This window comes from Saccoglossus kowalevskii, chromosome 3 (genome assembly GCF_978046115.1).
Source record: "Saccoglossus kowalevskii chromosome 3, keSacKowa6.1, whole genome shotgun sequence".
Lineage (NCBI taxonomy): Eukaryota > Metazoa > Hemichordata > Enteropneusta > Harrimaniidae > Saccoglossus > Saccoglossus kowalevskii.
In genome coordinates, this window is record NC_140643.1 from 14,700,281 (window position 1) to 14,980,617 (window position 280,337).

The 280,337-nt window shown below is 35.4% G+C and overlaps 10 protein-coding genes and 2 pseudogenes across 13 annotated transcripts; 7 read left to right on the forward strand and 5 right to left on the reverse strand.

Moving 5' to 3' along the window:
• Positions 1 to 16,567: 16,567 nt before the first annotated feature.
• LOC100369850 (uncharacterized) lies at positions 16,568 to 64,444 on the reverse strand. Its single transcript, XM_006811238.3, has 6 exons — positions 64,416 to 64,444; positions 62,229 to 62,497; positions 60,848 to 61,043; positions 58,553 to 58,765; positions 57,917 to 58,137; positions 16,568 to 17,408 (listed from the first exon to the last, which is right to left on the reverse strand). The coding sequence occupies exons 2-6, from the start codon at positions 62,397 to 62,399 to the stop codon at positions 16,677 to 16,679; spliced, it is 1,533 nt and encodes a 510-aa protein (XP_006811301.2). The 5' UTR covers positions 62,400 to 62,497; positions 64,416 to 64,444; the 3' UTR covers positions 16,568 to 16,676.
• Positions 64,445 to 64,648: 204 nt separating this feature from the next.
• Positions 64,649 to 73,722, forward strand: LOC100369698 (pre-mRNA-splicing factor 18-like). The gene is made up of 9 exons (XM_085496799.1): positions 64,649 to 64,812; positions 66,817 to 66,894; positions 67,714 to 67,815; positions 68,356 to 68,469; positions 69,324 to 69,542; positions 70,542 to 70,682; positions 71,439 to 71,510; positions 72,169 to 72,324; positions 73,213 to 73,722. Exons 1-9 carry the CDS (start codon positions 64,750 to 64,752, stop codon positions 73,288 to 73,290), a joined length of 1,023 nt encoding a protein of 340 aa, XP_085352925.1. The 5' UTR covers positions 64,649 to 64,749; the 3' UTR covers positions 73,291 to 73,722.
• Positions 73,562 to 112,512, reverse strand: LOC100369548 (E3 ubiquitin-protein ligase RAD18-like). Its single transcript, XM_002730496.4, has 14 exons — positions 112,357 to 112,512; positions 100,645 to 100,726; positions 86,007 to 86,139; positions 84,899 to 85,203; positions 84,360 to 84,459; positions 80,989 to 81,100; positions 80,732 to 80,804; positions 80,431 to 80,510; positions 79,712 to 79,772; positions 78,145 to 78,633; positions 77,426 to 77,509; positions 75,776 to 75,909; positions 75,333 to 75,406; positions 73,562 to 75,080 (listed from the first exon to the last, which is right to left on the reverse strand). The coding sequence occupies exons 1-14, from the start codon at positions 112,411 to 112,413 to the stop codon at positions 74,942 to 74,944; spliced, it is 1,923 nt and encodes a 640-aa protein (XP_002730542.2). The 5' UTR covers positions 112,414 to 112,512; the 3' UTR covers positions 73,562 to 74,941.
• On the reverse strand, positions 103,947 to 107,268 carry LOC146747506 (uncharacterized; annotated as a pseudogene).
• LOC100369399 (mitochondrial import inner membrane translocase subunit Tim17-B-like) lies at positions 112,480 to 128,607 on the forward strand. Its single transcript, XM_085496800.1, has 7 exons — positions 112,480 to 112,577; positions 123,472 to 123,571; positions 124,133 to 124,196; positions 124,691 to 124,819; positions 125,603 to 125,638; positions 126,067 to 126,141; positions 127,250 to 128,607. Exons 1-7 carry the CDS (start codon positions 112,552 to 112,554, stop codon positions 127,348 to 127,350), a joined length of 531 nt encoding a protein of 176 aa, XP_085352926.1. The 5' UTR covers positions 112,480 to 112,551; the 3' UTR covers positions 127,351 to 128,607.
• Positions 128,608 to 136,529: 7,922 nt separating this feature from the next.
• Positions 136,530 to 148,503, forward strand: LOC146747507 (uncharacterized; annotated as a pseudogene). Its single transcript, XR_014929009.1, has 16 exons — positions 136,530 to 136,563; positions 136,886 to 137,044; positions 137,212 to 137,286; positions 137,764 to 137,826; positions 138,016 to 138,028; positions 138,402 to 138,684; positions 139,138 to 139,410; positions 139,725 to 139,961; positions 140,303 to 140,379; positions 140,663 to 140,767; positions 141,133 to 141,362; positions 141,904 to 142,065; positions 146,495 to 146,628; positions 147,102 to 147,466; positions 147,837 to 147,859; positions 148,390 to 148,503. The product of XR_014929009.1 is annotated as an uncharacterized LOC146747507 (transcript).
• LOC144344952 (P2X purinoceptor 7-like) lies at positions 144,538 to 145,351 on the reverse strand. The gene is made up of 2 exons (XM_078006701.2): positions 145,115 to 145,351; positions 144,538 to 144,786 (listed from the first exon to the last, which is right to left on the reverse strand). The coding sequence occupies exons 1-2, from the start codon at positions 145,340 to 145,342 to the stop codon at positions 144,538 to 144,540; spliced, it is 477 nt and encodes a 158-aa protein (XP_077862827.2). The 5' UTR covers positions 145,343 to 145,351.
• Positions 148,504 to 151,999: 3,496 nt separating the features above from the next.
• On the forward strand, positions 152,000 to 153,239 carry LOC146747508 (uncharacterized). Its single transcript, XM_085497312.1, has 2 exons — positions 152,000 to 152,344; positions 153,168 to 153,239. The coding sequence occupies exons 1-2, from the start codon at positions 152,000 to 152,002 to the stop codon at positions 153,237 to 153,239; spliced, it is 417 nt and encodes a 138-aa protein (XP_085353438.1).
• Positions 153,240 to 156,638: 3,399 nt separating this feature from the next.
• LOC100367907 (protein Cryzl2-like) lies at positions 156,639 to 178,516 on the forward strand. The gene is made up of 9 exons (XM_085496804.1): positions 156,639 to 156,859; positions 166,120 to 166,367; positions 167,595 to 167,653; positions 168,240 to 168,305; positions 170,053 to 170,162; positions 175,162 to 175,243; positions 175,675 to 175,856; positions 176,431 to 176,659; positions 177,677 to 178,516. The coding sequence occupies exons 1-9, from the start codon at positions 156,840 to 156,842 to the stop codon at positions 177,749 to 177,751; spliced, it is 1,071 nt and encodes a 356-aa protein (XP_085352930.1). The 5' UTR covers positions 156,639 to 156,839; the 3' UTR covers positions 177,752 to 178,516.
• A 923-nt stretch (positions 178,517 to 179,439) lies between these two features.
• LOC100369256 (protein Cryzl2-like) lies at positions 179,440 to 193,604 on the reverse strand. The gene is made up of 10 exons (XM_002730494.4): positions 193,365 to 193,604; positions 191,159 to 191,194; positions 189,632 to 189,873; positions 187,287 to 187,345; positions 184,770 to 184,835; positions 183,653 to 183,762; positions 181,544 to 181,625; positions 181,156 to 181,337; positions 180,258 to 180,486; positions 179,440 to 179,850 (listed from the first exon to the last, which is right to left on the reverse strand). Exons 1-10 carry the CDS (start codon positions 193,430 to 193,432, stop codon positions 179,779 to 179,781), a joined length of 1,146 nt encoding a protein of 381 aa, XP_002730540.3. The 5' UTR covers positions 193,433 to 193,604; the 3' UTR covers positions 179,440 to 179,778.
• On the forward strand, positions 193,505 to 229,971 carry LOC102806647 (FYVE, RhoGEF and PH domain-containing protein 2-like). Of its 3 annotated transcripts, none has more exons than XM_085496801.1 (19): positions 193,505 to 193,823; positions 199,136 to 199,318; positions 201,447 to 201,638; positions 205,248 to 205,353; positions 205,915 to 206,359; positions 212,244 to 212,360; positions 213,156 to 213,304; positions 214,610 to 214,766; positions 215,276 to 215,363; positions 220,450 to 220,500; positions 220,946 to 221,004; positions 221,655 to 221,801; positions 222,775 to 222,975; positions 223,382 to 223,447; positions 224,337 to 224,465; positions 225,019 to 225,180; positions 225,539 to 225,685; positions 226,672 to 226,823; positions 227,185 to 229,971. In XM_085496801.1, the coding sequence occupies exons 1-19, from the start codon at positions 193,505 to 193,507 to the stop codon at positions 227,228 to 227,230; spliced, it is 2,916 nt and encodes a 971-aa protein (XP_085352927.1). In that variant the 3' UTR covers positions 227,231 to 229,971. The 3 variants fall into 3 exon arrangements, with proteins under 3 accessions (XP_085352927.1, XP_085352928.1, XP_085352929.1); XM_085496803.1 differs by lacking the exon at positions 193,505 to 193,823 and adding an exon at positions 194,234 to 194,256; XM_085496802.1 differs by lacking the exon at positions 201,447 to 201,638.
• A 5,158-nt stretch (positions 229,972 to 235,129) lies between these two features.
• On the forward strand, positions 235,130 to 238,315 carry LOC146747509 (uncharacterized). The gene is made up of 5 exons (XM_085497572.1): positions 235,130 to 235,212; positions 235,970 to 236,034; positions 237,204 to 237,290; positions 237,433 to 237,565; positions 237,787 to 238,315. Exons 1-5 carry the CDS (start codon positions 235,156 to 235,158, stop codon positions 237,814 to 237,816), a joined length of 372 nt encoding a protein of 123 aa, XP_085353698.1. The 5' UTR covers positions 235,130 to 235,155; the 3' UTR covers positions 237,817 to 238,315.
• The last annotated feature ends 42,022 nt before the right edge of the window (positions 238,316 to 280,337 follow it).

Here is a 280,337-nt window from a genome sequence, read left to right on the forward strand (position 1 = left end):
TGAGATACAGCGGCGCGTCTTAAAAGATAACTGGGTTGGGTCACAACTGACTGTCGCTGAAATGAAATCATCTAAAGCTTGAGAATAGAGGGTGTGAGTCATAGACTGTCTGTAATGAGGTAATTCCATACGCCGTGTATGATTCAAAGAGACGTACTGAGATATCTGTATCGTCGTTACTTGTTTAAATCACGTGACATTTTATTATGAAGATGGTTTAATACAACAGAGGATTCAGGGAACCACAACCACATTTGATTTCGACAATGAAAGATACGTGTGGTCTTGCGGTATTTGATCGAAACACATAAATAATTTAGTTTATGCACAGTGCGCCACATTCCAGTCATTTACCCTAAACAGTTTAGAAATAACACAAGAATAAAAACAAACAGAATACAAATTATACAACAATAAATTAACCTTATTCGTATATCGACAGTATGATCTCATTTCTGAATTTGAAGGCATACATATTAGAAATAGCGTAATACATCAGTCTGTAATTATTTGGTAAGTTTTTATCACCTTTTTGTAAAATGAAAAAAAAAAGTAATACCGTCTGTCAAACACGTGAGTAACATACTGGATTTTAATGAATAAATGAGAACATCTTTTTAAAATAGCAGGTTTATGTTTGCCCAATATTTTGAAGTAATCAAATCAGGCTCGATTTGTGATTAGAAGTGATACATTTATTCAGCTTAAAAATAAAATTACTGCTAGTTGTTCTTTCTTATCGCGTAGTGGATTTCGGGATACAGATTATAATTCCTCAGGTTTCTTAGCATACAAAAAAAAATTCATTACAATAACACGCTCACTGTTGTTTCCTAATTATGCTTAGGAGAAGCCTGGAATGTTCAGAATGATTTTAGTCGTGCAGCTTTATCAATTGAACAAATTAAACGCCAGTATTATACAACATGGTGTGTGTAGTATTTTACATCATGTCCTAAAACATAGGTTTATTAAACAAGCGAATAAATGATAACGATAATGTTTATGTAAATCGACCGTCTGCTACATTTCCCTGTATACCCACTGAATCTATATCTAAGGGAGACACTGGCAAGAAGTGATTGATTTCTATCCTATTGTCGATTTCGACTGATAAGACATCATCAATCAATTCATTCAAATTGACGCTAAGCTGAGAGTAAAATTACGCTGTTGTTCCTTATGGTTACAAACGGACAATAGAAAGGCTCTGATTTTTGACGCTTTATAAACGATTATATTAGCAGCGTGTATGTCTGCCAAAACTCTTCAATCCAAAAGCATTTCGTAAAAATGACTTTCGATCGAATCCAATTCGCAGTGCGATTTAGTGTGAACTATGGTTACACCCAGAACAGCGTATTCCAATAGTTTAATCGAAATTTATTATTTATTTGATTGTGGAGGCATATAAATAAAACAAATGCATAACTCCAGATATGGGTGGAATGCCTGAAGTTGAAAGGCATTCATCCCGTGAACATGGTACCTGGATATCCAGGTACTAAAAAATAAGAGGCAGAAGCAGTAAATGTAGAGTCGGGAATTTTAACTAGGTGAGTATATGTTTACTGCATTAATAATTCGATATGGTTTACAGAGGGCTACTCGGGGTTATCACACTCTGCTTTTGTCTGTTTCTATGACGACAATGAATTAAAGTTCCGCACACTTTTGTCAATGTTTAGCATACCTACGGGCGCATTATCGTTTTTTATTATGAATTATGAATCGTTTATGAGGTGGCCATTGAAGAATAAAAAAAAACATGATTCTCGATTTATCACTAATCCTAAAACAAACACAAATAAACCGATTCTCCTTATTCTTCCCTAGATAATATATTGTCCATATTCGATGAAACAATGCGTTGCTATGACAATCTAGTTCTACGTTCATATCGTGGTGTAATGAGGTAATTTTTAATTGAAGAATAACTGTAGCATACTGGTTGGTTAACAAGTAACAGCTGCATAAATCATAGATGGTATTAAGCCTTTAGGCGATTAGAATACAGGGTAATGTCCAGTTGATCACCGGTTGTCGTCATAACAATCACATGCCTAAACATTACTTACGATCAACCTTAACACCGGTCTAGACGCGGTGAATATCAATGCAAATGGTTGACTTCAAATAATCAAATTAGAGAGAATAAAAGATCGCGTGTGATTTGTTTCATCGATGCAACCGAACAAAGTTATATATTAAAGGGCGGTAGTCGTCGTGCCACGCATGCGCGATATATATGGGTCTTATATAAACAAAAATGGCGACATTGACTGTTGTGCAGATCAACGAGTATAAACGGGGACCTTACCAAGCTTTAAACTAGCTATTTTCAGGCAATTGGAAGGTATAGAAGGACTCATCGGCGGTAATTAGTCGACATAGTTTTAATCGTTTCACCGTTAATGCAAAGTGATCTATATCCAATCAGAATACTCCATTGTGGGGCTTGTATCTGAGCATAATAACAAATTGCTTGGTAACAATTCAAACATTTTACTTTAATAAATGGAACTACCCAGGGGTATCATAGGAAATATAATTGAAACAACTATGTGAGAATATTGCCAACGGTTTTTTAATCAATATTCTAAAACACATGGCTAGTAATGGCAATCCAAATTTTACTAGACGACTTTTAAACGATACACGCATCCATGCACGCCCGCTACAGGACTACCGATGAGACTGACGAAGCACAATGCATAATCGTTATGGAAGGTCCCATTTGACAATGGAGGATATAGGATCTGGTCTCCAGAACAAAAGTCGTGTATACACTGAATCAATACGAGTTGTTTTAAAACATGTGTCTATCTATAGCACGTCAGACAAAATCCTGAGCATCGGGGCCCTTCTGGTGTATATAAAATCTGGTATATATAAAATCTAGTATATATAAAATCTGATATATATAAAATCTGGTATATATAAAATCTGGTATATGTATATATAAAATCTGGTATATATAAAATCTGGTAGAAATAAAATCTGATATATATAAAATCTGGTATATATAAAATCTGGTATATATAAAATCTGATATATATCTAAAATCTGGTATATATAAAATCTGGTATATATAAAATCTGGTATATATAAAATCGCTTAAGCTCGTTTTCATGTCAATTTTAATTAATACACATGGCCTGCATCGCTATGCGGACTACTTTTTATTTAAAAATAAATAAAATAACGCTAAATAATTCATAGCATTGAAAATTTATTCAATGATCAAGGGGAAATTAAACAAAAGCCTGGCATACTAAGCTTTTGTGCAAATAAGAAAGACATAAACATTTACACGAAAACAATTGGAATGTAAGTAAAAATCACAACCAGTAGAAATCTAAGTTCATTTGTACATCGGAAAACACAACAAAACACAACACTGCTAGTCGCCATGGTTATTGGATATATCTATGAATAACAGATTATAACACTTGTTATTATATTGTCTTTATTTCCTGTGAACTGTTCCTTAGTTGTCATTCTTTAGCTGTCCTTCACGCATTACGGGCTATATTTCAAATAATCGATTTAAAATAAATGAACTTCCTTGGCGGGCGCCACAACTGTACGTATGCCGTGATTCAATTAAATGTACATGTTGTGTGATTCACTATGCCGTCTTTCTATAAGAATTCAGTTAGTTCACAGAATCCAAACTATCAAAGATGCAAAAGTAATAAGTATTTGTACTATCGGAAGTGGTCCTTGGGCGATAAAAAAAACTGGTATATATTAATACGTTTTCATGTGTCGGCATTGTGCAACTGACAGTTTTCCGTAGTTTTCCGAAATGAGGTTATCGCGTATACATACATGGTCATCATTTGAATATATGCCTGTCACAATCATCTGTCATTTGTTAATTGACTTTTATCCCTGAAGATTTGATAGATGATGTTACCGGTCAAAATATGTTTATGTATAGCATCCTATATCCTGCGATGTTCGATTACATTAGTATGGGCAAAAGAAAAACAAAAATATTAAAAATAATGTGCGCATATTAGCTGCTATGGTCCCAACAAAAGTAACGCAAAGATACCCACCATGTAGCAAATTGAGTCAATTGTACTACATGAAACGCATCTGTTATGACGTACGTCGGCTTGTTGACCTACATTCGACTGCAAAGGCTAAGTCCAGTAGTAACAATTACAGAACTCATTTCTAACATAATAATACCAGGCAAAATATACCGAAAACTATAGATTAACAAGAAAAAGTCATATTTTACAATGACGGTATTATAAAGGATTGTGGACTGTCGCACAGTGTGTTCCAATTCTGAGCAATCAAGGTGTTTTACATTCACCGCGTGACGTCCATTGCTTTTTAGATTTAACTGTTATTATACTACTATCATAATATCTTGGATTTAAAACTATTCAGAGCAGAAATATATCAATATCAGATTTACTGGAAATAATATTGACTGACATACATCTAGGAATAGCTGATTATTTCCTAACATTGACTGTCTCAGAATCTAATTTAAAATGTTCTTTGTCTAAGACTCCTTGCAGGGACATATAAACATGTTTTTTTTTAAATAATAGGACAGCCATAAAGACCATTATTATTTTTGTACAAAAAACATGTCCAGCACGATTCTTCTGTCGAATAGAAGGGAAATTCTAAAAATGTTAAAACAAATATTATGATTGGATTTGCCGATGTATAGATGCAGTTTATGACACAAATATTAAATTAATTTGATTTGTAGCCCCGTAATTTATAATTGGGTTAGGCTATGTTTGAAAACTACCACCACCTCACAGTGTTGGCACAGTCAGTCCAATAATAACATTTCATAGTCCCAATTTGGCATAGGATAAAAATACAAGACAACTGCTATTTTCGTTTACTGAAAACAGTGTCAATAGAACACAAGAAGTAAGTCACGTGCATTTTAAGTGTGCATTGGCACCAGTTAGCAGTGTACTTGTAAAATGTTATATTGTAATTATTAATATTGAAAATGTGTGCACATATACAACAGGATTAATTATCATTCAAAATACTTGCAAATCATATGCAAATTAATTCATCACAATAATTACTAATTTATTTGTGAAAAGTTATATTGTAATTATTGATATTGAAAAATTATGCAGAAATACAACAGGGTTAATTATCATTCAAAACAGACACAAGCAAATCATATGCAAATGAAGTTATCACAATAATTACTAATTTATGTTTATTTACACAAACACACACACACACGAGACAAGGACCTGGACAGAAACGGACAGCCACATTGACAAGGTCAAAAGGTCAAAAGGTGTTATTTTGATAAAATGCATTAACAATTTATAGGGTTTTAAAATATTTTATAAATTTCACCCATTTTTTAAAAAAGAAGTCGCATTTATTGTTTTGTTCAGCAATATATGTTTCCAGATGAATAGTTTGTTTCACTTTTTTTAATGAATGAATAAATTAAAGTTTGGTTTAGAATTACTGAATCTTACGGTATATAATTCATATTTTCCAAGTAACATTAAGTGCTTCCACAAGGCTTGACAATTTACTCTACATTATTTTATATTGAAATCCCCGTAATTTTTCTTAGAATGTTATTCGCTTAATTTGATGCCAAGCTTCCTTCCAGTCGAAAATATCTACATATGCATTATCGGCAAACATACTGGCAGAAGTGTTTTAAACAATATAGTAGTCACGACATTTGAAGTTTGCATATGTTTTTGTAATTGTCACAGAAGGTCTTGTATGCATGGGTAAATTACTTCGGCTTAGTTCCAATTTTCATTTTTAAGGGATGGCAGTTATTAAATATATTTTGAACCTGAATATGTGACAACATTTCCCCCATATCATTGGTTAGATCACGTACGTATTTTAGCCCGTGGTTTAACCAATTTCCATAAAACACAGATTCTCCACCAATCAGCACATCTTTATTGTTCCATATAATGTGCGTATTTGATTAGGTTCTATGCGCATTTGAGATTTTAAGAAAGCAATTCAGAAACTAAAAATATCTTTATAAAAAGTAAGACTATTATCTGGCAGCGTGTCAGCGAGACAATCGAATATTTACAGTTGATGAGCAAATTTTATTGAAATAGTAGTTTGGAAAATGAGACCATGATGTTTGTGATTTTTATTCTGTTTATCCACGATACACATGTTGTTGTTACGTTGCCATGGCGACTGTAGGGCTTTAAACAAGTAAACAAGCAAAGACAGAATTAATGCACTTGGCATACCTCCCCCAGGGTGCACCCTTGTAATGCCGTGTAGTTTTGTATTCATTACGATTTAAATTACATACTCAACATGTAATTATCTCGCGACAATCAACAAGTATTGTTAATGGCTGCACATCCGATATATGTATCTCTCTTATGGGAGTGGTTACACATGGTGGCTGGGGCACACTTAAATGCTGATTTTTCTGGGATGGTTGGTTAACGAAGCGTTATGAATGGTTCAAGCCTAAATTAAATTCAACAAAGCGTTATTAACCTTTTTCAGGAGTCGTCAGTATTTCCAATCAAGGTACGGCTTGTCAAGTCTTGGTTAGGATAATAGAATCCCACACTCAAAAGAGACTAGTATGAGATAGTTCACGCGAGTTGGAGATTTTGTGACGAGTGTGAGAAATCTCATCCCAGGCCCATTCGTGTACAGGGTTCTTTTTCTATCATTAACTCAAGATACGTTATTAAATAGAGAAAACAAGCTTGATGTGTTTAGAGTAGAGTAGATGCAATTCGGCTCAACTTAGGGGGTGTATTATTCTGCTTCGCAAAACGTACTCCCTATCATCCGCTGAATGTATGAGCTCCATGCAGATATAATGCAGCATGATATGTTGAACTCCACTGCATACACAGCAGTGTGAACAAATATACACTTACTCGAGCGAATGACAGAAGCAAAGCTTCGACATAACCGATTCATGTCTTCTGCAGGCGAGACAATCATTTAAAAAATAATACTCGTAATGTCATAAGCTGTATTATCACTATAAAAGTAGACCACTCACATGAACCAGCTATAGCCTCATAATATCAAAAAGAATATAACCCATGACCAACTTCAAGTGTCACTACGACTGACAAATAATAAATTAACGAGAGTTTTGCGCATACGATGGCTAATTTATGCTATTTGGCGTGACGCACGTGCGTGACGGAGAAGTGCATTTGCAATTACGCCGTCGACGGTTTTCGAAATATTATCCTTCATATATTTTTGTTCAAAGTAAACTTTGAATAATTGTTGTCACCCAGTAACAGTGAACACTGAAGTTATATCGCGATAAAAAACGGTAGCGTCGGGTGAATTATTTTTCTCCGCATACTGTTTGCACGCGCGCAGACTGACGACGTTAGCGTGCATACGGCCGTTCAGTGTGAACTATCAATTAGTGATATTTCAAAATAAACTCCCGTTAAAGAAACGCACCATGGTCATGTGATAATGGTATATACTATAGTAGTAAGCTATGTAAATCATTGTAGTAGGCCATCTGTACAAAGCTTCATCCGGGATACTTTATATTCTAATATATAAATAAGAATATTGATCTATATATGTTAATTATCTAATTAGTAAGCAATTCTTCCATCTGGACGAAACGTCAACTGCACGAATGTATATTGCAATATATCAGTACAATATATTGGTCCCTACATAATATGGTGATTAGGTTTTATCAAATATCTGGGCGAATAAAATAAGAAACCAAATTAGCACACGTCAATGGAGCAGATGATTGACATAACATGACACCAGTCAGGTGTATTGTTAATTTCTTCACATAGAACAGATGAGAAACATTAACACTGCATGAATTCCTCTGTGCACGATCGCTATGAATAATGAACCTAGAGTGAAATATTGAGCAGTCATTTGAAAGACTGGGTCACCTTGACATACACACCAAGAGACAGTATCACAGCTCCAGATATATGCATTGTTAGAACATAATGCAAAACGATTATTACTATTTTCCGGTTTTGTTATAATTTCATACAATATTATACAAAGATATATGCCATTGAGGTTAGGAATATTCTTTGACTCATTCCCTGCCATTTTAATGCGTATTTTTTAAACGTTTGCCCTTCTTGTCTTTTCTTGACACATTTCTTGTTATTTAAATATTCTGTATCAAATAAGATGTGAGGAAGGTTGTTCATTAGACAGTAATTCAGACTTGTCTTGTAACATGAAGCTAGTCTCTGAAGGAGTGTCAGGTGTTGGTGAATCTCACAGCCGACCAGACTCTCATCTTGCCTTGGGCATGAAGAAACGTGCGAGACGGCATTGTGAACACGTGATTTCACTGGGGATGGTGGACATCGAATGTGCGTAAATGTCTAGACTACTCTGCCAAGGATTGATGCCGAGAGGCATCTGCCCACATCAACTTATCATGCGTTAATTGAATAAAAGGTACATCTCGCACTACTGTATGGACGACATTTTGTCTGATATGAGCGGAAGCGTAAAGGCATCCCACACAAACCTTCATTTGTATAGCCATTGCGGTGATTTGTATAAGAGGATTGTTCATAAGTTCAATGACTTCTGTGATACCTAAGATAGGTAGGTTGAATGGCCGACTGTAAATTGAATATTGTGTGAATGACGAAACAAATCAATACATGAATTCTGATGAAAATTCAATAAAAATGAATTAAAATAAACTATCACTATTATGTATCCAGTTTTGTATTTTATATATTTGTATAAATATATATATACAATGAAATCAGAGTTAGTTTAGTGTTCAATAATACCTTTCCGAAATTATTTACAACTGACACATGGATGAACATTTTGTTAGTTTAGTGTTCAATATGCTGTTGTCAAAATGATTTAAAACATAGATGATTTACACTGTCATTATTCTACTCCAAATGTTATTTGATAGACATACGGAGAGAGCACATATCATTAATTATGCATTACATCATGTCATACACATCATATCATAATCAAGGTCATCAGTTCTTTACCTCACATATTGTCAGTTATCATTCACAGAACTCAGACACTAAAGACGTATCAAGCGGAAAAGAAGCAGGTGAAAAATTACTTCAGATTGCTAATCAGAGAAAGCTCAGAAAGAACTCATGTTTGCTCAGGGTATTGAAGACAAAGATTGAAGGCATGGAACAGACATAGCAAAATATCCGCCAATTAAATAAGTAACTGATATTTGCGATTCACACTTTCAAAACTGATCCACAATATCGAAGTTGACAATAATGGCAAACAAATCTACAGGGTCTCGTTCCCCAAAAGGTGGATAGGTCGCTAGTTTATTAATCAGTCCCAGTCACCCAATTTATCAGTAATTAATTCATTGATCAATAATGGGCTTATATATTCCGCTAACCTTTGCCTCGATTATTTGACGTAGGGGTACCCAGTGTGACCTTGATCAGATGTGAGCTAAACCAAACAGGGCAATCAGTGAGAAATGCGCTGCCTGAAAAGATTTGTAAGGCAGTGTAAGTGACTGGAATAAATAAAAAAAACTTCAGTTTATGGCTTCACTTTCCAGTAACTACCACTATTTCCAGTTATTAATTAATTGATTGATTAACAATCGAATAATGGCTTGGGTTCGACCCACTAAGCTCATCTTTAACGGATGACCTAGGGATTGACCATGGGCGAGTGTTCCACAGACTCAACGGGTAGACTAAATCTACTGGTCGAGGTTCATTCACTAACGAATACAACTTTGAGGGAACCTTGGTTCAGGTCTGCAAATGCTTGTGTTCGATGCCAGAATAATGCACTAACTTGTCATAATGCCATTATGATTGAAACACACAACCCTGTCACATAGTCCCGAATTGAAATATGTTCTCTATGACAAAATACACTAGTCAATTTGGCAGCATTTGAACTTGCAAATTGTACACAACGAAAAGTCAGGAGATACACCAGTGACATTCAATGCTCGGAACTGTCGCCTGACACAAAAATATTGAAAGAAATATCAGTCTTGATATCATTGATAAATATAAATCTCACAATGAAAAATATTTATCATATGAACATAAAGTAAACATTATAGTCAACAGACTCCAACATCTTTATCAAGTGAGATTCTGAAAGTTGGTGCATCTCAGAGTCCTTCTGGAATCTTCGTTTGGGCAACTTCCTTAGTCGCAGTATGAGTGTGGCTCCAGGGAGGAGATCCACTCTTGACTGCGATGACTATTACTCTTACTGCATATGCCTGAACTCTGGAAGCATGCTCTGTGACATAGAACAGGCTTTGGCAATGGCAGTCTTCTAACTATAAATAATACCACAGAAGGATAGACAGACTAGGTGACACACAGAGCAAAAGGTACAAATGCGACATCCCAAATAGGTCGGCAAAAACTAGAAGCATGAAACTGACTCCCTTGCAAAAAATTGTCCCAATGATGATAGCAAACCATAACTGATATGAAAGGTCTCTAGTTCCTGACATAAATAAACAAGGTATTCTATACATTAATTTGGCAGACTGTCGGGGGATCCAACCACTGTATAGACCAAGTTTAAATTATATCACTTAATGAGTATTTGAAATTTCATTTCCGGAATATGTGATGTGTGATAAATGTGTTAAATATAAACTTGATTGGTTCGAGAATGTATGAGATAAGGCTCTGTAAAACAGCATTTTTCAAATAAGATGACCACCAGTCAGCCAGTTAATGGTGACACAAATGCTTGTGCGTTTGTGTGATATTTGTGTTTGAAACTTGTTCAAACTTGATCGGTCTAGACATGTCATATTTAGATCCAAGAACTGCATGTTTTAAACAAAGTTACTACCAGACGGAAAATGTTAATGAAGTGCATAAAGTTACCAATATGTCCAATGTATGTACCAAGTTTGTACACAATTCGTCCATGAACTGGTTCTTGATTTGAGAATATGTGCGATTTTGATTCATTTAGGCCTTAAACTGTCTGCCATTCGGCCATCTTGAATCAGATAATGAAACAATTTGCATGTCCAATACGATGCATGTGTGAAGTTTAAACTTGCTCGGCCCAGGCATATTAGATATATAACTATATGTTACATATCTGAAACTATATTCTTTAAAACAAAATGGCATACACAGTCAGTCAGCTATTTCAAACCCGATACGAAAAATGACGTGCACTCCGGTCACATTATGTTCAAGGTATGTACCAAGTTTGAACAAGTATGTACCAATCTGTTAAGGTAGCGAGAAAAGAAGTTTTCACTTTTTTCTTGATTTTTCAAAAATTGATAAAACGGTTACTTTAGACCTTGATACATCACCCCAGGTTTACAAAAGCTCGAAATTGCGAAATAACGTTGCTCAAATTAGTGTTTTAAAACACTAGCAGAAAAGACTACAACTAGCGTTTCGTGGATATTTGCATAATGTTTATCTTTGAACGGGTTTAAATGATAACATCTTATCTGTATACTCTGTTGTTGACGATTCTGATATAACGGGTGATAAGCTTCCAGTTGCAAACAATGCGTGTTTATCTAACGTCCATTGTCAGCATTATTGTCAGTCGAGACTTCGTCCGAGAAACATGGTTATACAGTACTCATTTCGCCCAACCTTCCGCTTTTACATCGACCGCTTATCGCTTAATTTCCGACCACGCGGTCTTGTCCGACCGGAAACCGACCGTATTTTAATCGCGTTTTTTTTTTCGCTCGCTCGCTCATTGAAAACATTGACCGCTTACGCGCTTGCCCAAACACTGATCACTGGCACATGGGTGGTCGAAATGGTGGTTTTGATAGTAAAGTGTGAACATACAACTAGTATTAACTATTATTACATTCTGAATGACACTTCAAATCTAATAGTTGTATTACACTTGTATCGTGAAAGCAACTGAACTGGGACCTCTTGTTACGTGTTTTGGGTGCTTGTTCTAGATGTAATATTTTTTTTTATTTTAATGAGACAGTTACGTGAAAAAAGCCTAGGTAACTCCTTTTGAGAGAGCAGAGAAACAAGGAAATGTTAGTGATTAATTCCAAAAATAACGATACCGAATCCACATCGGTCCACGTCTGGTAAAATTTGACATTCAATTTTTAAAATTAAGTCACGACGATCATTGAATGAGCTCGGTCTATACCGTATACGTACAGTAAAAGTGTTCCCACAACAAATATTTTCGACTAAAAACGGCCGCATGCCCTGAAAAAATCGAACAGAGCTTGACATGTATGTATAATTTATTGGGCTTAAAAGAAAAACGTGTCAAATTTAGTTATAGCCATAACTATTTGTTGGCCAGTCGATGAACGATTCGAAACTCAGGATTCACACGGAAGTCATTCAGGGCTGAAAATCATCGACCCTACTCTGGTTTACTTTATTTCACAACTTGCTGATTCGCGTGAACTCTAGTATTTTCTTTTTGAACTAAGGTCCAATTCCATCAGTTTGTCAAAAAATATGTTTTTCAGCGAATAATTTTGAAGCCTGTCACAGCACAAAAAAATATGTGAATCGACGCCGGAGATTGGATTGTACGACGACCCTTCAATTAGCGTCAAATATGCTTTGCTACAACATCATTGATTGGCTGAGTGTCACCTGATCGGAGCACGACCTGGGTCACAGAACCATATTTGTCCGTATTATCAACAGGACTTTGCAAGATAACCACACCCACATTTTCAATCTTTTTTAGCGCGGAAGTTGCCAACAAATGTAAAAAAAAATCCTGAATTTCATGGATTCGAATAAAATAAAGCAAGCGATTGATAACTTTAAAGGATGATTATTAATATTTTCCCCGATGCTCTTCGAATTTTTATTTTTTTTATTTCAAGGTAAGAAATGGCTAGTTGAAGTTGCATCGTCTTCAATGCGGTTGTTTCACCGCGAACAACTCTAGCTCTGTTTTGGGCATGGTTTAGTTTTGCGATGTAAAATAATATATATATATTAAAATAATAATACTTGTTTAATTATTTGGGGTTTCAGCCCACAAATTACGGACATGATCCCCATGAATTACGGTCAATGTTTGTCTTCTCTCGGCTGATTGTCACGGTGTTGATCGACGCCCTTCCTAAACTCAGTATGGAGAAACCAACGGGGATCGACATTGCAAACAAACAATCGAAATTATCAACGAAAGACGAGATTTTTCTAGATATTTACAAACATACTGTCATGACAAACATATGTAAAATTAACAAATACACAAAGAGGTGTAATATTAGGTTTTATTTTAGGCTTAGAAATATTTTCTTTCACTCAGCCCATGCATGAAACTGCCATTTAGCTTTACGGTCCTTCAGCATCGGGGGAAAACAACAATAATTATACAAAACACATTGCGAAGACTCAACAATCAGGAAAGAAACCCCAGACAACCATGTCGTACATTTTGTATTTCACGTCAGAATATTGTTTAAAATAAAATATTCATTCCAAGCCAAATCGAGGTCAAGGAGTCAGGTTGCGTGCATATAATTATAGATAGTTAAAACAAAAAGTATTTGAACTTTTGTCAGCTGTTCAACATCTATAAAAACCAGAAAGACAATTATAAGACAATGTGAACCTCGGAAATTATTCTGTTAGTCCGAATTTTAAATGCGCGCGAGCGAGCAGGTGGGCGGTGATGTTGTCCGGAAATTGTCCGGTCGAATTCAACAAGCGGTCGGAAAAGCGAGAGAAAAAGTTGATTGGAAAGCGGAAGCGGGTGGGAGGTTGTGCGAAAGGAGTACTGTAACTTTGCACAACTTTCTTTTAAATCGTTTTATTTTCCAAGTCAACATTCTATTTTACTAATACATTTTTTTTCTAACGCAATGGCGAAGAAAAGAAAGAAAGCGTTGACAGACGAGGCAAAGAAAAATCTGCCACTCAGTGTCGCACTCTGACACAGCAATTTTTTATCAAACATCGGCCATTTTGTTTCACCATGAAAACCGTTTTATTAGATGTCTTATCAGAGACACTTGAAGGATTAGCTTGTTTGTAAACTGTCGGCATGTACAGTGGGACAGTAATGTTTGTCAGAGGATTATCCTTTGTTGTTCGTTTGCATAACAATGGAAAACCCGAACGTTCCTGGAGTACGGACTCAAATGCCAGCAGTTTTCTTCATTTTTCACGCTCGAGCTTGAAATTATTCATTATCTGACACTCTTTATGAGTTCTATGATATCAGTGGTTAATATGTTTGGCCATTTTTAGTGTATATTTATAATAATGCAGCAAATCTACAGTGTTTTATTAACCAAAACTGTTTTTCGCGTTTTTCCCGAGTTGAAGTTTTGATCGAGTACGACTCATTGGGACCGCCGCCAAATCAAGTGCGTTCGGACTAGGACATTCAAACTCGCAGTTATCGTTCAAAAGATAATGATGGTGCGAATTATGTCTGGGTTTTTAAAGAAAATGCTTTGTCGCAGAATAATAGTCTGTTAAAGGTGCCAAGTATGAAATAATTTAAGGACAAAAAAAACAAACCTGCATAGAAATCGGAATAATAGCTCTTTTGATTATCGGAGACGCATTTCAATGGACTTGATTACGGACAATGCATGACGTAAATTTCACCAGGAAATTCCGCAGTGTGCTCTCGCAATCGCGGACTTTTTTTTTATTTTTACAAGGTTCGCCATTTTTGATGTCACGTGATAATTATGTAAACAATGACTGTTCAGTTTGTGCGAACTTGTACCTCTATACTTAGTCTTTTGATATATATAACCTAAATTACTGTTCTGAACGAGACAACAGACAGAGAATGTTTTATTTAAAAACGTCACAAAACCCTTCGTGCTACCTTAATGCATGAGAAATGGAATGGAAAAATGTGCGACATCTTTGGATTTTAAAAAGCTGCTATTCGACCATATTGAATCAGATCATGAAACAAATGCATGTTATATGTACGATGTATGTGTGAAGTCAGATATATGGGTCTGGGGCTGAAACAAATGTATTTGCATACTTAGTCCATTTAAGGACTGATAAAGTCAGAATATACTAAGGTTGGGAAAAATATGACAAAGCCAGTGACATAAGGTCAATATGGTTTTTACACACATACATAGATCAATGTATACAGTACATAAATTAATGTGCTATACAAGAGACAATTGGTCTTTGAGCATTCACAACAATTAATTGTACAAACGAATTGTATATGAACCATGAAGTTAAGACCAAGAAGAGAACATATCCTGCCCTACCGCAACCATCTGCCATATATTAATCTGAGTAGTTGATTTATGACAGGTAATTCTACATGGGGCAAATTAAGTTGAAACAATCAGAGATCATCTACCTAAGTGATTTGTCATAATTTGACACCAGTTCATCAGCCGTGAAACGCTTGAATGTTGAGATAAGACGTTCTTGTAAATAAAAACAGCTGGACATTCTTAACAACGTTCTAAAGAATGCGTGGGAGTTTGATAACATTTGCCCACGTGTCAGATGCGAGAACTAGATCATCTGCATAATCTGCATTTGTAATCTTCTCAGTTGGGCAGCGGTTTAATCTTTCTTCTGAGAGAGTAAATCCCATGTCATTAAGCTTATCTAGAGATGTGCAATGTACATAGTCTAGGGTGATGACAAAAGAAAAAACGAGATATTGTGTGGTCCAGTTTTGTTTTTTCTCACAACTTCAGCTAGTTCTTTTAGTGTATAATTTATCAGTTTTATATAAAACACCGTAACATTTGAGTATAGGCTGTATCACTTGTCTACACTTTGTGTGTGTACAGTTATCGGTTGACAAGAAACAATAACGGCGTTCTTTGCTATTGTTGCTCATGTTTCTTGTAAGCAATGTTATCACAGCAATCCGACAGTTAATCTTGTTCAGTGAGCAGTATTTGTTATTTAGCATTTGCATTATATAAATGACGTCAGTGTGAGACGGCCTATAATGCAGTGTTTTTCGACTTTTTGTTTATGAGCATTATTTACCTTTTTTGCATTTTAGCATAGGATACGAGAGAAGCCAGTAATTTTGACTGCTTTTTTTGTTTCAACACATCGTCACGTAATACATATCACCTCCAACAAGTGGAATGTTACGTTTAATCAAAGAGCTCTTGACAGAATAAAGAGACATCTTCTTTTGTTTGTTACTACTAAAGGTTACAATAACCACTCTGTTCGTAAGTGGGACATGTACTGATATATGCCGTGAGAACATATTAATGCATTTAAATTATATTACAATATCTTAAATTTAATTAAAGTTGAATTAAACTTGACAGGATGCCTTTTGATTGAGTAATGACTATATACAAAACACAAACTTAACTTATAACAGTTTGTGTAGGTTAGGGTTAAAGAAAGGGAATAAGATTTGTATATTTTGTACCAACCTACTCGTTATCTATAAGCGTTATTACGCAAACTTGTGATAAATACTAATTTCATTTCTTTTCAGAGATTGCCAAATGTTCCTCAGACATCTCCAGAAGTTTCTCCTTTTGAGGTGTTTAAACATAGAGTAGACATTGACACATATAGGGTAACCACAAAAGACATGTCAAAAGATGCATAATTGTCAGCTTCAGTGAAATGAAGCAAATTTTATGAACAAGCAGATACACATAGCTTTGCGGTATTTTACCAGTATCGAAAATAACATATTAAAGTATTTGAAAATCATGATATGGCTTGAATAAGAGGGCCATCAGGCTGTAAAACTATTTTGGCAGTTAGCATTAGATGATCTGATGGATAAAGCTCCTCTGGTAGGATGGAATTAATCGAGTCAATCATGTCGGAGAAGCTGCGAGAAGCGTAAATTACTAAACATATCATAACGACAGTAGAAAGGATGATCTGAAACAGTGCCGGGAATCTACAGAGGGGCCACAGCTTAGCTAAAAGTCGACACAACCGCCAACGAGAACGATGCATGCCACCAGACTTGGTGTACAAGCCAGGGTAACATAGACAACAGTTGCACCCCATTGACTGCATCATCTGCTGGTTCTTTTTGTTCAGAATAAACAACACTTGTAAGACTGCATACAAAAACTGAATAAAAAATATTGCAAACACCACTATGATAAGAAGCATGTGACGATAAACATCATTATTGCACTCAAAACATTGCGGTAAGTGACAAGATTGTTTGTTACCACCAGAAACGCACACTCCACACCGACAGGATCCATGTGGCCCACAGTCATGGCTACACGACCGACCAGCAATACCAATGGAAGACAAATATGCCGAATTGATCACTGTGTGTAGACGATTCCACCAAATACGGTCAATGAATTGCTCTCGGTATGACTGGCCATCTCCTAGTATATTCACATCTTTCACCATCAAGTCATTTGCAGAAACCAGGATACGATCTGGACGACTCTCCATTCCAGGAACAGGCTGAAAAGGGGTACAAGCCATTAGAAACATTTCAATGATCAACATTTTAAACATACAAATATCCTTGTGAAACTAAATTGATATAGTAGTTTATGAACCACATTTAACATGTCATTATAAAAAGTATTTAATTATAGTGAGCGAAAACAATACATTTTATTTTCAAATATCAAAAAATATAGTTCTTGCAAAAAGTAGACAATGAGATACAAGAGATATAACACATCATACAATGTGCACAATACATCAACTCATTGACTCGTGATGATACTTGGCTAAGTGAAATGTGTATAACGCAAACCCCGTTTAAAATGGAAATCAATGAATGTCTAATGATGGTGGTAATCATCACACGTTTGAACAATGTAATTTACATGCATTGTTGTACAAAATCCATATATTAGACTTTTGAATGATACAACTTTATAATGTATGTCACTGGTAGCATCTCAGAAATCCGGAGTGGAGACCCTAAGGCAATTGGATCGACTACTAGTCGCCCTTCTGCCAACTCCTGCAGCCAAGCCGGCTCCAAACGTAGTGCTCTGCATTCCCTTGGACTTCGTCGTTGCGGAAGAGAGGGGAACCTTGTTGACTGGGCAGCACTAGGTTTCCATACACACATGCCCAGGCCTGTGCCCTGGAGAGACCATGAAGACTGAGCGCACTGACTCACTGGGCGCAAACCCATCGTCTCCCGAGACAGAAGGATGCCTACAATATGATTGTTTTCTGTACATGATCATCCCAGTATGCCAAAATACAGACTTCTAGGTTGGAAATGTACTTATTGTCTGCTCGTGTTGTCCACATTGCACCTGTTTCCGGCACATGCTGTGCAACATTATATGATTATGTCAGTTCTATTTTTTGTAAGACTTTAATAAAATTTTATAAGCAAGGAGAATAACTGCCATTTTGTAGCAGTTCTCATTTTACAGAAGTCTTTAGTACAGTGACTCAAAGTGATTTCCTTTATCTGTAGTGTATGCACTTACGTAAATGACATATTTAAGTAAATAAGTTGTATTTTAATGATTCATTACACAATAAATGCAATTCTCATTATGTAATTCTATTGGAGATGTACGTACATCGACATGATGATGTTATAGCCATATACATGTACTGAAGTTGTTTTATAATCACATAACATATTAAATTGCACGCTATGTAATTGCTGCTAATCGTTACCATTACATGACAATGTGTCTGTTCAACATTTCCAATGCAAGTGCAATTATCAATGACAAAGTACACATGAATGGCTATTAACAAATAACAGAGAAATCCTTCTACATTATTATGACATACATAACAACACTATTCCTTATACTGAGATGGGTTGCTATGAATGGAATTACAGACTGAACAGTTTTTTTGCAGACATTTCACAGTCATGGGTCTGAATTCTTGAATATGCTAGCCTTGAGCATGACAGTTGTTTTGAAATATCACGGCGAATAATACAGGATGTACATCAGGTTTAAAACATCATACCTAAGTAATACCGAAATTAATATTGATGATGATGATGATGATGTTGCAGTGTTGAAAACACTGATGTGGTAAATTATGCTAGCAAAAATTGTAAAAACAGTTATATTTTAAAATAAATCTGTATAAATCATTATCTTATCTAAAGTGAATAGTTTTCCAGTCTTGTCTCTATAGATTTGCTTACATAAGAAGTCATGGATAATTGAAATTTTAGCTAAGTGGAGTGAAGAGGTTAAAGTGGAGAGGTTAAAGTGGAGAGGTTGTCATCTGATAACATTGCAAGCTAAAAATGCAAAACAATGACATGTTATGGCTGTATTCCGCATGTGCAAGTGATGACTTCCTCGCTTTAAGGTTTAACCGTGTATTTATCAATAGGGCGTTTGTTTTTCAATCTGCAACTTCTAAATTCCTTTGAGCTGCATTTTGTGGATGAAATTTTAATAAAGAAAGTATTTATCCTGATTGAGCAACGAATGTGATCACATGTGCATATCCTAGAAACGGTTAATGGTGAATGCATTGTCACGGTTGAGGTAATCCAATATTGATTGTATAAATGCAAATACAGCGCTTTTAATGTTGACTCAATACCTTTGCATTGAAGGTTCATCTTCAGTCTTAAATTTGAACTTTTTGTTGCGAATAGAAATATACTGTTCTATGTGCTGAAGTACTTTTGGGTTCCACTTGATTTGACAGGCAAATAAATGTACTAGACTGTAAAGGTAATAGGGCAGTCCAGTAGAAATTCCTCGCACAGACAGACATACAGTCTAGTATAGAACATTTATATCTCATTTTTGAAGAAATGTGTGATGTTCTTATTGGAAGGAGGCAATGCATGACACACTTATCTGTGTCTTGAGCTTTGTAAGTCATTTTCACATGTTGTGCATTTTCCATCATCAATCATGTATAATTTCATCGTAATATCTAAGCTCAGCAGAAACCTCAGAGAATGTTTCTGAATCACGTATGTGTCATGTTTTTCGAAAATGTTGTCAATATAGACATAATGACTGAGTCAAGAAATAAAACAAGTTTTAAATAAAGCAACCAAAGATAATGAAACGAAAGTGGTACAAGTAAATAATATATGGGAAAATTCCAAGCCAGCTGTTTCAGGCAGTATTTAGTACCCCTGTATCTAGTTAAACCAAACACAATATGTGGGTGGAGAGTGATGATATACATGGACTTGGTGGACCATACATCATCAAGTGTCAACAGCAGGTGGTGGCAAGCGATTTGTTTGAATCAAATCTCAAACATGTATAACCTTTTACAGAGAATTATGTGCAGATCATCAAAAATCACCATACTCATTGGTATTAGAATCATATTTGAATTAAAGGCATGAATTTGGGAAAGATTTCTGTTCTCACAGGATAACACATTTAGACATGATTGTGAATAGTTTAAAATCATGGATTGGGAAAGATCATGTTTGGACAGGATTACATGTTTAAACCAAAACATGCATTTGGACAAAATGACCCATTGCTACATGTTGTGTATGAATCGTGTGTGTGCTAAAATCATACATTTAGACAGGCAATATTACTAATTAAAAGCATATTACTATTATATATATATATAACATGTGATTCAAATTCATAGCCATGGTAAAGCCACTGTAAGCAGATTAAAATCCTTTAATCAATCCATCCATCCATTTATGATCATCTGTTCGGACCAAAGCTAAACTAAAATAATTTGTTTGGATAGGATCATCCATATGAACTGGAGCATCCATTCGGACAGGATAATTCATTTGCACTACATTGTTCACAATTACCATTCAGAAAGCTTATCTGTTTGAACAGATTCTGAATCAAGTTATTTGAGCAGAATTATCTGTTTGAACAGGATCATATTTGCACTAAAATCATCTGTTTGGGCAATAGCATTCATTGAAACAAGATCATTCATTTGAACAGGGTCATCCATTTTAGACAAGATCATTGGTTTAGACGCAATCTTCTGATTAGTCATATTAGAAACATATTTGCACTAAAGATCATCTGTTTGAACAGGATGATTCGTTTAGACAGGATTATGTTAGCAATAATTTAAAATTCATTTGGAGAACATATCATCTGCTTGGACAAGATCATCTGTTTGGACAGGATTGTCCATTTGGATCCAGGATCACCCATTCCAAAAAGATCACTATGAGAACCATGTTTGCATTTAAAATCATTGTCATCATCATCATCATCATCATCATCATTGACAGAATCACATGTTTTGGTGGGATTATCGTTTTGAACATTTGAAGATGGGAAGTGTAGTGGTTGATATTATTGATTTATTTCTTCTGGCAAATACATGTAGGTCACTTGAAAATGTGTCTTGAGTATCCAAGTCATGTAAATGTAAAACGAGACATCAACAAAATATGCATACGATATTTTAATGAGGAACAAAGGGTATGTTTGCCTATAAAATAGAAGGTAAGAAGGAATGATTATAAAAAAAATCAATATCTGAGACATTCCAATGTATATAGAAAACCACATGTATTCAATAGCAGGAACTGTACGTGAATGTGTTGCACAACTACAATATACATAATAACATTACATGACCCTATCAGCTCATCTCGTCCATCAAAAAGAGATCTGAGAGATCAATGATTCATGTTTAAAATATCAATTGCCAGAATTCACTTTTTTGTTATCACGATCAATCCTCATCAAGAATTCCGAATTAACTGTGAGGCCTACTTTTTAGATCATTCCTTTTCCATCATGCTTATAATTAGAATTTGGAGAACAAGCTACAAAGCCACAGTCTGTAAAATATAGCAAATTGCATATTTTAAGTGTATTTTGACTATGCTGTAGCATTGTATATATCATGACAGGAAACAGTCCCCGTTGCTTTTAATGAACGTATGTACTTGATAGCATGTGTACATATATGTACGATGTAAGCTTGTGATGAGCGTATTCAGCCAATCGCGGTGTATTATATTTTGATAGCTTAGCAAAATCATGCAACAGCTTTGACAACCAAATCCATCAATGAATACCTGAAATATTATTCCAACATCAGCTTGATATTGTTGCATCATTTATTTGATTGACACTTACATGTATATGACAGATTTGAGACAAAGTAAAAATTAGTTGTGTGATTCCTTCCTTTAATAATATGTACATGATATTTATGTCTTTATTATTTATTCTAACTGACACACTCATATTACAATTTGAATAAAAACTGGAGTCAGTTGTGGCTAATTAGAAACAGGTAATAAAATCATGACACAAATACTCATGTTAATGTGTTGTCTGATGGAAAATGGCTGCCATTTGGCCATCTTAAATTGGACCATGACACAATAGCATACTGATGTATGTGTGATCAGTCAAGTCATGTATTAAAGATATAAATGTATATCGATCCGAAACTTCATTCTTTAATACAAAATGGCCAATTTGAACTTGACCAGAAAAAAAATGATGTGCACAATAAAGGTTCAATGCTTGTACTAAGTTTAAACCAAATCTGTCTACAAACACACAGCTGAGATCTACCTTCTGGAATGGTGAAACAGTGTTATTTTCATGCATTGGTGTGGACAAAATGTATGTTGGAAACAATGTCTCGATGTATGTTAAGTTTGAACTTGATCAATATGTGTGAGCTATTAGTGGATACTGATGGAGGCACAGGTGGACATAAGGAGGTTAATCCATAATTAGTATACATTAAACATTCCTCCAATAGTATTCTCTTTTTCATATTAAAATGCTTCAAAGAGACAAATTTTGCGACAGTTTCATGTACATTGACCTCCTGTCTTTAATGTTTAAGCTACCTCTCCACCTGCACCCAAGTGAATTAAGTCATAAAAACAGCCAAATAATTGCTGCACTAAGCTGTTTGAAGGCAATGATGTCTATAAAAGTTTAGACACAAGGAGGCAAATATAAAATGGTTGTGAACGCTGTTTTTGTGACTAAAAAGTGAGCATAGATCTTGAGGTTGTAATAGCTGATTATAAAAGTTTTTTTGTTTCTCTTGTACAGATGCATGGTAAAAGCTTTTTGCTTTTTCTCAAATGCACTCGTATAAATTAAGATCATTTTGATCACCATTAAATTTAGTGATTGAATAAAATACACAGGTTGCCATTTGGTGATCTAAACAAATCTTGCTTGGGACAAAACTTTTTGTTACATAAATAATAATATGACTTCTATGACCTCAGGAGAAAATCTTACTATTCATGAATTCATTTGCAGCCAGAATCACTAGTATTATATATACTTATTTATATAATTACTTTTTTAATTTTTGATTTTTTGATTATAAACATTCAATACAACCTTTGACAAATATTTCTGAAAATAAACATGTATGTGATAAAAATAGGATAAATAATACATTTTGAAAAATCAAGATGGCGCCGGACAGCCATTTTGATCTGATCACGCAATGAACAATGTATTTCAACATGTATAATGTATGTACCAAACGTGAACAAAAACAAAACATTTCCAAGATTTCCAATTTCCAACAAAATACAACAAGCAGCCTGTCGGCTGAGATAGCTCCGCTGTTAGCAATGCACATGGCAATTAAAGAACAGAAGATATCATTAGAAAATGAACAAATCTGAGAGAGGTCCACATGTAGTACCTATATGTATAAAATTGGTTTGAAATAAAATTAGATTTATTTGCTTTTTTGATAATGGTTTGCACAACAATCCTATAGTTATCTAACAATGACAAGGGTCTACTTGTCAGGAATATAACTGAGTAAAAATTTCACATGAATACATATGTAATATCAAAGCAATTGGACTTGAAGTTTTTAACAAGAAGTCAAAAATATTACTTTTTACCAAAAATGACAAAAATATTCACCAAAATTAAAAAATTAAAGATATCACTACAAAATGAACAAATCTGAGAGAGGTCCACATGTAGTACCTATTTATGTAATATCAAAGCAATTGGACTTGCGGTTTTCAACAAGAAGTCGAAAATATCACTTTATACAAAAAATTACAAAAATATTCACCAAAATTAGAGAATTAAAGATATCATTACAAAATGAACAAATCTGAGAGAGGTCCACACATACCGGTAGTACCTATATATGTAATATCAAAGCAATTGGACTTGCGGTTTTTAACAAGAAGTTGAAAATATAACTTTTTATCAAAAATTACAAAAATATTTACCAAAATTAGAGAATTGAAGATATCATTATGAAATGAACAAATCTGAGAGAGGTCCACATGTAGTACCTATATATGTAATATCAAAGCAATTGGACTTGCGGTTTTTAACAAGAAGTGGAAAATACCACTTTTTACCAAAAATGACAAAAATATTCACCAAAATTAGAGAATTAAAGATATCATTACAAAATGAACAAATCTGAGACAGGTCCACATGTAGTACCTATATATGTAAAAATCAAAGCAATTGGACTTGCGGTTTTCAACAAGAAGTCGAAAATATCACTTTTTACCAAAAATGACAAAAATATTCACCAAAATTAGAAAATTAAAGATATCATTACAAAATGAACAAATCTGAGAGAGGTCCACATGTAGTACCTATATATGTAATATCAAAGCAATTGCACTTGCGGTTTTCAACAAGAAGTCGAAAATATCACTTTTTACTAAAAATGACAAAAATATTCACCAAAATTAGAGAATTAAAGATATCATTACAAAATGAACAAATCTGAGAGAGGTCCACATGTAGTACCTATATATGTAATATCAAAGCAATTGGACTTGCGGTTTTTAACAAGAAGTCGAAAATATTACTTTTTACCAAAAATTAAAAAAATATTCATTAAAATTAGAGAATTAAAGATATCATTACAAAATGAACAAATCTGAGAGAGGTCCACACATACCGGTAGTACCTATATATGTAATATCAAAGCAATTGGACTTGCGGTTTTTAACAAGAAGTTGAAAATATCACTTTTTATCAAAAATTACAAAAATATTTACCAAAATTAGAGAATTGAAGATATCATTATGAAATGAACAAATCTGAGAGAGGTCCACATGTAGTAACTATATATGTAATATCAAAGCAATTGGACTTGCGGTTTTCAACAAGAAGTCGAAAATATCACTTTTTACCAAAAATGACAAAAATATTCACCAAAATTAGAGAATTAAAGATATCATTATGAAATGAACAAATCTGAGAGAGGTCCACATGTAGTACCTATATATGTAATATCAAAGCAATTGGACTTGCGGTTTTCAACAAGAAGTCGAAAATATCACTTTTTACCAAAAATGACAAAAATATTCACCAAAATTAGAGAATTAAAGATATCATTACAAAATGAACAAATCTGAGAGAGGTCCACATGTAGTACCTATATATGTAATATCAAAGCATTTGCCCTTGCGGTTTTTAACAAGAAGTCGAAAATATCACTTTTTACCAAAAATGACAAAAATATTCACCAAAATTAGAGAATTGAAGATATCAACATGAAATGAACAAACCTAAGAGAGGTCTACCCAAGGTACATATACACCAAGTATCAAAGCATTCAGGCTTGTAGTTTTCAAGAAGAAGTCGAAAAAGTAAAACATTGACACGGACGACGGACGACGGACGACGACGACGGACAATCACTCATATGATAAGCTCCGCTCGACAAAGTCGACAGCGGAGCTAAAAATGGCTTCCAGTTGGCCAATATACCGGTTCCAAGTATCAAAGCAACTGAGCTGGTTGAAGAAGTTGAAAATAGCGAAAATGACAAAAATATTCGCCAAAAATAGATGATATATCATCATGAAATGAACGAATCCGACAGATGTCCACCCAAGGTACATTGTACATATGAAGTATCAAAACAATTTAGCTGTTAGTTCTCAAGAAGAAGTCAAAGTCACCCTCATTCAGTCAGGTTAATGGCGTGCAGTGATTGTTGTGGGTCCAGTTAGATTAATTTCTACTGATAATAATTATTTGTATTCATAGTATTGTTTAATCGCTGGTAGACTAAAATGGTCTAAATGTATTTCAGAGAATATTGATAGTTTTTGTATATAATAATAATAATATGTATACCATACGTGACAAACATTATTTTGTGCCATCATAAATAAATTAAGTTTCACTGTCATTCTTTATGCTATTAACTTGTGTACATTTTTTTTCTATTTAGTTTGCCCTCAGTCTTTGCTAACCTCTCGCCATTTGCTGATGGTGAATCATGTTTACGTTGGTCTACAACAAATTGTATCATTTTCACCATCAATGGTAAAAATGAAAATATCCTCGAGAAATGATAGTCAAATTAAAACATGTCATAATCCACAGAAAGGAAAAGTTTATTGTAAAAAAAAGCAGTCTGTGTTGCAGCAGTATACATGTATATCAATTTGTAATCTGAAAAAAAAAAAAAAAACAATCTTTCATAATGTTCTGTTCTACCAGTTTGCCACAATGGCTTAGCAGTTTAATAAATGGATAGGTGAATTTGCATTAACTACCAGTACCATGACCAGAACTATTTCCCCAAACAATGAGTCTGGCTCGTCATCCATTAAGACTGCCAACGAAGGGTATGACACTACTTGATGTTTATAATATCTTTGTTCACTTTTGTACAGTGAAAGAAATTGATGCTGCAGGTCAGCGTCCTTTCTACACTGATTTGACGCATATAGAACATTTTGAGACAGCGCTTCCTGTGACGACACAACACAATGAAAAGCATAGAGCTATAAATGTTATAAATGTTTCATAAAATATAATTTTTGTTATAAATCAAAATGAATTCAATCAAACAATCCAAAAACGATGTGGTGATCGACCTCATCACAAGTTCTAATTCATATTAACGAGTTAGTTCTACATCATCAAACTATCATGCATGCGGTCTTAGTTGTTAACCTTTGAAGACTTGCACTCACATCATGGCCATATAATAGATAATGCAGAACTGATGATTTACAAATTGTTATAAATGAGTTTATAAACTAACATTCTTCTGGATTTTACTGTATACAGAGATACATTATGAATAATTTTTTACTCATTATTATTAAAACTTATCATGACATGATTCAGTTATTGTTATTGTGGCATAAGCATCCTGTGCCTGTGGTTAAAGCAGGGGAGTCAACTTCTGCGCATATGTCAGATGGCCATAACGTGTCATTGTTTACAAACAAGCATCTACCCATGAGTCTTTGCATTTTTAGCATGTGTTGTTATCATCGATTGGGACCCCCGCGAGTGCGCAGGTGTGTACCCTCCTGCTTTAATGTAATGCATACCTGTATTCTGCACCACTAGAGGGCGTTGTATAAAACCCATGCAATACATTATGTATTAAATAAAATCAAGGGACCAATTAACAAGTTACTGGAAGTCTAACCTGTTCATTTCATATACATATTCTCTGGGGCAGACATCCAGGCATTTTAACTGCCTGGCAAGCATCATGGTGAAAAATAAGGCAGAAAACTCTCTGAAAACGGTACTTTGAGAGGGTTGTTCAGACACCCCTGAACAGTTTAGCAAGATCACCCTATGTATACATTTGGTGGTTCTTCAAAGTTGAGTTTGGGTTGTTTTTTCAAATTTAGCTATTTTCACCGACCATTTGACCCGTGTTTCACAGCAGTTCGCACAGAGCCCATAGAAATACATGATACAGTCATGAGCGTCTTAGCAACGTAGAACGTCTTCTGACGTAGCTCCGCCCCCGAGGATACATGTACATGAACACGTATATGCAATTTTAATTGATATATTTTGTTCAGCAATACATGTTTTGGAATTGCAAAATAGATAATTCATTTTCACAATTAGTAATTTTAGCTGCATTATTTCTATTCTTAAATCGGGGATACATGTATATGTTATCCAGTTCACAACAGATGACAAAATGGTTCTATCACCAAGTGTCTTGGAGACTATTTTATACAGATACTGAAAATAAATCATAATACAAATGTACCCTTATAGAAAACAAGCAGCCTGTCGGCTGAGATAGCTCCGCTGTTAGCAATGCACATGGCAATTAAAGAACAGAAGATATCATTAGAAAATGAACAAATCTGTGAGAGGTCCACATGTAGTACCTATATGTATAATGTATCAAAGCAATTGGACTTGCGGTTTTCAACAAGAAGTCGAAAATATCACTTTTTACCAAAAACTACAAAAATATTCACCAAAATTAGAGAATTGAAGATATCATTACAAAATGAACAAATCTGAGAGAGGTCCACATGTAGTACCTATATATGTAATATCAAAGCAATTGGACTTGCGGTTTTCAACAAGAAGTTGAAAATATCACTTTTTACCAAAAATTACAAAAATATTCACCAAAATTAGAGAATTGAAGATATCATTACAAAATGAACAAATCTGAGAGAGGTCGACATGTAGTACCTATATATGTAATATCAAAGCAATTGGACTTGCGGTTTTCAACAAGAAGTCGAAAATATCACTTTTTACCAAAAATGACAAAAATATTCACCAAAATCAGAGAATTAAAGATATCATTACAAAATGAACAAATCTGAGAGAGGTCCACATGTAGTACCTATATATGTAATATCAAAGCAATTGCACTTGCGGTTTTCAACAAGAAGTCGAAAATATCACTTTTTACTAAAAATGACAAAAATATTCACCAAAATTAGAGAATTGAAGATATCATCATGAAATGAACAAATCTGAGAGAGACCTACCCAAGGTACATATACACCAAGTATCAAAGCATTCAGGCTTGTAGTTTTCAAAAAGAAGTCGAAAAAGTAAAACATTGACACGGACGACGAACGACGACGGACAATCACTCATATGATAAGCTCCGCTCGACAAAGTCGACAGCGGAGCTAAAAATTAATTAATTCACAACCCTTTAGTTCACGTGAACTTGAGTGAACCTATAGTGACTGCTCCCTGACTCACTAGTGGATTTTGCTTGAGGGTAGTTAGAAATGAAATAAAAATATTTTTTTGTCCACGTTAGACCATATTATAAGATAATTGCTACTTGAATTGAAATAGAAGCTTCTAAAAAAAAAGGCTATGTACGTGAAACAAATCTGCCAAATTGAGTTCAACTAAACCGATCAACTACGATAGTGAATGATGATATGAAAATTAAGTGGCTGGTACATGAACATGTACCAGGGGGATTGACATATACTTATAAAATGAAATTTAGTGCCACAATCGTGATGAGTGTAATGGATTATATATGCTTGGTGTTTGAATGGTGTGTTAACGCACTAGTCAAATTGTTAGTAAATGATTCCTATTGCTATATGTGGTAAAATTTAATAGACAACGTATAATCCAGCGGAAATTAGGTGATCATGACTTTACTACATGTGCACACATGTACAATTTTCGCTGGATCTATTCAGCAATCGCTAACACGCTATAAACGCAATCTTCTGATTCAGTCGAGAACAGGTTAAAAATCAAGCCAGATAAGAGATGCGACATTCGATGGATGCCATCAAGCAAAAGTTCAAGACTTTTAATTAGTCTGTCACACGCTCTCCTGCTAAATGGCTAATATACCAAGACAGGAAAAGGGTACAAGCCCTGAACTATTTATCGATCTGCAGGAAGCTATAAGTAATGTCTAGACAGGCATAATGTTTTGTTAGAGGCAACAAAATCGGAATATACTGTTACATAATAAGACATACGATTATGTATATTGGGCAGCCTAAGAGAAAAGCTTGCCATATGCTTTACGATCTGTGATATGATCTTGCATAATGTAGAAGAAATTCGGATAAAACGAGTCAATATAAATATACTATTGTAAAGAATGAGAGGACATTTGTTAATCATCTTAGGCCAGGGTCATTTATTAATTTGTTGGTCGGCAGTGGGGGGGGGGGGGTTGCATAGAAGTGTTAGACATCTGGTAATGTACATCAGGTAATAATAAAATAATCCACATTAACGATATTCGTTTCCAGGCACAAAACATAATATGCATCATTTACATAATACTCCAATGCAAGATATTGCTTATAAATCCAAAACTACACAGTTGAATTGAAAATTGTGTTCACTTGAGTGCTATATTTCCTTGAATATTTTTCTTGTCAGATTTTGAATGATCTGAAAAATCATACTGTAGCATTTTAACAGAATATTAAAGTTCGCCCCCTATGATGCAAAGTTAAATGACAGCTGGGATCAAAAGGTCATTTATGGTTGTTACATATCAAATAAATGAAATTTCCAGAAAACAAAATGTCACATTGGCGAGAATGTAAGTCTCTGGTTCATTTGTTTTCTTAAGTCAATATACACATACTTTTTTTTTGTTATTTCTATAATAAGATTGTTTTTAATATCGTGATTTGATTTCAATTTTCCATGAAAATTGATTCTTTCTTTTATTTTAATAAACAGAAACCAAAAAAGAAAAGTTGTGATGTAAACACATTATTTTTTATATTTCATAAATTTATTTAATGTTTCAAAAAATATGCTGCTCATATCTTCTGATCTAAGATTATTTAGTGTATCAAATTTAATGTATCAAATAACAATAATAATGAGTAAAAATATGAAATAATTTTTCAGAGCCTGAGTAAGACATATGTAGGTTATCCTTGAAATACTGTGTACATTACCAACAGTGAGTTGTGACCCAACTATTGGTACATATGTATCTAATTAATGATAATGAAGACAAGTGCCACATGTTTTTTTTTTTCTAAGACCCTAAATTTTAGAAACCCTTATTGGTAGTATTGTATCATACATGATATTAATTGATAACAGTCTTAGATAACCGTCTCTGTGTAATTATGATAAAGCCTTCAAATTTACTAGACACACAGACATACCTAGCCTAATAATAATGATTATGAAAAGCAAAAATAAAAAAAAACATTTGATATACAAATGTATAGCATAGTTTTCAAAATGAACAAAATATAATATAATTTTTTTTACTTTTTTACCAAAATTAGCAATTTCCATTAAAGTTTGACTTCTGTGAAGTGTATATTGATAATGTGATGAAAGCTCAATAATGAATGTTATAAACACATTTTGCTTATATTTTGGTATTTTTCTACAATTCGATTTAATTTTTGTACCAAATGCAGATAATTTTGTGGGCTTTATTTTGTGAACAGCGATAAAAGACGAGGTATAGTGAATCCAGTATCAGTAATAAATGAACATCTGTTTTCTGTTAAAGACTGTTCATAAATGTATTTTATTGATAATTTGCAAACGTGTATCAATCAGAAATGACTCCCTAGAATATATTGATTTATTATCAGTGATATTGGTTACAAGATAGGTATTCACATTGTATTAAAGAGCCTAATCCATTAGCGACTCGTAAATGGATTGACTGCATATCAACTCTGTGACACAGAAAATTTACAATTTTCTCAAAATTTTTTGATATTTTCGCTTGAATATTGGTCATTTGAACTTGGACAAGATTTTATATTCATGAAAGATATTACCAAATTTTACTTTGCTTGGATATTTACTCATTCACAGTTAGCCTTCAAACTTTATTAACAATAACGATGCCAACTGACATATTTCCCACAATACCTTTTGCCGTTCATAATAATATTACAAACAATGAGGAAAAATTTGTCAAATGCATTGTGGGAAAAGAATTATGATGATCAAAGATTTATGAAGGACATACAGACTAATTAATGAGACCTGAATTCTTGTTCACCTTTTACAACGGCTAATTGCTGAGAATTTTAACAAACACCTCTTGAAATGGTAGCTAATGAGGGGTCATTAACGACTTTGCACATTTATCACCCCTCGTTAAAACCACAAGAAACAAAGCTCTGACTATAAAACTCGACGAGTTGTATATTAAAAATGTCAAAACTATCAATGCGTAATTTTAATAAATGCGAGTACCAAGCACCCACAGGTGGGAAATGGATCACATCAAAAGCATAATAAAATAGAGGATGTAGAAATCAGCAAATGTGGTTTACAGCGCTCCAATTTTTTTATAATGCCTGTAACAACATTAATACTTAGAAACATAAACATTTTTAATTCATTACATCATATTGATGTATTTTACATGTAGCGATGGTTCCAAAGCAGTGGAGGGAAATGCACAATTGATAAAAAAAACAGTTAAAATATTAATTATTCATTCCCTTTATAATATAAGGATTTATAGTCACATTCTTACATTGCAAATTTGTGAGGTGTCATTCACTAAACCAATTTATAAACAATCAACTGTTGAGAATGTGAATGTGTAATGAGAAACAGCAGGGCCGAGCCACGAGAGATTAAAGATTATTATTTTTATTATCAACTGATTGTGTACCAAGTAATCAGTGAAAAAGTTTTTGTTTTGTGCTGATAAATCGAAAGGTCAACTAGTGACTGATGGGCTTGGACGAGTTCTATTTTCAGAATGGCGACAAGTTTACAGGTACGTATAACCTTTTAACATCACATGTACTGCTATACTCTGTAGTTTATTAAGTGTCAAAGAATTTTATCATGACTCCAGGATCTTTTAAACTATGAAAAAAACCATACCCAAGCTTGCAAGCATCAGCATATATAAGTTTCCGTACACAGTACCTATCTATGGTATTCTCTCTATTCATTGCACCTCCATGATTGCAATCTAATTTTTGCTCATCAATGATTTTTGCTTTTGCTTCCTCCAGCAATTGATCCACCTAAAAAAGATGGCCACCATAGTTTCCTTGGAGCAGTAAACAAAATTAGTTACACCTGCTAGTATGGGATGTTCTGTGTATTTTTGTATGTATAAAAGTTCTGCAGTACGTATGGAATAATGAGTCCTGCTCATTAGTATGCATATACCAATATCAATAAATTATTCACAAATTACAGTAGACTTTTAACAGAGGCCACAAATTTATCATTATTTCCATGTGCTTAATTGTTCAGTAAATGTCTCATCCAATCACAATTACCGTAAAATAAAATGAACGAGGCCAATATTTAATGGTACACCAACAGTCAATATAAAATTCAGGCCATGTTCCCCATTCGCAAAGTAGTACTAATAGTGGAAGGTTGGATAAACATAAATGATTCCCAGTCAACTGTAATAAATCTGTACATTCAGACTAGTTGTCTATATGATTCTAGAAAAAACATGACATATTACACTACACTAGTCTTTCTCCTGTTCAAGGTCACAGTGCCCTTCAAAGATTATTGCACCCTCCCCCTCCCTCTCCCCACCTCCACCCCCACCCCCACCACACCAATGGTCAAACAAATGTTTTGTTTCTGAATTTTTAATTGGAAATGTCAGCCTCAAAGAATATGAGGTTACTACAAATAATGACGAATTTATAAACGCCACCTCAGTGTCAGTTTCCTAATATTGAAGAACATCATAATTTTTATCAATAATTTCTTTGGATATTTCTAGACACAAATAGACATAGTTTCCTATTGACTACAGGGTTAAATTAAAATTTTGGAAAAAATAAGAAAAAAATAAATTTTATTTTGTGCATGAGGACAAAAGTTTATAAAAAATCATAAAATGAGCATTCAAAGGTTAAATAAGTTCTGTAGCCAAGACATAACAAACTACTGACTTAACATCTGTCAATCATTTGTGCAAAAATCCCCCAAAAATGTTTGCACAACTTTTATGGATGTTATGGATGAGTAAAAAGAAGCCTCGGTTAAACGTTGTACAGTGTTTATCTTGATTTCTAGAAAAATAACATTTCAATTTGACTCAAATTTGAAATTTATTTCGGATTTTGTTAACGCATATACTAAAGTACGATGACAACGTACACTAGACCAGCATTCATCAATCACAAACCATTGGCACGTCATTTTGTAGTGAATTACTCTGAAATGACATTAAGTATACACTTTTAGAAATGTACTAATAATTATTCAATACATTTCTAATATGTCAGCGCAATTTAATACCATTATATAATTGTTTGCTCAATCACTTAGTTAGTTGGGATGTTATATAATAATATTTATCGTGAATATTATAAAAAAAAACATGGTTAGTAAATAAATGTAATAAATGAATCAAACTGCCTTAGTCTGCTAAATGCTTTGTGTAATGTAGCGTGAAATGTATGTGAAGATATATCAAGAGTCTACTGACGAATAGTTTTTTATTGAATGCTGTCGCCTGACTGTCGAGCTGAGCGACTACGTACCTTGCCCTTAGTTCTTATTAAATTTGTTCAACCGTATACAGAGTAGTACAGAAGGTGCCAAGGTCAAGAAGAAGAGTGCTGTAAGATGGTGACGTGTAATTCACACACATCACTATGACAATGTGGTCCATTTTATTATTATTGACGTTGACAGCAACACCAAGTATGTATGTATGTGTCTAGCCAATCAAACATCCGGATCCATATATTCAAGAGTAAGTTTTCAAGTCAAAGAAATAAAGTGGATTATCGTACATGATCGTTCAAAATTAATTTGAGTTCACATATGATTACACAAACATGTATGTATAAACCCCCCCCCCCCCCCTATTCAATGACTTAACACATCCTTGCTGATTCCCTTTTTATTTTGGCTATCTGCGGAGGGTTTTAGTGGGTGATATGTTAAATGACTATTATTGTATGACCGCAATTATTTACTTGTTATTGCTATGCGTTTTAAAAATCAACCGTAATGTGTTTAAATGTTTATATTTACTGATTGTCTATATATATATATATATATATATACATGTATATAAGTAACAGTTCAATTTCTACCTGACATTCCATGATTGAATGAGAACAATCAACCAAGCAGAAAACATTCTACTTCATTTTCCAATTTTGTTCTATTAATCTACTGAAAATTGTTAATCTGCGGTGAACAATATCTCATGACAACAATAATAATAATATAGCTTATTGAGTCTTCAGAAATACAAGTTTTTATCAGTATGTAGCGATAACTTATTGAATCATCCATTCAGTAAAAATGAGTTTGAAAGCAGAAATAAGTATTCTATAGTTAGTAATAGAATATTATATGGTATGCAGTGTTTCTGTCATTATGACTTGTTTTGTACCAACTTTGAAATAAATCAGTCCATTAATGTTCAAGAAATGACACATGTACACAAGCATAGTAGAATGGGCAGACACACACACGGATGGAACTCATAACACAAGTCCCTATTTCAGACTTCATCCAATGAGAACTAATCAGCTGCTTTGATTTATGAATGATCTCTTCACAGACTGGATGTGTTACCATCCAATCTAAGTCAATCCAACTGTCTCACATGAATTTGAATGAGACGGATTTCAAATGAAACAAGCCATGCATGGCACAGTCCCCGTTAGTTATCAAATTTAAGATATAAAGTTTTTTTTATAGTAATATAGCTGGAATATAAACATGTCAGGAATATGCTGATTGTTTAACATTTAAATGACTGACATTTGTATCTGATCGTCAAATGAGTATTGAGAGATATTGCTCTGGAACAGCATTAATCAAAACAAAATCAGCCATTATGAATATATGTATAATGAATATATAAAATTTGAACATAGTCAGTCAAAGCATGTCAGAGATATGGCTCTAGAAGCCCATTCATTAAAACAAAATGGCCACTAGTCAGCCATTCAGAATCCGATCTAAAAAATAAAACAAGTTTTTTAGCACAAAAATAGCGACCATTAGGCCACTTTAAAAAGGATCGTCAAACCAATATATCCGTATATCTGTGACATGATGTATAATGAATATAATTAAAAATTTGAACATAATCAGTCAAAACAAGTCAGACATATGGGTCTGGAAACCCATTCATTAAAACAAAATGGCCACCAGACAGCCATTTTGAGTCTGATCTGAAAAATAAAATGACGTGCATCAGGAACCCGTAATGTCTAATGTATGTACCAAGTTTGAACGAAATCCATCCATAAATGCCAGAAATGCTTGATATATGATGATTTTTTAGCACAAAAATGACCACCATTCGGCCATTTTGAATAGGATCATCAAACCAATATATCTGTCTATCTATGACAACATGTATAATGAATATTTAAAATTTGAACATAATCAGTCAAAACAAGTTGGAAATATGGGTCTAGAAGCCCATTCATTTTGAATGTTATCTGAAAAACAAAATTATTTGCACCAAGGTTCCATAATGTCTAATGTATATATCAACTTTGAACAAAATCCATCTGTAAACAGCCGAGAAATGCTTGATTTTTATGATTTTTTAGCACAAAAATGGCCGCCATTAGGCCATTTTGAATCAGATCGTAAAACAAAATGATGTTCATCAAGGTCCTATAGTGTCCAACGTATATACAAGGTTTGAACAAAATCCATCTGTAAATAGCCGGGAAATGCTTGATTTTGATGATTTTTAGCACTAAAATGGCCGCCATTCGGCCATCTTGAACAGATCGTGAAACAAATTGACGTGCATATGTATGATATCATGTATGATGTATGTGTGAAGTTTGATTGTGATTGGTCCAGGCATTTCTAAGATACAGGTCCGAACGCACGCACAGACGCACAGACGCACGCACGGAGGTCAAAACACAAGTCCTCGTTTTCGGACTGTGTCCGAACGGGGACTAAAAAATGTAGTAGAGTTAATAATAAAAGCAAAAATCTTTGCCTTATCAAGTTCATTTCATGATATCTTTTTAACATAGCATAACTATCACAACCTTGCCCCTTGAAAATCTAGACAATAATTAGCAAATAATATTTCAATTCTAGAACATATACTAACAGAATGTACTTGCTGTCTGGAACGATCTTTTCCTGGCAATACCAAGTTCTTAAACAATAGAAAAATATATCTGAACGAAATTTTATGCCGAGAATACTAGCTAAAATTTAGGTGAGAACAAAGTGAATTATTAGGTCATCATAATAACATAATTTAATATTCACGTTCCCCATTAATATTACTGTAACAGTAAGGACTCTTCTGCCTCCAACAATACAACCTAGTAATTATTTGTCAGTTTGGGAGTAAGACTTCTCTACACACCCCCCCCCCCAATATTATCAAGACTTTAGCCCTACTTCTAGTCTCTCTATGCATGAAGGAGTGGAAAATACAATTATTTAAATCTCATCTATCTAAAGTATAAAGCTAACACCTGTTTTGCAGACAAGAAGATTTGCAGTAAAATAAAATATAAACTGATGAATTTAATTGGAAAGTAAAAGCCATGTAATGGTACTCAATCATTTCTGCTCTAATAAGCCTGTCAAACATCCCAGTTATAACTCTACATGATGAGTGTTATAGCTCTGTAATTTATGGAAGAATAAATGAGAAACTCTCACACAAATGCAGTAAAGATGGTTAGATCTATAGCGATAAATATATTAAAGATTAAAGTATTACCAGTAGTTATTTTTACAAAGAGTTCAAAGTCGATATATATATATACTGCAGATAGCAGTAAATATATAATTATAGTGTAAAAAGATTTTATAAGTTTCAGCAACAAAGCCCTTGATTATAGGGATAGATACACCAGAGACTTTAAAACGTGCCTACACATGCAGAAAAGGAAAGACGATGATAATAATTCAGTAAGCAAATCACACTCAACGGTGATGCAACTCGTTGGAGTACTTTGCTAAATAGTTCTTTTTTTGATAATCACAATGAATGGAGTACTTTATTTTTTTATCGTTAACAATAATGAACATCTACAGAGGATGATTTGACAAAGTGTTCATCCTAACAGTTAGTGACAATATGTTCTTTCGAGGCAGACAATGGTGTATGTAATATGTTAGTGAACAGGATTAACACCTCTGGTAACATGCGTCTTCATTGCAAATGAAAATTGGCTTTTCAAATTGCATTTCCCATGATGCATTGGTGCAAATTCAGGGAATTGTGGGGCTGCACTTTAATGGCCAGTTATGTTTAACCATACTTAAACTGTCTATCGATACTGCAGAGTAAATAACTGATAATATTAAAAGGTGCATCATGGTCATCGCAATCATATGTGTTTACTTTTTGTGACAATAAAAAAATACATTTGACATGTGTATGCGTTGCATGGGACCCATATCAAATGTAAGTGGTCTCACTGTCGATTTTGTTGAAGGTGTCTTAACAGTAATCATTTTATATTTCGAACTTATTTTTCTGAGAAAATTAATAGTAATAATACTTCTAGAAGCTGTGAAGTCAAAATTGCATAAAAATTCACTGTGAGGGCCCTAGTAAAATATACACTGCCATAATATTTTGTGATTGGTTATGACTCGTGAAAATTTGTGTCTCGCAAAATAATTGATTGTTAAGCGAACACTTGGAAAACAGAGTGGATGAAGATGTATCCCAACTGACATATGCTGATGTTATTTCCAGATTTAAATGTGTTTATGTATAAAACACAAGAGGGTTAATTAACACAATGTGTCTGAAATAATTGCCTTTGAAATATTCACTTATATTTCCCTGTTATATATGTTGTTCCAGGTCTGACAAAACTGTGCATAGACTAATTTTTTTCTCTTCATTTCATTGAGTTATATTTGTTTAAAAAGTGGCCCATTTTGTGGTAACTTATGTTTGATTTTCTCTTCACATTGCTTCTGATTTCTCAAGTATCAAATAAATAGAAGGTCGATGTCAGCGTGATAGTACATTAAAGTTTGTTTATCACGTTGTTCAAAGTTGATGCATGTTTAGGTGGTATTGATTGTAAAATCTATTTTAGGTTTTTATGACAACAGTTTAGTAAATTTAGAATCAGAGAGTACAGTAAAAGAAATTAATATTCATAGTTATTTATTTTTACAATTTTGATATCATATTTGTAATTGAAACTTTATTTACAATGATAAGGCCTATTATAAAAGAAATGATGTTGTTCCTGTAACACACTTTTCAAAATTAGAGTAACCTGGTACTAGAAGTTGATATTTTTTTTTTATATATATTTTTTTTTTACTATAACTGTGTTTCATCTTTTTTTCTTCCATATAAGGACTGTGTTGCAGATATCATAAATCATGTGCAAAGTTGTTTACGGTACCCAGTTTTGCAAAGTTTTGAATTTCCTTAAAATGTTGTGACTTTTTTTCAAAAAAGTTTAAGGACAGTAGTAAAAATAGAGAAGGTCAGGTTAATACATGCAGGAAGCAAACATTTTTTTAATTAATTAAAACAGAGTGAATAATTAATGCCCACTTTCAGTGATAACATTCTTGTTGTGATTTGACCCCTTGAGTGCCAATATTTTTCCAGTCAAAATGGGGTAAATTTATTCACATTTTCTAGAATTTTCATTGAATTCAATCTTAATTTTGAACCAAGGAGACAAAATGTGAAATTGCTTCTAGTTTTTAATCAAATAAGCTGAATTTTTTTTTAATTATTTCTGTGGAAAAATAGCAGATTATAAATGCAACTATTTTGTGGGTGGTGTCTGAGGCTGACTGCTCAGATGGTTAAAGGGTGGTAATCAGCATGCCACGTCCTGTTCAATATACTAGTAAGTGTAAAATACATTGTTTGTTTACATGGAATTCGATCACGCGCTGCGCGGCGACCACGGTCATTTAACAGCAATTCAACATCTATTAGTCTTCTATGAATTGGATAGATTTGTTTTAATGGCAAAATATAAATATTCCATTTTTCCTACCCCTAAAAGTACATTTAGTTTTACAGAATTCAGTTCCATTTAACTTTGATTCTTAAGATGACGTGTGCCAGTAATTTTTTATCGGCTAGCTGATTAATTTAATTAACATACTATGTACTATAAGGTAATTCTTGGCTTAATTCCACATCTCTTATCACATAATTGTACTCTCAAAATATGTGCATGTGGATTTAATTTGCATTCAGACAAAATTACACTGATGTGGCTACACTCCTGCTTAAAGTTTTCATCTCAGGCCCACTAAAAATTATAAAAGGGATCCCCCTCTCTCGAGATGTGTTTTTTTGCTATTTTCAATACAAGAGCTTTGAGTGGCACTGACGAGAATTACTGGAAACTTCACTTCTCGCAACTGATAAGTAATATAGTGAAAATTCACATTCTTGAATACATAACAGCTGTTTATCAATGAATTAAATGCATTTATAAAAACTTGCATTATTCTGTTCCCATACTGCACAAAAGTTAAACAAGAAAACAGTTGCATTAGGTTGCGAGCAAGATCATCGACCGATAATAGTGGGAAAAAGAAAAGCTGTCATTTCTGTCTATTGACCCCAAGGTTGATTGCTTATTATACAATTTGTTACACACCTTTGAATGATGTGTAGCGTTGGAATCGACGACAATTACCGATAATAATAGTTGGCGCTTCATCATTTCAGAACTCATCTGAATTAAAGGTTATAGCAACAGCACTACGTGTCTACGCAATAACTGGAGTCTTGGCATTAGTCACAGCTGATGTTGGCAAATCATGAACGAAACATTTACTACTGAAATAAGATTTTATCATGAAACCTCAGTCGGCTTCTCCTCTAATGAATGAAATACGAGTTTAAAATCTCAAAAGGTCAGGTGGATTTAAAATTGTCTATTGATCTCTCAAGATAAAAATCTCTCCTATCGTGGTGGCTTTTACTGAACCCAAGGTGAAAACGAGAAACACTAGTTCACTATAGTTCTCTTCCATGTAGCTACACATTCTGGTACATGCACATCGTTGTTTAGTGACATGGGACCCACATCCAACACGAAACGGTACGACGACAGTGACACATCAACAAACTTTGAAGATAATGAGAGATTACAGCTTGCATATGTATACAGCTATGCTTTAAATATGCCACATTAAACTTCATTTCAATCCCAGTGAACCACAACGAAACAATCGAAACAATCGACCCATAAGGCAATTAACTTTCTTTGCGTCTAGCTCTGAATGCGACATGCTATTCATGCAGTAATTTTCACGACCTTTGACCCACTAGAAGAAGGATGTCATTATGTGCAATTCTAACGTAAGATATCAAATTTGACAGCGGTTATAATACAGTTACGTAATTAACAATATTGCGTCATTCATGTTACAGTAAATACAATGTTTGAGACGAATATCAATGATTTGAAAGACATTTAAAGACCCTGTCAGTCTCCACTGGGATCATGATTATGAGCTTTATAAGCTGTCTGTCAGTATTCTTGTGCAAAGTTGTCTTCAGCTTCAATCAACATTAAGCAATTAGGCAGACTTTTACGAGAGGGGAATGTTGACAGTTTTTGTAAATTTACAACTCTTCATCATATTATAATTTAGTTGGCTGAACACAATTGTAAATCACCTGCTGAAAGCGCCCACGGATTTCCCATATTATTAGTATATAACAACATCAGCAGGCAATGTGCTAATATTGATTAAAATAGTACTCAAAAACAATTTTAAATCAATACATAAAACTTAAAACCTGTTTCAAGATATTTATTGTAGTTTAAAAATAGATCAAAAAAAAAAATAAAAAAAAATATTGGAACAATTAATTTTAAAATCAGCCACTGTCAACAAAATACGTTCATTTCACAAAGAAAATTCACACACTTAATATACTTTCAACACAACCAACTCATTCCCATTATTTATCTTAAAAAATCACACACACATTTGGGAATTATATGCACTGTGGTAAAGACAAGGAAAACAATTTCGGTGTTTCCAGTAATAGGTTAACAAAATTTTATTTTATATTATTTTTAGTTATTTCTTTTTATCTTGCCCCTAATGTTAATGCAGAGAAACGTGTATGGGAAAAAAAAAAGTCTGTAGTGTTGTCGTTGTCAGCGTCGTCGTTCCTGTCATTAACTCAAACAATTCTTATCCATTCATCTTCAAACTTAGATATCATATTAATCAGTATAAAATCTTGCCCTAGTTCAGCTATGGTATGATTTGCTCTTTTATTTTTAAAAATATTCATGAAAATATAACTTAAAATTGTCAAACCTTTTTTCTCCGATCATTTTCAATCATGGAAATTTTACCAATCACAAGAAAAAAATATCAACCAAGTTCTGTGGTTGGACTAGCATGTCTGATTTTCAAAAGTTTAGTGAAAATTCAGCTACAATAAAGCATTTGTTTCAATAGACATTAGAAATAAATTCAGAAATGAATTCAGAGTACCAGTATATTCTCTATGATCCGTTACTTAGATATGGATATGTTTTTATGTAGTACCGTATAAATCATCTTTTTGGCCAGTATTTTTTCATATAACATTATTACTGTATTACCTGGTATGTGACATTTATGCAATTTATGTTGTATTATTTTACAACTGGTATAAAGCACCTTGAAATTAATATAGTACATGAAGTATTGAAGGTATTAAGGTATTAATACATACCTTATAATTTGTTTAATTTATATCAGTATCAGATGATCACTAGTGTTATGTCTCGCATGTACAGTTATGAAGATATTGACCAACAATGTATATAAAAGCTAAAAAAGTATCTTTTTGTTAAAATAAGGTGAAAAAAATCTAATTTTTAAGATACACAGTATATGGAGTATTGGCTAAAATAAAAGATAATAAATATCATAACTAGAGAAAATGAAGACTTCTCTGTCAGATAATCACCTGTCTGATAACACAATTTTTGTGCATTGCTTTGTTTATTATTTATTTTTCCTACAAAAAATCTCTGCGCTTTTCGAATAAACATAATTGCTATGTTCACACGGCAGCGTTCTATCGGATCCAAACTACTTCTCCTCCCACAGATTAACAGGAGATTATCTCCAATGCGTTTACACGGTCGGGGTAGAACGAGAGCCGAGATCTGTCTGAGTTTCAGAGTCGAACGGAACAGTGCCCTTGAATAATTAGTGACTGAAAACAATTTTAGTGTCGTGCTTGTGTTTTTTCTTTACATGACATGATGCTGTTGAGCTAGGACAAAAAAAAAGAGCCTGAGCATGGAGGTAGAAAAGACAATGACTGGTATGATTTAGGTACTAGTATCTCGAATAAACAGGAAACACGACAGCTAAAATGCATTTAATACAGCCTATTCGCTCAAGTTAATGTCATGCAAAATTACTATTTTGTAACTATTCAACTGTAGTGATATCTAAACTACTAGGAAGAATCACAGATTCTCTCTATCTATCATAAAGAAACTATGGAAGAATCTAAACCTACTAGGAAGACGTCACTGTACCGCGATCGCTTCTACGATTTTTAACTTTAGTGTCTTTAGAAAGTTTCCGGTCAGTCGTTCTTTCAAATTTTTGTCGCATAATTTCATACGCTATTTTTTGTTTCCCGTTGAGCAATCTATCGTAATAATTCGTTACTATATATTAGGACGCGTACCTCTTATTCAAGCCTGAAATTGCGTGAAATTAGGAAAGATGTTGTCTCCGCCATAATTGAAATGAGAGGTTACTCGAAGAAGACGATTGAGGACGTGATTTCGGCTCCGATAGTTGAGCCCTGATGCGTTTACACGATCGGACCATGTTGGGACTCAACTCTATCGGAGTTCAACCCAGAGGGTTTAGTGGAGCTGAACTTGGCTTGAGCCGGCTCGAGCCGAACCCGTTTACACAGCCATTTTTGCTGGCTTGAGCCGCTGGGCTCTGATAAAATGCTGTCGTGTGAAACGTAGCAAATGTTCAATGTTTGACATTCGCTTGGTCGCAGTTGTAAAACAGTTATCCTCTAAATTACAAGGGACATAATGGCTATAAAACGGAAAGAGTCATTAATTGCAGACCAATCTTAATGGAAAAAGATTCATATCGAATATTGATTGTAATATAGCCATCTTCGATCGTCGAATAGAGAGTCTAGTATGTGATTCAGTGACTTGATAACACCCTAAGATGCTGAAGACTCAATCATAACCCAGGCTTTGAAGAACTGTTTGGTGATGTTGGTTGAGATGAAATAAATATATTGTAAATAATGTATCTGTTGTATTTATTATAGTACACATATAACTTAACATGTTAAAGGCTTCAAACAAAATTTTACCAAGAATACAACTTTATTTAACAGGTTATTTGTATCGCAATCATGCATATAATAAATAATTTAAATTAAGAAATAGTGGATTTCCTTATATAAGCCATATTGTAGTCGTCCACTAAATACCACATAGTAAGTAAGACTTGCATACAGTCTCTTGTTTTAATAAAAACAAATATGCCAGGTCACTACAAAATAAAAAAGAGACTTGTGACCCTTGCAAGCATTTGCTATTAATATTAATGAGCATTTCAACAAATTTAAAGCATATTCCTATGATTACTTGTTAAACTTTTCAATACAATAATTAATACTGGTATATTCCCTCCACAATGGGTGCATGGTTTAATTATTCCTGTCTATAAGAAGGGTGAAAGAGATTCAGTTAGAGGTATTACATTATTGCCTTCGATTACAAAAGTTTTCAGTGATATTATTTATCATCGTCTGCTTAATTGGTTGAAATGCACTTTCCTATTGTGGAAACTATTTAAAGTATTGAAGTCCATGTACCAAGATATCAGGGCATGTGTTCGCTCCCCAGTAGGTATTTCTGAATTGTTCAAATGTGAAGTAGGAGTCCAACAAGGCAGTGTTTTATCGCCACTCCTTTTCTCTCTCTTTGTAAATGATCTTGGCGAATCAATACAACACAGCCACGCCGGAGTTTATATAACGCCTATAAAATTATTTTATTTGTTATTTGCAGACGATTTGGCAGTTTTTAGCTCTTCCATTATGGGTTTACAACGTCTTCTGAATAATTTGGATCTATATGCAAATAAATGGAGACTAAAAGTTAATATTGATAAATCTAAAGTAATGGTATTTAGGCGTGGAGGCAGATTGAAATCAACTGAGCAATGGTGGCTTGCAGGACATAAACTAGAAGTTGTTTCTTATTATAATTATTTGGGTATAGTATTGTCGAGTTCTGGGCTTTGGAACTATGCCCAGTCTAGTTTGGTCAAAAAAGCGTCAGGATCGTTGTTTGCGATTAAGAAAAGTATTTCGCAATTTGACGGTATTGATGTAAATATTGCATTTAAAATCTTTGATGGTAAAATCCTACCAATTTTAATGTACGCTAGCGAAGTCTGGGGCTTTCACAATGGCAATCAAGTTGAAATTATACAAAACAAATTCTGTCGATTTATATTGAAAGTCTATCATAATGCACCAAATTTGGCTATAAGGGGGGAGTTAGGTAGGTTTACTATTAAAACGTTTAGACTTATTAGGATTATTAAGTACTGGCTTCGCATTTTATCATTACCCCGACACAGACTGGTATATTTATGTTACATGTTTCAGTACCATGAAGCAGAAAGGGGTAAAAAGTGTTAGGCCCTGAATTTAAAAATGTTACTTCTTTCTTATATTCTTTCAAGATGGTGGTGAATAGCGGGCAAACGATCGCTAGCACACCAACAAAAAACTCAGGAGTGCATTTGCATTGTATAAGGGTCAAAAATACAAAAATCTGCTAACCGTGGAAGACTGTTCAAAGCTGGGCAGAGGATGCATGCCTAGCAGGAAATTGAGTTCAGGTGGTCGGTGGTTTGATAGACCAACACTCACACAAACATCGCGATCAGAAGTATATGCATCAATAACCTCCCGTTAATATCCATTGAAGCGATGTATAACCTAGTATCTTTAGTGCATCATCATCACTGTCTTGCAATGCACTTTAATATGCGAAATTTATGACAAATCTAATTCCAATTTTGATTGGTGGAATATTATTGAACTAGTCAATCATTGCATCATGCACTAAACCACGACCAGTGACAATCATAACTGATGTTACAAGAGGGTGACTACAAGGGTTACAAATTCCTTGTTTATTTCACGGTAACCCAGTTTTCATAGTAGCGGGGTAACACAGCTTTCTCCATTTACACACTCCCTTGATATTATGTTTTATTGAAAAAAGAATCAAAAAAATAAACAAGTGACTGTGTGCAACTCTAGGAATTTATGAGTGGGTAGGGCTACTGAAAAGACAATAATAGTATAGTATTTTTTCACCAGGCCTAAGAAACCAGATGACAACTTGGTTGTGCTGTGACGCTATACAATTCAAATGAACTAGTGCCACACTGCCCTGGTTTACTCATTAAGTGGTTAATTTGGAGAATACATCACATCATGATGGCTGCTTATGGAATAACAGAAACTCTTAAAAAAGATCAGTTTCATCATTTCTGGAACCCAACATGTGGTATATTTGCCTAGTAATTGACATGAAATGGCAGTGATAGTGATAATATTAATTCAAGCATACCTAAGACACTAGATAGACAACTGCAGAAAACATTATACAAGAGAGATGAGTGTTCCCTTAGAAGACTATGAACTGATCATGCAACAATTACACTGTTATTTTGTCAATGTGTGTGAAATCGAGCATAAAAACAATACAGGATGGATGACGAAGTAATGGTATGTCTATGTCATATCTCACTGAAACATTAGCATTTCAATATTGAACGATAAAATCAAGTTCGTTCAAAATCAAACTGTTTGTGGCAAACATTCAGTTCGCATATTCGCAACATCACACAGTGAATGGAGAATCATCAATTCCTATAATACATTACATCATTAGCAATAACTTTTGTTGGAACTTATGTTTATATTGTTTATTGTCTAAATTTGTATTGTAGTGATTTGGCCGAGTAAAAATAGAATTAGCAATATCTTGTGGTACCAGGATATGTACAATTTACGTGTCAAACTTGAACGTAACTATCAATTGTCAACTATTTTGCAATATTTTTTAATTATTTGTTTCTACCTCATAAATCAATATTTACATCAGTCATTAAAATATATAGATGTACTAAATAACTTTCAGATTTAGGAGAGATGTCAGGACAAGTTAACGTTCATGATATATAAGTATTTTTGATCGTCAAGCATGAATTGAAATAATTTATGGCAATAGTAAAATATGATATGTTTTTGTAATAGTCTTTCATGTCAGTGTATGTTCAAAACAGAACGAGAGTCAGTATTCTACTGTTATTATTTCTGTTCAGTAATTATCTACATGTGTGCACTATGCACTATACAAAGTTCAAAATATAAATATCACCCATGGTCGTAACTATTCTCAGGAATGAACATCCGGGCATTTTCACTGCCTGGCAACCACAACCTGTTGTGAAAACGTTCTAAAACTCTCAAACAAGCAGTCTCTCGGCAATGCACATTTTAATATTTATACTGAAATTCTGCATTGTCACAGATATGGTTTATTTTATTAAATTCTCTTGATGTATGAAATAAAATGTGATATCAAATGAAAATTGAGAGCAAAAGATGAAACTACTCAGCATTTCTGTAGATTCTGATCTCCGGGTAAATCTAATCCTTTTATGACAACATATACTTATACATAGGATTTTCTGATTGAAGATTTGAAGTTGACCTTTTCACAAAATCAAAATATGATGGGTAGCATTTCCTATTATTAATTTATTAAGATTAGTCTCCAATGCACATGTCCTGCTGATCTGCACTGGCTCGGAAGATGAATTCTGATTGGCTAAAAAAAACAAAAAACTTGTGGCGTTGAATGCACGTTCATTCTCAGTAATGTTATGCAAATTAGAAATTCAAACTAGCTAATCATTTACAACCTTCCGAGCCAGTGCAGATTAGCCCCACATGTCTGTAGAATTACTGGGACAACTATGTTAGCATTGTTGTCACTGTTTTACATCAAACATTAGCGTCAAATCATTCAACATCAAACATGCACAACCAGTGCTTTAATAGACTACCTGGTAAGCTCAAACAAATTGCAAAAGAAATCACACATGGCTCATTTTGTAGAGTTTTGTATTCACTATATAATTAAAATCACAAAAAATGTGAGTAGTTGAATACCGAGTTTCAAAATTCCTAAAAAAAAAAAAATTTTGGTTTAAAAAAATATTCTTTTGGTGATTTTTCCTTCAAACTATAATTTTATAAATTTACAATTTTTTTAAATCCTGTATCTTTAGATGATATCGTAAATAAAAACATTGACTTCATCTATTTTTTTTTGTTAAGTACCTGAAAATGCCTTTGATACCGGGGTAAATCATGAAAATCAAAAATAATATAAAATACTGAACTTAGTTTCATGAATGCTTTCAACAAAATATAAGGCAATATTACAACCAGCATTCTGGGGTGATTTACCATTTCGGACAATGACCCTTTATCTCTGAATAGCTGAATAGATTCTGAAAGAACATGTTCAACTTCCAGTAATCTCTAAAATCTTTGAAAAACATGTACACGATCACTTAGTATACGATTATTTAAATGATCATGATTTAATTTCTAAATCACAGTCAGGTTTTCGGAAATCCCATTCTTGCCATACACCTATGATTAAGCTATGTGATGAATTACTCAGCAATATATGGATGATGGCTTATTGAGTGGTTTGCTCTTTCTTGCCGTTTGATACGGTAGATAAACAAGTGTTATTAAATAAGCTCTCAATTGTTATGGAATTTCTCCCCTAAAATAGTTTAATAGTTCTTATTTATCTGCCAGAAAGCAAGTTGAGTATATGATGGGTAAACTGTTGGATATTATTTGACATGGTGTACCACAGGGTTCCATTTTAAGACTATTATTGTTTCTTTTATTTATAAATGACCTTCCATTATTTCTTGGGAACAGTTCTCTTGGTATGTATGCTGACTGTCAAACTCTGTTATCATCTGGACCAAGTATCAATGTAGTGTATATTAATGACGATGTTTGGTAAATTATTGCACTGGGTTAATTGCAATTACATGTCAATCAACACATCTAAATCCAATCTGTACTTGTTGGATCTCTTCAAAGGCTAAATAATGTTGATGAGGATTTTCTAGGTAACATTAATGGTGAAATAATTAAAACGGTTAGTTATGAAAAGTCACTAAAAGTAATCATAGATTGTCATGGGCAATCATGTACATGTAGATATCATTTGTAAAAAGCTTAGCCAAAGAATTAGTTTATATGAGACCTTTTTACCTATTTCCATCAGGAGAACATTGTATTTTTCAATTATCCAGTCATTATTGGACTATTGCTGTATAGTATGGGGCAATACAAGGCAATCAAATTGATACCTGGTTTATGACCTTTAAAAGAGGGCAGTTCGCATGATTTCAGGGAACATGGAATTTTACCTATTGACTATAGAATTTCATACTTTCTACATATCTAATTGCCAACCAAATGCTTGGTGTCTTTATTTTTAAGTGAGATGTACAGACCTAGTACACATTAATTCCTCTTTTAACAATAATTATGCATTTCTAAATGGAAAACATCTATAGTATAGGTCGGAGGCTATTTCAGTACAGAGGGGGTAACACTAACATCTTTAAGTAAACAAACAAAACATATCTTGGTGAGAAATTTGTTGTCAATGGTTCAAGTTTATTGAGCACATATTGCTGAATTTTTAAGGTATTTTGCTACTACAGAGGGTCCAGTGTAAATTACATTATCATATTTTGGCCAACCCTCTCTGAATTAAGTGTTAAATAAATAAATAAAATACAATAAAATAATAACAAATTGCACATGCATCACATAGTTATATGGCGTATATAACAAACTATTTATTTATTTATTCAATCAGGCTGAATTGCTGCATTGTATGCGCTATATATTTCTAAGGTTGTCAAGGGCAACGAAAATCTACTTAGACACACATAGGAGGAAGTCGTATAAAGACTTAAAACTGAATGATAGAATGGAAACAAGAGCACCAAATTAAAATATTAAACAGTCATTCGTCACGTAATGCATGTGTGATTTTCTATTATTTCACATGTTACACATGGTCTGCTATGTTTTATATATTTTAGAATCGATCGATTATCTATTAGCAAGCCACTGATACTGGATACATCGTCTGAGACGTCTGGTCATATTAAGAAATTACCAATTTTCTATACATCCAAGTGATCTATATATCTATCTAGCTTGCGCCAGTGTTCTTTATTATATTCTATATTTGAGATGTGGGGTAGGGGGAATACTGCAACTGATATGCACTGCTAGTCTTGACTAATAAATTAATATCATAGTAGTATTACCATTTTGTGAATAAAACAAGCGGCCTGTCAGCTGATATACATATAGTTCTGCTGTTTAATAGTGATGCACATTTCGTAAACAATCTTTAATACAATCTTTACCATAATAAAAGAAAGAAGTTCTGTGTGCAGGATGGATAATAACACAATTAACAAGCCATGCATGGCACAGTCTCTGTTAGTTATCAAATTTAAGATGTATAGTTTTGTTTATAGTAATATAGCTGGAATATAAACATGTCAGGAATATGATTATGATGACTGTTTAACATTAAAATGATTGACAAACGAGTATTGAGAGATATTGCTCTGAAACAGCATTAATTAAAACACCAAAGTGGTTGGACTTGTGGTTTTCAAAAATATACAAATATTCATCAAAATTAGAGAATTGATGAAATCATCATCAAATGAACAAATCTTAAAGAAGTCCTCCAGAAGTATTTTCAAATTTAATATCAAAGCTATCAAACTTGCAGTACAATTTAAGAATTTAACGTATTGTACGAAAATGAGCAAATCTAATCACCCAAGGTACATTTGAACTGAGTAGGAAACTGAGACTGCTGATGGTTTTCAAGAAGTAGTGGGAAACGTTAAATTGATGTAGACGAAAGATGACAGACAATCAGTATTATGAACAGCTCCTCCCTGTAGTCAACAAGGAAGCTAATAAATTGAATAAAACTTTACACACATTTTACAGAAAAAATGTATTTTATAATGTCAAGGTTTTTAAAACTCATTAGGTCTCAGACCTTTGTATCTTGAAGGCAACCACCTTCAAGACCATCTAAAAAGATTCAGACTAATTGAATTATCAAGAAAATATCATTATATCAAGTATATTTTATATATTGGCTCTATTAGTGACACAATGCGCTTACATAAATAACAGAGGTGTATCTATGGTCAAACAAGGGCATATTTAAATAGCCCAGTGTACAATACTGTATTCACTCTATTAGTCGCTTAACATGCTTACGTAAATGACAGAGGTGTGTCTATGGTCAAACAAGGGCATATTTAAATAGCCCAGTGTACAATTCTGTATTTACTCTATTAGTAGTGCATGCACTTACATAAATGACAGAGGTGTGTCTATGGTCAAACAAGAGCATATTTTAATAGCCCAGTGTACAATACTGTATTTACTCTATTAGTAGTGCAGTCACTTACATAAATCACAGAGGTGTGTCTATGGTCAAACAAGGGCACATTTTAATGATCCAGTATAAAATACTGTATTTACTCTATTAGTAGTGCATGCACTTACATAAATGACAGAGGTGTATCTATAGTCAAACAAGAGCATATTTTAATAGCCCAGTGTACAATACTGTATTTACTCTATTAGTAGTGCAGTCACTTACATAAATCACAGAGGTGTGTCTATGGTCAAACAAGGGCACATTTTAATGATCCAGTATAAAATACTGTATTTACTCTATTAGTAGTGCATGCACTTACATAAATGACAGAGGTGTATCTATGATCAAAAAAGGGCATATTTTAATGACCAAGGATACAATACTGTATTTGCTCTGTTAGTCGCTTAATGCACTTACATAAATGACAAACGTGTATCTATGGTCAAACAAGGGCATATTTTAATGACCAAGGATACAATACTGTATTTACTCTATTCGTCGCTTAATGCGCATACGTAAATAACAGAGGTGTGTCTATGGTCAAACAAGGGCATATTTTAATGATCCAGTATACAATACTGTATTCACTCTATTAGTCGCTTAATGGGCTTACGTAAATGACAGACGTGTGTCGATGATCAAACAAGGGCATATTTTATTGATCCAGTATACAATACTGTATTTACTCTATTAGTCGCTTAATGCGCTTACGTAAATGACAATCGTGTATCTATGGTCAAACAAGGGCATATTTTAATAGCCCAGTGTACAATACTGTAATCACTCTATTAGTCGCTTAATGTGCTTACTTAAATGACAGACGTGTGTCTATGGTCAAACAAGGGCATATGTTAATGATCCAGTATACAATACTGTATTTACTCTATTAGTCACTTAATGTTTTTACGTAAATGACAGACGTGTGTCTATGGTCAAACAAGAGCATATTTTAATGATCCAGTATACAATACTATATTCACTCTATGAGTCGCTTAATGGGCTTATGTAAATGACAGACGTGTGTCGATGATCAGACAAGGGCATAATTTGATAGCCCAGTGTACAATACTATATTCACTCTATTAGTCGCTTAATGCGCTTATGTAAATGACAGACGTGTGTCGATGATCAGACAAGGGCATAATTTGATAGCCCAGTGTACAATACTGTATTCACTCTATTAGTCGCTTAATGTGCTTACGTAAATGACAGACGTGTGTCTATGATCAAACAAAGGCATATTTTAATGACCAAGGATACAATACTGTATTTGCTCTATTAGTAGCACATGTAATTATGTAAATGACAGAGGTGTGTCTATGGTCAAACAAGGGCATATTTTAATGAACGAAGATACAATACTGTATTTGCTCTATTACAATGTAGTAGCACATGTACTTATGTAAATGACAGAGGTGTGTCTATGGTCAAACAAGGGCATATTTTAATGAACGAAGATACAATACTGTATTTGCTCTATTAGTAGCACATGTACTTTAATATGTAAATAACACAGGTGAATCTATGGTCAAACAAAGACATATTTTAATAGCCCAGTGTACAATTAATGAAGTCTGTGGTTAATTTTCACTTCTAATCTAGAGCAAATACGGTATTCGTCTATGGTTATTTGATATATGTAGTTCATAATTCATAATTATTAAGTGCATTCCAGTGACATAATATTGCCTAATAGCCAATTACAACTGTATTGATAGAGAGACCAACTGAAACATCACATATGGTGCATTAAAGGGAACCTCAATCCAAACAACATAATGACCCCTAAAGAAAAAGCTCCACAAATGTAGGAGAATGCAATTTACAGTTTTGTTGTATCACTTTTCATTCTCTAGATATTCCACTTTTCATCAGTATTACGTAGTCAGCCATCTTGATTTTCAAGCAAAGGATTATGGGTAAAGTATGACATCATAGAATCTGTTGTCAGAAATTGAGAAAATGATTTCATCTATAACTTCAAAAGTTGAACTTCAAATTGGCTGAAAGTTTAGAAATTGGTAGCATACATGTACTGGTGCCATCCATGCTTATAAAATAGTTGTCATGGAAACAGAACTGAAAATATTTATTTTTATGTTTTCCTACCAAATGCTAAAATTTCCTTATATTGTATACAATTTACCAACATGAGTAGGTTATATAGGTGATATATCACATGTTGAGTGCAAAAAGGGGACAAAAAAGTGACATTCTATATTTCACAACTAAAATATTGATTTTTATTTTTTTAACGTTTTCAACAATATCTTCACTTTATGTGTATTTGTAAAATTTCCATTTCCATTACTATAATTATATACATGAGTAATATGTACAACGAAAATTTGAACTAATTCGCATCAGTATTTCTCATGTTATAGATGAAATAATTTTCTCAATTTCTGACAACAGATTCTATGATGTCATACTTTACCCATAATCCTTTGCTTGAAAATCAAGATGGCTGACTACTTATTAACGATGAAAAGTTGAATATCTAGAGAATGAAAACTGTTATAAAAAAGTGTAAATTGCATTCTCCTACATTTGTGGAGCTTTTTCTTTAGGGGTCATTATGTTGTTTAGATTGAGGTTCCCTTTAAGATTCAATATCTGAACAGCGCTCTCTTATGTTTAAACTAAAAGTTGTCACTAGGTGCCACTAGGTGGCAGTATTACCCACATATGAAATATCAGAATGGAAAGTTTTGTTTACTTTTGAAAAAAATACAAATAAAGATCAATGAAGAATAAATGCAAGGAATAAATGCACATGTATGATTTTAATTTTATTGTTGTAATGCAAACAGTGTGCTCTCTAGAACAATATAACTGAGATCGTTGTAAAGATATGAAACATTCATATTTCTCTTAAACAAGTGCAAATATTAAGTATATAGATTATTTAGCTGATTTCATCCATATAAGGGGAGGGCAAGGGAGGATAGCTGGTACAGATTACAGGAAATAAAAAAGGCATTTTACGTTTTTACAGGAAATAAAATGAAAGTTTAATTTACAGTAAAAAACATGTTTTTACACTTTACAGATAAAGAAAATTCCTAATTTACATTTACATTCTTATAATATATTTGATAATTTGTGTTTAAGAAAGGAATATCAGGGCTGCTTAGTGCAGCTGGAAGGATGCGGATGCCCTTTCCCCCTTAACTGTAGCCTATGAGGAGTGGGGTTGGCACCCTCTCTCCCCATTATTGACATCGCTAGGACCCATAAGAGAAATAATAATTTGTTGTGAGGAAGTACTCCTGGTGCTGCTACCCTGCGCAGAGCTCTACGTAGGGCAGTACATCACATGAAGACTGAGACAAATCCCTCGGGAACCCCACAGTAAGATTAGGAGAAAACCTCACAGCCTAAAACAGCACCGACGTCGGTGTCAGCGACATCATGGGGGTTCCTGTGCTGGTGGTGCCAAGGTGTCGAACACCTCTCTGCGGCCGCCTCGGCTGAATCTGAGGCAGGATGTCTGGCTTGGAGCATGGAATGTGCTCTCTGAGAGGATGCACGCTTGCCTGCGATGTCATTGGAGCTTGGTCGACTCGGTATAAGCATGGCAGCATCGTCCAAGGCACGCATATCGGGTACTGGCAAGATCAGAGTAGGTGGTTACACCTATTTCTGGTCTGGCCGTACTGATCGGTTGAAACAATCGAACAGAGTCGCCAGGCTAGACTTGATGGAGACGTCAGACTGCACAGGGTGTTGAGGGAACAGACTGTTAGAGCGGTGCGCCAAGATCAAGAGGCGCAGGTCCTGGAGCTCTGTGAGTCGGTGGAGAGGCACTTGTCAACAGGTACTTCAAGTCTGGCTTATAGAGCAATCAGGAAGTTGTGCAACTCGGCATCTGTGGTGCGCTACTCTGCAGTGAAGGCGGCTGATGGGTGGTTGCTGACAGATGAGTCTGTGGTGAGGTCTCGCTGGACCGAATACTATCAGAAGCTATTCCACGCCGACCCTCCAAACGATGAGCTCAGGGTTGATTGTCCCCCTGCCCTGGAGGTGGCCCTCTCTCGTTAGTTGTGACCAGCCTTCCTTAGAGGAAACTCGGAAGGCATTGGGCCAACTGCGGGATGAGAGTGCCCCAGGGGTGTGTGGGATCCGTCCTGAGATGCTCCGGGCTAGAGGTGAGGTTACCCTGATGTGGTTGCAAAGACTGATGTGCTCAGTGTGGAGCACTGGCGTCATCCCAAATGACTGCAAAAAGGGACTAATTGTATCTGGAAGGGAATGGTGATGCCCAGGACTGTAGCAATTACAGAGGGGTTACACTCCTGTCGGTACCCGTCAAAATTATTGCGCGAATTCTTCTGAACAAGCGGTCCACCGTTGAACATATCTTGGCACTACGTGTGCTGTCTGAGTGGATGCGGGAATATAACAGAGGGTTCTTAGTAGCCTATAATGATTTCCGCAAGGCCTTCGACTCAGTATATAGAGAGGCCCCATAGAGAATTCTGAAGGTTTGTGGTATCCCCACACCTCTGGTGTCTATTTTCCTGTTGAGGCAGTTAGACAGGGATGCACACTGGCTCCTATGCTTTTCAACACTTGTATGGACTGGATTATGGGAGGTGTGATGGAAAGCACAGGTTGTGGGATCTCTTATGAAAGTGTCAAGATAACTGATCTTGACTTTGCAGATGATGCCACATATTGTTGGCAGAGTTGGTTGATTCTCTAGTGGGAGCACTTGACGCACTAAGTGCAAAGGCTGAACCGTTTGGACTTGTGGGTTAAGACCAAGATTCAGGCTTTCGGGGACAGCTTGGATAACTCTGTCACGTCCATCTTGGCAAAGGGTGGGAACGTGGATGTCACTGATTCGTTTGTTGACCTGTTTGCCTTGCACAGGGTGCTATGAAATCACTGGACAAAGGTGTGTGGCGTTTGCGATATCTGACTAGAGGTATAAAAGTCTGAGTTTTCAAGTCTCTTGTGCTCTCGGTCTTACTATATTCTTGTGAGGCCTGGACACTTACTAAGGGGCTGGGGCAAAGACTAAACACCTTTGTGACAACCTCCATGTGGCGAATCTTTGGGTACCGCTGGCAGGACCATGTGTCCAACAGCAGAGTACTCAGGGAGGTTGGCATGGTGAGGGTCACTTGCTTGATTCGTGATCACCAGCTGCACTTCTTTGGGCACATTGCTCGCTTCCCGGGGAATAACCCTGCCAGCCAAATTCTGTCTGCACAGAATCCTGGCTGGTGGAGACGGCATGGGGGGAGACCGAGAGCTAGGGGTTATAGGGGAAAGACTGTGCCCAGGCTTGGATACTTGCTCGGAGGAGGCCGAAGGAGTGGGCGCGGAGGGTGGGCGCAGCAAGGTGATACCCCGGCATGTGCCCCATGAATGAATGAATGAATGAATAAATGAATGAATGTTTAAGAAACAAAATTGGAATGTTGAAAATGCTTTATATGCTTACAAAAAATAAGATCTGTATACGAATTATGGACAAATAAAATAACTGATTACATTTTACACATTGCCCAGGTCTACTACTTTACATTTTTTAATTATTCAAATGACATTATTATGAAAATATAAACAATTGATTGCAGTCTAATGAAATACCTCTCGCTGACCCTCCATATAGATTTAATATCATATTGATAATAAGTAAACAACACAGATGCAATAAGTTGGGTAAAGCATGGAGGTAAGTATTTATCTCCATGGGTAAAGTGTGGGAAGAGATGAATACCGCAACAAACTTTGTAGTGCCATCTGATGCCATTCAAGCCTGATTCAGGTCACAATGATGGAAGGCATCTCTAAGATATTGGTCCACAAGTCCCTGTTTTCGGACTGCGTCCAGACAGGGACTAAAAAAAGACTGGTGACAATATATTTCAATAGCTAGGGGGTCTATCATTTCTCATTCAGTTCCACATTCTCCACTTACTAAAAAAGCAGCACCGATGTTTTATAAATTTTTATTTAGTATAAGCTTAATATTTATTTTTCATTCATATTTATATACCCTGACGAAAGCCTCCTACCCTGGCATGTGTGGTTGAAACATTGGTTAATAAAGATAACCGTAGACAAACTTTAACCTGCTATCATTCACAAAACCAATTACCAGTATACATATTTCAAGTCAACATCTCCTATGGTGCATAGTGTAATTTGGACTGACAGTAGTAACCATAACGATAATGAATTATGTAATATGGTGAAATGAACATGAGAGAATACATTAGAGTGTACTCAGAAATCATTCATAAAACTGTAACGGAATCTCGATCAATTTGGACTATTGTAGTAAGTGAAATATTTGATGATCAAAATTTGCCCAAATAGCAAAAGATACGCAATAAAACATTCAAATTTCAGAAAGTTCAAACAATAGCGATTATTTTGGCTTAATTCCCACTCAATTTATGTGATAAAATTTCATTTGTTCATGCTTTTTAATAGTGGAGTCACATAGATTATTCTTTTCTGTTTTGAAATACATTTCATGCAATTACCAGATATTCAGGCAAGCAAATATTTCACATAATATATTGTCCCAAGAAATAAAGCTGTATGAGTAATATCAGAGTACTACTCTAAAACATTGCCAGCTGATGCAGATATATTCTATTCCTATTGGTTATCCGTGCAAGCTGCAATTCAGCATGTGATTTGTTATATCACTATTAAACAGCTAACTTATTATGTAATTAATTAAAATCATAACTTTAAAAAATAACCAACTCACCATGTTACTGAACGTGAAGCCGTCCTCATGGGCATGCGTCTCTTTCCATGCATCTTTATATAATGTTGTTTTACTGGGATCCTGAATGTGTTCCAGGAAGGTGTTTTTAGGGCAGCCACTACTAGATGTGAAGTAACCTTTCATGAGTCTCTCCAGTGGTTGTTCAAACCCTTGGTAGATGTTGAAATCTCCCATTATAACAGAGAGTGGAAAATGAGAATCTGAGAAAGTGGAAAGGTATACAGTGAGCATGTTTTCTGTTGTTACTTTTCTATCCAGACACGTTCACAGACTGCAAATTTCATTAATTTAGGGTCAAATAAATCCGGTATCACAACCCTACCTTAAATTTATTGTTCAAACACGTAACAATTTTGCAAAATCTCATAAAATATCAATGAGACTTGCATAAACCTGATTATTTTCCAAAATTTCGGTCAAATTACGAGGACCTTTACTATAAACATTATTAAACTTGGATCAAAGGAAATAATGTCATGATGAATAAAAAAAAAATTAAAAAAAAAATTTAGTCCGACCTACCCTACATTTTTTGTAATGCATGTAATCATAATCACATAACTTTTTCATGGCCTAATAGTCACAATTTTAACATCACTTCAACCTAAAACTTACCTTGTAGATATTGTGCTATTTCTAATACATTATTACATTGTTGGTTTCTGTCGTAGGATAGATGAACAACTGCTACGTGCACAGCACCAATGTTAGGTACGAGGACATTAACATGAAGAACATGACGATTGTTTTTATCCGGTGATGATGCAGTCACTGTCAGATGCTGTGTGGTGGTATTCAGTATGGGATGTCGACTGAGTAGACCAAGGCCTGTGTAATGTATAAAGACAGAAAACAGAATCCACTAATAGTTCTGCCAAGTATTTTTAAGATTGGACAGGCAGAATGGTTAACGTCATATTTAAAAAGGGCTAAAAACATGCAAACAAGGAAATTTATTATAAGCAAAACAAAGTTTTTTCACAGTTTCGCATTTTAGTATTTACCAGAAATGTTGTTTTGCAATTTAGTGATTATCTCGCCATTCAACTAAATGATTTTTCACTCTCTACGAGATCTCGCATAATGTGTGGACCAAACGTCAGCTGCATATATGAATAATTTGATACTGATTTAAAAACAATTTCCCTTTTTATAGCTCAATGTCAAACTTTCAGAAGGGAATATGGTGTTGTGGTTCCTTACTTTCAGAAGGGAATATGGTGTTGTGGTTCCTTACTTTCAAAAGGGAATATGGTGTTGTGGTTCCTTACTTTCAGAAGGGAGTATGGTGTTGTGGTTCCTTACTTTCAGAAGGGAATATGGTGTTGTGGTTCCTTACTTTCAGAAGGGAATATGGTGTTGTGGTTCCTTACTTTCAGAAGGGAATATGGTGTTGTGGTTCCTTACTTTCAGAAGGGAATATGGTGTTGTGGTTCCTTACTTTCAGAAGGGAATATGGTGTTGTGGTTCCTTACTTTCAGAAGGGAATATGGTGTTGTGGTTCCTTACTTTCAGAAGGGAATATGGTGTTGTGGTTCCTTACTTTCAGAAGGGAATATGGTGTTGTGGTTCCTTACTTTCAGAAGGGAATATGGTGTTGTGGTTCCTTACTTTCAGAAGGGAATATGGTGTTGTGGTTCCTTACTTTCAGAAGGGAATATGGTGTTGTGGTTCCTTACTTTCAGAAGGGAATATGGTGTTGTGGTTCCTTACTTTCAGAAGGGAATATGGTGTTGTGGTTCCTTACTTTCAGAAGGGAATACGGTGTTGTGGTTCCTTACTTTCAGAAGGGAATACGGTGTTGTGGTTCCTTACTTTCAGAAGGGAATACGGTGTTGTGGTTCCTTACTTTCAGAAGGGAATACGGTGTTGTGGTTCCTTACTTTCAGAAGGGAATATGGTGTTGTGGTTCCTTACTTTCAGAAGGGAATATGGTGTTGTGGTTCCTTACTTTCAGAAGGGAATATGGTGTTGTGGTTCCTTACTTTCAGAAGGGAATATGGTGTTGTGGTTCCTTACTTTCAGAAGGGAATATGGTGTTGTGGTTCCTTACTTTCAGAAGGGAATATGGTGTTGTGGTTCCTTACTTTCAGAAGGGAATATGGTGTTGTGGTTCCTTACTTTCAGAAGGGAATATGGTGTTGTGGTTCCTTACTTTCAGAAGGGAATATGGTGTTGTGGTTCCTTACTTTCAGAAGGGAATATGGTGTTGTGGTTCCTTACCATCATCAAATGTCCAGCATAGTATTAGGAAATATATACCAAATAATGTTAAATTTCATGCGATGTTTTGATGCCACTACAACGCCATGACCTTTGATTGTCCTGTTTTCACACTTGATATCATGCATAACGCGGGATTTCGCAGTGAGCGGTTTATTCATTGCATATCACACCATTCGCTCAGAAAGACAACAGGATGACTGACTACAATGCAGTTACCACGGTTATTTTGTTTTTCCCAACAGAATTGCTTAAAACAAGATTCAGCCATTTTAGAAGAGTGTCATCATAATTTAACATTAATTCAAGAACTATATTCTCTGAGTGGTTAAATCATTCCATAATCTTTATATTGGTTGGACCACCTAATTTCTGTTAAACAATAATTTTCTTCTATCAGTTCAACCACCTAGAATAAAACGCCCACATTCAGATGCTACCAATCTACCTTTGATGCTTTTTTCTTAATAGTAAAAATCTTTCTTAGTTTTCTTTCCATGTATAACAATAACCAATAACAAAATCGGAATAATAAATACAGTAACTAAAAAAAATATAATATGAAATTTTTTCTTTAACAATTTAGCCACTTCCAAAAATGATTATTTTTTCATTGGTCAACTAATACAAAAACTCTGGTACACATTGCTAAACCGATCGCTGTTGTTCACTTCATTGTCTAATTACCTTCAACACTAAAACCCAAGCCATGTACAGTTCCAGGATATTCCTTGACATGTTGCACTGCAACAAATGCCTTCCATTTATGATAGGGTAACAGTTCCTGTAGTTCTGTCAGTTGATTTCTACCTTGCCAACTGCCGGACCAGCTATCAGATCTCACTTCCTGAAATCCTATTATATCAGGATTAACATCACGGATCTAAACATCAAGTAAATCAACAACATTTTCATCTATTAACATAATTGTGAATTTAGTTCATTATTAAATTATATTTTTATTGTTATCAATTTTAATAACTGAAGAATGTTCACAAAGACAAATTTTCACAAAAACCCTAAGATTCATGTCGTAATAACCCATACAGTTGATGCGTTAATTTTTACAACATTTTTAGATTTTCCTTGACTTATAATAAAAATTTGCAAATGAGTTCGAGTACTTTTATTTCATTCTACAATCATGTGTCTATATATTCATTGATTGATAAAACAGTAAATCCTATGATTGGTCAATAGTTGCTTATATCCGCTAACCACTCAGTAGAATTGCATTGTGCATTTCAAAACATCATCAAGTCGCTAATCACAAGAAGAATTCTCTGTTTGACAACTGAAGATGAATTATATCACAATCAACATTCAATTCAAATCATTTCTCATTATACTTAATCAGCGATGCACACCAGACTCTTAAAGTTTTCTCCACTAGACCCTTATAAATTTAAAGGATGATAAAGGATCTAAAGAATACATATAATGCTCCTGCATCCAGGCAAGCTTTCAATATGTGCATCAGATGTAAGTAGCTTAGCATTGCACCTTCATATAATAATAATATTTATTGCATCTTTAGAAATACAGTATTTCTATCAGTACAGTAGCAATAAAAGTATAACAAAGTATAATAATAATATTCAAATAATAAAGAAAAAGAAAATATTATAATGTTAAGTATTAAAGTAAAATGTAATGTGTTAAAATTTTTTACTAATACAAATAAGTTTAATAATAATGAATTTGAACTGCAATACATGACAGGATTTATGTAGTAAAGAAATATTAATTCAATTGTAGATAAACAGAGAAAAATGTCAGGGTTGAATTCGTATAATTCACGAACGCAGTGACTTTCAAATTTTGCAATGCTACTCAAAATTTTCAACTAAATTGATCGATCATGGAGTTTTTTGTAGTAAAGAAAATATTAACTCAATTACAGATAAACAATAAAACATGTCAGGGTCCAATTTGTATAATTCACGAATGCAGTGACTTTCAAATTTGACGAAGTTACTCAAACTTTCAACTAAATTGATTGATCATGCAATTTTAAAAATTTTAAATTTGTCATGTACATATATCACAATATCTGAACAATACGTACCATTTCAGCAATTCTGTACTTTCTGATATCCCAATTGAACATAATGTTCCATATATTGTACGTGGCCAGCGTAATTTCCCCATATTGCGTCAGTGGTTTTAGCGGCTTGTTGACTACTACCGTAACACATATAGTCAGTGCAAGGTAGCGCAAAGTTATACACCATGACATCCCCCAATCATATACGTTCTGTTATCTACTGACCATGTTATGTGGACGGTCTCACAGCCATGTTGCTTCACAACAAAATGGTGATTTTCAGAAACTATCTGTGAATCGGAAAATATAAATAAAGTAACATATATGAGATAATTAATAGCATTTATTTTGTCAGGTAGTTTAAATTGTTCAGTTTATTATTGCCATTTGTTTTTCACATTCACATAATGCATCTATGGCAAATGGGTTAGTTTTTCTGTCTTGATTTCGTTCATGTCAGATGACACAAAATGAAAATAACAGTGAATGACAGTAAACCTCAATCCCAGGCACTTTAAAGAAATGATCTTATAGAACAAAAAAAAATCAAAGCTATACTCGACTATTCAATCACAGTGTGGGAGGCGAGGCGAATGATAAAATACCGTAGAGTGCCTAATTTTTGTGATTCAATGGGCATTTGTAAAAACAAAATTTTCTGGAAGTTGCTGAAATTTTCACTGACTTGTGAAATTCATGAAAATTTGTCTCTAACAAAGTTAATGTATATGGAATGCAAGCACAATATGTTTGCAATGGAAGATGATAACTGGGTACTGTGAATGAGAAAAATGCACAAATATATCAGGTCAGGCAAGAGCCATACATTAATTTGAACCATATAAAACAAGTTCTGCATGACACAGTCCCTGTTAGTTATCAAACTTAAGATATATAGTTTTGTTTATAATAATACAGATTGAACATAAACATGTCAGAAGTATGGATCCAGTAGCTGATGCTTGATTATGATGGTTTTTACATTAAAATGATTGACATTCAGTTTTCTTGTATTTGATCGTCAAACAAGGACTTGTCCATATTGATATATATTGCTCTGGAACAGCATTAATTAAAACAAAATGGTCATTTTGAATACGTCTGCATATCTATTTTAAATCCAATCTAAAAATCATAATTTCCATACTCCCATAATGTCCAATGTATGTACAAAATCCATCCATAAACGACTGAGATCCGATTTCGGAATGCCAGAAATGCTTGATTTTGATGATTTGTCAGCACAAAAAATTACTGCCATTCGGCCATCTTGAATCAGATCATGAAACAAATTGATGTGTATATAATATGTATAATATTGTGTATGATGTATGTGTGACGTTTGAATGTAATCGGTCCAGGAATGTCTAAGATATAGGTCCGGATGCACACACACACACATCTACAGAGCTCAATCCATAAAAACTCAGTCATAGAAACATTACTCCACTTTGTGGCATGAATTATCAGATCTAGATACATGTGATATATGGTACAATCACAATTTAAACTAATGATGGCAAAACATGAAAACAAGTAAATGTATATTTGGGGAATACTGCATACATTTTAATTGGCAATTTCAGATTCCATAATGTCTGTGGGGGGGGGGGGCAATAATCTATGATCTAGGCCAAATAAACACGGTGCACTCAAGAATGGAATAGTGAATTGCTACGTAAATCCGTAGACAGCACAGAATTTGTGTAATCACTAATTGCTTTATCTTTTTTACAACTAACTTTCTTTTTGTAGTAGTAGTTATCACAACTAATCTTTATTGCTATTAACTGATATAAACATTAGATTTCTAAGGATGCAATAAAGTTATTATTATTATTATTATTATGGTTGTCTCCATGATTTCAGTACATTACTATGGGAACTCACAAACGCAGATTGACTCATACGTAAGGCCAACCCATAACCCTCCAGACTAATTCACTAGGCTATTATTCATAGCCACAAATGCATGATGGATGGCATCTAGTCTAATAATAAAATTTTATATACCCTTGACTTATAAATGCTTGATTACACCCCCTCCCTTTTTAGGGATTCAGGATTGAAACTAAGAAATTATTACAAAATTCTGAAAAAAAAGACAGACATAATAATTAGAATGCATCCGGTCATCTTGGTGTGATACTAGTAACTGTCTAGAAGCTCAAGACAATTAGTAAACAATAAACAAATCTTAATGCTTACCGGCTGGACAATGAGCTCATTGCTGAAACACCAAACTGTGGATTCATGAAACACATTGTTTTTCGTAGTTCATTCTGTAGAACATTAAAACAATGACATATGACAGATAGAATTCAAATGTTCAAAGCTTATTTCAAATATATGGATTATCTTTTATTATTGAAATACAGAATAAGTCATAATCGAATCCACAGTCTGAAAATAACACGAGGAAATACTTTCAAAACAAACAAACACGTTTCGAGATTTCGTATGTCGATTATCGACGATCGGCGTATTTCTTCGTTTTTAGATGACTCTTGGTATGAAAATTGTCTTCTGACTGAACTTTAGAATGGATTTCTTAAAAGCCGAGTTAGAAAGAAAGAAGAAGCAATTATCGAAGAATGAAGTAACGGTAAGATTGTGCGTAGTTACAGTGTGTAGTATGGTCTCACTACATTTTTTTTTTTCAAAGACCGATGTGTTCACTTGTTGTTTTGAAAAGTTTGCCCCAGTACTCAGTATTAGTATAAAAGAAAGCTTTCGACGACGTTCATTTAACTTTCGGAATACATTGAAATATAAAGAATCAGTTGTTTAAGTATTTTTTTATGAGTTCTCATAAGTTCAGGAGGGGGGAACTGTTTCTGCTGTTCTGCTTATGTTATTGTTGATAAATTTATGGAGCTCCATGAGAAATTTATGCAGAACATATCATACAGGCCCTTCCACAAACACCCAACCAAATCACACAGGCTGTTTCCCACCATATTATGTGCTGTGATAAAAAATGGTAAGAACAGATTCATACAACTGTAGTAAATTTTAAAGCGACCACACATTGAATGGGCCACAGTATCCCCAGTCAGAAAATGAAACACAATCTATTGTATCAGCACTTGTAGCGGGTAAATAAACTGTTGACACCTTCCAATAAATATTTTGAGCGATATACCATCAATGATGTGACCTAAAATAGGCATGTATATAATCAACTCCGGTACCATTGCGCATGCGTATGTGTTATCAGCCATATCGAAATCAAGAAACAGAAGTTATTTGTGGATTTTGTGGATTTAGTAATCTATCTGATATTAAAATACAGTTAGACTACCTATTATTAATATGTTTAGTGGTTAGATCAATCTGTTTAGAAATTGGTAATTAATAAGTATGTATGAACGAGTTATGCTGTTCACTCAAAATTGGGACAGAAACACTACACTTATGTGTGTAATGAAAAACACAAAATCGTTCTTGTTACAACATTCAATTTTATTCTTAGAATATAATTATATACCCGATCTATAAAGTATGTTTTTGAAACGCAGTTCCTCATCCCATTGGCTATTATCACTGATTTTTCGTTACTGTTGCCAAATTTTGGTTTACTGAGTGTTTCAAATAAATAACCTATCTACCGGTAATCATTTGACTCAATTTATGATATTATCAAAAAGATTGCCAAAAAACCAGTAGTTTTTGGCCTCAAAGTTTTTAGCTCGGAAACACAGGGAGATAAGACTTGATTTTCAAGAACACAGGTCATTTGGATCAGTCGGTTTCTTTTCTTTTGAGTATATTATGTGTTTAGAAACATAGCAACGTTGTTTTTTGGTGAATATAGAACATGTTCAGTTCCAATAAAGGATTTTGATATGCCAATCAAAAATTTCAACAATTCTTTATTGGAACACACTTTGAACTTTCCAAAACTAAATATTCGTCGTTGTTTTAATAGTTTCACACAAAAACAGAAACATTAAGTATGTTCACATGTACCAGTAGTTTATTTTAATCTGGCTTCCACCATTTTTACACTCACTTAATATTTTATTTTACGGAGTGTCTGGTGCCACGCCTGTGGGCATGCAAAGGTTCCGCCAATGGTTGAACTTTGCATCTTCGTATAAAATGCGCGGATAGAAATTATTCAGCCAACGACACCACTGTGAAAGTGTTTTATTCAAACACCGATGGTAAAACAAGTGAAAAATCTGTATATGACTGCCGAAACTACACATAGAACGTCGGTACGTTTACTTCCGGGACGTGGCAATAACCACATTGTCTCGTGCCACGCCCGTGCCAATAACCATATTGTCTCCTGCCACAGGCGTGGCAAGAGACTCGCCCTTTCTTTTATCAAATAAACAAGAAAAAAACTAACATGAGACTGTAGCGCATGCAAGTCTATGTCAAAATGTCAAGTAATTGAAACATATCCATAAAATGGGTCTAATTCTTGCTAAAACCATTAAAATCTTGACCAAACCACTATGTATACAACCAACGTAGTAACCTCACTTTGCAGAGCCTTGTCCCACTTATACAGCTGATTGACACCTTGGTTGGACGTAAGATTTAGCCGAAACAGCAAGCAATGTATTCATCATTCAATGTTTGTTCTCTACTCTAGGGAAGTGGCAAGAAATATTTTAAGAGAGGAGATTTGATGGCAAAGCAGGAGGAAGATTACTGGAATAGACATAGTAAAGTGAGTTTGGATTTACACATACTGTTCTTGAGCCAACATAATGTGATTCATGATTATTTCGTATTTGGTCATTATTAATTAATTGGTTCTCTAGTCTATGGTTCATGATTGTGTTAATACTTCATCATGTTTGGTAGAGTACATATCATTGTGGGATAACGATAATTGTCCCTGTACAATTGCTACTTATCACTACATGACTGATATTTCTGTCACTATTTCTGTCACTTGAGGGCATTTTAGGCCTGTAAATTGTGTAGCTTCCAGTTTGTTACATGTACGGTGATGTCTGAGGTTTGATGAATGTTTTTGCTAATACTTTGTGAATATATTGCTTATTTCTGTGCATGTACATTTGTAAAAAAGTGATATGTAAAGAAAATTGGGTAAGGGACAATATTTTTGAGATAAATGTGTTATTAGTAAATTAAGATTTATTTTCAAAATTTACTTCAAATTTCAAGATGAATAAGTAATTTACATTATGGGAAAATTTAGTTTTTTCTGTTCTAAATTATTGCATTTATAAACACCCAAAAAAAAACACCCAGAAAGCTCTGAGATAACAGAGATGTAAAACATGGCCTGTCCGATTTTTTGAAACTCAAGATAATGGAACAATATGTTGAGAAGTGCATTACAGAAAAAATAAAAATGAAACTGTATTGATCAACTTAATTGAAATATTAATTTCTGTTATGAGTTGCTGTCTACAATTCTTCAAATTCAGTCATTATTATTGTTTAGCTTTCTGGCAGAGCTACATGACAAATATAATATATATATATTAATCTTAATCTTTCTAATATTTTTTTTCAGAGCAAAAATATTTCACCTGAAAAAGCACCAGAGGAGGAAAATACAGATGTCCAGACAGCAGGAACCTCACAAGGAAAAGAGCTTACTCTGTCTAGAGATGAGGTACATATCTATAATCATATAAAAAAATTACTGGTAAAATGATTTGTATGTACCGGTAGTTTTGTTTTGTACAACATGCTGGGCAAGAAAATTATTTTATCTGGTTTCATGACATTGTAACTCTATTTAACTCTCATTTAACACCTAAATGTATTAAGGAAATCTTTTCTTAAAATTAACTTAGATGTCATTTATCATATCTTTAGTTAAAGCTTGATTGATTATGTTCTCCAAAAATCTAAAATAAAAAAAATAAAATAGAATAAAATAAAAATTCCTGCCTACCTACCCAGTATTTCCTGGATCATTACCAGAAACACTAAATTTGTTTTATATGGCATAAAAGAAGTGCCCGAAAATCAATAATTGTATGCTGGACAATTACATTACGACTTATTTTAATCACAAATACATCTCTGTCATTTACATGTATGTACGGTAAGTGTGTTTGTGACTAATACAAGCAAACACAGCATCTGTCATCGAATACATGTATTGTCTGATTACGTGAGCTTATTTTTCATAGCTAATTTGTTGTAGGTGATTAAAAGGCTACGAGAAAGAGGAGAACCAGTACTACTTTTTGGTGAATCTGAATTAGAAGCTTTTCAAAGACTGCGGATTTTAGAAATACAAGCCCCTGAAGTCAACCAGGTATGTTCAGTTATTCAATAATTGTACTTGTCACTTTTAACAGCAATAATACAGTGTGTATGTACTTTTACAATTACATGCAAATAGCAGTCTAGTGAGTATTATGTTATGATTAATGCTTGGAAAATATTATCTACACATGGCCTCATTATTCCACACATCAATCCTGTGATGATTTTATTGTGTATTTATTTGAAATAATTGGACATGATTTCCAACTGACTTTAATACTGATCTTGATCCAAATTTTTCAAAAAATTGTGGGTTTTAATTTGTTAAAGTTGACAATAGTTAACTGTATGGACTTTTCTTCCCAAAGGGTTAATATTAATTATGTTCCGTGTATGTCTTCCTAATTTGTATGGTGAAAGGTGCTAATACATGATTCATGCTAGTGTAGTTTGGTTCATTAGATTTATTTTATACCATGGTGTCCAAGTGAATTAGGTGGTTCATATACACTAGATTAGGTGGACAATAACCTCCAGGCCTAAAAAGTTTGAGGTGAAATGTAAAGAAAAAATAACATAAGGTTATTGCGAGCATACCACGGGGTATGTGCAATGCAGTACATGCGTGTGCAGTATCTCTTGATTATTACACAATTGTCATTTTTGAAATATGCTTCAAATATTAAAATTATCAACCATTTGCATTCATAGATGTGGTTCTATTTTGGCCATGCACTACATTGTTACTACATCTGATATAAACAAAAAATATGTTGGAATATAATGCATATTTTCCTAATAAGGAAGACTGTGACAACACATTGGATGGATTATTTCAGTGACACAACATTTTACAAATTCGCACTGCCAGATGTGTTCATAAATAATCTTCCTTATTTTCAGGGTTTTCGAAATGATTTCAAAGATGCAATGGACAAAGTAGATAAAGACTACCTAAGTGAGTTATTAAAATCACACAATGAAGGAGACGACGAGACAAAGAAAGGTGATATTAAAGTGTTTGGCGATGATATCAAGTTTGAAGATATAATGGAGAAAGCAGAAGATTTTGGAAATAAAGATGATAATACAGATTGCGATGTTATTCTGATGTATTTAAAAGTAAGTTTACCCAGTAGATGGAACAGGTATTGACATATTTTTATATTCCCTTGAATAATGAGATTTGTATCTGAGATGTCTTAAGTGTTAACATGCATGTGATGCCATGTTCAGGCATTTCAGTAATCAGCATAAAAATTATTTGAAAAAAAAAAAACTTTTGCTATTAGTTATTGTAATTGATTCGTTAGAAGCACATTCCCAATAGAAGTGCACAATATTCCCAAATTGCATTTATTTTATACTGGTTCATTAAAATATAACGAATTATGACCATTGACACACCTCTGTCATTTACGCTAGTCTATATTGTGCAACTACATGTACTACCGGTACAGCAAATACAGTAGATGCTGTCATGTGGATGTTTTGAAGTTTATTTATGTAAACATATATGCAGCTTACATGATAAATAGATGAGCAAATAATAATACTGGTAATAGTCTGTGGCATGAAAACTATTGGGAGGCTGAGCAAAACATCCCTTTGATAAATGTCTTCAATTTAATTCTCCACTAATATCCTGATTGGTAAGAGTAATCCTGTTGATAAAAGTTGATTAACCATTTGACTGCTGAAAACACAATTTTTGTTGACTGTGGCCGGTTTTTGTGCTCAAATAGAATTGTCCTAATTTCAAAATGTCTATTAACACTTTGAGCGTCAAATGGTTGTCCGCTCACAATGGTGTGAATTTCACATTTTCTGTAATTTTTGCTGAATTCAATTTTATTTTTAGACCAAACAGACAAAATCTGAAATTACTTCAGTCTAGTTTTTCATAAAAAAAATTGAAATTTTCAGTGGGAAAAAGCTATTTTGTGGATGTGATTTTTTTTTCTGTACTAAAATAATGTGTAACCAAGTGTTAAAATACTCATTGTACTTATTTAATTAGTCAAAAATGATGCAATAAAAAAATGTATTTCAAAATACAGAATCCATTTTTTCTCACTTTCAACTTATTATTACTCACTTTAATATCATATTTCTGATCAGTTTTTATTCCAAGTATGGGCCAGAGAATTAAACAGCCGGCCGGATGAAGTGAAGCGGACCATACAGGGTAAATTGGAAGCAGCCACACACAGTCAAACACTTGGATATATGGCACCGCTATTTAGGAAGCTTAAAAAGCGGGTATGTATGCTGTAAGCTCACCAGTAGTGGCAAAGACATTGTGGGAGACGTGTTTTGTCTGAAGCAAGTAAAACACACTCATTACATTCTACGTCAATTACATAAATCATGATTAATAGCTCTTATTAAAAAGGAACTGACATAACCATAGTTTGAGAATTTGGTAACGTTGACTGGGTCTATAAGATAATGTTGATTGGGCCTGACCACCTTCTAGTTATTCAGGTTGGGAAATATAGTTAAGGCAACGTCAAACTTCACACATCTTTTAATTTTTAATGACAGGGCAATCAACGATACCGGGTAATAATAATTTACCTGTTGTTGTGATTAATTATCCAATGTATTTTGTTGATAGTATACATGTAGACTTGTGTCGTCTCAGTTAACTGAGCTGCCCTGTCAAACCAAATCATTAAGTGCAGTGATGTTGATGTTCTACAATGCAAAGAGTTTAAATATTTTAGGTGCAGTCATCGAAATAACTCTTCTTGTCACAATTCACATTATTTATACTGCTTACAGTAAATTTAATGAATGTTTTTCATTATAATGTTTATGCAATATTTACCCTGGAAAACCCACATGTTTTATTCAAATCTAAAGGACACACTTTCATTGGCTGTAGAAGCCATTTGGTATTACCAACATTCATGCCTTGATGAAGTTCACTGTACTGTAGGTGAATGAAATTAAATGTTTCCAATCACACCTCAACTAGCATTCAGTTTGATGTTTGTTTCATTGTTTTTGCAGACTGTCTCTCCAGATATCCTTGCACATTTAGTGAGAATTATGAAAAATTGTTTAGACAGAGATTATGTGACGGTATGTATAGAAAATAGTAATGAACGATATTTGTTTCCCAGTATCAATTGTCAGAAGTGCTTATGCCATGGTTAATAAATGATTACAACTATCACATTTAGACGCGTGTGTGTGAGCTGATATTGGCAACTTGAGAAAATTATTCAAAAATTATATCATGACCTATAATGTACAATGATTACTGTGAACTTGTTTATATTTTGCTGGTAATAATTTTTACAATTTAAGGAATTTATGGCATAAATAAAGACACCAAATTTTGTGCAAAACGCAGATTCTGTGTCGTGTGCCCCCAGAAAAAAGTTTGCAGTGACACAATTTCATGATTTTCACTGGGGTTTACAGCTTATCAAATTTCATACATTTTTATAGACTTATAAATTAAATTTAAGACCATATTTTATCAATGGTCACAGATATTATAAAGAAAAAAACAGTAAATCAGGTACATCTCAATGAATAAATTTATCAGATTTTAGTATTTTTGAAGACCTTAAAAAAGAGCAAAGCTGGCTCAAAACTTTGTTCAGTCATTTAAGACTTTCGCAAAAGCATGTACTAATTCTCAAAACTAACCTGATAGTCTCACTTCACGTATTGCAGAGTTCTTAGTAGCATTTATCTTTAATTCAGTCAATTATTGCTCCTTTTATTTTAGGCTGCCGATTATTACTTACAAATGGCCATTGGTAACGCTCCATGGCCTATCGGTGTCACTATGGTTGGTATTCATGCCCGTACAGGAAGAGAGAAAATCTTCTCTCAACAGATTGCCCATGTACTGAATGATGAAACCCAGCGCAAGTATATCCAGGTAGGAGACAATCCCAGAACAGGATTCTAGAAACATGCTCTATTTGGCAAGAACAAAAATACCACTGCTGCAATTGTGTTCAATAACATCATAAAAATTGCTCAATGCCAGAGTCAAGGATTCAATGTAAAGCTACATACAAGACTGTGTGTTTGGCTACACAGCCCTTACACCAGTCACTTATGTACTTCAACTCAACTCAACTGAAATTAATTATATTCATGTACTGGCACCCCTAATCTGTATTAAAAGCCTCAAAAATTCCAAAAACTAAAAATTAACTTTCTTGTATGTGTAGATAGAAGCCCTCTGTTGCATTGTACCATTTTAATTGAAGTCGCGGCTTCTAATACTGACTTGACAGTACTAATAACAGCTTATTTAGATGGTCATTGGTGATGTATTTGTGTACTATAAATGCATTAATGTTTTAATATTGTTTTTTTGCTGACAAGTAAAATCTATGCAAAATAATCCATTGTTTAGCTGGCAAATTCATGAATGTGACCCCCAGTGAATAAACTCAAAACAACCAATACATCCACTTTGGCGGCCATGAAGTGACATCAAAATGTAATAAGATAATTTGACCAGAACTTTATAGAAAACTTGAAAGGAACTGATCTCAAATGTTCAGGCTCCATTCAAAGTTATTCTGTATTTAATATTATTTTTCAGAAAAAAGTTATCCTACTTCAATTGTAGGAATTTGTTTAATGAAATAGTTCATTGAATTGCTCCATTGAATCTTGTTGAAGTCAATTGTAACCAAGAGAGCAGAATTTCAAATCTAATTGGGTAAAATCGTATAAATACGACTTCAAAGAAGTGACCTTCCTTTATATTTTAATTCCACAAAAGTGATATTATGTAATCTAATTCTTTTAGGGTTTGAAGCGATTAATGACAATATGCCAGAGGAACTTCCCAACTACACCTTCACGAAGTGTGGAATACAACGCATAAAACATCCACTAGAAAACTACCTGAATACCATCTGATGCATGATTTGACAACTCCACAGTGCTGGTGCTAAGAACCTGGAAAACGTCATCAAGTTGACTTAAAGGAGTGCAGTGGGAACACAGCGTCTTCCCTTGTGTGTCGTTTCTGTCTCTACCATGTGATGCACATATCACTGTACTATAGTGAATATTTTTTATCTATAAATTGAAGCTATATAATGTTCCAACATCTCAGACAAGCACGTCATGATTTGAAATAAACACAAGCATCATGAAAAGATGATGTATAATATTTATTGTAACTGTTAAGTGGCATATTATGTAAATACAGAGTTGTTAGAAACACAGGCATATTCATGGCAGTGTTTATGCAGAGGGCAGTGTGAACATGTCGGGCTTTGTAAATAAAGAAGGCTTATTTTATAAAAATTGATTTTTCCCTCCATGTGTGGTCATTCATTGCAATATATGCATATCATTATTTGCTTTGTTAGTAATGTCTATTTCTGCTTCTAAAAAATATGGTAATTGAGGTTAATGAAAAAAAACATGCATCAATGATGTGTCAACTGTTTTCTCGTTTTCTGCACATGTTAATCTCTTAGGTCACTATAATAACTTGTGCAGAAACAACTGAATTTTAGTGCAGCTCTAAATATTATTCATTTTTCTTTTCTCACAATAATCCTCATTTTTGAAATCATACTGGCCTTTTTTGATAACAAATTCTTGCAGGGATTTGTCATGGCAAGAAATCAAAGCAATGTAAACAATTCCCAAACTTGTGCCTATCAAAACATTCCGAACATGTACATATAAGCACAATGTGCTGATAAAAATTATAACAAACATATATACACAAATACGAGAAAACTTTCAATAATTGTGCAAAAAAATAAAGTTGCCTAAATGAGTACACATTAGACCAATCAGAAAACAGTTTTTTTTTTTTTGACATCACATTCTGACTTGTATTTATTCCACCAATTTGAATACAAATTTATAATACCCCCCCCCCCCCGCCAATAGAACTGTGTGCGCACCCTTATGACATCCATAGAGTTTCTGTTACATGACTATTTTAATATAAAGCAGACTTAAAATGTCAAATTGTTGTGGAAGATGATTATTTAGTTGAATGTACATAATAAAATCTCTCCACAGAAGTCCTGATAATTCTCTCGGTGGGTAATTTATATTTATTTTCAACCTTCTAATTATAGGTTTATTCACCGACTAAACCTTGTTGATCTGCAAGTTCAATGCAAGTGTATATGTTTGCTGTTGACAGTTCATAACTTATTTTACGGCTGAAACTTTATATATAAATGACACAAGATGTAAATTGTGGATTTGTTTGAGACAAATATAAACATTTTGTATAGTACAACAAAAACAGCATATGTCACTTTTAGGTAGTCCAGGGAACTAAAGATTTCACAAACATCCAATTTATTTCTCTTCCATGTAAAAGTTGCAAAGGCAGTCATGTGACATAAATCATCAACACACATGTTCATTTACAAAGCAGGGAAGCAAACTATACCTACCAATCAATATACTACAAAAAAAAATTTGTTTTCTCTATGAATACCTAGTAAGCAATGTTTCTTGGTAAAATTAAAAACCAGAAATAAAAAAAAATATTATTGTTATTTTCTGGGTGCTTTTCTTTTTCGTTTCGTGGTTTCAACTTCACTGGAACTACAGTTTTCACCAGTAGAGTAATCTGGACTTGCCATGGATTCCTGCTTTCTTTTACGAAGTGATCTTTTCGGCACTGTGGTAGGGCTAGATTTGAGAGGAGTGAAAACAATTAATTAATACATTTACATGGGATGGGTTTGAGAGGTAGAGTTTGATTTTCCAGTCAGCAATTGCTCATCATCTTGCCCCAAATTCATTAAAATCAATGAAATCACAATTGTTTTTGTCCCAAGGTTAGGATCACTACTTTGAGTGAAATGCAGAAAAATCAAGAATGAACTCAAATTTGCTAAAAAGCTAGGGGGCAGTGATCTCTGGGGGCACTAAAGACTTTACCTTTCCAAGGTTTGTAAAATCTTCCCCATATCATCGTCTAACATGGTTTCTGAATTGCTGCCAAATTCACTTGACTGGAATAAAGACAATATATGATGTATTATCGGTAAGTGTGTTTTTATGCTCAGCTTGATGTTCAAGATGTAATGTCATTGGTTTCAGTTTAGATATACAGGCACTACTGAAGGGAGATGTTTGGTGGTCTAACTGACCCTATCAGCTAAGTAGCTAAAATAATCACCCTTATCAGCCATTAGTTCAAACCTGTGGGAAGATGTTGCCTTCTTATGGTTGGGCTGGGAATGCTTATTGCGAGTCTGAATCACGAAAAACTTCCATACAAACTAAATGCACAATACATATGGAATTGCGAATTGTCCAGAAAGAGACATAGACTTCAACAAAGTCTGTGCTATAGTCTATGCTGTGACCGATCAACTCACCTCAAGCGGTCCAAATCCCAGTGACGGTGTAGATGACGGCGACCGACTTTCTCGTTTATCTGTCTGTGGTTGATTCCCAAATATCGGACTAGATCCTGGTGACGTGGATTGTTTCATTTCTGGCATCGGATCACCTGAAATATGACAAGTTGATATATTTAACATCAGTTTTTGGTCATCATGTGCAACAGTGTACCCTCTAAGCAGAAATGATGCGCCACTGATGCACATAGATTTGTTATGACACAAGTACTTATGCTAATTCACTGGTGCATAACTTACTTACTATAAGTTTGTGAATTTGTGATTTTGTAACAAAATTCACAAAATAAGTGTAAAAACAAAGGAAACAAGGGTCTACAACATTTTTGTTTTTTTCACATACAATTTAATTTTTTTCTCGAAGACAGACCGACTGACAAACTGACTTAGAAGTCAACAAACTGACTGAACTTGATTTTAGGGGATTCTATTTTGACTTGAGATCCCTACAAAATCAGTCTTAGAGGGAAAACTGCTGCACAGTCCCTAAATAAATGCTTTTTAACAAATGTTAATACAAGGTTATTTCAAAGAAATCACAAAAAATTTAACTGTGTTTGCAATACGATAACCTTATTAATCTTTCTCGACCAAACCTCTTGTTGTATAAATCCTATAATTTTTCAACATGGTAAAAATTAATGGAACTTTTTCACCAAGTTTGGATACATGGCTACCTACTTGGAAATAATCTGCAGTTGTTCAATACTTGCATTTGTTATTCTCATTAGGTGTAATCAGAGGTACATTACTTGGGGTTTGCAACTACGGTGACATGATACCAAGATCCCGTTTCAATCTCGCTCTCGCATAAGCGTTCCAACTCAGAAAAATGCAAATGCGCATGCCCGAGGTAACTAGGATATTGGGATGTCCAGGTGGATCAAAATAGCTGCTCACGATATGACAGATTACGATAACTATATTTTCTGTACATTTTCGATGTATTACATTCTTTCACTATGAATGTGGTAATACATGTTTTATTGTTTTATTACAAACCGCCTATGTCATGTCAGAAAGTAAGAGCATCAGTCTCGCTATCTACGAGATGAGACTTGAATGGGATCTTGGCATGATGTCACCATACAGAAATATGCATGTTACAAACCCCAAGTAATGCACATCTGGTGTAATGTATTACTGTGTAAACAGCACGCTCTAGAAAAACCTCATTTTCCTGCTTTATTCATAATTTATTGAAAATCAACAGAACAAAAGGCCAGCGAAAAGTATTTGTGCCTGTAATTTTCATTCAGTGATGTGATGATTCTATTAGTGACATGCTACATTTTTGCTGTGTTTTATGTAAGCAAAGTAAAGTATTTGAATGTGAAGTAAGATATTCAAACATGCCGATATCACTTTCGAAAATGTTCTCATAGCATTTTTTCAGACGGGTGAATTCTATTGTTTTCACTGCAATATATCCTAGGGCGACGATAACAATGGATGCTAAAAACTTAAAGGCTCATGGGTAGATGTTTGTTTGTTAAAAAGGATATGTTATGGCTGTCTGTCACATGCGAAGGCGACAACTTACCAACTTTAAAACGCAATGTGACAGCGACCAAAAACCACTCTCTGACACTACATCACCATACTTACTGAATATGCTAGGTGAAAGCTGCTCCTCATCACTTTGTTCATCCACAATGCACTGCTTCTCTTCTGGTGCAACCTCTGGTTCAGCTGGAAAATAGATTTTGTAACTGAACAGACACTGCACAACAGTTTTCACTCTCAATAAACTGTAAACTGTTCAATTTTCACTGCTGGGAATGTTTGCAGTTAGACGACTTTATGATATTATTGAAGAGAAAAGTTTGTGAAAGTCACTGTCACTTTTTTTAAACAAGGTAGATATGTCTCTGAAACAGCATATGTAAAACAAAATGGCCACCAGTCGACAATTTTGATATCTGATCTGAAAAACCACCAAATGCCATGATTATGTTAAATGTATGTACCATTTAGGTTTGGTACGTACATTTTGGAATGGCGGAAATTTATATTCATAATAGAAATCTAGTACTGAAATGGATATTTTATCTGAAAAACAAAGTGACCTGTATCAAGAGCACATAAAGTCTAACATATGTCCATGTACCAAGAATTTCTGAATGACTGAGTTCTGATTCAAAATTACAGAAATTCATTTTTTGGCACTCAAATGGCAGAAATGTATCTCAAGATGTATGATGTGAAGTTTAAATTTGATCAGTCCAGGCATGACCAAAATATGGCTCATTCGTTAAAACATAAAGGCCGCTAGTTAGACAAACGCATACATTCAATAATATATATAAGATAAATGCCAGACTTACAAAGTTTTTGTTTTTCTTTCTGATGCACGGCAGAGTGTGATTTCTGATGTTTCTTTGGTCTACCGACTGGCCTTTTGGATTTTTTTCTAGTAGAATTCCCATCACTGGCTGTAGCATCTACAGCAAAGTCTGAATCGCTGTTCACATTTTCAGCTGAAATTGAATCAATAAATTTCAGTTCATCTTTACTTGACACACATTTTTCTGCTATGTCAAATTCTGACTCGTTAATTCTGTTTGTAGCAAGCGATGATTCAGAGGATTGCGTATCCATAGCAACTGGAGTGTCACCGCTATTGCTTATTTCAGTTTCCATGGAGGTTGACGATGTGGATGGAACTGCATCTGACTGTGAGGTTGTTGCAGATTCCATATTTTTATCGCCTGAATCTTCCATTTCCGCTTGATTTGCCTTTTTTGTTCTTCGGGTTCCCATCCTTTTTTTCACTTCATTAATCAGCTGATCGTACTGTGATTTGTGAGTTTTCACTGAAAATTAATGGAACATCAATTATAATTATAATCTTTAGAAACCACAACTTTTTTATGTATTTTTCAATAATTCACTCTTAATTTTGGTTAAAATTGACATAATTTTACATTACCGACAGGTTCTGACCAAAAGTTTTGCAAACATATAGAAACAATATATAACCAGGTTTAATTTTGTGACTAAATTGACCTTTGAATTCAAAGCTTTTATGAACTCTCATTAATACAATATGAAAAACCACTATATTTATGTATACCCCCATAAAATCTGTATTAGAAGCCGCATCCCTAATAGAAGTCGCACCCATTCTTTTTAAATAATTTAGAACCAAAAATTCATCATTTCTCATATGTGTAGATGCTCTAATAGAAGCCGCACCCCCTCTGTTGCATTGTACCATTTTCATAGAAGCCGCGGTTTCTAATACAGATTTTACAGTACTTATTTATCGCAAATTTCTTATGTATGTATGTATGTATATGCTGTGATTGGTTGAGACTCGGTCACATTACATTGAATAAAAATGGATATTACATGGTATATTGCCCGCAGAGTGGATATTTACATGGTATATCACATGGATGATGTCACTGAAACTATGGTCATAACCATAATATTAATGATGCCCTTGCCTTTGGCTCTGGCATCATCAATATTATGGTCGTAACTAGCAGCCTTGGGCAGGCAACAAATCATGATATTGCCCTCACAAACACGTATTATAATTTAACTATTGCCCATGTGTTAGCATAGGGCAAATTCCTTAAACTGATGTATCTTCACAAATCGGTATGTACCCCCATTTTATACTTTTTCAAAATGTAAAGACACATTGCTTCATTACCTTGAGTTTAAACAAATTGCCAAAATTTGTTCTAACTGAACAGATCATGTTTTATTTCTTCCATATACAATCGCATGTAATAACTCTGTAATACATACAGTATCTCAAAAATTAGGTTATGGTGTAAAGGCCAAACAGATATTTCCAGGACCAAGACTGTAACTGATTAAATACTTGACGAGTCACAACTCACATCATTAAAATTCTGATTAAGCATCGGATTAACTTACTATACTTTTCTTTTTTCTTTTCCTGTTCTTCCTCAGATTCACCTTTGTCAAATACCAGCTTCTTTAAATTAAAATTAAAAAAAAAAAAATGTTTGAATAAGTTTAGTTTTGTTAATTCTGATAGACGACACATACGATCATGGACTCATACGGATACACGTATATATCCAAGTACAGTGATATATTATGAAGATCCTTTCATCAAGCATATTTCGACTAATGGCATCACAGAACACAGTAAACTATTGGAAATGATCAAGTAATTGTACTCGAAAACAGAACAGGTTGAGACACACACGACCAGATTTATCACAGACTGACTCATTTGCATTAGTTTTTTTTTAAATGTCCATTTGATTTATTTGTGATTTAGTGATTTCACAATTCCTATGACTTTTTTATTAATCACATATCACAACATATGCATACCTTCATTCTATAAATCGTTGCTATCAAATCCATAACTTGTCTTCATTTTACACATAAAGCAACGTGAGGCAATAGTTGACACACCATATAAGCTATATTAGAAGTGCAACTCTATCAAGGAGGGCACACAAACGCCACAAATATTTGGTGGGATTTTGTGTACACCAAAGCATCCCTATTTACTTGACTCTGTGTTGATGCGACTTTTATTTGACCAGCTCATGTTCACCAAATAGAGTTCAGAATGTTCACCTTATAGAGTACATACAGTAATTGTACATGATACATACCGCTTGTTTGATTGATTCTTTGTGCGCTAACTGTGTTTTCATCTTCTCATTCTTCTCAACATCCTTGGCAATAGCAGCAGCTACACACAATAAAAAAACAATGTATCATTAGATATAAACACCTACATTTACACATCTCCTCTGATTAAAGGTGGTTCCATAATTAGGTATTTTTCCATTATCACATCACATTTTTTTTTTGACAGTTAGACATATCAACCTTTGAGTTGTGTGGTAAATATTTTTATTCTCGAGTAGACCCCCTGCCCCCACAGAAACACACACATGCATTTAGACTCACCTGATTTAGGATTTTCTGAGTCACATTGTGAATTGTAAAGTAAAGTGAATTCTTGGATCCTCTTGATGAGAACCTAGTGGAGATATTGACACATGGCAGTCAGTGGAGATATTGACACATGGCAGTCAGTGGAGATATTGACACATGGCAGTCAGTGGAGTAGCACAATTACGGTGAAGTGGCACAATGGCAGTCGGGGAGTGGCATGGGTGGCAGTCGGGTTTGTATGTTGCTTGTGCTGTGTCATTTGTTATTACCTGTCTGCTTCCTTGCACAGAGAGATTGTACTCTTTCAATTTCTTCTTGAGATCCTTATCAGACATGAGGTTGTACACAAGTTTAGGCAGCGTTTTTCTCTTGGGCGCTGAGCTGAAATTAAACATAGTTCATCTGCGGGGTGACAATCAATAGACTTACGTAGTGCGATGATAAAATATCAAATCTGCAGTTTTAGAACAAGCATGTGTGTAATTATAAATATTATTATACTAGTACATCTGTCACCGTAACGGCATAAGTTAATTTTGCAGTATGGCTATTTGCATCCTACCATATTTGGATATACAAATTCCAAATATGGAATGATTAAGGGGTGATCTCATATTCAAACACCTGGGTCAAACCTGGGTTAACCCGGCCTGCCCTTTCCTGCCCTATTCAGACCTACTAGACCTACAATATGCAAATTAGTAGTAGGTTTGAACGCCCCCACTGAAAACAAACAACAGAGAACAAAGAAGACAGACCTAGGGAAACCTAGTTTTTTTTTTATAATATATGTACTGTTTCAGCCTGGTTTCATTAGAACAAAAATAAGATGTATACTATGGAGCTCCATGTTCATACTGAGTGTTATATTTTGAAGTGTTAAAAATTACAGCAGCGATTTTTTTTCTTTGCAAGTCTTGTACATGTAAATGCTAATAAAAAACAAACTTGCATTTGTTTCACAAATCTATTTACATCATGTCATTTATAAGTGTGATGAAAATTATATTTATTTATTTCTGTGATTGGTAATAATAATCAGTTTCCCACAACTTACATTTTGGTACAAGTCAATACAATTGTTATTCAATTTATCTGGAATTAATTACAGACGTGATGGTTTGTTATATTTTGTCATTGAATGTGAATCAAGTGATACCATAGACCCTCTCCATTGTGATATATATGGTAAATTAATGTTTGAAACAGAACAAGGAAAAAATGAAAGAATTTTAATGAGCAGCTTCTTAGGATAAATTACTTACGTTATATATATATTTGGCATAGAAAGTAAAATATATTTATCCATTAAGCGAACTGGTACATTTTGTCTGCAACAAGTATGGTCAGTTTTGTGCCCATGTCAGTTCATAAATTCATAGAACACATTTTTTGGTTACGTTTGTAAAGTCTGTGAGACTGCGAGTTATCAAAATATGATGAAAGTATTAAATCGATAATGGCAACATTGTTTTCTACGAAGGGATCTGAAAACCACAGTCCCTCTATCACTGTGTGAAAACTAAAGTCGGGGCTAACGCTACGACTCCGGCGCTAGGACCACCTAACATTGTCAGCTGACGGCATTGCGAGAAATTACAGGTATTTACCATTTACCGCTGTCGATATCTTACTTTACTGTGACAAAATGCACACATTTCGAACCCCCGGTTAATTAAAAATAAACGATTATTTTAGAAAATACATCGAAGTACAGTGCCTTGAGGGATTGTGGGCGAAGCAGGCAGCGAGGTGTTGTTTTTAAACATCGCAGAAAATCATGCACTCAACGCAGCCATCTTGGTTACCTCAATCAGAATTTCCCCTTGTCACCCAGCACGCATCGATTGTGATATCGCAACGTGCACTGTGTCGCCTTGGGCGACAGACTTAGGTACAAGGCACTCTATGAATAGGGTATTTTCAGAGGTCAGGGTTTGTTTTTTATAAGCAGTCTCGTCTGCAGATGAATAGCCTTAAATAATCAGCGCGAGTCCATTTAATTTAATTTTCAGTTTTGATACTTCGTGTCACTGGCAATTGAATAAGAAAAACTGCAAATAATCGATGTGCAGCAAATCGAAATAAATTTTCATGGCGTACACTGAATTTGTTTTACCGGATTTTGCGATGATGCACTCCTGAAAGAACTGTTTGAAAATTGAACGCGCAACAGTAGTAAAGGCTTGAACACAGTAGCGTAAGTCTCAAGTGCAACTTTGTATCAACAAATGTTCGTCTTCTGATACTTATTAGCTGTCAGAGACACATATCAATTGTCCAGCCCAATGAAAAGTCTGATTCACGTCCTCTGCTCAATTTGTGACTCGAGCATAACAGTTTATCAAAACAAAACAATTTATTCAGCACGCTGTTCACCGATGAAAGAGTGTTTTTTAGGCAAGACACACGGTAAAATGACTACTGTACACCAATAAATCGACACATTTTAGAGACAACTATCTAGTCTTCAAAAAGCAATGTAAACTCTGTCAATCCTAAAAATAAACAACAGCTTGAATGAGGTGTGAATGAGATCGGTTCGAACCGCAGTTTTTATGCAAAATCTAGCGGTCGCCTTGAACCGCACCGGCTATTGTTTAAACTTCCAAACCGCAAAACTGGGTTTTGTTCGGGCGGTTTAGGGCGGTTTGGGTTTTCGTAGGTTTGACCCGCATGTTTGAATATGAGATCCACCCCTAAGTGAGTAAGCGTCCTCTAATAATAAAAAAAAAATAGCATCCCCAGGGTACCTTATTTGACCGAACCCCACACAAAGAAGATCGCTGATTCTGTTCTAAACTTTTTGGATTTCGACATTCCCACGATATATCCGTGAGAGAAAAAGATGTATAATAATAAGGTTATTACAAGGATAGCGCAAAGTATGCACTCAGACAGTACACCGTCACATTGAACACCGCTGCACGTCAGTCGTTACTCCTGCTGTACTGTCCTCATGCATGCTTTGCGGTATTCTCCTAATGACCTCATAGTCACATACATACACAAATTTCATAAAACCATAAATAAATAATCATAATTCCTTGTTTATTTATTAACTCTTTGAGTTCCATAATATTTCCTGCCATAATTTTTAGGATGAAATTTTGCACACTTTTTATAAATTTAACTATAATTCATAATTTGAATAAAACCAGAGACATGATTGATGAAATGAATACCATATAGGAATTATGACTTGTCTAAGTACCAACTTTGACCAAAAATGTTAAAGACAAATAAAAATAAAACCAACATGGCTGCACGTCAGTCGTTTTGATTCAAATCTAAAAACAACTTGACGTGAATCATTAACCCACCATGTAAATACCAAGACTAAATGAAATTGGTCAAGGCATGCCAGGACAACTTATATTTTTTTGAAGCGAAATAGTCACCAGTCGGTCAAACATCAAGGTAACAAAAAACAAATGAGCATGTATATATGTCAACAATTATGACTCTTCTTCATACCTATTTTAACAAAATCAATCCATGCAAACCAAAAACAGACAGAGACCAAAAACATTGGTGAAATCCAATTTTTTTTCACCCATTTCAAAATATATCATATATCTACCATAATTGGTTGCAAGAATAAATTTTCATTTACATGTACAATTATTAAATTGGTTACCTTCTAAGAGCTGACTTTTTTGGATCGCTGTTTAAACACAAGTCAAGGTGAGCATTGATGTTCTTTTCAAGTAACGTGACCCCACACACTGGGCAGTTAGCTAAAAATAAGAGTATAATAAGGTTATCACAAACGTATTATAGTGAACATTTCGACCAAGTCAAAGCAGAGATGGAAAAAAGTCAATTTGATTTCTAAAGCCTTTGTAGGTGCATGGTTTTTTTTAATTTTATTTTAAATTTTGTTTGTGAGATTTTTATACCGAGTTTGAACAAAAAAAGGCTAGGAATAGCTGACGATTTTTATTTTTTATGAAAATGGCCACCAATTGGTTAAATTTGATCCAAATAAAAAAACTAACCAAGATGACATACAACCCATTATGTCTTGCATTTAAAAACAAAATTTGAACAAAAACAACAAAAGTGTACCTGAGAAATGTTTTTTTTTTTGTGCTCAACTGTTTATTATTTACAATGTTGATCATATTACAATAACAAAACGAATATGTTGATATTTTTGTGTGCAGTATAACCCACCTTTAGGCAAACTGCTTGTCACTCTACTTTGATTCGCAGGACTGGGAAAGCTTTTGAGTATTGTAACGTCTTCATTGACTTTCCCGCTATCAGTTGAAGTTCCAGGTTGTGGTGTGCTCTCCACATGACTGCTAGGTTTTTTCGATTTCTCCGTCTTGGGACTTTTCACTTTTTTGAAGGCACACTTGATGGCATTTGGGCTTTTGTCATCTCTGTTGTTAACAATGATCGCGCCATCATCATTATGTTCCGAGCTAATAACAGGAGGTGTATTGAAATCTGAAAGTGATCTCAACAGCTTGGGTCTGCAAAATTAGAGAATAAACAAAGCATTTTAAACACTATTATTTTTGAAAATATCAACATTCAAAAAATGTATGACCAATTTTCTTAAAATTCAGGTGAATAATACACGTAGAATGCTGTTTCATGTTACCATGGAAATGAAATAAAAATAAAATTTTATTTCAGTGTAATTTCTCGCGCCCGCCGACTTGTAAGCGCAAACAAATATTATTTTTATCTTCATTTTTTGACCGCCCGCCGCATAAAATATCCAAGTTGCATTTTTGTGGGGGTATCATGATCAAAGTACAGAAGTCTCGTGCAGATGAGAAACAAGGTTATACATGGAATAAAATTTGATTTCATTTCTTCTCTCTGATCTCATTCACAATTCTTTGAGAATCACACAAATCTAATAGAAAAAAAAAAAAAAAAAAATTTTTTTTCCCTGCTTTCCTGAAAAAAATTGCCTTATAAAAACTTGAGAAACAAGAAATAAAAAAAGTCTGGCCTAAATTTCCACAAACCTGACAATTTTTTATTGAAAATTTCCAGTTTCAAGAAAGTTTTTACTCGCTACAGACTGTGGCTACAGAGCAGTAACTATTATCTCGCATTTTAATGTTGATTTTATACAGGCACTTTTCAATTTTTGGGTACATGTATAACTCTGCTTCTACATTAAGAGTAAACTGAGCGTTTCTCTTTCCAAGCTAAACTCAAAAAAAATATTCAAACAATTCTGAAAAATTTCCAGAATGACCAGAAGCATAATTTCAACATTATGTAAATACAGATAAAAAATAAATGAAAACTATCTCACCTAATAGACAAGTAGTTTTTCACAAGATTGTCCAGTACCCTATTATTTCGGAGTTCTGGTTCCAAGACAGGCGTCTGACATGTGGGACATTGACTTTTATAATTCATAAATCTCCTGATACAAAGTGAGCAATCTATGGAAAAAGTAATCGCCATGACATGGTGGTATAAATGTAACATAGGACATGACGTGCTTTGAAGATGTGGTGATTTAGTTACATCTAATCTATTGGTACATGTACCTTCCTTAATCTATATTGGTACATTCCTTAAATGTATCTAGCATGTATTGGTTCTTTCCTAAACTCTATCTAGTATATTGCTACACCTCTAAATGTATACTGATACGCCCCTTAACTACATATCTTTTAATTAAATTTAGTTTATTGGTACACCCATTAATTACATCTAGTCTAATGGTAAGCCCCTTAATTACATCTAGTCTAATGGTAGGCCCTTTAATTACATCTAGTCTATTGGTACACCCCTTAATTACATCTAGTCTAATGGCAGGTCCCTTAATTACATTTAGTCTATTGGTAGGCCCCTTAATTACATTTAGTCTATTGGTAAGCCCCTTAATTACATCTAGTCTAATGGTAGGCCCCTTAATTACATCTAGTCTATTGGTAGGCCCCTTAATTACATTTAGTCTATTGGTAAGCCCCTTAATTACATCTAGTCTAATGGTAGGCCCCTTAATTACATTTAGTCTATTGGTAAGCCCCTTAATTACATTCTAGTCTAATGGTAGGCCCCTTAATTACATTTAGTATATTGGTACACACCTTAAATTACATTTAGTCTATTGGTACACCCCTTAATTACATCTAGTCTAATGGCAGGTCCCTTAATTACATTTAGTCTATTGGTAGGCCCCTTAATTACATTTAGTCTATTGGTAAGCCCCTTAATTACATCTAGTCTAATGGTAGGCCCCTTAATTACATCTAGTCTAATGGTAGGCCCCTTAATTACATTCTAGTCTAATGGTAGGCCCCTTAATTACATCTAGTCTATTGGTAGGCCCCTTAATTACATTTAGTCTATTGGTAAGCCCCTTAATTACATCTAGTCTAATGGTAGGCCCCTTAATTACATTTAGTCTATTGGTAAGCCCCTTAATTACATTCTAGTCTAATGGTAGGCCCCTTAATTACATCTAGTCTATTGGTACACACCTTAATTACATTTAGTCTATTGGTAGGCCCCTTAATTACATTTAGTCTATTGGTAAGCCCCTTAATTACATTTAGTCTATTGGTAAGCCCCTTAATTACATCTAGTCTAATGGTAGGCCCCTTAATTACATCTAGTCTATTGGTAGGCCCCTTAATTACATTTAGTCTATTGGTAAGCCCCTTAATTACATCTAGTCTAATGGTAGGCCCCTTAATTACATTTAGTCTATTGGTAAGCCCCTTAATTACATTCTAGTCTAATGGTAGGCCCCTTAATTACATTTAGTATATTGGTACACACCTTAAATTACATTTAGTCTATTGGTAAGCCCCTTAATTATATTTAGTCAATTGGTAAGCCCCTTAATTACATTTAGTCAATTGGTAAGCCCCTTAATTACATCTAGTCTGATGATAGGCCCCTTAATTACATCTAGTCTGATGATAGGCCCCTTAATTACATTTAGTCTATTGGTACGCCCCTTAATTACATCTAGTCTATTGGTACACCCCTAATTACATTTAGTATATTGGTAAGCCCCTTAATTACATCTAGTCTAATGGTAGGCCCCTTAATTACATTTAGTATATTGGTACACACCTTAAATTACATTTAGTCTATTGGTAAGCCCCTTAATTACATTTAGTCTATTGGTAAGCCCCTTAATTACATTTAGTCTATTGGTAAGCCCCTTAATTACATTTAGTCTATTGGTAAGCCCCTTAATTACATTTAGTCTATTGGTAAGCCCCTTAATTACATCTACTCTATTTGTAAGCCCCTTAATTACATATACTTTATTGGTAGGCCCCTTAATTACATTTAGTCTATTGGTAAGCCCCTTAAACACATCTACTCTATTGGTAGGCCCCTTAATTACATTTAGTCTATTGGTAAGCCCCTTAAACACATCTACTCTATTGGTAAGCCCCTTAATTACATCTAGTCTATTGGTAAGCCCCTTAATTACATTTAGTCTATTGGTAAGCCCCTTAATTACATCTACTCTATTTGTAAGCCCCTTAATTACATATACTTTATTGGTAGGCCCCTTAATTACATTTAGTCTATTGGTAAGCCCCTTAAACACATCTACTCTATTGGTAGGCCCCTTAATTACATTTAGTCTATTGGTAAGCCCCTTAAACACATCTACTCTATTGGTAAGCCCCTTAAACACATCTACTCTATTGGTAAGCCCCTTAATTACATCTAGTCTATTGGTAGGCCCCTTAATTACATCTAGTCTATTGGTAAGCCCCTTAAACACATCTACTCTATTGCAGTGTTCTCCACAAGGGGTTTTAAGCGGGCGGCCCGCCCATCAAGTTTTACGGCCGCCCAGTAACTCTCAACACCCGCCCACCAACGTACATCCAGCTGAAATTATTTGTAAAAGCTTGCATTGTTCTTCCCAAGCCTAAACAAAAGAGTAGTTGCCCAACCCTTTATTTTGCTATTGTTTCAAGAGTCCAAACATAAACAATGTCCATTGGACGTCTGCAAGCAGTTATCAAGTGTATTCATGGCAATGTGTCAATCGCTTGAATTCATTGTCGCCCGACATTGTTGCCACTTATTGCTCACGATACGCAACTACAGTGGTTTCAATTTACAGCTGTATTTTTAATAATCGTCTTCCGATCACGAAAGAAAGAAGTAAATACGAACGAAATGTATATGCACAGAAAATAAACAAATATATTAGCAGATTGCATGTAAACTCGAACAAAAATTTAAATTCTAGCCGTATTTACAACGTTCGCTCGATTTTCATTGTGAAAACAGCATGGAGAAGGCAAACTGATGACCTTTTGGCCTACCCCATTCAACGACCGTCTGCTACCCACCGCTGTTGGCGCTGTAACGATCTAAGTTGCATAGGGGAACAGTGCATTCTGGGTGTTCGTGTACTGAATTCGGAAAGCGGTAATAAACATCAAACATGGCTGCTGGGTTGTAATTGAATGATATTTTAGTTATCTTTTCCACGTACTTTTTTCAATTTATCTATTTTTTATGTCTAATCTTTCGAGAACATATCAGATTATTTTATTTTGCCGATTGCTAGCATTTTTTTCTTGAATTCCAAAACAATGTGTGAAAACGCAACGTATCGTGGCCGTACATGCGTAAATGCATCTTACCGTCCGTCGGCACGGGTGAGTACTGATGCCACAAATAAAAATGTTATGGATTTTGTTTTGACAAATTGTCCGTTTTGAATTCGTGGGCAAATCATCTCGTATGTTTTCTACATTATAATAATAACTTTATTACACTACTATGCCATCAGAGGGCGCAGTATGGTAAATAAAATACAAATCATAAGAAAAAATACAGTAGCTAGACTATAAGATAAAATTAAAAATAAAAGATGTTAAAAGCTTAATAGGAAAAACAAATTAAGGATAGTTACAGGATTCTCCCAATGTAGAGGTGATAGCTATCATATACCTGATTTCTGTTTTGCCTTATTTAGAAACTTTGCCAGGGGTATGAAGCACGTCATTATTTTAATGAAATTATCTGTTTTCTTTAGTTTATTTTTAATTCCTATTTCCTGAAACAGCTCCCCTCTTTCTTTATTGAGAAATTCACAATCTAGGATAAAATGTTGTTCGTCCTCAACTGAATTTGTATTCCATTTTTTACAAAATCGCTCATCCGCAGGAATTTTTGGTCGTTGTTGTCTGCCTCTTTCAATTTCTAAATCATGATCACTAAGCCTAAATTTACTCACAATTCTCCGAAGGCTGAAGTTTGTTATTTCGGTCAGGTAAGTTTCTATTTTCAAAAACGATTTAAACAATTTATATGTTCTCATTTTATTGCCATGTTTACCATTTTACTGTGAGGAGAATTTAAGCTTTCTTTCTATAATTTTTCATAATCTTTTGTGAGTTTTATTTTAACAACATTTGAGATTTGATCAATGTTATTTACTTTATGGTTTAATTTTATTGTTTCAAAGTCATTGTGGCCCATTATATTTTCAATATGTTTTATCCAACTAGAATTATTCTTAACTGCTTGATCGCGAGCACATTTAAGTATATGGTTATCAGGTAGGGTATTTAGCCTGAACCAATATTTAGTTGCCAATGTTGACGCCTTTATTCTTATTGGTGTTCTGCCAAGTTCTCCTTTAATACCAATTACTGATGTAGTTTTACTTACACCAAGTATGAAACGATAAAATTGATTACAGGTGTGTTCAAGATCATTGTCATCTTTTAATAAATCACAAGCCCAGATTTCTGCCCCGTACATTAAAATTGGTGAGATTAGTTGGTCAAATAACTTTAAACACAGTGAAGGGGACACCATTTTGTGATTTAATATGGTTTGTCGTATAGAGAATAAAGCTTTCATTGCTTTGATTTTTAACATTAATAAATTTGATTTAAATTTTCCATTTGGTGTGAATATAGTGCCTAAATAACAGAATTCACCCACTGCTGTAATATTTTGGTTATTAATTGAGAAATTTTGATTTTTAAGAATTCTGTTGCCAGTATTAAAAACCATCACTTTTGTTTTCTTTACGTTTACTACAAGGCTCCATTTTTCACAATAGTTGGCTAGTTTATTTAAACAATTTTGTAGACCTTCGGGAGTCTTAGACACCAATACTAAATCATCTGCATATTGGATACAATTTATATGTTTTTTACCAATCGAGACTGGGTCATCATCCTTTTTACCAAATAAATCGGGTAGGTCATTCAGAAATATATTAAATAGTGTTGGAGAAATATTGCATCCTTGCTTAACACCACATAACTCAATTATGTTTTGTACTTGCTCTTGGTTACTCGAATTGCATTTCATGAACGCAGAATAATTTGCGAACGCATAAATCACCGATTTCAAACTTTTTGCATTTCGTAAATATTGATAGTGACCAATCTGTTTGTATTTCAAAAAATTGTAACATGTTCCAATTAAATTAAATTAAAAAGAGAATAGTAAATAACTTAGTGTGTATTGCAGTTCATGTCATAAATGCCAGAATGCTGTATGTAAATGATATGCAAATTGATATGCAAATTTATGCTAATTAGACCGCCCACCAGCTAATTTGGATTGTGGAGAACACTGTATTGGTACACCCCTTAATTACATTTAGTCTATTGGTATGCCCCTTAATTACATTTAGTCTATTGGTATGCCCCTTAATTACATTTAGTCTATTGGTAAGCCCCTTAATTACATCTACTCTATTTGTAAACGCCTTAAATACATCCACTCTATTGGTAGGCCCCTAAATTACATCTAGTCTAATGGTAAGCCCCTTAATTACATCTAGTCTATTGGTACACCCCTTAATTACATTTAGTCTATTGGTACACCCCTTAATTACATCCACTCTATTGGTAGGCCCCTAAATTATATCTAGTCTATTAGTAAGCCCCTTAAATACATCTACTCTATTGGTATGCCCCTTAATTACATTTAGTCTATTGATACACCCCCTAATTGCATTTAGTCTATTGGTAGGCCCCTTAATTACATCTAGTATAATGGTAGGCCCCTTAATTACATTTAGTCTATTGGTAGGCCCCTTAATTACATTTAGTCTAATGGTAAGCCCCTTAATTACATCTAGTCTAATGGTACACCCCTTAATTACATTTAGTCTAATGGTAGGCCCCTTAATTACATTTAGTCTATTGGTAGGCCCCATAATTACATCTAGTCTATTGGTAGGCCCCTTAATTACATCTAGTCTAATGGTAGGCACCTTAATTACATTTAGTCTATTAGTAAGCCCCTTAATTACATTTAGTCTATTGGTAGGCCCCTTAATTACATTTAGTCTATTGGTAGGCCCCTTAATTACATTTAGTCTATTGGTAGGCCCCTTAATTACATTTAGTCTATTGGTAGGCCCCTTAATTACATCTAGTCTAATGGTAGGCCCCTTAATTACATCCACTCTATTGGTAGGCCCCTAAATTATATCTAGTCTATTGGTAGGCCCCTTAATTACATTTAGTCTATTGGTACACCCCTTAATTACATCTAGTCTATTGGTAAGCCCCATAATTACATCTACTCTATTTGTAAGCCCCTTAATTACATCCACTCTATTGGTAGGCCCCTAAATTACATCTAGTCTATTGGTAGGCCCCTTAATTACATTTAGTCTATTGGTACACCCCTTAATTACATTTAGTCTATTGGTACACCCCTTAATTACATCTACTCTATTTGTAAACGCCTTAAATACATCCACTCTATTGGTAGGCCCCTAAATTACATCTAGTCTAATGGTAAGCCCCTTAATTACATCTAGTCTATTGGTACACCCCTTAATTACATTTAGTCTATTGGTACACCCCTTAATTACATCCACTCTATTGGTAGGCCCCTAAATTATATCTAGTCTATTGGTAAGCCCCTTAAATACATCTACTCTATTGGTATGCCCCTTAATTACATTTAGTCTATTGATACACCCCCTAATTGCATTTAGTCTATTGGTAGGCCCCTTAATTACATCTAGTATAATGGTAGGCCCCTTAATTACATTTAGTCTATTGGTAGGCCCCTTAATTACATTTAGTCTAATGGTAAGCCCCTTAATTACATCTAATCTAATGGTACACCCCTTAATTACATTTAGTCTAATGGTAGGCCCCTTAATTACATTTAGTCTATTGGTAGGCCCCATAATTACATCTAGTCTATTGGTAGGCCCCTTAATTACATCTAGTCTAATGGTAGGCACCTTAATTACATTTAGTCTATTAGTAAGCCCCTTAATTACATTTAGTCTATTGGTAGGCCCCTTAATTACATTTAGTCTATTGGTAGGCCCCTTAATTACATTTAGTCTATTGGTAGGCCCCTTAATTACATTTAGTCTATTGGTAGGCCCCTTAATTACATCTAGTCTAATGGTAGGCCCCTTAATTACATCCACTCTATTGGTAGGCCCCTAAATTATATCTAGTCTATTGGTAGGCCCCTTAATTACATTTAGTCTATTGGTACACCCCTTAATTACATCTAGTCTATTGGTAAGCCCCATAATTACATCTACTCTATTTGTAAGCCCCTTAATTACATCCACTCTATTGGTAGGCCCCTAAATTATATCTAGTCTATTGGTAGGCCCCTTAATTACATTTAGTCTATTGGTACACCCCTTAATTACATTTAGTCTATTGGTACACCCCTTAATTACATCTACTCTATTTGTAAGCCCCTTAATTGCATTTAGTCTATTGGTAGGCCCCTTAATTACATTTAGTCTATTGGTAAGCCCCTTAATTACATTTAGTCTATTGGTAGGCCCCTTAATTACATCTAGTCTAATGGTAGGCCCCTTAATTACATCTAGTCTATTGGTAAGCCCCTTAAATACATCTAGTCTAATGGTAGGCCCCTTAATTACATTTAGTCTATTGGTACACCCCTTAATTACATTTAGTCTATTGGTACACCCCTTAATTACATCTACTCTATTGGTAGGCCCCTTAATTACATCTAGTCTAATGGTAAGCCCCTTAATTACATCTAGTCTAATGGTAAGCCCCTTAATTACATTTAGTCTATTGGTAGGCCCCTTAATTACATTCTAGTCTAATGGTAGGCCCCTTAATTACATTTAGTATATTGGTACACACCTTAAATTACATTTAGTCTATTGGTAAGCCCCTTAATTATATTTAGTCAATTGGTAAGCCCCTTAATTACATTTAGTCAATTGGTAAGCCCCTTAATTACATCTAGTCTGATGATAGGCCCCTTAATTACATCTAGTCTGATGATAGGCCCCTTAATTACATTTAGTCTATTGGTACGGCCCTTAATTACATCTAGTCTATTGGTACACCCCTAATTACATTTAGTATATTGGTAAGCCCCTTAATTACATCTAGTCTAATGGTAGGCCCCTTAATTACATTTAGTATATTGGTACACACCTTAAATTACATTTAGTCTATTGGTAAGCCCCTTAATTACATTTAGTCTATTGGTAAGCCCCTTAATTACATTTAGTCTATTGGTAAGCCCCTTAATTACATTTAGTCTATTGGTAAGCCCCTTAATTACATCTACTCTATTTGTAAGCCCCTTAATTACATATACTTTATTGGTAGGCCCCTTAATTACATTTAGTCTATTGGTAAGCCCCTTAAACACATCTACTCTATTGGTAGGCCCCTTAATTACATTTAGTCTATTGGTAAGCCCCTTAAACACATCTACTCTATTGGTAAGCCCCTTAATTACATCTAGTCTATTGGTAGGCCCCTTAATTACATCTAGTCTATTGGTAAGCCCCTTAAACACATCTACTCTATTGGTACACCCCTTAATTACATTTAGCCTATTGGTATGCCCCTTAATTACATTTAGTCTATTGGTAAGCCCCTTAATTACATCTACTCTATTTTTAAACGCCTTAAATACATCCACTCTATTGGTAGGCCCCTAAATTACATCTAGTCTAATGGTAAGCCCCTTAATTACATCTAGTCTATTGGTACACCCCTTAATTACATTTAGTCTATTGGTAAGCCCCTTAAATACATCTACTCTATTGGTATGCCCCTTAATTACATTTAGTCTATTGATACACCCCCTAATTGCATTTAGTCTATTGGTAGGCCCCTTAATTACATCTAGTATAATGGTAGGCCCCTTAATTACATTTAATCTATTGGTAGGCCCCTTAATTACATTTAGTCTAATGGTAAGCCCCTTAATTACATCTAGTCTAATGGTAAGCCCCTTAATTACATCTAGTCTAATGGTACACCCCTTAATTACATTTAGTCTAATGGTAGGCCCCTTAATTACATCTAGTCTAATGGTACACCCCTTAATTACATTTAGTCTATTGGTAGGCCCCATAATTACATCTAGTCTATTGGTAGGCCCCTTAATTACATCTAGTCTAATGGTAGGCACCTTAATTACATTTAGTCTATTAGTAAGCCCCTTAATTACATTTAGTCTATTGGTAGGCCCCTTAATTACATTTAGTCTATTGGTAGGCCCCTTAATTACATCTAGTCTAATGGTAGGCCCCTTAATTACATTTAGTCTATTGGTAGGCCCCTTAATTACATCTATTCTATTGGTAAGCCCCTTAATTACATATACTTTATTGGTAGGCCCCTTAATTACATTTAGTCTATTGGTAGGCCCCTTAATTACATCTAGTCTAATGGTAGGCCCCTTAATTACATTTAGTCTAATGGTAAGCCCCTTAATTACATTTAGTCTATTGGTAGGCCCCTTAATTATTACATTTAGTCTAGTGGTAAGCCCCTTAAATACATCTAGTCTAATGGTAGACCCCTTAATTACATTTAGTCTATTGGTACACCCCTTAATTACATTTAGTCTATTGGTACACCCCTTAATTACATCTACTCTATTGGTAGGCCCCTTAATTACATCTAGTCTAATGGTAAGCCCCTTAATTACATCTAGTCTAATGGTAAGCCCCTTAATTACATTTAGTCAATTGGTAAGCCCCTTAATTACATTTAGTCAATTGGTAAGCCCCTTAATTACATCTAGTCTGATGATAGGCCCCTTAATTACATCTAGTCTGATGATAGGCCCCTTAATTACATCTAGTCTATTGGTACACCCCTAATTACATTTAGTATATTGGTAAGCCCCTTAATTACATCTAGTCTAATGGTAGGCCCCTTAATTACATTTAGTATATTGGTACACACCTTAAATTACATTTAGTCTATTGGTAAGCCCCTTAATTACATTTAGTCTATTGGTAAGCCCCTTAATTACATTTAGTCTATTGGTAAGCCCCTTAATTACATCTACTCTATTTGTAAGCCCCTTAATTACATATACTTTATTGGTAGGCCCCTTAATTACATTTAGTCTATTGGTAAGCCCCTTAAACACATCTACTCTATTGGTAGGCCCCTTAATTACATTTAGTCTATTGGTAAGCCCCTTAAACACATCTACTCTATTGGTAAGCCCCTTAATTACATCTAGTCTATTGGTAGGCCCCTTAATTACATCTAGTCTATTGGTAAGCCCCTTAAACACATCTACTCTATTGGTACACCCCTTAATTACATTTAGTCTATTGGTATGCCCCTTAATTACATTTAGTCTATTGGTAAGCCCCTTAATTACATCTACTCTATTTGTAAACGCCTTAAATACATCCACTCTATTGGTAGGCCCCTAAATTACATCTAGTCTAATGGTAAGCCCCTTAATTACATCTAGTCTATTGGTACACCCCTTAATTACATTTAGTCTATTGGTAAGCCCCTTAAATACATCTACTCTATTGGTATGGCCCTTAATTACATTTAGTCTATTGATACACCCCCTAATTGCATTTAGTCTATTGGTAGGCCCCTTAATTACATCTAGTATAATGGTAGGCCCCTTAATTACATTTAATCTATTGGTAGGCCCCTTAATTACATTTAGTCTAATGGTAAGCCCCTTAATTACATCTAGTCTAATGGTAAGCCCCTTAATTACATCTAGTCTAATGGTACACCCCTTAATTACATTTAGTCTAATGGTAGGCCCCTTAATTACATCTAGTCTAATGGTACACCCCTTAATTACATTTAGTCTATTGGTAGGCCCCTTAATTACATCTAGTCTAATGGTAGGCACCTTAATTACATTTAGTCAATTGGTAGGCCCCTTAATTACATTTAGTCTATTGGTAGGCCCCTTAATTACATCTAGTCTAATGGTAGGCCCCTTAATTACATCTAGTCTAATGGTAGGCCCCTTAATTACATTTAGTCTAATGGTAGGCCCCTTAATTACATTTAGTCTATTGGTAGGCCCCTTAATTACATCTATTCTATTGGTAAGCCCCTTAATTACATATACTTTATTGGTAGGCCCCTTAATTACATTTAGTCTATTGGTAGGCCCCTTAATTACATCTAGTCTAATGGTAGGCCCCTTAATTACATTTAGTCTAATGGTAAGCCCCTTAATTACATTTAGTCTATTGGTAGGCCCCTTAATTATTACATTTAGTCTAGTGGTAAGCCCCTTAATTACATTTAGTCTATTGGTAGGCCCCTTAATTACATTTAGTCTATTGGTACACCCCTTAATTACATTTAGTCTATTGGTACACCCCTTAATTACATTTAGTCTATTGGTAGGCCCCTTAATTACATCTAGTCTATTGGTACACCCCTTAATTACATTTAGTCTATTGGTACACCCCTTAATTACATTTAGTCTATTGGTAGGCCCCTTAAACACATCTACTCTATTGGTATGCCCCTTAATTACATCTAGTCTATTGGTAAGCCCCTTAATTACATCTACTCTATTGGTAGGCCCCTAAATTACATCTAGTCTATTGGTAGGCCCCTTAATTACATTTAGTCTATTGGTACGCCCCTTAATTACATTTAGTCTATTGGTACACCCCTTAATTACATCTACTCTATTTGTAAGCCCCTTAATTACATCCACTCTATTGGTAGGCCCCTAAATTATATCTAGTCTATTGGTAGGCCCCTTAATTACATTTAGTCTATTGGTACACCCCTTAATTACATTTAGTCTATTGGTAGGCCCCTTAATTACATCTACTTTATTTGTAAGCCCCTTAATTACATCCACTCTATTGGTAGGCCCCTAAATTATATCTAGTCTATTGGTAGGCCCCTTAATTACATTTAGTCTATTGGTAAGCCCCTTAATTACATTTAGTCTATTGGTACACCCCTTAATTACATCTACTCTATTTGTAAGCCCCTTAATTGCATTTAGTCTATTGGTAGGCCCCTTAATTACATTTAGTCTATTGGTACACCCCTTAATTACATCTACTCTATTTGTAAGCCCCTTAATTGCATTTAGTCTATTGGTAGGCCCCTTAATTACATTTAGTCTATTGGTAAGCCCCTTAATTACATTTAGTCTATTGGTAGGCCCCTTAATTACATCTAGTCTAATGGTAGGCCCCTTAATTACATTTAGTCTAATGGTAGGCCCCTTAATTACATCTAGTCTATTGGTAAGCCCCTTAAATACATCTAGTCTAATGGTAGGCCCCTTAATTACATTTAGTCTATTGGTACACCCCTTAATTACATTTAGTCTATTGGTACACCCCTTAATTACATCTACTCTATTGGTAGGCCCCTTAATTACATCTAGTCTAATGGTAAGCCCCTTAATTACATCCACTCTATTGGTAGGCCCCTAAATTATATCTAGTCTATTGGTAGGCCCCTTAATTACATTTAGTCTATTGGTACACCCCTTAATTACATCTAGTCTATTGGTAAGCCCCATAATTACATCTACTCTATTTGTAAGCCCCTTAATTACATCCACTCTATTGGTAGGCCCCTAAATTATATCTAGTCTATTGGTAGGCCCCTTAATTACATTTAGTCTATTGGTACACCCCTTAATTACATTTAGTCTATTGGTACAGCCCTTAATTACATCTACTCTATTTGTAAGCCCCTTAATTGCATTTAGTCTATTGGTAGGCCCCTTAATTACATTTAGTCTATTGGTAAGCCCCTTAATTACATTTAGTCTATTGGTAGGCCCCTTAATTACATCTAGTCTAATGGTAGGCCCCTTAATTACATTTAGTCTAATGGTAGGCCCCTTAATTACATCTGGTCTATTAATAAGCCCCTTAAATACATCTAGTCTAATGGTAGGCCCCTTAATTACATTTAGTCTATTGGTACACCCCTTAATTACATTTAGTCTATTGGTACACCCCTTAATTACATCTACTCTATTGGTAGGCCCCTTAATTACATCTAGTCTAATGGTAAGCCCCTTAATTACATCTAGTCTAATGGTAAGCCCCTTAATTACATCTAGTCTAATGGTAAGCCCCTTAATTACATTTAGTCTATTGGTAGGCCCCTTAATTACATCTAGTCTAATGGTAGGCCCCTTAATTACATTTAGTTTAATGGTAAGCCCCTTAATTACATTTAGTCTATTGGTAGGCCCCTTAATTACATCTAGTCTAATGGTAGGCCCCTTAATTACATTTAGTCTATTGGTAAGCCCCTTAATTACATTTAGTCTATTGGTAGGCCCCTTAATTACATCTAGTCTAATGGTAGGCCCCTTAATTACATTTAGTCTAATGGTAGGCCCCTTAATTACATCTAGTCTATTGGTAAGCCCCTTAAATACATCTAGTCTAATGGTAGGCCCCTTAATTACATTTAGTCTATTGGTACACCCCTTAATTACATTTAGTCTATTGGTACACCCCTTAATTACATCTACTCTATTGGTAGGCCCCTTAATTACATCTAGTCTAATGGTAAGCCCCTTAATTACATCTAGTCTAATGGTAAGCCCCTTAATTACATCTAGTCTAATGGTAAGCCCCTTAATTACATTTAGTCTATTGGTAGGCCCCTTAATTACATCTAGTCTATTGGTAGGCCCCTTAATTACATCTAGTCTAATGGTAAGCCCCTTAATTACATTTAGTCTATTGGTACACCCCTTAATTACATTTAGTCTATTGGTAGGCCCCTTAATTACATCTAGTCTAATGGTAGGCCCCTTAATTACATCTAGTCTAATTGTAAGCCCCTTAATTACATTTAGTCTATTGGTAGGCCCCTTAATTACATCTAGTCTATTGGTAGGCCCCTTAATTACATCTAGTCTAATGGTAAGCCCCTTAATTACATCTAGTCTAATGGTAAGCCCCTTAATTACATTTAGTCTATTGGTAGGCCCCTTAATTACATTTAGTCTATTGGTAGGCCCCTTAATTACATCTAGTCTAATAGTAGGCCCCTTAATTACATTTAGTCTAATGGTAAGCCCCTTAATTACATAAGTAAATACTGATGACCAAATAGCAAAGAATAGTTGCTTTATGTTACAGTGATTTCATTCACATGGGATTTTTACTTCTCTACCCTCAAATTTGACTAGAATTTCAAGAAATCTTGAAACATGTGCACATGGTCATTATAATAATGGGATACAGTCAATGGTATTAAATTCATAATTCTAACTAAAAAAAGTTTTTGATCATAGTAACGTGAAATAGGTAGGTTTCCTGTATCTTGTGTCAGAGGTGTTGACAATGATTACTATAAAATACTTTATTGTACCTGTAATTAATTTTAGCTGAAAAGACTTTTTTCACAGATATTTGATGAGTTGAATGTAAAATGTGAAAAAAAAAGGCATATTTGTTTCACTGAATCATCCTATCTGCAAAAACAGCAAAAAATAATTCCAAGCGATTGCGAAACTGTAGTGACATTAGACTAAAAACTTGTTCTTGTCTTTAGATATTGTAGTAGTGATGTGACATGCTTTTTTTTTTGTATTTTCTTTCCTATTTACAGTATTTTAACAAAAAGAAGAGAAAAAATATCATAAACAAATCATTTCTTGCTTTATTGAATTTATGATCCATCTTTGTAAATAATGAGAAATTTACTTACAATTGTGTGAGCATGTTGGCAGAATCAGAGCAGTCGTGAAATACTCAAAACATATTTCACATCGCAAAGAGTCATCAATTGCCTGTGAATAAAATAGGCATTCAATGTTTATTTCGGAAAAAAATCAATATTGTCAAGAGCAATTATTGGTATAACGGGTGTATAAAATCGCCAAGTAAGTTATGTCACGTCGTAACTTTAATAATCGTTTGAAAGTTTTGTTTGTTCGTTGATGGTATGAATAATAAATTACCTTGATACGCCAAATAATTATGTAGTTGATTTTTTGAGGGAGAATGTTTTTGGAATAAACAAGATCATGAAATTTGTGAATGTATTCCTGGCTGAAAGATTTCAAATGCGTTTCATTTAACCTTTTACAACAGACAATTGCTTTGGTTTTTAGTCTGCAAGTATTTGCATTTCAAGAGTGTTTCATTTTTAAATTCAAACTCTTCTAAATTGTGATAGAAGGACTGTGACTAAGGAAACTAAACAAGCAGCCTGTCGGCTGAGATAGCTCCGCTGTTAGCAATGCACATTTCAATTAAAGAACTGAAGATATCATTAGAAAATGAACAATATGTATAGTATCAAAGCAAAGGACCTTGCTGTTTTCAACAAGAATTCAAAAATATCACTTTTCACCAAAAATGACAAAAATAATCATCAAAATTAAGTAATTGAAGATATCACCACGAAATTAACAAGGTCCACATGTAATAATTATACATGTATATGTAATATAAAAGCAATCAGACTTGCGGTTTTTAACAAGAAGTTGAAAATATCACTTTTTACCAAAAATGACAAAAATATTCACCAAAATTAGAGAATTAAAGATATCATTACAAAATGAACAAATCTGAGACAGGTCCACTTGTAGTACCTATGTATGTAATATCAAAGCAATTGGACTTGCGGTTTTTAACAAGAAGTCGAAAATATCACTTTTTACCAAAAATGACAATAATATTTACCAAAATTAGAGAATTGAAGATATCATTACAAAATGAACAAATCTGAGAGAGGTCCACATGTAGTACCTATATATGTAATATCAAAGCAATTGGACTTGCGGTTTTTAACAAGAAGTCGAAAATATCACTTTTTGCTAAAAATGACAAAAATATTCACCAAAATTAGAGAATTAAAGATATCATTACAAAATGAACAAATCTGAGAGAGGTCTACCCAAGGTACATATACACCAAGTATCAAAGCATTCAGGCTTGTAATTTTCAAGAAGTCAAAAAAGTAAAACATTGACACGGACGACGCCGGACAATCACTCATATGATAAGCTTGGCTCGATAAAGTCGACAGCGGAGCTAAAAAACATATGGTTTACAGGAACAATGGAATTCGTTAGTCTTGGCCTATGCTTATGATACCATACTTGTTTTGATGAATTTACGGCTGATATTGTGAAAGGTAACGTTTAATCCTTAGTACAATGTATTGCCGTCGGTGATTGGCTGAAAGTGGTTGCCGGCGCATTGTACGCAAATAATAGTTGTAGTAATCCGCTGTGTTTTGCGTGACATTCAGTTTAAATAGTTTACTTATTGTAGGTTATAAATCATAAGCCGACTATTGTTCTATTAATTAAAACAAAACGGTATTTTATTATAATAGCTGTGTGGATAGGATTTCGAATCATTATTTTTATTTGGGAACTATTTACTTGTGCCGAGAGCACTCCGCGGAGAAGACAAGAAGGCGAGATTGGCGACGCCATGCGGGAGAGTCATAGCTGAAAACTAGATTAAATACCGTGACAAATCAAGTCCGGGAGGCAACATACGCAGTACACCTGAAATTATAGCGTTTTCAAGCTCACTTGGAAGAAGTTTCATCCTGTTTAAGAGATAACTAAAAGGAATCGTCATACATCCTGAATTCTGTAACTGTGAGTACAACTCTCCGTGGGTGAACGCCCCATGATACATTGCGAGGAGAGCTAAACATGGCCGCCTCCATGCTACGCTAACGTGTTGTGCGATTGATTGAACTTGTCTCGTAAATCATTGAACTGACGTCCTGTTCTACGTTAACCGGGAACAACGAGCAACCTATTCTCGCCTAACAACTGATTGCTATTTCCGATGTCTGTCAGTGAGTGTGATTAATAAAAGCCTTCGCGAATATCCATGAACGTGAAGCTACGCTAATTCATAGCAACCGAATCAAGTCGTAACATTGGCCTGTCAACTCTGAATTCAGAAGAGTCGCGAACACTGTTAGTCTCCGCCGTGAACTACAATATCCAGTCATGTGTCGTAATTGATCTATGACGCGTGTGTTTCTTTCGTACTACTACTACATCGTCTAGAACACCAACGCGAAGCGTCGGCGAACCTCTTATAACAAGAACACTGACTGAACTCTCTCTGTAAAATCCCATGCTATTGTAGTGAGCTATTACATTTATTTGTATGATTCTTGTTTTGGATCTCTTGTATAATATTCAAGCTGATCAATACTGTGACCCTAGTCATTGAGTGATTATTATATTGTTATCATTTTATACCTTAGCGCCAGTATGGACACAGACCTGTTGTATACAGAGCTTGGACTACAACCAGACACTTCAGTTGGAGCGCTAACGAGCAAGTAACTCCGTTTATTTCTCAACGGGAAAACAAAACCAACATGGCGGGGAAAACACAACGAGAGAACTGAGCATGCGTAGCAAAATGTAAAGCGAACACAAGAGGGCGTTAACATGATTGTAAATACAATAAACACACATAGTGGCGTAACCACTTATTGTCTTTAACTTACATCATTTTCGAAAAGACTAAAGAAAACGCATGAGGAAAAATGACAGGCTACATGATAATTCAAAATTGTTGTTGGAAAGACACAAAAAATAATCTAAACTGAATACAGACTTAAAAGTCCATGACATACATGTAGTCTTTTAGATGTTCCGGAAGCCGGCGGTTACGGCTTAATCGTCTATGTTGAACGGGCTGCATGACTTTTGGATTATCATCAGCCAGGGATGTTGGTGTCGGGTCTCCAGGAGTCAACAATATTGGGTTTATTGAGCCAATACTTTGCGACTCAGTTTCTAAAGGAGTGTCAGTGCAACCTGTTGCCGGTGTTAGATCGGAAGGTATACTTGGTGGTATTGGTGGATGTGTTGGAGATAGTGGAGTTTCGTCTTCGTCCGGATGATATGACATAGGGTTTTGATCGGTGTCTTTCGGAGAAGGTACGATATAACATTCCGACTCTTTGACACGGTATGACGTTTGCCTGAGTTGACTACCGCGGAACTTGCGGATGTTGCGCTATTGGCCATCGATACCAGTCACTAAGTAGCGATTACGGGAACTAGACTTATTGCGATCACAGTGCAGATAGACAAGGTCCCCAACTTCAAGTTTGGGTGCACTGGTGGTTTTTACTGTAGGAGCTTTTGACTTTTCGCTAGCTTTATGGTTAGCCAAACGTTTCGTGTGTTGGTCTAAAATAAGTTTACGGTCGCGAATAGGAAGCTGATAATTGGTAAATTGGTCTCTTTGGGTCCACATTTCACGTGCCGATAAGCCACTTGAACGTATGCGAGAGTTAACATGAGCGATTGCTATGGAGAGGGAGAGTGGCGTAATAGTTGCGCACAGTGGATCCTGGGGGAGAATCTCATCCTCAACTTCCTGTATTGCTCTATCTGCGACAGAGTTTTTGTTGTGATTCTTGATGCGGCCGACCTCAATATTCAGACGATATTTTCGAAGAAGGCTGTCTTTTGATAGGGCTACAAAACCTGGAGCTGGGTCTGTTCATATAACTGCGGGTGGACCATCAAGGGAGCTCAGGTCAATGCAAAGTCGCAGTAAGGCGTTGCGCAATGTTTCACTGCGTTCGTCTTCTATGAGGCAGGCTGTGGTGTATGACGTGACGCATTCTCTGACAACTAGGACTACTTGTCTTTCACGTTTAATTACATCTGCTGCATATAAACTGCCCACAGATTCTGGTGGATCTGAAGTTGATTGCTTAACAATTGTGTGAGGTACTTTGTTAAGTGAGGCACACTGGTGACAAGAGGTGGATACGTGTTTTGGTAACAAGACGGGTGACTGAGACGAATATGAATTGCTGTCAGGAGGCCATCTAACACCTGTCGAGGTACAACAATGCACTCGCGAGATGGAGCGAATGGATCAGTACGCTTGACTACAAGTAGACCATCTTTGGCAATAGTGACGATGTTGAGGTAGCGTTTGACGTCTTTGATGTTAGTTAGCTTTTTAGATGGACGAGTCCCCTGGGTGAGATGAGAATGTGTGCGTCTTAAATCAGCGCATTCTAACTGGATAGTTTGCCACGCTGCTCTATTGGTGAATGGTAGGCGTTTATTTCCTGATGATATGTCTTCAACGGATGTGTTCATGACAACCGAGTCTTCCACACATTCTACAAACGAACATATCTGACAGGTAGGGGTGGTACACTCTGCGGCATTGCGGCTGGCAAAGTCTGATGGAATATTGTCCTTGCCCGCCAGGTGGCGCACGTTGGCCTGGTAACGACTAACAGAAGAGAGGAATGTTGTTGTGCGTGGGCTTGCTGAGAACTCACCCCGACAAAGTTTTTCGTACGCTTGCACACATGGCTTACTGTCGGTAAGAATACAAGGTTTATGGTGGGACTGAATGATGTATGGCCCAAAGTGCCTTGTTGCGATGGCAATAGAAAGGGCCTCAATTTCATATGGAAGCCATGTTGCCTGACGACCTCGAAGCTTGGCACTGAAGAAACCTGCGAGGTGGAGCTTGTTATCACGCGAGACATACATGGTGGACCCAACACTGTGTTTTTTAATGGCTGCATCAGTGACGATCCATATCTGATCTGTGCGTCTGGGGAGTGTGATCGTGTGATTTGATGATAATGCTGCCTGAGCAACACGAAAGGAATCGCGAAGCTCATCCGACCATTGAATTTTATCTTGGGATTGTTGTCCAATAGTCGCATCTTCTAGTGGAGCAACAAGAGAAGCACAGCCTGGTAGCACTCTAGCTAGGACCTTATATGCGCCTATAAATGATCGTAGGTTGTGTATCTTTTCCGGTGGAGAACATGACGACAACGTAGAGATACGGTGTTGGCTTGCGCGGATGGTTCCCTCATTCCATACCCAACCGAGAATTGTGACTGTTGCCGGGCAGATGACAGTTTTCGATGGTGACAGTCTTAAGTCATTGGCTGCTAACTTACACAGGAGACGTCTCCAGTTTACAAGAGGTCCTCGATTGTATTTGCACCGCAGTGCAGATCATCTGCGAGTTTGGCAATGCTACCATCCTCAAGCATGTCACCAAGTACGCGACACATTAACTCCTCCAACGCTGTCTCAGAGCCTGGCATTCCCATGGCTGAACGCACGTATACGCAGACACCTTTGAATGGGGTTACAACGCCACAGTATTTTTGTGACTCGTGTGACAGGGGAATCTGGTAGAAGGCCTTAGTGAGATCGGTGGTGATGATATACTTCCATTGTGCAATTTGGCGTAGTGTGCTGTCGATGTCTGGCATGAGGGCGGGTTGTGGCTTACTGTAGCGGCCAACGTCTGCAAAAGCGGTGACAAGACGGAATTCACCGTTTGGTTTTTTGACTAAGAATGAGAGGTTCACATATTCCACATTGACATGTACGTTCTCCGGGCGAGCAAAAACACCAAGCTCTTCAAGTTCGTCAAACTTTTGTTGTAACTCTGCCAACTTGTCACGGGAGTATTGGGGAACACGGCCCTTGCGCTGCGGTGGTTGAACAGGACCCATATTGACGACTGCTTGAAATGGGCCAGAAGCACCGTTATAACCCTTGATTGCAGTGTTGAAGACATCATTATATTCATGGTGTAATGTTGCGAACTTTGCTCGGTGAGACGGAGAGAGGAGTTGGTCGGGGTCAATTTTAACCGAATCTGAGTAGCTCTTTTCTGGAAGAACTGATTTGTGTGGTGATGTTACATGAAGTGTAGTGTCTATGCTGTCTTTGTTTGTCGGTGGTACGAAGACAGGACATATTTGGCAAAAATGTTCATTGCGTTTCAAATTTTGGGGTGTGTTGGTCTGGTTCGGAATCCAAATTTTACCCGATATGGTTGAATAAATGTTTGGAGCAGGCCATGGCTTGTCAGATGATATGACTGAGAGCGAGCGAGATGCTACTCGGTGTTCAAGTGCAAATGCCTTGCTTGAGTCTTTGATTTCTGTAGGCAAGTCAAGTTCAATGAAATCACCAGGCCAAATTGTTGTTGACTTTGGTGGTGCGCGTAGTATGAGTGTCCGGCGAATGCGATGACTGCCCTTTGGCGATGAACCGTATGTATACGTAGTGTTGTCTCCCACAGTGACTTGGTGCTTGGCTGAACGAACACTTATATCATTGGCCTCCATGAAAGGGGTACCTGCGAGTATTTCAACATCGAGATTCTCGACAACAAGGCCTTCAAACTTGAAATTCGTATCATCGCGACTCACTGCGAATTTGGTCTCACCCACAACTTTTAGGGGAGATGAACCATCTGCTTGACGTGCTGATTGAGAACTAGACTTTATTGGGACGCCGAGACGTTTTGCGGTGGCCAGTAGAATCATATTGCCAGTGGCACCACTGTCGATGGTAAGACGTGTAACCTGGTGGCCATAAAATGTATCAATATATGGTGACTGACGAACTTGTATTCTAAGGGCAGTAGGGACGTCCGCAGTGTCGGAGTCACTGAGATCATCATCGCCCTGTTGGGTGTCCTGGGGAACGTCATCGAGTATATTAACAATCTGTCGGGCCTTGGTCATGGACTTACGATCTTGGTCCGGCAGGAAGTCACACTCGCTGAGGAAATGGTTGTCTGGACGGCTGGCCTGCTTACATAATGGGCATGAGCGGCTTTTGCGTTCCCTGGGCCGAGCCTTTTGATATCTCACTGGTTTTGGTGTGATGCGTCCCCTCTGAGGCCTTGAAGAAGCAGAGAGCATGACAGTGGCGTCCTCAGTCATGTGGATTTCATCTAAAAGTGAGCTCAATGCTTGCGAGATCTCGGGCTTTATAGAAGCTAGAGTCCGTGTCCGCAGCTCAGTCCCATACCGCTGTTTAACCAGTTTGGGGAGGTCACTATGAATTAGTTGTAACCAAGTGAGTACAATGTAGTTCTCAAGTGAAGGGGAAATTTCCTCATCGTCAGTTATTGTTTCACCGTGGTGTGAAATACCATTGTCGCTGCATAACAGGTTATCATCAACAAATGCTGTTAAGCGTTGGAAGAGATCTTCTGGGCGTTCATCTGGTTCAAGGTGTATATTACAAAAATCTAGCAGGTGTGCACCAGTGAACTGGAACCCAAAATGGAGACGGATTACCTGCCAAATATTGCTCATGGATGTCGAATTTTTGACTATCATGTTGCGAGATATGATTGGGCAGAAGTTGGCTATTTGCCCCAACATTAGTTCTAGGGCACTGACCTTCTGCTGGGCAGTTTGTCGTCTGCCGGCCTGGATGTCTTCTCCATCATCTGTGAAACCTCTCAGCGGTGTAGCCTTGGTTCGCTTTGTCCACTGTACGCCCTCACCGAGGAACTGTGCAAAATTTGAGTCTAATGAGAGTGTGTAGACCAGGTTCTGACGCCAGCTTTCAAATGAGGTAATTGTTTCTGATTTTGACAGACACCACTGCTTGGGCGCCCATTGTTGGTTGGCCATAATGATTAGTATTGCTTAACGAAATCAATGTCGGTATTATCCAGTCGATATATTGACTGACTGGCTGTACACAATATGCGTGTGTAAAGTCCGTACGTGTATAGCAGGCTTGTGAGTTAACGATGTCCGTATTACCTTTCAATGACGTGTAGATCCGAAGGACGCTGCCACCACGCCAGTATGGACACAGACCTGTTGTATACAGAGCTTGGACTACAACCAGACACTTCAGTTGGAGTGCTAACGAGCAAGTAACTCTGTTTATTTCTCAACAGGAAAACAAAACAAACATGGCGGGGAAAACACAACGAGAGAACTGAGCATGCGTAGCAAAATGTAAAGCGAACACAAGAGGGCGTTAACATGATTGTAAATACAATAAACACACATAGTGGCGTAGCTAATATTTTTGTAGTGTGTTACCATGGCTGTAGGCCTGGGCGATTAATATGGTTTAGCATTTATCGTAATTATATCACACTGCTAAGTGCTGACCATTTGAACTGGTTTGTATAAATTACATAGGGTTTTGCTTCTCATATTTTGACGCATTGTCATTTGTCGTTACTCGCAAAGTACGGGTCAACACGATTTGTATTGATTTTATTCATGCTCTATTTGTCGAGTGTGTGAGCAACCCCTACGTAGTTTGACATCCTGCATAGTCCAACATTGCTATTCCTTACCATTGACTATACCCGATTGTTAGTGCGCCCTCTATTGTAATTGAGGAATTATTGTTATTCTCTGCCAGTGTATACTTGGGCAGTGCATTCGTTATTGTGTAAAAGACCCGTGCTAGTCTATTTCGAGAGATACTTATATTGTCGTTTCATTTTGACCTCTCTGTAAACTGGTAACACTTATTTAAGGTAGAGATGCAGTTTATTTGTGAATTTCAATCAAAAATAGTTTTTTTCGTTTTTTATATAGATTTTTCTCTAAAGAACATTCTGTGAAAATTTGACCAATGAATTCTTATTGGAACACCGTTAAAAATGCTGTTTATTTTCTGGTTAAAAATAAAAAAACACTCACACGTGGCAATGTTTATGTCCAATTGCCTAATTTGCATGAGTAACCAAATAACAAGACCTTTGATTGACAATATGCAAATCGAAATTGTACGGGTCATAATTCATTCAATTCACGCGCATGTGCAATTATTCTCAAATCAGTTCTCGCTCGCCAGCAAACCAAACATATTTCCTCAGCGTTTTTTCCTAATTTTTATCAATACTTTATGCGTGGTGTGAAAAGAAAGAGAGGTAGAAAGAAGATTCAGATGATTTCTATGTCGGAAGAGGCAAAAGCTACACTGAAGGCATCAGCCCACCGAACGAAAAACAAAATCAATGTGAGCGTCCAAACATGGCTTTCCCTGAAGGCATGAATCCGAGTTTCTGAATGACTGAGAGATTTTATTTTTAAATAATTGTTCTCAAAAAATAAACTGAGCCTGTGAAGAATAATTTAACATTGTTTACAGTGATAACTGCTCATTGTCGAAACGAAGCTTACCCATTCACGCTAGTCACAATAAACATCATACTCTTGAATAGGCGTCAATGACTACGGTAAAACTTAGACTCTATTTTAGGCATCAGGAATGATTGAAATGTCCGAAAATGACGCCAAAATACACCTTAAAAGTCCCATTTTATTGTTTTTCTAAATCTCATCCCGAATTTACGGCAGAATCTGGTCCCTCAAATAAGGGACACGTGAGCTTTGATTCAAACCAGATACATTGCACTGGGTCGGGGAGATACAAACTTTTGTGTATCTTTTGTCCAATGGGTACCTGTACTTCGATCATTCAACCAAATAATTTCAATGAAAAATAAATCACAGAGAGAGGTAACTTGATACATTACGGTAACAACTCTTTTGACGCGCTGACCGCTTCTCCGCGTCTGGTGTTTTTTTTCCTTGTCATAATACTTACTGATTGATGATTTTGTTTTGATTTTTGAGTTTTTTAGCCTGCAACTCGGCCACGACCTTTGCTTTTTCCATGAAAAATGGTTAAGTTTACGTCAATTTGACGGACATTTCATTTTTTTAAACTAACGAAGCACACTGTTTCGCACTCCTATTTTTTTCATTTGCCGATTTCTATTCAGAAAAATTCGACCGCTCGAAAATGCACCTTAATTTTGCACTCTTAAAACATGTCAGATTTCCAACACTAATTATTTAAAACCGGTCGAAACTTTACAACTTTTACGTTAGGAGCTGGAGCTCTCTTCTTGCAGGCGACCGTCGCCGGTAGTACAACAGCATGTTTTGTACGTACATCGGTGCGCTGATTGTCTGCGACTGTCTTAGAAAATCCCTGAATAAGGCGTTGCCAAAATCGGAAAAAATAAAAAAATGCCTCCTTAACAAACGAACAGAATTCAAATATTTCTTTTAACAAATATGTTGCACTGGGAAAATGGGATTGGAAACGATGAACAAAACTTCTGTGCCTCGTGTTTCGATTCTAGGATTACGCGATTATTCATTATTGTGCGTTCGCTTCCTGGAGTTGGTTCTCAATACTACATAAAAATCATCAAGGATAAATAATTTAATATCCCACTTTGTACTCTTCACGGTAAACCATAGGCTCTGAAATACTCGTAGATTTTTTATTGAAAATACATCGGAGAAGCCATGATGTTTTGATCGTGATAAAAGGTCACCTTCCTAGGACCGCCCCCTGTTTAATAATTCATGAGATTACGTCATATTTACTGGGCATTGCCACGTGTTTTTACCGACCCCATCAAAACACTGGTCTGAATGACGTGTTTCTGATTTATAAATTCAAGAGCAGTTGTTCTGGTCCAACGATTTTACATAAAATGTCTATGTCTATACGTTAACTTTCAATTTCAATAGTCTAGAAAGTATCACAAAGTATGACAAAGCAGTAATTCCCGGTTTAACGCACAAATATGCAAATTAGCCTTTTTCTCGTCTTCTATTTTTGGTGAATTCTTGGGTTTTAAATTAAAATAGCTGATAGACGCTTTGGCCATTTGCTTCGAAATTTTCACACATTATTGACAAGGTGTTCCCCCTTCAAAATGCGTCCGGACAGTTTATTACGGCGAGTGGAACAAAAATAACAAGTCCGCAATTAACATGGATATATAAATTATGCAAAAATAGAAAAGAGTGAACTTTGAGGTCATGCTGTGCGATTTTGAAAGTCGTTAGAGAGATGAGTGGACGCATTTGAATTAGTAGTATACCAAGGTATCCAGTGATGTAATTTTACCCACAAACGGACTTGAAGTTTTTAAGCTAATTTTTTTTAAACCACTTTTGTCCAAAAAAGCATATTTTTGACCCAAAATCAAAAACGCATTCTGGATATTTAAAATAAAGACAAGTTTTACAAAGTTTGTATAATAAGCTTTCAGAAAATATATGACATGTTGGATATATAATACAATCTTCATTGTCTAATTACTCAATTAAAAAGCAAGCCAAATAAACTGCATCTCTACCTTAAATCCAATTTTTATAAACAACAAAAAAACATTAAATTATCAAATTATTGTGTTGGTTGCTGACATATACTGTAACAGTAAGTTTTATTTTGGAATTTCCTGTGCGTGAACAAGAAGCATGCATGTATGTATGTATGTATGTATGAACACATGTGCAATGCAATCTGTAATCAACACTCCAGCTCTCATTATGCAAATCAACACTGTACGCTGTTTGTACACTTTAGTAGTGCAGGACTCGTGACTGATCACAGCATTACTGAGTGACAATCAGAAAACAACTGAATTTCTTGGGGAGTGTTGGTAAAGCAGTGTAGTCTGTTGACGCATTATAACCACAGCCCGAGTTAATAGTGAATCAATAGTTAGTGGATCAATCACAGTCTCGCTGGACTGTGGGTCAATCAATGATGGAGAACACAACTACGCGGCATGATCCATACCTCACAATACTCGTGTTTGTATTAACATTACTCACCTTTAACTCTGGTAAACTTTGCGGCAAATCAAGCTTTTCAGAATTTGTTGACATCATTGTGCCGAAAACTGTGAAAATGTATTGGAATCGAAACGACCTTCTCAGCTGTTTCAAGTTGGCGCGAAAGTTACGCACATTAAGTCAAAGGTCAACTCGTCGTGATGACCTGCGCATTGTACAAATTTAAAATCCAACATGGAGGAGTACGTGCGCGAACCGTGGTAAGTAAACCGGCACTACTCTGTCGTTTTATTGCGAAAAAGTAGTTATTGTCTGCTTAGTTTGTGTATAACGTATACACGAAGCTGAAACATTAGTTAAACTCTGTCTTAACAATTAAACATTGATGTTCAGTGACCTTGGCCCCGTAGCGTTATTTTGCCCGCATGTACATTGTACAACTTAGAAACACGTTTTTTTATTTCATCATCGTCAACCTTCTGTGAGATTGCTGTATCAATCTCTACCGTGCCTTGACTTCACGTCAGTCCGGTGCTGGTGTGCACATTAGTGTGTACAGAAGCAGTCCCTGTCGGGATTGTGTGGTTTAGAGATGCTTTACATGGTCACCGTTACACTCACTGAGTTTTTTAAACAGTAACCGCAGCTTACACTGGGGCGCTTTTTTTCCGGGCCAAGAAAATGACCTGAAAACGCAGAGATTTCTCGGGAAGTCGCGTTCTTGGTAAGTTTCTGCTTCGTTATTTTGACCCTAGTGTTTATAATGTTCTATAAAGACATGGTATATCGCCTCAAAGTGTTGGTACTAATATAAGTTATCCATCGTCCGAATCGCACGGCCCCGTGTCTTCGACCTATAGGCCTCTACACGATACCGTGTGGGATCGCATAGACTAATTGCGTATCTTAAGGTAGCGGGATAGTTTTTTAGCATAAAAAATGTAAACATCTATAATCGGAATAAATTTTACAAGAACCTATACAATCTATATATGTTTGGAAAGCCCTTGACTTGTACTTTTCTATTATTAATATTTTGTGAACATTGTGTTTGTTTTAGCGTCACGTGATTCTGAAAATCGGCGCGGCTGATAATTAACTAACGTGAATACATTTTTAAATGTCAGCTCTACGGTTATTCATGCAACCAAAAACTTTACACTGTTTTGAAGCAACGGTCATGTAGTTTAAATCCGTATTTCTATTTTGTACATTAAGTTTTTTTCTTTCTGAAAATCACAAATTTCTAGCACGTTTTTGGTGTTAAAGTTAGTGTATACCGGTGGTTTGCGCGAGGTTTGTGAAAAAACGCAATAGAATTTCGCAAATATGTAAATACGGATATGAAGCCAACATATTCAAGAGTAAGAAAAAACAAACGGCAACATCATAGCGCTACTCACTGAAACGCTATTTAAAATTAGGTCAACGGTAATTGCCAGAAATCGAACACCGAGAAATCAGCACTTTTGTGATTTTAAACTTCAATCAAGGTTAACTCCCGTTTTAGCAGCAACAATTACATGGGTTGGTAGTAAATAAATTACCTTGAAGGTTGTTCTCAGGAAAAATCATGAATCGACATTTATGTCTGTGAAAAGAACTGTATTTTTTACCATTTTGTTTCACGCTATGGAGTTTTGACACGGTCTGTGCTGTTAACGAACGGTAACGTCATTCATTACAGCTGGGATTATGCAAAGTGGGCGATTCTGTTTGCGGGTAGCAAACAACACAACTACTGCACTGGGCAGTTGAAGTGTTTGTCAACATAGCGTATTTATGTTTGGGCAGTTTTATTTGCAAACTTATTTTCTCGAGTATTCCACGAGTCTTTTAGAGACACAAGAACAGTCACCTTCCGACAATAATTATCAGACTCCCGCGAGCAAACTTGCGCAGGGTACTGTAGAATAAGAAAATGGAATGGCGGCTGTGGGATAAGTATTTTTTATGTGTGGATTTGGGGAAATGCAGAGTAAATTTTCAACACGAAAATATTGTAAATCATCATCCGACGAGACCGTTTTTGTTGGACTTGTTATTTTCGGGAGGGACCTTTAAATTTGTAGTGTTCGTGCAAGTTTAGTTTTCATTTTACCTGAATAAGCCTAAAGCGATTTTCAGACAAATTCGAAGGGAACGCTGCCCCTCCTCACCAAAGTGTTCGTCTTACAGCACATTTACATGCACTCTTTTTGCAGGTACGTCGGACTTTGGTTTGATTTTGGTTTAAGATGGTACCAACCACCATCAGCTAAATTCAAGTCCATTATGTTCGCAAATAATTGTGCTGCATCAAGTTTTAAACTTGCCACTTTCTTTCCACGAAAAGTCACAACGACTGCGTCTTTATTATCGTAAATATTCTGGCGATCTCGGCAAAAGAGGCTACCGTAGTGTGGCTCCCCGACAGCAAGTTGTGGATAACATTTTTTTCTCATGATGATAACAGTGCTCAATCACTGTCAACAGACTGTAATATTTGTTACAATTGACGACTCTTTCAACGTAATTCGACCAATGAAAAAGCAGTGTTCTAAAATATTGACAGACACTAAACAACCCCGCGTGGTTTCTTGTTATGGCTGTGACGGGTCTTCAAAGTGTCTTTTTGTCGACTTTTTGACTTGTCTGGTCTGTTCATAATTCACACGTCCACATTGAATACGTCGTCCTATCTTGGGAAACATCCTTTACCTTTGTGAGTACCGCCGTTGAGGAAACGAAAACTGCTGTGAATGACGATGGAGTCAATGAAAGTGAATCACTGAACAGCGAACTTCAAGAGGTGTTAGCAGTGAAAGATAACTCTGGAGAAGAAAACGACGAACTTGACTTTTTGGACGAAGACAGTTTGAAGGTGAAGATATCTCAGACGCCCTTCAAGTATTTGTGAATGATGCTGACGAATCCGACTTTGAGGGCTTTTAGTTTTACAGCCAAAACAAAATCAACTTGGACTTTCAGTTGCGAGCCGTGATCAAAAAAAAAACGCAGAGTGATACATTTCGAAAACGAAAATACAAAATAATCGAAGACGCCGACCACGCGCGTCAGAAATAAATAGAACACGCTGTGACACAGTTTCACTGGCTTCTTTCACTCACGCAATATAATTATGCTATTTCCAAACGCTTGATCAAAATATTGATGACTTTAAAAGTGGATAAATTCAAACCAGCCATCAAATTAAAAATTCAGATCTCGTTGAATGTCAATCAACACGGAACTCGGTAAGAGTCAAGGCCCCCTGATCTGATCTTAAAAAGCATACAATGTATCAAACATAAATAAAAAAAAAATAAAAAAATCTCCAACTGTTACACTGTACTTTTATTTTGACAACAGATTTAAAAATAACATTTAGAACGTAAATTTGTCTTCCCAAAATAATAAAAAAAAAATCTTAAAAAATACCAAACTGCCGTTAAACGGCCCGGGCGAATTTATGGCAAAATCTGGTAACATGTGATACACTCATGTACTACTAGTATTTTGTTTATTCAAAATTTGTTGTTTTGAAAGTGTTTTTGTTTGTTTTTGCTGTACAGCTTCCTCCTCTTGAAACTAAGCAGTGCACATATCTTATCAGCTGTGTGTAAACTACAAACAGATATCTTATCAGTTGTTTGTAAATAGCTTAGCCTCAGTTCAATTATGTTAGGCATGAATATTAATGAGAAGCACTCATGGGGTGTACACTGGATAAACAAAAACTTGGGTGTTTGTTTGCACACAAGAAAAAAACCCAGTTTACTTGTACAAGATATTATTTTTTCAATAAAATAAATACACTAATGTATGTAGCATGCCTTAGGGAGCTATGCTTGTGATTTTCAAAATAAAATGTGAAAAGTGTCCAAAAAACTATTCCGCTACCTTAAAGTAGAAGCCTAGTCATAATTTTTGACAAAATTGGTCATAAATTGCATGACGATGTTCATTAGTTTATTATGTACAATCATGAAACTAATGTCCCATGGTATGATGAAATAGCACTATTTTGTATGTTAGTTATGCTTTTTGGGAAACATGTCCAAATATTTCTTAAAAACTGCTATCTTTAGAACAATTCCATAGAACATAATGTTTATAAAGAAAAATTGCATTTTTTGCCACTTTTTAAAACCCAGATTTTTTTTAATAATTTAGAACAAAAGGTACTCCATCATTAACAATATATGATTTTCTCAGCCTATGTCACCAGGCTAGATGTTAAGATATTGCAAAATATCTCTGCCATAGGAACCTGTGGTAAAAGTGTTATGAGTGTCAAAATGGCGACTTTCCACTAAAATACAACCATCAATTTCTCGAAAAAATGGCGGGTAACCCCTAACTTTTTTTAGGTCAATAATCTTATAATGCCTTGGAGTACAATTTATTGCAAAATGAATAAATTATGGGTTTTTTAATTTATAGTAGGCTTGTGAGATCTGATTGGGCGCACCTCGAAACAAGGCGCCCAATCAGCTTGGACGTTCCAAATTATAAAACAAAATAAGACGATAAAACATTAAGACATCCTTTTCACACAAAACTGTGTCAATTGCCTGTACACGATGAGGCTTGAGGGCACCAACACCGAAAACTTTTGCAATTTTATCATACAAATATCACGATTCATGAGTGCCGCCATTTTGTTTAAAATGAAAGGCCAAAGAGGGATTTGTAACATGCAAACTGATTGAACAATAATTAGCCGCAACTGATTACTTGGGGCGCTGTTAGAATACGCGTATTTGATGGTCGTTCTGCCAGGGTCTGTTTAGAGGCTTCGCTGGTTGTCGGCATCCTTTGCGAATGGCAAGTAAGACGCAGATAACTAGTAATCGCCATATTGCTTATTTGGGTCGGTTTCAAGTTACGTTCTACGTAAAGGTGTCTGTCATACTACAATAAAGCCATGCTCATACATACTGCCTGCTTAGATTTACATATTTGAGATGTCTGACATTCCTCGCTGTTTTTGTGCAAATTTATAACAAAAGAATCAGTTTTTTATTTGCCCAACTTTTGAAAGTAAAAAGAAACGGCCACGAGCGTAAACACTGGCATCAGGTAACCAAGGGAAATAGAACAAGCAACAAGAAAGTGATGGACCAATCGGAATGCCGAATTTGTTACTAGTTACCGGCCTCTTGTGGCTTGGTACGCCATGACACTTGAGGCGGGAACCAGCCAATTTAGAGGCTTGGCCGAATAAACTTAAACCTTGGCTAGCGAAGATGTAAGTTATCATGCTTGATCAGAGATCTCACTAGCCCAATGGCAGTGCAGGTCGCTTATGAATATTCAAAACTTGCAAATTTTACGGGTTTGAATAAAATAAAGCTAGCGATTGGGAAGAATAGTTATTGATATATTCCATGCTGCTCAATGAATTTTTATTTGTTTCATTAGAATTTATTTTAAGAAATGGATAGTTGACCAATGCATCGATTTCAAGGTTTTACCTGGACAACAATAGCTCTGTTGTTGTTTCGTGATGAAAAATATATACTAAATAGTACTTGTTTGATTATTTAGGTTTTCAGCCCCAAAATTACTGAACATGGTCCTCTTGAATTACGGTCAATGTTTGTCCCGTTTCTGCTGATTGTGGTAAATGACAGACGTCGAACTGACGCCCGCTGTATATATCGAACAAATAATTACCTGGACACGGTCGATAGAAATTCCAAACAATCCAAATTATTATTGAAAGACAAGTTTTTTTTTCATACGCAAAATTAACAAATCACTCAGTCCAGGCATGGAACTCATTATTTATCTTAGTCCTTCGGCTTGTCTTCTCTGTGGGGAAAACAACAATACTTATATAAATCGTCAATACGTCACTTCAGAATATTGTTTAAAATAAAATATTCTATCCCAGTCAAATCTAGGTTGAACTTTTGACGGCTATTCAACATCTATGAAAACCAGAAAGACAACTGTGTCAATGTGAACCTCAGAACAATTTTAGTATGAATATTAAATGCATGCATGCCGGTGGCGATATTTCCGGGTTTGCACGATCGAGAATAAGGTGGAAATTATCCAGTCGAATTTGCAAAAAGCAAGTGAAAAAAAAAAAATTGAAAAGCAGAAACGGTATATATGTATGTGGATGAATTGCAGATTTAATGGATTCTTTATTGCCCAAGGTTATCAGGTTACATTTTTTCTGAAAGCTCAAAGGTCAGGGCTGTCGGTCATCTCCCCAGGGCCCCATCCCAAGCCACCTCTTGATTTTTTTTTCAACAAGTCCATATTTAGGTACTACCAACAACAAAGACTATTTTCATTTGCATAAAATTTTCATATTTTAAATTCATCTGCTGTTGCTTATTGTTGATGGTTTGTTTATGTTCCACTTACAGCGGTACATGTGCATTTATTATTTCTGTAAACATTGTTTCAATAAATCTTCAAACCATTCTATTAAAGTTAGTTGCTACACAAACACTTGAAAATAAAAAAGACCAAAGAATTTGGAGTTAGATTCAATCTCCTTAGAAATGAAGTCCTTCTACCTACCATGATACTTACCGTAAATAATAACCGACAAGGACATCGTCAATATTATGCTCATGACAAACAGCTGACAACAAATTGTATTATTGCCTGAGTCACTGTGTGCACCATGCACAATTAAGGTAGCAGGATAGTTTTTTTGCATGAAAAATGTAAACACCTATAATCGGAATAAATTTTACAAGAAACCATACAATCTATATATGTTTAGAAAGCTCTTGACTTGTATTTTCCTACTATTAATATTTTGTGAACATTGTGTTTGTTTTAGCGTCACGTGATTCTGAAAATCAGCGGGGCTGATAATTTAACTAACGTGAATAAAATTTTAATTGTCATCTCTACAGTCATTCATGCGATCAAAAACTTTACACTGTTTTGAAGCAAAGGTCATGAAGTTTAAATCCGTATTTCTATTTTTTGCATTAAGTTTTTTTTTTATTTCCGAAAATCACAAATTTCAAGCACGTTTTTTGGTGTTAAAGTTTGTGTATATCGATAGTTTGCACGAGGTTTGTGAAAAAACGCAATAGAATTTTGCAAATATGCAAATACGGATATGAAGCCAACATATCCAAGAGTAAGAAAAGTTAAACGGCGACATCGTAGCGCTATTCACTGAAACGCCATTTAAAATTAGGTCAACGGTAATTGCCAAAAACCGAACACCGAGAAATCAGCACTTTTATGATTTCAAACTTCAATCAATGTTAACTCCCGTTTTAGGAGCAAAATTTACATGGGCTAATTGTAAATGAAATGCTTTGAAAGTTGTTTTGGGGAAAAATCATGAACCGACATTTATATCTGTGAAAAACTTTGTTTTTTGGCCGTTTTCTTTCATGCTATGGAGTTTTATGACGGTCTGTGCTGATAACGAATGGTGACGTCATTCATTAAAGCTTGGATTATGCAAAGTGGGCGGTTCTGTTTGCGAGTAACAAACAATACAGACACTACACTTGGCAGTTGAAGTGTTTGCAAATACAGTGTATTTATTTTTGGGCCGTTGTGTTTGTAAACTTATTAGTTCAAGCATGATGCCACGAGTTTCGAAGTCTCCTGGAGGCAGCTCGTACATACTGGCGAAAGGGTGTACCCGTTACTGGTTGAGGTAACCCCTAATAGCTTGACAGTTTCACCAGAGCGCGCCGTCCCTTTCCAGTCGCTTGCATTCCAATGGCAGCCTTTCTATTTATTTCGAAAACTGACCCCTTCTTTCGGGATGACGGGAAGCTAGGCTGGCTCAGTTGCGATCGAATACAATCTCCTTGCGTGCAAAAAAATTCAAACTGACTGCCTAGACTGTGACGCCTGCGCTCCACTATTGAGATATTGCCTACTTTGCAAAATTGACAAATCTTTTTCTAGGGCGCCATTCAACAGTGACATGCCAACGAGTCGAATCTCGCCGTCTTCAAACGATCGGCCGTGACATTCACTCTCACTTTCTTCTTCTACGTCGGAAGGTAACAATATTTTCCTGCGAGATACAGACATCTCTCGAACGTTTTGAACAGGACTCTGTGTCACGGTAAAACTTTCTTCGCCCACTTCATGGCTGACACTGGTTTCGACGGGGAAATCCGTTCTGTACGAACCCAGCATCGTCTCTTTCAACATCTTTTTTGACAGGAGTGATCATTCTTTTGACGTTTTTCTTCTTTCTTCCTCGCTTTTATTTTCTTGGAAATTTTTGCGTGCTTACTATCTCGTCCATAATTAGTGAATGACAACTAAACTAAAGAATTACTGACAGCCCTCTCCTTCTTTGCATATTTTGCACATTAATGAAGGAAGCTGCCCTGTTTTTTAATTGGTGTGAATAGATGAATAGAATAATTGTAAAATGTGACCCAGTGATGTATGCCGGCATGTAGCATTTCCTGTGCTATTAAAAATCAAATCCCGCAAAACAGAGTTTTACCGTCGCAGTAACCTCCGGTCTTATACTTGTAGATGAATCTCTTCAAAATTTAATTGTAACCGGACTCACTGTTATCATCTATAAAAACTACCTAGATTTTAGATGATACTTTTATTTTTTACCGAAGTCGTACGAAAAAGTCAACCCTTGCCTTGCGTGAAACACTGGCCCACTATCCGATGTCAAGACGTCGGCTCGGGGGCGGGGGGGTTACGCTACTATTTCGTTGCCGTGCATTTTGTTCGCATGAGCACATTAGATAAAACAACCAAGTATTTATCAGACAGATTTATTACATGTAACATAATTTACGAATTTAGAAAAACCTAAGCATGCAAGTATGCCTACTTGGTGAAAACTCCTCTGAAAAATGGATTATATAAACCTGGTCCAAGCATATTCTTATCATTGACCAACCTTTACATGTAGTTTGTGGCCTGTTACCAGAATTTTCATGCAATGCATAGCCACCACAGATGACCGTATTTTATTGTTTGCAACCATATTTTGTAAAAGGGAGCCCCCTCCTCCAATGTAACTGCATTACTTCTGGACTAGGAAAGTAACCCCGTGGTCAGACACCTTTCAATGACAAAGCCAAGAAAAAATATTACAGAAATTTATTGTAAGTTTTTATTCTGTTAACATATAATTACATTGAAGTGGTACATTCATGTACTTTTTTGTTTATTCAAAATTTGTTGTTGAAAAGCGATTGTTTTGTCTTTGCTGTACTTCCTGTCTAGAAAGGCAGCAGTGCACACATCTTATCAGCTGTGTGTAAACTACAAACAGATATCTTATCAGTTGTTTGTAAATAGCAAATAAAGAAAGTGGCTCAACTTAAAACTATTTACCCTCAGTTCAGTTATGTTTGTAAACCATGCATATTAATGAGATGCTCTAGTTTGGTGTACACTGGATAAACAAAAACTTGGCCATTTGTTTGCACACAAGAAAAAAATCAGTTTACTTGTACAAGATATTTTTTTTCAATAAAATAAATACACTAATGTATGTAGCATGCCTTAGGGAGCTATTCGTGTGATTTTCAAAAAAAAAATGTGAAAAGTGCCCAAAAAACTATTCTGCTACCTTAACACACATCTCTCATACGCGCTCTCCTACAAAATAACAACACTTCACCTATAATAACAAGTGATATATTACTCATTATTATACCTCATGACCGTAACAGCCAATCAGATTACCGTATTAGAGGTTGACATTTTTGTATGTCTACCTCTTGCCATAATTGTATGTCAAGCTCCATCTGGGTACCTTCCTCTTCAATTTACCTGATTTAAGTCAATAACTTGTTAGGGGAACAATATAGGTGGCCTGATTGGTTTGCCAGGTTTACGTTCACTATTTGACTTATCTTATTAGTGAGAAAAACTAGGATTTTGAAGCCATTTCACACGTGTGCAGCTTATTTCAGTGTTCGTCATGTTATACGAACTGAAATGCAATTTAGTGTAAAGCTGCGCACACAATGGCGTCTTATGTTGATGCAAAAATCAATTCTTTGTCAGGCTGAAGCTGTTGAAGTTAGGTTTATCAAAACAACCATGAAAGTAAAAAGGCGTCCATGACAAAACTTAATAGAATTCAATCACTGCTCCTGAACCCTTTCAACTTGTATATTTGTGTTCATACATGCATTCAGATCTACAAGCTTGAACTGAAGTTTGCCATGATTGAGTGTTACAATTTCTGTTTTAAGATTGATTTGGTATAATAATACAAATGTACACCCCAACAGCTGTCCACCTCTGTTGGGGTGTACATTTGTATAATAGCATATACATACATGCATTGTTTGCTGAAGAAAAAACTGCAAAATACACAGTAAACATTACTTTTAGTCTAAAAACGTTATTTTCTCACAAGCGTACTACTCAGCTAGAAGCATTCTGGTTGAGCATCGGCATTGCACGCGTAGAACCCTCACAGCATAGTTTCAGTGGCGGCTTGGACTAACATAATTGCTTCATATAAAGAATATCCCAAACATCAAAACAGATTATCCATTATGTTTGCTGTCTATTTTGAATGGCTAAAGTTTCTTTAAAACCTTGAAAGCAACCGAATGCAACAGCAGCCAGGACGTCAGCATTCAGTTTCACTAACATCTATGTGATATACCTTGCCTGTATTGTCAAAGATGGAATGGAAAGGTGTACATGTATTAAGGGAAAAATGTCTGTCGTTGTTGTAATTGTGTGCACAATAACTTTACTAATCCTATTCCAAACTTTATCAAACTTATTTATCAGTATAAAATTTTTCCTTAGTATGAACATCAGATGTCCTGTGTGAAAATAGGCAAAAATTGAGAAAATTTGTTAAAATATTTTGACTGTTTCTACTTGACTGATTACTGGGGATACACATTGAAAGGTTACTGATTCCAGTGGGAATATGTGTTCAATGAAGGAACCAAATCCCATGGAAATATATTTCTGCTCTCACTACTTAAGTCACTTTTGCAAAATTTAATAAAGTGTTCAAATTCTTTGTGAATATACAATGTATTTTACATACGTTATATTCATCACTCCGAGTCCCATATCATCATGGCGTGGCGCAACAACCGCCGCCCTTTAAAGCTTTCAAATTATGGAATATTGTGGTAGTGAACATTTTAGCGGTGCAAATGTAATGTTTTGTTGTAATTCGTATCAAATATTTATTTCTTCCAGTCCCTGGAGAATTGTTGATGACTGTGGTGGTGCTTTTTCCATGGGTGCCATCGGGGGAGGTGTTTTTCACTCTTTTCTCGGTGCCAGAAATGCGCCCGCGGTGAGTGTGTTCTCTTTGACTTAATTTTATAATTGGGTGTTTGTCTTTATTCATGAATGCTGTAATCATGCTCTTGCACAACATTGTGTGTGTTTCTTTTGAGCAGTCATGTATTTGATCTCGGTAAAACACCGGTCTGATTTAAATGTGATTGAAAAACCATTGTTGGGATAGCATTTAACCTTCTCACCATTAGACTTCTCACCCAAACGGTTCTGCAATTTTTTCTCATATTCTTCAATATTTCTGGAAATGAACAATAATTTATGAGCCAACAGATAAAATATGGTTCAATTTTCAGTTTTTATTTAAAAAATTTTGCTGTTTTTGTCCCAATCTTCTGCAGACTATAAACAAGACTATTTTGTGAATTTGCGATGAAAAGAGAAAATTGGTGGTGAAAATGTTAATACAGCAATGATGAGATGGCTGAATAGGTACTGCCATAGTAGTAGGTAGTAAGGAAGTGATAGCCAAATATATTGCACTTTGGCTGGCAAAGATGTATAGAAAATATTCTGTTTAACCAGACTATCGTTAATTGTACTCTCATTGTTGTAGGGTATGAGGCATAGACTTATGGGAAGTTTTCTAACAGTAAAAAACAAAGCACCAATTGTAGGTGGTAAGTAAATTAAAAAATTTTATTTTTCATTTTCACTGTATTTGTGTCAAATGTGACATTTATGTGATCATGTCTTGTGACAGTGCATTGTGTATGTTGTGTTTATTGTACCTATCTTGTTAAAAGTATCAGCTAGGCTCAAATAAGTGCTAGTTCATGACAAAATTAAACAATTCTCTCTCCCTCGCCATCATTCGTTTCATCTGTTGCCTGATGACCATTAGCTGTTTACAACTGCAAACAGTGAGTATTGTAAAATTTGTATTAAGAGCTGCGGTACAATGCAACAGAAGGTATGCAGCTTCTATTAGAGCATCTACGCATATGAGAAATAGTGAATTTTTGGGTCTCAATTGTTCAAAAAGAATGGGTGCGGCTTCTATTAGGGATGCAGCTTCTAATACAGATTTTACGGTACATATACATATATATTCCCTCGAATTTGTCTTTTTTTTTTCTCTATTGTTTATTTCATCAAACTTCATTCACTTCAGGTAATTTTGCAGTTTGGGGCGGTTTGTTTTCAACGTTTGATTGCTGTTTAGTGAAAATTAGAAAAAAAGAAGATCCATGGAATTCTATAACCAGTGGGGCATTAACGGGAGCAGTGCTAGCAGCCAGAAGTGAGTTCTATGTCTTGTAGTTTAGTATCTGGTATTACTAATTAGTTTTTTCACTTTTTTCTCGTATTTTTTTAATATTTCTGGAAATGAACTCTAATTTTGGAGCCAACAGACAAAATTTGAGTGATTTTTCAATTTTTACTCGAAAAATTTGGCTATATTTGTCCCAATCTTCTGAAGGAAAGTGCAGACTATAAAACGGGACTATTTTGTGATGAAAAGAGGGAATTGGTGGTGAAAAGGTTGAGACAAAATCAGAAACAGATAGTTATATGCTTTTGTTTGGCTCAAAATCTCAGACACCCTTGGACTACCGGGTAATTGTCTTCAAATCTCACACATACTTAATGCCTCTTCTGATACCTATGCACATGTGGTAATTTTGTGATTCAGTCAAAAATGGCAGAAAAATAAGAATCAGACGTATGTTCTCAGTTTTAAATTAGCATATACGTCATACGGTGGGTGGAGCAGCCTAGCCACGGACCATAACAATGAAACTGACATCATCGGCCTCAGTTCATATGTTAATTAGCCTGTCTTCTGATTGGTTGAAAAAAATTAGACCTGTCAATCATTACAAGCCCCAATCTGGTCGGTAATGTGAGGCCACTTACACTGTTGGCAAGTCTGTTGGGATTTCGCGGTTACAGGACTTTCACGTTCACCCCTCGTTAAAGCAATTTATATTTATTTTTCAAGAATTTTGTATCATCCCAACAGACTGCAAGCAAGTCTATCTTCGCTGTTATTGTTAATTCTTGACTCTGTTTATATCTCCAGATGGGGCACTTGCAATGGTGGGATCAGCAGCTGTGGGTAGGTTTATGTTTTTTGTGAACTCTCTGCAGCCATATTAACCCCTGTATTTTAAATGAAGTAATGTCTATTACAAAACTGTTTTTTTTTACAATTCCGACAACAAAAAATCTAAAACCATTTGTGACATGCACATTCATAAATTTGAATATATTTGTTATGGCCAAATGTACAGTTATGATATTCACAAGATTCAATCGTCAAAAGATTCTTCACCACAGCCGAACATTTCCAAATATTTTAGTTTGTCATTTTCAGCATCTTCTGGCAAGTCACTGAATTACATATGGAATTTTCTGATCACCAGTCAGAAGATAGCATGCTCTTTTCATCTCAATTATCTTTGAAATCCCATTTTTGTTCTCCAGCAAAATTTGGTGACTTGATATAAATTTTCATACTTGTTTTATTTTTTGATTTTTTTTCAGGAGGTGTATTACTTGCAATGATTGAAGGTGTAGGCATCATATTTTCAAGGTGGACTTCCAGTCAATACATGGAAGGTAAAGTCAATTTTCCAGATGAGATTTTCTTGCCATGATATTCTCTTAACTTCTTAAGACTCCACTGTGAAACTAGACATGTCAGTAACTCTGGGCTGAGAGTGTTGAGTATGTATTGAACTACCAGTAGTCATTTAAGTTTTGTTGCAATTTCAAAGTTGAATTAAAGATTATATGTAATCATTCTTTAATTATTGTGAGTTCATGCCATTGGAATATCAAAAATAAGGCACCAAATTTTTCAAGAAAATGTGTCTGAAATGTCATTGTCAAATTGTTTCCATGGTGATATTTATTTTTGATATTTCTGGATATTGCTCAGTGACAAAGTTTGATATTAATTAATATCAATATTTCATTTCGCAAGTTTTCATGATATATTTATAGCTTTCAATTAAACATGTATGCAATTGGTAATTCTCTCCCATAATGCATTGCATAAATGTGCAGTAACATTCTATGTAGTTGAAAATTTGAATCCAGGAAACAATATTTGCATATGTCATGTGACCCATGTTGAACTCAAGACGATATGATGACTGCAACATAAACACATCCCCTGCCAATCTGATTGAGATGAGACCGAATTGGGATTTTTTATTTTAATCATTATGTTGTGTGATTTATTATTTTTTTCAGTTAATTTCCTAATTTTGTATAATTTTCTGATCATGAAAGCCCAAAGATCTGAACAACCAGTTTACCTCTATGGTGAATCTTGTTCAACTCTCTTAAACTTCAGTAAGCAATCAGAAAAGGTTCTATCTTCAGCAATGGTTGGACTTGGAGGCTTGCGCATTAACAGCATATTCACTGTATACAAGGCCTCTATTTCTGATTGGGTGACTAATCTTTTTTTTGAGATCTCTCGAACAAGATCTTTTGCAGTCAGAAAATAGAACTAGGAAAATCAGAAAAATATGACTTAAATAATGAATAAAAAAGAGAGCAGGAAAGTTCAATAAGTTTAAATCAAATCAATTGCCTGCTGAAAGCTTTCATGGATAGCTGAAATGAGTGGGGATAATTTGCGTCAACAGTGTGTTAATTGCAATATTGTTTTTGTGTATTTAAGAGTTATGAGATCTGTTTGCCTATTTTTTTGCAGCGAATGAACAAATTGCACAACAGATGAAAGACCCATCTCAGTTAGGACCCAGACCAGATATTCCACAGCCGTTATTTGAAGGAGAAACTCGGTACCAATAACAACACTATCAACTTTACAGTACTTTCTTCATCTAAGTGGAATTTCCAGGAACCGAGGAACTGCATCTTGAGTTGACCCGAAATGACTCTATCAATAACATTGAGACTTGTTGGATGCGTTACTTAGATTTGTCGGGCACGTGTTATTTAAATATAATAATTGAGTGCCTGGTAAATATACATTACATGTATGTATATTATTCCAAGCTATTGGGATGTTTTGACGATTCAATAAAAGTGATCTGATTTGTACTTCGTCTTCAAATTATCTCTTTCTCGGAAGGAATAATATACCTAACAAGAATTCTGTCCTAACTCGTAATTAAGTTTCAAGCTTTAAAAACCAGTTTACCAGAAGTTTGATTTGCTAGAACTATAGAAATCAAATTTGCTGTGCTGTTGGTAAATGCCAATGTATATTCACTTTCAACATTGAGTTTTTATTTTTGAACAGTTGCTCCCATTATTTCATTTCTCTTGTCTACTGTAGTTTGTTTTTTCTTAAGATACAAATTATCTTGAGTCTGAGGAAAAAAAAATGTTAGTTATGATTCTGCAATGTTACTAATAATAGAACTGATATATCGGTAATCATAGCACATGATTACAGCCCATGAAACAGATCAAACGAGAGTAACATGTGCACACATTAAAGACATTTTCAACCCTAACTTTGTGACTTTTCATTGACTTGTTGTGAATCCCAAGTAATTTTATTTCCTGGACAAAGCCCACAAGAATTGTAAATGAGTCTTTCATTATTTTAGCTGTCGTCTTCCTCTTCATGAATAATACGCAGAACATATTTTTGCACTAGTGAACATTTTGCTGAGGATCTTGAGTTACCGGTAGTGAAATGTTTTTTTCTGAACACCCTCAAATTGTATAATGAAGGTTTAAAGCAATAACGTCAAAATTGACTTTTGTTGCATTTTACACCCCCAATATATTTTCAAAAACAATTTTCAATAGAAGTGCATATAAAACAGCAGCTGCATTTATTATTTTGACCATAAACAAAGTTCATTTGTGTAAGTGCGCTACTAACGGAGCAAAAAATGGTAAAAGCTTGAAGTCAAATTTTTTATGGTAAATTACATTTATTTGGTTGAACTAGAGTATTAAACAAACAAAAATCAGCTGACCCAACGGTCATACTATCAAAGGAAAAATGGTTTTCAGTACATGTCAGTTACACAAAGTATTTTTTTTATTTCAATACTGTATATTGAATATACAGATGTAACAAGTATCTTACCGGTATTTGTACATGTTTGTGGATTGAAAATCTCATTATTTTCTGGGGGGGGGGTAGTGTCTAATTGGGCGCTGGACTAATGCTACCACTGAAGGTTTGCCCACTAGTCTCCAATGCTTTACATTGAATTTTGAGGACTTGTGAAATGATTTTGTGATTCACCAGAAAACAGAAACATGATTATATAACAGCTTTTAAAATGGGAGACCTGGCAGTTAAAATAGCTGGCCTGGCCTGGCCTGGACTGGCCTGGCCTGGCCTGGCCTGACCTGGCCTGACCTGGCCTGGCCTGACCTGACCTGACCTGGCCTGACCTGACCTGACCTGACCTGAACTCACAGTAGAAATAGCTGACAACCAGAGAACCTCAGTCAAAATAGCTGACCTGACCTGCATGAAATCAGGAACAGTAAGTTACATTGGAAGTAACTCGTACATTAATGTTCCTTGTGTAGCTAATACAAAAGCAAGATTTTCTGTGAAAACCATGTTCAACCCAAAACACAAGAGTATTTTTAGCAGGTGAGCATTGTGAATATATTGCCAACCAACTTTAACATCAATCCTCATAACAGAATATAGTTACTAAACTATGTGTGCAAGAAATTTGTTGAGAGAATATGCATTCAAGGTATGTTAGACAGCGGAACATTTGGATCCATTCCTTTACCCTTATCATAATGCCAAGACAGCTGATATTATATCAAAATTAAGTTGAAGTTGAATATCATTGAATTTAAGTTATACAAAATGTACTAATTACATAAAATTCCTATTCCATATATTCCTAAGAAATGTGATTCAATTTAATTACGAAAGTCGTCAAAAGTAAGAGCAAACCTCGCAAGATTTGTAAAGTAAAACTGCAAAATGTCTGCTGGTTGCATGTCATATTTTCAGATAAATATGGGTAAGAAAAATAAATGATGTTAAAAAGTAAGGAAGAATCTGCTAAGTATACTTAAAAGCCGAAACATTCGAGGTAAAGATGCCTACATAATGATAACTTCATAAGATTGGAGGCAATGCGAAGCTGCTTATGAAATTGTGTCTGAACAACGAATTCTTCCAGCCTCCAATGTCAAATGTGTAAAACTTTGTGATTGGCTGATGGCTTTTATAGTGTACACAGTTCGCAGCTCCCATTGGTTGATAGTGACTCCACACACTCACAAGTGCATCAAATTTGCACGTGCTGTTATGATGCGTCTGCAAGACATTTTGGTTCTGTCTATCTGCAAACACGCACCTTTATTTCCGATACAGTGTATTTGATTGAACGCGTTTTTCACAGTTGGGTATATCACTACTTTTGGTGGACAATGAGAAGTTTTATTCTAAAATGAGCAATATGGTGAAACTGAAATAGAAACATCTCGCGTATCACCCACTCGGGAAACCGCAAGATGCCGATGTCACAAGAAAAGCTCAACCACTGAGAAGTACAGAAACGCGCATATGCGAGTTCAACAGAAGACTTTGACAACGCAGTCAATGACTCGTATACACTTTTTTAGATGTAACTTTCCTATTGGAGGACTACAGAATTTAATTTGACATGCTCCGTTTTGTTTTGCGGTGAGCATCACGTTGAGCACATTAAATTATGTCCATTGTGTATATAAATAAATTTGGCACCAACATATTCATGCTTTCGACTCGCGCAATATTAAACTGAGCACAAGTTTGATCTCGTGTAACACATTAATCCACGTATTATTATGCCCATAATTGTGACATTTAATTTGACATGCTCCGTCTTGTTTTTTGGGGATAGAATAACACGTTGAGCACATTGTATGATGTTCATTGTGTGTGTATGTTTGGCACCGACACGTCCATTTTCTGGATATTTTACTGTCAATAAGGCGAGTTTTTGTGTTTTTATATTACTTTACAATTTTATTTGTGATTTTTTTTTCTTTACATAATTGTTATCCATACATGTACTGTGAGGATTCTTATTATAAACATGCAAAAACTAATTGCCATGGTATTTTACTACCCGTAGAAAACATGAATCGAAAAAAAAAAAAAAATTTAAATCTTAGGCTTCATATTTAGATTTGTAACTACATGTACTGTTTGTTTGCTACGAATGTGAGCCACATTCGATTACCTGGATAACCTCACACTCGCTGGGTATTTTTAAAGTCATGTTAAATATTGTACAACTGAGCACAGAGGGACTGTGCACTGAGGCATGTTTTTTGAGATAACAAGAACTAAGCATACGAAGTAGAATTGGATATAGTTAGGACATGAGTAACGATGAAAGAAGTAATCTACTTGAACAAAGCTAGGGAATTAGCAAAATAAGAATTAGAAAGAAAGAGACCTTCTATTGTACTGACCATGATTTGATTATTCTATTATTTGTAAATAATTTTCTATCCATATTTCTGTTATTTTTTTTCCTATCGTATGATTTGATTTTACAAAAATGGGGACATTTTAATTTTTCGTTGGAAGGAACAGTGTCACCAATGTGCATGTCAGTATGTGTTCACTTTCCCATGCAATATCACTTTAATTTCCGCATTCCCACACCTATATGTAATTTTCTAATGTATTGTTTAAGCCTGGGCCATTTTCAAATGTCAAATGCCATTGTCAAATGTCATCACGACTGTCTAGCACTCCTTATTTGGCATGTTATTAAGTTCTGATCAACCACGTTGACTTATGCTTGGCGTCGTAGTGACGTCACGGTATCACGTGGTTTCACTTGTAAATAGACTCTTAAGAGGAGCATGATGAGGGAACTGGTGGCTGCAAAGCCAACGCCTATGAACCAAGTTCTTATCACTACATGTTTTGTCATTATCCGATGTCTCTACAAATAAATACTCTGATTGTATCACTCTTCTATCTCGATTGATTCCTTACATCTCCACAATCTTCTACAGCTCTGCATTTAACACTGTTACACATGCTTAGTTTGTGTCCTGGAATAGCAGCAAAGAAATCATTATTCAGGCTGTGTCACTTTGTTGAAGTTCACGGACCAATACACTTCCAGGGTGGGTGTTATTTTTCAGTCCCATTAGTCTGTTGTTGAATAACTCGTTTCCAAGTTTATATCTCTACATCGTAAGGCGAACTAAATGATAGTTATTGATGGGGGTGGAGAATTGACGAACATTTCACCGACTGAGAGCAGTATTGCATTAGCTAACTAAATACGTAACTGATGTCACATTCCGTGTTAAAATATTTTTCAGGTGTAATCCTGATAGAAGTAAACACGGAAACAATAATGGAATACGAAACTGGATTATTCACTAGTGTGATGGTGCTGTTTCGGGTTCTATGTTGAACCCTTCATCAGTCAAAACAGTACTTGACCGAATCGTTCGATTAAATTAGCTTTCAGAATGTTCGATGTTATTACTTTCATTATACAATTTAGTTAAAATGGAAAGTAATTCTTCGTCGTTTGGTGTGTCGGTTTTCACGAGTTTGTCAGTACGTAGAGTAGAACTTGTGAGTTTATCTTTCAAGTTAATATTTCTACGAAATGCAATAAGGGGGGAATTTGGAAAAATGTTACACAGTAACAAATCATTCCGAATTAAATCCCAGTTTTTTAATAGGGCTCTTTTGAGCCTGTACCCTTGTATATATGGGTTGAACGTAGTTGTGAATATTGTTTGCCCTTCATTATAGGGCATTGATTCACGTAAATGTGAGATACGATTGCCATGTTCATTAATTGAAGAATACCTTTTGATATCGTTATCTGTGTAATCTCTTTCACGCAATTTTTCAATAAATAAATTACGTTTATGTAAGAAATCGTTTACATTATTACATGTACGAGCATATCAAATAGTTTCGCCTTTAATAAAACCTTTGAATACTGATGTAGGGTGACAGGAATTACGTTTCAAATATTGAAACGTTTCCGTTGTCTTGGTGTGCGTTTTCACGTCTAGTATATTCAGATCAAGGAAGCGTTGTCCTTTATATAGGTCAAGGTCAAGGTACGTGACTTGTGTCATTGAATATTCAAATGTGAGCCGGTATTTAATCATGAAGCATATTAGCATCCTGAATAAATTTGTGTAATTCAGGTATGGTACCATTGAATACCATGAAAATGTCATCTCGAAAACGATACCATGTTTTAATATAACGAGCACCAAATAGTAAAATCTGATTTTTCAGTAGGTGGAATGTAATGTTGGCAATCTCAGGTGAAGACGGTGATTTTATGCTAACTCCACATGTTTGGGTATAATACTCATTATTAAACTTGAATATATTTCTTTTCAGAATGATTTCAAGGAGTTTAATTATATATTCCAAAGGTAGTGGTTTCAAAGGACTATCACTGTGATTGTAATAGGTGATTTCCCATACAACTGCAAGATCTCGCGAGATGCATGAAAGACACGCGTCGAATGTCTGGTGCAAAAATCGAACGATTTGATTTTGAACTCGAATTTCTTTATTTCGTAGCTCACATCGACCGGCCGATCTTTGACAGAGGAATATTGCATTCGAATATCTTCTTTTAATCGAAATTGTCTATCATCAAATGTGTACAGCACATTATTGACATGGAAATGTCCCCCAAAATACTTTCGCGTTTGTCGAATCTCACGCGATGTTTGACGCCACTACGACGCTATGACCTTTGTTTGTCCTGTTTTTACGTTCGATTTCACGCATAACACGTGATTCTCGCAGTGAACGGAAAATAGTCTATTCGATTGCATTGCATTAGCGGTTGCTCGGATCGCTTCTTCGTGAACAGTATTAGTATACATTGATACGACATCCAAGGTTACTAGGACGTTATTATCAGATACTTGTATATTTTCGATTTTGTTAATAAAATCTGTAGTATCTTTGATATAAGTATGTTGTCTTTTGACAATTGGAATTAAAAAGTGGTCAATCAATTCTGATATTTTCTCTGTGGGACCAGAGCAACCACTGATTATCGGTCTACCGACAAATATACTGTCCTCTGGTGGTGACTTGTGTACTTTAGGCAATAAATACCACCGGGGCGTTCTAACTGTGTAGTTAAATGGGTCTGTATATTTATACGTGTTGTAATCGTTTAAATCCAGATTGTACATTTCTGTAACGAGCTCATGGACCGAATTAGACGTGACTATAGTATCGTTACCACCAATTTTAGTGTAGTATTGTTCGTTGTTTAATTGACGAAGGCTTTCATATATATAGTCAGTTGTATTCATGATTGCAATACCACGAACTTTGTCGAATGGTTTAATTACAATTGTGTTATCATGATGTAATCTATTTATTGCTGCTCTTTCGGCAGAATTCATGTTTTGTTTGGATTTATTGGTAGTAATTTTGGATATCTCAACTTTAGTTGCCTCAATATAATTTTCGAGGCTACTGTTATTCGAGTCTGGTGGGTTCCATGTTGATTTCATTTTGAAAGGATGTTGTTGAGATTGTTTATTGCGCATTAAATATTTGATACGCATTCTCCTAGATAGCATAGACATGACATTGAGCAAAGTGTGATTGGTTGGCTTAGGTGGGGTTGGTATAAATTTGAGTCCGTTGCCAAGGGCAATGATCTCTATTGGGGTCAGAATTCTACTCGAAAAATTCCGAATAAAACCTGAGACCAACCAAGCTTGATCAACCAACCATTTATTTTTAGCCATTTTAGCATTGTATTTCTTTATTCGTTTGCATCTTGCAATGTGTTTCTTACGTGAGAAGTGTCTATTGCATTTTGTGCTATTGATTGTATGGACAGAATCCATAGTAATAACGGTAGTTCTCTTTTTGGAGGATGTGGTGGCCCTAAAAAGGGCCGTTTGGTTTGTGTGCCGAAGCACTAATTTATTTGAGGTTAGGAGTACGTTTCCTGCCCTTTCGGGGGTCCTGTACTCTTTTCCTCGTTTGTTTGAGGAATTGCCTCAGTTTATTGACCGCCAGAGCCTGATACTCGTCTCCAGCCAGGCGTTTGATGTGTTCAAACGCTTCCTTCTCGTCCTTCACCAGAACGGCCTGAAATTGCTTCAAATGCGTAGGTAGATAAATATCGAGCAATTTTGTGTATGCCTGGGTTGAAATGAGTTCCCACTTTTGTAGGAATGTCGTAGACGGCTTCAACCCAGGTATTACGGTTTTCTTAGAAACCACCAAACCTTCGGGAATTTTTCCCGATATTGAAAATGTATGAATTGATTTGATTTGATTTACAATCGAAGACTCGGTCCGATAAAGTTTCGATAAAAATTTAACCTTACCCTTGATTTCAGAGAAGAGAGCGTCTGGTAAACGTTTGTCTCTGAGCTGGAGTCGGTAGAGAATCTAAAGGTTGGATGTCAATCGTCAGGTCTAGCATAGGTGTATCAAACACAATGTCGAAATCTTCGACAGTGTTGATATCTTCTTCTGCAGACATGACGGGAATGAATAATGACGTTCCTGACGGTCTTATTTATGGGATCGGCTGGCAGAGCAAAATATTGCTACTATGTAATGGAATAGTCGAGATCCTATTGGTCAATAAAAAGGCATCAATATTCCATAACGATAATAAAAGTGGCTCAGATTGTGCTAGTTGAAAGTTGGTAAAACAACGAAAAAAGGAAAAAGATGCGTTAAAAATAAGAAAGGAGTAAACAACATAAATCCGAGATGTATAGTGAAGAAAGTACATAGTTTAAAAAGCGGAAAAGAACAACAAAGTAGAGGTTAATAAAAGAGAAAGTGCGAGAAAAATGAGAATATTAGAGTAAAACAAAATGTGCTAGTAAGACGTTCAAAAAACGATCGTATTAAAAATATAAATTACGAAAACGTAATAAAAAGGGCCTAGACGGTATTGTAACTAAAGTAAGTTACTAAGTTAGAAATCTTGCCGTGTTTACATAAAAAACGTTAAAGTTACGATCGAAAATATACGAAAAATATCGAGGCTATCGCGGATCTCAAATCCGTGCTAGTGGCAGCAACGGGCGGAGCTAAGACGCGAATACAGTACGTGAATGTGATTGGTCGATACAAACTCATAGATTATCCTGTCATCCAGGCGAGTGGATGGCGTAGTCGGTTCAGATTGTGCTAGTTGGACGTTCGTTTAACGGCTGTTTATATCTCTACATCATAAGGCGAACTAATTTAAATGATAGTATTGTGATTGGGCGTCGCTTGATACTAACCCCCAGCACACTAAAACAATAAAGTTTGTTTTGATACATTTGCGACGCACCCAGACTTCAGCTCGCCGCTCCACTTTTCAGCGTGATCATACACGCGATTTTCAGTAGTTTTAATAACGGATGATTCATCAAACCATGGAACTATAAACCCCAAACAAAAGCGAAAGCACCGTAAGATAAACTAAGACAAAGGTTTTTTTAATCCTCTTAGTTTCGTTGTTCTTCCTGGGGTTTATAGTTCCATGATCAAACCAATGTAGTTGTTCGACATCATAGTTGGTAACATTATCTATGAAATCCAGAGTCCACTCTTCGTTGCGTTCCGTCCGAGACTCTGTGGCAACACTGGTCAACTTCTTTCGGCTCATCCCCAAATATTTAGTAATAGCACAATGAATAGTCGACAAGCACAGGACAGTATCGATAGTACACACATTTTCGGCAATTAAATTTATTCTAATCTCCCTCAAATAAATACTTGGCTTAGTCTTCTTGTATAATTCGATGTAACACGTTTCGGACATTTCTGTGGACCGCCAGTATCATGTTCAATATCACCAGTTGAGATAATTTTTTTGCATATATTATACGTAGTAAATTTTGTCACACCAACCCATTTCGCTATGTCATCAAAATAAATTCCTTCTAAATACAGCTCAACTATCTTTTCGCGAATCGCAGTTGGAGTCGGTAATCCTTGTTTACTCCGCAACATGTTGACTGTGAATGTGACAGTCACAGTCAACAAGTAGTGGTTGGAAAGTGGAGCGGCGAGCTGAAGTCTGGGTGCGTCGCAAATGTATCAAAACAAACTTTATTGTAGCAAAACAACTTCAACAACATTGGAAGCAATTGCTGTACTTTTACCGACAATGTTGATAATAACTTGCTGTAGTCTATCAATATTTAGTTAAACACAATCGTTCAAAGAATGACTGAAAGATAGTAAAATGTTTGCTTGGTCAAATCCGAGTTTACTTCACAACAGCAATATCTGTAAAGTGTCGTCGATGTTGTACTTCCGTTGCTATATCCTATTGTCTTAGCGCTAACTACAGTCAACTATATTATAAATTACTTGTTTATTTCCCTTTTTAAATCTGTATAGGTATTATGACAACCAAGCTGACAAGAGCTGCAGCGGTGTCGATGAAACATGTTTTCATTGTACCCAGCAGGGTCACAGTGTTTCTACTCCTGTTCCTACATTTGGTGTTAACAGTGAGCTGTTTCCTGATAACCTATCTCAGATAAAGTCTACTTCAGGGTGAGTGTTTGATTAACTTTATATTGCACTTTTTTTTACTAAACCATTTCTTTCATACTGATACATGTACATGTGAATAATACTTGTTGAACATTTTTAATTTTTTTTATGTAGAATACTGGCAACAACTTTTTTCACACACTCTACTATTTTATTGTTTCTGTTAGAGAAGGTATGTCAGGGATGGAAGAGATGTCTGCAGATGAACCACCAACAAAAAGTAGTGCAACAGGAAATGAAAGGTATGTGAACATGTGTAAGATTTTTGTTTCTGTACTTATAATGTATGCTAGCATTTTATTTATGATTTAATTTTATAATGAAGACAAATGGTCATCCTTATAGAAAATTCCCAGATATATATATAGAATTTATTAATATAAAAGGGGTGATAAAAGCTATTGGAATAACAATGAACTACTCTGAATGGAGGCATTCTCAGACCTAATTAGCATTGTGCAAAACAGTTGTACTTGCTCATACTCATTTGACTTATAGACATATAATTATCTGCAATGTTTGAATATAATAATAATGTACTTCATTCGATTCCCTCTTTAGAAATAGAAATTTCTAGCAGAATCTATTAATAAACTAAGAAGAATACAAAACAATGAAGTTAGATGAAGTTATCATTGCTTTTTAAAATGTGTGCAGTCATTGAAGCATTCTGCTTATAACATATGATTACCTCCTGTACTTGTATTTTTAATCCGCAGGAATCAAGAATATAGAAGAAGAGTAAAAAAAACATTGTCACAGTCTTTTGCTGACCCATTTGAGTAAGTGATTCTATTAAAATTAGTTCCAGAAAAATTTATAATGGTTCACTTTTGAGACTTTTAGAAATTTTTTCAGTTGACAAGTTTTTTCATTTTTCCCTTGCTTGCATGCACATGTCAAATGATGAATAGTTCATATTTTGGGTATAAGCATTTTGTAGTCAAGACATTTTGACTTTCTTTTTACAGCTTAAGTATAGATGTGACGTTTGATGAAGATGATTAAGATAATCATATTGATGATCCTGATTTAGATAATCATATTGATGATCCTGATTTAGATAATCATATTGATGATCCTGATTATGAACCAAGTTTCAATATTACTATTCAGTGAGTAATTACTCATATTTCATAATTGTATTTATTATCTATATTATAAAGATTTCTTATTTACTTGACTGTTTAACCAATATAAACATGCATATTTTTAGCAACTATAAGATGATGAATTATTCAACCCTTACAACAGTTCTTTGGCCTGCCAACTACACCCACAAGATTTTATTTATTTCCATAAGCCCTCTCAGACTGATCTTTTTAAATTTCATCCTAGACCAGACGATGTGAATTAGGAAGATGTTCCATTTGAGTGTCAGTCTGACAGTGAAGGTGACGAAGAAGATGAAGATGAAGGCATTGAACAAACAGATGATATAGGTAGTGGAACGAACAGGGTGAAAACTGAAGAAGATGTCACAGTCTTGTTAGATGATAATATGTGTTTAACATATTTGAGTCTGCTAATGGTCCCGGCTAAAACAACAATTAATGCTGTGTGTCCAAGTAGGTTGGTGCAAGAAACCTGTACAGCAAATTCCTCCTCTATTTGTAAGATCCGCCGTGTATCTGAAATGGGTATGTTCAGCTATTGGTTATATAGCAGTACTATATAGCGTTACGTTTATTATCAGCGCATACACTTATGTAGTTTGACAAAAGTGTTTGTATGATCAAAATGAAATATTAATTATTTTGTTGTTTCAACAGCAATAAATAATACTTTAGGTTTAAATGTGATTCTAATAAAGAAATTATGGTATTCATACTATGAATGTTACAAGGGTGTTGTGGCCCATCCTGGTTGTTAATTATCTTTTTATTGATGCAACATTCTATCTCATTGGAGAACCATGCTGATTTAATTTGTGGTCTACTTTTCCTGTTTACCACAATGATATTGTTTTTTGTTGCTTCTTCAATTTGAAATGACTGCATTCTTATATGTTGTTGTTTCAGTTGTATCATGCAAATACTCATGTCTTGGCAGTACATATTTATAAAAAAAAGTAGATTTTTTTTTATTTTAAGGTTTGTCCGAGTGGGCACATTGATTTTAAATGCCTATTCTCAATAGAAGAGTTCACAGTGGAGATGTTATGACATGGGCAGCAATCCTACTTTCTGGTAACAATTATAATAAAATTGCTCTGTTCTCAAAAATGATGAACATGAAAATTGTGTCTTCATCAACTTTCCATAAAATACAAAGACACTATCTTGTTCCTTGTGTGGATCAGTTTTGGCTGAAGCATCAAGAGGACCTACTTACAAAGCACAAAGATTATGAAGTTGTACTACTTGGTAAGCAGATATCTACACCCCATTTATATTTTTCTGTCTTTTGTAACTAACATTTTATCTTTATTGTAACTACAGTAAATCTTTGTACGTGTTAATTAATGCTGATACTACTTTTGACACAGTTTACTCTTTCTTTTTCGTGCTTCAAAAGTGTTTTAATATGGACCTTGATCTTTTGACAATGTCTAAACAGTCAGTGTCCACTGTGTTGTTGTCTTACATGTATAGCCACCCCTTACTGTAAAATAAAATTATCTAGACAATGGAGAACACACATATTTTATATTGTTAATTTGTAATGAAATGTTTTTTAGGTGATGGGAGAAATGGTTCTCCTGGGTACTGTGCTCAGTTCTGCTCCTACACGCTGATGGAAAATATTTCCAAAGATATTTTGTCTCTTCAGACAATGGACAAGAGGGAGACGGAAAGAAAGTCAATGAATATGGAAAAGGCTTGTTTCCAAAAAAGTATTACACATCTACAAGAAAAAGATATGATGATTGAGGAAATTGTAACAGATGCACACATGCAAATAGGAGCACTGATGAGTAAGTGAAATAACGTGTGATTAATGCATTAACATGAAATAAATTAGAAACCAGGAATTATCAACACAGCACTCCAATTATTGAGAAAATGGCCCAGGGTTTTCAGGCAAGCTGGTGTCCCATATTTGATAAAAACAATTTTAAGTTTTAATTTAATTTTGTGAATTGGAATTCTTGTTGAGATGCTAGCACAAACCCTGCACAACAAGTCAGCTGATTTGTACAATAAGTGTGTTCCCTTAAGTTCATAATGTACCATATGCTGTAAAAGTACCAACAAATGAATTTATTCTGTTTTCCTTATGAAATTAATACATTTTTGAAATTGTTACATTTTACAGAAAATACGTTCAAAGATATAAAGCATTCACATGATATATGGCATGCGGTCAAAAATTTAGGAAAGAAAATTATTAAGGTAAGTTAAAAAAAATATTTTTAATTTTACTGCCACTATTTTCAAACCAAAATTTTCATACAAAAATTCTTGTACTTTCTCATTTTGGGCCAAATTAAATATAAATTGGAAGGATTTTCTACAAATCTGTTTGGTGAAAAGTTGACTGACAATGAAAGGGTTAGTTCAGAAAAAATGGTACCCGGTACTTATTTCCTTGGATATCCACATTGAAAGTGAATTAGTGTTAAGTGTAGAGTTGGTATGACAAGACCACTGACTGTTTTGATTCTTTCTTTTGTAGGCAGGGCAGGCTAAACAGTGCAGACCATTACTAAAATGGAGCAAGCATATTGTTAATCATTTTTGGCACTGCTGTAAAACTGCATCAACATATGAAGAATTTTTGGTAACATTGCTGTTGTTTTCTTATAAACTTGTTAGCAAAAATTGTAATCTAAATACAATAATAATCAGAGACATCAAAAACACCCCCACAGTAAATATCAAGAATTGCATTGAGTGTTTGAAAACAAGTGGAAAGTACAAATGCATTCAGCATGTTATTTTTCCAGCACGATTTTCTAAATAAATAGATTAATACTGTTATAAGCACTTTGCTATCAGTTGATACAGTAATTTGGTGAACACCAATCATCCAACTTATCGTGAAAATATAATGCTTGTTGTAACTGTTGTCATGTTATATTGCAAAGTATGACAAAACTGTAGTGACATGAATTTGTCATAGTAATGTCTTGTTTTTCTCCACAGGGAATATAGTGTGGAGTGCTTCATCATGTTGTCGATGAGCATGAATGGATCCTGACGTATGTTCAGGGTAAAAATGTATGTGACCATGGACCTCTCACAGATGCTAGGGACACTGAATGGCTGAAGAAGGGTGATCCAGCACATGTGGCACTCAGAAAGATTGTCCTGGATAAACGTGTCTTAAAAAACATTCATTATTACTTTAGCATTGTAGTTTAATCTAATGCACAGTATACATTCCCATGACCTGATAGTTTTCCAGATTGTATCCAGAGAGTCAAGTAGATAAGTTTGACTCTGCTCGTAGGATAAACTAAGGTTTGGTAACTATAATACCAGAAACGACGAGAGTAGTTCTATGTAAATAATATATGTTTCTATTTCACTAATAAGCGAACTGTACATGTGTGATACCTGTAGCCACTGAGCACAACATAACATGATAATATGAACTTTAAAACAAGTGCAAGGTGAACATTGTTAACCACAAAACAAAACTAACTACTTTGACCCCCCCCCCCCCCCCCCGGCTTGTTAAAACAAAAGTACGTCTTCTCAAACAGCTGACCTAATTGGTTAAAAGTGAGAAAATATTGATGCAGGATTGGTCAGTTAATCAGCTTTGTCATTTGAGGAAATTAAGGCAATTTGATAGACCAAAATTCATGACAACAGAATCCGTGTTCAAATATAATATAGCAAATAATTTCTGATAATGGTAATGGTTCTAAAAATAGTAATTGTATGTTTTACTGTATTTCTTTTCAGAAGTACAGCTGAACTCAAAACATTTCAGCAGCAAATACTGATGTATGCAAGCGAAAGATTTGCATACTCACCACCCGTATACAGAGCAAGAAATTTATTGGCAGCCCTCGATCACAATATGCATCATAGTAGGGAGTTGAAAAGAAACAAGAAAGGTGAAATCATGTGAGTTCTGTTAAGAGTTTAATTGTTCACACAACTACATGCATTCAGAGTATTATCATTTGTGGGGATTTCCTTGAAGCACACAGACTGACAATTATTGTGACCTTTTCAAATCATAGTGTTTAGCAATTGTGTAAATGTGATGTGGCTGAATATCGTATATCACAACATCTGTAGCTACAAACCAACTAATAAAATTACAAGCCGGTAGGCTGGTTGGTAATTCACTCCGCTCAAAAAGCAAGCAACATGTTTTCTGCTGTTGTCATGGTAGGACATGAACGTGAAGCTAACGTCGGTTTATAACTAAAGCCGAGTCTTGTATACGAAGATCGCAAAAAACAGTCAGTCTTTACAAGTTACTTTATTTTATTGTTAGGACATATTCTGTTGTTAAATTTATTATTTCCAACTGTTTTGCGATAGTATTTTCTAGTGTTCTTGTAGAACATGTATTCCGCAGGACATGATTAGCTCCACTATCATCAAAGATGACCAGACCTGTTGATGTTTGTCTGTTGTACATTTGTCAGTTAATTTTTAGTCCTCGTTTGGACGAAGTCCAAAAATGGGGACTTATAATTCGGTCTCCGTCCGTCCAGAGTAATATCTAATAATCCCTTGGACCGATCCCGTTCATTCTTTGCATGTGCCTAGTACTTTATGTGGGACATATGCACATGCAGTGGTTTAAAGATTCGATTTAAAATGGCCAACTGGCAGCCATCTTGTTTTTTGAAAAGGTTGTATTTTGGACATGCTTTGTCAGTTTTTATTCAAACTTGGTACATAGATTATACATGTTAGGATACATGTCCATGACGATTTATTTCCCAATTGGATCAAAGATGGCTGACTGGCAGCCATCTTGTTTTTTGAAAATGTTTTATTTTGGACATGCTTTGTCAGTTTTCATTCAAATTTGGTACATAGATCATACATGTTAGGATACATGTCCCCGACCGTCCGTGAGTTCCTGAGTCTGACTGTCCCTCCGTGTGTCTGTCCGTCCGTGTGTCAGTTTGTCCAGAGTCATATTTCAGAATCCTGTGGACCGATTCCGTTCATTCTTTGCATATGCCTCATACCTTATGTGGGACATATGCACATGCAGTGGTTTAGTGATTCGATTCAACATGGTTGGCTGGCAGCCATCTTGTTTTTTGAAAATGTTGTATTTTGGACGTGCTCTGTCAGTTTTCATTCAAATTTGGCACATACATGTACTTTATACATGTTAGGATGCATGTTCATGACAATTTGTTTCAAAATCTGGTCAAGGATGGCCGATTGATAGCCATCTGATTTTTTGGCCTTATTACTATATTTCCACAATTTATGTACCATTTTCATTCGTATTTGGCACATACATCACACATATCAGTGTGTTTCATAATCAGATCAAAGATGGCCGAATAACGGTTGTTTTTATTTTTGGCTATTTTACTACTACACGGAACACATGTTTTGATGTAAATAAACAATCTGTTGTATACGCCACTTGGAACTCAAGTTTCAAGGACATGCTCTCGACAACACAAAGAGAACTTTCAAAAATTTAACGGGGACAGTGTCATTTTCAATGACTTGTTTCATTTAAATTACTTCTCAGAAACCTAGAGCTAGATTGCTTTGCTATTCGTTCCACAGTTACCTGAGATGGTCATCTGTAGCATTTCATATCACATGTACCGGGGTAAATCACTATTTTGAGGGAACAGTCAAAGATGACTATTTTCAACAACAACTTGTCAGATTGCTCTGATATTTGTCATGAAGGTTCTAGAACTGCCCCCCCCCCCCCCATGCACAGGTGTCTATTTTATGTGATAATTTTTTTTGCACATTTTCTTTCATTTTCTCCAAACCATCGTCTGCCAGATGGAAAGTCCTCTCTCAAATTTGTCCATTTGGTGTAGTTCTGTACCACTCTCAACTTATTCAATTACTTGTGTTAGTGTATAGATAATGTAAATAAAACATGTACATTTTGTTATATAAAAACTTTGTATGTTGTGCTTTATGGAAATTAAATTTAGGAGCACCATAGTATGTCCTCATTACGTGTTCCTCTTCATTTGACAATGAAGTGTTTGTATATAGTCCAAATACAATATTATTTTGTTTTTGGAATAGAAAATGTCATTTTGCATTTACATGGTTTGGAGGAGCTCTTATATATCCAGAACCTGTAAAAGCAGGAATTCACCTTCATTATATATGGTTGCTATTGGACAAGTCATGAAAGAAACAACAATGTTTTCATAAATTTTATTTTAAATAAACAGTACAGTATAAACATTTGTGAATATTCAAAACCCAAGTAAAAAAATACAGTGGAAGTATAACAAATTGTTTTTTGACATCTCTGTAAAAAAAAAAATGACTGAATTAAAAACAAACAATGATATATATAAAAGAAGTTTGGCTTTTTGAAAATATAAATTATTGCACCACTACCCCTATGTGCTCTTATGCTAGTTGTGATGGTAGAAATCTAGTGTACTGCCCAAATTCATCAGTGTACTTATCTCTTATTCCCCATATACAACAGCTAGGAATGATCCGCCTGTCGCCAGCGCCCAACATTATAAATTGTCTGTATGCAGCATGTCGGTTGGACCTGTTCAGATCATCCCCATCATCCACAGCGAGGATATCTCTTCTATATGTGCTTGCTAATGCAAGGACAGCTTCATTAAGGATAAGTAGCTGAAAATCCTAGAGAAAAATAAAATTAGATTAACATGGCACAGCAAACTGTTCTTGCACTGATTGTCTCATGCATTTCCTGTAAAGTATGCACTACAGCATGCAAGGTTTCCTGTAGACCTGTTTTGGGGATGAGCCCCTCCCCCTTCAATAAATAAAAATAAATCGCCCATAAAAATGATGAGAGTTTGATATCCTCACAAACCTGTAACTCCCCTTCCTTCAAAACGTAGATTACAAATATGAAGCAGTTCATTGTTTCAATAATTCAGTCCTCCGGTACATGTGGTCATATGTGTCATATTATTGACATGATTGATTTTTCAACTACACTTACTGGTAGTCCTGAAATGCAGCTTTCTGGTAGCCTCCCACAACATCTCCTCTCCGCTTGTGTGGGCATCTGCCGGCAATTCCTGCAGATACACCATTCAGGATTATTAGTGGATGATGATGGATGATAGCCTCCCAACTGGGCTGATCTTTCCTCAACTAAATTAAAAACAAGACTTGGCTGGTTATCCACCATTTGCATCAAGATCTTGTCTTTTGATTTTATTGGCATTTCTGTTATGATTTTCTAGATGTAAAAAATTATACATGATTACCACATATGTTATGTACATCAGGGTTCCCAAGGAAATGAAAAACAAGATTTCCTGATTTTTCCATGACATTTCCCTGATATATAGTACACAATTTCCCTGATCCTTAACTTGTACAGCCCCCCAATCAAATAGGCATCGAACAACACAATTTTCATTTCTACATACATGTTGGCTTTCATTTTGATGCAAACAAAATGAATATGTTGATTACACTTCCATTCAACAAATTATGAAATTTTGAAGCCAATAAGTGATGAAAACTAAACCATGTACATGCTTTTTACGCAGGTTCTTTTTCAGGCCTTGAAAAATATTTACCACTCTATCTCAAATTCCCTGCATTTTCCCTGATTCTTTGATTTTTTTCAAATTCCCTGATTTTTCCATGCAGGTTTTTTTTTTTCAATTTTTTCACTAATTTCCCTGACCTGTGGGAACCCTGGTACGGTACATGTAATTTCATTAATGTGAAATACTTATTTATACTGGTGATGCTTTTCCAAAAGTATGCTTTCATTGCATGTATATTTGCAAAAGATAAGGAAAATTAATATTAATCTACCGGTAATACGAATATTTCCTTGATTTTCAAAAAAATTATCTGCTCAAGCTTATTGTCTTGCATACCAAGAAGTCCACAATGACTGTACTGGGTCTCCCTCTGCCGCCTCTTCCCCTGCCAGTCCCTCCCTTTCTAGAAATTATTTTGTCAGCTTCATCCGAACTTGAAGTCTAAGGAAAATAAAAAAGTATTCAAACATCTCTGCCATGAATGGAGCAGGGTACCCCAAACAAGCTCAAACAAGCAGAAACCCTATGACTTTGTCTGCTGAGGCAATTTAAACATTTTGAACAAAACTAATAGCCATACATAAAAATAAGTTGTAACCTTAAAAAAAATGAAAAACTCAACAAGAAATGTTGAAAATAAATACTTGCTTGTATTAAAGACACAATAAGGGTACTATTTATTTCACTGCATTTACTTTGAATTACAAGTATAGCACTATGGCTAATTTATAACTAAAGTTTTCCATTGTGCTAAATTCATCTTTTTAGTCAACCCCTATAACTATAGTTTTACTTTACAAATATTTTTTTTTCAACAGAATGATTGGACAGTTGATGGATGTGCTGTGGAGTGGTGATATGATTTCATTACAGTCAGCCCGAGAGCAAATTGAACAACTAAAATCAGAAAACGCAAAATTGAAGGCTGAAAACTTGGAACTAAAGGCACAAGGTAATACAAATTGTTTTTCATTTATATGCTTGCATTGTATTATGTAACTGTAAATTATGTTAGTCCATAATGTACTTTTTCATCATATATTTTGTACCAGTAGTACACGGATATTTTATTCATTTTTTGGACATCTTCATAAATGATTCAATAACAAAATAATATAAAAAATATTTTCAGTCACCACTTTTAATCACATACATTTTGATCACTACTTGTATATGTCCCTGTACACAATGTATCCCTGCGATAAAACAGCTCTTACACGATTTGGTTTTCTCTGCATATTGTTAGAATATGCATAAAATAAAACATGAATATGCATACACCAGTGACATTCCATGATAAGCTAAGGACTTCTTGTGAATAATATGCATCGACATTGTCATGTGATAGGAACTGATTATGCAGTATTTAGTGTATTGTATTTGGTCGAGTCCACTAATCAAGCTTATGCACTATTAATATTTCAGGAAACTGGAGGGGAATTACTTTGGATCATCTTAGTGCTCTGTATGAAATTGCAAGGGTTACTGAAAGCAACATAAGTTCAAGCCAATCATGGTCCAGTCTAACAAGTGATGGAAGCCATAACCAGGCACAATCCCCAGTCAGCAGCTTTTATTTTTCACCTTGGGCTAATTCCTCAAGTGGAAATGCAAGCGAAAGTCCCATCATGTCTTGTAGTGAGAATCACATACACTCTCCTGCAGCTACAATTCGATACAAGTCAGAGTATGCCAAACCTAATGTGACACCAGATTTGCCAAGTTGGAATGAAGGAAATGAAAGCCATGGCAACTCATCTCCACAAGATAAACAATCATCATATTCAGATGTGAGTCAATTTTAACATTATAGTAAATAAGTATTATTGTCATTATTATGCTTTCATATATTATATTATATTAAATTAAAGTAATACACATGTATGGATGAAAAGACATTTTCTATTTTAGCCTTATGTGTGTGTAGCTAATAATTTCTTTGCAGATAAGAAAATTTTCACACATTTGTCATGCTTTGTGTGCTTTGATTACCAGTATATCAAATTCTAGCCACTTCCAAGAGGAGAATAAATTACCTTGTAAAATGTTTGATACAATTGCAAATGACCATTTATAGTTTTTATTCATCTCTACAACTGAAATTGACAATTGTGTGTTCTGAAAATCATTTTCTTTATTTTTTTACTTTATATTGTATAGGAGCTTGAATCTATTTCATGCAGGTATAGTACAATTACTAATATGGTGGCGGTGATAGTAACTAGTACATAGTTACTTGTATTTTACACAAAAATGTTTACCAAATTCTTTTAATGCATGGATTTTTTAGAGTTGCATATACACATCGATTTCAATCTGGACATTTAAATACAGGATATAAAAATAATACTTGAGGTACACTCCTAGTATTTGGCATGAGATGTATGGTGATTATAATCATGTCTATGAAAGTTTCAGTGCTTAAATCAGCTTTGTAGTTATTGCCTTTGCATGTACCCTTTATAGAATATTAAATTTTTAATTTAAATTGGTTGACCACTAAAAATTGGAGGGGTTATGGTAGATAAACTTTTATGCATTTGTTTCCTATCATTTTTAGAATTAAGTTTCTCAAATTTGTCTCTACAGGTTTCTTTCCGACCCCACCCCACCCCATCAGATATGTAAATGGTCAATCTTGGAGCATATGTACATGAATGGTGTTTTTTTTTTAATAATCTGCTGATTTTAACATATTGTTTTATTCTTTCAGGGTAGTGTAAGAGTTTTAGTTGAGACATTAAAGCATGATCCACTTAAGTATGCAGATGTTAAAGTGGATTCGCTTGGTTTGTACAAAGCAGAGAAAAATGCTTTGAGAAAAGACCCAAAAGATTACCTAGGTAAATGTTACTATTATGACTAACCCTTCCCCCCCTCCAATCTAATTAACTTATTCAATGCAATAACCTTTCTGGAAAACTTGTGCCCTTTAGAACCCTTTAAGGGTTAGAACACTGTCATAAAATCCAAGTACATGTATAAGAATAGGACGTCCTGCTAGCCCGTTCGCTTCGTAAATTGGAATTGAGATTTCTCTGCAAGTTTTGTAAAATGATGGCTGAAACTTTCTAGAAATGAAATTGAACCTGAACCTCACTGATCGCGGCATATTACACAGCATAACTGGGTGATTTTGTTGAGAAAACGAGTAAAATACTTACCGTCGCTAACGCTGCTTTTGGAGGCAGCCATGTTGTGTACGCCCTCAACATCAAAATATGTTCAAAGCTTGAGTTCTCGATGTCAAAACTAGCGGATTTCATTCCTGCAGCTAAGCTTTTCCTGACCAAGCTATGCTGCACGGTGTCAAAGCTGTGATTTTCATTAAAAAGCTACACTTTCATTGGTACCCCTGAATAACAAAATGTAAATATACACTTACAGGATTTGTTTATATATTATATTTTTCAGTTTACCTGGCTGCAAAGGCAAAAGAGCAAGGCTTACCAGACATATCCACCAAAGTATTCAATGGAAAGTTTACAGCCAAACGTGGGAATGCAAGAAGTGATGAGAAGTACAAACTTGAGAAAATGTATTCCAAGAGTGGCTCCAGAAATTAACTATTAAAGGAAAAGTCAAGGCTAACAACATAATACTCCCAGAGAAAAGAGCTTGGCAAATGTAAGAACATGCAATTTACAGTTTTTGTATATCGCTTTATTCTCAAGATATTCAAATTTTCATCAATTTATGTAGTCCGCCATCTTGATTCTTCAGCAAAGGATTATGGGTAAAGTGTGACACCATAGAATCTGTTGTCAAAAATTGAGAAAATGATTTCATCTATAACTTCAAAAGTTGAACTTTAAATTGACTGAAAGCTTAGAACATGGTAGTATACATATAAAATAGTTGTCGTGGAAACAGAACTGAAAATATGTATTTTTATGTTTTTCTACCAAATGCCCAAATTTCCTTATATTGAATACAATTTACCCATGTGAGTATGTTATATAGGTGATATATTACCTGTTGACCACAAAAAGGGGCCTAAAAGTGTCATTCTATATATTTCACGACTAAAATAACAATTTTTAACATTTTTGGCATGTGTTAATCTAATATTTTTAGAAAGTTTATCACTATTGTATTCATTTATATTCATATATGAATAAATAAAAGTAAGGTACCGTAATCCTTTTTGTGTATTATTGTATTTATACAATGAAGGTGGATAAGTGACTGGGTATTAGAACCATGTTGATTTGGTTTTCTAATGTGAGATATTGCAATTCAACCTTGTTGACTGTGTCTTAGAATGATAGAAAACAACAAGATTGTTGTAAATTTATTTAGCATCCCACACCAGCTGTCAAGAGTGACCTACTAGTCTTCGATTACTAATACTAGCTTTCCATTTGTGAGCTTACTAGTCATCGTGCTAGTGTTCGAAGACTAGTACTACTATTTATACTTTTTTCCCACTAGCTGTCAAAAAGGCTACCAATTAGTCGTCGAGTGTTAAGCTCATTTAAATTTTTCGCCCTATACGAGAACTCGGCGAAAGCTAACTGAAGACTAACAAGGTTTTGACAACTAGTTTTTCTCAATATTAACACTCAGAAAATCCACTAGTTATCAAAACTGTTATAGTTGTCATTGACCTTGTCCCTTAGTTTTCGAAGACTTACTTTGAGAGCTTGCCGATAACTTAATGATAGCTATCCACCGGATTACCAAAATGGAATGTTGATTATCATACTATATAGTACATGTGCTGCGTGCGTACCTGACCAATTGCAAAAATGACATGTGGAATGCTTTTTGATGTATGTTTTTGTGCAGTTATTTTCATGCAAACGTTCATGCTTTCCAAACATTTTGTTCAGGTTATTGCAGCGACTTATCTACATCTGGCGTACAACCAACAGAGAAGCACCTAAGGGCATTCTGGAAATGTCCAATCTGGGAATCTGGGACGTAAAAGAGAACCAGTTCTCCCCTCCCGTGAGACGGTATATTGTCATGCAATGCCGAACCCTGTAAACTTAGAAGAGCCAACCAAAGACAAAGGAAAGTAGATATCAACCTAAACAACAATTTAAACAGAAATTGATACCATATTCGAAATGTAAAATGTTTATTCTTTGTAATGCGGTAAGAGTTTGCAAATTGTAAATGTACATATTAAAACAGGTGCGTTTTGCACAAAACCATTGGGCCAGGTGTATGTTTTGCACAAGATTGGTACTCTATTTGAATGCAAATTAGTAAACACTGCAGGTTTATTCATATTTAAGTCTATCAATAAAACTAGGGTTTAGTAATTTGAATATCAATTCAACCGTCAATGTTTACTACTTTGCATACAAACAATAGGTGTTACCATAATAAATGAACGGTGAAAAATGATGCGTATGACCACGTGCAGAGCTGTTAAATCGTCCACCACCGAACAGAAGACTCCATCGCATGGGGAAGATAAGAGAGGAACTGCAGCTCTTCCTTGACCCCAACAATTGGAGAAGTCCAGAAGGCTGTAGATCAGCTGCAGAAGTACAAGGCGTCAGGACCAGATGGGATACCGGCTAAGCTCCTTCAGCACGGACCAGATATTCTGGTAACCCAGCTCTACCAGCTAATAACATTCCGGAGGACTGGACCAAGAGCCTTATCTGTATTATCTACAAGAAGGGAGATAGAACTCAGTATAGCAACTACAGAGGTATCTCCCTACTCTCTGTACCAGGCAAAGTTTCCGGGAAAATCCTCCTGAACAGGATACGAGATCCACTAGAGAAGAAACTCCGTGAAAACCAGGGAGGCTTCCGAAGAGGTAGAGGCTGCTTAGACATGATATTCTCACTCCGGTTGTTTATGGAAAAGTGCTTAGAATACCAATTGCCAGCACTTGCCGTATTTGTAGATTTCAAGGCTGCCTTTGACAGTGTTCATAGACCCTCCATGTGGCATATCCTACAGGACTAAAATGGAGTACCACACACGTACATCCGGCTAATCCAATGTGTGTACAGGGACTGCCAGGCATCGGTTATTGTATATGGTCAGCAAACAGACTGGTTCAAGATTGAGACAAGAGTAAGACATGAATGTGTGTGGTCAGCCCTGCTCTTTGGTGTTCTCATTGACTTTGTCCTCCGAAAACCATGTGACAACAACCAGGCAGGCATCTGCATGAGACGGCTCACACAAACACTCAGAGGAATCCAACCTGGATAGTATCTCTCTGACTTGGATTTTGCGGATGATGTTGCCTTGCTCGAATCCAAGTCCGCAAGTGGCACAGATCACTCCATAACCTGGGGAAATCTGGCGGAGAGGTTGACCTGACCATCTCACGCCCCAAAACCAAAGCTATGAGGATTGGAGATGTGGACCCAGTGATCACGCTGGAGGATACTCCTGTTGAGGCTGTGGACAGTTTTAAGTACCTGGGTTCTTATGTCACAATGACCAATAAACTGGACACAGAGATCCAGGTGAGGAAGGGTAGAGCATCATCAGCCTTTGCACAGCTGAGTGATGTGTGGAGAAGTAAAACCAGACTGAAGGCTAAACTTCGCATATACAATGCTGTGATAATCACCACACTACTGTACGGAGCAGAGACGTGGGCTACCACCCTCACGGAAGAACACCAGCTGGATGCTTTTGACAATCAAGGCCTCAGAAGGATCCTGGGAGTACGATGCTTCCATCGAGTACGAAATTCGGCCATCAGGGAGAGAACTCAGCAGCCACCAGCCTCCCTGCGGCAGTGGCGGATCCAGAGGGGGGGGGGGCCATGGCCCCTCCCAAACGCATGACGATTCATATCATTTACGCACCGTATATCTTAAGCGAATCTTGGACCCCCCCCCCCCCCAATACATTTTGCTGGATCCGCCACTGCCCTGCGATTGCGGCAAAGGCGACTCCGATGGTTCGGACATGTAGTATATAGTATAGTATATTTTATTTGACACTAAATAATATATTTTGTTACATTATCTGTGGTCAAAAGACATTAAATATAATAAAACACAAGTACACACACGAGACAAAAGAAAATACATAAAATTATGACAAAATTATGTGACAAAATTATGGCATTTAAACAAACAAATCCTAAATTATTCTGGAAACTGTTAGAGGAACTTGGAAATGTTGACAAAATAAATAGTAACAGTGACAACATTAATGTAAACGATTGGTTAGATCACTTTAAAAGTCTAAACAGTGAATCTAATGTTGATGAGAGTAGTTTTACCCATACAGTTAGGAATAGTGTTAGTAAACTGGAGAGGGAGAATGTAAATAAAATTAATCTTGATTATGAAATCTCAAGCGATGAAGTAAAAAAGCATATTAAATTACTTAAATTAGGTAAAACCTCAGGTAATGACATGATTTCAAATGAAATGTTAAAACATGGTGCACCATATCTCATTAATTCAATTGCCAAATTATTTTGTTTAGTTTTAAAGTCAGGCAAATTTCCTGCATTATGGAACTGCAGTTTAATTATCCCTATTTTTAAATCAGGAGACCCAGCAGATTGCAATAATTATAGAGGCATTGCCATCTCCAGCTGTTTATCCAAACTTTATACCATGATATTAAACAGCAGGTTAACTAGCTATCTGCATGAAAACAATCAAAACAGAGATAACCAGTTTGGCTTTAAGAAAAATCATAGGACAACGGATAACATTTATATTTTGAGATCCTTGATTACAAAATATGTAAACAACAAATGTAAAAAAACAGAAAACTATTTATTTTCATGCTTTATTGACTTCTCCAAAGCCTTTGACTCGGTTTGGCGTGAGGACTTACTATATAAACTTCTGCATTTAGACATTGGGGGGAACTTCTATAATTCAATTAAGTCAATCTATAAAAATACACACTATAGCATAAAAATGAATAGGGGAATTACACCATACTTTGATTCTAATAGAGGTGTGAAGCAAGGCTGCAACTTAAGTCCCCAGTTGTTTAATATTTATGTCAATGGTATTTGTGATGTTGTTAACAATTTTGACCCAGTGGATCTGAATGGTGTGAAATTTAACTGTATTTTATATGCAGATGATCTTCTGTTAATATCTACTAGTCATGATGGTCTACAGAAGGGCATTGATGCCATTCAAAATTACTGCCAGAAATGGAAATTAAAGGTTAACATAAACAAATCTAAAATTATAGTTTTCAACAGCACTGGTAAAAACCTTGAAGACAAATTTCAATTCTATATTAATGGAACACAACTTGAATGTGTGAATTTTTATAACTACCTTGGCATCACTTTCCAATCAAATGGGAAATTTAGTGCAGCCACAGCAAGGTTATATGAAAAAGCTCACAAAGCATCATTTAAAATGTATAAAATGCTTTGGGATTCAAATGAATGTCATTCAGTGAGTCTAGCCTGTAAACTGTTTGATTCTATTATTAAACCAGTTATTCTTTATGGGTCAGAAGTCTGGGGTAGTTTTCTGACTAATCTATTTAGTGGAACTGGCAATAGCAAATCAGAGATTGATAATACTGTTTTTGTATCAAAGCTATTCTCTGACAAAATATTACCAGAAAAACTTCATATAAAGTTTTGTAAGAGAGTTTTGGGAGTACATAGGAAGGCATCGAATATTGCTTGTAGAGGTGAACTAGGTCGTTTCCCACTTGTGATTGATGTTTGTACTACTGTCATAAAATTTTATCAAAGGTTGTCATGTAAGAAAACAAACAACATAATTATCGAAGCTGCTTTTAAAGAAAGTAGTGGGTTTAAATACGATCCCTGGTATAAATTTGTCCAAAAACTTCTACAAATTACAAATATGACAAACACGGATACTAATCAGACAAATTTTTGCAATCTGTTTAAAGAAAGGTTAAACCAAATCTACTCAACAAATGTGGAAAGTCAGTTGAACAAAACTGGTCATAATAAACTAAGTACTTATAAAACATTCAAAAATAATTATAAATTTGAAAAATACTTGGATGATATAAAAAACAAAAAACACAGACTAGCATTAACCAAATTTCGTATTTCAGCCCACTTCTTGCCAATTGAAATAGGTCGTCACAGGGGAATAAATAAAATTGACAGGGTATGTAACAAATGTGACTCTAAGGATGTGGGTGATGAAAAACATTACTTTTTTCATTGTGACAGTTTTTCAGAACACAGAAAAAAATTCCTCTATACATTGTTCAAATACTCACCTGACTATCAAACATTACCAAATGGAGAATTGTTTATTAATGTTTTCTCTAGTGTAGACAAATATATTTGTAGTATTTTAGCTAATTTTGTTTTTCAGATTTTAAAATTATTTTAGATTAGTTGTGATACTGTATGTTTCTTACGTTGGACTTTACTCAAGCATTGTTTTTGTGTACGTTCCAAATAAAATATCCTATCCTATCCTATCCTATCCTAAATAACTAAAGTCTAAGTAAAATTATTTATAGTAAAATAAAATGCTGTCAATAAATTTGCTAGCACTATTGGCAATGAACCCATCTCTCGAACTTAAAATTTCTGTAAACATTTGTTGTTTTGATAGTTTAAGGATACTTTCATTATAAATGCTAACTGCATTCAGAAATTCAGTACGAGCATTTGTTATTCCAGTATGGTTACAGTATAAGAGTGCATGGATTTCATTGCCAATAGCCCCATTGTTACAAAGTTGGCACTTTCTTTCCTCTGGAGGTATCCCTTGATATCTAAGTTTTTCAATTGGTAGGGTATGTGCAGATATCCTAAATTTGGTGAAGCTGGTTCTATGTTGTGCATTTTTTACTTGATTCAAATATGGTTCAAATTTATATGTAGGTTTGAACTGAGTGTATGTACGTAATTTATTGTTTTGGGTTGTCTGGACTGTTGGTAGCCAAACTTTTTCAACATAGATTTCTTTTAATTTTGACTTAAGCAGAGTATTGTCATCAGTATCACCAGTTTTAGTTATCTCCTGTAATTTATTTACAAATTTTGCCCATGTATTACCTTTGATTTTGGTTTCTGAGATGTAAGCACAATGTACTAAGTGACTGCAATTGCTGATGTTGTTTTCAATTCTTTTCTTGTATTTGAATAATTGTGCACATATTTCAGTAATAACAGGATAACTTCCAAGTTCAGCTCTAGAAGCAATATTACTTGAACGCCTGTGCACTCCTAATACACTCTTACAGAACTTAATGTGAAGTTGCTCAAATTGTGATCTGTCATTAAAGAGATTATTAACAAATCTTTTTGTATCAATTTGATCATCCTGTTTAGATTTGTAAATCTTGAAGGTAAAAGCCCCCCAAATTTCTGAGCCATACATTAAGATCGGTAAGACTGTACTTTTAAAAAGCTGTAAAGCATTACTAATAGAAAGAGTTCGGTTATGTAAAGTGATAGTTTGCCTATAAGAATACCTAATGCACGTTATGCTTTCATCACCAGATTTTCAATGGCAAGTTTAAAATTACCATTACTTTGAAAAATGATACCAAGATAGTTATATGATGTAACTACTTGGATTTTGTTATCATTTAGGTAGAAATCCATTTCAATTAGCCTACCTAATTTATTAAATACAATAATTTTTGTCTTATTGATATTGACTTGAAGTTTCCACTTTTTGCAGTACTGTTCAAGTTTATCAAGACTATTTTGCATTCCTGCACTTGTATCTGAGAGTATCACAACATCATCAGCAAAGAGTAATGAATTGATTGATACACCTTCCAGATTCACAGGATTTGAATAAATATTTTTAGAAAGATCATTAATAAAAATGTTAAACAGGAGTGGGCTAAGATTGCATCCCTGTTTGTAGAGGGTGTATTGCACGACCATATGAGATAATGAAGTTGTATAGATAGGTCAGGATAAACAAACTCGCATAATACCAGAATACAATTAAAAATAAATTCAACAGCACATATAGTTTCATCGTTGAAAATAAAATATAGTTTTCTCAGCTGGTGACCAATTTCCGGTTAATTTGGTTATTTTCATTGACGCTGCAGGTCGGCGACACAACGGGTTATTTTACTATTGACCTGAGTGAGCAGACCCCCTAAGCGTATGAACGGGACTATGACTTGTTTATTCCCCACCTGACCCCGGTCAGACAAATACGCCTCCAGTTTAGCCATTTTGAAGTGCGGGCCTTAATACCACGCCGTGTTAACCGCGACAGTATGGCAGTTGCAGCTCTCAGGTAAACAAATGCATGACTTTTATTTATAAATATTCAATCTTTCATTCATAGACATTTAAAAAAAAAAATAATGTTTGTTCACAGCCATCAACGGACGTTGGACACGTATTGTAAACACGTCCTTGCCCCTATACATCATGTGCTTACTTCATTATTTGAAAAACGCGTTCTATCTTCATTGTATCCGGGTTTGTATCGCGACTTTCTAGAATTGGTGAACTGGCGTTCTAGAATTTTCGTGGTTACATACCATAACCTGGTTATGACGTGGTACGCGAGATCAAAGTACCGATAACTCGGAATATGCAATACATTTAATAGAAATTAATTAAGCAGTCAGCTGACATGTGCTGACTGTGAAAATAAGCTATGCGTATTCACAGCGACAATTTGGTTGGCCGAAATAATTCGTTCTATAACCAATCACGACTTGTGCTACGTCAAATAATGAACTAGAGTTCATTACATTGTCAATGTGTCAATCACTCAGGGACTTCGCCGCTTCGTTTTATGGCATAACACCTCCCAAACTTGTTCATTAATTACTTTCATAATTGCTTTGATCAAGAAAGGTCAATGCATTTATTTACCATTTGTTGTGTACCCAAAATGTGCCGTTTATAATCAATAAAACTCAGACCATGCTCAGACTGATATTATCTTTGCAGTGTAGAAGGAAGGCAATGTATATAGGGTGGGTGTCTGCCCTTGTTGTTGTTGCTGCTGTTGTTGTTGTTGTTCTGGTAGTAGTTGTTTTTGACTCTGCTGTAAACAAATTTTTTGTGAATATAAGAACACAAACAATTTTTATCTGATCATCTTGAAATTTTGGAATTTTATTAATCGCTATGAAACATCAACCTAGTTAAATTTTGGTATAACTAGCAATTACAATTTCAAAGATATGGGGTACAATTTTACTGAAATAAAACAATTTTAGACATAGAAACAAGTGTACAGTTTTGTCATTGATACCCTATAAGGCTGAGAAAAAAAATCTCTGCTTCTTGTTTTTGTGCGCATCATTTTGAACTATGTGCCTCAAACTTTTTTTTTCCTTCTAAAGCATTCCAAAATGCGCTTGTACTCGCACTTGTCTCAATTTTCCCCCATTTTAGCTCAGTATTTCAAAAAACAAAATAAAAATCGCCTCTCCGCCTCATTTTAAAATTTCCATGAAACTAGAAACAGAGTTGTTGTTTTTATTTCAAACTGGTTTAATCATGGAATTTTAAGGGGTAATTTGACTGGGATGTTATTTTTTCCTAGCTCGTAATGAAGTGAAGGAAAAGTCATAGTAGTGGCAAAATGTCTGCTGTCCAGCGCTGTTGGCATTAAATTTTCTAGTGGGTGTGATAACTCCAATAAGTCTACAGTAGTTTTTATTTTAAAGTGTATATTTGGAAACTTCATAGATTAAGAATTTTGCTTTTCAAGTGGAAGATCAAGAGATCAAATTCCATGCTAGAACCCCTCCCCCCACAGTCCCTCTATTCCCGGTCTGGAAACGGCTAGGATTATTTTGTCTCAAATCGTGTCTCGGGTAAACAAACCATTCGCACCCAGGCCGAGGGAGTCAGGAAGTCGGACAGATTACGATATCATCAGAATATTTATTAAAATCAGAAAATTTACTGTCATGAAAGTGATATACCTCAATGTATGACTTCCCTTTGACCTCAATATTACAGGTAACTACGATGTAAACAAAACATGTACTAGTAAACAAAATTACCATTATGAAATTTTGCACTGAACTCTGATACGTATCGAAACCAGCCTAACAACCAACATTTAACATTAATAAAATGCGGTGTGACAAATAACAAATCAGTCCACCAAATTTTAATGTTTCAATCATAAAATGTCAAATCAAAGACAAATATTGGTTACGTGCTGAGAAGAAGGGTAAATAAATTAAAGCTCATTTCAATAACCCCTAAAGTCAAACACAAAACATTTCTGGGTCAAAGGTCAGATATTTTGGTTAAACAATTGTGTGAAAAGGCTTGAATTCAAGAATAAACGACTAAGTTGCAAAAAAACACATAGCAATGACGATGTCAAAAATAGTGTCCGGCAGTGTACTGATCACGTGACAATGCTTTGCGCATACACGCAACACAACATGGAAGGAGGCCAATTCACACGTAATACAATGGCCGTTTCCAGACCGGGGATAGAGGGACTGTATAGAAACTTGCTATTTTTAGCTCCGCTGTTGACTTTGTCGAGCAGAGCTTATCATATGAGTGATTGTCCGCCGTCGTCCGTGTCAATGTTTTACTTTTTCGACTTCTTCTTGAAAACCATAAGCCTGAATTCTTTGATACTTGGTGTATATGTACCTTGGGTAGACCTCTCTCAGATTTGTTCATTTCATGATGATATTTTCAATTCTCTAATTTTGGTGAATATTTTTGTCATTTTTGGTAAAAAGTGATATTTTCGACTTCTTGTTAAAAACCACAAGTCCAATTGCTTTGATATTACATATATAGGTACTACATGTGGACCTTTCTCAGATTTGTTCATTTTGTAATGATATCTTTAATTCTCTAATATTGGTGAATATTTTTGTCATTTTTGGTAAAAAGTAATATTTTCGACTTTTTGTTAAAAACCACAAGTCCAATTGCTTTGATATTACATATATAGGTACTACATGTGGACCACTCTCAGATTTGTTCATTTTGTAATGATATCGTCAATTCTCTAATTTTGGTGAATATTTTTGTCATTTTTGGTAAAAAGTGATATTTTTTTCTTGTTAAAAAACCACAATCATTTATGGTGAAAAATGATATTTTTGAATTCTTGTTGAAAACAGCAAGTCCCATTGCATTGATACTATCCATATTGTTCATTTTCTAATGATATCTTCTGTTCTTTAATTGAAATGTGCATCGCTAACAGCGGAGCTATCTCAGCCGAGAGGCTGCTTGTTTATTCTTTATTTTAAATTTTTTCTTATGAATGAGGAATTCTATAATTTTCATGTTTTTTTTTCTGTGAATTTTTGTTTTCAGCATTGTCTTTGAATTATTTATTATGTCACATTCTTTGTAAATGCAATCATTAGAAGGCGCCCTTTAACTTTGTGTTGAATAACCTCAGTGTTTAACATTTTCAATGAATTTAATAACATATGTCTACTAGAACTGTTTGCATATTAAATATTGAAGGTATAGTGTTGGTATTTATTAGGGCTAAACCATACAGCAAAATAGGGTTGAATGTACAGTCAATTTAACTACTGTAGAATACTTTATTTTCGCTTGGAATTAATTTTCGCTATTTTCGCTGAAGGAATGACTCAGTGAAAATAAAATCCAGCGAATATAATTTTTTTCCTATATTTTACATTAAACTTGTCAAAAATCAGTGAAAATAAAGTCCATACAAAATACTCAAAGTCTTTTCAGCGAAAATTAATTCCAGCTAAAATAAAGTATTTTACAGTAATCTAAGTTCATAATAATTAAATTAACAATAGTACTAACATTGTGAATGCAAGGGTCAGATCATTCAACTTAAATTAACTGGATAACTTCAACTCTTTCTGTATTTCTATACTAGTACATAATGCACACTCTACATTACACCTGTTTTTGAATCCCATTAAATTGTCGTCATAAGTTCATAATTAAAATTTAAACCTACTTGTATCATAGTTTTGTAAAAAAGTTATATACAGAGCATAATATGACGATTCCCTCATCACTTTTATTTCTCCATGTTTTATTTTCACTATTTATAAATCTTGCTAAGTATTCGAAAGAGATGACTGTTTTTTATATTTTAAAATCATTTTTTTTATATGTTCCTCTATTGACAGAGTTCCAAATTTTCAACAGTCTCTAGCCAAGACTGTCTGAACCTGCATTTATACCATAAATATGTTGCTGAATCATTTTTTTAGGAACTTTTATGCCATTCAAAAAATATTTTTATGATTATTCATTAATTTTTTTGTATATACGACTTTTTAGCCTGTATTTTCTGCACAAAATGCTTAGATAATATATTATTGCTTTGTTTCAGGCCTCTCACTTTTGCTATGCATTGTTAGTTTGTTATCCACTCATGCATTCATTATTAATTAACCTTAATCCTACCAGCCCTATACATTTTTACATTGATTAAGGGTTGATCGAGGTCCTCAATAGACAAGGTTGTTATAGTTATGCTATGTTTTTTTAATAAAGATAAAGTATTGTAAAATACTTTATTTTCGCTTGGAATTAATTTTCGCTATTTTTCGCTGAAGAAATGATTCAGTGAAAATAAAATCCAGCAAATATACCTTTTTTCCTACATTTTACATTCAACTCATCCAAAATCAGCGAAAATAAATTCCATACAAACCCCCAAAAAGTGTTTTCAGCGAAAAGTAATTCCAACTAAAATAAATTATTTTACAGTAATACACTTTGTACATTGTTTGTATTCGGCTGATTCTGTATTTTGACTTAATATTGAAGCAGTATTTACAGTATTCTGAGCTTTGTTTTCATCCTAAATAGAGAACTGCAGGTGTGGTGACCGTGTTTCTGTTTTGTACTCCTACATCAGGATTAGTAGTCTGGGTTCACTGACCTAAAGTACAGCAATGAGTGACATGTGCTGTCATAACACATGTTAACCCCATGACATGTACACATATATATTGGTTTCATTCAAAATAATTTCCCCCATCCAACTCCTAAAAAAATTCCTTGACCTTTCTGTCATATGTATTACATATGTACTATGATATTTATAATTTTGTTATGCTTTTGAGATGTGTTTGTCTCCAATGTTTTGCCCTTTGTTTGTAGACATGAGTTGTTTATCATTGTAAAATCATTATCATTTATTTGTCAAATTTTAATATACCATTATTAAAAATGCAACTACTGTAAAATCTGTATTAGAAGCCGTGGCTTCTATTAAAATGGTACAATGCAACAGAGAACACATGAGAAATGATGAATTTTTAGTTCTCAATTATTCAAAAAGAATGGGTGCAACTTCTATTAGGGGTGCGGTTACTAATACAGATTTTACGGTATACAGAATAATTGATGGCTTCTACAATGTATATATTGAAGAAATAGGAAAAAAACGCTCTCTGTTTTTGTGGCAAGTTGTTAGACCTTGAATGTGATTATGTTTGGTCTTACTGTACCGAGTGGTAGATATTGAGTGAACAGCAGTGTTTAAGGTAGAGATGCAGTTTACCGGACAGGTATTTTAATTAGTTAATTAGGAAACCAAGATGACCTCCCTTGTCCACAAAACTATATATTTTCGGAAAGCTTATTGTATGAATTTTAAAATTTTGTTAGTATTTTTTGTTTATGGACAATGTAGTTTGAAATATGCACAAAAATGTTCTTTTTTGGTCAAAAGTGATTTTAAAAAAATTAGCTTCTAAAACATGCTTCTGTTTCCTGTAAAAATTGGTTTACGTGTACATCTGTTTACTATGAAGAAAACGCCGTCTTGAAAACTGTCTACCAGTTGTCAATTTTGCAGGGCAGCAGCTCAAATTTCACTACTTCAAGTTATGCATAAATTAACACCCCAGGCTAGTTGTCTGTATGACTGTTGTAACACTGTTCAACCAAAAACAATGCCCCCACGGCGTTTTGAAGATAAACACATTGTCAATCAGTTGTGAAAATTTCAAAACAAAAGGTCAAAACGTCTAGGAGCTATTTTTTTTTTTAAAGTGCTGGGATGTGCACTAAAAAGAAGCTGAGATAATTGCTAATTTGCATAACAATTCACTCAGTAAGAAGTTTGCTAATGCTCATAATTAAAATGGCTGTAACAGTTCCAAATTTAAATGTATTATCGTTTTGTAAAAAGTTAAATATAGTGCATTATATGGAGATCCCGTCATTCCTGTTTTTCGCCATGTCTCTGTTTTATTATTTATGTACAGCCCTGCAAAATCTTGCTAAGCATTCAAAAGAGAGAATGTTTGTACCTGTTATCTGTATTTTAAAATCGTCTTTTGTCTATGTTCCACTATTCACAATTCTACAAAATGTTAACAGTCTATAGCCAAGACTGTTTGGATAATAAAAGCAAAGAAAAAAAAAATTTCACTCCCAAGTGCCCACGAACCTGCATCTCTACCTTAAGGGGATAACAAACATTTTGTTTTTGTTAATTTCTCTTTTGTCTTGCTTATCTGTTTGAACTATGTGATTGAGGCTTCCAGAATGTTAAAGGGACACCTCCAGTTATGCCTAATATCACAACAAATTTATCCACTGGATTAAAATTACAATGGATAACAAAAGATAGATTAACATTATAAACAACATAAACAATAGTGTCCCATGATTCTTTGGTGCAATCCCTGGGTTTGGAAGGTTCTCCTTTAATGCTTCTACTCTCACAAGAAAAAAAACACGTTTTGATACAGTGAATTTGTCGCTTGCACTGTCCATCATGAATCAAATGGTAAAGGTGAGCGATCGTCATTTTGACTTGTATCTTGCAACTGATCGATCGTCAACATATTCACATATTCTACTCGACTGGAAACTGTTAATACTAGCTGTCTGTCGACTGTGTGAATAGTTATGTAAATTTTTATTCTTTGTTGACTATCATAACTACACGTCTACTTATTTCAAATTTCATACCTTTTGTGATGTTTTTTCGTAGTGTAAATGGTAAATGTTGTTTTTTCACAGTTTTGATTCATGACTGTTGTTTTTTATCTATGATACACACTGTATGTGTCAGGCATGTCTTATTGTGTTCAGTCACATTGGTATAATTTGAATTAAACCATGGAACTATAAACCACAGGAAGTACAACCACTTTCCTTTGAACTATGATAGTTGCCGCCATGTTGAATGTTTATTTTGACTGTTTATTTCGTTGCATTAAAAAATAAGCCAATTAACGCGATTGAACATTAATTTCCGACTATCGTTCATTTTCGGAGTCAATCGTGTGACTTCGGGAGATCACGTGATCGAGTTGTTTTGGTTTATAGCATAAAAAAACAATGGCGCCAAGACAAAAACACTGATAAATGAGCGACATTCAACGGGGAAAAAAACAAAACATTGCCACTTCTGGCGATTGAAGGGAAACACGGAATAAGTCGGGATATCTTGAAAACAAACAGCATACCAAACCCCATGTTTCGCAAACTTTCGTAACCTTATTTTTTCGAGTAAGTCAAAAACTACATTGAAAATGATGAAAACTCGCTAAACTCCGATCCGTTGCACGACTTGCGGTACACTGAAGGTCACCCTGCAGACCGACTTGTTTGCGCATGTGTAGTGAACAAAATATTTTACTGGGCAGATATGAAATATTTTTTTTCAAGTTTTTCGTTCCCAGCAAAGCGGTTAATATGGCCGTATCTGCGGCAACTAACATGGAGTATGACTAATGTTGTGGAAACAAAAGCGAAAGCACTGTAAGATAAACTAAGACAAAGGTTTTCTTAATCCTCTTAGTTTCCTTGTTTTTTCTGTGGTTTATAGTTCAATGATTAGACCAAAAATGTGTTGTCAGCATATTTCACCTTTACACATGGATATCTTATGGATGAGAAGCAAATAGTAGGTGCCGTTGAGAAACATGGGAGTTAGTTAATCTTATCTAAATAATGGATACCATAGGTGCTAAACACCAAACATTAAACAAACTCAAGGTCTAACACCTTGTCACAAAGTTAGATTTTTGGTGCATACACGCCACAGATTAGTCTGTGTTTTTAATACTTTATAATGATATCATAAAATGATCATAATGACAATAGAATGCAAATTGGTTTTATTTCTCTAATAAGTTAAGTACGTGTACATACAAAATGTGTAAGAACAAGTTTAAACAAAGACAGTGTCTTTGGTTTAAAGCTGAAAGCTACCTTGTTGATATCACTAATGTTCAGCTACTATGATTTTTTAGTTAGTAATCATTGTTGAAATTGAAACTGTCAGACAAACAGGTTGCAGGTAATTCTAGATCATGTGACCAATGTACACAAAACAAAGTTGAAGATGAAAAACCACTTTGTTATGAATTGCCCAGCATTTAGGGCACATAGACTGCATGTATATAACAAAGCAGAAATTCATATAAATATAGTCCGCAGCTGAAACATCCGTCCACCGAATATATACCCCACCTGATCTAGATAACGATGTTTGTGTAGCTTGTATAAGTAAAATATTTCAGGGTTCGTTTACTGGTTGCTGCCTTTGAGCAGACTGAGAGATAAGTAAACAATATTTATCAGTATTGTCAATACAAGCGAATTTTTATATGGATTTATTTAATTAACTGTGTTGATGTTGGTGTGAAGTACAGTGTCAATGTGGTTATAAATTAGGGTTTGATCTAAAATTCATGATCAGTCCACGTAATCACAGTCCCTCTATCACTATAGAGGGACTGTGACGTAATCATGTACATGTAATCAGCCACAGTCCCTCTGAGGGACTGTGAATCAGCCAACTAATATTAGGTTAGGTACCTAAAATGTGCAGTATATCTCATTTCAACCAGTCTAACTTGTGAACACTGTAACTTTCCAATACTTAGCCAATTATTCAAAATTGTAAGGGTTTTCAACAAAGATTTGCTGACAAATACAAAAGTGCTCTATTATGAAAACTCTACATGTGTACATTCTATCATACTATTTCAAGCTTCTGGTATTTGTTCTCTACTTGACAGGGTTATAGCGAGAAAATGAAAATTGCTTGTCAAAAAAATATACAAATCTATACAAGATAATAGTTATTAGTCTGTAGCCACAGATTTATGGTATTAGTATTTTAGTATCTGTCTAGGTATACTGTCTAACAGCTTGCTGGTTGGTCTTTTACCTTGCCCTCCTTATAAAATTATTGTTGTTAAAACCATGGTGAAATGTACAGTTGTGATGTCAGTGTAAATACAGTATGCTAGTACTGTGGAATACTTTATTTTCGCTGGAATTAATTTTCGCTGAAAAGGCTTTTTGGGCGTTTTGCATGGAATTTATTTCACTGATTTTTGATGAGTTTAATGTGAAATATAGGAAAAAAAGTATATTCGCTGGATTTTATTCTCACGAAATCATCCCTTCAGCGAAAATAGCGAAAATAAATTCCAAGCGAAAATAAAGTATTCTACAGTAAATAAAATGCGACTCAATAACATTTGTTCTATTATTCAGGGATTAGAACTTTCAGGAATTCACGGTTTTATTCCTTTTTTATAATCTCTCTCATACTTATCATTTTTTTAGAAATAGTTTTCGTATCGGCGTAGTGAGGCCATCATTGAATCTAACACGATCAACGATAAGGACGTCGCACAGAGCGGCAGTGTGCGAAGAATTTGCCAAACCGTTAGTCATCAGAAACGTACCCAGGGTTGATAAACTCAGATCAGGTTCAGTTCGAGTTGCTGTGCAGTGCGCTGGTGTCAATTTTGCTGATAATTTGTGTATCAAAGGAGTTTATCAAAGACAGGAAGCTCCACCATTTGTACCAGGTAAGAAGAAATATTACTTACCGGATAAAATCAAGGATTTAAGGCTAATACCAGTACGTTACTTACCATAGTTTATTTCATTAAGAACCTGGAGTCTTAACAAGACAGTAACTGTGTTTTAGAATGACTTTGGCGCTTTCTTTTTTTCTCTTTGTTTTGTTATGTATAATCTCATTGCAGAGTGAGATGATATTATATTGTATATGCAACTGTTATTTCCATGTTAATACATATGATGAATATGTCATTCCACAAATGAGTGATTAAAGCTTATTTCAGACCAATGTTCCAATCACAGAATGCATGTAATACTTTAATTAATTGGTTTGATTCTATAAACAGAAATAATCTAAGTCAAAAAATGTGTTTGCTTCTACCGTATTCGACCACGTTAGCGCCCAGGATCCTCAACTCAGAAAATCATGATTTACCCGAGCACCCCCCAACGAAATAGAGTGCAAATGAAAATTTTAAATCACCATTCATTCAATTCATGTGACAGCTAGACTATTTGAGGGAAAATTAAATTACGAAATTGCGTCGTCATTGACTTTTACAATGAAGAAACAGAAATGGTCACAAAAAATATTAATTATGTACCACGCAAATTTACGAGATTAAAAATATTTGTTTGTTGGAACAAAGTTGAAGTCAAAATAATATACGGGTATTACGAAGATACCTCAAAGTATACACGAAGACAGTACAGCGACAGTATGCGACACCGTACTGTCTGAGTGCATTCTTTGAGGTATCTTCGTGATAACCTTATTATTATCTTTTCCTACTAAGAATACATCATGGGAATACCAAAATCTAAATAGTTTAGAACAGAATCAGCGAACTTCTTTGTGTGGAGTCTGGTCAACCCCTGGTGGCAGCCATGTTTGTTTTTATTATTAGAGGACGCTTACGCGTGTAATCATTTCGCATTTCCTAATATGGTAGGATGAAAATACCCCGTAAAATACCGCAAAATTGTGGCACGCTGTAACTTATGGCGTTACGGTGACAGATGTATGATAATGTTATACTGGATTCCATCTTGCATTTTGTATTATCCTGATTCCTATTTCCCTAGATGTACTAAAAATGAACAATATTGCCTTGAAATACAAGTCCTTAAAAATGTTTTAAACTTAAATAAATAAAAAATTAATGTACTGAACTGATTACACCAAATGTGAGATAAATTCACAATAATTGTTTGTATTCATGATAATGCAGGATTTGAAGTATCCGGTGAAGTAACAGAAGTCGCTGATAATGTGGTGAGATTCAATAAGGTATTGGACAACATTTTTTTTGAGTCTAACTTGTCTCTGATAAATCATTTTGAAGCCTAGTTAACTTTAAAAAGTCTTTTCGAAGTGTCATATCATAATGCATCTTGCAATTTACTTCTGAAGTGAATGATTTTTTTGTTGTCAATTTGGCACTTTCTACTATTTTGAATATTTGTGAAATGATACAGTGACCTCTCTCTAAGTTGTAAATGTCGGGATCCAAGCAAAAAACATGACTTATCGGAGGTTGCTTTGTGAAAGTGGGGTTCGTGCTTTGAAAAAAACATGTACACACATGGGTTTAATCTTAGTGCACTTTCTTTATTGTAAAGCATCACAGTTTTTTTCAATGTCATCTTTGTCAGATAATTTCACACATTTTCTGTTCAGTCCGCTTCTTGGTCAATTTTAAAATTTTAATAGTGGACTCATCGACATGCAGCACATGCAGCCCTTGTCTTGATTTCACCATTCTTGACACAGTTGATTGCTGTGAGTTGTTTTACGTACGGACAGAGTTGACAGATTTCGCTCAGGCTTGCTGCATTACATTGGTCCTAATTTACTGCATTACTTCAATCGTTAGGGTGACAGAGTGTTTGGCATTTCCATGGCTGATGGATTTTCAGAAGAAGTTGTCTTAAGTCCCCAGGTAAGGTGTTATGCTTTGTTTCAGACATTGCACAATAAATGATTGATAGAGAAGAAATAAAAATAAAATTGTCTAGATTTTATCTGCCACAAACTCACTTTATTGCTGTAAGCCATTCAATCCCTGTTTCTATAAACTTACTTGATTTAAGTACATTGATGACTCAAGCTAAATTCATATTTGTACTCCTTACTCTATGAATATTACAATACATATATGCAATGTATTGGAAAACTATTATCACGCTGAACAAAAAAATTAAATGTAAATTTTTTGGAAATGTTTAAACAATATTTGAATTCATATCAACAATAACAATATGACTTTTGATGATCCGCTCCAATAGAATTGCCATAAAAATTATACACTGTATCAATGTAAGTCCCTGGCAAGGCAACTTTGAATGAACTGTAAATGCTGCATTCAATCAAAGAATCTAGAAAATTCAATGGCAAAACGATCAGAAATAATAATTATAACAGCAAAATATGTGCTATTAATAAAGTAAAGTGACTTCTATTGACTAAGTGCTTTCTGGGAACTTTGTATACGTGACACTGATTTTAGTTGTAAACCGACATTTCTTTCACGTTTATGTCCTACCATGGAGGTAGAAAAGAGAAGGAGTGAGGACGCTATTTAAGCCAATGTTAATCTTATAAACATCCTTTGTCTTCGCTCTGGTTAAGCCACTTATTGTTTTTGTTTTGAAGTCGTTTTATCTACATGATGATAGCCGCTTATTTACACAAGAAAACGAGAGTAGAACTGAAAAAAATAAATTCCGTTTAAGCATCGTCTATAAAATTGAATGCGCAAACCATAAATAAAAGAATTGTGCATGCGCAATGACCTTTATCGGATCACAAAGGTCATTTCACACTTGTAGGTACCGGAAATTCTGCATACGGACACTACCAAGATGTGTGATTACTTCTTTTCTGATATTTTTCATCACAATAGTCGTCCAACTTTGGACATTGATTAAAAAAATCCCGCAAATTTCCGCAGTGAAATTTAAAGATACATGATAAGATTATAACAAGATGTTTTGACGAGTCATTTTTCATTGGTGTGCAGAACTGTGCAGATGTTTAAAATCGCGCATTTTGTTGTAATAGATTTCGGGCGTTGAGTACACTCAGCGTACGTCTTTCGCTGCATTTTGTATTATTGTTATCTGTTTGGGCATGCGCAGTGCGTTGAGAATCTTCGTGAAGCTTCCGAATACAGCCGAAACACGTAAGCCGATTAACTGTGACATTGTACAGCGTGTTTGCAAACTAATTACAATGTGTATGTGAGTAAACAAATCCAAAGCATCATGAAACCAGCGGAAACAATAGCGTCCTCACTCCTTCTCTTTTCTACCTCCATGGTCCTACCATGGCAACAGCTGAAAACATGATGTTTGTGTTTTTAGTGGAGCGGAACGCCAACCAGCCTACCGGCTTGTTTCATTGTATGTCACTGAGAAAAATGTTAAGACGTGGAAGAAATAATTATACCCGGGAAACCAGTGCAAAGTAACAAATATTGCTTATTTTTATTTCCCAGGCATTTGGGACTTCCACAAAAATTAATTTGGCGACCTGAATTTTTTTATAATGTTTCGGGATCTTAATGGACATAACATTTTGAATTAAGCCTGAACCCCCACTGCATAAAGAAATTGACATTTGTTTTTAACATACTTGTTTTTTTTATAACCTTATTACTAATTACTAACAATGGTAAAATTCCTTAGACTCTTTGGCACATTCCTGGCAATGTGAGCTTCCAGCAAGCTGCTGCACTTCCTGTTTCCTTTGGTACGGCTATGTTAGCACTCACCGATAGAGCACGTATTCAGCCAGGGTAAGCACTTCTACCGTCAATTTACTAAAATGTATTTACAACAACCCTTCTTCAAAACCATAAGGAGGCAGTCATCTGATGTACATGTGAGAGATGTGAAACATATATCCAGAATTTGCAGCTTTTTTAATAGCAACAAAAATAATGACGTTTGAGGCAAACACTAAATCGTTATAAAAACGAAAATCATACATGTATAGTGAACCTGGCAACATTGTACTATGTACATCAATGATATTGATTGATGCATTGTGTCCATGTTGCTGAGAACACTGCCCGCACAGGTTTGAATCCAATGACAAGGAAATACAATTGCATCATGGGTAATAGCGCCACCTGTAGCACCACATCATGTATGAATATTTGTTTTATAGAATGAATACAATTTGCTCATGCATGTATGACTATTTTTGAGTGTCATAATTTTTCTCGCCATTTTGACAATTTTGTTTCTGCAATATTTTGCACATTTTTAAGTATTTTCCTCTATTTATTAATTTTGCACCAAATGCTATGCCCATTTTCCATTTGGTATACAGTTTATGGTCAACTTTTTAAAAATAATATGGAAAACATTATGCAGCTTCTTTCAAAGGCTAACAACTTACAATTATAACAATTCAACACATTTGGTACTAAACTGATGAGAATAAGCAAGTACATGCATGTGTAAGTATACACAGCAATACTTGTACCGTACAAGGTGATTGGATGTATCTGTTGTTACCAAATTTCACAGTCTGTCTCATATTTGCAACAATTACTCAGCAAATATACCCAACATGCTGTTTACATTGAAAACAAAATGTGTTTCTGCTCATATCATGTGCATTGGTTTAAAACTAAGTTTTTTTGTCAAAATATTTGGAAAATGAAAAATTAAAAAGACTATTCAATTTTCATGAAAAGTCAATCTTACAATGTAAAGAGATACAAGCATACCTATATACTTTGATTTTGGACCAGAAACTTTTTTGTTGTAGTAGATAGTGTTGAATCAGAATATACCATAATATAGAATAAATATAAAAAGATTTGATATGAAATAAAAAAAAATGCTTGACAATGTGAATATACTGTCAACACTTTGTAGGTGTGATATTTTAACTCTCTATGTCTTATCTGCATTTGTGTATCTTGAGTCACATGTCATAATTGTCAATCCTTAATATGCAGAATATTTCTCTTGACTCCTCAAATCATAGTGAAGATAACTGATATTATTATGATATTATTATCTGTCACCATAAAGCCATATGTTACAGCATGCTGTAATTTTGCGGTATTGCACTGGGTATTTTTAAATATGGAACGATTACACACATAATCGTCCTCTAATAATAAAAACAAACATGGCTGCCCTAGGGTTAAATCTGTTCTAAAAGTTTTGGATTTTGGCATTCCCATGATGTATTCCTGGGAGACAGTACGCAGTCACATCGACCTCTGCTGCGCGACGGCCGACATTTCCGCTGCGTGTTGACCGACACTTCCACTGCGTGTTGGCCGACACTTCCACTGTACAGTCTTTGTGCATACTTTGCAGTATCCTCTTAATAACCTCGTATTACAAATAGAACAGAGCATAGTATGCTGTATTACTGTGAGATGCTTTACTATTGAGATAATTTATTTTCGCAAGAATGAGTTTCATCCTTTTTGTCTTTAACGCATTGTGGACAAAATAAAAAAAAAACATTTTCACACATTTTTTAGACAAAAATTGAAGCAGGGAATGTTACTAATTGTCTATTGTTGTCATACACTTTAAAAATGTATTTCAGTAAATATTTTTGTCATTTTTGACTCCCGTGTGCGAAGCACAAAAAGGGAGTCTTTGCAGTTAGTGTGTCTGTATGTGTGTCCGTCTGTTCCACTGATATCTCAAGAACCATACATCAGTTTTTGATGAAACTTGGTGCATAGATGCTCTGGGCCAATGCGCAGATTTGATTAGGTTTTGGTAAAAATCCATGCATATTAATTACCTAATTTGCATGATAATTAGCTGATTTTTGGCTGTTTCATGACTGTTCCACTGATATCTAAAGAACCACTCATTGGATTTTGATGAAACTTGGCACACAGATGCTCCAAACTAATGCGCAGATTTGATTAGTTTTGGGTAAAAATCTGTGCAATATTAATTACCTAATTTGCATAATGATTAATCAATTTTCGGCTTTTCCACTGATATCTCGAGTACTAATCATCACATTTCAATAAAACTTGGTACATAGATGTCATAGGACACTGCACAAACCTGAAAGTTTTTAGGGTAATATCAGTAGATATTAATTAGCTAATTTGCATAATTAATTTTCAGCTTTTGATATTTCAAGTAGTAATCATCACATTTCAATGAAACTTGGTACATAGATGTCATAGGACACTGCACAGACCTGATAGTTTTTAAGGTAATATGAGTACATATTAATTACCTAATTTGCATAATTAATTAATTTTCAGTTTTTGATATTTCAAGTAGTAATCATCCCATTTCAATGACACTTGGTACATAGATGTCATAGGACACTGCACAGACCTGATAGTTTTTAAGGTAATACGAGTACATATTAATTACCTAATTTGCATAATTAATTAATTTTCAGTTCTGATATTTCAAGTAGTAATCATCACATTTCAATGAAATTTGGTACATAGACATCATAGGACACTGCACAGACCTGATAGTTTTAGGCTAATATCAGTATATATTAATTAGCTAATTTGCATAATTAATTAATTTTCAGCTTTTGATATTTCAAGTAGTAATCATCACATTTCAATGACACTTGGTACATAGATGTCATAGGACACTGCACAAACCTGATAGTTTTTCGGGTAATATGAGTACATATTAATTATCTAATTTGCATAATTAATTAATTTTCAGCTTTTGATATATCAAGTAGTAATCATCATATTTCAATGAGACTTGCTACATAGATCTTCTAGGATTATGCAGAGACCTAATTAGTTTTAATTGGATATTAATTACCTAATTTGCATAATGTTCCACTGATATATAAAGAACCACAAATTGGATTTTAATGAAACTTTTAAAGAGAACTATGCAGAAACCCAATTAGTTTTTGGTAAATATTTATGCTTATTAATCTCCTAATTAACATAATTAATTAACACTGATATCTCAATTACTGATCATCACATTTGAATAAAATTTGGTACATAAATGCTCTAGGACAATAGACAGGCCTGATTAATTTTGGGTTAAAATTTGTTCATATTAATTCTCTAATTAGCATAATAATTCGTAATTTTTTTTGTTCTGTTCTGTTCATATTAGTTACCTGATGTACATAATTAGTTTTCAGCTTTTCTATCAATATCTCATGTACAAGTAATTTTGAATTAATTTTTAATGTGTCTTCAATACTCTCAGCACATGGGAGTTCTTTCTAAGCTTTCTTTGATTGAATTTTATTCTTAAAAACGGCTAGCCCAGTTGCTTCGATATTTTATATGAGGTGGACCTGAGTCGGATTTTTTTTTATTTTGTGATAATACTTAGGCTATTTTTGACTTCTTCTTGAAAACAGCTTGCTCAATTGCTTTGATATTCTACAGGTTAGGTGGACCTCAGTCAGATTGATTTGATTCATCCCTCTTCATTTTGTTTTGGTAATTTTGAAAACTACTAGATTGATTGATGTGATATTCCTTTCTCATTATGCATCTCAAACAGCAAGGCTATATCAGCCAACAGGCTGCTACTTGATCTATATGACCGTAACATTGCCAGCTGACAGCATTGCAATGCAATAGGCATTCACTGCTACTGTTGCTATCAGCTTTCAGTGGCAAAATGCACAAATGTAGAATCCCCAGTCACATGTACCTGACTTTTCATTGCCAAAATACACAAATGTAGAATCCCCAGTTACTCAAAATTAAAAATTATTCTAGAAACATCAAAATCGGCAATGAGATATTGTTTTTAAACATCACGGGAAAATCATGCACTCAAGCTGCACTGCCAAACAATATCTTAGTCACCTTGATCAATATTATTTTTTGTCACCCACCTTGCATTGGTTTTGATGCCACAACATGCATTGTATCGCCATAGTCGGCAATCGCATGTACTACTAAGGCCCTCTACTATGAGGTATTTCCAGATGTCGGGATTTGTGGTATTTTTATCTGCCATCTCATCTGCATGAAAAAAGCCTGCTCGATTTACATTCAAATGCAACTTCAAATTTGTTTTCTGTGTCTGGTAATTTAGTAAAAACTGCAAATAACCATTGCGTAGCAACTTCAAATAGATCTTTGAATGATGTACATTGCGATGCAGGACTTGTTTCAGTTAACATTGTTGCCACTAATCGGCAAATTATGATTTTGGGATTTAGAGACTCCATACTCCTGAAAAAAATCTTTGCAAACTTCTGTTTTACCATACTTTTTGTAGATTTTTATTTTTGTAGTAATCCATGTTATTGTTTTAAATTTACATCCATGACAGTTCTTGTGAAGCTCATTAATGTTCATGAATATTAAATTAGATGTTCGATAAAAACCACTTTCTGTGCAAATAGCAAAAATAAAATTCCTACAGTAACACCATAGCCACCAATAAAGATTTTGGAAATGATTTTTAATTGTTTAACTGATGAATTAAAACAAAAGATTACTCTGATCAATTGGCCCTGAAAAATTCAAATGGGCCATCTCTGGGTCTGCAGTAAGTGTTAACTTAACTAAAACATAAGAGTTAAAAGCTTTCCATACACAATGCGTTTGATTTGATTACTGGTATATTGTAATTCAATACATGTCAATCCCATATTTAGTTAATTGTGTGTTTAAATTGATACTGTGCGTGTCAATTTGATAGAAGATTTCACATTTTTGATAAAAACACTTTCCATTGTCATAGTAACTGTTTGAAGACATAAATTTCCATTTCAGATCAAATATACTTTTGAATGTTTGTCACAAGTTAAATTACAACTATATCATTTGATTTCAGTGAGACAGTGTTAGTCACAGCTGCAGCTGGTGCTCTGGGATTGGCAGCAGTGGATATTGCAAAAAATGTATATAATGCCAAGGTTAGTCATTTTGATAGTATACATTAGTTATACAGATTCACCTCTGTGTCTTCCATGTTCAAAATGCATCATTTCTGCGTGTGCGTAGACTAAACAGGCAAACTAAGAAGATTTGCCAGCGCCTTGTATTTATTGGTGGTATTCGATCTCTTGTAAATATGTATCATGGGACATACTAATATACATACACACTTGTATAATCTTGCAATAAAAACATACAGGGACTATGTCATCATTATATGAGTAGTTATTCTATGCCTTTGGTTTATTGTTGGTGGTTTCAATGACAAACTAGAGTAACTTTTGCTGATGTGATATAGCTGTACTTTTGTCCAAAATAGTTTTGACCATTACCAGATGAAACAATTCTCTATTTTAGCAAACATTCAATAACTATATTTGTGGTTTTATGTTGTTTTTTTTAATTCCAGGTAATAGGTGCAGCTGGAGGTCCAGAAAAGTGTGTCTTACTGAAAAGAAAAGGAGCTGACCATGTAATAGATTATACAAAAGAGAGTATTCGAGATAAAGTGAAAGAATTTACCAGTGGTGATGGTGTGAATATTGCTTTTGATATTATTGGGGGCGATTCATTTACTGAGTGTCTGAAAAGGTGAGTTCCAGTGTTGTAGTTTAATGTATATACCTGACTGCCGTTGACTTAATTAAATACTATCTTTATTAGTCTTGAATGACAGCTAGTATTTTAGTGGATTAGCTGAAAATCCCATGATTCATTGGGAATTGTCTGTGCTTGCCTATAACTATCAGTCACTGATTTTCTGATTAATGCTTGACAGTTTAATACATGGTTAACAAGTGAAAACTCGAGTTCCTGTAGCTTTTGTATATATATAATACTGTAAATGCATTAATAATTATTCACTGGATTTTAATTTTCGCTATTTTAGCTGGCAATTAAAATTCACTAGATTAATCAACTTGAACCTGTAAAATAACAATGAAATTTATAGTTTCCTTGACAAATTCATGAAATTAAAACCCAGTGATTACGCTCAAAACATCAAAATAGTGAAATTAAATGTAAGTGACAATAAATGGTTTTACAGTTCATTGAATGAGTCATTGAGGTTGTTGATCACATTGTGAATTCTGTTGACAACTCCCAAATTATATTCTAGTAGTGTGTGCTCACACTTACTTCTTATGATTCTATCTCCGTACAGCCTGTCATGGGGTGGTCGCATCCTAGTCCTTGGCTTTGCAGGAGGAGACATTCCAAAAATACCAGCTAACTTATTGCTACTCAAAAATGCCTCAGCCATTGGAGTCTATTTTGGAGAGCATTTACACCATAATCCAGGTGCTATGAGGAAATCAGTCACTGATGTCTTGGACCATTTTGCAGATGGAACGATCACACCTACTATATCAGCAACTTTTCCTTTAAAGGAGGTAGGATGTTGTTTATTTTTTCTTATAAATTTTGATATTACCTTCTTTACCAGACTTAATAGGTATTTAGGTAGTGATGACAAAGTGCTAGAATATCTTTTTTCATTCCCTCATTGGCACTCGCTCATCCCATTTCTCAACAAAACTCTTCCAGTTGAGCAATTTTAAAATATTGTTTTGATTTTCTTGATTTTCAATAATCCAATAACCAAGGTTATGCTAAAGCGAGTACATCATTCACCTGCATGGTTTCAATACTGTGCAATACCTTATTACATGATTAACAAGTGAAAACTAGAGTTCCTGTAGCTTTCGTATATCTATGTTACTATATCACTGGGTTTTAATTTTGCTATTTCAGCTGATAATTAAAATTCACTAGATTAATCAACTTGAACCTGTAAAATAACAATGAAATTTATTGTTTTCTTGACAAATTCATGAAATTAAAACACTGCAAATATGCTCAAAACATCAAAATAGTAAAATATCAATAAGTTTTTAAATAATTTATTATGTACATGGTTTTGTTGAATGTATGTATTAATTGTAAAGTCAAAATGTTTGCATTCTTTAAGTATAAATCGTCATACGACTTTCTTCAAAGTCTATAACACTGAATATATAATGTATCAGCCATGAGATGATTGTTTGACTTTAATATTTTTAATTTTAGTTATTCAATTATGGTATCATACTGTTAACTTGCTGTACAATAAACTCCCAGCATGCAGTGTGGCAAACTCCCGACATGCTCTGGGGGAAACATCCAGTTGACTTTTATGTAGAGAAATGCACATGTCCAGTACTTTGTGTCACATGCTCCCTGTGTTTTCTGTTGCTGTGTAGTCTAATAAAGATGAAACCGTTTAATGATATCGTTGAGTTTGTACTTTATTAACACAGCATATTTTAAAATGGCATAATAACATTCATACATTTAAAAGTATTCCATCGTTTACTGGTTCTTTCTTTCCAAATATCTAACATCATATAATCTTGTATTCTTTCTCGTAGATTAACGATGCACTTGAAAATATCAGCTCTCGCAAGTCAGTGGGCAAAATTGTGTTGAACGTCCTGCAACGATGAAACCAACATGATGACCATTGTCAGCCTAGCCACCAAATACCTTTAAGGAAACATATCATATAAACTTCCTTTGAGGGTGTCACAGATTTTAAACTTGTTTTTATTTTCAATCAAAATTATCTTTTCAAATTGTAGGTGCATCATAGATAGGTGTACCTCGCATGATGAGTACAATAAGCAATAAAACTTACGGGAGTAAAATTATAGCTCTTTTTTTTTATCCAGGGTTGCCATTCTCTTAGATGGGCCAGTACAGGAAGAAAGTAAAGTTTAATAGCATGGTAAAACTGGTTAGCATGAAAGAGGCTTTTGGGTATGGGAGGCTTCATTTGATTTGTACATGTAAAACAATTTTTTTTTTTTTAATTTTTCTTTTTACCAAAAAATGAACTTCTGGATCATTGTGAGAGGTGATGGTAATGAAAGGTTTTAGAGAATAAAATATCATTTCACAGTATATTGACTGAAATGTATAAAATTTATAGCTTTCTCTTATGGTGCCTTGGAATTGCATTAAAACGTCTATGTCTCTGTAATGTAAAATTTGAATTTGTTAGCACAATATTTAATGATTGGGTTGTTTTACAGAAGTCACTATCAAGTGCTTTTACAGTTGTTCATTTGAAGGGATGCTGTAAACAAATAATGTGTCAAATTTAGAATTATTTTAAGACAATTCAAACTTGTTATATATGCATTTTGTATAAACGGAGGTCTTGATTGGTGAATTTATTTTAAATAAAGTCATTGGTGACCATTACTTAATACTGATTGGTGTTTATTAATTCATATTGTATATGTGGTAACTGGGGGTGGGGCATAAGCAGAACATGACTATAAAAAAGGGCTGTTTAACAATTTATTATGTCAACCCTAACCTGAATACTGGATCATAGTCAGTTGGCGCACACCTGATATAATAAAATAAATGTGATATTTACTGTATGGGGACTGTCATCTTAATGACGCATAAATCTATTTAGTTTTATGCGTCATTCAAGATGGTGGCCCCCATATAGTAAATATATTGCATCCAGTCTTGGCTAACATTTACATTGTATGCAAGCCTCACCGTGAAATGCAATAAATGACTGGTAGTAGTTCACAACTTTGCAACTCAATTTTATTATTAAAGTATCTATTTTGTGTCCAGATATATACCGGGGTAAACTATAATATTCACATACAAATAAGTGATTTTGGACATCGAGGTAGCAAGAGTTTCACATGCACTTTAAATTGTAACACCTCACATGAGTAGCATTGCGCCCTCGATAGTTACCTGCTGTGTTTCACTTGTTTTAATCTGAATTGTATTGATACGTACAAGCTATATACATGTATATCTGTGAAGTTTGGGTATATTTTGAACATCATTTTTGCAAGGAATGGAATTAAGCAGGTTCTTAAAAAATTGTACCAGAGTAACTTTATTTTTTGTGATCGATTCAGATTTTATAATTTTTAACTACATGCAGCCTGCATATATTAAATAAATTAAGTTATGTATGTCAACAGAAATGAATCGTGAAACCCTAAAATGGTTTCTGGGAATATACCAAGTACATATTCTTCAGACCAAACATCCACTTTACATTTATATTCATACATTTGAAAATGTACTTCACAACTTGCACAAACTTTCTTCTACACTGCCTGGAAAGATAATCACAGTAAACCAGTATGCATGCTTTGCATAGCCACAATCTTTGGCACATATAATTTTATTCACATACATGTTCAAATTTCATGTAAAAAAAATAATGTAATTTACTCGTATTGTATACGTAGCATGGGACCCACATTGAATATGATGCAATGATCTTTGCCCAGACAATAATTACCCACTGGCACATTTTATTTTTATTAAAGTTTAGGTCAGTGCTCGCTCAGTCAAGTAACCCTCGAAAACTTATTCAAATTGTCATTCTCCATATGCAAGATTAGTGCCATATCTGTTTTAAGTTAAAATCCACTTCATTTCTATCAAAAGTGATTCTGATTCCCAGAGCAACTTCTTTCCTTCTTCATTGATGGATATTTATCACAACTTTACCGGTCGATTTACGAGATGTGATATATTCAAAAGCTTCATTGATCTGCAATAATGAATATATACATCATTGTTAGATGTTAGAATTGATTAACATATTAAAGTGACACTAATCAAAACTTCACATGTACCTATTCTACAGTTCCATTCCAATCAGAAAATAAACGTAACTATGACCAAATAGTCGAAAATATCACTACTAGTATTTACCAAAAATTACCAAAATTATTCATAAAAAATAGAAAATTGAAGATATCATCATCACAAAATGAACAAATCTAAGAGCGGTCCACATGTAGTTCCTATATACCGGTATATAATGCAATGTTGCATGGGAGATATTAGATTTCATAATAAGTTTATTTTTGCACTCGCTATAGTTGAGAAGCAATTTACATCAGCGATGTAATCACAATTTTGGATGGCTTAAAATCATTTTTTATTATAGCCTACCTTTTCTAAGGGAAAAGTTTCTGAAATTGTAGGTGTGATCTTTCCATCTTCAAAATGGTCCAAGACATCAGTGACTGATTTCCTCAGAGCACCTGGATTATGGTGTAAATGATCTCCCCAATATACTCCAATGGCTGAGGCATTTTTCAGTAGTAGTAAGTTAGCTGGTATTTTTGGAATGTTTCCACCTGCAAAGCCAACAACTAGGATGCGACCATCCCATGCCAGGCTGTGGGGAGACGGAATGTGGCATTTTTATTAGGTGAATATAGTAACAGTGCATGGTTGTAGCTAATGCAGCATACTGTTAAGATATAGAAGATATATATTCTGAAATTAAAGCAAACTTGGATGGTAAGTATATTCTCCATTTCATTTTAATTACCAAGAACTGACAGCAAGGGTAAAATTGGAATGTCTCCTCATTAGAAATGTTATATAAATGTTAAAAATATCGGTACCATACTTGCTCTATTAAAAGCACAAAATAAATGCGTACATACACCAAAAAATGCTTTTATTGTATGATGTGGGTATCATTAAAATATGACTTAATATCAACCATTTATCAATACACCTTTGTCATTTACACAAGCATATGCGCTAGTAATAAAGCAAATATGGTAATCCTCTAAATTGCATACTAAATTGATATCTGGCTCGTAAATACATGACCAGAATAAAATGCTTGATATGTAAATTTCTACCATATATCAATTAAAGACTAGACAAAATAAAACAACTTATCATAAAACCAAGAAAAGATGATGCAGTAATATAACAATATGATATACAAGAGTTCACACCACTCTCATACTGTTAAACTAGTATGGTTAGCAGGTTATTGTGAATATTGAGTAGAGTGTCCAAATAATTACTCAGTTCAAAGTTAACTTGCCTTTTTAGGCATTCCGTAAATGATGTTCCTCCAACATTATCAAAAGCAATATTCACACCTTTCCCACCAGTAAATTCTTTCACTTTTTCTCGAATACTTTCCTTTGTATAATCTATTACATGGTCAGCTCCTTTTCTTTTCAGTAAGGCACATTTTTCTGGTCCTCCAGCTGCACCTATTACCTGGAATCAGCAGAAAACATAGTTAAAATAAGAAGGCTTTGCCACTATATACTGATGAGATATCATTTTAAATATTGAGAATACAGTTACCAAAAATTTATTCACGACCTCTTAATGTTGTGAGATGTTTGAAAGCAATATTGTTAGTTAAGTGACACACTGATTTAAAATGTAGAATATACCAAACCTTCCATAGCAAAACATACTTTAGCATTATAAACATTCTTTGCAATATCCACTGCTGCCAATCCCACAGCACCAGCTGCAGCTGTGACTAACACTGTCTCACTGAAATCAAGGAAATTGAGCTAATATAAATATCAAATAATACAATTTGGGAGTGTTTTACAACTCTACTTGCTTATTCTGTTAGAAGGCAAAAGATAGCCAGGCATTCTGCAATATATTGTCAATTATATTATACCAGTATATTGATGGTGTTAATCCATTGATTTGATTGGTCCAAACACAAAATTTGCATATGCAATCCATGGTATATTGGCTGATAATGCACGGCTAAACCAAGTGGCCCTGGAACATGAATTGACTACAGATTTAATACGGAAATACATAAAACCGGTATTATTTGATTTTTAGGGAAATATAGTGGTTGAGTTTTAGAAGAATATTGAAAAAAATACTGAATTAAAAACATCTGAAAAGTTATATAACAATAATATTGCTTTTTGTTAATGGTGGGATCCAAGTTGTGAGCGTCGGTCGTTGGGTGATTGTCGTTCGCCACACAAACCTAAACCACCGTCCCTTAACACCGTGAGGTGCCTACATGAACGCCAGAACGCTGTGTTCTCAGTGTTGTTACTTTGAGATGGATTGTGAACTTCCACAAAGAAAACATGATCTTTAAGTACAAGATATAATTGAGGGATTTAATGACACAAAATTGCAAAAAACTATGAGTCAAAGGCAAAAATGTATGCCACCAATAACACCCGGTGTCTGATAGCGGCAGTTGACAAAATTGCAGTGCACCCGAGTAATTGCCATCTGTTTCAAAAAACACGGGACAACGCAGGATTCGACGACGATATATGGTATTGTAATTCTTCACTATGGGTAAATAAATTACAGGAGATGATGAAGGTAATTTCGAAAGCTACAGATTTGTGCCGAGTGTACACCAACCACTGTATTAGAGCGACGGCGTGCAAAGTCTTTCAGCCGGAGTTGAGACAAGGCATATCATGTACGTGTCACAAAAACGATGCGAAAATCCGATCTTGCACCATCAAACTTACCCCAGAATAACGACAAAACTTGTCAGTCATACTGTCACAAAACTTTGGTTATACCAAAGGTATCCAGGTCAGATGATGGAACTGAGGTCGCTGTGCTGGTCGCCGTACATGATACACCGCGTCCCGCCGCGTACCGCTAAACGTCAAATATCCACAGTTACTAGTATGATGAGTCACAAAACCGGTTTATTTCACAACTGTACTTTCAATGGGCAAATTACAGTCCAAATTGTACAAAAACCGGAATGAAAACGTGGAAAATCCGTTGTTTAAATGATCCAAACTGTACACGACCCTGTATTTCAAATCGCGTTGTGCGTCAGTAAAAGGTCAGAAAGGTCATCCTTTGTTATGCTAATTTGTGTGTTTACGCTGTTCTATTCAACGTGGATATGTTTTTTTTTTCATGTGGAATAAAAATTAGTTTGTATTCAATTTGAACTGTGTTGCGCATGTAATTTTTGTATGCATTCAGCGTACAACTACATACTATTCTTATAAATATTCATGTTCAAGGGCCATAATCATGATCTTTTAGTAGATGAAAGTAAACTATTTTTTTACAAGTTTTATCGAATTGTCAATATACGGTATAATATAATAGCAATAACCCCCGCCGAAGTTGGGTATACCACTTGATATTGCACAATTCACTCCATATATGCACTCGCCTGCGGCTCGTGCATATATGTCGTGAATTGTGCAATATCTCATGGTATACCCGCCTTCGGCGGGGGTTTTTGCTTAAACATTTACTGATCACGATATATATATAGCTTTGTTGACTCTTTTTCTTAATTATTTTGAAAGTTATGATAATTTCAGGATGATAATTTTTCCTTTTATATATGTATATGTTACCATGATACCATATGTGCAAAGTGGGTCAAATGTTTAGAAAATAAACTTTCAGGCCCCTTGCTAATTAGTCCCATTCACTTACACTATTTGTTAATAATTAATTGATTGATTACTAATCAAATGTTATTTATATTATTTGATCAAATATTAATAAGTTATGGAAGAGAAATAATTACAAATAGTTATATAGCTTACCCTGGCTGGATATGTGCTCTCTGTTCCAGTGCTAACATAGCAGTACCATAAGATACCACCAATGTGGCAGCTTGCGTGAAGGTAGCATTAGCAGGGATATGCCATAAACCCTAAAAAGACAACAATCTCACTGCATTGTATTGTATGTGAAAATCTGAAGATCGCTTTACTCTAGTGTGACATACTGTAAATTGCTTTAAGTTTGTAAAAAGATGAATTAATGTTCACAACTTGGGGAAAAACTGCAAAATTTTTTGGGATCTTTACTTTGTGGTGATCGAGTCTAACACAACATTACCTCTTCATGTTTACCGCCAAATTATCATATTGCAAAAAATGATTGCAGTGAGTGATGTACATTTTCACAGTATAAATGATAGGAAAATATAATTCCTTTACAAGAAGTAAATTGTAAATAATTATAAAATTCAATACACTACTTTTGTTATGTAATATCAGTAGAACCTAAATGCAAATGGCTGCCAAAATCTTAGTGAGAGCATGCAGACAGCAACAAGACATGTCTTTGCCCTTTAAACATTATATTCGCTTCATTGCGACCACCATTCTAAATACTTATTTACATAGGTCACCATTTGAGTCTTCGGACTCTCTCTCACTCTCAATGAGAACTTGATGGTCATTTGCATATAAGGTTTATTTACATATTCACATGAATAATTTCACAGTGAGTACAACTTCATATGCCAAAAGTGTGTCAGCTGTGTCCATCTATAACAAAAGTGTTTGAATAGACCATTTTGCATGAAATCAAACATAAAAACAGGGAAACATTAAATGATAGTGTCGCAGTGATGTGATAGTGTCGCAAAACATTGTGTGGGATTTAAAAAACACAAAAGTATTTTGGAGGTATTTTAATGTTTAATAATGTGCTACACACAATTGTTGAAGTAAGAGTAACTTAACAAAAGCTCCTCTCAAAGATTGGCAGACCATGACATTAACACAATATGCGAGATCTCCCTATAAACGGAACATCATCCAATTGGTCAACAGTTCTTGATGATCAGTCAGACAGACAGATATACAGACAGGGTAATCTCATTGGCTCCCTATCACTACAAACAGTATTGAAATGAATCTTAATTCTTACCTGGGGATGAGCAATAACCTCTTCAGAAAATCCATCTGATATAGCAGCACCAAACACTCTGTCACCCTAATAGAAAGAGACAAATACATTGTAATCTGTTCATACAAATATTTGAGGGGAGGGGGGGCTGGTAGGCAGCAGGGGTCAACCTCGCCTTATTTTACCCAATTTTCTTTAGGATTTTCACAAAGTTTGATGTAAGCATGCTTACAGGCAAGCAATTATATTTAAAGAATGTAAACATATTACACAAATCATGTGATCAAATTACTCTTGTCCTTAAATTCAAAGTTATGCAACTGCCTTAACTTTTCTATATACCGTATATAACTATACTATACACCGATCATAAGCCCAGGATCCTGAACATGTAAAATCAAGAAAATTAGGGGGCGGGCTTATACTCGAGGACCACCTCAGAAAAGATCATTCTTTAGGGGGTTTAAAATTGTAACCATCTTCCCACCCACAGAAAATTATCCAAATTACATTTTTCGTTCACAGCGCCGGTCTAGTACATCATGCCTTTCGTTAACCAATCAAAACACTATGTCGTACAGAAGAAGTTTTCTGATTATTGACGGAAGTGATTGAATTACCGTTATGTTAAAATGCGATCTGTTGACTTTTTTCCTAAAAGCTGTTGATTCACAATTTTCAAAAAGTAAACAGGGTCGCAAACAAGTCATGTTGAAGAATAGTTTGCTTGTTTACACCCTATTCATGATAGTCTCAATGGACACAATTATCCAAAAAAGTAAAACGATGTTCTATGACCAGGTTTTCTGACTTGTTGATCACATTTTTGGCGTTTTGAAAACTACTACGCAATGCGAGTTTTCTCGTAAAAGCAGGAACCAAACTACCGTGCCAATCACAAAGTTTATGCAATGAAATATTTTATTAAATGTCATTGACACCCTGGGACCTATACTCGGGGATGCCTTTAACTTGTTAAATGTCTAAAAACAGAGGGGTGGGCTTATTATAGAGAAACTACGGTAATGTGTGCAAATCAAATGTCATTACTGAGCTTTGAGAGAAAACTCACAAATGATGAATATTATATCATATGTACAATGTATAATAGAACTGCATGTCATTCAAGGTAGTTGCATTATTAAATGTATAAACTTTAGGGTGTATTTTACATGTACAAGCATATACCGGTAGACACTGCTTACATATTCATATGGGTAATTAACATAATGAATTCTGGTGCATCTGGTCATCTTTGTGACTTACTCGTGGTAATATATGGCTAATTTACATATCAGTTTGCGGCTCATGCACTACGGTAATTTACGTGACAAATTCTAAAGTATTGATCGATGTATGTACCGACTGAGGTTGTGACACATGAACCAAAACCTTGCCATCTCTGAACTAAGCAGTCGAAAAATGGCACTGAGTACAAAAGATAATGCATGGAGGAGATCGAATACTACAGAAGATTATCACCGCTAAAATAACAGGAACACATGATTGCTCATGCGCCACTGTGCTAATTTACATGATAAATTCATGATGTACCAATGGAGGTTGTGGCACATGAACTGAAACCTTGTGGTTCATGAGCCACAACAGTGAGCTAGAAGTCAGAAAATATCATAAGGGGTAAAACATCTGAAAGTGTACAAGACGTCATACTTGTGAAAATGAGTGAAATAATTGGCAAATAATTTTCATTGTCAATACTTGTTATGATCACATGCATTACGACAAAGTGACTATAAACATGGACAGGTTGCAGAAAAGGAAAGCTTTCTCTGAACTGAAAGGTCAAAGAATAACATGGGTCAAAAGATATTACATGGAGTGAATCGTATACTACACAATACTATCACAGCTAAAATAACAGAAACATATGGTTGCTCGATCATGGTAATTTGGGGTATTAACTTGCTAGTGGTCATAATTCGCTGAGAACCAGCAAAATACATTTTATAAGATTTGTGTACATGGTCCATGCCTACGTAATTGCTACTTCCAATGTAAACAAAGTAATTAAAGTGTTTATATGCGATCAATTCTTGTTTTAACAGAGCAATGTCCAACAATAATATGAGCTTATTAAGAGTGTATTGCAAAGTATGCACAAAGACACTACAGCGGGAGTATATTGATCGACGTGCAGTGGAAGCTGTACTGTCGGACTGCATACTTTGCTGCATCCTCATAATTACCTTATTATTATACATCTTTTCCTTCCAAGGATACATCATGGGAATGCCGAAATCCAAAAAGTTTAGAACAGATTCAACAAACTTTGGATGGGGACTGGTCAAACTTTACGCTGGGGCTGCCATGTTTGTTTTCATTATTAGAGAATTTAATGCTGACTCGTGTAATCAATCCATATTTGGAATTAGCATTGCCTAATATGGTAGGATGCAAATTACCCACTGCAATACCGCAAACTTATGCCGTTGCAGTGACAGATGTCTAAAAATATGATTTACTTATTTAATAATTCCTTTTCTTGTATATATTGATTATAATTATTGTGTTTTATACCTTCTTAAATGTTGTCACATTATCAGCTACCTCAGAAACTTCACCAGATATTTCCAATCCTAAAGAAAAATGGATGAAGACAAAATGTTTCCAATTACCGGTAAATAAATATTTTGATATACAATTGAGGAGAGCATAGCATTTCCATTGTATGTATACTGCAAGTTTTTTGGTAAAATGTGGAAAAGATTTATCAAGGTTCATTTTGTGGAAGCCAGGTGATAAAATTTAGCTTTAAATTAGCATTCTTGTCTATGAGTTTTCAGGTTTTTTTAGCAGCTACCAGAGAGCCTGTATATTCTCAATGCACAGATGATGATCCATAATTATAGGATATCAAATAAAATATTCATTTCAGATAATTTTTCAACATGTATAGTAAATGAAAAGAAACAACCTTCCTCCTAGTATACCGGTAGCTTAAGTTGTTCATAGCAAAACAAATTACATTATGGTGACTGTATTTCTTGAAGAAATATTTCTCAAAGCACCTGAATAAGTAGCAGCTAAATAGAATCAATGCATCATACTATGGAGAGAAGCAAGTTGATATCTATAGATGTACCTGTTTTCTCCAAGAGGTATAGTTAGAGTGCGAAAATGGTAGTCTGAAACGTGGGGTACATACAGCATTTCCCCCTGTCTATGCACATATAAACAAGTCAATGTCAATGACACGTCCCCGTTCCGTTCATATTTAAGTGACATATACATTCAAAGCAGATCATGACCGAAATGCACCTGCATATGTACAACACATTGTACTAAATCTGAACTAAATCCATCCATGCATGACTGAGATCTGGTTCCGGAATTGTGAAAATACGTGATTTTGATGCATTTTCGGCCTTAAAATGGCCATCATTCAGCTATTGTTAAGCGGATCATGAAACAAATGCACATACATGTATCTATTTGTGACATGATGTACCATGTGTGTGTGAAGTTTGAACTTGATCAATCCAGACATGTCTTGGATACGGATCCAGAACTGAATTTATTTAAACAAAATGGCTGCCAGTCGGCCATTTCGAACTTGATCCGGAAAAAAAATGACGTGCATCAAGGTCCTATTATGTTTAATGTATGTACCAAATTTGAACAAAATCCGTCCATGCATAACTGAGATCCGGGTTCGGAATGGTGAAAATGTGCGATTTCAATGCATTTTCGACCTTAAAGAGACCGTCATTTGGCTATCGTTAATAAAATCATGAAACAAATGCACATACATATTTGTGACATGATGTACCTTGTGTGTGTGAAGTTTGAACTTGATCAATCCAGACATGTCTTGAATACGGATCCAGAACTGAATTCTTTAAAACAAAATGGCCGCCAGTCGTCCATTTCGAACTTGATCCGAAAAAAAAAATAACGTGCATCAAGGTCCTATTATGTTTAATGTATGTACCAAATTTGACTGAAATCCGTCCATGCATAACTGAGATCCGGGTCCGGAATGGTGAAAATGTGCGATTTCAATGCATTTTCGGCCTTAAAGCGGCCGCCATTTGGCTATCGTTAATGAGATCATGAAACAAATGCACATACATACTTGTGACATGATGTACCTTGTGTGTGTGAAGTTTGAACTCGATCAATCCAAGCATGTCTCAGATACGGATCCAGAACTGAATTCTTTAAAACAAAATGGCCGCCAGTCAAACCCGATCCAAAAAAAAAAATGACGTGCATCAAGGTCTTATTATGTTTAATGTATGTACCAAATTTGAACGAAATCCGTCCATGCATAACTGAGATCCGAGTCCGGAATGGTGAAAATGTGTGATTTTGATGCATTTTCGGCCTTAAAATGGCCGCTATTCGGCTATCGTTAATCGGATCATGAAAAAAATGCATGTGCATATGACCCATATAATGTGTGATGTATGAGTGAAGTTTGAACTTAATCGGTCCATGCATGTTCGAGATACAGGTGATCACGGACGCACACATGCACGGACGCACACAGGGCAAAACATAAGTCCCCGTTTTCGGACTACGTCCAAACGGGGACTAAAAAGTTCACACCGAATTAAAAAATAATTAATACATGTAGTTGTTTATATAGTTGTCATAGTTTCAGTAATTTTGGTTCATACCATCAGGAAATCTTTTGAGTTTGAAATATCATGGAAATTAAATGGATCAAAATTACAGTGGTTTCTATGGTGAAATTATTTCTTCATATTTCAAAATTTCGCTCAATAGAAATAAAAGATATTATGATAATAAGCTTTCCATTCTATACAAAGGGAATTTCTCTCCCATAATGCATTGCATACATATGCTCAGTAGTAATTTTAATTCAACTCAAACTGAATGAACTTTTTAATTCTTACCTGGCACAAATGGTGGAGACAATTTTTTTTGATATTGTCCTTTGCAGGACAGTATATCAGCAAAGTTGACACCAACACACTTTACAGCAACTCGAATCAAACCCGACCCTAGTTTCTCAACCCTGGGAATATTTCTGATGACTAAAGGTTTATTATATTCCTCGCACACTGCCGCTCTGCATAACGTCCGCACATGTGAGTGTGTTAGATTCATTAATGGCCGTGGCACACATAGATTGTTTCTGAAAAAAAAAGAACAATATGTTACAAATTTAGTGTGCATGCAAGCATTCTTGTCAAAGACAGGAGAACACAGTAAATAAAACTATGTGGACGTGTGGATATATATTTGACAGTTCACTTGTGAAAATCTGGCTGCAGGATTTACTGTATTATTTGTGAAATAACTTTCATAAATTTTGACTTGCATAAGTAAATTTTAATAAAAATAGAGTCACTGACATAGTTCGGAAACAATTTATACAACACCGTGATTACTTCTAGTAACCGTGACAACACTCAGTGAAATTTGTTGCTTGTTATGGCACAGAAATATCTCAACATTTTGCTCTTTGATAGATAATGAAGGTTTAATAAATTATTACAAGAACTTGCATGTGCCAGTTTGAAAACTGTGCCTCACACACTTTTTTTTGTTGTTGCAATTTTGGGTATCAGCGACGTGCTCCACACACAGCTAAAAATAGCTAAGCTTTTTATGTATATATTCAAAAGTAATTTATAAATGTTAAACATTTAACATTTATCTTATTATAGTATTGAATAAACAATTAAAACTGAGATGCCATATCAATTTGTCAATGTTCCGTGAGATGAAAAGCATTATCCTTTTTCAGGGAAAGGAGTGGATTTTTGTAGCAGGGAACAAATTAGGTAACTGCGAAATACTTATTAAGTACGGTAACTTAAAGATATTATGACTGGAGTGCTAAGCTTTGCTACACATTGTAAACCAGTAGAGGGTATGATTTTAAAATGATGCAGTATGGACATTTTTTAGATAAACTCTTGAAACTTGTAAAATGAAAACATTTTTATTATGTGAATCAATGAAATTACTTTTCTAGGAATTTATTTGAACGTTTACCCCCGGTATTTATTTTCATAACACACATATGTAATGTAAAATACATGCATACGTTTTTTTCCCCCATTTTACTCTTTTTCTGAATTAATAGTGAAGAAACAAGTGTTCTATGGATATGGATTTTGTTATGTGCAAGATCACAGGAATGAAAAATCATTTTTCCATCGCAGGTTGTCATTTTATATCATTGGGCAAGTCAAAAACACTTCAAAAAATTATATCCAAATTTGTTTTTTTAAAGTTGAATGAATGCAATGATGAATGCAATGATGAATGCAATAATGAATGCAATAATGAATGCCTGAATAAATAAATGAATGAATGAATCAACACATAACAAACAAACAAAGAAAAAACAAACAAACAAACAAGCAAGCAAGCAAATTTTATGGATATACTGTCTATACATTGTACTTTACCTGACCAAAGGTCTGAGCAGTAATTCGGGAGGACATCTGTTGAATAAATAGATTATAAATGTAAGCTATAATTCATGAGAACAATAATATGAGATAATTACAAGAATACCCTGAAGTATATACAAAAGCTGATTGTATCAAGTGTTGCATAATAGAGATTGATGAAGTACCATACTACCCAAGTGCATATCGGTACTTTTCATTTTCTAGAAATTTCTAGGGGCTCTCTAAGCAGTTGAAGCTGTCTAGTAAAGAGTGGTTTATAGTACTGTATAATCTGTATTAAAAGTTGCGACTTCTATTAAAATGGTACAATGCAACAGAGCGGGTGCGGCTTCTATTAAAGCATCTACACATATGAGAAATTGTGAATGTTGGGTTTTCAATTGTTCAAAAAGAATGTGTGCGGCTTCTGTTAGGAATGCGGCTTCTAATACAGATTTTACGGTGGTTGTGGGTCCACATATCTACTCTCAATGCTAGCTTTTAGAGTGTTTAAACACTGATGGCTTTAGTTTTAAAATCTGATGGTGCATTCAGATTTAATTTACCAGTAATAACACTTTTTAAATAGTATCCATGTATGATGGGTTCACAATTTAGATTCACACTTTTGTTTAAAATTACAGGCCAAAAACAAATTCTGAGCAATAAATGTGTGCAAATTCAGACCATCAAATATTTCACATAACGATTAAATATCGCTTCAAATAATAGTTCACATGATTTATTGATAATTTAAGCCTTGAACAAGGTTAACAATTGGAAAAATCCAGAATAAAAAATTGGGTGACAGGAAAAAAAAACACTTAATCAATTAAACGTGGAAAAACTTTTTGAGTAAAAAACACTGGAAACAAGAATGAGATAATTTTCACTTCAATAAAAGTTTATTTTGAAAGTTACCTAGAAATAGTAAAGAATTCATATTACAGTTTGGCCATGATCAAATTAGCACATACACCTTTGAAATGGAATCTTTTTTTTTTATTGTAAAGCACACACACATATTAGAAACCATTTCTTTAACAAATTTGATACTGAAATTTAATCCATGCATCTATCCATTAATTTTTTATTTTAATTATTAAACTCTTTATTTTATGTAAATCTAAGTCCTATGAAGGACACAATGTCAATACAAATTTCACAATAATAAAGCAATATGAATGACATAAGAAGTGCAACTTCAAATAAGAAATGGAGAAACTATATTTTTAATTCAGCAATAAATCTTCTGATTAATAGTACTGATAGTACAAACACATTTTTTACCATCATGAATACTGTTTCAATTCATTTATTTACTCAGACATGTTATAACATTTTTAAAACTCTAATTTGCCAAATGCAGTAGGTTATTTTTGTTTTTAACTTTTTTATTAGTTTTAGTTTTTTTTCTCATTATGGTGTAATACTGTTTTTTTTTAATAATGCTCTATATTATTAAAAAAAATAATATTTTGAAAAATATGAGCTGACAGTCTATTTGAAATTATCGTCAGACAGACCAATACTAGCCTGGCAACAATACTTTTTCCAAGGGTCCCTCAGCAGTTAAACTTGTCTCCTAAAGAGTGGTTTGGACTATTTGTGGGCCCACACCACGGATATACTTTTGAAGGGAGGCAAGGGTGCGTGTGTGTGTGTGTGGGGGGGGGGGGGGGGGTAGCTGGTACACGTACATTACAGGAAATAAAAATGGCATTTTACGTTTTTACAGAAAATAAAAAAAAGTTCCATTTACAGTAAAAAAAATAGGTTTTTACACTTTACGAATAAAGCAAATTCCTAATTACATTTTTATAATATTACGCCATTTAATTTGGAAAATGCTTACAAAATATAGGATCATTTTACAAATTACGGACGAATAAAATAGCTGACTACATTTTACACCTTGCCCATGTCTACGAATTTACGTTTTTTATTTATTTAAATTACATTATGGCGAAAATAAACAACAGTTGATTACAGCTTACGAAAATATCCCTTGCCGACCCTCACTTTTGCCCTTTTCGTCATCTGTAGCTGAGATTTTAGGGCACACATGACATGACGAGAATGGGCACAAGTACGGCCTGGGAACGGGTCGGGTTTCCAGGGAAAGCACGTCAAATAAAGGCGTTCTCAGTCTCGCGGGAATGACCAGTTGTACACTAATATGCCCATGTTTTGTTTACAATTTCAACAAACAACTGTGTACCTGAAAACGGCGAATGCCATTTCGGTGTCCCGTTCAAAAGTGGCTTGATTCTCGGCTGAGTGATCCATTTACTTTACATGGGCAAAATTACTGGGTCGATGTGTGTCGGACTTTGAACAACAGAACAGGACTTAACCATTATGTGTCTGCTACCACAATATAATTCATCGTTGTCGGATAACGAATGTAACCGCCAGACATCAGTCTTAGATATAACAGATAACGCAGATCAAAGTGTGCAGTTCAAAAGTAACCACCCCTTAGGAATAATAGATTCACCTTATAACCTTTACCCCAATTGGGGAATCAAGGACAAATATACAATTACAACTTCCGCGGAACACAGGGCTTTTCCGGCATTGTTTGTCAACAAGATCCACCTAGTAAATCAATCAGAACGGACAATAATGTCTCACGTGCGGAAAGTATTAAAAACGTTTGAAGACATAGACAGCACAGGTAAGCAACCAAACACATGTTGCAAAAGTTCCGGATCTCAGACTCAACTTTTTGTTGTCAAACATAATCCGGCTTGATAACCCGCGAATGTGGCGTCCTTGTTTTCCGGGAATTCTCTTTCGATTCCTCTAAATGTGGGCGTCGGTTTGTTAGTGTTACGGGTTGTTGGCATTAAAGTGTCCATGGATATTTCACTTTCTGTCTGACATATAAAACTCTCGAACTGAAAACTCTCAAAGTTGTGAAGAAATTTAAAGGAAAACTGTGTGTTTTTTTACACCATACCATGAATGACATGGTTCTATCCATATCCAGTCTTCTATCTAACTGATAACTGAGATGCCTTGTAAACATATGTATAAACACACACATCAGGCTCATAATGAAACCTGGATGATTACAGAGGAATTCTAGTTACCATGCAGCTGTCTAGGTAAAATGTTTACCAGTATTCTAAACTCTAGACTTGTAGCATATTTGTAGAGAAAAACTGCATTCTATCTAAATTTCAGTTTGGTTTCTAACAAAATTGTTTTAAATTATTGGTATAATTCTACTGATAATTTGTTTATTTTGAATACTCTTGTTAATCAGTACCTTTATCAAAAATCAAAAGCAGTCAGGGAAAACAAAAGGTAGAAATTATTTAGAACTGAAAAGGAAAACAAGATTTATGATTGTTTTAATTTTATTGATTCAAGCATTTGACAATGTCTGGCACAATGGATCCTATTTGAAACTTATAAAGAATGGAATTTCTGGCAAAATATATAATATATAAGATATGTATTTCAATAATAATTACAGTCAAAACAAAGAAAGGCTTACACTGAACCATTCCATTCCTCAGTTGGAGTCCGGCAAGGTTGTAATATTAGTCCCATTTTGTTCAATATACTCTTGAATGCATGTGACCCACTACAGGGACTGTCGACCCACCAATACTTAACGAGTCAAAAGTAAACTGCAGGTGATCTTGTGATTTTTTTTATGAAACTGAAAAAGGATTGCAAAATAGTATCACCTCTCTTCTTACACAACGTATTGGTACCTTCAAAGAAATATTGAGAAAAAACGAATTATTATTTTTAATAATTCAAACAAGACTTTAAATAACAAACCATTGTCAATGAAATTAATTATTTTCGTCAATTATTAGTGCAAACAGTAGATTTAAAGAAGGTACTAGTATAAGCATGGAGGTATAAGCATCTTAAAATAGAAAGGATAAAAAACTATAGTTGCCTTCACGCACACAGCTCATTAGTATTGGCCGAATCTGACCTGTTTTTAAGACCCGGTTAAGACCCATACAATGTAGCACAGGCTAACGAAGTGTGTGTAATTCTTAGCTAGGGCTACATTTGCATATGCCCAAAATACTATTTTATTCAATGTTTATTTGGAAGATTTACTATTCATAACTTTCTGAATTTGTTTTGTTATTGTTTTTTACCCATAGAACTAACATGTATACCTTCTTGATTACTGTACTGAGTTTAGGTGTTCCTTAGCAAATGCAAACTGTTCTCTCCTATGCATAAATGCAATGACATGCAAACATATGAAATTAGCTCAAATCTTAGCCTGTACATGACTTACATGTACCCGGTATATTTCTTTTTTAAAACAAAATTAATCAGAACAATAACATGAACATTAATATACACTTCTTATGTCACTTTTTGATAAGAACAGTAATTGTTACATATAGCAACGATATGTGTGAGGTGATGAAGGTACTATACAATCGGCAATTGAGGATGTTCATCTCTCATTCTTCAGATTTGTAGTTGGCATCTCTAAACACACAGAAAAAATGGCAATCTATGGTGAACTGGGGAGATACTTGGTTGACATATTCATTAAAAAATATTAATTAAATCATTTAATCTATTCATCAAATACATTATTAAAGGACGTCAACACTGTTAAAAAAAAACAAGAGCAAATGGTTTCAAACAATTTAGAAACTGCTGAGTAGCAGATTCTGTCAACATCATGCATGAATAAAGTTCACTAGAAATTAAATAAATTATTTGAAAAAACAGTCCCAGTGGGAAAATGATCAGACTTGCATTTTCTCAAACATACTTTAAACAATTTTAGCAAGTTCAATAACATAGACATGCACCTTAATTTGTTTTACTGTCACTTGTGATCTATATTTTTCTTTGCTATAGTTGCGTTCACGCACAGCTCCTTAGCACGGGCTAAGAGGTCAAATTCCTTAGCCCGTGCTAAGAAAACGTGCGTGAACGCTTAGCATGGGCTAAGGAATGCTAAGTACGGGTTAAATCTGATCCGAATTTAAGACGCGGTCCAGACCTTAGCACGGGCTAACGAAGTATGCGCGAACGCTTAGCCCAGGGCTAAGCGCCCTCTGCGGCGACCTTTGGGTGTGAAAATTGTCCCACGTACGTATAACGACACTATTCCACCAGTCATTACTCTGCGCTTGCTTCCACACTAATCGGGTCACTGTAGTAGAGCGTACATCAGCTCCAATCGTAGACAAAATAAATTTGGTTCGCTGTCTATGACATGCTATAATAAAACTCTGTATTCTGTTACACCCGTTGTATACTGTTTATGTGCATCTAAATAAGTTGGGTCCGTCTTCTCTCGCGTGCCTGTGCACATCGCTTCAAAATTAGAACAAAACATGCCAGCAGCAGAAATTGAACCTAGCGCGTGTCATCTATTTTTCGTTCGTAAATAGCGGATTACCAAAGGTCACCGACTAATGGCACCCCTTAGCCTGTGCTAACGACTGGCCCTCCCTGTGCGTGGACGCAATTGGGTCTAGTCGAAATGCAAATATGCTAGATAAGCCTAAATCAGCTTAAATCCTAGCCCGTACTTCGCGTAACGTGAACACAACTTATGTCTTAAACTGGAGGGGGCGTCACTCAATTGAATTTGATGTAAATAAACAATCTGTTGTATTTGCCACTTGCCACTCAAGTTTCAAGGACACATTCTTGACAACCCTTCTGCTTTAATATGATGAGCACAAAGAGAACTTTTCAAAACTTTAACGGGGACTCTGTGTCATTTTCAATGACTTGTATTAAATATACTGAGTATTTTTTGTCATCAAATAAAAAAATTTTTGATGAAGCATGCATGGATCAATTGGTACAATGTATAGCCAAAACAGTATTGGTTACCAGTATATGGACATTTTTCCTTTGATTGTACATCACACTTCTAAAGAATGATACATTTTGTATAACTTTCTAGACTCTCTAGAAACACGTCATTTACTTAAGTAATTAAAATAAAGAATACAGTGATTAAATGTTAGACTGTAATAAGTGGCAAATAGTTGTTATTGCACAATACTGGTACGCATGCAGGAAACACACGTTCTGTTGGAGGCTGCACGTGTCTAACTGCTTCATGTGGTGGGACCTTTTGTTTTATTTTTCGACACTCCGTGAAGTTTAAACACTGCGAAAAGCTTGGACAGCTCAAAACCGCGAAATAAAACAGATGCGAAATTAAATGTTTGTACAGTAAATTAATAATGACACAGTCCCTGTTTGTATTATAGACACAAGATATTATATGAGCTGATGTGTGGTGTATGTTTGAAGTTTAAACTTGATTGGTTCATCATGTATAAGTTATGACTCTGTGGAACTGCATTTGTTGAAAGAAGATGATGTCTAGTCAGCTATTTGGGATTTGATTGCGAGAAAATGTATGTGCATTTGTCTGATATGATGTGTGATATATGTGTAAAGTTTTAACTTGATCGGTTCAAATGAGATATATGTTGATTTTATGGATCAGGAACTGCATTTTTTTTATCAAAATGGCCACTGGTCAGACATTTTGAGCTTGATTTAAAAAATAAAATGTGCATCAAGGCACCATTATGTGTAATGTACTTACCAAGTTTAAATAGAATCTATTCATGTACAACTGAGATCCAGTTCCAAAATGGTCAAAATGTGTTTTTTTGATATATTTATGACCTTAAAATGGCCGTCGTTCAGCCATATTGAATCAACTCATAAATCCTATATAATGTCTGATGTACCTGTGGAGTTTGAACTTAATAAATCCAGTATGTGTGAGATGTGGCTTGATATGGATGGACGCACTGATGCACATAGGTAAGGTAGGCAGGTAAATCAAGTCCCTGTATCTTAGTCTAAAACTTCACCGAAATGGGGACTAATAATCAGCTGAAACCATACCCCTTAGAAAACATGCACAAATACCGGTATATATATATGTACCCCAGGAATCTGTTCCAAGTAAACCTAGAATTCAAAATGTATCCAAGTATTTGAAGACTAACCTTTTTCCTTTTTTTTGAATGATGGAAATGGGAAAGGATGTCCTTTTGGTCTAAAATTTTGTGAAAAAGAAATATTGAAAATGTATTTTAAATAGCAAAATGTAATAAATGTGTATTTTAGTTTATACGCACTTCTATTGGGTATGCAATTCTTATGTAGCAAATACTCTATTAAAAATGTTGTGTATGCCCTGAAGGCTAAGGCCTTTGATTTCAGAAAAAAGTTTTTTTTCTCTCATGAATGAATTCTTTCCTTGTTCATTTGTTTTCTATTGTTTGTGTTGACCTTTGACCTACATATATTTACAACGTTTAGTATCCTTTATATTGTATTAATACTTTGAGTGTCATTTATTTTTTTGGCCAAATTTTGGTGCAGCATTTTGTCTGTTTGTTTTATGTATTTTTCTAGAATTTCTATTTTTTTGATAATTTTGGACCAATAAGAATTTTAGGAAAAAAAATTATATGGGTTTAAAATTTGTGAATAATGCAAAAGTAGATTCTGGCATTCAAAGAGTTAAACCATAATATAGTCATGCACAATATTTCAACAACTACATTTTGTAGGTCATGTCACTGTCCGAAAATGTGTGTAAGCATGAATTATGTTTCTTTTTTTGGAATTTTTCATCACAAGTAAATTCAATTGCTCGTCCAACTTTCTGGACCAGAATTGTAGAATCTACATAGGGTAGTCCGTGGCGTAAGTGGAGCATGTCAAAGTCATAATAGTCAGGGCTGGAGTATCGCTATGCTGTGAACAGTCTGGTTCAAATTGGCTAATTTATATATACTACATAACTATAAAAATTAATATGCTTAAAATGTTATGTAAAATGGAGGACAAAAAACATATGTTAATAAATATTACGTTTTATTTTTGTTCTGTCCAGTATGGCATATGTAGTGAACTCTAGTGAACCATGTATTCTACCTGTTCCCCCTATAGTTAATATGGAACCTCCTGATTTGTTTCTATTTATTGATTCTGCAGATGTTAAACTAACACAGCATGCAGAAGATAGGGTTAATCCATTTAAAAGACAGTCTATGCTGAGAGTGTCTCTTTCTGAAAAGGCAACGTACGTGAACCAGGAAGGACAACCTGTTCGTAAGAGGACAATTGTCGGATCAACGTTTCAGTTGCCAAAGAAAGGTCCTTCTGTTCCTTTTCTAGGTAAGCAGGAAGTAATCTCGAAACAATAGATTTTATCACAGTTCCTTCATGGCGTGTCATTGCTTGTACTTGTACTTATACTAGTATTTGTGTGTTTTGACTAAATTTACATGTACAGGGACGAGGGATAGTATGATTTCACCAGGAACCAGGAAGTATACTTACTTTTGTAACAAAAATAGACACTAAATGTCTTTGTGAATTCTTTTTGTGCCAAAACTGATGCAAGCTGGCGATTAAAGCATTAGTGATTTGAATTGTGTTTTGAATGTTTTAAGAAAGTTTTCAATAAATTAGCTGTCATTTTTTCTGCAAGAATGAGTGCAGTTGCAAACTTGTTGTCGCTTCTGAGAAAGAATTAAATTACTGATAGGATCGAGTTACATAGTTAACAAACAAAGTTACCTGACACTATATATAGCAGTTGATTGCATGTACATGTATTGGTTGGTCTGGTTTGGGGGGGGGGGCAATCATTCCTCCATATTTCACCCACATGTAGGTGTGACAGCTACATGTAGGTGTGTATCTTTCAGTCTGGCTATTCTCGCCTGTGTACTGACATCATTACTTTTCATGTTTCACAAGGAAGTCTATGGGGATTTATTTTAATTATATCATTTGCCTTTAATACTAATGTTTGCAAAGATTTACTTGAAATGACTTTGACCAACAATTTGCTTCTGACGCTTGCTTCTGATAAACCATATACTTTACAGTACATCATGAACATGTACATTTATGTGGGGTTTGATATAGAATGTGAACAGGGTAACTGGGTTAAAAAACAATACCATCTAATGATAACCTAATAGTAGGTAAATATGATGTATATGTCTGAATGCGAAGTTAAATATAAACCACTGTGACATGTGAACGGAATGAAGGTTTAACATACTGATATGGAATATTTATAATAATAATATTTTTTATTTGCTGTTCCCAAGGATCGTTGTAAAGGATTTAAGCCGTTTCACCACCAGACTCTCTTGTTCAAAGTTTTCTGCATGTTTGTTTATATATTTTTCAATATTTCTAAAAATTAATTCTAACTTTGGAGCCAACAGACAAAATTTGAGTCAATTTTCAGTTTCTACTCAAAAAAATTGAATATTTTTTAAGGAAAATGCAGACTATGAGCAGGACAATTTTGTGATTTTTTGATGAAAAGACACTGGTGGTGAAAAGGTTAGAGCAATCAGTTTGGTTACATTGAAAAAATACTCCCACAATAAATACATTTATCATACATTGACTATGGTTAACAATTCAACCACGATACTTTATGTGGTCATACAACAATTTATGACCACTGATTAATTAAAAACTTTATATTTTGTTTTTATATTTGGTATTTTCTAGCTGCATTCCCCAGTCGATTGTAAGCATATAATCAAATATAAAACACTGCAGCTCGCATAGGTTTGAACAGCAAAAACTCTGTACACAAACATTGAAATTGATTTCTATTTTCCATAAAAATACCAATAAATTTACAATTGTGTAGCTCTGCCAACTGAAACTTTGTGGAAATGGTTAGGTTCTAACCGACTAGACTGGAATCTGATTTAAATCAAGTCTAGTTTAGAATCAATTCTATCCCTCCCTGAACAGCTGCCAGTCTCTCAATTACTGAGTAAAAAGTGATATTTTTGATTTCTTGTAAAAAACCGCAAGTCCAATTGCTTTGATATTACATATATAGGTACTACATGTGGACTTCTTTCAGATTTGTTCATTTCATGATGATATCTTCAATTCTCTAATTTTAGTGAATATTTTTGTCATTTTTGGTAAAAAGTGCAATTTTTGACTTCTTGTTAAAAACCGCAAGTCTGATTGCTTTGATATTACATATAGAGGTACTACATGTGGACATCTCTCAGATTTGTTAATTACGTGATCATATCTTCAATTCTCTAATTTTATGTCACTGATGTGCTGGTGAATTAGTTGTGTCACAGCAAATATCTGTTGGATTAGAGACCTCACTGTTGATTCTACTGACTGCATTGTAGCTGGCCGTAATGCAGTTTTTAAACTGTAGCCTCTATGCAAGCTACATAATGTATAATGCTTTACATATACGTATATTTTTACGATATGTAATTTTTCCATACCTGCACAGGAAGATTAAAAATGGCCGTGTTTAAAAAGTCAAAAGTACCCACTGCAGTTGAAGAAGATTATGACGAAGATGGTCTTTCGCCACTCACAGATAAACGAAGAACGCTATCAGATCCAAACCTCTTGCAGATTTCCAATTCAACGGGTCTATTTGAAAAAGCTCTGAATCAAGATGACAAAAGCAAAGCAGATGGTATGGATTTTGTTTTGTTTTTAGCAATGTATTTTTGTTTTTGAGTTGCTATGTTACCATGACAATGTCAATTTGGCAATTTCATCCAGTTCTCAAAAATATGTGGTAGGATATTTTACAAAAAAAAATGTACAGTGAAACATTATTACATCAGCTTCAGTATTATAGGCATTGAAGTTACATTTATATGCTTATAATATTCAAAAAAATGAGAATTTATACACACACACAAGTGAAGTAGAACAAAAGATAATTTGTGATGAATTTGGTATCTATTTGTAATCATCAAACATTAAAACGTGGTGGTCGTCACGCAGCAGTCGTGTTCGAATTTCATGTAAATAAACAATGTATTTTAGACGCATTGTATACGTCACTATGAGTCCCATATCGGACAGGACACGGCATGACGACTGCCACCCTTTAATCTGAGCTACGGTAGTTGCAGTTAATATATTCTGTTAAAGCGTGGTGATTGTCGCGCAGCGCGAGTTCGAATTTCATGTAAATAAACAATGCATTTTACACGCGTTGTATACGTCGCTATGAGTCCCATATCGAACAGTACGCGGCATGACGACTGCCGCTCTTTCAGGTAGTTAGCTACCATAAAAACAAGTGATCCGATTTCCTCGAATTTAGCAATATGGTTGCTGTTGTTCACAAAATATAAATAAAAAATATAATTAAATTAAGGTAGCGAGACTATTATTTGTGTTGAAAATTACGATTTTCACATTTATTTATTAATTGATGAAATGCACTATAAACTTTCATGTGATAAAGTCAACATAACATAGAATGTCATGTAAGTTGGTTAAAATGTAGATTTTCTGAAGGGAAGCAAGGCAGCCTCAGTAGTGTTTTCCAAAATCAACAACACAGGTTTAATCTGTGTGCCTTAAGTTTCAAAGATAAACTCAAGACAAAGCAATGTCAGGATGTGTTATCAGTAGCTATCTGACACACAATTAGTGTTTCCAAACATTTGAGTGGTTTGTCTCCGCCCCTATTTGTTTCACAGATTAGTCATTTGCATATGAATGTGTCAGACACAAGGTCACACAGCCACTGAAAAAAATCATTGATTTTGGTGTTTTCATATGCCGAATTTATCCAATTATAGCTATCCCACTCCTTTATTTTTTTGGTTTCCAATAGCCTTACACATTTGGATGTCCCTACACATGTTAAAACAAACCTTGATGGGAAAACAAATTGATTGTGCCGATAAACAAGCTTGAAAATCGTTGCTGTTACTTCATGGACGTTTTCTAGGAGTTTATGTTTTTCAAAATACAAGGTCTTTAACAAAAAATAACGTATACTTATTATCGTCGGATTAACACCAAATTTTCACAGCTTTAAGGTGACAGTGAGAGGAACTTGAATGTGTCCAGACAAACTATTTCATCGATTATTTACCAACGAGTTGTGGTTTGAGTTGGAGGCAATGCGACTAAAACAGTAATTGAAATTCAGCACACTATTTTTTAAAACGCGTTGCTTGAATAAAACTGACCAGACACATTCAATTTACCAGACTATTGAACAACTAGGAAAAGTGAAAAAAATACTTCTTATCGCCAGCATAAATGCGTAATTATTTTTTTTACAGAAAAAGTAATTTTTCACCTTTGGTTGAGTAACGTGTCGTAGAATGCAGATACGGGCATGCAAAATACACTTGTGAAAAGCTTGAAGTCTGGCGATTCTAAAAATATATACTTTCCCGGGTCTATTTGTAGTCATTTAGTCACAATTAGAAGATGAAAGCAAGTATGCAAATAATAGTCCCGCTACCTTAACTAATTTTTTGCACTTAACACAGATAAAATCTTGATGAAAGTGAATTTTAAGTCATTTGTACTTGCATTTCCCAGTCGATTGTAAGCATATAATCAAATATAAAACACTGCAGCTCGCATAGGTTTGAATTGAACAGCAAAAACTCTGTACACAAACATTGAAATTGATTTCTATTTTCTATAAAAATACCAATAAATTTACAATTGTGTAGCTCTGCCAACTGAAACCTTGTGGAAATGGTTAGGTTCTAACTGACTAGACTGGATTTAAATCAAGTCTAGTTTATAATCAATTCTATTCCTCCCTGAACAACTGCCAGTCTCTCAAATACTGGCTACATTCCTATTTTTTGCACATAACACAGATAAAATCTCCATGAAGTAGTGAATTTTAAGTCATTTGTACTGGGAAAACTATCAGAAAAGGTTAAGACGTGTGTTCAAATCAATAATAATGTAACACATTTCATACAATAAAATGTGACAAATTTCCCATTCCTATTTAAGAGTTTGTTTACCCACGATCAACCCTAAGTGGGATATTGCACTCATAAACAACCGATTATGAAATCACACTCTATTTTTAACTATGCATGCTTGGTAACCTAGCAACCAGAGACCATGACACTAATTTTTGTGTTTAAATACTTATTTTACTGTTGTGTATGCATCACACCTATATGTTTATAAACTAAGGTCTTGTAAAATACTTTATTTTAGCGAGAAGAAATTTTCGCTGTAAAAACCTTTTGGCTGTTTCTAGGGAGTTTATTGTTTTTACTGATTTTTGATGAGTTGAATGTAAAATATAGCAAAAAAGGTATATTCGCTGGATTTTATTTTACACTGAAAATAAAGGATTTTACAATACAGTCTTCTGTCTTTCTCTGTATAACACTAGTTAACTATAAAGATGGTTTACATGTATTTCTAAAAATAAAATAGTTAAATTATGATACAAATAATAATACACTGAAGTCAACAAAGGCATGTTTATTCTTATCAATCTTTTTACAATTTATAAATTCGAAATCATTGAAATCCAAATAAACAAACGAAGGATCTACAAAATAAGAGAAAGGTAACCAGGCTATCCTGCAGCAATCAGAGTCAGTCTATGTTATGTACGTCACTATAAAATATATACAATGATATATACTTTTATATGTAATTTATAACATACATGTACATGCCTTTGCTGATTTCAGTGTATATCAGATCAATATGTACAAGGTTCTGTACAAAACTATTGTATGTATTATCTCAGGGCATAAATGTAACAATATCCTGTAAATGGGTTGTAAAAAGATAGGATAGGATAGGATGGGATGGGATAGGATGGGATGGGATGGGATGGGATGGGATGGGATGGGATGGGATGGGATGGGATGGGATGGGATGGTTTAGTTTAGTTTAGTTTAGTTTAGTTTAGTTTAGTTTAGTTTAGTTTAGTTTAGTTTAGTTTAGTTTAGTTTAGTTTAGTTTAGTTTAGTTTAGTTTAGTTTACATAAAATAACACGACTATTCTAAAATAATTTTAAAATCTGAAATACAAAATTAGCTAAAATACTACAAACATATTTGTCTACAATTGAGAAAATCTTGATAAACAATTCTTCATTTGGCAAGATTTGGTGATCTGGTGAGTAGAAATAGTGCATCAAGGAATTTGTTCCTGTGTTCTGAAAAACTGTTATGTTTACAGTAAAAAAATGTAATGTTTTTCATCACCCAGTCATTAGAGTCAGACTTGTTACATACCCCTGTCAATTATACAAATATTTGTTATTCTTGTTTACAGATGCCAAAAAAAATGGAAAAGGTAAAAAGAAAAAGAAATTGAAAAAAGGCTGGAAACAAACAAACTGGCGCTCAAGATCAAGTGATGACTCCACAGCCAGCGATGGGTGAGTTAATTTCATGTAAAAATATCAAGCTATAGAGGGCAGTATAACTTAAACAGACAAGCTATATTACTGTGGGCTCAGAGTATTTCTAATCTTTTAGATAAAACAAATAAATATTCAGTTTTCATGAAAAAAGAATCATAATCAAAGCACAGATGAATTTTTAAATAAAAAGCTGATCGTTTTCTTGGTCTTAGAGAATTCATTCTTTCATTTTAATGTAAATAACAAATGATTTGGAGAATTTATTTGTGATTTATCAGTATTTTAATGTGGCTCATTTCAGTTTTACAAATATTCATGTGTTGATTTTAATAATGATATTTTCTTGAGATTATGGATGGGCAGCCAATGTGGAATACTGATAGTAATATCATGGTAACTGTAATATTTGTGGCCACTAGTTTTTTTAGTACTTATTAAAATAATTGTGCCTGTACTTAAGTCTGTCAGGGCATGGTACTGAACAAAAGCATTCAAATTATCATTATAAAAAAAAATGTTTTTGTTGTTATATATCCATGGAGTCAAATAAAGTTTGTTATTTCAATTGATTTAAAGGGAAAGTAGTGAAGAAATGAAAAAGACTGTTGACAAGGTACCGTCCTCACCAGAAGATGAATCTAAGAATTTGGAGATTGCTCATCTGTATGCTGTAGTTAATAAACCAAAAGGCAATAAACCAAAAGCAGTGCCTCCTCCGAGGCCCCCTAACCCTCCTCCCATCAAGCCTAAAAATATCCCTCCGCCGGTACCTGCACCACCAACGAAGGAGCCAGATGTAGACCCGGTTGCTGTTTTGGAAACAGAAGAAATTAACTATTGTGAAAATATTGTGGCAGAAGCCAATGATGAGAATGACTCTGAGGATGATATCCCGTTAGGAGACCCAGACGATTTTGATGATGATTTTAGTGAAGAGTCTTGCACATATGATGAAATAGAGGGTGTGAAAAAGTCAGAAGCAGAAGTTGAACCTGTCAAATTCAAGCTAGCACCAATCAATGTTAGTTGGTTATGATACCAGTAATGGTTGACATATGGTACCTTAGAAAATAAATGCCCTGGATTTAATTGTACTTAGTCTAATTTCAGTATTTAAAATTTATTAAAAAAATTTTGTTACCGTGATTACATGCCCCATGTTAAAATGAATGCCTTCTTCAAATTCCATTTCTGTGTTTGCACCTTAGATTCACACTTTGCACCACTTTTCCACAACTTTGCACCTTAGATTTGTATTTTGCACAACTTTTCGACAACTTTGCACCTTAGATTCACATTTTGCACCACTTTTCTACAATTTTACACCTTAGATTTGCATTTTGCACCACTTTTCCACAACTTTGCACTCTAGTTTCATACTTTGCACCTTAGATTCGCATTTTGCATCACTTTTCCACAACTTTGCACTCTAGTTTCACACATTGCACTTTAGATTTGCATTTTGTATCGCTTTTCCACAACTTTGCGTCTTAAATTCGCATTTTGCACCACTTTTCCACTATTTTGCACCTTAGATTCCCATTTTGCACCACTTTTCCACTATTTTGCACTCTAGTTTCATACTTTGCACCTTAGATTCGCATTTTGCATCACTTTTCCACAACTTTGCACTATAGTTTCATACTTTGCACCACTTTTCCATAACTTTGCACTCCAGTTTTACACATTGCACCTTAGATTCGCATTTTGCACCATCTTTCCACAACTTTGCATCTTAAATTCGCATTCTGCACCCCTTTTCCTTAACTTTGCACCTTAGATTCACATTTTGCACCACTTTTCCACTATTTTGCACTCTAGTTTCACATTTTGCACCACTTTTCCACAACTTTGCACTCTAGTTTCATACTTTGCACCAATTTTTCACAAGTTTGCACCTTAGATTTGCATTTTGCATCACTTTTCCACTACTTTGCATTCTAGTTTCACACTTTGCATCACTTTTCCACAACTTTGCCCCTTAGATTTGCATTTTGCATCACTTTTCCACTACTTTGCATTCTAGTTTCACACTTTGCATCACTTTTCCACAACTTTGTCCCTTAGATTTGCATTTTGCATCACTTTTCCACTACTTTGCATTCTAGTTTCACACTTTGCATCACTTTTCCACAACTTTGCCCCTTAGATTTGCATTTTGCACCACTTTTCCACTACTTTGCACTTTAGTTTCACACTTTGCACCACTTTTCCACAACTTTGGACTCTAATTCACTACATTCAATTACCCACCATAGACTCCGGTCAGTCAAAATGACTATTTTGAACTGTAGGCATTAATTAATCAGCGATTCTGCCGATGACGGAGAGATAGAATCTAGGTCAGGGGAAGCCCCATGACCCCAAGATTCTTTTTCCCTTACGTCACGAACCACGTGACCGAGGCCATATGGTAGCGCCATAAACGGCTGTACAATTACTTTTTTTTTTCTTCTCCGCCTCGTCTGGAATGATTCTGAGCGGCTCTGCCTGGCTCGTTTGCTTAAACCTGTCCGGGTTTCTAGGGTGGGTTATTGTCGCAGCCGTGGCATACGACATTCTAGATGGTAGGATAAGTTTTCTTGTCTTTTTTACCCTCGTGTCGTTTCCGTGCACCTTTTTACAACTGTTTTTGTTCCCCTCATGCATGTCGTCTTTTATTTACAATGTATTTAGAAATGTATAGATGTAATGACAGCACCCGGGCTCGCTGCCGTTTTTTTGGTCTCCTCGTGTTTCGAGTCGACTGTGCAGTGGTTGTATTCAGAATTTACCAGCATAGAACCCGCATCCAAAATACTTTTGTCGTCGCTGCAAGCAGGGTTTGGGTTTTTTGCCATGAAGGCACGTGTTTTTCACTGGAGTTCTGAGGCCTGAGATTTTTCTTTCAGAGCCATCAAAATCGCTGAGACTGACTGCGTCGCTCGTCTCTTCACAGCAAGGTCGCGCGTTCAGTAAACAAATCGGTTAAACTGAGTTGCGTGTTTGGCATGAGTGGAAAGTCCTCGCGCTTGGCTACCGGTGCTTCGTGTACCGGGACGTCGAGTAGGAGACCCGATGCTGTGCCCCTGGAGGCTTTCCTCCTGTGGGGCCCAATGCGGGTCCCTTTGTGGACCCTTCCTTGCATGGCACCGGGTTTGCCTCCGAGTTGAGGGCTTTGGTCGAAGGACTGTCGGGGCAATTGCGTCCCTGGCAGGCCAAGTAGATCAGACGCAGTCGTAGCGAGCTCTCGGTGGGCAAGCAGGAAGAAACACGAAAGCATGTTTGCATTCAAACACATCTCTTCCGGGGAACCCCTGTTCCCAGCTGCGGCTCTCCCACTAATTTTGGGTGAATGCCACTGAATGCCAACGGGGTGCTGGCAGCCAAGCCTCCGATCTCAGGGCAGGGCTTTCAGGGCAGGGCACACGTTGACCCCCTCCTACTTTCAGCCAGCCAGGGTTCGTCGCGCGGTAACTGTACTACGGTAACGAATTGATACAGCCGGTACTCCGGGCAGTCCCTCAGAGTCTTCCATTCGTAATGACTCGGTGAGCCACGCTTTTGGGGTGATGCAGAGTATCATCGATCCCAGTGATACGATGTAAATACCCCCACCCTTGATCCTAAGGCGACCACCTAGGGTTGCTTCAACGCTTATGGGATCATGGGTGTCGGGATCCAAAGCAACCCCGTCGGCACGTCTCTCCCTGTCCGTCTGAGTGCGTAATGGGGCGCAGGGCACGCAAACAGTGTTGATGGGCGGACGTTGGTCAGCCGCGGAGGACGTAATGCTTAAGGCCCCCGGGTGGGGAAAACATTAGGCAACACTTCCCGCTGGACCAAACGCTATCCAGTCGGTGTGGTTTTGGGATCAGACCCCATAGCGTGGGATGAGACCAAAACGCCCCCAACCGGATCCCAAGGCTCCTTCCTCAGACCCCGGTACCACGAATTTCCGTTTGGCAAACCGGGCAAACGTGGACAGCCGCATTCCATGGGCATTCTCGCCAGCTCAATCGGAGACAACCCATCCAGCCCTGAGAGCAGAGTTGCTTGAGGGCATTATTGTGCGTGCCCAGGACTCTGGAGACCTCAGAGGCAGAACGCACCAGCCTCCTAGACCAGGTGACACATTTACTGGTGGGCCACCGCACATCTACGTGCAACATCCCCTAGTGTCAACTGGCTTTTGGCGGGGGCCACTACTGTGCTACGAGACGCAGCTTTAGACGCACATGTTTTCGCCGACAAGCTGAGTCAGGGGGTACGTCCCCACCTCAGTGACGCAGACTGGACATCTTCCACTATCTTTGTTCAGGGAATGGTGGGTACAGTCTCGGAGCTTCGGAATGCAATGAACCAGAGGGTTCAGATCAAATCCGCTAGCCAGTTGGCCCTGCCAAGGGCAAGCAGAGGGCACCCCAAGCACAGAAAACACAACGCCCTAGGGCGTCATCCGCTAGCCAGAGTCAGCCAGGAGGCAAGCGCTCATACCCTTCCAGGGGAGGGAAGAGTAGGGGCGCGCCCCCAGGGAGGAAAGAGCCAGGTGGTAGCTTCTCACCCTCCCTGGGTGGACGTCTACTCCGGCAGCGGGGGAAGCGTGTTTGACGCTCACCTCTGCAACTGGGGGGACAGACATGTGTTCGGTGAATAGCCAGGTCACAACTTAATGACTACTTCAGGCCTTGGAAAATGCACCTCATGGGAGAAGAGAGCACCCCCCCTCGCAACTGCCGAACCCATGGGCACATATCCCTGTCGTACAAAGATTGCGCCGGTGTAGTCCGGTTTGGAGACAGCGGGTGACCGATCCCTGGACCTTTCCAGGTGGTGATATTCTGTTACGGGATACCGCTGAAATCTCCATCTCCCCCGTCAGTGTCTCCCCTGTTGGGCACTGCCAGAGGACTCCCGCAAGGCGGAAGCAATCAGACAGGAAGTAGCAGTTTGCTGTGAAAAGGCGCCTTACACAGGGTACATCAGCCGGAACTAAATCCAGGCTTCTACCCAAAGGTGTTCGTAGTACCAAATCTACAAGTGGCGGGTGTCCAGTTCTGGACCTAGGCAGACTGAATCAGTATGTGCTCCTCGATTGGTTCCACATGGAGACACCATTCAGGGTTGTTCTCTCCATCCACTGTTTCGACTGGCTAGCCCCACTAGACTTAAGCGGGGCCTACCTGCACATAGAGATGCACCTAGCAAGTTGCCATCTCCTTCGAATCGCCCAGCTGGGCCAAGTATTCGAATTTCGCCCAACCCGACGGCGCTCTACCAACGAGCCCAGCGGGTATCACTTACACGCATAGAGGCTCTCATTAAACCTGCACATATGAAAGCTTTATCTGAGCGGGCTGCCAACGTCCTGGCCAGGGCGAACAGGGATTCCACCAATGCAGACATTTACTGATTGGTGTAGCAGAAGGGAGATTGATCCATACCATCCCTCTATTGGCCAGGTAGCAGGCTCTTTCGTCCACCTAATTGACGAAGTGGGTTTGTCCTACGCAGCGTTCGTTGGCTACAGGTCAGCCTTGTCCCCCACCTTTGAAAACGTACGGGAACAAGACTAGCCGATTGTCCTATTATTAGGAGACTATTTACTGCTTTCCAGACGCCAAGACCCCATACAAGGGAACCGCCCAACTCGGACTTGTTGGCTGTGTTGTCCGCTCTAAGCAGACCGCCCTTTGAGTCTCTCTGATCAGCACCACTCAAATTTTTTGACTGGCCCTCGCCTCAGGTAGGCGTTGACCAGAGCTCTGGGCATTGTCCTTCTCGGATGATGTACCGCTATTATGGACAATCAAGTTGTACAAAAGACACATCAGGTTTCTCGCCTAGAACTAAATCCCAGGACACAATCCTCACCCGATCGTCATCCCCCGGTTGTCAAATTTTTGTCTCCCCGGAGGGTCAGGAGGAATTGCTTCTCTGCCTGGTTCGAGCACGGAGTTGCCACCAAACCATACTAAGGATTCGGGACGGGGTGCCAGGCACATATCTTTGTCTTATGGCCCAGGCAGGCAGGATAGACCGGCCTCCCTGACTTCCATAACCAGGTGGTTTACTGCGACAGTATTAAAGGTCTATAATACTTTAACTTCCTCAACATTGCACTTTAGATTTGCATTTTGCACCACTTTTCCATTACTTTGCACTTTAGTTTCTTACTTTGTAACACTTTTCCACAACATTGCACCTTAGATTCGCATTTTGCATCACTTTTCCACTACTTTGCACTATAGTTTCATACTTTGCACCACTTTTCCATAACTTTGCACATTAGATTGGCATTTTGCACCACTCTTCCACTACTTTGCACTCTAGTTTCACACTTTGCATCCATTCAACACAACTTTGCACCTTAGAATCATTTTGCACTACTTTTCCATTACTTTACACTCTAGTTTAATACTTTGCACCACTTTTCCACTACTTTACATCGTTGATTCACCTTTTGCGTCACTTTTCCACTACTTTGCACTCTAGTTTCACACTGTTTTTTGCTGAGTAATCCTCTAGGATTTTGGAATTATGTACACATCAGTGTTTGAAATCACTGCTACCTGGTACCGGCTTGTAATAATGTGCCTACAAAGAACATTTTCTGATGGCATATTTTGATATAGAAAAGGGAAAAATTAAAAGTTTTTTGATTTGTATCCAGCACAAACTGTATGGTTATAGTTACCAATCATAGTTGATATGAAATAACTATATTATTTTTCCTGACTTGTTATCAGTCATAGTTGATATGAAATAACTGTTATTCTCCTGACTAGTTATCAGTCATAGTTGATATGAAATAACTATTTTTCTCTTGACTAGTTACCAATCATAGTTGATATGAAATAACTGTTATTCTCCTGACTAGTTATCAGTCATAGTTGATATGAAATAACAATTTTTCTCCTGACTAGTTACCAATCATAGTTGATGAAGAGGAAAAAGAGTTTGACAATGAGGCTCACAAGGTAGCACATGAGTTGATGGTAACTGAACAGAAGTATGTGAACAGGCTTTACCTTTTGGATCAGGTAACTTTTCAATAGATTACTTTAACCTTACCATACACCATCCATACACCATCAATCACTAAGTAGGATTTCTTGGCCTGTCAGGTTTGAAAGCCTGTTGTTATTTCTCTGTTTCTTCTTCTTCTTTTTCCACAACTTCTTTTTTAAACCACTGTATCATTTGGTCTGAAAATGTAGCTATATGGTATCGCTCAACAAATTGACTGAAACAGGTTTTTGACTAGTCACATGATTTGGCCGCCATCTTATAATTTGTAAAATCTGGAAGTGTTCAATTGCACCATTTTCCAGGGGTCTAAGACTCCCAAATTTGTTTGTGTACCATCTATGGTATATGTGTTTTAATTGCAGTTATTGTTGATATGGACATGCAAACTCTGTCATAATGATGATATCAGGCAAGAGATATGACAAATATATCAGATGACCACATATGGTCATGTCACCTCATTAATATGCAAATATAATATGCATATATAATGTATAATCTTGCACGCTGTTGCAGTTACATATGTAGGGACATGCAACCAGTGACATAATGATAGCATTGTATATGAATAATATATAAGATGACCATATATGGAAATGTGTCCTCATTAATATGCATAAATGTGATATCTTAAGTACTGTTGCAGATAGGAACATGCAACCAGTGACTACCATTACAGATAGCCATATAGACTGCACAATTCAAAATTTTCAAAACTTTTTTGATCAAATCCTGATAATTACTGCTCTGCAGCTATTTTTTTTAGATTTATTCTACAGCATGTGATTTTGATTTTAATCTTGCAGGTATTTTTCTTCAAAATTGACATCGAGAACCGGGCTCACAACTGGTTTCCACCTGATAATGTCAAAGACATGTTTTCAAATGTAAAGTCTATTTTCAAGTTACACAAGGATTCCCTTTTACCAAAGTTAGAGGAGAGATTGAAAGAATGGTAAGATCCAAATATGTAGTATTTTATTCTATGGTGATGTATGTGAATTATATAATTCATGTGTCATCATTGGGTCATAGTTTATAACTTGCATATATTTGCATATTTACATATACATGTTGTAGTCTCCTCAGAAAAATTGGTAAGTTTTGTTTTCTTTTCATGAAAATATGTGCAGCATTCAGTCATGAATAAATTTGGATAATATGCAATATTTGGATAAAATTGTTAAAAAGTCCAATACTTGTTATCTTTATTTTCAAATGGTGTTCAATTATTAATCGGAAACTACAGAAAAATACAGAAAACTTAAAATTTTGGTAATTTGGTGCAGTGGATAGTGAGTTGAAGCATATTTACAAGGCAGAATTTGATAAGTCGTAAAAAAACTGTCAACAAATAAGCTGCTCTCTGATTGGTCTAACTGTTAGTTGTTAGAGTTTGGGTAGCCAATCAGATACAAAATTGTAAGTAGTTTCACAATTACTCATTGACTGTATAATAAAACAATAAACAACCATGGAAGGTGTGTTTACCACAAGATTTTGCACAATCTCAACATATACACAAGAGCTTCATCAAGTAGGTAGAAGTGGATTATGCAAAATCAAGTGATACCGGTAGCATACAGCAGTTATAAAAACACACAAGTTGTTGAGCATATTTGCACCCATATTTCGGCATTGCATGGTTTATGCTAGTTGCTTCTTAGTTCCATCATTGATATACACGTGTATGTAAACTCGTCTCAATTAACATATTTTTTTTTAAAAAGTACAGAAGCTGATTATTTGTGTACATACATGCATACAGCATCGTTGGTAAAATCCAGAGAAATTAATTGTCTCATTTTTATATTTTGAGCCCAATATACCTGATATAGTTGCAGGTTTCTATTTCTGTATCTGTGGTATTTTTGCAGACTTAAGTTTACAGCATATTTCCCCCCTAATGTTTGTTATTCACATTCAAGGGCCTGCTTCTAAACATGAAAAACTGTGGTATATGGTGTATTCTACCACTGCTTGCATATTTAAAAACATGCTCTCGCCCAATCAGAACAACATATTCGGACAATTGCTAGACAGGTATATTTTTTAAAAAAATGTTAAGTATGGAAGGCAAACAAGGATAGAATATGTAAATTTAAACACTACATAACAACTGTATCTGTTGTATGCTGTAATTTTCTGTTTACAAGAAGCAATGATCCGTAAATCGTAAGTCAATAACAGTTGGTGGGGTTTTGCCTACACCTATTTGTTGGCATAACAATTTAATTCCATTCTGTGTTCCATTTCTCAGGTCATCTAATCCGAGGCTTGGTGATTTGATGACCACATTTGCTCCATATTTTCAAATGTATACGTCGTATGTGAAGGAATTTGAACGCGCCATGGAACTTTTAAATTCTTTGATGGTGAAAGTGCCCGACTTTGCTGAACTTGTTCGGACAATTCAGGTATGTTTCCATACAGTGCCATGTCATATATTAGTTCAAAAATGGAAATACACTTTTGTTAAGTATAGTTTGTATATGAAGACATTGTAGTTGGATACATCAAAGATGACAGGCAGAGCTGTAGGTATAGGTGATATTGTCATTGTTGTCATCCCATGTCAACTTTTTACATCTGTTGTCATCGAAAATAACAGATGGAGCTGTTAGTATATGTGGTTGTCCATCGCCCCCATCACCTTTGTAGCTCCATTGTCTATTACATGTAGGTTTAAACATTTCATAACAATATCTTGAATTCTCTTATTTTAGCAATTTTTTTTTGGTGAAAATGCTATTTTTGACTTTTTGAAATAATTGAGCATGCCCTTAGACTGAGTTATTTCAAACATCAGGTCACATGTTCTTTTTATTATAACATTTTTAAAGCTGTATTAGACATATTCCCCTTTTCTACTTCATATGCTGCAGGAGTTCTTTCTGTTTTCTTTAATTCTGTCATTATATTACAGAAAGACAAAACCTGTGGTAACTTATCCTTGCCTCATCATATGTTAGAACCTGTACAGCGGGTACCTAGATACCAACTGCTGCTTGGAGGTATGTAATTATTAGTCCCCATTCGGACGGAGTCCGAAAACGGGGACTTATGTTTTGCCCTGTGTGCATCCGTCCGTCCGTCCGTGATCACCTGTATCTTGAACATGCATGGACCGATTATGTTCAAACTTCACTCATACATCACACATTATATGGGACATATGCACATGCATTTTTTTCATGATCCGATTAACGATAGCCGAATAGCGGCCATTTTAAGGCTGAAAATGCATCAAAATCGCACATTTTCACCATTCCGGACCCGGATCTCAGTTATGCATGGACGGATTTCGTTCAAATTTGGTACATACATTAAACATAATAGGACCTTGATGCACGTCATTTTTTTTTTAGGATCAAGTTTGAAATGGCCGACTGGCGGCCATTTTGTTTTAAAGAATTCAGTTCTGGATCCGTATCCGAGACATGTCTGGATTGATCAAGTTCAAACTTCACACACACAAGGTACATCATATCACAAATATGTATGTGCATTTGTTTCATGATCCCATTAACGATAGCCAAATGACGGCCGCTTTAAGGTCGAAAATGCATTGAAATCGCACATTTTCACCATTCCGAACCCGGATCTCAGTTATGCATGGACGGATTTCGTTCAAATTTGGTACTTACATTAAACATAATAGGACCTTGATGCACGTCATTTGTTTTTCCGGATCAAGTTCGAAATGGCCGAATGGCGGCCATTTTCTTAAAGAATTCATTTCTGGATTCGTATCCAAGACATGTCTGGATTGATCAAGTTCAAACTTCACACACACATGGTGCATCATGTCACAAATAGATATGTGCATTTGTTTCATGATCCGCTTAACAATAGCTGAATGATGGCCATTTTAAGACCGAAAATGCATTAAAATCATGTATTTTCACAATTCCGGAACCAGATCTCAGTCATGCATGGATGGATTTTGTTCAGATTTAGTACAATGTGTTGTACATATGCAGGTGCATTTCGGTCATGATCTGCTTTGAATGTATATGTCACTCAAATATGAACGGAACGGGGACGTGTCATTGACAATGACTTGTTTTGTATCATTCACATACCATTTACACATAGCCTTTATGGACTGATACAGTGAAACATATCTAAACTGAACACCAAATGGACTGATACAATAAACCTGTCTAAACTGAACACTAAATGAACTGATACATTGGAACCTGTCTAGACTGAACACCAAATGGACTGATACAGTAGACCTGTCTAAAGTGAACACTAAATGAACTGATACATTGGAACCTGTCTAAAGTGAACACTAAATGAACTGATACATTGGAACCTGTCTAAACTGAACACCAAATCGACTGATGCAGTAAACCTGTCTAAACTGAACACCAAATTAACTGATACAATAAACCTGCCTAAACTGAACACCAAATGGACTGATACAGTGAAACCTGTCTAATCTGAACAACAAATGGACTGATACAGTGAAACCTGTCTTAACTGAACACCAAATCGACTGATACAGTAAACCTGTCTAAACTAAACACCAAATGGAAATATACAATAAACCTGTCTAAACTGAACACCAAATGGACAGATACAGTAAACCTGTCAAAACTGAACACAAAATGGACTAATACAGTAAACCTGTCAAAACTGAACACCAGATGGACTGATACAGTGACACCCATCGAAACTGAACACCAAATGGACTGATGCATTGAAACCTGTCTAAACTGAACACCAAATGGACTGATACAATAAACCTGTCTAAACTGAACAACAAATGGACTGATACATTGAGTCCTGTCTAAACTGAACACCAAATGGACTGATACAGTGAAACCTATCTAGACTGAACAACAAATAGACTGATACAGTGAAACATATCTAAACTGAACACCAAATGGACTGATACAATAAACCTGTCTAAACTGAACACTAAATGAACTGATACATTGGAACCTGTCTAAACTGAACACCAAATCGACTGATGCAGTAAACCTGTCTAAACTGAACACCAAATTAACTGATACAATAAACCTGCCTAAACTGAACACCAAATGGACTGATACAGTGAAACCTGTCTAGACTGAACAACAAATAGACTGATACAGTAAAACCTGTCTAAACTGAACACCAAATGAACTGATACAATAAACCTGCCTAAACTGAACACCAAATGGACTAATACAGTAAACCTGTCTAAACTGAACACTAAATGAACTGATACAGTGGAACCTGTCTAAACTGAACAACAAATGGACTGATACAATAAACCTGTCTGAACTGAAACCAAATGGACTGATACAATAAACCTGTCTGAACTGAAACCAAATGGACTAATACAGTAAACCTGTCAAAACTGAACACCAGATGGACTGATACAGTGACACCCATCGAAACTGAACACCAAATGGACTGATGCATTGAAACCTGTCTAAACTGAACACCAAATGGACTGATACAATAAACCTGTCTAAACTGAACAACAAATGGACTGATACATTGAGTCCTGTCTAAACTGAACACCAAATGGACTGATACAGTGAAACCTATCTAGACTGAACAACAAATAGACTGATACAGTAAAACCTGTCTAAACAGAACACCAAATGGACTGATACAGTGAAACATATCTAAACTGAACACCAAATGGACTGATACAATAAACCTGTCTAAACTGAACACTAAATGAACTGATACATTGGAACCTGTCTAGACTGAACACCAAATGGACTGATACAGTAGACCTGTCTAAAGTGAACACTAAATGAACTGATACATTGGAACCTGTCTAGACTGAACACCAAATGGACCGATACAGTGAAACCTATCTAGACTGAACAACAAATAGACTGATACAGTAAAACCTGTCTAAACTGAACACCAAATGAACTGATACAATAAACCTGCCTAAACTGAACACCAAATGGACTAACACCTGTCTAAACTGAACACCAAATGAATTGATACAATAAACCTGCCTAAACTGAACACCAAATGGACTAATACAGTAAACCTGTATAAACTGAACACTAAGTGGACTGATACAGTGAAACCTGTCTAAACTGAACAACAAATGGACTGATACAATAAACCTGTCTGAACTGAAACCAAATGGACTGATACAATAAACCTGTCTGAACTGAAACCAAATGGACTAATACAGTAAACCTGTCAAAACTGAACACCAGATGGACTGATACAGTGACAGCCATCAAAACTGAACACCAAATGGACTGATGCATTGAAACCTGTCTAAACTGAACACCAAATGGACTGATACAATAAACCTGTCTAAACTGAACAACAAATGGACTGATACATTGAGTCCTGTCTAAACTGAACACCAAATGGACTGATACAGTGAAACCTATCTAGACTGAACAACAAATAGACTGATACAGTAAAACCTGTCTAAACAGAACACCAAATGGACTGATACAGTGAAACATATCTAAACTGAACACCAAATGGACTGATACAATAAACCTGTCTAAACTGAACACTAAATGAACTGATACATTGGAACCTGTCTAGACTGAACACCAAATGGACTGATACAGTAGACCTGTCTAAAGTGAACACTAAATGAACTGATACATTGGAACCTGTCTAGACTGAACACCAAATGGACTGATACAGTGAAACCTATCTAGACTGAACAACAAATAGACTGATACAGTAAAACCTGTCTAAACTGAACACCAAATGAACTGATACAATAAACCTGCCTAAACTGAACACCAAATGGACTAATACAGTAAACCTGTATAAACTGAACAACAAATGGACTGATACAATAAACCTGTCTGAACTGAAACCGTATGGACTGATACAATAAACCTGTCTGAACTGAAACCAAATGGACTGATACAATAAATCTGCCTAAACTGAACACCAAATGGACTGATACAGTAAACCTGTATAAACTGAACACCAGATGGACTGATGCAGTGACACCCATCAAAACTGAACACCAAATGGACTGATGCATTGAAACCTGTCTAAACTGAACACCAAATGGACTGATACAATAAACCTGTCTAAACTGAACACTAAATGAACTGATACATTGGAACCTGTCTAGACTGAACACCAAATGGACTGATACATTGAGTCCTGTCTAAACTGAACACCAAATGGACTGATACAGTGAAACCTATCTAGACTGAACAACAAATAGACTGATACAGCAAAACCTGTCTAAACAGAACACCAAATGGACTGATACAGTGAAACATATCTAAACTGAACACCAAATGGACTGATACAATAAACCTGTCTAAACTGAACACTAAATGAACTGATACATTGGAACCTGTCTAGACTGAACACCAAATGGACTGATACATTGAGTCCTGTCTAGACTGAACACCAAATGGACTGATACAGTGAAACCTATCTAGACTGAACAACAAATGAACTGATACAATAAACCTGCCTAAACTGAACACCAAATGGACTGATACAATAAACCTGTCTAAACTGAACACTAAATGAACTGATACAGTGGAACCTGTCTAAACTGAACAACAAATGGACTGATACAATAAACCTGTCTGAACTGAAACCAAATGGACTGATACAATAAACCTGTCTGAACTGAAACCAAATGGACTGATACAATAAACCTGCCTAAACTGAACACCAAATGGACTAATACAGTAAACCTGTATAAACTGAACACTAAGTGGACTGATACAGTGAAACCTGTCTAAACTGAACAACAAATGGACTGATACAATAAACCTGTCTGAACTGAAACCAAATGGACTGATGCAGTAAACCTGTCTAAAATGAACACCAAATGGACTGATACATTGAAACCTGTCTAAACTGAACACCAAATGGACTGATACATTGAATCCTGTCTAAACTGAACACCAAATGGACTGATACGATAAACCTGTCTAAACTGAACACCAAATGGACTGATACAGTAAACCTGTTTAAAGTGAACAACATAATTGACTGATACAGTGAAACCTGTCTAAACTGAACACCAAATGGACTGGTACAGTGAAACCGTCTGCATTTCTTACCATGTGTGAAAGCAAAACTTTTCCTCTTTTTTTATCTATCTGATCTTTGTGTTTCTCTTTTTAGAATATCTGAAAAGTCTTCCTGAGGACTCTGATGACATCAAAGCTACTGAGGGTATGTTGTCTTTATCTTAACCTTTTCACAACCAGACTTTCTCGTCCAAATTTGTCTGCCTTTTTTTTTTAATATATTCTTCAATATTTGTGAAAAGGTCTTGTCAATACACAAGGGTTTGAGTGAAAGTTGAGTGAAGGAGGCTTTTCAGTCTGGTATATTGATGAGAGGTCATAAGTGAAAAGATTATTGTAAATATTTCACGAAATAACTTTGAGAGATAGATGTATTACATTTTGCACATTTGAAATTTTTTTTTGTTATTATTAATTTGTTAATCACATTTCAATCTTATCAAATTGGCCATTTTTAATAATGGGATTCTTGGAAGCAGGATATAGGATTAACTCAATTACATACACAAGCAGAGAACGTGGTTTGAATAAACTAATATTTGCTGGTTACTGGATGCTCGGTTAATTTATGTGTACGGTTTATTTAATAGATGCGCTCGAAAAGATATCTAAGGCTACAATGAAATCTAACAATGAAATGAAGAAGCTGGTAAGTGATTTTTTTTGTCATTTAGTCATTAACCACATGATGTGTGTCAGGATGGTATGTCTGCTGAGCACCAAGAAGTTTGTTGGTTTGTACTTGTTATCAGCTGTTCAACAGTGAAGCAAAAGGATACATACACTTGCCAGGTCAATCCAAGTATGAAGAAAATTGTTCTGTCAGTGTGAATAACAAGCTATGCTGTTTCTGTTCTAGTGAACACTAAATATTACAGTATCTTTGGAGGAGATTAAAACCCTTTGAGCCTATTTGATGGCTAATCAAATTTTTCTCATTATTCACAAAATCAGTCTTGATTTTGTTCCATATTTTCAAATTTTGATCAAAATTCATTTCCAAAGAAAATTACATCTGTTTGATCCAAAGTTAAAACAAATAAATTATATAAATTATAATTTTCCAATTATTTAATCAAATTATTGGCAGAAAGTTAGATATGGTGCTCAAAGAGTTTAGTAGAATTGGAGTACCCCACCCCCTCTTCAGGAATCTCTGATAATAAATACATCTTTATTAGCCAGTACCCCAGATTAATGATCTTTTTATAATACAAAAAAAAACTGTGTCTGGCCATTTAATTAGCTCTGTTTTTCAGACACTGCTTTCCAATAATGAAAATTCTCATTCATTCGCAGGAAAAGTTTAACAGGTTAATGGTAATACAGTCGGCAATTGTTGGTGCTAAGAACTTGATTGAAGCAAATAGAGAACTCTTGAAAGACGGCAAGATAATAAAACTATCAGCCAGAAGAGGAGAGTCTCAAGAAAGATATCTTTATCTGGTAACTCTTTCTTTACATAACTTATCTATATGAGTCTTTTAATAATCTGGCTGACAGTCTAGACCATTTATCAATAAACTGAAATGTTACATTGTGGCCAAATTTGCATATAATTACCATAAAAAGTGGTTAAAATAGATACATAATGCAATTATATGTATTATAGCAAGTGGTTAATTAACATTTACTGTACATGGTTCTTTGTTTTTATAATTTGCAATTAATCGCCTACAATGTGTTTCTTTGCTGTATAATTTGCATATAATTACCATAACTTGGGTACTACTACTATATTTATGCATTTATATAAAACTTTCTAGACATAACATAAAAAAAATGTTTTTTTTTTTGTCTCAGTGTGTACCTCCGAAAAAGAGTGATCCAATCAATTTTTATTTACCAATTTCACTACTGCGCAGCTCCCTCTGGTGATGAATTGATTAAATGATTAAAATTGTGCGCTATCAAATTGTTTTACCCCAAAAAAAAATTTGTACCAAAAACATTTTTTTGTTGTGTTTGTTAACTTACCCAAAATTGATGATTGAATCCAAGATTACTCTCATGTATTCAAAGAATTATAAACTGACTGAATTGTAATAAAATGGTCATTGTGGCCAATACCAGATGTAGCATGTAGTATAGTAAACCTTTTCACCAACAGTTTCCTTTATTTATCACAAATTCACAAAATAGTTCTGTTTATAATTTTCACTCCTTCAGAAGATTGGGACAGAAATAACCAAATTTTTTGAGTAAAAACTGAAAATGGACTCAAATTTTGTCTGTTGACTCCAAAATTAAGGTTCATTTCCAGAAATATTGAAGAATATAAAAAAAAGTGTAGAATACAATTTTCACATGACTATCTATGAACACAACTTTTGTGACAAACTGTTACCACATACTACAACTCACATTCGATATTAGAAAACAAAACCGAATAAAAAGAATTTCATTTTTTCCTCCACAGTTCAATGATATCCTACTATGTTGTAGCATCCATAATAAACTGATGACTACCGCCAAACACAAAGTGAGGGCCAGACTGGATCTAAGTGGTATGGTTGTTAAAGACATCGCTGATGCCGAGAGGACGTTCTGCATCAGCGCCAGACAAAAGGTGGTTGAATTTCAAACAAGTACAGAAGAAGAAAAAAATAATTGGATAGAGGTAAAATATTCAAATTATTTGTGTCTAAGTGGTATACTGCCAATTTCATACTGATTTTACAATATTTATTATTAATAACAATTTCAGCAGCTACAGTTTGTAGAAAAGTTTTCAGAGTGGCACGAAATTTACACAATGATTCATTTTATTATTTGTCCCAAAAATTTGCTGCTTTTAGTTACAATTATCTCGAGGGGAAAGTACTGCGTTGCCATGGTTATTTAATTACTAGCAATAGTTAGAAAGTTACACGGTTACATCCATAGAGAAGAAATGTGTTGCTGAATATATGTATAATCTTCTATTATGGTTATACCATATGTCACTTCACACGTTACCCTGGGATATATGAATTGACATGTGTTTTGTTTCTATGGTAACGATTCATGTGACATTCATGTTACAGGCAATTCACCATGCTGTAGAAGAACTAGCCAGGAAGAAATGTACATTCAAACTGGAAGAATCACAGGTAAGTGAAACAGACGTAGGATGCAGCAATGTTTATCTTGACACATTCTAGATTATGTATTAGTGCTTTAAGACTTCTGCTATCTGTTAAGACCCAGCTTGTTTTGTTAGCTCTACTGTCGACTTTGTCAAACATAGTTAGTCGTATTACTGATGAAAAGTTTAGGCAGACACCACCATGAAAATCCCTATGACTTTGTGGTTTTAGGAACACAGTGAAATTTTCACAGCTGACTTTTTTCAAAAATTAGTTTGTCATGAAATTTAATTAGTTTACAATATTCAGCATTTGAACCACTATCAGCTGACTTCAGGTATTTATCATATGGGGCATCCATCTTGAATACGACTTGAAACTAAAGAAACAAGTTGAGAATTTGTCATTTTTGTGTGGAAAAATGCCTTGCATACTAACATCTCATTACATGAAGAACACAAAACACTTTTCTGAGGTAATCGTCATCAAAATGTAAGGCTGTCACTGATTGGCTCCTGAGTTGGATGATGATTTTGGTTTTGAAAAATATAGCTGGCCCCATATAGTAAATATCAGTAAATTACTTATCACGTGTATACCAGTTTACTCTGATTAGAAAACACAAACGTAATTCACCATTGCATTTTGTTAACAGAAAGCTTATGTGTATAATATAAATTACACTTTGATGATTTTGAATACAACTGTTCCAATACATGTATACTGAAAATGTTTCTGGCTTGTTTTTTTGTTTTTTTTGTACTGGTATTTCCCTACATACTGTTTTTAATTGATGTTAACAAGTCAAATCTGATAGTATCAGAATGGTTTGAACATGTGACATCACAGTAAAATAATGCCATCATGTCACGTTTGTCATCTACATATAAATTATTGTCTGTATTTTTCATAGGATGCTTGTGATATAGGCAAGAGGGCGCCCTCGTGGGTGCGAGATGATGAAACAACACAGTGTATGCGATGTGCTGCTGAATTCCATCCTATAAAAAAGAGAAGGCATCATTGTAGAGCATGTGGACTGGTAAGTTGTGTTTTATAGCTTGTCTACTTTGATCTGTCGTTACTTGTACAATCACCTGTTTATAAGGACCATTTTTAATGGAGTTCCTTGGATAGTCGCTATACACAGGTTTAACTGTACATGTATATTCTTTTACAAAGGAGGATCAGTTGATGTTCTTGACCCAGATTTTCAAGACCACTTTATACAAACTCGGAGAAAATATATTGAGATTATATTAAAATTTGCACCAGGCATTTGGACTGTACATGATGTACATGAAATCGTATGAATAGGAATTAAATTCCTTGCTAGAACTGGTACTAATGAGTCTCTGTTCCGATTTGTGTCTGTGTGTCTGTCTGTGCGCGTGTCTGTCTGTACCTGCAACTCGGGTATACCTGGGCTGATTTCACTCAAACTTCACACTCATCACACATTATATCATACATATGTTTTGTTATTGAATACAAGATGGCCGAAGATGTCCACGTACAATAAAATGAAATGAACATAATGAATGTCAGAATGAATGCCTACAGTTTATCACTTTATTTCCTACATTTGCTTCCAGGTTGTGTGCAACAAATGCTCTACATATCGAGTTAAACTCAAATATGATGGAAATCGTTTGAATAGAGTTTGTAAACACTGCTATGATATTTTACAAAGCATTCAGATGATGGCTGAGAAAGACGAAACTGATGTTGACACACTACAAAGGTATCAGTCACAGGTAAAAACAATCTTTCATTTGAAAGCGTGCATGAACCTCATGTATGAGTATTGTGAAAGTACACCTATAGGGCTGAGCCTGTGTTTTATTTTTTAGTCAAGTTTAGTTCAGCTCAGCTCAGAGTTAAACGCTGGGCATGAGTGAACAAGGTTAAAGAAGTCAGCTTGAATTCATATGATGCAGTCAATTTTTCATTACCTAGGTATTCACAATCTCTTTATTTGATATATTCAGATTTGCTAAGTTGGAATACAGCTTTAATATTTCTTGGTGTCAGTGATTGTATCTGTGTTGATTGATGGATATCTTATTTACCCAATATTTAAAATATTAATATTATTTGATGATTGAATTTCAGGATATACAGAGTGATGATGGACTTGATGATGTTGATTTCAAAGGACGTTTGTTTCACTGTTCAACCAATGTGTTAGGTAAGAAGTATTGGTATAAAAAGTGGTTTGTAATTGAAGACATGGCATTGCATTTCTATAAAGCACCCCAGGTAAGTTATCCAGAATTTTTGATTGCAACTTGTCTATTTTCCCTGAATTCCTCACTCACCTGATGTCGTCTTGACCATTTTATTTTAACAAGAAACATTTTGTGCTAGTCAGGGTAGCAGTGATCTTTTCACAGAGGTGAATGTGACTATAACGCCCCCCCCCCCCCACTAAATATTATCAACTTATCATATCGCAAACATTGAAGTGTTGATGCTTAAAAGTTTACGATATCTTCTTGTAAAGCAGTGTACTTGCTAACTTACAATGATGTCACACAGGGTTGAAAAGGGAGTATGTTCCGATCGTCTCAAAATATGCCTTCCATTTGATCCAGAGACATTTCTCAGACATTTGCATACATGTATATTAACTGACTTCTGTCATACTTTGTGCAAAGACATTATACAATTGCTCTTGCCAACAGAAGTGGACATACAATTTTAGCCACCCATCCACCGGTGTCCATGTCATCTCTTTTTCTTTTTGACTTCTTTTTGAAAACTAAAAGTCTGATTGCTTTGATAATTGGTGTATTACATAGGTGATGTGGTGATATTTTTATTTCTCTAATTTTGATGAATGTTTTTGATAAAAAGTGATATTCCCAACATCTTGTTGAAAACCGCAAGTCCGATTGCTTTGATATCATACAAAAAGGTACTACAAGTTGATTTCTTTCAGATTTGTTCATTTCTTGATGATATCTATAATTACCTAAATTTGATGAATATTTTTTGTCATTTTTGATAAATTGATATATTGACTTCTCAATTCTTTTTAAAAAACCACAAGTCTGATTGCTTTGATACTGAACATATAGGTACCTTGGGTGAATCTCTTCTTGATTTGTTTATTTTGTGATGATATTTTTAATTCTCAAATTTTGATGAATAATTTTTTTCATTCTTTTCGTAAAAGTAATATGTAATTTACAACCTGAATAAATTAATCACCCACATTGTCATTTGTCTGATGTACTCTATAGGACATATCTCCATACTTGTCCCTGCCCCTCAGTTGTTACAAAGTACAGGAGATTACAGAGGCTGATGGAATTGAGAGAGAGCACAGTTTCAAACTTGTATTCAAGAATAACACATATTTTTTAGCTGCGATAAATGAAGACAAAAAGACAAAGTAAGTGGAGCCACTGACTTACTAACATTCTAAATGAAATTACTTGCAGTCCTGATACACTCACATGTGACTCGCTCACACTCACATATGACTCACTCACACTCACATATGACTCACTCACACTCACATATGACTCGCTCACACTCACATATGACTCGCTCACACTCACATATGACTCACTCACACTCACATATGACTCGCTCACACTCACATATGACTCACTGACACTGAATGACCCACAAACACTCACAAATGATCCACAGACACTCGCCAATGACTAACTGACACCCACAAATGACTCACTGACAATTTATATAGAGCGTAAATTATCAACAGTAATGAAAATTCTGTTTCTTTGTAGGTGGATTGAAATGTTAACAAAATGTGGCAAACCCAGGCCAAAATGAGAATTTATTATCATTTATTAGCATGCATCACTGTTTATCCTGTCTTCATTAAGGTCTAAAGAATGCTGGTTAAGTACATGGACATAATAGTTTCAAGTGAGCGTTTGTTTTAACACATCGTCTTCTAAAGGCTTCCGTGGATAGCCAAAATGTGTTAACTCTTTGATTGCTAAGACGGACATCAGCACCCTTTCAAAATAAATTCCAATCAATTTTTTCATATTTTTTTTCTCAAAGATATGTTTGCAATGAGATATTATGTACATATGATCCAAAATTAATAAAAAAAAGTAATAGAAAATTAGCAAAATGTTGAACAGAAATTTTGGTGCGAAAGATGCTGGCAAAAGGTTAAAGCATCATGCTAACATCAAAAGTAGATGTGTATTGATGCCATGGCAAATTTGCAAATAGGAATTACGAAAATCGTAGACTAAGGTAAATTGTCTTTTCTCAATCCATATTATCTCAGGCACTGTGTGTGCGACTATTATTGAGTAAAAACATGACATTAGTTGTATATGATCGTCTCATAGTCTTACACTGAAAATCTTAATAAGATAGGATACATGTCTGCCATCTTGGAAATATCACCTCATCATTTCTTATTTGGAATTAGTATCTCCTAATAAGGTAAGATACATGTCTGCCATCTTAAGTACATCATCATTCCTTATTTGGAATTTGTATTTCCTAATAAAGTAAAAAAGTTTCCTAGCATCCAATTTGATTATCTGTACTTTGGTGCATGTATGTTTGCCAAGCTGTAGCTTTTGTATTTTTATAAATTTACTCTCAGACAGAAAACTCACACTCACATATTTATCTGGAACATTGTGAGTTTGTAATAAAACTGCTTCATTTTTCATTTTATGCAAGTATCAACATTGCACTTTATTTTATACTTCTCTATCTATTTTCCATTCTATTTTTGACTAGCTTTATTGTAATTTTTGAGGATTTTTTTTAATAATCTGTATGAACAGTACTGGAGAATATACTTATTCTTGAATAGAAAGTTATTTGTTGATATTTGAATCAGTAAAACTAAAATATTTCCCTGCATGTTTTTGCATGTTTTTTTTTTATAACAAATCAGTGTATGTAAATTACATAAGTCATCCAAAATTGTGGTTCTGAGTGAAAACTATTTCTGTAAATAAGTATAAACTAATGGTTGATATATAATAATGTAAAATTAACACATGGCACTGTGTGCAGGCTTTCAGCAGGCAATGAGTTGATTGTAATTAAAAATCATGTAAACAATTATTTCTCTAATCATTTCTTCATTGAAAATTGAAGGTCGAAATTTGAACAATCAACATATCTGTCATTTACAGTGTTTTGTTTTTACTGCAAACATTTTTTTTTTTGAACTAATGTTTTGAGTGACCTTTGACATGTGTTAGAGTAGAGTATCGAGGCTCTTCAGAATATTCTTCATTATTTGTATCTAAACACTCACTTCTAAGTCTTCAAGTTTCCTGTTCACCTGTAATATATTAAGGCAGTTTACTCGTATAATATAGGAAATCCTGTGTCACTGAACAAAATTTTGAGATATGGAAAAATTACATGAAACCAATGTAAAATGCAAATTTTTGTCATTTTGTATGACATTTTTTTCTCATCTATTTTTGATATTGAATTGTATCAATGCATAATAATGAGAACATGAATAATACGACAGCTTTGGTTCAAACCTCCATAAAGTTGCATACCTTCTTTGCAGTTCTGTGAGCTACCATACCAATAATTAAAATATTCAAGAAAGTAATGATTGGATATTTAATTTTAATATTACATATTTTTTTAACTACAACATCATCTTTTTTTTAACATATTTTAATATTTTTGATTTATTTTTGGAGTGATGTTTCAAGTGAGAATGCAACTAAGTTCTGTTCAACAGTACCAGTTGACCAATCAGAGAATGTGTACTTTATACTGCTGGTCAGTTCAAAATACACCCACTCTGATTGGTTGATATGATAGAATGTGCTCTGGGGTGGAAACCACACATGGTTACCACATTTGTTCTAATAGTATGCGCTTATGTAAATGAGGTGTATTAATAGTCAAAATAATCATATTTTAATGATTCAGTGTAAAATAATTTCATTTCTTGGTGCTCTTTAAAGTATGGTGACTATAACATTAATTCAAACATTCTACTGCAAATATCGTCTTAAAAATGGTGTGTCTATTCATTAATTATCTTCATTGTTTAATGCAATTGGAACATAACTTATTATGTCTAGCATCTCTGATTGGTAATGTTGATTGGATGTCTAAGTGGAAAACAACATGAAAATAACAGGTGTGCATATTATGTTAGATTGGTAGTAGCTCGGATCTCAATTATAAGAACAGTGTTGTTTGATGTGGGAATAACCTGCTCACATATAATTCTTAAAAGTGTGTTGAAATTATGACGCTTGTGTTAACAAGATAGAGTACATACTGTGCATCTCATAAAAAAGGTATCTAAACTTGACCTGAGTTTAAATGGTTTAATAGTATAATTGTGTTTTTTTGCACTTTTTTTTTTTTAATTTGCTTTTTCATACAGTGGTTTTGCACGCTGAATTTACATACCGTTTTCACTTGTTTGAGTAAGTATACATTGTACATATTTTTTTTAAAACACATTTTTAGGACATAGTTGTACATTAATTATGCTCTGTGCTAGTATCATGAGTGTATTTTGAACTAAAATAAAAGTTGTGATAAGTGTATTTTGGTGTGTTTATTTTTCCAAAATTCTTGTCTACATTGTTACATATGTTAAAGCCGGAGGGTGATCACCTGCGTACATACAGGAATTGAGTCCCAAGTGACGATAACAATAAACACTAAGAATGCAAAGGCTCATTGGTAAACAATGACATGCTATGGTCACCTGATGCATGCGCAGGTGACGACTCCCTCGTTTTAAACAATTCGTGATAAACAGCCTGGCATTACAGTGAGGAGTAATGGCGTCATATACTAACATACAACACTCTGAATATTTAAAGACCTCTGCAGCGAGGTAGTGGAGGGTTGTAAGATGTCATCAATACCTTTATTCCAGGGCAAATTCCTAAATCTATACAATTTGAGCCATGATTTGAGATTTATGATTTGCGATTTATTAATATTTAATTCAAATTTGTGTATCTTTGTGGCCAACATGTATGGGTCGCAGCTGCAATCCCTTTCACCAGTACCCCTTATAGCCCATACCCTTAAACCCTTGCAGCAATCTACCCTTAAACCCTTGTAACAATCTACCCATAAACCCTTGCAGCAATCTATCCATAAACCCTTGCAGCAATCTACCCATAAACCCTTGCAACAATCTACCCATAAACCCTGGCAGCAATCTACCTATAAACCCTTACAGCAATCTATCCATAAACCCTTGCAGCAATCTACCCATAAACCCTTGCAACAATCTACCCTTAAACCCTTGCAGCAATCTACCCATAAACCCTTGCAGCAATCTACCTATAAACCCTTACAGCAATCTATCCATAAACCCTTGCAGCAATATACCCATAAACCTTTGCAGCAGTCTACCCATAAATCCTTACAACAATCTACCCATAAACCCTTGCAACAATCTACCCATAAACCCTTGCAGCAATCTACCTATAAACCCTTACAGCAATCTATCCATAAACCCTTACAACAATCTACCCATAAACCCTTGCAGCAATCTATCCATAAACCCTGGCAGCAATCTATCCATAAACCCTTGCAGCAATCTATTCATAAACCCTTGTAACAATCTACCTATAAACCCTTGCAGCAATCTATCCATAAACCCTTACAACAATCTACCCATAAACCCTTGCAGCAATCTACCCATAAACCCTGGCAGCAATCTATCCATAAACCCTTGCAGCAATCTACCCATAAACCCTTGCAACAATCTACCCTTAAACCCTTGCAGCAATCTACCCATAAACCCTTGCAGCAATCTATCCATAAACCCTTGCAGCAATCTACCCATAAACCCTTGCAACAATCTACCCTTAAACCCTTGCAGCAATCTACCCATAAACCCTTACAGCAATCTACCTATAAACCCTTGCAACAATCTACCCATAAACCCTTGCAACAATCTACCCTTAAACCCTTGCAGCAATATACCCATAAACCTTTGCAGCAGTCTACCCATAAACCTTTGCAGCAGTCTACCCATAAACCCTTGCAACAATCTACCCATAAACCCTTGCAACAATCTACCCATAAATCCTTACAACAATCTACCCATAAACCCTTGTAACAATCTACCCATAAACCCTTGCAGCAATCTACCTATAAACCCTTGCAACAATCTACCCTTAAACGCTTGCAGTAATCTACCCATAAACCCTTGCAGCAATCTATCCATAAACCCTTGTAACAATCTACCCATAAACCCTTGCAGCAATCTATCCATAAACCATGGCAGCAATCTACCCATAAACCCTTGCAACAATCTACCCATAAACCCTGGCAGCAATCTACCCATAAACCCTGGCAGCAATCTACCTATAAACCCATGCAGCAATCTATCCATAAACCTTTGCAGCAATCTACCCATAAACCCTTGCAACAATCTACCCATAAACCCTTACAGCAATCTACCCATAAACCCTTGCAGCAATCCACCTATAAACCCTTGCATCAATATATCCATAAACCCTTGTAACAATCTACCCATAAACCCTTGCAGCAATCTATCCATAAACCCTGGCAGCAATCTACCCATAAACCCTTGCAACAATCTACCCATAAACCCTGGCAGCAATTTACCCATAAACCCTGGCAGCAATCTACCAAATAAATCTTTGCAGCAATCCACCCATAAATCCTTACAACAATCTACCCATAAACCCTTGCAGCAATCTATCCATAAACCCTTGCATCAATCTGCCCATAAACCCTTACAGCAATCTATCCATAAACCCTTGCAGCAATCTATCCATAAACCCTTGTAACAATCTACCCATAAACCCTTGCAGCAATCTATCCATAAACCCTGGCAGCAGTCTACCTATAAACTCTTGCAGCAATCTATCCATAACCCCATGCAGCAATCTACCCATAAACCCTTACAGCAATCTACCCATAAACCCTTGCAGCAATCTATCCATAAACCTTTGCAGCAATCTGCCCATAAACCCTTTAGGCAATTTACCCATGAACCCTTATAACAACCTACCTATAAACCCTTACAGCAATCTACCCATAAACCCCTACAGCAATCTACCCATAAACCCCTACAGCAATCTACCCATAAACCCTTGCAGCAATCTACCAATAAATCCTTCTAGCAATCTACCCATACACCCTGGCAGCAATCTTCCCATAAACCCCTACAGCAATCTACCCATAAACCCCTACAGCAATCTACCCATAAACCCTGGCAGCAATCTACCAATAAACCCTTCTAGCAATCTACCCATACACCCTGGCAGCAATCTTCCCATAAACCCCTACAGCAATCTACACATAAACCCTGGCAGCAATCTACCCATAAACCCTTGCAGCAATCTACCTATAAACCCTTACAGCAGTATATCTACCCATTACAATCAACCTGCCCATACACCATTATAACAACCTTTACCCAAAACCTATTACAATCAACCTACCCATACAGCATTATGGCAACCTACCAATACACCATTATGGCAACCTACCCATGCACCCGTTTTAGCAACCTATACCCACAACCCAATACAATCAACCTACCTATACACCCTTATGGCAACCTACCAATACACCCTTATGGCAACCTACCCATGCATCCTTTAACAACCTATACCCACAACCCAATACAATCAATCAACCTACCAATGCACCCTTATGGCAACCTACCAATATAACCTTATGGCAACCTACCCATGCACCCTTTTAACAACCTATACCCACAACCCAATACAATCAACCTACCCATACACCCTTATGGCAACCTACCAATACACCTTTATGGCAACCTACCCATGCACCCTTTTAACAACCTATACACACAAACCATTATAATCAACCTACCTATACACCCTTATGGCAATCTACCCATAAACCCTTATAGCAACCTACCCATACACCCTTTTAACAACATATGCCCACGACCGATTATAATCAATCTACCCATACAGCATTATAACAACCTGTACCCACAACCCATTATAATCAACCTACCCATACAGCCTTATAACAACATATAACCACAACCCTTTATAATCAACCTTCCCATACACCCTTATGGCAACCTACCCATACACCCCTATGGCAACCTACTCATACGCCCATTGTAATCAACCTATACCCACAACCCATTATAATCAACCTACCTATACACCCTTATGCCAACCTACCCATACACCATTTTAACAGCCTATACCCACAACCAATTATAATCAACCTATCCATACACCCTTATGGCAACCTGCCCATACACCCTATAACAACCTATACCCACAACCCATTATGATTAACCTACCCATACACCCTTACGGCAACATAACCATACACCCTTTTAACAACCTATACCAACAACCCATTATAATCAACCCACCCATACACCCGTATGGCAACCTACCCATACAGCCTTATAACAGCCTATACCCACAACCCATTACAATCAAGCTACCCATACACCCTTATAGCAACCTATACCCACAATCCATTATAATCAACCTACCCATACAGCCTTATAACAACCTATACCCACAACCCATTATAATCAACCTACCTATACACTCTTATGCTTGCAACCTGCCCATACACCCTTATAACAACCTATACCCACAACCCATTATATTCAACCTACCCATACAGTCTTATAACAACCTATATCCACAACCCATTACAATCAACCTACCCATACACCCTTATGGCAACCTACCCATACACTCTTATGGCAACATACCCATACACCCTTATGGCAATATACCCATACACCCTTATAACAATGGCTGGCACTGGAGGTTGAGTGGAGCCAAGTGATGCTTGTAATGCATTGCTGAATGTAGTATTGGCTTTCTGTTGGCTGTATCGGTGGTTCACCCAAAGTGCTAGTGGCATCTGAACTGTTTAAAATCACCTGCACGGCTGCTGTTAGTTGATTATCTATGTTTTCTGGCCTGAATCCATTTGATGTCGCTGTTACTGGTGTACCTGCTGCCTGGCAGGGTAGTGGTGGCGGTTTTCTTAGTCCACTGCAGCTTTAAAAATGCCTAGTTGGTCTGTAGTACGGTAACCGAGGTGGCTCACAACATGGCATTTTATAAAACCATTTTTACAATTCATTTACATTTTGAAAACTCATCCTTTTTTAAAAAAGATTTTCGGTTCTGGAATCGATTTTTCAAACCCACTTTCGTTTGTGGGTTCTGTTTTTATTAAATCTTTTTTTGAAATCCGTTTTCAGTTTTAAAATCAATTTTTGTATTCAAAATTCATTTCGTTTTTAAAATCCATTTTCATTTTTAAAATCTACTTTTTTTAAATCCGTTTTCGTTTTTACTAATCCGGTATATCCGTTTTTATTTTTAAATCAATTTTCACGTTTTTGTATATGTATTTTTCACGTTGAAGCAAATTTGCCATCAGAATTTACATAAAATTCACCGTGGTTCCCGTTCACACACACATTTTAACAACGTTCTCAAATATAAGGCGTTGTGACAACAGCGTATTTCGTCCAGTCACCGAGGGACTGTGGTCCAGTGAAAACACTACTTATGTTATTTACACATATGGCAAACAAATGTACAAAGTTCAAATAAAATGCATACATGACTCATAACTAGTAAGTGTTACAAAATGTCATAAACTATCCATTGTTTACGATGTGTAATAAAAGTGAACTTCCTCTTTTCGAATATAACATACTCACAAACTAATATCGGTGGAACGGAGGTTGCCGCGCAGCTAAAACAATGACGTCAGATTGGCCTGTAGGAATATTGACCATAATTTTAAGACTCGTAATTCAGGTAAGAAGTCAACGGCAACTATAAAGTTTTGTAAACTCAAGTTTATATATTCCTAGCGCAAATTACTGTTGAACTCCAACCATGTATCAGCTCTATAAGGAAGCACGTGTACTAGAAATTGACATTTAAATATTACCTGCGCAAACACCTGAAATGCTATCTTTCATGAAACAAATGAACAAACGTCGATATAAACGTATCAAGAAAGCTTTAGCACATTGGTATTTAGCGTAAATTGACGACAGAGCTTGCTTTACTTCAATAACACCTTATTAGTATATGTAGCTAACCACGGCATAAGTGGCATTATTAGAGTGGTAGAAATACAACTTGTGAAGATATTGTCGTTCAAACTATTGTATAACTTTGTACTATTTCATTTTCGGCGTTGCTCAAAATCGGATACACAGCAGCATTTTTACGTTACTGAAAAATAAAATATGTTCACCGGCATTAATTTCACTATTTTGAAGTATTGAGCATATTCATTGGGTTTTAAGTTCACACATTTGACTTATAGGTAAAGATAGCGAAATGAAAACCCAGTAAAAAACACAGTATCACATAAATCTTTAAGAATTCGCAGAAATTAAACTGGCGTGTAAATTGTTCCCGTCGAAGCCGCTAGTTTTCAATTGAGGAGCAAACTCTGCGGCCACGTCGCGTGCAAACAAGACCACACCTCTCATCAAAGCAACATTTCTTGAAATCTACAACACATCAGTTATTTATTATTATATCTTCCGTTATTATGTAGGCACTTCAAGTTACCGCTATACGCTGTACATACAACCCAAACGGAACAGGAGAGACGTATTTTTAGTAAGTAGTATAAGTTGCCTTGCCTAATTTTAAAAAGTAGTGGTCGGTGGGAAGGCTCCTGTACAGTGTGTGTTGTTTACTGTAGAATACTTTATTTTCGCTTGGAATTTATTTTCGCTATTTTCGCTGAAAGGATGATTCCGTGAAATAAAATCCGGCGAATATTCTTTTTTTTCCCCTATATTTCACATTAAACTCATCAAAAACCAGTGAAAATTAATTCCAAGCAAAACGCCCAAAAAGCCTTTTCAGCGAAAATTAATTCCAGCGAAAATAAAGTATTCCACAGTATATGAAATTCAAACGCACTGAACAACGGTCACCACCCAATAAAGGGAAGTGCAGCGTGTGCTCGATTTTCATGTAAACAAACAATGTATTTGACATGCGTTGTATACGTCGCTATGAGTTCCATATCGAACAGGATATAATAACATGATGTAATCCATCATTAACATGAACTCAAAGAATTGTAAAATACTGTATTTTAGCTGGATTTAATTTTCGCTCAAGGTGTTTGGGTGTTTGTATGAAATTTATTTTCACTGATTTTTGACGAGTTGAATGTAAAATATAGGGAAAAGGTATATTTGCTGGATGTTATGGCCATCTGACGCATTCGCAGGTGACGACTCCCCCGCTTTAAATATATTGAATGTTTCATATGTGCTGTATGTATCCGGGTCATGCTAACCATGTGCCAACATAGCAAGTAACCTAGCACATATACGTACGCTGAACAACCATTGTCCGTATGAGAGGCCGTATTGTCTGCAATGATGTGTTCTCGTCGAGTTGGCGGTTATATAATACATACATACTTTCCGAAAAAATTATAGTTTTGAGACTTCAGTTGAAATAGCTACGGTCTATGAAATATGTTAAATGGTCAACACAATGTCAGTAAAATAACAATAAAAGCGGAATGTACATTACAATCACGTCTTCTAACGAGAATGGGCTTGTGTGATATTAAAGGTAAGTGTCGGACCGTTTATGCCGTTGTGGCTATTTGGTGGTAAGTAGATGTACGCCACGCAACGAACTGAATGATACAAAACAACTCAACCAAACGACTCGGATGCTATTGTTTTTTGTTTTACTCCAATGTACTAATTGCATTAATACATGTACGTTTTACACGTAACACCATGTATTCCAATTCACAGTTGCGAAAGTAACCAATTTTGTTGTGGCGACCGTGAATGCTGTACAGAAAAGGATGCCCAGATTACCCAGCTGCCAACGATGATATGGTGAGTGAAAACAAATAACCAATCATACGACTTGTACTATATTCGGAGGTGAGTCTAGCTGTGACGTCAAATGTGTCGCTACTGTGTCTGTGAGCGGGGAAACGCGCATGATATTACATATTGTTTTGGAATTTTCCCACAGGATTATATTTGGTGTCGCTATGATTACCGTCTGTTGTATATTCATTGTCGCTATGGTGAAAACGATAGTAGACCAAAGTGAAGGCCCTGGAATTAAGCGTGTTAGAACAAATCCGTGTAAGTTGGCGTTTATGGTGAGTAACGATTATAACTAACTTTGGCGACGATACGATGACACAAATTGGGCGTTTTTGGCCCGAATTGATCATTGTGGATACTAACAGACTATTGTATGCAAATTGATTGCAGTTTCGTGGGAAGTTGGAAGAGAATTGTCTGATTCAACAGCTTTTCTAGTACAGCATTTAACTTTGACGACTCGCATTACACAAACATTTTTTTCCCCTTTTTACAGGGATACAAAGGTACATCGTATTACGTGTGACGTCGAATCGTTAGCAAGCGTTTCTCTTATGGTGTAGGCGGTGCCGGAATATCCAGATTATAGTGGTAACGGATGGAGGACAAAATCATGGTTCTATTGTATAGACTATCCAATTCATGGGATGTGGTGGTGATGACAATTCCAAACAATGGGATAGTGAAATTTCCTCGGTGCTTGCAACAATCATAATCGTACTTTCTTAGTATTTGGTTTAATGTATGAAAGGCGTGTTTTACTAAAAAAAAAACACTTATTCAAACATTACTATAAAAACTTATGTTCAATATTTATTAAACAGTACATAGCATTTTTAGCACTCATCGGCAAGTAGTCAGATTTAGCGGCAGCGGAAATTACGTGACTGACATTCGAAGAAAAACATTTTTTTGATCAATGCCAGGCTACGACTTGTTTACATTGACATATGTGCTTTTTATCACGATAGTTTTATTTTAATATAAATAATATCGTAATAAATAATTTGTGTCCCAATTTATAACGGCGACTGTTATGTAAATGACTAATGTTAATAGCCTTTGTGATATGGCCTATGTGCTGATATGAAGCTGTACTATCACCGTCATCGTGGACAAAGTCCGATGTGAACTTTTTAATGGTACCCTGGTATGCTGCTCACGTTGGTCGACCAATTTTCAATTCTGCTAGCAGTTAATTAATCATTCATCTACAGGGAGCCAGTGCACACAATTGTCTAACCCAAGTCAATCTCGTAATGTATTCACTTGGCAGCGTCTTGCGTAACAAATCTATCCCAATTGTGGCTATCATTTTATCATTACCGAACGAGGTAAGTCTGGAAGGGTTTGTTTACCTTGATGTCAAACGACGCGACGAGTGTGAAGTAGAAAGGTGTCTGTTTGTACTTAGTATCAAGTAACAATCTTGAAATATCTATCATATACGTTACAATCAACTACAGCGTTAATACCTGTATCTACACAATATTGGCATCCATGCACTCGTCCATACAGTACGACAAACTAATCGCCATATCTACGACTGAGCCAATACAGCTATACGCCAGTAAAACCGGTTTAGTAATTTTAGACAAATTACCGCTATCCATGTAGACTCGGTGTGAATTCTTGAGATAAGCAGAGTTTTAAACTTAGGTGTGTGCATTTGAGTAACAATCCAACCTTGTAAGATATTGCCTAATTATCATATGAGAAATATTACCCAACGGGATCTTGAAATCGGATTTTGAAAATCTTTTAAAGTAAAGTAAACGGCCTTGCGCGATAGCGACACCATGATGACCTTGAGTGCTGGATAGCTTCAGTGCTTCAATATTACATTTATTTGTTGCCATGGCAACTGATTTTATCGTGTTGATCACATTAACCAGGGGTTGTTCTGCATATAATACAAACTTTAAATTAGAAACTGCCATTAGAATATCTTTGTTTAACCGTTTCGCAAGGCATGTCGTCTAACCAGGTGCAGCCAACTAGCAATAAATTGAAATAGTCAACTTTCTGGGACGTAATTTATTTTATGATACTTTTGAAGTATGTTAATTAATATTAAAGGAAAGGGGGGGAATTAAAAGCTGTTCATAAGCTACCCTCCACCTGAAAAAAAAATTTCTTTCCCTCCTGCTGACCAAATTCATCTTTCCCCTGCCCTCATTAAAAAAACACTTTTTTTCCTACTCCCTTACCGCCAACTTGCCTTTCTTGCCCTCAGGCTGACCAAATTCATCTTTCCCCTCCCCTCATTAAAAAAAAACCAACACTTTTTTGCTGACCTCTATGGGCTTCATGAATACATTAACCACTCAGCAGATCAGTGGGTGATTCGCATTTTCAGTTATTGATAGCACACGGCTGCCCAAATTTAGCAGATATTATTTCACCCAATGCGTTTTTTATTATACCCTGCCCTAAAGGCTGGTTTGCCCACCCTGCGATATTTTGTTATGTAAGTACCCTACCCACTAAGCAGAAAGTTTCCCTGTCCCTGCATTTTTTAAAGAAATCTGTCCTGCCCAATGGAGGGGGGGGGTACTGATATTTCCCGCCCCTACAAAAAATAGCAAAAATCTCCTGGAACAGCTTTTCTGATGAACAGCTCCATTGGCTGCACCTGTCTAACGTGTATAACTAACTAACAAACAAACAAACGGAATGACATAAATTGGGGAACTACCAAAATAAACAGAAACAGTTTCTCACAGGTTAATGACGTGTAGCCATGAACCTGTTGTCACACATTTTGCGTTATATTGAACAATAATCGAAACGATACACATAAACCAAGATGTGTACAATGATGTACTGCATCGTACTTGCGTTTGTTTGCAATAGTGTAGCTTATAGATATTTGATATTTCGTTTAGTTGTAGGATTATCAATAAAATTACGTCTATATACTCTCACATTCCGCACATTGACGAAAAATTATATCTGTAATGGGTTTACTATTGAAAAACTCTTGGAAGGCGATGGCAGAATTGGGAAACAAATTGCACAGAAAAAAAAATTATAGACAAAATTCTAAGTGAATCAGTAACTATAAAAAACCTAAACATTATAGCGAATTTATTTTGAAAAATAATCGCGCAAAACTAAGTGAAGAGAACAAATATTTTGCATTTTTTTCGCCATCACTCCCCCTGAATTTCTGATGGTCCACCCCTAATTATAACGTCTCCCCTGAACAGTTAATAATGTCACGATAATGTTGTCCTTGTAAAGCAAAGTTCAATACGACAATGTGACACCCAGACTGACATGCTCCCAAATGTATCGCTGTAAACCTTTGTTTAAAATAAACAATTGTACTACTCTTTATAATACAACTATAAAATAATACATAATAAATCTGTCGCATTATTCAAACTTTGAGAAATGTCATGGCCAGTGTCTCTCAAGAGCTAGTTAGGTGGCTATTTGAACAAACATGACCGGGAGCCTTTTTAGAGCTAGTTAGGTGGCCGGCAATATACAGCTATAGATACTATGTCTAAATTTTAACAGTTTCGACAGGTCCCACTGTCAGAACAACGCCATAAATCATATACACTAGTTTTAATATTAACATTTAATATGTTTTTCAAATTTCCATTATATACATATACTGTTGTTGAGCTATTGCAAATAAAATATTTGAATAAATATCTTCCTCCTGCCTCTCTGAAAGTTTCAAACGAATACCTCGTAATAACTATACATACTGACCAGGCAGGGTGACCCGACCTTTGATGATCTACGGTTTATACGTGATGCTAGCGTTCATCAATAACAATATTTTTGAAAAAGATCCTATTCTATCTAAATAAGTAATCATAACTTGTAATGGTATCGAGACAGAGTCCATCCTTAAAATGATTCTGATGTTGATATTACAGCTCCGACATAATCTTCAACATTACAAATGTTTTCCACATTTTGAGTTATCAGTTGACAACCGCCAACGGAATTTCCGGCAATGTGACATACATGTCACTCGTTCTATTTGGGTCAAGTGTCATGAATTTGTTTTTGCGTATCTGTTGGTCGACTTAATTAACTGATTATTAGCGAATTGCTGTGTTATGTCTGTCATCGTTTAGGCCTATTTGAAGTTTTGGACGGAACTCGACTCAGTGATTTGGAACTAATTACGAGATAACCGTCGCTATTCAGACTACTCTTTCTGACAGCTGGTATCCGTAGTTATTAATGTAGTGAACGATTAATCAAAATATATGACGTATTCAGTACTTAGTGTGATTGGCTTTATGATTGAAGGTTACGCCCTAGAGTCTTTTTACTGTTTTGTAATTGGTTAATGTTTTGAAAATGAATAAAGAGAGTTTGAGTTGGTCTTGGGGAGTACAACAGAACAGACGCAGTCCTGGAGAGACTTGGGGCGAGCCTTGACGCAGTCTAAAAGAGTCTTGGGTCAGCCTTGCGATAGTCTTGGGGATTTTCCCCCAGGGCGCCGTGTCTTATAGAGTGCTCGAAAGACCGACTGAGACGAGAGTTGAAACGTATTTCGTTGTGTGTGTCTTATTTGACTGTAAAGCTAAAGTGACTTTCCCGATCCCATACCTCAAGGGGACGCGATATAGAGACGAGACGAGATTCCCCCCTGACAAGTGTGGAGAACCCCGTGGAGAAGAATTTCCCCCTGATACAAGTATGCTACGCACATGTCATGTGTGATAATAACAACTTAAATATACATAGTAGTATCATCTGCTGTCTTTCATCATGAAGAACTGAGGTACCAGCCTGCAGTATCGGGGCCAGGGAAACTGAGGAACTTGCCTTGTATTTTAAAGGGCGACAGTCGTCGTGCCGCGTCCTGTTCGATATGGGACTCATAGCGACGTATACAACGCGTGTAAAATACATTGTTTATTTACATGAAATTCGAAAACGCGCTGCTCGACGACCACCGCGTTAAAGCCAACAAATCACCGTCCTATAAGTCACCGTCTAGCGACAAAGCGATTCTGTGACGTAAATAGGTGTAAGCATTGTCGTTCAAACTGTGTATAGTCGTTCACTATTTGGAATGTATCAAATCTAAAAAAATATATATTGACGGACGTATTATGAAGTGTTTCTTTGTAAATTGCGTTTTTTACTTGTCACGTGATACATTCTACAGGCATTGCAGGCTGCTGTCAAGATCTGTACATACCCGGATGTCAAGAGCGTCGAACACAAATTTGCTCGCAACGCGACACATTTTTTGTGAGTACATACATCGACAACAAATACGTACTTCAGTATTTATAAAATGTAGTTACTGTTTATGATTAAATATTCAACATAAAAAACATGTTTTAAGTACCACAATGATGACGTCATTCATGGCTTTCCCCAATGACGTGCGTGTATTTTTACGACTTAATTTTGTATTACTTGAATTTGATAGTTGTCAGACGAATCAGTTTTGTTGCGGTGAAAGCTCATGTTGTACTAGAGAATCTATCCAGATTCCGGAGATTCCAGTAACCACATGGTAAGGAATAAATCCAGACGTTTTTCACACAGTGACGCAATATATGTTTTGTTTCACTTCATTTCATTATATTGGTGTCGATTATGATACATGTCGGTAGATATAGACACAGCGCGTGAAATAGATCATATGTGTGCAGTGTGTACATACAAGAAATTTTCAACCTGAATCACACTATTTCGCTAGATTGTTCCTGATTGGCTACCTAACTCTACCACCTAACATGCAGACCAATCAAAGAGCCGCTTTTTTGTGACAGGTGTTTTTTTTTCGACGTATAAAATTATGCTTTGTATATGTTGTCTGGGATGACTTCAACGCCACAACAGTCTGTCGCTTTTTTAGTTTTTGTTTGTTTAATTTAATATCTGTTCCACCGAATCAAATGTCTAATTGCATTAAATGTTGCTTAGTGGTGTAATTTGAAAGAGACTCATTGGAGATCAATGTTTAGTATTTTATTTCGTACTTTCTTGTAGGGTCATTATTTGTTTTGTGATTATTATCGCCTTCGGGGTGTGTTGCTTAGCTGGCATGAATACCGCAACAAAACGAATGCAAGGTATATAATAATTATGATATAGTTATTTCTGATTGATTTGTCGGATACTTTAATCCATTTAATGTCAATATATATTATATGGTATGTGATGTTTGAGCAATGTGAAAATAGGAATGTTTGAAACTGGACACCATGTCAAAATTAGATACCAACCATCGAACGTAATATAGAATTTGTTTACTTACGTTAAGTGAATATAAACAGAACGAAGGTTTCTATAACTTGTGCCGCTAATGGCGCTGTCCATGTTACATTAAAACAATATCTACATGTATGGTTTCTTATGTTATTTATAAAGATAATTCTAAGAATTTTATGTTTTTCTTCATTTTTTAGAAATTTAATTATACAAACAATTGGTGTTATAATATACTGAGCTGTTGGTTATTGTATTGTGTGAAACGCCGACACAGTCGCCAGCCAGAGTATGCAGTTAGTAGCCGCCACAAGAGGGCCTGATAATCGAGGATGTCTCGGACAGCTGGAAGTGTGACAGATCAAGTACCATGTTGGGGATATACTTAACTGCAATACGTTGAGGCACAATTTAAATTATAGTAGGGGAACGCAATTGGGAGGGAGTTGCCATGCGGTGTTTTTCCTGAAAAAAATACCAGCGAAATGTTGTGACTGGTTGATCTCAGTGAGATTTGTTTATTTAATGACACTATCTTTAAATTTCTATTTGAATATTTTTCTCAGTTTTAGGAAAAATGCTACTTTCAACTGGTAAACATCAGCTCAACTGCTTTGATACTTGGTGACAATATATATCTCCGATTCTCTATTTTTGTATTTTTTTGGTAAATAACGATATTTTTACCTTCTTGAAAACTAGCAGGTCAGTTGCGTTGGTATATATAGCAGATATCCTTAGCACGATACTACGTAAATTGTATTATTTACCAGTTAGGTGACTACGAAATGATTTTCGAAGTCAATGTGTACATGTAGTCATTATTTAACCTTCGACTTATGAATCAATTAAGTTTGCTGGAATGTAGAAGCTGGTTCAGAAAATCTGGAAAGTTACCTAGAAATAATAAAAAGGTTAAAGCAAACTACTTGTCAAGTTTGTGACTGATATTTGCATACGAACAGCATGTAGCTAAAAATGTGCTGAAAAGTTGAAAAAGCGCATTGATTGGTTTTATGTCGGCTGGAAAATTCAAGAATCTGACGGCGAAGTAAAAAAAACTTAGATAAAATTGAGTTGTCTGGAATGTGACATGAAAAATCGATAAAGTTCCCTAGAATCTCGCTAAAGTGACGTGGAAAGTCAATAAAGTAGTCCGGAGTCTCGTTAAAGTGACATAGAAAGTCGACAAAGTTGTCTGGAATCTCGTTGATGTGACATTGAAAATCTATAAAGTTGTCTGGAATTACGTTAAAGTGACGTGGAAAGTCGATAAAGTTGTCTGGAATCTCGTTAATGCGACATAGAAATTCGATAAAGTTGTCTGGAATCTCGTTAATGTGACATAGAAAGTCGATAAAGTTGTCTGGAATCTCGTTAAAGTGACATAGAAAGTCGATAAAGTTGTCTGGAATCTCGTTAATGTGACATAGAAAGTCGATAAAGTTGTCTGGAATTTCGTTAATGTGACATAGAAAGTCGATAAAGTTGTCTGGAATCTCGTTAAAGTGACATAGAAAGTCGATAAAGTTGTCTGGAATCTCGTTAATGTGACATAGAAAGTCTATAAAGTTGTCTGGAATCCCATTAATGTGACATAGAAAGTCAATAAAGTTGTCTGGAATCTCATTAAAGTGACATAGAAAGTCCATAAAGTTGTCTGTAATCTCGTTAAAGTGACATAGAAAAACGAAAAAGTTGTCTGGAATCTCGTTAAAGTGACGTGGAAAGTCGATAAAGTCTGGAATCTCGTTAATGTGACATAGACATTCGATAAAGTTGTCTGGAATCTCGTTAATGTGACATAGAAATTCGATAAAGTTGTCTGGAATCTCGTTAATGTGACATTGAAAGTCTATAAAGTTGTCTGGAATCCCTTTAAAGTGACGTGGAAAGTCGATAAAGTTATCTGGAATCTCGTTAATGTGACATAGAAATTCGATAAAGTTGTCTGGAATCTCGTCAATGTGACATAGAAAGTCGATAAAGTTGTCTGGAATCTCGTTAATGTGACATAGAAAGTCGATAAAGTTGTCTGGAATCTCGTTAAAGTGGCATATAAAGTTGTCTGGAATCTCGTTAAAGTGACATAGAAAGTCTATAAAGTTGTCTGGAATCTCCTTAATGTGACATAGAAAGTCTTTAAAAATGCTGGAATCTCATTAATGTGACATAGAAAGTCAATAAAGTTGTCTGGAATCTCGTTAAAGTGACATAGAAAGTCTATAAAGTTGTCTGTAATCTCGTTAAAGTGACATAGAAAGTCGATAAAGTTGTCTGGGATATCATTAAAGTTATGAGAAAAGTTAACAAAATTGTCAGTAACCCCATAAAGGTGACATTAAAAGTCAATAAAACTGTCTGGAAATATATATAAATATATACTTAGAATAACAAATATTCAGTATTCCTTTCTCGTATTTTAAATTTATTTTCTCTCAGTTTCTTGTGTTACAATTTCAATTATGTCCCAAATGACATACCTATGTTGAATGTAAACTGAAATTGATAACCAGACTGAAATAAAAAACATGTAATTGTTGGTTGTGTATATTTCAAAACGTTTGCTGTTTATGTAATCATAATCTGCTACTCTGTGTAACCATGTTTCATAATAAAGTAGGACAATGCTGGGGCTGAAATAGAAATACATTAATTAACATACAATTTGTATATTACCCCGTGATCTACATCTTCATATTTCATCATTGTAGTCACACTGGATGTGGTGACTTAATATTCAACGGTTTTAGTATGCCACACAAATCGCGATCACAATTGCAACACTTTCTTGGATCGATCTTCGCCGACACAATACATTCAGTACCATAACCGAAATAATAATGTGAGGTTTCCATTAATGTCAAATATTCAACGCCATCGAGGATTACCAACTTCTTTGAACTTTAAAGGTGTATGTTCTAATGTATCTGCTATCATAGTTAGCGATTTCAAAACCACAATGAATGGTTTGGTAGTTGTTAACCCCTCATATCCTGCCTCACGCGTGTATTGTGTGCGGAATTAGACTTCTTGTATCCATCTATAGTAAGTAATATGACATGGGCAGATTGGTGTGTGTGTTCAGTAGTGCGCGCTATGGAAGATTTCATGTTATTTTCGCATTTTTAATGACTTATAATATTTTCCTTGACTGTCGTTCTAAACGGTTCATGATAATTATTTTTATTTGTGATCGATATGTGAAAATTGGAGTATGACTGATTATACGTTACAATTTCACATATGTCAACCATATGTTTCGTTGATTTTATCTGAATAAGTTGATCATTCTAAAGTTCATATTACATCACGTAGAACTAATGATTAAATCTGGAATCTTCCCGTAATCTTATTAAATCACTAAAAATAATAATGCAAATATTTTGAATTAATTCTTAAGCATCTAATAATTGGTGTGGTGAATTTTAATTTATCTGCACTCACTCACATAAATAGAGATATAAACTCCCGCTTCCAGCCTAGCCATGTAGTCATGTAATTCAGTAGATGTTGCTGAGAGCGAGCTGGCATTTAGAAACGAAATACTCCGTGACACAAAATAAGTTGAAAAGATGGGAACTGAAATGAAAATCCCTTGTACTGTGATTATCTTTTGGAATAAGAGCAAAGGCATGGGATGGTTTCTGTAGTGTGACTAATTGCTATGAAATTTCAAAACTTTATTGTTCTCCTTATAGATATGTAAAATAACAAATTTCAGAGTAATATGATTAATAGGTTTGAAGACAAACAAATTAAAACGACAAGAGCTATAACTGTGGTTATTTATTCGGCACTAACATGCCAAATACCAAATTTCAGAGCGATCTGATTAATAGTTTAACAAAAAACAAAACAAAACAAGTTCTTATTCGAATAATTCACGTTATATTACAAAAAAATCTCTCCCTCTCTCCCCTTTAAGGTGTCAATCAGCTAGAATAGTGGGACAATGGCTAACAGCAATGCGCTTAGGGTGGTGACTTTGTGAGTTATATGGTCTTTGTGGTTTGGTCGAGATTTTAATATTTTTGTGTAGGAATGAAACCCATTTTTTGATTAAGTTACGACCATGGGTACAATAGATTGCATTTTTTAAGACCAGGGATGGGGGGACTGTGAAACAAAAATACTGCCATGAAAACCGAAAAGGAACCGATTCAACATGGCGGTTAATTTTTTATTTTGTTGAGCCACAGTCAACAGGACAAACACTCAATTATAGGTTCGTACAATAAAAGATTTCACGAAAAAAACAACATTTAACAAATATTTAAAAATCACAAATTACTATCTAAAAATGCCCCTACATTGTTTTTAAAACTATTAAAATTGTTAAAAATATCAATTGTGTCATTGTCGATGTTGTTTAAAATAGAGAAAGTAAACGAGGAAAGTATGAACATGTTCTGACATTTACTCGACATGTTGGAACATGGAAAAGCAGGAACAACTTCGTAGAACGAGGTGCAACATATAAAGAGATTTTCAATAATTTCCAATGAATTTCGTAATAAGAATGAAGGGATAAACAATACAAATTTCTATTTTTAAAGAAGGTAAGTTGAAATGGCTGCAAGTGGTACATAATCGTTTGAATAATATGAGGACACCTCAAAGTATGCACGAAGACAGTACAGCGTATCGATCAACGTGCAGCGGAGGTCGATGCGACTGTGTACTGTCTGAGTGCATATTTTGAATTATCCTCGTAATAACTTGATTATTAGACATCTTTTCCTTTCAAGGATGCATCATGGGAATGCCGAAATTCAAAATGTTTAGAACAGAATCAATGCACTGGAGTCCTGTCAAACTGTCAAAATTACGGCACGCTGTAACTTATGGCGTTACGGGACAGATGTATAATAATATGAATATATTCGACCTTGTACATTGTTGAATTCGTTCAATTTTATTAACTAAAAATGTTTGAGAAGGAGACCACACCTGAGAACAGTACTCAAAGTTGATTAGATGGAAACTATCAAAAGATTTACACGTTTTTTGGAAACCTAAATTTTAAAAGCTTTTCTTACACAAGTGTTTATATGATCACTAAAAATGGCAGTGACAGAAATAAAAACACGAGGTGGACAGGACGTGGTCTTGCCATTTATTTGTATAGTAGACTGAACATTTCATATCAAGCATTTTTTAAGTATATATTATCGATCGGTCGATTGAAGTACTAGTATATTAGATAATAAAGTCGTGTTTTTGGTGCCGTGACCGTTTTGGTTTTCCTGAGCCCGGCAACCACCCCTGGAAGTGCTTAAGTTTATGTACAGAGACAATGTAAGTAGTGCGTCTCTTTGAAATCCATGTACTTGTACTTTGCTCTCTTTGAAGGCAATTGAGTAAACGTGTAGTGGTTACCATGTCAGTTTTTCACTTGAAGTGATTTTTATTGTTTATGTGCGTTTCTATTAACGATGAGCTGCTCATTTTTGTTCTGACAGTGGCTAACTGTATTAGCAAAAATTGAAACATTGTTTCGACTATCTCTGACCAACCACAATTGCGCATTAAAAAAGGTCTTTACAAGCCTATTTTTATTTAAAGCAAGATATTGCTAACAGACAATACAGAACAAAACAAGTAACATGTAGAATGCTGTGTGGGTAATATTTTTATATTGATTTTTGTTGCATTTGCAGCAAATAGTTACCAATCAATGAGAAATCTATAGGATTGAATATACCTCTCGACTGGCTTCACATGCATAGTTCAAGCCTGTCTAACCGGTGCTTATACAAAGGTTTAATTACAGCACCTAGACAGTCTGTGGTTATAGCTTTATGTTCAGAGTAATTACCCTTCACTGTGAAGGACAATATGGGAGTTGACTTAAATGACTGGTGGAAGCAAGGCTGGTAAAATTTTGCGAAATAGTAGTTAGTTAGAATTACCAGACACGCAATCGAGACATTGATGGATATCGAAATATTGATGATAACGGCAAGTGATATTTCTAGAGATATAGTTGGAATTGAAGCAAAGAAGTGGCCTATTAACCTATGAAACTAGCCCTGAGTACAGTCCTGTCGGTTGGCCTATTTCCGTTAATCATTCGGCCCCTACAGTCCTGAGAAGTCGCATAGACCGAGGATTCGACACCCGCCTACAAATTTATGGCGGAGAACCGTTCTGCAGTTTTCATGATTGTAACCAGCTAAAACATCTATCGACTAATCTAGCGATCACAAATACCTTTTTTGTGACTGGAAAATGAACCTACAGCACTGGAACGTTGGCGAAAGCTAGTTTTACGCAACGAAAGAAGTATTGGAATAGCCTATTTGCAAACTCGCTAGCGAATTGGCTGACTGCTTGAGATGCTGAATTGTTCGAGTTACGGACATCGAGTTACAGAAATGACCACGCCCATATTGTTGAAACCACGCCCAAATTATAACTCGATGTTCAATCATGATTAACAATTAACAGAACTTCGAGTTACGGGCAACATACATTTTAGTTTTTGTTGCACGTCCACATTCAGCAAGCAAGGTATCTGGATGCACAATAACTACAATCTACGTTGCTTACTGTTAATTAAAGTTCGAGTTATAAAATTTGAAAGTTAAACAAAACAAATAATATATGTTGCCCGTAACTCGAAGTTTGATTAACTGTTATTTAAAGTTCGAGTTACTGAATGTGGATGTTTAACAAAAATAAAAATATATGTTGCCTGTATATAAGTTCTGTTAACTGTTGATTGAACATCGAGTTACAATTTGGGTGTGGTTTCACAAAAGTGGGAGTGGTTTAAAAATATGGGTGTGGTCATTTCTGTAACTCAATATTTTCGTAACTCGATGTCCGTAACTCGAACATTTCAGCATCTCTAACTGCTTGGGTTAACTGAGATTCGAAAGCCAACTGTTTAGCAAAACCCAAGCAGTTAGCTAATTCGCTAGCGAGTTTGCAAATTTGCTGTCCCAATACTTCTGAGATTTGCTGTAACAGAACCATAACATTTATAAAAGGCACAGTGCTGAGAATAAACCTGAAATATACTCTTGCAATTGCACACGAGTCGTAAAAACGTAGTTTGGTGACAGTTGGGAATGATATCAAGATTTAACAATTCCATGAGAAAATCGCTATGTTCTTTTAACACATAAAACGGGTGTGCATAGAGTGAATTTTGTATGGTTTCAATACGCATACACGCACCCGTATATATTTTGACAATAAACTCTTCTTTCACATTATGCAAATACAAACAAGACATTAAACTTTCCTGACAGTAACATGTAAGTGTTATAAAAATTACGAACTCACGGTGAATACTTCTAGCGAGTCACCCCTTTATAAACGTCTTCAACTAGCCTAGGCCAATCACTAATGTGCGGGGTGAATTAACTTTGCTCTTCCATAAAGCATCAGTTTCCCACTTCAAATAATCATAGATACCCTGGAGTGGTAAGTCCATTGTTTCACAAGAACGACTGTCTTCTCAATTTTCTCAAGATAAACATCCCAGGGTTGTTTTGTTTACTAGAAGAAAATGTCTTTTGGCAGCATTTCGTGTATTAATTTTCATTGCACAAAAAAGCAGCAAATACTGTTACTGAAGCACTGAATTTGGATGATTTTTTTCCCAGCCATTCACGCAAACTGCAAATCAAGTCTTTTACTGAATCCATAATTGTTGACACTTTGCATCCGCAATGATGGTTGCATTGTGACGTATTTTGGCCCCCGGAATCTGACCTTGCATTCTGGCTACATTTACCTCCTTTTCATACCAGTTCAATTTCTTTTATTTCATCCAGAGTCCATGACATTTAATATTTAAAACCAACCTTTATTTCACTTTTCTAAAATTATTTTATTGATCAAAAAACCTTTCACTCCTATCATGCAATCTCCCACAGTACTTCCGCCGACACAGCGGCGATCGCCAACATAACTACAAATAACCTCGCTTTCAGGAGCTGAGGACTAAAGACGAGGTAGTTTATTTAATCAGTGCTGAACTAGAGGCTGAAATTATAATTAATTTGTTTATTTCAATTTCTTCTGAAGTCAAATAGAATGCACTGGTGAAACACGGTAGTAAGCGTGAGTGAAAGGATGTTTTTGGGGGTATAGTTTACATTGTGTATGGAGTGGTAGGGTCGGGTGTCATATAATTTGTTCATTTCCAGCTCTTATGAAGTCACATAGAATTTCACTTAATTTATTTTCGCTGAAACGTTTTCAAGCATTACATGTGAATCCGATTTTCCCTGTGCTGTGTCTCAATAGAGTATGAGGTAAATGGCATTTTCACTGGAATTTATTTCAGGGGAAAAATGTTTTCAGTAAAAATGAAGTATACCACATTATTACATATGTACTGCAGTTTATTTTGATTCGTCTATGAAATCGGTATTTCCACACCCCATATGCAAACAAAGTAGTCCTTTCAAGAGTAGCGTTTTCGAAACATAGCAGGAATAAACAATATTTAGAAGTATGATATTTTACCCTTGGGGTACATGAATATACTTGCCGAGTGAAATAAAATATGAACAACAGTAATGGTACTTCTAGGCAGTCACTTATTTTGACTAAAACTAATTTGCATATCACCCATGCAATAATGTTTTCGGTATTTTCACGGTCAATATGCTAATGAACATGATATTGGCGATCCGCTCCACTAAGATTGCCCCTCAAAATCATTTGTGTGTGTGATTTCCAGTGTTTTCACGCATTAGCTCTGTGATTTTTTGGCTTGGCCAATTTCACTCAAACATGGCAGGTAGGTCACACCTTCACCCTAGTCATTAGGAAAAATCTGCAAAAAAATGTTGGTCCACCGTTGCCATAGCAACAGTAAAAAAAATGATTTTTGGATAGCTTCGAGCTAAATGTATCTCCTACAAATTTAGGATACAACACCTCAGACATAGCTCATTGTACTCGGCTTGAGTGTGGGCACAAAGTTACTATTTGAATTTTCGATATCTTTTTTCATCAATGAGAAAGTTGACCCCAAATTTAGAGTAACTTTTCACCAGGTATGGCTTTTTAACTAACTCTTCTGTGATTTTTTTTGGCTTGGTTGATTTTGTTCATACTTGACAGGTAAGTCGTAGCATCACTAATTGAAAAACAATCCTGACCCACCACTACCATGGCAACAGCCAAAATCTGTTTTTTGAATACTTTCGCTCCGAATTTATTACCTCCTACCAGTCTTGTAATAGCAGTGTTCAAATGATCATATCTTTTATTTTGGCTACGTTGCGCACTGGTAAGATATCGTTCAGCAACATTTTTGGCATATTAGCTGTATACCACATGGAATACTACGATTGAGACAACTTGATGTATGTTGACTGAGCTTTATCATAGACCATCAACATCAAAGTACCAGGAGGTTTCTGCTGGCGACGTTGCGGCGTTACCCAGTTCCAAATAAAGATTACCAACGCCAAATGAGCGACATTTTCACCGGAAATCAAGATTCATTTAATCCACAAGCAACATCACAAGCGAAGTTGTAGAGGTGCAGCTCATCAACGACCGCTGTAGACGAAAGTCACTACGTCAGTGGAGTACCAGTTGTGACGGCATGTTTGCCAATGCACAATTCTGTGGAGGAAACTTTTAACTTAATTTAAACTACATATGACTGATTCGAAACATTCCATCGAGATCGGACGGTGCCCTATCGCACCAACCCTTCACCATTGTATTCAAACGAACCACGTGGTGTGCTGTTACATTCTCCTTCGAACCCGGAATTCAACTATTAGGGGCGTTTCAATAATAAAACACATCGCAAATCATGCAAATTTAGCATTTTTAAACCAGCATACTAAAAAAGAAATGCTCAGCGAAGGAAAAGAAGGATAGATATCACTTTTCGGTATACACATCTCTGTTTATACAATCCCTCACATATTCTACTCCCAATTATTCCTGCGTAAAATGGAATAGCCTCTTTCCATGTTGACATTCTGAGTAAAATCACATGATAGGCTGTTACAATTGGCTGTTACATACTCTTTCGCCGGTCTGAAAAATGTGTTTAATTAACTCTCATTCAAGCGACAATGCATATTTCCCAGTGGGAGTGAACCTAGTTCGAATCTGCCATTAAAAAATAGGGGTGTTTTCAGCAAAAAACGAATAACCCTTGAGTGCACACAATACACTGAAATTCAGAACAAATCTTGCATTAGTTACAGCAGCAGAATATCACAGAAATATCAGACGAAACATGAAAACACTATATATTGTATTTTGGCCTGAGCCCTCTCTATTGCAATTCCAGGAAATAACCCCATATGTGCATCCATTTCCACCTTGGTATCACCCAACCCTGAAAACAAATTCTTAATACCACGCTGAAGCGTTTGGTAATAACAGATTTATGCATGAGTTTATTTGCTGGCTCATTTTATTTGAAGAAATATTGCCAGAGAAGAGTTACTATGTAATTTCACATGTTTAGTCTCAATGTGCAGCTCCAATTATATGCTACTTGTTTGACATTTTAGTTAACCATGTGTTTATGCAAATCCTGGTGTTCAATGGCATTGTAAAAATAAATGACATTTTATGAACAATATAAAAAATGCTTGGTTCATACATGCTACAATTTGAGATGCTTTTTTTTATAAACAACAGCAACAAATATCATTCACTCAATAAGATAAGTCGATAAAAGTACTATACACTTTAAAGATTGTGTAGACTTGGGATACGGATACAATTTTTAAATAAAGTAATAATGAGAATCGTTATAGTCACAATACATTGCAATGATACATCTATTTTGGATAGAATTAGGATGTATAAAATCAATTCTATAAGGAATTTTAAAAAGTCTACAAAAATACTATACCATATTCCGTGTCGAATACCGAATCTCCAATTCAGTAGTCCTAGAATCTGGATTTGGTGATAATGTGACAACTGTTTGCACTTAATATCATCCGATAGCTAACAAAATATACGCATTTTGATCACTAGTGTCATAATATGGCCAAAAGTTTAATACAAGAGTCTTGTTCGAGAACAACCAATGTTCGACGTTCATTTTATGCGACTGCTCAATTTTCGGACTTTCTTGAATTTAGTTAATATGACAATGATGACAAGTTTTTTTTAGACAATTCTGTGCTGTGCCATTACTAGTGCAATCCAACTGCACATTCTACTGGAACATCGATGAACATCATAAAACTCCAGTATTCCGTAGTGTTTTAACAGGTTTAATACAGGTGCCCGATCAATGAAACCAAATCGTAACAAACGTTTAAAAAACATCCCCCAAACCCCTAAAACATCCTCACAAGTAACAAACTCAGCTTTAAACATAACCACTTAGTGACACACACGCCTGGCATACAATTGACGAGCTATAACAGGCTTCTAACAATCACATTTGTGCGAGGAAACGTATACTCGTTCGCCCAACAACTGCCTGATTATAATTAACTGACATTTGCTCATTCAGAAATGTTCTCAAATTAGCTAGAATGCTTTAATTAAGTTTTTTTTTCAGTTTATATATTTAGTTTATATAACACTGACCGAGCAGGCCTTTTTACGTGCATCGCATAGGTTCCGATTATCACCCTTTTTATATATTTATTTTTATATTTCAAACTGTATTGGTCTACCAATTAATACTCCCCAAAACGAACCCTGGGATATTATTGTCTAGTATTTACTTTGCTATTCCAAAGTATCAGCCGATTTTTCAAATGTTTAGTCAATTGTCCCCAGATAAAAGATAGACACCAGATTCAATATGTTTACTTTCTTGCTCTGTTTATTTTATCCACGCGCTTTTCTTTTTGACTCTATCATTGCTATTTATAACTGACATTTCAGGTAAATACAAGTTCAGGTAAATCGCCTTCAGATATTACGTCATCATATCCCAGGAGTAATCGTCAAAATGTCAACATCACAAACGTCTACATAAATTTAAGTAGTTGAAATTCCATGCTTGGAAATACAAGTGACTCCTACGACGTTTAGGTTTCCTCTCTTTTGAACGTATGTTACATAGCAACTGTGATAAGCATTTTAAATTTTAAGTTTCTAGCACTAGTTTACACAACGAAAATATATGTTTATGTATTCTCAAAGCATACTACACATCGATCAAATATTGCAAAATATGAGAATAAAGTTGACATTACTAGTTGGTTATAACATTAATGTAGTTGGACTACATTCAACCCACGCACAAATACTTATGAAAAAAGCTACATTTCGTATCATCTAATTTCCATTCATAGTCATTGAACCTGTGAATACAAAGAGCAAAGAACATTATCAACACAAATACATTCGTAATAGCGTTTAAACTAGCTCAAACAGAAACACCACTTATTTTACAGTAACATTATTTTATGAACCCGGCCCCGACATAATTAAGATGAATAGTATTAAATGAGAAATATATGAATCATGGAACCTACATGGAGAACTTAAAAATAAATTCCAATTTGATGACATGGTTGATAATACAAAGTTAAACTCACCACAATTGGAGGCAGGCCCCACTGCCATTGGGTTCATTATCATGGAATAGTGAATGGTCAATTTCCATCGATGTGCCATCACTGAAGATAATTATTCTGCCTACAATGATGCCATCAACCCAGTAATGCTCACCTCCGACGATCACACGCAGCGCTAAATCCAAACTAGCATGATTAAAAACTTTGTATAAACTGTGTGACGCACATATTGTTGGATTGTCATGAGGTCCGTGTCCCGTACTAATCACTGGCCTGGCTGTAAAAAATGTAAAATCATGTCTAAATTACAATCCTATCTTACATAAATGACACTCGAGGTAATAACAAATCGATAGGAATGCCGTATATTGTGGCATGACAGCTTTCTTTAAATACAGCAAAGTATCATATCTGTCCGGATACGTATCACTGGTACTGTATTTTTTCGATAATGATTTATAACGCCCTCTGATATTTGTAGGATATGAAATGAGGCAGATTACTGTAGCCATGTGTTAAAAATCAAAATAAACACACATACAAATAAAATAAAACAATTTAATAATTAAAAATTTAATAAAAATCAAATTTTGGAAAAGATTAAACCTAGTTTTCCGGAGTTTATTGAAACTCGAATCCCCCATCAGAGGAAATACACTCTGGACTATGCAAACTGTACACATCACTGCTCAACATCATGTTTCCTACCATGTACGCTACAGTTCCGAAATGTGCTACAGTAACTTATAACTGGATACAATCTTTATATATCAAGACCATGAAATGTCTCGCGAGAATTACATAGACATCAAGTATTGAAATAAAACTACATTGTATTTTAGAATTTTGTTCACTCTGTGTTATAATTGAAATTTATTTCGCCTATCTTAAAAAAAATGATCGAGCGGTGGTTCTGGTGTTCATCTTTCATTGAGAAAATGCTATTGCCGGTTTAACTTCTGAAACAATAATGTCGATCGAAGCACCTACTGTACTACAGCATCGACTCGTGTGTCTTTTTGCATGATTATTTGCATATGCTGATCAGGAGAGCCATCATGGCATATATACTGCGTTGTTGTGTATATTCAGAAACAGATTTCTCTATTACTGCTCATGTAATCAATATGTTTGTGTAAGCTGAACAACCTTTAAATCTGTAACCATATGTCATGATAATGTGTCTGAAGTTGTGAATATTAAAATACACGATTTGCATATTATTTGCATATGTGATCTACAAATATTTATTATTTTCGTAGTATTGCATGTAGTGACGTGCAATATTGCATATGAGACTGGCATGTGTAAAACTCTTGGGCCAATGCGTTAGTATGCCTTAAAATGATCTATACAAATCGTGATCACTATTGAATTTTTTTTGGGGTCATAACATCTGATCAGACTTACCAACTTTCGCGGACGTTAATTGTATATGTTTCAATGTATCCGTTGTAATACTTGGCGATTTGGAATCCACAGTGATTACAGATGGTTTATTAGTTGACGATGCCTTAGATCCTGTCTTGTTTGTGTCCATGGGCGTATTTCGAGTTCTGGTAGATCCTTTGGTTGTTGCCATTTTTTCCACGTGTGTACGAGTTTCGTATTCGTATAGTGTGCTCAATTCACGTGAACTAAAATAACTACGACAGTTTGAGCTGAATTCAAAAAACTTAATGTATAACTACTAAGCTTCACCGGTTTTATGTCAAACTAAATACCAGGGGTAGAATATTTGGATGAACGCATGTATTGTGTCAAGAATGAACCAGTGGTGGAATAATACCACATGAAAATAATAAAGGCCGTGAAAACATCGTTGACCAATATTAGAACTGCAGTGAAACTTCAAGCTGTTTAACTAATGCAAGATATGAACCAGGCAAACTAGATACCACGAGCTCTGTAGCAAAGAATTTACTCAATTCCGTGGTTCTGTAGTTTATAAACATGCTGCAAACCACGCATTGGATACAAGACACGTTGAAAGTTTCAACAACACAAGTAAATTGCGTTTCACTGCAGGCACTACGAAATGAGAAAAAAAACTTAGCTGTGTTACACTTGAACGGAAATACCGATCGTATTTGGAACTTGCCAGATTACGGCAGCGGAACATTTAAAAGAAAAAATACGTAGAACATAATACAACTGTCGACAGAGTACACGGGGTAGGGTGATCAATGTAGTGCAATAGACGCGATCCCTGGTAAATTATTATAGAAACCCAAACGCAACATACGGAGATGGTAACGAAAATTTAATAGCCGTATTAAGGTAAAAAAAAATATTTCACAATTCTAACGGAATATAAAATGTTTGTCATCTCATCGAATCTGGTCAAAGAGTCAATTCGCGTAACTATAATAATCATAACATAATAAATTTTAAAATAACACTACAGTACCTTTCGACTGTATTTGGTCATACACACGAAAGCCAATGCACGCACAAAGCAGACACGCTAAGATCAATACCATTAGCGAGAGATATCTATCTCGACGTTTATAACCAACCATGGCTGCAACACAAATTAATGTTCAGTACAATTTAACTAGTGACAGATGTGCGGTGACATATTCCAAGCGCCTATATTGAAAAACAACGCCCTAATTACAATAACCACCTCGAGACTGGAAATATACAAGTAGTTAAGGTCGTATTATACGTACAATTATGAAGGCGCTGTTCATATTTGATGTGATGACGTCATACTGGGTTCGATGAAGTCACAATTTGGACCATGTAAATTAGCATAAATGATGACGTCACAATGGGAACCGTGCATAAATTAGCAGAAATGATCGTACATGGCCGTGAAGGGGCATTTGAATGATGACGTCACAATGGGATACTGTGAATAAGTTTGGATTAATAAAATATGTTTGGATACGAGGTCGTAACGAGGTCATCGTGAATAAATTTGCATAAATTACCATAATTGGAAGAGCATTGACGTCACGTAAGATTTCCAAGAATGTATCGTTGAGGGCGCGCGCGCACACACACACACGCCAATAAATACACGTCATTTTGAAAACTAACGGATTTTATTACACAAAAGAAGGGTAAAACTAGATCAGTTACATGGAATATAATTTTTTTTTGAGTAAATAATAAAAAAAAATATTAAAAAAATGAGTAATATAAGAATAAGAATAATATTAATAAAATAATATTAATAAGAATGATATTAATAAGAGTAAGTATTAACACTGAGTAATATAAGAATAAATTTCTCTCACGCAATAAAGTTTCAATTATAATAAAAAAATCGTGGAAGAGAAAAACGAGTAACATCGAAAAGTCAACACACTTTTTATTTCTAATCAGAATCATAATCGCTCATCTGTGACGAAAAAGAAAAATACTATGAAATCGATAGTTATATAAAGAGGGTATAAGTTACGGCTACGTACTGCATAGGTTTTCCCTCGACATCTGCGCAGCAAGTAATACAAGACGTATTGTATTGACCACACACTGTAGAGAACAGGGCTTGTAGTATTTGATGATTGTAGATACATGTACAAACGTTTTTTTCGAGAAATCTCTTAAATTCCAAATATTCAAAATATTCTCCGTGGTAGGGATCCTTCAGATAAAAAAAAAACCAATGTGTCCCGCCCCGCTACTGTCATTGGTGTTTGATACGAACGCTGCGGGATACTCCAGCACTTTTGCCTTAGGCAGTTGATCTCTAGCATAAACGCCGAAGAACACATTTATAGTGTATGGATTAGTCAACAGAATACGATCTAGTTGATTCGTGTCCATCACAGCTAGAAATCGGTCAATACGTTTCTGTCTCTGTCAATCTTGATAACGTTGTCATATTCAGCAGAAATCAAAACGGACATAGTCTCAGTCAATACTTGTCTGAACTGAATCTCAAGACCAATCTTTCCTTCTTGTATCAAATTGAGGTGATAATTGGCCAATTCGTCAGGAATGAGGTCAAATGCAAAGATTGTGTACCATTCGGGATTTTCGTCTTGATGCCGTTGCCTTGATAAGCAATGATGCAACTTCTGCCACCATCCACTGTGAAGTTCATCTTCAACGGCTTTGCGGGAACTTGCTCGCCTCTAATGTTGAGGACGAGTGATGTGACACTGTAATTCTGGAAGTTGAATGGATTAGTTTCGTAGGATCCATTAAAAGACACATTGCAAACTAAACACAGGATGATCCTTTTGGGCAATTGACCAAGGAATATCAAATCTTTGTTTAATGATTTTCAAAACGCATCGCCCGATGGGGTAATTTGCAGTACCGTGTTTCAAGGCTTCGGCGTGTCCCAGTTGTATGCTTGGACTGAACTTGACTTTTCTCACCAGGAGAGTAGCGTTGGTGATGACTACTTTGAATGCGGGATTTTCGGTTGAGCTGATCAAGCAGAACTGATTTTTACTTTGATGTAATTTCAGTCTAACTAACCCAATTGAGTAAATGCTTTGGTAGAAAAAATATGTCTCTGTATATTCGGCAGATCATGTCGACCGTCTTACTGAGCGATGTATATGCGTATCGACGTTTGAATCCCATGTTAGCATCACCATCAGGAGCCCTCTGGTTTGTGACATTCATTTTTCCAGCGGTTCTCACATATTGCCGTACCGATGTGCGTTGATTTGGCGTCCCCTCAATATAATAATTCAATAGCTTTTTGATCATGGCTCTGTAAGAATAGGTGGGAGATGCGTCCAAAATCTGCTTTTCATTCAGGTACACGTCAATTTGATTGAAGAGGAAATGCAACCACAAGTTCACAGGCCATTCGATCGGACCATTGGCTATATTCGTGAGTGGGTTTACCTCTTTGTAACTTCCTTTTTCGATACTTGTTTGTGTCGTAGGAATAGTAAAAAGATCGAGTTCCGTCTTTGCGCATTTGCAAGAGTGTTCATGCACAAAAGCCATGATGTTCAGTCGAATATATTAGGAGATCTTCTACTCTTCTTAACCTTGGGAGAAATGACACATCTCGTTGTTGTCTTCTTCTTTTTGATGGTGCGTCCTCATCCCGTTTGAGAGGGTCTTCCAAATAAATTGCTCAATACTGAAGAAGTAACTAATTTGACGACCCACAGTCTTTGCTCTACTCGAAGCCGCTTTCTCTCTTGTACAACATCACCTAGAATACCCAAACCGGCATCGAGTGCTGATTTTGCCATGGCTTTGATACCTTTTGTTTATAGAGGTGTTGCCGATCTTACCAATCCAGAAAACATTTTTCCAATTCAATATCTGCGTTGCAGTCTTGCACCAAAAAATACAGATCATCGTCCGATCTGATTCATGTAGTAATTTCTATAAAGCCCCACATGAGGAGTGTAAGGTCGATGTCTGTTAATTTTCACGATCACACGCCCGTGTTGAAATGGCACCTTCTCCCCTGTATCAGACCTTATATCAATCTTCACAGTCTCGAATGTCGATGTTCGAATCGGGAGAAAGTATGGTTTGTTGTAGGTGTGATTGACGATATCTCTGTGGCTTCCTTCAACGTTGACTATTCTCACAAAAGATACGGAGACGTTACCGACTATTTGGTATTAACTATATTGCAATACACATAGAGGGAATACAAACTTCTAATGTCGGCAAGGTAGGGACTAGTGCGTCTTTCATAATTGTTGTATTTAAGGGAAAACAGTTCGGCCAATCCACCCATCAAGATTACACAAGCTCCTTCTTTGATCGCTATGGTCACTCTCTTTGACCTCAAATTATATGTCATCAGTATCTCATCTTGCAGACCTTTTTCTCGAATCGCGTCTAAAATCATTTTGATAGAGTTGTAGTAGCCCGGATACAGTTCTCTGTGATCCCTTACATTGAGCGAGGCATCGTAAAAGATCCTATTTTCGTCATGTACGACGTTGTACCACGAATTTGGGTAGTGGATGTCAGCCAATGCTACTTCCCAATTGCCAACTAAAAGAATTCTCGAAAGTTTGACAGTGTATTTTGTGTTTTGTTTGGGGAAACATTGAGCGAGGCATTACTAGAGAGAGTCAAGAAGATATCCTGCCCCGACATGATGGTCTATGAAATGAATTTATAAACGTTGCAAGTCCCTGATCCAAGAATTGAACAAATCCTCACACCCTCGTTACTTAACAAAATATTCCACGAAGCCCTAACGTTTTCTCTTGCACAGCACTTTCTCCACAACGTACAATGTATAATCGTTCTTTATGATTTTCTGAAGTTTTTCTTTGTAGAATGTAACTTCCAACATTTCACCATTGTAATCTGAAATTTTGTAAACAGGTGGTTGCGTGTTGAAGCGTCCAACAATCGTGAATACCTCGGGCAATTAGGCAAGTATCCTTTCTTGAAAACGTGTTTGGTTTTACTGATTCTGATTCTGAGTTTATAAATCTTCTTCTTCCTCCCATTTTTCTAGATCACCGTTAATATGTCTCTGACCTTTTTCTGGTAGGTAACGACTGAGGGTTTGGTATTTATACTTCTGTGATGGGTATTGTTGTAAGAACGTACCATGTCATCTAATACAGGCAGATAAGTCAACATGTTCATGAAATATGTGAACATTTTTCCCTTAATGGTTCTATTGTACCTCTCCACAATGCTGGCTTTAGTCTCATTGCCTGTAGTAAAGAACGTCATGTCTTTGCCCTTGAGGTAGTTTTGAGGTAGTTTTGAGTCTGTTGGTGAATTTAGTCCCTCTGTATGTGTGCAAATCGTCGGGGAAACGCCCTTTTCGAGTATTTTTCGAAATGCCTCGACCAAACTCGCCCATCTCTTGTCTTGTACGATGAAAACATATTTATAAAAAACGTTGATGAACGTCAATAAGAACTTGTATCCTCTGTTGTATCTGGATATCGAGGAGAGATCGCATAGATCGGCCTACCACTGTTCGTCCACTTGGAAAACCACGACCCTCCGTCGTTTAAAGGACAGTCTAGAGGGGTTGTGCAGAGTATTTGTATCCTGTTTACTCAACCACTTTCTCACATCTGACTTGGTTATATTTTTTCCTCTCTTTGTTTTTTTTTACTGCAGCATAACCCCCTAACTTCCAGGACTTTGGACATTGTAAAACAGTTCGTCTAGGATGGTGCCCGTCTTCTTCGTCATTATTTACGGGCGTTGTTATTTCACAAACTCAGAGGCAGTGGATACGTTCAATAAACGAGGGCAAAGATGGACAATGTGGATCTATCACGACCGACTGTACCGAAGTGAGATCTAGGTGATACAACGAGTTTCTATTTAACACGTCACCAATGTGTGTCAAGGATGAATGGAGTGGGAATGGGGACCACGTCTCAGCGTAACTCTCCCTTTGAGTGTGTTGCTATGATCAGTATTGCCAACACGGTCTTGAGGATCATTGACATTTTCATAACTTGGGTTGAAATTCCTTTTATGCAAGAATTCATTGAAAAATCGATGGCGTGCGTGCCTGGCACAGATTGTTCATCAGTGACTATTTCACTGTTTTTACCCCAGTCGACCAGTTTAGTTCTGTTCAACTAGGGAGTGGAAATCAGCGTTCTTTCACATGCGGGATGACATGATGAAATGACTGACGATGGAAGACTGTTATTTTTATACCTTTCTCACGTACACTATCAGTACTTAAGATGAAAATATGTTGTTTCGAATGCGTACTTCCTCAGGGATGTCTGGCATCAGATCCACGAGGAGGTATCCGTGAGGTTCTTGGGTGGCATCGGTGAATGCCTCCTGGAAAAACTTAATGTTTCCAGGGTACATTTGCTTAGCCAGAACGTTGACTTGTGACGAGTCTCCCGGATTTTTAAACAGGAAAATGTAGTGGATGTTGAGACTGATGGTCCTCGATTGCCTGCCCTGATGAAATAGATTTTGCAAAATCAGTATCACAGTATAGATAACGTCTGGCGGTGGGGTGTGACGCTGTCACATTGTTCTAATATTAGTTTGTCCAAAAACGTCTTGCCTGACTGCGTTGGACCGCACACGAGAGAAGTAAATGAGTGTTTTGATTCTGCATTTATGACAATATAATAGGACCTTGCTTGTTATCGCGTCTTTTTTTACGATCTTCAATGTATTTTTTCAACATCCAGTTTAAAACAAAATAAGGCAGTGTGCATAAGCCAGATAGAGTGATAGAACCACGTCCGATTTGGTAGAGCCCATGTCAATGTGATTGTTCAATTGGATAAATGGAGGGTAACCGACGATCTCTCTTTTATTTATATTTTTTTAGAAACTGTATGGGAGGGTACAGTAATCAACTTGTATCACTTGTTTGTCATACGCTAAACTGTATGTTTAAACTTCTTCTCTATTGAATATTCTATCTCCCCTGCGTGTTATTTTTCGAAGGGTCTTTGACGTGTAGAGAACCGAGTCGATTCGTGGAGTCAAAATTAATTTTCAGTTGATTTCCGTAATTGAGGGTGAACCCTCTCACTTCACACACCGCCTGGTACCCACATTTGTCTGGCTTGTGTAGTCGGTACGCGTAATTCTTCGGTCCTCCTGACACGAATTATTTGATGTAATTACCTGCTGGAGTTATTTCTCTCGTCAGATCCCCGAGATAATAACCCGTCGGTGGATCCCATTCCCAGCTCGCTGGATGTAAATGATGGAATCTGTGTCAAAGTACAAGACTCTGCTACCTATTTCTCCAGAACACTGTAGAGTTTAAGTCGGGCATAGTTCGTCAGCAAGGCAGTCAGTACAACGTTCGTATTGGGTGATTTGGTAATTGTCACAGGGTCATTTCGTTACTTTAATTGTTGGAGTGTATATTTTTACAGTTTAATTAGGTTTAATTAGTTTGACCAGAGATGGCGCTGTATTTGACACTTTAATGGGTGTGACTAACCCATCCGAAAATGAAACTTCTTGAATAAATTAACTTGTCACATGGTGTGAAACAAAGGGATCACTTCTCCCTGCTGCCTGTCACAGTTAACATCTTGAGAAGTTTGTTGCAAGTTCCTGATACTTTGGGTTGGAAACCCCATGGTCAACTACATTTGCTTCTACCAACTATAGTATTCTACATGGTGAAGTTGCCGAGTCTCCATATCCGTGCTGCAACTTGTTTGTCAAACCATCATCAAGACAAAATTCCTAGGAGATTGTCAAACCACCATCAAGATTTTAAATCGTGTGATTCAACGAACACTGTACATGGAACCGAGTCAACTACAAAAGCTAAGTAGCCTCTGACATTGCACTGTTATTTCTACGTTACTGCCTTCGTCGTTATGGTACAGTGACTGATGTCAACGGTCTACAAGTGACAGCGTGAATCGTTATTCACTTGTATTCCCAGATTATGTACAGATTATGTTGTTTAGGGTATTAACAATGGTTATTTGCGTTTAAATGATAATGTAATTGTTGCTTTAATTATTTGTGGTCTAACTTGATGATTTGCATTACAAATATTATTTGAGATTATTCTTTATTAAATAGTTCGTTGACCACATATACTTGTGTTTCTTGAAGGGCGTTTATGTTTGTTGCGGGTATGCGTGTTCTATCCCAAAGTTCTACCCTGGCATTACTGTGTATGATCATATATCAATACCAATATATCTATACATTATATACATTGCGTATTTTGGGGTAAAGAACCCAACCACAAGGTTGGTGACAGTACTTTATATTGGCCATTGTATTTCTGTATTATGTTTGGCGATTCTACCACACCATAGTACTTCACCGTATAATTTACCTTGTGACAGTAATGTAGTCTTCTTTATCACAGTGCTGGACAAGAACAAAAGTAAGATATGTGACATCCTTTGTACTATCAACATTCCCAACAGTTTGGCGGCCATTTCTGCATACGTGCTCTGTCTAAAGTTTTGATCTCTGTCCAGCTTTCCCCAGAACGTATTGAGATTTAGCTTGGCGAGAGCTCCGAGGTCTGGATTTGGAGTTATCTTCCGTCTGGCCAAGATGATACCTTCTCTTTCGCAGTCTCAGGGTTGTAGGTTGCCGACTCATTGTAATGCCAAACTTCGTATACCTTGGTGATGCGATATCCTACTTCTTCAGTCTTCCCCAATTCCAGAGTGCACCAAACACCCATCAGCTGGCGTTCATTGACACTGTGGTGACATTCGTCTTGATTCATGGTTTCCGCACATTTGGAACAGAGTGGGAACATCAGTTTGTTGTTCACCTTGAAAGGTAGAACTGGTATATACAATTTCATCGGAGGTAAAACGTTGCATTTGATAATACCGAAATGATTCGTGAGTTTGGTGATAAAGCCATTAGTTAGGACTGTTAGGTGGCCAAGTGGATATCGCGAGGTCTCATTGATGTACGGGTAGAGGCTGCAAAAGTCAACATACTTCGCCTTCCTTTATCTCGTAACACAGACGCAGGGAATGAGTACTACAGCTGAGAAAAGCCCCACTGCCTCTGATAGGATTTGAGATAGCTAAGTTTCCGACAAACATCTCGAATTTGTGATTGTTCTTCACCAGGTTTTTTAAATCGCATTAACACATGGTAACTAGCGAGTATCCTTTTAATTTCAACCACTCTTCCCACGCCCGTAGCCTTTCCTAGAGTGAGGTCATACTAAGATAATTTTTGCGATTCATCTCATTCCTTCTGGGAAAACACTTTGGGGAACTGTGGAAGTAACAACCGTAGTACTCATACAAGGTTTCGGTAGAAGCATCTTATTCGTCCACGTAATAAAGTTTGATTTTCATCTCCCTTCTTGAATTATGAACATGTTAAATGCGCGTGTCATTGACGTGTGCCTCGTATTCCATCAATCTTATGGCATCTGGGGATTGATTCTGGGCGCTGAGGTAATCTTTCTCAGTCACAACCCTGATTGTCGGAAGCGATCATGATACAACGGCTGAAGGGGTCAACTTCTCCATTGTACCATGTGTAGAATGTCTTTCTAGCCTCCTTCTTCATACCATCTGGGTAAAAAAACGAGCCCTGTAATTGTCTCCAGTGGTTCTCAGAAACGGGTGGGAGTAAAAGACCTTGTGTAACTCGTCTGTGCCAAAAGTCTTAGGAAGTTTAGATAGAGCTATGTGCAAGAAATTCAGGCTATCTATGAATTTGATATCTGCATGACGGATGTATAGTTTCATGACTTTTGAACCATTCATGATGACTTTTTGGAGTATCTTGTGATCAGAATCATAATTTCATCATACCCCCATCAATTATGCTAGATGAAGGTATGTAGACCATTGAAAACTTTCTCTGTATACGATGGAATTGTCGCTATGCACAGATCTGGAAAATGAGTGCAATTTTTGTCGGTCGTTCATTCAAAATTGTAAAAGACGTAGTTACCATGCCTGTCAGAGTCATCCTCCGCAAATTCTTCCATCGAATCATCAGATTCTTTTTCTGTCGGCGAGTGGTTGAAATAACACAGGTGGTCGTACATATGAAAAAACTTGCATGTTTTGCAGTAAACTTTGTTACATTTGTGATACCAATCTCGATATTTTGTTACATTTTTCGCAATGTTAAACGTTCGAAACATTCTTTGTTCTTGAAAAAAAATTTTCTATCATGTAACCATGAAGTTCCATTGATTCCCACAACTCAAACACCCCGTCGGACTCACGTGATCGTAACGGTTAGAATAAGACTAGTCACATATAATACAATAGTAATCCATTCCCAGAAAACCGTTTATTTTTGTGATGACGTTGTAGTGTTCGTCTTTCAGAAACAGATATATGTCTTTGGAACCTTCTGCGGCATCGCCCACAAAGATGATGGAGTCAAAATGATCATGCGACAATACGTGTATTTTGAAATCGGGTAACACGATCTGGAATTTTTTAATTTCTTTGATGCCACATGGACCTCATTCGACTCTGGCTTTCGTTCTCTATCTAGGACGATTTGCATAGAGTAGTTCGCCGTTTTTTCCCTCTTCATAGAATTCCAAACCGATGGTGGGTTCTCGTCTTTTGTGGCGTGTGCCATAGCGACCACGATCGCTCTAGCGCAACACATCTGGTCATCGGAAACTATTTCAATTACTGATATGGAATTTCTCAACCTGTCGTTTCTTCTCACGTGTTTTGCCAGCGCCAAGGGGCATTTCAACAGATACCGTCCTGATGGGGATGTTTTCCTCGAGGGAAATATCTTGGCAAGATTTTAGAATGCCTCCCCCACTCTGGACATCACCTTGTCAACATTCATGTCCTCAACCGGTATAAATGGTAGCCAAATTTCGTTGTTCAATTTGGGTACGTTTTTTGATAAATAAATAAATAAATAAATATATATTATATATAATAAATTAATCAGTGTGAATACTTAACCGCGTTTGAAAATGTATACTCTATGTATTTCAACCATTTTAAAATTTCATGTTTATTATTATTACTCTTGTTAATATTATTCTTATTAATATTATGCTTACTCTTATATTACTCATTTTTTAAACCATTTTTTTATTATTTACTCAAACAAAAAAATCAAAAAATGTATATTCCATGTAACTGATCTAGTTTTACCCTTCTTTTGTGTAATAAACTCAGTTAGTTCTCAAAATGACGTGTATTTATTTAGCGTGTGTTTCTGTGTGTGAACGCCCTCTACGATACTTTCTGAAAAATCTTTCGTGACGTCAATGCTCGTCCAATTTAAAAATAATAAAAAAAAAAAAAAAAAAAAAAAATATGGTAATTTATGCAAATGTATCCACTGTAATCTTGTTACGACCTCGTATTCAAATATATTTTATTTATGCAAATTTATTCACAGTATCCCATTGTGACGTCATCCCCATTCAAATGACTCCCTTCACGGCCATATATGTGTTTAAATCTGATATGTTCTGTATTAGAACTTGCACTGTTAAAATATGAATAAGGTTAGCAGAAATAAATGTTCAACATATATTTAAATTTAATCAATTTTTTTCCAAATATTAATTATGGTTCTAATGACACGCCATCATGTCATATATACTGCGTTGTTGTGTATATTCAAAAACAGATTTCTCTATTACTGCTCATGTAATCAATATGTTTGTGTAAGCTGAACAACCTTTAAATCTGTAACCATATGTCATGATAATGTGTCTGAAGTTGTGAATATTAAAATACACGATTTGCATATTATTTGCATATGTGATCTACAAATATTTGTTAGAATTTGAAGTCCACCATGTTTCTCCTAGAACAATTATATCATGGAATTTGTTATGAATAACAATATGTTATAATATCATGTTCCCTTATTAAATCCGACAACGAGATTTTTCAAATTCATAATAATAAAGAAAAACACTAGCACTGATAACAAATTTTACTCGTTTCACTAGCTTAATTCTTGTAATATGTAATACGTTATTGAGACTGCAACACCTTGTTAATTTTTGAAGCATTGTCAACTACAGAAGACAGAATTTGTTCTCATTGCTATGTAATAGAAAATAAATTACACGATCAGACTAAATTATTTAACAAAGAAAGAAACAGACTATTCAACTCAAATTTGCAAAGTTTGGTAACAAAGAACAATTTATACTCAAATGAAAACATCACAATATTATGAATTACCGGTATCATACTATCTAAAAAAAAAATTAAAATACAATAATTTCTATTATCTTTTAAATTACTCCATTTTATCTTATATTATTATTGAAACCTTTATTGTATTCTCATTAACTTTATACCTGATATAAACAAATTAGAAATGTCAATTTTTCTGAATGGTTACAGGGCTCGTATTTTTCATGCTTTATCTGACAGTAAATGTAAGCTTATGATCACTGAGACAACTTCCAACCCATAATTTTCGTATAATAACTGGATCCAAGAAATATATTAGATGAGGATTTGTTAAGATTTAATAATCTCTATTATATGATCTAAATCTTATATCACCCGTACATATATCTTAAGCACATGGATCAACAAACTGCGAGATGTGATCGCCAAATACCAATCAGAATATCAACTATGATCCATCGTTACCCACAGCTCATTCAGTATGTATATGGTTTATATTAAAGACCCTTTACTACTGTCGCATGTAGTGTTTGAAAAGTAATGCATTGCGCAGGAAAGCAAATTTACTAGTCAGTTAGCAATGTTGCTTTCCGTACTTTGACTGACAAAATAACCAGCTCCACAGGCAGGCAAAAAACAGAATAATAAAACCGGGAACATTTTTCATATATTTGGAACAACTGTTTTTTTATTGCGTAAAAAACACACAAATATGGCATACTGTTATTTATATAGGATTTACAAAAGGCTGTAATGGTTTGCACATCTCTCGTGATGCATTCAACTCTGCTAATGGGAAGTAATCAATAGTGGTTTTACCAGCAGTCTGAAAGTAACATTGCCAACTGACTAGCAAATTTACCCACTGTAGTGCAGCATTAGTGTTTAAACACTACATGTGGCGGCAGTAAAGGCCCATGTTGCGTGTACAACCACTAGTTCCTTGAATGCACACTTGATTTTGTCTTGTTTCCCATTGAAATGTGAATCCTAAAAGTATATTTGTAAATGATTAGAACATTCAAATCACAACAGTATTGTGATGCTTTCTACACATATTTTTTCAACAGTACCTTGGGACATACTTGCAAGAATACAGTGGTCGTACAGTATTGGAAGATGATTGTTTTATGTCACTACCATTAACATTTCTCTTAGCTTTTTACCATTATGTTCACATTCTTTTCTCATTTTGTAAGCTTTTTTAATTATTTCATCATTATGTTAACATTTGCATTTTATTTTATCATTATTTTTTTTTACATTATTTTATCATTATGGTCACATTTTTATCGTTGGTTTTTCATAATTATGTTTTCATTTTTTCTTTATCTATCTTTATGTTCACATTTTTATATTATAATTATTTTCACATTATTTTTTAGAATTTTTACATTATGTGTCAGCATTATGTTCACACTTTTATATTATTTTATCATGTCCACATTATTTTTTAATTTTGGTAGCATTTTTACATATACATATATATTATTTTGTTTTCATTGTGTTAGCATTATTTGAAATGTTTGTCTGTCTAATTATTCTGGGCTGTGGTGGGGGACATCTATCAATCGAACGCGTCGCTGTACACACTCCACTGTACGCAGGGCTACGTCCACTCAGGAGTGGCGCATTCTGTCAGAAGCTGGATTGGGAGAAAGAAAAATGCACATGCCAGTAGATTTATCCGACCAGGATTTTACATTATTTTTGCATGATGCCTTTCCCAAATTAGACTCTGCAGGGGGATCAACATTTGAAAATCCCCAAGAGGCTCTATGAAAATCGAAGCGCTAGATTGCCCATCTGAAGGGTACTCACAGAAATATATTGCATATAAAATGTCGACATAATGATTAAATAATGTAAAAATGCTAACAAAATGAAAAAAAATGTGAACGTGATGAAATAATATAAAAATGTGAACATATTGATAAAATAATTATAAATGATAACAGAATAAAAACTAATGTGAACATAATGATGAAATAATTTTAAAATGTTAACAAAGTGAAAAAAGAATGTCAACATAATGTCTTGGTATAATGGTAATAGAAATGTTTTGCACACTGATCTCACCCCATAATTATTAACGTTACCAAATGTTACACTTATTCCAACCCAGACTAGTGTCCATGATGAAACGTGTACTGCAACAGATAGGACATTTGAATTGGTCACTTGGAGGTGAACAAATAAATCTAGTGCATCACTGCCCACACTCTAATATTGAGGGTCATATAAGCCCCGTCTTATTATTGAGGGTCATATTTGGGGTTACCACAGTCCTTGTAATTGCAAAATAAAGTAAATTCTGTCCTCTCGCATAATTTCTCCTATGATAAAATAGCATCTAAAATTTGATGGCTTAAATCTCTGAATATCACCCTATATTAATAAATTCAAGTAAAACAAAGATGCTCTCATTACATATTTAGAATTTGTATTTCCTAATAAGGTACTATGCCAGTACTCCTAGTGCAATACCGCAAACTTATGGCATGCTGTAACTCATAGAGATACAGTGACAGAAGAAATAAAAACACAATAAAATTTTGAGTGTCAAAGGACAGACAGATTACAATGGTATTTTATACATCACTTCATGGTCAGGCATTGTAATCAAGAATATATAAACTTAATATTTAAATGTCAGATATGTAATAGATATGACAATGCGCCCATGACAGGACCTACTCTTGCAAAAATTGGAACAACAGCTGAAATATACTCAGTGAAAGAGGAATCAGAAGCAGGTATCGATACGATAAGGATAAAAGCAACAGGGAGACAACGATTTGAAAAGATTGAGACCAGAAAACAAGTTGATGGGTAAGAGACAGTTTATTGAATAGTGCCAGTATACGTCAGAACATGTGAGACTCGAACCGTCATGCTACCACATCGAATACATAAAACTATGCAGAGGTTGAAAAAATAAATTGAATATTTTATCAGTGATTTCTATGGTCAGGATATATCTCAATATCAGCAATTGTCAATAGTACGACAGTGTTCTATAGTCTAGGCATTGAGGCTGGGAATTTAGACTTTGTAATAACAAATGTAAACCACTTTTTTTTGTCAAATCTTATGAACTTTTCAGATTTGAAGTCCCCAGATCCAAAGACCCTAAAAGTGGTCAAATTGCATGACAGCCTAATTTTTCATATTAAATATCAGGTATTCACATAGATAGTAATATAAAGAGTCAACTTTTCAACCAAAACTAATTTGTTATATATCAAATTAAAGGTCTTTATATGTACAATACAGATAGTGAATCAAAATAGACATGTTGGGTTTTAAATATTTTGAATTTAACGATTTAAATATCAAATTTTAATGTATGTTTTTTAAACATTATGTTTCTGAGCCCGGAAAACAATATACAAATATAATAAATCACTATATCATATATGAAAAAAGAACCTTATATGCTTTAGAATGTAAATGTAAAATCATATTTCGAGTTAATGAAGTCTTAAGAAAGATATGAAAATGTTAATGATAAAACATGACTCTTCTTGACGGTAACAACCAAATAGGTATTTCATCTATATTAAAATCGTAGGCATCTGAAAACCTCTTGAGTAAATTTTTTTGAACTTTCTAGATTCTAAAGTGGAAAATAAAGCCTTTGACTGAAAAAAATGGCCAACTTATCTGGTTTCCACGACATCCCAACGTGGCAGCTTGCCGATGTAACATTAAAATAATATTACTCAAATTCAATTTTTCGAATTACGTCAGTAAAAAATCTAAAAAAACTGAAATATTAGCAATAATGTGATAAACAAAATTTAGGTATCACAATACAACATCTTTGCTTGTGGTGAAACTAAACATTAAAATTACACATTTTCAGTTTAAGTGTATAATGAACACAAATAAACATGACAGACATATGACTAAATATGCATCTGTTTATGGTATGTTTTACTAGTCAAACTCTGAATCTTCTTCTTTACCTGAATCTTCGCATTTTCAGAATTTTCACAAGCGCTGGTATCACAACCAAAAATGTCAATGCACTTGAGTCATCAGTTCTTGCACTTGCATTGCCTAATGTTACATTTCTTACACGTCTTGCAGTTGACAAACTCAATACTAGCGTTAGGGGCTGGTTCTTTAGTCATCCAAACAACTTCAAGTATGCCATCTTTTAGACTCCAACCATGGCAATTCGGCTTTGATGGGTCAAATGTAGCATATTGTACATTCTTTCATAGGTGTGCTTGGTAATTGGCTCTTTTGATGTGAAGAATCAGTGTATCTCTTGTTGCAGGAATGATATGTGACTCTGCACCTTTGGTCAACATTTCATATGTGACTTTATTGATATGTATCAGAGAGCTGATATTCATACAAACGACAAATTGCAGACTCACAGACTCTGTTTACTCCATCATCAACCATAAACGTATCACCTAACCTCTTCATGGTATCTCTGAAATATTCATTGGTTTCTAGTAATTTGAAGAATGATTGTTTGCCTTTGCCAGTAAACCCGCTTGTGCTGTCACATCCGGAAAATGCATGGTATCACATATTTCAGAAGTGGCGTTGTAATGTAAAAATATCAACAAACTTCCATTGCTTCTTGCCTGTCTGCCGTTGAGCCAAGATGGGAGAGTTTATATCTTTCTGAAAGAAGATAGCCAAAATCATTACATACCATGTCCGATGATCTTATGATTACTGAAGAACGTGTTGAAACACTGGCAACATGTTGTGCATGTAGGAACATCGTCGTATCAGCCTCCTCTGCTTTACAGAACAAACTTGGAACTTCCACAACTTCCATAGACTGCTGTGAAACTCTTAGCCTTCGACATCTTGTACCATGGTGCATGAATATAGTTGTGTCTCATAGTAAATCAGCATATTTTCTACCTTTCTCAGCAGACCATTCCCTCAGCAAACATTAAGGCAGGCCCTGTTTGTTTGAGCTGGTAGACAGAAAGTTTTTCCAGTCCAATGGAACCTTCTGTGTTCCACTAGTGACTTTAACCCTGCCGCCTGGTAATTTAGACCTGCGCTGCCGCTCTGTGCCTTTGGTGGAGATATCTGGATATCTATAACAAAGTCGATTCTGGCAGCTTGTGGAAATACAATTCTGCATATGCTAGACATGATAGACTCTGCTACATCACTGAATGTCTTTGGCTTCCATTTAGCTGCTTCTGTGTGTGGTAGATTTGTTGCTGGAATGGGTTTCAGAATTTGAAAGTTTGCAAAGTCATCAACAATTAGAACTGCATCAGCAGGGGTACGCTGAATAGATGGAACATTCTTTTCTAATTCAGGGAAAAGCTTGGCCTTAGCTATCTTGAATGGAGTCCCATATGGTGTGGCAATGGCCCAAGGAATAGATCCTAGCTCATGTGAGTATACTTCATACAAATCAAGGTTCCGAGTCTGGGCAATCACAACCAGCTTGCAAAAGAATGTTCTGTCTGCCTTTACAATCAAATCTTGATCGCCAACTTACTCAGATGTCTGTGTTAGAATGTTTTTAATTTGAGTTTGGTGATAGGGTCGAAGAATGGCACATCATTGGTCATAATTCGTTTTTGTATGAATTCTTTTAGATTGTTCTCTCCCTTTGAATGTGTATGAAATAAGTCATTACCTGTGTTTGCAGCAGCCTTAAGTTCTTTGGATATTCTTGTGATTACACGAAGTGGTCAAGCATGTTTTCAACTATACTCTGAACACTCTTTATATCACTCTCATCTCTATTGACTCTTGGAGTTCTACTTTCCTTGTTTGTCCAAGATGATTCATCACATCGAATACCAGCGCTTTCTTGTGTTCTCAGTTATTTGTAATCTGTCCACTGTTGTATTAATTTAATGGCTAACAGCTTCTGGGTTTGTGCTCTCCCCAACAATACCCCTTGGAATCTTACTTATTTTGTTGATAGTCTCTTCAATACTTTGATCCTCAAGTATTTTACCAAATGGATTCATCTTAGACATCTGCACGCTGTCCATTCAGGAGTTGTGTATGGATTTGTGGATGAGTTTGTTCAAGTACTTTCAAAGTGCAGTAGTAATATGCACCATATCTAGTATAATTGGCTGGTCATAGGCGAAGAACCAGGGCATCATCTCCCTGAAGCATTTCTGATGAAGTTCCCAATCACCTTCTCTGCATGCACAATTGAATGTCAGCTGAAGTACCACCACCTCTAGAAAGCTTGTCCACAGTTTGAACATTGACCCTATGTCATGGTACTTGAGGTAAGAAATGCACTTCACTCATTACCATTGGAATTCTCCCTCATAAGCAGTACATTCTCGTGGATGAATTCAATATCTAAATCAAGGTCTTGCATCGTGTCCTAATGTTCACCATTTCTGGTTCTTGAGCAGTGATCCTAATCCTACTTGCTAATGCCTGGAGGTTTTAGAAAACATAAAAATTTAAAACAGCGGGCAATGTATACAGTTCTATATTTATTTAAATAAAGAATGTGACTTACATCTTGCTGAATAGCAATGCCATTGGTCACATGTGTTGTTCCTTGCCCACTGAGTGTCTCTTCACAAAGGTCGTTGTTATCCCACACACAAGTGGCGAATATGCCACTTTCCATTGTAGATGGCAGGACTAGGCACTTCTGTTGCTCACCATGGTACTTTTTCACAAGTGCTTTTTCTAAATCTTGTATCTTGTAGAAGCAGTGTTAAAACCTCCTTATTTTCTGTTTCCTAAGCCAACATTCTTAACAGTGTTGATGCGTCCTTTTTTGCAATATTTATCAAATCTTTGGCAACTGATAATACCAGTCTGTCTGCATCTACACTAATAGGAAGTCTGCCACCAGACACAGGCATTGGTGACCCAGCGATAATATAGGCCAAAAATTATACAGAAGATCTGCTACGTCTATTTTCTCACCAAAGATGTCACCTGGGAATGGAGGCCATGGCATCGTTTTTTTGAATATCATCGATGATGCTGTGAATCAGCATGCCACAATGTTACTTGTGTTATTATTCAAGTTGTCTTTTTCTGTATGCATCTCTATTATGGTTTCATCTTCCGTTTTCTTCAAATGTGACCTTAAGACATCTTTCACCAAGTCTGCATTGTACACATATTCTGCTTGTCTCTAGTACAGTAATGTTTCACTATCTTCTCTTTCAGCTTATGCATTTGAAGGGAGGAATGATCAAGGTTTTCTCTTTCTAGACATTCGATGTATTTATCCCATAGTTACGACATGTTTATTGTTCACCTCGTTTCTTCTTAAATATGTCCAGCTGGGTCTTGTTTGTGTAATTGGCATAACAGGAATATCTAGCTGCTTTTTTGATATTTTTCCCAACATTATCATGTTCACAGAATAACATTTTTTCTCTGTTCTTGTTGTCTGGTTTCCACTTGTCTTTCTTTCTACATATAACGCAAATTTCTTCTTCCCCCTATACCTACACCTGATTGAGAACGTTTGAGCATTTTTGGTGGTGTATGATTTTGAGACTGTTTCTTTTGCTTATATGTGCGCGTCCTCGGACTCTGTCTGTGATTTCCCAACCTACTTAAATGGTCTTTATTTGTGTATCTTCCATAATCTTCTGGGTGGTATGTACCAACTGGAGTGGATTCCGCTAGCAATAATGCATATGTAGAGTTAATGTGATCTTGTCTCACTTGAGCAGCTTGTCTTAGGGTAGCCCATGTGTAGCTTACCTAGACAATGTACGTGTGTATGTTAGTACACCACACGAACAGCTCCCAGTCACTGACTACAAGGCTATCCTGACTACAGTACAGCTGGACTGAGCTGGAAATAGTAATAACTGGGGCCTGGAAAACATTGGTTCTCTGTAAATATCAATGTCAGTCAACGGTTATTATCTACGCCCCTCATTGTTTCAGTCATATTGTCATCTTGTATTTCTATTCTGCTCTTCTCTTGCGACAATGCTTTTTTGGGGATGAGAATATTCTGTTTTTGCTTTTTTGTATTGTCAAGTAACTGATTGTTGATCGGAGTATTATTTGTATTGTCTACCATTACGGGTACATTTTGCTTATGCAACTATCCATGTGCTTTTCCATGGGTTGGCGGGGTCAGTGTCTAATGTGTCTTGCAGCTGCTTGATTGTGACTGATGCTCACCCACAAATTGGAGCTGAGATTTGAATTTTGTCCAGATACAAAGCAATTAGTCAAAGCTGAATCAATGAACTGGCAAGCCATAGTATGTATGATGTTGTTATCTGGTGACATTATTATTATAGTATTATTATATAGTATTACTTTTAAGGCACAATGCTTTTCTTGGACTATATTTTCCTATAAAACTTTTTTTTAAATCCTACTTGTTATTACCTGATAGTTTGAATGATGTCTAATATGCAAATGATTGCATCGCTCTATGGTGAACAGCGCTCTATCAATCCCTTTCTTACTTGTTGGTCGGTCATTATGTGGAATGGTTACCTGTCGCTCTTTGTGAGCCACGGAATTGTCTTGCCAGCAGTCGGTTCTCAATTTCAATTCAGTTGCAGAGTTGTTAGACTATAATTTTTGCGCCCTAATGGTATGTGCCAACGAAGGTAAGTTTGTACACAAGGAACTCGGAACACGCATAACCAGAAGCTTGTTAGAAATAACAGTGTTGTCAAGCCAAGTCTACCTTGTCATAATTATTACTGATAAATGGAGAAATTATAGTGTTAAATATATTTAATACATTCTTGGACATTCTCTAATGCAAAATACATTATTATGCTGCCACCCACCAATCTCATTAACAGCTTTATTTCAAGTCAATGCACCATTAATTGGTTCCAGTAACATTATTGAATTTAATCTTCTTTGGCATACATGAAACCATCTTTATATTCCATGGCGACCATCTTTGAGCTGAACTACCTAATGTACACAAAAGGAACACACACCTCTGATCGACATACCTGGTTCAAATAAAGGATAAACTACAAATGCAAAAGGGGGAAATATAATGAGAGAAGAGGTGTTTAAATTACTGACATGGAAAAAGTATTAAATAGTAAAAATAATATTGTTGGAGCTTAGACAATTATAAAATGTGTTACCCATTAATTTAATTAGTAGAGATCAAAGCATATCAAAAGAAGTCACCATCCCTCAATTTATGCGACATGGTCCCTTCATCAAAGAATAGTTGTCTAAATTATAATAATGAATATGGCAAATTAAAGCAGGTAGTTATTATTCTTGTTCTAGATTACTTTAAGATAATGAATATTTTGTTTTCTTGGTCATCTCCTAATGTGTTCACATCGTAAAGCGCAACATTCATTGTGGCTCAGGGACAACAATGTGCTTATGAGTTGTCATTGAGGGCCAGTTAGCTGAGTGTAACGCTGCTGGTCTAGTCAATTGAGTTCCCTTATGCTCCAGATAATGTCACTCCCACCACCATCCTGCGTTTGGAGATACGAGGTAGATGTCGGAACATGAACATGTTTTCCGTCAATTGAGGCCTACACTATGGGGTTACTTCACATTTCCACATATAGAATCTAAGGGACAGTGTATCCGCATATGCGTATTCACATACTATTCTAGTACATAGCATTCTTCGACTGAGCGAACATGCAACTTTCGATCTTGAAATATCAATTACTTTTAATCCTGAAATATACATTTTTATCCATTGTTACTGCAATACATTTGCTAATGCTACTCCAGTAACAATAATGTACCTACGTTTTCATGAAACATGAAACTGTAATACCAATTCCATACATATTCGGATTATAAATGGTCATAGTCTTGAAATAGTTTTCCACTTCCCATGAGTCCGCGTTTACAGTTACACGAATATGAGTATTGAATTTAAACTATATTTCTGTATGTATATTAGAATCATATTTGTTGTCATTTTCCTAATCTCCCATTCAATAATGTGGTTTATAGCTTTGATCTTACGTATTCAAATGAATCGCCAAATGTCATAGAGCAACAGAATATATCGTTCCCGTTTTTGGAAATAATTGAATTCAGTACGTTCGTCTGTTTGCAATCTTTCCAGGAGGTCACTGTGATCTTATTTGGAGACTTGGATTCTCCCAAATACACAGCAGACAATTCTACCACAGGGTAGTTCAGAATCTCGCCACGAAATGGGGGGAATGCACCGTCCTTAGTTGCTATAGCGATGTTGTCAATACAATACCGAATGTATTGGGCGTGGTTAGTGTGGTGATTGAAGTCCATGTCACTGGGGAGAACAACAAGAGAGAACACGTGACTGTCTTCAACATCAGGTAGCGGTTTATGATTTGATAGAGTGATTGGAAAATGAGGTCTTGACATATTCCTGTACATTGCCATCTCCTTAACTACGTCATCAGGGAAAGTCATGGCGCGAACCGGATTAGACCTGACGTCAACAAATATTAACTGCACCAAACACGTCACTAAGGTTGCTGACTCGCCTTTAATCTTTAATTCACTGAATATAGCAATTGTTTTCTTACCAAGGTGGCGTATAGAACTGGAAACCTGCAATGGCGCTGTGCCGTCAATAACGACGTACGCCTGGGAATCGATATTGAACTTTTGAGATTTTATATAAATAGTGTATTGCTTGGAGTTCAACATACGTAGCAATGTGTCGCAATAGAGATCAGGTACACTGTGAAAACGAGCTGTCTGAAACAAATAGGCCAGTTTCCACAAAGGAATTCGTCCTGCAAAATAAAACAAAGGTTTGTCAGACACATTCACTCTCTCTTTTATCAACATTTTTATTATATTGTTATAAATCACAATAAATGACTCGTATTCTTTTCATAAAACTAAATTAGTTGTTAATACTTATC

Excerpts from the sequence above, each read along its gene's own strand:
- LOC100369698 (XM_085496799.1), top strand. The coding sequence starts at position 64,750 with ATGGATTTCTTAAAAGCCGAGTTAGAAAGAAAGAAGAAGCAATTATCG. Across the intron at positions 64,813-66,816 it reads TATCGAAGAATGAAGTAACG|GGAAGTGGCAAGAAATATTT; the intron begins GTAAGATTGTGC and ends TCTCTACTCTAG. Across the intron at positions 66,895-67,713 it reads ACTGGAATAGACATAGTAAA|AGCAAAAATATTTCACCTGA; the intron begins GTGAGTTTGGAT and ends ATTTTTTTTCAG.
- LOC100369256 (XM_002730494.4), bottom strand. The coding sequence starts at position 193,432 with ATGGATCACTCAGCCGAGAATCAAGCCACTTTTGAACGGGACACCGAA. Across the intron at positions 191,195-193,364 it reads ATGGCATTCGCCGTTTTCAG|ATGTCCTCCCGAATTACTGC; the intron begins GTACACAGTTGT and ends TTTATTCAACAG. Across the intron at positions 180,487-181,155 it reads TTTACGGAATGCCTAAAAAG|CCTGGCATGGGATGGTCGCA; the intron begins GCAAGTTAACTT and ends GTCTCCCCACAG.
- LOC100369850 (XM_006811238.3), bottom strand. The coding sequence starts at position 62,399 with ATGTCATGGTGTATAACTTTGCGCTACCTTGCACTGACTATATGTGTT. Across the intron at positions 61,044-62,228 it reads AGTACAGAATTGCTGAAATG|ATCCGTGATGTTAATCCTGA; the intron begins GTACGTATTGTT and ends CTTGATGTTTAG. Across the intron at positions 58,766-60,847 it reads CTTGGGTTTTAGTGTTGAAG|GCCTTGGTCTACTCAGTCGA; the intron begins GTAATTAGACAA and ends TACATTACACAG.
- LOC100367907 (XM_085496804.1), top strand. The coding sequence starts at position 156,840 with ATGGCAGTTGCAGCTCTCAG. Across the intron at positions 166,368-167,594 it reads AGCTCCACCATTTGTACCAG|GATTTGAAGTATCCGGTGAA; the intron begins GTAAGAAGAAAT and ends ATGATAATGCAG. Across the intron at positions 175,244-175,674 it reads AAAATGTATATAATGCCAAG|GTAATAGGTGCAGCTGGAGG; the intron begins GTTAGTCATTTT and ends TTTTAATTCCAG.
- LOC100369548 (XM_002730496.4), bottom strand. The coding sequence starts at position 112,413 with ATGATGTCAACAAATTCTGAAAAGCTTGATTTGCCGCAAAGTTTACCA. Across the intron at positions 85,204-86,006 it reads AAAAACTACTTGTCTATTAG|ACCCAAGCTGTTGAGATCAC; the intron begins GTGAGATAGTTT and ends CTAATTTTGCAG. Across the intron at positions 80,511-80,731 it reads CTCAGAAAATCCTAAATCAG|CTGCTGCTATTGCCAAGGAT; the intron begins GTGAGTCTAAAT and ends TATTGTGTGTAG.
- LOC100369399 (XM_085496800.1), top strand. The coding sequence starts at position 112,552 with ATGGAGGAGTACGTGCGCGAACCGTG. Across the intron at positions 123,572-124,132 it reads GTGCCAGAAATGCGCCCGCG|GGTATGAGGCATAGACTTAT; the intron begins GTGAGTGTGTTC and ends TCATTGTTGTAG. Across the intron at positions 125,639-126,066 it reads GGTGGGATCAGCAGCTGTGG|GAGGTGTATTACTTGCAATG; the intron begins GTAGGTTTATGT and ends ATTTTTTTTCAG.
- LOC102806647 (XM_085496801.1), top strand. The coding sequence starts at position 193,505 with ATGTGTCTGCTACCACAATATAATTCATCGTTGTCGGATAACGAATGT. Across the intron at positions 205,354-205,914 it reads GACTCCACAGCCAGCGATGG|GGAAAGTAGTGAAGAAATGA; the intron begins GTGAGTTAATTT and ends ATTGATTTAAAG. Across the intron at positions 223,448-224,336 it reads TCAAACTGGAAGAATCACAG|GATGCTTGTGATATAGGCAA; the intron begins GTAAGTGAAACA and ends TATTTTTCATAG.
- LOC144344952 (XM_078006701.2), bottom strand. The coding sequence starts at position 145,342 with ATGCCAATAAAATCAAAAGACAAGATCTTGATGCAAATGGTGGATAAC. Across the intron at positions 144,787-145,114 it reads GCTGCATTTCAGGACTACCA|GATTTTCAGCTACTTATCCT; the intron begins GTAAGTGTAGTT and ends ATTTTTCTCTAG.
- LOC146747509 (XM_085497572.1), top strand. The coding sequence starts at position 235,156 with ATGACGTCAGATTGGCCTGTAGGAATATTGACCATAATTTTAAGACTC. Across the intron at positions 237,291-237,432 it reads CAGCTGCCAACGATGATATG|GATTATATTTGGTGTCGCTA; the intron begins GTGAGTGAAAAC and ends ATTTTCCCACAG. Across the intron at positions 237,566-237,786 it reads CGTGTAAGTTGGCGTTTATG|GGATACAAAGGTACATCGTA; the intron begins GTGAGTAACGAT and ends CCCTTTTTACAG.
- LOC146747508 (XM_085497312.1), top strand. The coding sequence starts at position 152,000 with ATGAGGATTGGAGATGTGGACCCAGTGATCACGCTGGAGGATACTCCT. Across the intron at positions 152,345-153,167 it reads GAGTACGATGCTTCCATCGA|GAGACCCAGCAGATTGCAAT; the intron begins GTACGAAATTCG and ends TTTTTAAATCAG.